The following is a 281,983-nucleotide window of genomic DNA, read 5'->3' as shown; positions in this document are numbered from 1 at the left end:
CTCTTCATGGGCTGTGTCTTAGGATAACAGTCGTACAGCCCTGTCACTGTAAGCTCGGATACGACACCCCAGGTATCCCGGAAAGAGGCTTTGCTTGAAGAAAGCCTTTCCTTTGCTATTAAACTGCCTGACCCAGTCTATAAAGAAATAATGGAGAGACACAAGAAGAGTTAAAGCTGTAGGGACAGAGATGAATTAATTTACACAGCCAGCTCAGCAGAGAGGCCACCCGATGCTAGTGGAACATTTTGGAACAGCTTTAGCAGTGGAAGAAGGTCAGGCAGTGAAAAATCCTACGCAGATTGCACCATTAGATGGTCTGATCTCTGTTCCCCAAATAGCAAAATAAACCAGCTTTGCTAATGAAGGCAGAGCCACCACCCTTGCCCTAAATACTATGCAGCCTTCTCCTAGCAACTACTTTTCCCGAGCAGTTCACAGCCGTGGAAAAGTCGGACCCCTCAACAGCTCCATCATAATCAGACTCGTTCCTCCTTGGCCCCAGGGAGAGGGGATGTCAGCCTCACAGCTGAACAACAACTGCCAAGCCAAGACTTCTTAGAACAAGAAGAGTGACTGATATATACACACAGGGCGCTCTGTTACCGAATCTAGAAAAGGTCAGGAAGTAGCAAGTGCAGAGAGAGGGACAACTCTTACCAAGAAGGCACGTCCTCCAACGGATCGAACCTACGTGAGAGGCATTTCAGAACAGCTTGAGAAGAACAGACAACCTAGCTAGGAAACGTCCCCAGGTACAGAGAAAAATATCAGACAGGAAACGTGCGGTGATGTTTAGGTGCTGAAGTTCATGTGGAGAAAACAAAATAACAAAATGAATATAAAAATAAATAAAATGCACATGCAATAGCAACAGTGCACACATATATTCTATAGTATTGTTACAGTACCTAAAACGTATCAGAAGAAAGATAGTTTGATCAGAAAATAGATATTCTGCATCCCATCAAGGAATACACACACACACACATATATACACATATATAGATACATTTGCTCAGCTTCTTGAAAGAGAAATGTTTGGTCTTCCACCCACTGGAAGAAAATGGGTGACCTCTTGCATTCATCTCCTGACTTCTATTTGGGAAGCAAAAGAAAAAACAAATGAGCAAAAACCTATTTAGAGCAAAAATCCAAGAAGAATGCAGCTCCTGAACACAATAATGAAAAATGCCCATTTCTAGAACTACAGCTTTACTAACAGATACGGACTAGATACAAAAAGGTTAATCCTACTCGATTGGGGAGTATTGTTAAAGCATGTGGAGACAGTCAGCATTTCCTGGCTGCCATTTCCATCTTTATTATTGAATTACTGCTTCAGAGCTATGGCCGTTAGCAAAGAGAGATTAAGAAATGCCTATTTTGACTCAAAAGTGGTGTGGTCTGGCATTTGAACTGGGAACTGTGACTGCTGAGACGCTCTCTTCATTCTCAATGACTCAGTACAAGAGCTTGGGGAAAACATGGAGATCAGCATGCTTGAATGTATTATTTAGCTTTGGGTAACCAAAATGGGATAGCTTGGTACCAAATATGCTAACACGAAACTCTACAGCACAAAGATCAGTTGGTGGTACTCAACATCTCCAAATACTAAGCTCTGAATACCTAAAGTTGTGCATCAAAAGCATCTTCTCAGAAGTTTGTTCTTTGCTTCCCATATCCTAACTTACATGTTACAAAATCCTCTAACTTACATCTTACAAGGATATGTCCCATATCCTCTAATTTACATGTTACAAGATGCCTCTGCCTTAGAATAAATCCACGTGTCTTAGATTAATCCACTAGTGGCTGTGAGGCATCTGCAGACCCTCCAGCTCCATCAGAAATTATCCCAATTCAGCACGTTTTCCATTCTACTATTTCAGAATGAAGAAAATGCTTGGATTACAGCATTTCATCAAACTGATGAAAAAAGGACTGCATCTTAGACTGGAACTTACTCTTTCAGCCTTAAATGCCAATAAAGACATTAATAAATTGCCACTATTATTACAGTACTTCTGACACTCAGATTAGTCTTCTTGTCCCTTGTTACCTGCTACCATCTTTCCGCCTCAGCCTAGTTATGCACAACCATCAGTTCTATTCCATGTCTCCAAATGATCTGCCTGTCACTCTGTGTATGTCCTCAACACCCTGCTATGGACACCTTACAACAGACATGTAAAAAGAAAGGAAATAGTTCAATAAAAAAAATATATATGAGCAAAAAAAATGGTGATCAGAAAACAGATTGTTGGAAGAGAGATCTTCTGGATCAAATTGTATAGCCTCTTGGTGTAGCAGGTAAGAAGAGACGCTGCCTCCTCTTAGGGATGTGACACACAACTCCCTTATTTTTATGAAGCACTTCTCCCCCTGTCCCTGCCAGACAAGAACATACTCAGATATTTGATAAAGACTGTACACAACGAGGAAGAGAAGCTGCTCAGATATCTTAGTTGGATGCTGGAAGAACGTGAGCTTGGGATTTCCCCATAGCAGGTTCAGATCCTCACCATCTTCCTCTTGAGGCTTTTCTTCTTCATGAACACTAGCTCCTTGAATGTCTGCTGGAGTGGGAAGGCAAGCATGACAGAGACGTTCCCTCTGTTAAGGAAAGGAAACTTCTAAAAGAAGAACTGCAAGAGTGACTTCTAATAATAAGGTATACTCTCAAGACTGGAAACCAGCAGCAAGACCAAGCCTATTCTAGCTTTAAAACGGGACATTTAGGCATTCTGAAACAGGAAAAGGAAAGGGCCACTTCCTGGGCAAAGTGCTGTGAACAATGCATACCGAGTCAAGACCAGGGGAGGGTTACTCTTTAAATTTGCTGGTGTGTGCCTCTCTGGGCCCTAATTATCAGCTACCACCAGGGAGGAGATACTAAGATGCACAGAGCCTTGGTCTGATCCAGTGTATCAGTTCTTATATTCTTACGTTGGAAGGATAGGCTTTTTTGGATTTTTTTACTGCACAGCGTTTAACGATGACTACAATACAATATAAATGTACTGAAGGATGACTTGACCATGTTCTTGCCCTTAAAGCAGACACGGAGAGAAAGGAGGATGGTAATTAAGTGCTAGTGTGAACATGACATTTGCTGAAGAGGGACGTTGAGAGAAATATGGTTAGTGCATGGCCTTGAGGTTTCACTGAGGCGCCATGCAGATGGGAATGTTAAAGATAACAAGAAGCTGTAAATAATGAGTGAAAGGGGCCTCTCTCATGAGCAGAAGAGAGAAGGTTTCCTTCAAGGAAACAGAGAAGGAATGTGCGGGAGGTTATGGACAGCCCTAATTATGTTAGGGGAAAGCTAAAGGACCGCTGCAGACTTGTCTTAGCAGTTTCTAGAGACAGGCTGTCTTCACGGACTGATGTAATAAAAAAATTGAAGGCAATGAGAGAGGAAAGCAAAGTGTTCTGCTTTGCCATCCCTTGCTGAATCGCCTTTAACCAACCAATTCGGTATCGCAGTAACTGCTCTGTTTAGCAGTATCCTCTACATCGGTGAAATTACTAAGCAATTACTAGACTACCGTGACTTTCTAAAAACATGCTTTAATAGCTGTATAAATGCTACTTCACGGTAAGTTTTAATAAAAAGCTGCTATTGACCTTCAGGATCAATTTAAATCCCAGCACAAACCAGGATGTGGCAACTACGGATTTCAATTTTGTGCAGAGCCCCGAGGGAGGCAGAAGGAAACTAGCTGCACTGGCACACCTGGCAAAGATGCCGTCCCATAGGAGCTGCTCAGAAGTACTTGCAGGTGAGCAGCAACCTCACTGTGAGCACACTCCTTTCTCCAGGGGTTTTCCCATACTTCTACCAGGGCTTTCCTCCACCTCCCATACGCCACCATACACCTGCCTCTCCCGTATGTGTCCTGTCCTGTTCCTCTCAAGGTGTGTAAACCACCCACTGCTTTATAACTGCTTTCTCCTCAGTTAGAAGTGCAAAGAGAAATGCTGAGTGTCAAAGCACAGGGCACATTAAAGACACTGACTCTCATACCACATATAGTCATGAACGTGAAATTCCACCACGCTAAGCTAGTTCCAGTTCTATTTAATTCTGGAAAAAGTAAAAAGGATGTCAGGGAAAACATGCCTCTTTATGTGGACAAGTTATATAACTAATTTTTTTCTCTGCAGTTAGGGTATATGAAAAACTTGCAGTATCATCCTGCTTCTCTCTCTCATTATGTGGCAGTAAGAACAAGAATTAATTTTCTTCCCAGGAACAAAAAAGGCTAAGCTCCCAAACTGAAACAGAAAAAAAGCAGGATCCAAACAAACAACTTAGAGGCTTCAGAAAAAAAGACAAAGGAAAAATGCATCCACTGTGATAAGAGTTTTCAAGTTACCTTCTACAGGCTATTTATATAGAGCACTCCATCTCCATAAATGTTGCTCCCTTTTGAAGACTTACAATATATCTCACTTTAATGCCACTATTAATGAGACCAGGTAATGGTTTCTTGGCTAGTATCTGCTTACAATTTACAAAGGTCAGAGTGAGTGGTGTGGGAATAGCATATAGAGCACTCCCAACATCTGGTACTGGGAAGTGATAATATTCTAACACGCTTCTGAACGATGCGTGTGTCTGACCGAGGAAAGCGGCAGTAGTTTTTCCCCACAAATAGTGATCCAGTCCGACTGCTTAGCACAAGATTTGAAAAGGCTACGGCTGAAAATGGAAATTTGAACTCCTAGAAGTCTATACTTCAATGCCACAGACTACTCTGTAAAGGTAATTAAGAGAAAAAAAGACAACAGCCAACTGCTAAAAAAAAAAAAAGAAGCCTTTGTGCTTGATCTCCATTTTCCATATCATTCTCCAGCTGGAGAACTGCAAGTCCCAGCCTCTCAAGCGAAGAGAAGCATTTGCAACCACATGTTCTCCCTCTCCCTCCCTCCACGCTCCAATAAGAGACTCTTAATTGCAATGTATGCAGGTGATGGAGTGTTTTCTGCACTCTCTTCTCCCTCAGACCCCATTTCAGCCATCCTCTGTTGAAAATACTTCCAATGTCTATTAGAGCTCAGAGATTCTCCAAGTACCACTGAAACAAAATGGACAAAATAAAGCCAGTGAACAGCACTGCCGACAGCAGGATTGTGAAGTTATATCTATATCCCAGGAGAAGTGTGCCAGCGAATCACAGGGTCTTCCCAGAACTACCCTGCATCCAGTCAGGGCACTGATAAAGGTGTTGCTGTAGCAACACAGAGCTTACTCCGAGACAGCTACACAAGGATGTCCTCAGTATCCAGGGGGTGATTTTCAATTCATGCCGAGCTCTGTGCCGCTGAGGCCACACCTGACTTTGTAGAATAACTGAATAATTTGGGTTGCAAGTAGCCCGTGGAGGTCATCCAGGCCAGCCTCTAGCTCAAAGCAGAGCCAACTTTGAAGCTGCATTACAGCGGGGAGGGCTTCGTCTCCAGCTAATATTTTATAAAGTAGTCTAGACATGACTTTGTGAGCTGCGGCTGTTACAGCGTAGTGGGACATGAGATAGTTTTAACCTTACAACTGCTCTGCAGAACTGGTGTGGTAGGCAGAGACCTGAAGCTGTCTTCCCTGGTGCCAGCAGCACAGCAGCTATCAGAGCGCTGTGCAACAGGTTGTGTTACAAACCTCTTACTGGTAACGACTAGGTCAAGACATTGTTCTTTTGAATGTAAAACTGGTTCTGTAGAAGTCAAGTGCATTCCTTCTATTCACTACAGGCAAGAGGATTTCAAACCCTGGTTTTGGGCTATAGTAAACACACATGGTGGGCAGCTGCAGCCATTACTTAAGAGTTAATCCCTGTAATATCCTTTGTTAATCTAACTACAATGATCAAGTGGCATGGAACATATTCAACATACCCATAGGGTGCACGTTAGATTAACAGGATGACCTGCTGCTGCTGATGGCAATACTACTCTATATTTATTCAGCACTTCTCTGAAGAACAGAAGGTACTTTTTAAAGGTAGGTAAATATTTGTTAATCCTAGAGAGGAAAATGTAAGGGCAAAGAGGTTAAGTAATAACGCCAGTTCCACACAGCGAACCAGTAGCAATATCCCTAGACACATGCTCTAACACAGCATTTCTTAAGCCATCGGTTGATATGACCTGCTCTTAAAGCCCTAACAATTACAGCATGATAATTGTTTCTCATGCTAACAATCTGCTTATAAAGCAACATTTCTATTGCTAGTTAAGCCTCCTTTTTCACCACTCACTTTTTGCTAACTTTGAAAGAGTCTACACAAAATATGGGTGGGGAGCAAGCATATAGTTTATGATGGTAAAGCTAGAAAAGGGATCGTTCTTTCCTTTGCACCGTAGCGTGTCTACCACACTGTGCAATGGAATAGCCACATGTAAGCATTCTGAACCATTTACAAGTTATCTGGTGTCTTTTATAGCCTGTGTTCATAAATGATTATTTTGCGTTCTTCGTGTACAAACCATAGATGTGTTTAAAGCACTCTGATAAAATAGTGAACTTTAAGAATAAAGCTTTCATTTTTCGCCCTCTTTAAAAGATCCTTTACGGCCACAACCAATTCCTGTGATTCCTAGCTGTAGACATTATTCTTCTAATGTTCATAAGGTCATTTGTACCACTGGAAACCTGTGAACCCTGAGCATACGCTGTACTGCTTATTAGCTCATTAGTGCCTCATACTAACATTCACTTGCAGCAGCTTTCGGTAAAGAAAAAAAAATAATTCAATGCCTACCCAATTTGGGCAACAATGTGTAAACCAAAGCGTAGCACAGACATCATCCCACCTTACGTTTGTATCTAGTTCAGCATCTACTCTAAAAGAAAGGGTGGAACGTAAATCAATAATCAGGGACCTCTACAGCAAATGAGAAAGATCGGACATCTCTGAGGGATAATTTGTCCCACTTATTCTAGACACCTATTTTTGTATGAATCTCCTTCTGGAGATGCTTCTCTTCGTTCCCTGCAGAGTAAGGCTAGACAACCAGATGCCTGCTGGTGGATGAAGTTCATTAAATGCATATTTTTTATATTGGCAGTTTGTGACCTACATGTTATACAAAGTGAGACACATCCTACCTCTGCTGCAACCAGAGGCATAACGCTAATCATCTCTGTGGTGTGAGTCAGGGAAACTAACACCTGACATACAATCATGCCTTCTAAAATTCATAAAGTCCTCCAACGATTGGCTGACTTCTTTTCCAACACTGCATTTATAAAATCCCTTTCAGCTTTGTCAATTATTTCAATCACCTAAAATATTTTCCTACTCGCTTTTGAAACAAATCCATCTCCAGCCATCCCAAGGCAGACATACAGGTTTTAAGCTACTCCTCGTTGTTTATGTGTCGAAGCCTGTTGGACAACAGAGACAGCCTGGAATAACTTGGATGTGTCTCTCATATTCTCATTAGAAAATTGCAGGTGTAAATTTTATTCTGTGATGATTTGTGCACAGGAAATAAGAGTAAGAAGCCACACTAGAAACCTACGCTGCAGCACAAGTTCCTCTGCAAAGGAAACTGGCGAATGTAATTTCTGTTCTTTGGACAACTGCAGTTAGGTAATTATGCTATTTAGGGCATTAGATATTGGGAAGCAAAAAAAGTTCAATTTTGCTTTCTTATGCTTTTTAGAAGAGATGAGAGACAAGACAGATTGCAATCTTCCTCTTATGAGAAGACGAGGCTGACATATGATCTCTTAAAAAAATCAGTGGATGAAATTCCTGGTTTCACTGGAGTCAGGAATTTGCTTTAGAATTACTGCTTTAATTTTAGGCACAAACCTCTACTGCCAAAGTCTAGGGTTTGGAGAACAGCCATCAGTCTCTGTGTGAAGAGAGACGGTTAGGGAAAAGACACTATTAAGTTTCAGTGGCATGTAGTTGACTTGGGGAGCTTTACAGAGAGAAGTAGGAAATTACTAAGTGCTTTACAGTGATAAATACAGTGAAATGTATCATAATTACCAGTGCCAGTATCAAAGCCCAGCTGCACTGCAGGCTTCAGCTTGGAACTCAGCTGCCGCCCCAGTGGCCTTACAACTGTCCAGTGCTCCCCTCCGCCGGGCTGGCTGGCGGTGCGGAGGAAGAGGCCTCAGCACATGGCAGGAGAGATGAGACTGGAAGAGATTCAGTAACAATCTGTAACTTACAGCTGTACCTACTTTTTAAGTGATACTGTTGCATTTGCTCTCTCTAATTAAGCTGCAGAGAAATCACAATGCCCATTTCCAATTTCTGGACTGGGAGTACAGGGAAGGTGGGAGCCAGTTTGAAGGCACATGTGTGTCAGCTGCTTTGATTTTGCTTTGAATGTATTATTTCACTCAAAATCTCTGCTCTTGCTTATATATTATTTCTTGCATTGTCCCTTTATCTGAAACAGATGACTCAATCCCAATTTCATATTAAATATCTTCTGGGAAAAATTCTTAGCAGCTGCTTCACAATCATGCTTTTTTCCTCCCTGGCATTAGGGAGCGTAAACACTTATTAAAGTTTAAAAGGAAAAGGCATTTTGAGGATTGAAATAATGTTTAATTAGTACCTATAATAGTCATCATCTTTCAGGTGCACAACACAAAGCAATTCATATGAATGATTATTGTTATCCCCATCTTACAGAGAAATGAGGTGAATTAAATTATCTGCCTATTGACACACTTAGTATTAGATTCCAGATCTGGCTGCCAGTTCTGTGCTATACCAACTAGGTCACATTTAGCAATATACCATTGTTTTAAAATTCCCAGTTCTATATTCACCCATATCTGGGATCTTAACCCTTCACTCTCTCTCTTTTTTTCTTTTCTTTAGCTTCAGCGATACTGAATTACTTTATTTGCATTACTTTAGCTTTGTTAACATTGTATCAGCACAGCATGCAGAATTTCCAGGAAAAAAAGGAGGTAGTTCTCAGTCGATCCTTGACATGAAAAGACACTGTATTTTCCTACTGGAATCAGAGTTACTACGCTAGCAGTTAAAACATACAATGTTCTCTGCTAAATACCCATCGCTCCAGTTCAAGGGAGAATTGGTAAGCTGCAGGACGTAAGAACTAGAGTCAAGAAAGCGAGCGTTCTCTGCGGGGAGTGGAAGGATTTGCAGCGCATCGGTAAGACTCAAGCACATCCAGCCTCCCCATCGAGATCACACTCGAGTGCTTTCTTCGCATCTGAGCCAAAAGGCTGAGCCTCTTTTTAAGTAAATACATATTCAAGAATAACCAAAGATCTTGTCCAAATTGCACATACTCGTAACTCACAACAACCACTACTTCTCCCTGTGTTTCCTATTTTGTCAAAGACTACATTAAATTACTGAGATTGAAAGTGTCCTAAAGACTTTCAACAGAATACACATGTGGCTTTGAAAAAAAACAAACCCAGCACTGTGAATTTTGTCCAAATGATCCTAGGAAAGTATGTAGCAGGCTAGTTCAATATTGCTAAAATTTCTAGTTCAATATTAGTAAAATTTCTATCACCTAGTCTAGGATTCACTGACCTGACACCTTGCTACACATGCCCAGGAGCCTGAGCTGCCGAAATTTCTTGTCAGATCTGCAAGAGAAAGGTGTAACTTTTCTCCCAAGGGAAGAAGCTCAATCACAAGACGGATTTGTTTAAAACTAAAGGAGACAGCAGGAAGCACTTGTAATAAACTTCAAGAACCTCTCTGGCGCTGGCAGGGAATGGTGTAAAGGCTAACTGGTCTTTGCCAGATCCAGGTTATGTTATTTCAATGATGAAAGAGCCTGGACATTATTAAGTAGCAGAATATGAATAACATGACGTGGTTTCAGTTTGTGGTGAGGCTTTTGGAGGTAAAGCTAATTAACAAAGAACAATTTTCCTCAGTTCATTAAATAATGTTGCTTAAAGTTCACTGCGTAGCTTTACCTAACTTTTCAGTGGCTCTTTTTGTACGTGGGTAGTCATATTACCAAGACATTCCTGCTGTGCTGGCGGTCTCTAAGACTTGATTCAGCTATATCCGTCAAGAAAATATTGATTTGCATTCTTTTATTAAAGAATGATACCCCAAACCCTTTGAATAATTAACTCCTGTAGGGAAAAGGCTTTTTTCTTCCCAAAGAGGCCTTTTTCATCTGGAGCAGCCAAGGAAAAACAAAATCAGCACATAGTTACTAACCACACTTTATGTCTAATGTTTGTTCATGGTTATTCTTTAAAGATTATTGCATCACTCTATCTATAAATACCTGTTCAACTTCAGAATTAATCTGAAAAATTTAATATCCAATCCCAGTCCCCAGACAATACTTAACATCCAATTAAATAATTATATCATTAAATGTTAAATTAATAGTCAATTAAAATTTAATAGTCAATCCTGATTTATTATGCTAAAAAGTCCTCTCACAATTTCCTGTTTCTACAGTTGCGGTAGCAAATCTAAGTCCTAGTAACTCATAGAGCAAAAGAAAAGCAAATTAGTCCCCACTGCAGAGTATGTATGGTAGTGGAAAAGAGTAAGTTCAGCATTTCTTGTGGAATTTTTCCTTCAGCAAGTAAACTTAATGGCATAGCATTACAATGTACTTTGTGTCAAAATACGTGCTTCCTTCAGCTTTAGACAAGGAGACAATGTTAACTAATGTAAGACATACATTATTTTATTTTAACTTATGGTAAAGAGATAAGCATGGAAAAAAGAGACGGAACTAGTCCTGCTAGTCTTGCAAAGCCGATCCATGTGAGGTGTGCTGAGGTGGCATGACTGTACCTGAGAAAAGAGCTTATACAGGCTTTTATCTTTTCATGCTATAACTGGAGCTAGATTGAACAGGAGTAGTAACCGACCTACTTTAGCTACTTAAGGAGTAATTAAACTACATTAATTTGGGTGCTAGTGAATAACAAAGCTTCTGGTAGCCTGTTATCACTCATTCTTTAGCACCGTATCTCAAGACATACTGGAGAAATGAAACTGTTAGGTGTCTTCCAAAGCCCTGTTTCTAGCTAGTATGGCTGCTATTTTTGTAGTCTGACCATAAGCGCTTTCTACTTTAATTACACATCCTTACACGTTCAATCATTAGAAGATATATTTTATAGAATAGAAATAGAATTCTTTATAGAAAAGAATATATTCTTTTTCTCTGCTTGTACAGCCCCCAATGGGGCTTTGATTGAGAATGGAGACCTTTAAATGTTGCTACAGTCCAGACTTTAAAAAACAGTATCCATAAGATCTTGCATCGACCATCGTTTGTTGTAACTGCACACAAACTTGTAGGCTTATCTTGGAAATGCAGGAGGAGAGCCCTGAGAAACAACCTGTCCTCACTTATCACAGAAAACATCTTCCAAGAACACAGTGCCATGGCAGCTCATGTTAGCTACCGGCCCTACTCTGAATAAAACGTCCCTTTCTTGCAAAGTGTCTGTGATTGGTGATATCAAATACTTCTAGATAGCGGGAGACCAATTTTCAAGCACAAATATTTGAACAGCGTATCCAGATTTTATATGCGGAGAAGTAGGCTGAAATGCCTGAACGTGGAATTTTTTAGGCATTGCTAGTTATAAAATTGGCTATCGAGTTTTACCGCATGTATTGTTAAACTCAAATTTCTCTTCACCCAAAGCATCTTACGCTTTTTTCCTAGTGATACCACGTACGGGAGAAAAGAACTTACTTAATGGTGGCTGAAAGGAAGAATTTATTGAAGTGTGTTCTGAAGTTACTATTTAAAGAGCACCTGTTTGCAGAGATCACTCCTTTCTCAAATAGGGGCTTACCTATTAGCAGTTCAACCCAGTAGGCAGAGGCAGCTGTAAAAAATTACATTCAAGACTTCTTGCAGGCAGAAGAACAGGTTGAAATCTGCTACTTTGTAGTTTAATCGGTTCTGCGTATTTACAGCACCAGTTTGTTTTGCAGGTACTCCGAATGGCATTTTGTTCTTGAGAGAGGTATGTAATTCAGAGTGAGATAGTTGTGTCTGTGCCATTATCATAGTTTTTGTTTGAAAGTTATTTCTGAACATTTTGATATTTCTATTGACCCACTGTGTGAGTGAGGGTGGGCAGATAGACACAAAAATTTTCTAGTAGACATTAGTTTTCAGGGAGACTACTGTGAGTGGTGATAAAATAATCAGGTAAGAAAAACACAAGTATTTATTTTTCTGTATTGTCTGGTTAAAATCCTGGGAAATATATTCTAAAACTATGCAAAAAATTCAGAGATGTTTATAGCCACAATTTAAAATTTTATATCTTTGACTTTTTGACCCAGGACTTCACTGGTTACTCCAAATTTATAATTATCAAAGCAGCTAGATAATTTAAAAAAGATATTTGGTCCTGACCTAACTTCTTCAAGGAATGAAGAATCCTAGGGAAGTGAAGCAAGTAGCTAATTATCTTCCCTGCTTAAAAATAATAAAAAAAACCCCAAAAACCAAAACTTAAGTTATCTGGCTTCAACTTCTAGCCCCTGGGTTTTGAATACCTCTACTCTTTCAGGACTAGAAAGCTTGTTTGGACCCTGAATGCTTGATTTTTGTCCAGGCTCCTGTCAACTTGTACTCTGTTTCACCACCTTCTCTTCTGGTCTCTGCTGATTTGTGTTACTTTATATACATTCAGAATGTTGCATTTTGATCATATGACTCTTCTTTTAGCATCTTTTCCTATATAAGTCTAAGTTCATTTTCAAGGTAATTAATGGACTATGTCACTGCAGCCATCACCCTCTGCTTGCTCTCTTACTCTCGGCCCTCTAGGCCAGTACCTACCCAAACCATCAAATTTTAAACCACCTTTGATCAATCTTCATGCTACTCTTTGCATGTGGGAGCTGCTCATTCACAAAACCCACATCGTTGTCTTTCAAGTCTCTCCTTAAAGCCTTTTTATTCTGGTGCTAATGGAAAAAACATTACCATTAGGGGCAACTGGAGTCGTACCAACAGTTTGATCTACTGTATCGACTAATATTGCTTCCTTATTGCCTAACATCGCTCTTCCTGCGTGTATTAATCAGCTCCTCTTTGAGGCAAAGTGTTGTGTATGCATAAAAACTAAGGGCTTTAAATAAGGAGGGTACACAACACCTATATTGCATGATGTGTATGTTGTACAGCTGCTGTTCCAAGAACCTAACACCTACAATGAAACAAGCAATTTGGTAGTTTCAAACACAGCTTGCTCTATACAATCTCTTATCACAAACTCCATTTTGTAGGTTTGGTCTATGTATTAAATATTCAAATCTGAGAAGCAAACATACCTGTTTTTCCTTTCAGTGCCTGATAATGAGTATTTCTTCAGGCTACATGCAGTTGCTGATATATTAGACTCATTTTTGATTATTCACTGTTGTTTGTTTGTTTGTTTTCCCTGCTGAAAACGCTAGATATTACTAGGTTCATTTTGTTGCTAGGAATCACTTAAAATTACTAAGAAACTTGGGCTGCCTGATTTCCATGGTGCGAAGGACAGTAACTCCCTCATCATGGCGCACGGGGCATTTTTTGTGCCTTTTGATTTCGTACGTGAATGTGTTTGTTTCAATGTAGAGGCAGACAAGCGATCAGTGGAAAGTCCTGAAGCAAACTGGTGGGAAAAACTTTAAAAATGTATTTAACACAAAGGTGGGACTGGCTTCTTTGAGAAAATGGAGGATGAGACCAAAACATGGCAGGAATATGCTGCCTTCAGGTGAGCCCCAGCTGCTGTTTGATGGGGATTTTTGTTTGGGGAGCCCCAGACGTCTCTTGTGGTGGGACGAACCCCAGAGAAAGCATAAGCTGACCACCACCACTTTCCAGTAAATTGGATGACTCAACTTCTTGGCCTTGGGTACTTTCTTCATTTTTGGTCTTCTTCCTCCCACATCCTCCGGTAGGAAAGCCTGTGGTAGAAGAGGAGTATGCACGTCTTGCTGGGTCACTGCAGAATATGGTCCGCTAGTTCTTTACTATGTTCTCAGTTTAACCACTCAGTTGTCTTATGACCTTGGTTACAGTCTTCCTTAAGAGCACGCAGGTCTACCATGAAAGGAGTAAGGGACCTGAGGTGGTGCACAACAGTTGCTTATAGACAGAAGTAAACAACCCCGCTCAGCTACAACCAGAGCTTCTCTAAAGCCTGCCACCCTCCCAAGGAACCTCTAGCACACGTTATTTCCCCCCCGGCCAGGCAGGAGGCAGGAGCCAGCAGCTCCGCTCGGCCTCCAACCCACCCCAACAAGATGGTGGCCCTCCACACGCTCGCGCCTCGCCTCCGCCCGCCCGCCCGCGCGTGCGCAGAGGGCTGCCGCAGCGCCCCCGCAGGCGCGCGCAGACGCGCCCGGCAGCTGCCCCCTCCCCCTGTGCTATATCTGAGTACGCCGCGAACCGCACGTATAAGCGGCCCTTTCACGCCTCCGGCCTCCCTCAGATCCCTCCGCCGACTCCAAAGGCGGCCCTTGTAGTTCAAGGCTCAGCTCGCCGGAGGCTGAAGCGTAAGCCTGAAGGCGCGCTGCAGCCTAAAACACGTTTGTTTTTCCATTTGGCCCCGTTTTGGGCTCCTCGTGGACGTGGGCGGGCTGGCGGACTCCTTCCCTCGCAGCTTGGCGGAAGGATACCCATTTTTTCGTCCTCCGCTCTCTGCTGAGCAACGGTTTCGAGGCGTGGCCAGGAGCGCGGGCACCGCCCCTCCAGGCCAATCGCAGCGGGAGGCTGGCGGCGAGCCCCGCCCCGCCGGCGCGGCGGAGCCAATGGGAGCGCGGGATGGCGCGGCGGGGGCGGGCCGCGGGCCGGGGCGGAGGGCGGGCGCAGGGGTGAGGGGGTGTGTGCGCCAGCGCGGGGCCGAGTAGTAGCGCTGGGCGCAGCAGCGGCTGCCGGGGGCGGAGGGGAAGCGCCGCTGTTGGCGGAGCTCGCTGCCCGGGCGCCGTGTGACCGCGGGGTGCGCCGGGTGGGGACCGGCGGCGGGGGCCGGGCGGGGGGAAAGCAGGTGAGGGCAGGGGCCAGGCTGGAGGGGTGGCTGGGCGGGTCGGAGGGGGTGTCGGCGAGGCGGAGAGGCGTCCGGAAGGAGCTCGGCCCGGTCGCTGGCTTCCCTGCCTTCCCCCTTCAACTGCCGCTCGCCGCTTCGGCTCCTCGGAGGGAGGGAACAAAGAGGCGGCGGGGGCAGGGTGGCGGCCGGCCGGGGTGGAAATCGCTCGGAGCTGCACTGCAGCAGCTTCTGGTATTTCCTTCCACCCGCCCCCGCTGAGGCAATGATTAACAAGACCGTGGGCAAAGAAGCATCCTGTGGGTGTCCGAGGGCCCGGCTTGAGCCGCTTGAAAAGAAGCGGGGGAGGCGGCGGGGGGAGGACGGGGAGAGGAAGGAGGAAGCAGCGCTGCTCCCGCCCGCGGCTCCCTCTGAGGAGAGGCGGGCGGGGGGCGAGCCCGCCGGCAGCGCGGCCTGCCAGCCCACCGGCGCCTTGTTCTGTTGGGTTTTGCTGCCTTTTTTTACTATTCTTATTTTTATTTTCTCTCTTCCTTCCATCGGTTTCCTCCCTGGAGGCCTCCCGATGAGTTAAAATGGTGCTGAGGCTCGAGGGGAGCTGGTCGCTGCTGGTGGGGAAGAAGTTCCTCAGCCTGTCGGAGGAAGACGACAGGTCGTGGGACACCAGTCGCATCTCGGAATGGCCCTGGAAGTCAGGCAGGATCCGAGCAGTTTCACACACGGACATATCCAAACAAGACCTGAAGGTAACCGGGAGCTTTCAGAGAGACCTAAAACGAGAGTGCTTTCCCTGCGACCTGCAAACTTCGCGTGCGTGCGTGCGTGTGGGTGTGTGTATACACATATATATATATACACACGCCGGTGCTGGGGGAGAGAAGTCGTCTTGGTCAACTCGCCTGCTGAACACGCCTGGAAACGTGCACCTCTGGCAAAAGCCCCCAGCGTGCTTGTACTAATGCCAGAAATTACCTCAAACTAATCATAAATGTGCTTTCTTCCACTAGCATTTTGAAAACTTCAGGTTTTTATTGCACCTGCTGTGCCTAGGTTTTATTTCTGCGTATTTCCTAAATGTAATTTAAGACCTTGTCAGTTGTAAATGATTTTTTTTTCCCAGAGATTGCAATTGTTTACGAAACAGAAACACTCCTATGTTGATGGGATTGGTGACTTTTCTTTCTTACTCCTTGAAGTAGCTGGCGATGAACAAGTACTTCTACCGTCTTAAAAGATGTACCAAATTCTTGTGTGGTGTTGGAGGTTTCTCGGACTCTTCTTGCATGGTGGCCACTTCTTAATAATGATTACCAAGGGGATTTTTAAAGATGCAGTCAATTATTGCAAGCTTAACTATGTGCTTTGGGTCGAAGTCGAGTGACTTTCACAGTTTGACTGTGAAGCTCTTAAGGGGCCATTTGGCAACTGTAGTCAGTAAAACTGTTCAACCATGTCTGGGCAATTACTATAGCATACAAAGTGCTCGCTAAGGACAAAACTGCATTATAGTAACGGCGTCTTGTTACATGGTCCTCTTATTTGTTTCTACAAGTGACTTTAGTGGCAGGGTGTTCCATGACAGCAGGAACAGTACCATCTTTCAATTAAAAATGTTTCCTTGCCCTTTTTTTTTTTTAACGGGAAGAGCTTTGTGACCTCTGATTAACTGAAGAAGCACCTGCTCCTAGTCAAACAAGAAGAAATCGAAATCGTACGTGTTTGTAACTCTTTTTTTGAAAGTGTAAACTTTGCTATGAAGAGTCCCGAGTTGTTAGAGGCCGAGGTTCTTGTTGTGGATCTGCGGCAGGGGTGGAGCTTTCTCCATCTTTGGCTGGCGGGGCTGTGCCCATGCCGTACTTGGAGGGAGGAGGAGGATGTTGCTGCTGCAGAAAGCTCTTCTTAAGGACTTTCTCTGGGACTTAAAAGGAGAAGGAGCAGGTGCTGTTGGGGACTTTGCTGTGAGCCTTGTAACTGGTTGCAGTTCTGCCAGAAGTGAGTGACTTAACGCATTCTCCAGTGAAAGTGTTAAAGAAGTTGCAAAGTAGACAATTGAGGCGTAGAGAGCTTTTGTACCAAAACTCATGCCATCTCCTTTCCTCTCTTGCAGCTCTGTGGAAGAGTAATGTATAGTTAGACCCAAAATAGTAATGGATTGGGGGGAGAAAAAGTCTCTAAAGGAGTAGAAATATTTAATCTTTTTGCATAACATCAGGAACAAGCTAGAGAATAGAAGGACTGTCAACTACTTTCAGAAGTATTTTCTCAACTGTATTTTCCTGTTTGTGCAGTGTTGATGCTATAGAGAAAACAAGCCATTCTGGTTCTGGTACTTGTGTTATTTGCTTATCTCTTTCGTTGTTTCCGTGAACTTCAAAATGACTAAATTCATTTCTGCACCCATTAGTTTTAAGACTCCTGTCTGTGGTAATGCTGTTTTCTGTGCATGCTTTTACTTGCCTTTCCCCTTAGAGGGAAGCTAAACACAAGGGAATGTTTCTAAGATTCACTCAACTGAGGCTTCTCTGCTGTTAGGGTAAATTAGTTAAATGTATTTAGACTGGATCGTTACGTTTTATGGGAAGAGGGAGTGATTTTTCTGAGAGTAGTGTTCTCTACCAAGACATTCCAATTCCTGTATTCAGGCAAAGTTGTAGTTGTGGTCTTTCCCAGTCCTTTGTTGATCTCCCTATGTTGCCTATGAAAGAAGGGTAATGCCATCCCAAAGAAATTGGTCAAGCCATGATGTTTTAGTCATGAAGCGACAACTGCTTTCCTCTTGAAATGTTTGTGTAGATGCTTCAGAGATTCATAAAGATAAATACCAGTTAAAAGCAGGTAGCAAATGACCTTCTTCACATTATATAATTTGATCACCTTAAGTGGCATACTGTCATTTGTGCTTTCAACAAATTAAAGTTATCTTGGGGACTCTTAGTCTTAAAAATATTTCTGGAAAACCAGCTTGTTTATTCAAGTACTCTAGTTTAGAGTTTGTGGAAAATACTTAATGCCACTACTGTATACAGTCCTTTAAAGTTTTGGGGTTTTTTGCTGTGTTTTTCCCTGATGGTAAACACTAGCGGCAGAGTTAACACATTCAACTGCCCTTGAGCAGCAGAGGACTTTTTGAGTTGTAGAGTTAAACAGGAGCATTAATGTCTTATAATGTGACAGTAATGATGACAAACCAGTTAACATTGACTATCACTTATAAAATACTAGGTCAGCCTGGGATGCTTTAGGGATTGCTTGATTGTATGACAGAAAGGCAATAATCACGTTTGCCTTATAAGTTCTTCTAATGATTTTTTTTCTTTTTGGAGGAAATTGGTGTTTATCCTTTTTCACGTTGTGTGTGTGTCTGAATTTTATGGTTAGTCACTCCTTCACTTTGTTTCCTTTCTGTAGATTTGTGTAGAATTTGATGATGAGTCATGGGAAAAAAGAAGATGGCTAGAAGTCTACAGCCATAAAATGAAAGCATTCCTGGTGGAGCAAAAGCTGGTACTGGCTGAAAGAAAATCTCATGGCAGTTCTATGTCTTCTGTCCAGTGGCCTGCGATGGCAAGTATATGCTTGGCTTAACTCACGCGGGTTCTGCAGTTCCATCTTCCAAGGACAGTGTTGCTCCAAGTGTGACTTTCTCACATCGTGTCACGTACAGCTTCGCTTGTGTACTCTTAGGTGTAATCTGAAGGGAGACTAAATCTTAGTACAGCTAGAGCTAGGCAGAGCTTGTAAGCATTTGAAGTTGCTATGTTGTGCCTGGAGATACAGGAATGTATTTTTATAACTTTGCTTCCCTCCCAAACCACTGTTCTGTACAATGTTAATTCCTTCTCCCTCTAGTCTCATGTTTCTTCCTTCTTTCATGGAATTGCAGTTAAGAATAGAGAGAAAAAGGGTAAATAATAGCTTTCTAAGGATAGCCTGTATTTTTATCTTGAAGTCTTGTTTTACTCTGCCTCAAGCCCTGTTAATTCTTCAGTGATTCTTGATCTGAGACAAAAATAATTTGGATGACTCTTATGTGATGGCTGCCTGGCACAGATGATTTGTGAGATTTGGATTTTGTGCATAAAAAAACCTGAGCTACACTGTACAAGCCAGAGAACTAAGCTTTCCGTAACTGCCATGCATGGGTGGCTAGGCAAGTTAGCCAGGAGAGGTGAACAGGGAACACTTCTTCATGTATTCAGACAGTATAGTTTTACTTGACTACTTTGGATGTTGCTACTCATAAAAGTAGTTGTGAAATAAATGAAGATGTAAACTTGCTGTATGTTAATTACGCTGAAGTTGTAGTCCATGTTCTAATACTCTGAACTTCGCTAGGTATGAAGTATGCAGTGTAATTCATATTGCTGCATTTTAGCTGAGCTTTCTTCTTAAGCAAAGCTAATCTAAGCAGATATTTATTGGAAGTAGGGCCAAATAAGATGGGAGAGGAAGTGGAAAGATGAATCCTTAATTTTACTTCCTGACCTGTGCATTTCGTATCAGCAGTTCTAGTAGTAGATTTTGCTGATACAATGTTCTGAAAACCTGCTTGTTTCAACTTAGGTTGAAATAAGTATCTGAACAGTTCTTGCTGGATACTTGTCTTCAATTTATGCATAAGGTTTTCCTCGTGTGTGTTTGATGTGTCAGTTCAGGCACTGCACATGTTCCAAAGCTCATTTAGCAGAGGAGTGGTGTAGGATAAAGTAAAGCACAATACTGGAGCTTCCCTGGGCAAAAAGGATTTTTTTCTCCCTTTACCACCACACAAAGCAGGAAAGAAGGGGTCACAAAAGAGGTGTGTGGATTAATTTCTTTAAATCTTGATTACAACTTATTGATTCAAGTATATGGGAGAGTGTGTTTCTGACAAACGGAGTAGCTTTGCAGGACTCTTATAATGCCCGTTCGCTCCTGGAGAGACTCTTGTTCCTCTTATGGTGATACAGCCCCTTTGCCAATGCTGCCCTAACTGAAGTGAAAACTAGAAAGGGGAAGAAAGTCTTTGTTTCCTTGCTCAGTCCTTTGGAAACACAAACACATACTCTATCAGAATGATTTCCTTTTTTTTGTTTTAAATGGGGCACAAGTGTACATTTCACGTAGGGAGGAGTTATTCTTGCCGCTTCTGATGTTCCAGGCTCCTCATGCCTACCCGCTCAGAGCTGTTACTGCAAGACTAGACAAAATTTAACCTTGAACATATTGGGAAGAGTTCAGAGGACTCTTTCAAAGGAAATTTTTGTTTCTTGTCTGTTCTTAAAGCTTTTGGTATACCTGAACGCAGCTTCATCATTCTAGTGCAGTGGTGTAACAGCTCTGAGGCTATCCAAGTCATCGTACATGCCTAAACTAAGGCTTCAGTATATTCTCAATGTTGCGTGAGCTTTGAGAACTTCAATGTAAGCCATGCAGCAGGCCTTCGTTGATTTGCTAGTTACTCCCCCAGTCTACCATAAGGATGGTTTTTCATTAACATATCCACAATTAGAACTCTTAGTATTAGTAAATTCTTCATGTTGAGGTGAATGATTAATGATAGTTAATGACAGCCACCTGAACTGAATTCCTAACTCATTCTAGTAAATGAAATTAATTTTAAATATAGCCCAGTAGCTCCTTTATTAGGCATGGGTTAGAAATTTTATTAGAAACTTGCTTTGTTTCAAGAGTCGCATGTAGATGCGGTATCTTAACAGAGAAATAGATGAAAACTAAAATAACTTTTAAACGCAGACAAGGAATGATGAGATCTTCTTACACTGTTTTTAAAAAAATGTTTATTACTTTTCTAGACTTACAAATCCTTAGTGGACAAAGCTGGTTTGGGATCAATGGTTTCAGTACGCTATCTCGGTGAAGAGAGATGTGTTTTTCTTTCTAAAGACCTTTTGACACCCATTCAGGTAACCTTGTATGGCATTATAAAGATGGAAAATAAATCTTTTATCTCGGTATTTAAGATATGCAAAGTTAATGTATTCTAAATGCAAACTTTAGATGAGTAAAAACTTGGAGGAGGCATTTATTGCTGTAACTCATAAGTATAATTTCTGAATGTAATGTGTCTGATTTAAAAACCTTCTGAAGCTGATCCAGGATACGGTCACTTAAGAGAGCTGGATGAGGGAGTGTGCTAGGACAGTTATTCAGCTCAGGTGACAGCAGTTACGTCATGTTGATGGTGGGGATAATCTGGAATAGTTTCTCTTTGTTCTTGTGAAATGACTGTCATTACTCTGAAAGCAGTTGCAGGGATGTCTGGAATAAATCTTGCTATTTAATAGAAACAGATCACTTCTAAACCTAAACAAATGTGGAATTGGGCAGGATGTAAATGAGATGGTTGAATTATAGTCCCTTTATTGAGCACCAAGAGGAAAGTTTGTTAGTGAAAATTACATACAGAGATGGGTTGAAACAATTACCCTGTGTGACTGACTGGTCAGGCATTTTGAGGAATAGTATCTGCTACTGATAAAGGACTTAACCTTTTCAGAAAACGACTCTCCAGACCTATAAACAGTCTGAATAAAACTTGTAATAGGTGTCACATGTTGAGACTGCTAGTAGTGCCATCATTAATGTTCTACCTTGACTTGTAAATAGACAATTCATTTTGAAAAACTAACAAAATCACTTAAAGCTAAATTTGAGTTGTAGGTTGTTGTCTTGCCCGTGTTGGCTCAACTACAGAGTAAAGTTTTTATGTAGAAGCCTTATCTTGGTACTGCAATGGAGAAGATTGCTTTTCTGGCATCTTGAATAACAGTTTCTTGAGTACTAGCTCTTGAGCTTTCTGCCTCTTACAAATACCAGAAGCAGTGCTTGGGACAAAAAAAAATAAATAATTTTTTAATGGCACTCTGAGCCATTGTTAAAAACTTGCTCTAAACTTTCAGTTTCAGAGTCAATTCTAAATATTGTCAAGCAGCTTGTTTTAGATAACAATATAGAGAAAAAACCCCTAAAATATAAATACATGATGCTGAATAATTATTAATTATTTAGATGTAGCTGACTTTTCATTCATATGAACATTTTATAATGGTGTCTTGAGATGGACTGGATCTTGGCATTATCATAAATAGAACCATAAAACTTAAAATATTTGCATTTAGATCTGCTCAGGACTACTATAAATTGCTGCTTCTGAGAACTTAAAATGCTAAATTAAAAAATGGATGGTTCAGTGTTCATTACCAATGTGGTAAAACAAAGCCAGATTGTTTTCAGAACAATATTAAAGTAGACCTGGAAAGAATAGAATAGAATATTTCAGTTGGAAGGGACCTACAGTGATCATCTAGTCTAGAGAGCTCACATCAGTCTGGCTGGCTGATAGTCATTCCAGATGAGTGGTAAGGAAATGATGTCTGCTTCAATAAATACAATATCCTAGGAGCTGAAGGAATACAGAGTAATGAGAAACTTGTTGGACTTGTATGAATCGCTGCTATCTTGTTTCTAAATATTATGTCTTTTTGTTTATCAAAAGCATTATACTTAATACCAATTTTTTTTTTGTCCTACGTAGGATGTGGACAGTTCCAGGCTTCCTCTGAAGGATGATCAAAATGTTAATGAAGAAATTCAGGCTTTGGTTAAGAAACACCTAGATGAAACACGTTTGGTACAAGGTACAAGCATATTCTGTAGCAGAAAACTCTGGCAATAAATACTCAAGTCAAAAGGAAAATCTTTGCAGTGATGGTGTGAATTACAATAATTTGTTTCAGGGATAAAAGCTTTTTTAAAATTCTGATTCCGCTTTCTTTCACAGCAGTGAATGCAAAGTGTGAAGGATTATAGAGATTTAAGTTTCAAGTATTTCCTTTGTAAGTGTGAGTACGTAATTTAGGCGCATATAGATGGCCTGGTACTTGTGAAAGAGATATCAAATTTGTAGCAATTCTCAGTGAAATTATTGGGAGTTTCTCATTGTTTCACGTAGCTTGATTTTTTTTTTTCAGTCTGCTGCTTGTTTGTAAAAACTGCCAAAGTTTTATATAGAGACTGCTTTTTGAGTCAAGTTAAAATTGTTATATTTGCCTGCTTCAAATTCTTAATTACTGGGTTCATACAAGCATATTTGTAGTCATATGCTTGCATATGCAAGAAATGCCTTGCTTTTATGGAAAGGTAAATATTGCAACTTAGAGTTGTCATTTCCCATACTGTAAAGAGGGGAAAATTCCACATCTAATCATTGAATCTCCATTTCCGTGTCCACTGATCTGCCTCACTGTCTGAAATCTGGAGGTCAGTCTGGCCTCTGCTGCATGTCTTAACCTTCAGAAAACTTCATTGAACTGCTCCAGGAAGGAGGTAGCTGGAACGTAGTTTTGTCATGCTTTTTTTTCCCCTCCCTCAGCGATGTGAAAGTTGTCACAAGGTTCTCAGTCTGTTTTGCTTACTTGCATCTTGCATGCAGTACTGTTGGCAAATTCCTGTTGGTAACTGATGATTTTCGTGCTCCCTTTTTCTTAATCTCCCTTTTCGTGTATTTTTTTTTCAATTTTTAAGGTGGAAAAAATATAATTGGTTCAAAAATTAGAATTTATAGCCTGGATCCATCTACTCAGTGGTTCACAGCAGTTGTTGTCAATGGTAATCCAGCTACAAGAACTCTAGAAGTCAACTGTCAGGAGGTAAGAACCAGTTGCTGTGGGTTTACAATCAGAGATGGGGAATGGGTGTAAACTTCTATCTGTATCCCCACCAACACTGTTTTTAATTCAGTCCTCACTGTAATAAGCTTAAGAAAAAGGGAATCAGTGTAGTGCAGAATAATCTGTTACCCCAGAGTGTTTCTGTATGCTGCTGGTAGAATTATCAAATAACAAATGGCCACCTACGCAAAATGAGGGAGACCTGGAATTTTTATTTGAAGAGTGAGGCAAACACATGATCTTTCTTTGCTTTCTATGCTGTGTAGACAGTGCTCCGAAGCACCAGTTTGTGTGTGTTTTCATGCAGAGACACTGTCACAACAATATATTGTTAAATTCAGCTTGGTATTCAAAGAACCTAGAAGTTAAGTGTCTAAGCTTAGTCTGTACCACAACATCTAAGATAAATACATTCAAACAGTAACTTTCACCTCTCTAAATGGCTGATTCTGTGTTTGTGTTCCTTTCCAAGATTCCAGCTTTAAAAACTCTTGATCCAGAGTTAATTCATGTTGAAATCATATATGACAACAATGGAAAATGTGGTAAGACCTATTATTGTTTGTCCTTCGAACACTAAGTAGCCTATTTGTGATAAATAGGCTAATCTTGATCACCACCTCTTCCAGATAAATCTAAAAGAATTGGGGGCATGAAACGGAAGTCATCTGAGAATAGTGGAAGTGTTGATGCTAAACACACAAAATCTTCTCCTGAGGTAATGCCTTACTATGTTATATATGACTGTTATATAATGGTTATGTCATTTCTCAGAACAGCCTTAAATGAGGATTAGATAGGAAAGTAGAATAATACAATCCCTGGGAGGGTGCGTTGAGTTCTTTGAAACTTGTCTAGGCATGGGTAAAACATCTTGCTTTGTGATAATTGGAGAATAAGTTACTGAGCCTTGAAGGCTTTTGGTTTTTTTAACTGTGCTTTTTGCCCTGTCCTTCTGCTTAGGAGTAGGCCTGCCTGGTCATGTATTCTGTAGTGGGAGAAAACGCAAAGCAGTTCTCAAGTTTCTAACCTTTGCTTTTCGTGTTCTTTAACTATTTTGTACGTAAACCCAAAACCTTCAGCTACACTTGCATGCTTTGAGGATTCAAGCTACGCAAGCAGCAGTCTGGAAGAATGTTGCTTCAGTACATATGACTGTGAATATGTATGACTACATATGACAGGGAATATGACTACTTTTCTAATACTTCCGTGTCTACATTTATTTCTTTTGTGAGTGACCTGCCAAGTATCACTGAGATGTAAGAAAACAGTCTTAAAGGTTGAAAGATGATCTGGGTAACTTAAGTATAGAAATGTGAATGAAAAATTGTGGCTTGGCTAAAGAACAGTACTTCAAACATATCCTATAATTTTGCCCCAGTGTTTCAGACCAAAAATTGCATTTTGGGCAGGAGTAGCCTTCTGGAAGCTCTGGAGTGGTGGTGATGGGGTGGGATGGTTGGGTTTTGTTTCATTGTTTTGGCTTCGTGTCCTTGGCTTGTGTGCAGTCAGTCCTGTGCCGAGTCAACTGTGTAGATCTGGCTAATGACTAGATGTCGTTATTAGAAATCTTAAACAGCTCCAGAAAGATACAGCATGAGGTAGCAAGTACAGGGTAAGATTCCTCAGTGAAAAGAGTGATCTATCTTGTATTTACTGCTGAGGAAGAGTGTGCAGCAAATCAGCATGAAGTAGCTAGTGCACTGCAGTCATACTCTGCTTATGTTGTTTCTATAGCTCATGCTTGAGCACCTTTAGCATCTTTCAGGTGCTCAGTTTCCCAGTCTTTGGCTTTCTGCATACTCAGCCATTGAGCAGCCTGCTTGATACATGCAAAGCCGGTCTTTATTTCATATTCCAAATGTCCTGCAGAAGAGTTATGATCTGCATTCATAGCTTGTTTCACCATAGTTTTTCCTTAAAGTAGTGAAGTTACTTTCTTCTAATTTTCTAGTGTGCCTTCCTTTGAAGGACTGGATCTTTTATCACTTTTGTACTCTTTGGGAAATGTCTTGCAACTATTTTCTCAAAATGGTTACAAGTAAGTGTAGTTTCTGCTAAGGAAAACAGAAGCTCTGTTTGTTTCTCTGATTTTTGGTGGATGTGAATATATGGGAGTGATAAGCTGAAGCCGTATTTTTTGTTTTACTTAGTATGTGATAGTACTCTGATTTCTAATATGGAGTTAATTAATTCCAGTGTGTTTTTGAGAGCTTGTTGATGCCTGACAGCTGTGTTATACCACAGCAGAAAGGAAATATTTTTGGAGTTGATGGTAATGAGTCTGTAGTGTAACTTCCAGCAGTAAGCTGAGCATGTGGGAGTGGAATATAGATGTTAGAGCTGAGGAAGGAGCCCCACAGAAAACTCCTGTTTTTCAAGACACTTGCTAATTTGGTAGGCCTGTTGTGTTCCTAAAAGAATTGTAGATTTGTAAGGTTGGTGATTCAGTCAGCACAGGATTTCTTTACTTAACACTTTCTGAAATTCTGGTACAAAGTTTTTCTCACTACAGGGAAGTTCACATCTAGATTTTTGGTAATGTTGTCAGACTAATTAGCTTCACAGTTTTAATTTTCTCTTTAAGATTTTCAGATGAGCTCTGAAAGCTATTTCTGAATTCTGATTACTGCAATTATTTTAGAAAGATCATTGCACTGGCAGTTATGAAAAGCTGAGCTTTCTGTCTTCCTTTCCATCTTCGTAATACCCCTTCCTTCCCCCAGAAAAGTTTGTTGTTAATTGGGGGGAAATGAATTAACATGAACAGTGTTTCATGGAACCTGTAAGGCTTAAAAGGACACTCTAAGGTTCTTACATCTTACCGACTGAGTGCGGAATGGTCTTCAACGAGCTTTATTAAACACGGTGGGAAGGGCATTAATGTATTTTCCTTTTTAAGCTGAACCCTGCAAAGCAATGTTTCTGTTACCCTGAATTTTCCTAACTGTTAAAATCTCCCTTACAGGTTTCTCCCAGTCAGGGACATGTGCAGTCCGTACCGACAGTGTTGGGTGAGGCATTGCTAGGATGTACTCCTGCTAATAAAGACCAAAGGCATCCAGGCCTGCCCCTGCCAGCGAACTCGCCACCCAATCTTGGTGCAGAAACTCCTCAGGGGTAAGGAATCAGTTTATACTTATGCAGACTTTTCCTCCAAAAATAACTCTAGTTCTTAGCAAAACAAACTTAGAGATCATTTTAAAGAACTGTAGTAACTAGTCTTCTCTAATATTGGCATAGAAAAGTGTTAGACTTAATTGTCCTGGATACATAATGTGCTTGCTTATGCCATATTTTTCTTTTCTATAGAATCATAGAATGCTTTGGGATGGAAGGGACCTTTAAAGGCCATCTAGTCCAACTCCTTGCAATGAGCAGGGACATCTTCAACTTGATGAGGTTGTTTAGAGCCCTGTCCAACCTGGCCTTGAAGGTTTCCAGGGATGGGGCATCTACCACCTCTCTGGGCGACCCATTCCAGTGTTTCACCATCCTCATTGTAAAAAATTTCTTCCTTATATCTAGTCTGAAGCTACTGTCTTTTAGTCTAAAACCATTACCCCTTCTATGGGACAAACTTTTTAGCAGGGCCTGTTGCAAATCTTTCTTATAAGCCCCCTTTAAGTACTGAAAGGCTGCAATAAGGTCACCCCACAGCCCTCTCTTCTCCATGCTGAACAACCCCAGCTCTCTCAGCCTTTCCTCACAGCAGAGGTGCTCCATCCCTCTGATCATTTTTGTGTCCCTCCTCTGGACCTGCTCCAACAGGTCCATGTCCTTCTTATACTGAGGACCCCAGAGCTGGATGCAGGGCTCCAGGGGGGTCTCACCAGAGCAGAGCAGAGGGGCAGAATCCCCTCCCTCGCCCTGCTGGCCACGCTGCTTTTGATGCAGCCCAGGATACGGTTGGCCTTCTGAGCTGCAAGAGCACGTTGCCAACATTATCTTTGAGGTAGTTGCCCTTCAGTGTTACAAGCCAATGTTACTGCCTCATTGTACCCATCTGTAAACTGATCGGTTATGCGTAGGTATGGTGCCTACTTTTTGTCAAACGCATTCCTCCCCTGCCTGCAAGAAAAAGAGGACACACTCAGGCAGGTGTCCTACACTAGCTTCTTGCAGATGAAGTACAGGTCCTCAATTATATTTCTGTTGAACACCAGTGGCTTTAAACTTCTAGCCTCTGTAGGAGGCTAGAAAATGTCCACCTGGGTGTAAAACCTTCCAGTACAGAGTTTTCCACTCCAAACTTTCCTTGAACAAATTTGAGCTGATACTGCATTCCGATTATAACTGTAGCTCTAGAAGTCATGTTGTCAACGCATTTTTTCAATCAGATAAATGCCTCAAAAATATAAACTTCTCCATCAGCTGTGACAGGAGGAAGGGCAGGCAGGGACCTAAGATGAAGAGGGTGTGTTTTATTCAATTCTCTGACCATAGCAAGTATGGGAACTCTATTGTACCATGCTACTGTTTTCCTGACTGTAATCACAGCTCCTTCCTAACTTGCATAATTTGAAGGTTAGCATATTGTGCTTGTGGCCTCAATTCTGTCACAAAAATGAACATACATGGTAGAAATAGTGTGACAGGAAAACCCAAATTTTGTGTTTTAGCTTTAAAATAACTGGCATAGGTTTTTTTTTTCCACTTAGTTTTGTGTGTGTATCTCACAAGATATATGTAGAAAAGACTACTTTTTTCATTAAAGCTTTTTGTGTGGGAGCGGTTTTACTGCCTCCAACAATTGACTTGTAGTGCCAGCCAGAAGTTCCTTGAGCATTAGAAGCTTCTCACACAGACATGCAAGTGAAATGCATTTGATTGCACAGCTGTTGCATGGAGAAAATGAGAAAGTAACTGTTTAATTGTGAGAGAAGGTAGTGGAGTAGCTACAGTATCAAAATCTGTATGTGCCTACATGTGCATACGGCTTTATCATTCTGTCCAACTCTGAAAAAAAAATCAAAACAAAAAAACCCCACAAACACCAAACCAAAACAAAAAACTCCCACAAAAAACAACACCCCCCCCCCCCAAAACCACAAGCCTATCTAACCTCATACAAAATCTAAAACATTGGAATATCAGAATTCAAAGTACATGATTAAATTTCTTCTTTCAAGCTTTAAATGTGACTGGATGAGCAGCTGATGCCGTGATTCATTTGACTCCGTTTTCTTTGTCTAACTATTGCATGTCGTGTGTTTCAGCACATGTAGACGAAGCTTACCGGAAACTCATCCTTCTTGTCTTAATACTGGAATTAAACCATTGAAGGAAGATCTGATGGCCTTTCCTAAAGTGGGGTTTATATCTAAAGAACAAACGCAAAATCTTAATGATCAAAACGGTAAATATACCTCTTTGACAACCTCAAGATCTTCATCTTTGACTGGTTCAGCTAATGAAAAAGGAACCAACCTGAAAAATACAAATGAACCTCTTATGAAGCCCACAACAAACTTTCCAAAAGAGTGCATTTCTGTAAAACAGTTGCAACATCTTAACTCTTCCATAGCAATACCCAGAGTCAGTAGCACTGTTGAACTGCAGCGGACTTTAGATTGTAGACCCTCAACCTCAGATGCTCATCTTCTCTCTTTTACTGAGTCTGGAGTTAAATCACAAAGCAATTGCAATAGCCAGAACAGCCACAAAGGAAACAAGATTGATGAATTTATGGACATGGAATTTTTTATTAGAAGAAATTCAAATGAGATTCTTTATGACAGAAATGAAAATGAAAGCTTTTGGACTGGAAGTGCCAAGATCCAGGATAATAGTAAGTATTTTTAAAACTTTGTCACTTAAAAGTCCTTGTATTTTCTGTATAACTACATACGTGTAGGTCCTTTGTAACGTACACAAAATTAGTAATTTAAATTGTGTGAGTGAATCTGGAATTTGAGTCATTTGTGGGTTCTTTTACGAGGGGAATGCAATAAACTTGGGAAGGATGTCCTTTCCTGATAAAAGAAAAGGCCTAATCATTAATTTCTGGAAATAAGTTATTACAAAACTCATGCAAGAACAGAATGGCAAAACGGGTTACAAAACTGAGGTTCTGTTTGGAATGCAAATGCTGATGGCATAATGAGACTGCTTTTTTTTTAGCAATGGTCCTAAATTTTGTAAGCATGGTGAGAGATGGAAGTTGTTCTCAAAGCTTTGTTCAAGAGGGGCTTTCATTTAATAACTGTTCTGAAACAAAAAAAAACAAACAAAAAACCTAACCAACCCCCCCCCCAAAAAATCAAAACCCACCCAACCCCAAAACAAAGCATGTTGTTTCTGTCTTCTGTGGCCCAGTTCCACTTTGTGAGCTCTCAAAGTTTTCCACATGGGACAGAATGGGAAAGGCTGTAGTTGTTTAAGGAGCTGGACTCCTGGTGTTATGTGCTGTGCTGCGCATCAGGTGGCACAGCTGATCATTCAGGGCTCTGGGAATCTCCCTACACACCCACCTCTTTCCAGTCTCATGTTGCTTGATCTTGGATTACCATGAGCTATTCCATAATTAACACGGGTACACAGCCAGCCAAGCACTCACTGTTGTGCCCTGCTAGGCCTCCCCCACAGTGTGGGAGGAAGAGAGATGTTTGGCATCTGTTATAGTAAGATGCTGAAAGCTGTTGCATCGTGAGGGGTGAAAACAGGACTAAGAAATGGCCAGGTTGTACTTCTGCCTTCGTTACTTGTGAAGCGTGGTCGCTTCATGCCCTGGTCTGCTCGGTGCTCAGGTACTCCAGCCCTGATGGCTGAAGAACTTTCACTAAAAGCAGACAGTCTTTCAAAATATTCCTCTGTGGAGGAGCGAAAGGAGCTGTTAAACGTGGGTCCACAGACTATGGCTCCAGCAGAACTGTAGCTTGAGAAAATTTCTGCTGACCCAAAAAGTTTTCTGCCAACTGCAAGTATTTTAGCGTAACTTTGTTTCAATGTAATGTGAAACTTATAGGAAGAGTTGACATGGATCTTTCACTAAAATACACTTGCTTGCACCTTTGTATGAGAAACCAAAGCTTGTCTAATCTACGCTACTCTTCCCTGCAGTAATTGTTCGCAAGTCAATTTTAGCAGATGCTTCTAAAGTGAAGAAGCTGCAGCAAAGTGGAGAAGCATTTGTACAGGATGGTTCCTGCAATAATATCGCACCTCACTTGCATAAATGCAGGGAATGCCGTTTGGACAGTTATCGGAAGAACAAAGAGCAAAGAGACTCCACCGTCTTTTGTCGATTCTTTCACTTTAGAAGGTAAGAACAATTTTGACTCTAATAGACCTTGATATACTTTAAATGTGAATAACATGATCCGCGTCTGAGTTGGGTATATGACCTTTTTTCTTTTCTGAAAAGGGGGCTGTTGAGTGCTCACTGTTAGCTATAACATGGATCTTCTTCATCTCCCAGGACAGATGAAAAAAGAGTTATTTGGTCAAAGTGGTCTCATTTAGGTCTCTGGTTCAAAACTGCTAGATGTCAGTGTGTGGCTGTTAAGTGATAAGGCTAATATACCTAACTAATGAGAGGTTGCCTGTGTTTTTTAGCCCTTAGAGATTTTTTTTAACTGCTCCATTTGAGTAGAAAATATTTTGGCAGGACTTTGAGCTCTTTATTTTGCTATTCTGGGCTGAGTGCCAATGGGATAACATGAGTTTAGTTTGAGTGCTACAGCTCAGTAGTACTGGAGATACTAGTGAGAGGGTAGATTCCATGTGCATCTCCTGAAGTTTAGTGGATGGACACGTGAAATGTTAGACACCTATCCACAGCTGTGGAAGAGTTGCAGTAAGTGGCCAGGGGCTTTCTGCTGGAGTCACGGAATAGTGATGGGCAAAACAATAATTTACATTGTGTTGCTCCATTCTTTTTGTTCTGTTTTATACTTGAGAGTTCGTACCACTTCTTTAAGCTTGCCATAGAAATATTTAATTGGTATGCTCGCTGGGTTTCAGAAGGGCAGATGGGGAGGGTCACCAAGGCAACTTTTAAGGAGAACCTGGTGACTGTGGAGTGGTGGTTGCTTTTCCAAACCTGATCTGCAGCTTCAAATCCGTTATACCCCACCCACAACCCCCAGAGCCTGATTCTTGGGTTGAACAGTCAAGGTCTTTTGATGTTTTATCTCTTAAGACACCTAAGGAATCCTTTCAAAAAGAGTGTTAAACTGTTACTTGAAGCCAATCTGTAAGCCCAGGGTGGATGTTGTCAAACTGCAGTGTCTGGCTGTTTTTTAACATGTCCTTTCCCTTGTTTTCAAGTTCTGTAAATTATTTCCATGAACTATTTGATCTCATGTCCAGATGTTGTTGCATGCTTCTTTTTATTTCCCCTCCCCACCCATTTGAACTTTGAGGCATGGACTGTGTTTTATGGGAAGAAGGTAATGCTTGTGATGTTAGAGAGGAAAAGCAAAAATACTGTTATCACAAGTGAGATGGGAAGCTTACTTATTCTCAGTTTTCCTTTTGATTTTCAGAGGAATTACTTTGTTTTGAGTCTCTAGGTAGAATAAAAAGAAGCTATAGATCTGAAGAACTTCTCAAGAGAGAGAACTGAAAGTAGAAGGGTTGCAAAGATCATGGAAAAAAATACTTTTCCACTCTTTCTTTTGTTTCTTGAAGTTTATTCTTCCACTGCAACACCATCCCCCTTGCATGTTTTGTAGCTAGAGGTTTAAAAAAGAAAATGAAGATGTGTTGCTAATCTGTTATTTAACCTTGGATCAGAGATTTTACTGTAGTAAATCTTGGGATAATCCGACATTAATTGAAACGTTCAAAAAACATGTGAGACCAGAGTAACAACAGACTATGCTAACTCATCTTCTCAGGGTAAAATCCAGACTTGCAGTGCAGTTCAAAGCAGTTGAATTCTTCAGTTTAGAACCTGAAACTGATGGAACTGTCTCTTTTTATTGAATGTGAAATCTGTGAAGTCTGAAGATGGCATTTGTCTGGTGATATCAGTTGCCAGCACGTGTTTTCTTGCCACACTTAACACTATGGGGAGCACATATTGTTATCAGAAGTCAACTTCCCTCTACAGCATTCAGTAAAAAAGTTCCTGACAACATGAGCAGAACTCTTGATATTTTCTATTTAATAAACTACTAATAATACAGATCTCTCTCTTTCCACCTACTCAGAATCACTCAAGAATATCTTACTCAAATTGTGCTGGATTTTTTTTGGCAGCTACTTCCAAATTAATTGTAACTGAAATATATTGTATTTTTAAGGTGTTCTAATGTTTCTTGTGAGTTGTACGTAGTTCTAGATTAAATTCTTACTGTTACCTCCTCTAGATGTGATCCTTAATGCCAATGCATTTTAAAAATTATGTGAACCTGATTTGGTTTTGTGAATAAAACAACTTTAGGAAATCTGCCTTACTACAAAAAAAATGATGTCTTGAGGTTTGGGGTTTTTTTAAACAAGCAGTACATTAAGCATGCTTAATGCTAATGACAAGTATGTTTACCCATGTCTGTTGCAACCATTAAGTTCATTGACATACAGTATACATGTTCACAGTTCAGGCATTGACTCATTGGAATGAATGTAAATTACTAAAACATTTGAGATGATGGATTTTTCTGCTTTTACCCCTCTTTTCACAGGTTGCAGTTCAATAAGCATGGAATACTGCGTGAGGAAGGCTTCTTAACTCCAAATAAATATGACCCTGAGGCTATTAGTTTATGGCTACCTTTATCAAAAAATGTTGTGGGTCTAGATCTTGACACAGCGAAGTATATCTTAGCCAACATTGGAGATCACTTTTGTCAGCTAGTGATATCTGAAAAGGAAGTTATGTCTACGATCGAGCCACACAGTAAGATCAATTTGTATTAAAATAACTTGTATTTTAATAACTTTATGTGAAACTTTAAGCTTCTGACCTGTGTGAAAATATATTGCATGCATTTGGAAATGCCATATAAGACTTCAGTGTTTCCCCCTCCTCTCAGAAAGAGGTAATGGTTAAGATCCAGTGTGAACTGGTGTCAACAGCTTTGCTCACAGGCAGGGGGAAAGGAAAAGGTAAATCTACCCTCCTTTATATCAGAAGACTTCTCTCAATTTATCAAATTACTTTTCCTGTTGCAGAGAGTGTAATTCTGTTATGAAACAAAGTGTAAAGAAAAATATATAAATAAAACAGCAGGCAGCTGATAGCAATCTATTCTTAGCAGGTAAACGAAATAAAACTTTCATTTTGACTGCACAGTTTTTGTTGGATTGCTTTAGTCCTATTTTGTTCTTGCATAATGGACCTAATGCAGCCTGTCAAGTCAGTAAAGAAATCTTTTTTTTCTTCCACCTGAAACTTTCCAGTAGGACTGTTTTCAAGTGATTCTGTGCACAGCCCTACTGGGAAGGGACCAGAGGTGCTATTGATGGGGTAACTGACTGTAGAGCTTCATCAGTGCTGAGAGGGCAACCCTTGCATCCTCGCACACAGGTTTTTGGCCACATCAGAACCTTTTTGGAACAAACATGAGCGGACAGGTGGGGAAGGTTCTGATCTTGCATAGTCACTTCTCAGAGTAGAATGACTCTTGAAACCATGTTTGTTTTTTGGATTATAACTACATGACTGAGATCCAGTACAGTTTAGAAGACTGCATTTGGGTAGTATTGGTATTATATAAATATCAGTTTACCAGTCACTCCAAGGTTTTGAATAGAAGGAAAAAATGAACAGGCTTGAATGCCCTTCAAAATGGGAGGGAAGACTTGAGATATTTCAGAAATGCTTGCTGTGGGGTCTTACCCTGGACTACTGGGAATCAGCAAGCTCTGCTCTTCGCTTGAACTGGAACATATTCAGGCCTATGGAGCCAAAGTATCAATAGCTGGAGTGAGAGGTACAGACTGGAACACTGAAACACTTTCAGAAGCATGACATTTTGGGTGGAATTCATGAAACAAAGGGGAGGTCTGGTATTTCTTAATAACAAAGGATGCATCTGTTAGCACACCTACCAGAAACATCCTCTGCTTACAAAAAGAGACACATGTGAGTTCTGGAAGTGGGTTGAAAGGAGCAAAATGTCATGAATTCCTCTTTGATTGTTTATTGCCCTGGCTGGTGAGAGTAAGGGAACTCAATTTCCTTAAAATGGAGGATATTTTTAATGCCCTGGGTAGGAAAGAAGTAATTTACAGTCTAGATACTCATTCTTCTTTGAACAGTTCAGTGAAAGAGTGCTCACTCAGTTGGCACAAGAAAAAGGTAGATTCTTCTGCCACCATGATTTAAAGTTACGGTAAACTTTTCTTGGCAGAGTTCAGCTGAAATGATACTTTTTCATAAAAATTCTGTCTCTAACAAACTGACCTTTTCCAAAATGTCAAAATATTTAGTTCAGATACTACTTTTTAGGGGATCATTTATGTTTGAATATTTTTGCACTGCACAGTATGTCTCAGGGTCAGCCCTTTTCTTTTTTACCAGTGAGTTACCAGACTGGTAGGTAGAGCCACAAGGCAAACAAGTGTGAGGGACAAAATTATTTAGGAGAGCTTCCTTAAGGAGAGTTCCTTAAAGGATTAGTAGAAAAGCACAAGTGAAATTATCCCTGTGTAGTAAAAGATTGACCAGTGTAGAAAGAACAGCTTGTTAGGTCACATCGCTCCTTGGCTACCAGATGCCAAAAGGAAACCTACAGAAGGAAGAGGGGGGATCAAGCTACAGAGAGGAAACAAAAGAATAGGAGGAGTAGAAAAGGACAAAATTCAGAAAACTGAAATACGAAATGACATGCAAAAGATAAGAAAAACCCCCTTCGTCCTGTTTTGGGGAAATTGGAGGATTGGCCTAGAAAATGGTAAATATAGTGCATGTTTTTAAAAGGCAGAGAAGAATGGAACTAGTGATATTTAGACCTCTGTCTCCTGGAAGAATTTTGAAGCAAGTAATCGAAAAATTTTTACCTCCTACTTGAGAACAAATTGTGCCAAGCTATTCTAGTTTTGTTCCATACATAGTTAATGGGCATTATACAGAAGAAAAGCAACAGATGTCTTGGATCCTGGTGTGTTTTTTTAGCATACGTTAGGACATGGTCTCTCATATCTTGCTTTTAAAATTAAGAAATGTTGTGGGCAGAAAAGTTTCAGAGAAGTTACAAGTGTGGAAGGAGGTAGGAGGAGGCAGATGTGTGCTTTTTGTCCCGTCTAGTTTTCTAGCTGGCAATGTAATGAAATCACGATCAGTCGTAACTAATCTGTACATAAGGCAGCCCTGGAAAGGCTTGCGGTTTTGGAAGATACTGTCCACGTTTGGGATGGTTTTAGTGAAGTAAAGTGACCTGGGGTGAGGAAAGGTGGCATGTAATGAGTATGTAAGAAACCTGAACAGTAGCAGCTGGTTCTTCAGAGAACAACTGAGCAGGTGATCATTCTGAGAAGGTCTGATGCACACCTATAAACGTGCAGAAGCACCTACTAAAAGGAAAAGAACTACTTGCCCACTATGCTATTGAATAGATGACAAGGACAAGCTGGTTGTGGCAAGCTAGACATTAAGCTTAGCTTGCTAGTAGTTATTTAATTTTTTCTAGGGTGGCTGTGGAATTTCCACTTAGGAGAGCGTCAGCAGTGTGCATGTTAGCTTGGGCAAATACATGTCAGGAGTAAGAGATGTAGCTGGCGCTGCACAGGAGAAAGCAAAATGCTCTTGGTTGCTTAGACTCTGTTCTGGACCTGCTTTTCCGAATCTGTAACAGCAAAGGCTTTGTTTTGGAGTTCCAATACAAAACCAAGTCTGAGTCTTATATCACTAAAGTATTTTAATGTAGCTATATTTAACATGCAAATACTTTGTTTTGTTTAAACTAACACTTGCACTAATCTGTCAATTACCACAGGACAGGTAGCCTGGAAGCGTGCAGTTCGTGGAGTTCGAGAAATGTGTGATGTCTGTGACACCACAATCTTCAACCTTCATTGGGTCTGCTCGAAGTGCGGCTTCGGCGTGTGTGTGGATTGTTACAGGATGAAGAAAAAAAGCTTACATGAAGGTGAGAACGCGTATTGCTGCTTTAAACAAAGCGGGAGTGGGGAAAGCAAACCTGTATTTGGAAGTCAATAACAACCTTAAACAATAAGACAATAAGCTTTCCCAACAAAAAGAACGTGTTGTAAGCCTGTGGTTTGGTATATCAATAATAGTAAAATACGTAGCTTTCCAGAGGAGGATGAAAGATGCACTAACAAAACAACTTAATGGTTTTGTTCTACAGATGATGACTCGGATACTTTCTCCTGGTTTAAGTGTGTGAAGGGGCAGGTACACGAACCAGAGAATCTAATGCCTACACAAATAATTCCCGGAAAAGGTATTTTAAATATTTGATTGGGATGAAAAAACGCTGTGGGCTTTTGCTGTCTTTGGTATGCTGTTGATACTGTACTGAGTGAGGTGTTTTGGGTTTTTTTTCTTTCAGTAATAAAGTTAGTGAAAGCTTACTATTTATTGTCTAAAGACTGGAACAGCCTGTGTGCTTAGTAGTATTTTATTATCTTTGACCTTTACAAAGGCATAGCAAAACTTCTTGTTTAATGATGAACTGTGTTTGTGTGCTGTTGTTTACCTGCATAGCATATACACTTTCATAAAAAGTCTTACTGAATGCTGGATGCTCTAATTACATGTGAGCTCACTAATGACTCTTTTCCTTCAGCTCTCTATGATGTTGGTGATATTGTTCACTCCGTAAGAACAAAATGGGGAATAAAGGCAAATTGTCCTTGTGCAAATAAGCAGTTCAAGGCACTATCGAAGCCAACTCTAAAGGAGGATTCAAAACAGGTATTGCCACTGTCTCACACTATGTCTGTGTAATATAGGTTCGTTTCAGTCCACTACCTATATTTGAAGCCAATGGTCATTTGCTTTGTACTATGCCAATCCTGACCACTGCTGATAACCCCACCATACAGGTTTTTGTTCAAAATTTGTATTCAGCGTTCATCTTTCTGATTCGGTTCTTTTTTAAGTTTTGGGGAAAATCTCGTGTCCTTTTGACACACTGATGCCTCAGTAAGTGACCTATCCTTGAAAAATGCTCAGTGAGGATATTTTAGAGCAAAACTAGGATTAGATTGAGAGAACCCTTAAGAGAAGAGTCTTAAGAACAGACTAGTGGGAATGGTTGCAAAGCGTAGGCGATCCCTTAGGTCCTTAGGAGATGTAATACATTCAGCATCTAAAAGAATAAGTAGGGTGGAAGAGCACTGGAATTCATAAAAGAACTAAACATCGATAAAATTGTGAGGGCTGGAACAGTATGGAGAAGCACTGATTTCTCTAGGAATCCTGGTAGAAAGTTTGCTGCTCATTATATTAAAAAACAAACAAAACCCTACCATATGTTTATTTGTAAATGGATGTAGTATTTTTTTGCTTTTGAAAATAGAACACTAATGGCTTAGTTTTGCAGCATCTTGCAAGAAACCAGCTGAATTAAGTAATTTTAATTTTGTTATATGCTTATTCGTAAGCTTATTTTGAGAATAAATGTGCTATCTTAAGTGTAAGAAACAGACTGAACTTGATTTTGGTGTTGGTAATCAATAGAAGAGATGAAAAATACTGTGAAGTGTTAAAAGTGAGGAGGATGATTACGTGATTCAAAAGTTAGTCTTCTGTTTCTTGAGATTTCCTCTGTGACCCTGGACAAACAGCTGCATTGAAATTTATACCTCTCTGTAAAATTAGGTACTGCACTGGTTGTGTGAGGGTAAGCTCATTAAAGTTTGAAGCGTTTTATATTATAGAATCATAGAATGCTTTGGGATGGAAAGGGACCTTTAAAGGCCCCCTGGTCCAACCCCCCCGCCATGAGCAGGGACATCTACAACTGGATCAGGTTGCTCAGAGCCCCGTCCAACCTGACCTTGAAGGTTTCCAGGGATGGGGCATCTACCACCGCTCTGGGCAACCCGTTCCAGTGTTTCACCATCCTCATTGTAAAAAATTTCTTCCTTATATCTAGTCTGAATCTACCCTCTTTTAGTTTAAAGCCATTGCCACTTCTCCTGTCACAACAGGCCCTGCTAAAAAGTCTGTCCTTTCTTGTAGGCCCCCTTTAAGTACTGAAAGGCTGCAATAAGGTCACCCCGCAGCCTTCTCTTCTCCAGGCTGAACAACCCCAGCTTTTTCAGCCTGTCCTTATGTCCTGTTCGGAATCCTTACCAAGCATCAGCAGTCATTAAGAGATGAAATAAAGAACATAGCAATAGGCAGACACAGGTGCAGAATAATTTCTTGACTGGAAAGTATTTAGGTAGAGATAAGAAATTTAGCCAGTCATGCAGGAATCCCAGGCCTAAGCAGTAGTTCTGGTTAGTCTGTTGCCTAGAATCTCCGAATGAGTAGATACATCAATTGCATAGGAGAGGAACAGTAGTCCTGTGCCTGGATTGCGCTGGCCAGGCCGGTGCTGCACTCATATGCAGGTGTATTTTAGACCTGGCAGGTGAGTCGGCTGTTGCCGCCTTCTTAAGATAAAAGTTTAGGAGCACAACGTATTCGTTTTAGTCTGCTGAACTAGACCTCCAGCTTAGCCCTGGTCTGAATATCAGCTATCGCTAGAATCGCGAGAGCACTGCTATTAAAACTGTTTGGTTCTCAAAGCTGTCCCAGAAAATGCATCTGGGAAATTTAGCTTTCTGTGTTTGTCTTGAGGGGTGATGGGCTCTGTTGCCTGCTCCTAAAGCTGGGAGATCCCGAATCCTGCTGGATCGTCATCTCTGGCTGATACTGAGATGCAATGCTGACCTCTTGTGGAGATCAGATATTTTTTGAAGGGCCAAACCATGTTTTTGGTAAAAGCATTAATTTGGACGTGTTACTGCTTGCTTTCCCTTTGAGTAGAGCGCATTTTGTGTCTAATCAAGTTCTCGCGTTGTTTTTTCAGAACTTGGTACCTGGAGAGAGGACCAGCCTTCAACATAACAGTTTTGCAGTCAGCCCACAAGTCACTACACACGATCCTCCTCTAAAGGCAGCAATTGGAAGTAAACAAACTGCTTCAGTAAATACTTCTCCTTCATTAAGTTGGTTATCAAATCTAACAAGTGGAAACGTGAATAAAGAAAACAAAGGTATGTGCAGAACCAGTGAAGAGTAAACCCCTTGTGGCTGTGTGTCAGAAGAATGTAGATCAAACCCAGCAATATCTTGCGTGGAGAACAATATAATCTGCCTGCTGGGATGGGTGTTCAGTGCCTGTACTGCAAAACTGGGCCATGGCAATGACTTGGAGGAAAACCTGGCAGGGTTAGCATATTCTTTTTTGAAAACTGGATTAACATCTCCTTGATGCAAGTATTCTTGAAAATTCAATTTGAGAATATGTTTATTTTAGAATGTGTGATTTTTAAAAACTTTGGAGTATTGAATAAAATTAAGTGAAGGGAGCATTTCATCTGCAAGCATTGAGAGGAGATATATATATTTATGTACATACATACATGTATGCATATAGAAGTATCTTGTTGTCTTAAAAAAATCTAAAGCATATAAATCCAAAGCACATACTTCTCATGGTTCAGAGGATTAATCCCTGCTTCCTTCTCAGATGTGTTCTTTTCTTCATTTCAGAGAAACTCCTTGTACCTATTTCAAAGAATGAAAATAAACCTCTTCAGACACTCCCTAGTTTAGCTAAGCCTGCTGCAGCCCTGCAGACATTCAACAGTGCAATATTAACACCTGTGAGCAACAATAACACAGGTTTCTTGCGGAATCTGTTGAACTCTTCTGGAGGAAAGGTATATGAAACATTTTTTTTTACAGGTTTGAGTTGATAGCAGGCTTAGACTACTGTTCTAAACCTGTGAACAGCTGCCACAGACATTTGTTACCGTAGGTAAAATTCTGTCTTCATTTGGGAAAAAGGACTTAATTCAGCGTCTATGGTGCAGTGCTCCAGTTAGTGCTTTCTAGAGGAGTAGCTTAGTGGTACTATCAGCAAGTCTTGCTTGGTGAGGGATTGGGAACCAAGCGATAAAGCAGATGAATGTACTTCAGCTAATGTCTGGCAAGCGCATTAATTGGCATGTTCGTTAGGCTCAAAAAAGAAGCGTCGAGGAACTTACAGATGAAGGGAAAAACATTCCGTGGTGGGTGACTATCTATCTCGTGCCTCGTTTGCAGACTGGTTCGCTTCAGATGTTCCTGGGCTTTGTTTGCTCTTACAGCTATGACTTCAAAATGGTGGGGTAAAATATTGGCCTTGAGAATTCCTTGATGAAGCTGCATTTCTGTTCTTTGATATAAAGCACGCCCTGTTCCGTGCTGCATTTCATGGTTTTCTGCAGCATTGCTGAAATGTAAATCAGAGCAGAACTTCTTATGCCAGAATGCTATAGACAAAGTGTCAGAAATGGCATTGGCATTTAATGATGGTGAGTTTCTAGACAGCAAAGTTCTGCAGATTTTTGTTCCTCTGCGCGATTCTGAGCTCAAGTGAAAAATTTTGAAAGTAGCAAATATCTTCTTTAAAGTCTGCAGGACATGGCAACAGAAAAGTGCACCAACTTTTTTTTTTTTTTTAAATCAGACAGACAATGGACTCAAGACTACACCCAAAATCCTTGATGACATTTTTGCTTCCCTGGTACAAAATAGAACCATTACAGACTTGCCTAAGAAACCTCAAGGATTGACTATAAAGCCTACAATAATGGGCTTTGATACGCCTCACTACTGGTTATGTGATAACCGCTTGCTGTGTCTTCAAGATCCCAACAATGAAAGTAACTGGAATGTCTTCAGGGAGTGCTGGAAGCAGGGACAGGTAGTTTAAGTTTTTCTGCTTTTTCCATTTTCAGTTCATGTGCTTCGCCCTTTAATTGAAGTGCAGGTACAAACTTACCGCAATGATAAGCAATGCTAAACCTTCATAAAATGTACTGCATGAACACTGTGAGATCCTCGGATAAAAGGATGTATATTTGACTATTTGAATTCAGTTTCTAAACTCACTGCTGAACTTATGGCTCTGTATAAAAAGCTGCCTCATAGCTTGAAATAAAGACTGATCAAATGCACAGCATAATTCTGGTAAGGCAGGCTGAGCATTTATTTTGGAAAATACAATGTTCGCAAAGTGCCTGTGTCCAAATATTCAGTATGTTTTATGCACTACCCTATTCTGTTTGGAATTAGAATTTTTGGTGTTTAATAATTCTTCAGAATACATTCTTATTCTTCGTAGCCTGTAATGGTGTCAGGAGTGCATCACAAATTAAACGCAGACCTCTGGAGACCGGAGTCCTTTAGGAAGGAATTTGGCCAGCAGGAAGTAGATCTGGTTAACTGCAGGACCAATGAAATCATCACTGGAGCTACCGTAGGGGATTTCTGGGATGGATTTGAAGATATTTCAAGTAAGTAGTGTGAATTTTTGTTCCAATACGTAAAATATTCAGCAGCGATAATCTTGCCCTAGCACAAATTTGTCATCCTTAAGCAGCATAAAAGATGTTCCAGGCTTTTTCTTCATCCTGGGCAGTGTGTCTGCAATGTATTCTCACCACGTATGCTTGCGGGATGGTGGACTGGATAGAAACTGTCGGCCCTGTGGAGGACTCTCCTTCAGGAATACGTTTGGCTGCCTTTAGTCTTTTGGGGAAGCAGTCTGAGAAAGTTTGGGATCTTCCTAGCAAGTAGGTTCACCTGTCAGCCTTTTTGCCCAGTTGAGTGAAACATAAAAGAGCACGTGCAGGGTTGGTGCCCACAAGGTAATTGGGTTCTGCCCTTTAACTGTCAGGTGCCTTTTGCTCCTAAGGAATTAAAAATGGGTTTAGGGGAGGCGAGCATGAGGTTTGGCATTGTTCTCACTTCTAGGTGAAAACAGACTTTTTCCAGGAGAATCAATACTTGCTAGGGCATCTGGAGTTCCACTTCATCTGTTTGTGTGATGTAAATGTACAGAATTTGGTACGTGGGGCAAGAAGAGCGGGAGCTGGAAGGCTCACTTACACCTTTCTTTTCTGTTACTTGATCTTTGAAAAGATTTGCCTTTATCATCAGCTGCCCTAGCCTCAAACCCAAAACAGTTGCCTGAGCTAAACTGTAGGAAGGGCTTGGGCAGGGGAGCTGGTAAAGGCTACTTGTCCAGTCTGAAATCTCCTGTCGAACAGGGTTGTCATGGCAGTAATACCCAACTGTGGTGTCAGATGAACTTGTATGTCTTTGGTTCGACATAAATAGTTGTGGAATGAAAACGATTTTAAACTAAGATAGGGATTTCTTTGTCTTGATTCTTTGGATTTTGAGTTGTACAGTTGTACTCAACTTATTGTTGAGTTTTTAATAGTTTGAAAACTAAGGCTTGTTAATATTTGGCAATAGGTCGCCTGAGAACAGAAGAAGGAGAGCCAATGGTGTTGAAGCTTAAAGACTGGCCTCCAGGAGAAGACTTCAGAGATATGATGCCTTCTCGGTATGAATTTCCAAAGAGACTGTGCCTCATTTGTGTGGTACACCCCCAAAATAATGGGATGTAGGAGTACTGTTAGGTTTTGACACCTGCTTCAGCTTTGAGAAGCAGTTGGTCACATGTGAACCATTCTGTGTCTGAGATGCCCAACATAGCTGGAAATGCTAAACAAGTTTTATGATTAAATTATGTAGTTCATCGTATTTATTGCCAAGTAGAGTGAGTACCTAAAATTGCTAGTGATTGGTTAAACTCTGGAAGCTTCCTAAAAGCCTGAGTCATTTTGAAATCTAAAGTTCAGTTGAAGATTGCCTTTTTTTTTTTTTTGCCAAACCTTTTTAAGTTACTCTGTTTGATATTAGTTGACATGATTGCACAAGGAAATAGCATTACTCCAGAGCAGTTAAATTTGTTTATCTGCTATATTGCTGTGTCTTGCTTGTTTTGTTCCTTTTTGTGGTAGCCAGTAAACCCCCTGGGGGAAGGGGTACAGTTTCTTGACTGGAGAAAGCAGTCTATTTTAGTCTGCTTTTTTTTTATCAGTTCCTAACATGAAATTGTGCTGTGTTACTTTAGGTTTGATGACTTGATGAAAAATATTCCATTGCCAGAATACACTAGGAGAGGCGGCAAGCTCAACCTTGCCTCTCGACTTCCCAACTATTTTGTGCGACCAGATTTGGGCCCGAAGATGTACAACGCGTACGGTGAGGAATTTTTCACTCTAAAGGTCACATTGACCGTGCATTCAAATTAAAATCTACTGTAAATTAAATGAATCCTTGCTGTTGTAGACTATTTGATTAATCCCATTGATCTGAGAACCTAATTTTGGCTCACATCTAGGTATTAACGATGTCCAGAGCATTATAGGATTTTATTAAATGTGTTTGGTTTGTTTGGTTTTTTTTTTTGTCCAGGGGGTTTCAAGCCAATATTTATTCCCAGTCTTCCAATCAGCTTGCTCCACATGTGCATACACAGCCTCTCTTTCCTGTAGCTGGCCACATGTATTTGCTGTTTTGCTACTTCTGGCTGTATCGCTTTTGTTATGCTGACACTTCGTGGGCTGTATCATTTAGTTTTTAATCGCTTCTCGAGCAGTTCTTTCCATGGCTAGTTCATCTGCTGTCACTCAAAAGGCATTTAAAACTAAGCATGATCATGGCTACTGAATACTGTAGCAGCTGCCTTTTAGAGTGAAAAAGAGACCGTCTCTGAGAATGCTTTATTCTAAACTGCTATAGAGACCCTCTTCTAGCAGGACTTAAACAAGACTTTTGTATATCATACAGGCTAGGCATAGATACGGATTGATGTGTCAGCCTGGAGACTGATCACTTGGGAAGACAGGAACGAGATGGGGCAAGGGCCTGGATATAAAGTATATCGCCGTACTGGAATCATTTGCTGATAAAAGCTCTCCGGTCTTGTCAGATAGTGCTGCTGAGGGTGGCATAAGGTTTGTTTTTGTCTTACTAATGTACCTGCTACTTTTCTTTTTTTTTTTTTTTTTTTTTTTTTTTTCCCCAGGCTTAATAACACCAGAGGATAGAAAATATGGCACAACAAACCTCCATTTAGATGTGTCTGATGCAGCCAACGTTATGGTTTATGTGGGTATCCCCAAAGGCCAGGCTGATCAAGAAGAAGGTAAAGTCTGTCTTGTGTTCTGGGGGGGGCTCTTTCTGTGGTGGGAGGGAAGGTCCTTTACTGTAACTGCTCACGTTTACTCTCACCAGAAGTGCTTAAAACCATACAAGATGGTGATTCTGATGAACTGACAATTAAACGTTTTACTGAAAGTCGAGAAAAACCTGGAGCTCTGTGGCACATTTACGCTGCTAAAGATACAGAGAAGATCCGGGAATTCCTTAAAAAGGTAAGCCGTTATATCTTAAAAAACCTGATCTTCTGTCTGCGTAGGCTTGCAGATGTGTATCCTTGGACTCTTCTCCTCCTTTCTATCCCAGTTGTTCTGGAAACAAACGTACTTGAGTTGTATCCGAGACAAAACTTCTCGTGTGCCATGAATCTTGTAGGATCTGAGGAGGGTAGCGAGTTGAAGCTTGAAGTTGTCCTGTGTGTAGATGCGCTGCTTTTGCCCACGCTTCTTACAGCACAAGTAATGATGTCACGTGATGAACCAAAAAAAAATCGCTGGTTTAGATTTAAGCAAAAACACGGTTTAATCTTAAATTAGATCCTTCTTAAAAGCATGCATGTGCGATGCTCTTGGGAAATGTCAGAGCAATATGTGGTCCGTAAAGTTCTTCCTTGTTATCTGCCTTTTCCTACCCTTTTTTCCACTCCCCCCCCATACCTTTATGAGGTTTGGATTAAGGGAAAAGCATGAGGTATTTTGGGTGATGTTTTCATGGGAGTTGAAGGTTTAGTAGAGATGTGATACTACATCCAAAAGGGCTTGCTTCAGTATTTAAATTCACCACAAATGGTCCAGAGTTCTTGGTGGTCTTAATTCTGGAACTTCTTCGGTGCTCTAAAAGCGAAAGAGCTCATATGTTGATGTTTAAAAGGATAAATGGGATGATCTGAACAACTGTTGGCCTTGTCAGCCTGACTGCTCTCTTGGGCGGAAGCTTAGAGAGGCTACAGCAGGTTTGTTTAGCATTAACAGCGAACAAATCTTGATAAAACACGATACTCAATTTGATGAGCGTTGGCATTTTGAGTTTTGAAATCTGTGTCTCTCACCTCTTCTTGGTCCCTTGTAGCACACTTACCTGCAGATGCGAGGCTTGCAGCAGCTTGTCTTGGAGTAGAACCAAGCTGTTTATCTCCTCCCAAAGGAGTTTTCAGGCTACAGTCCTGGATGTCAATGATTGCCACAGCAAACTGGATTTACACTGGAACTTTTTCAGAAATTCTGTCCCCACAGCCCTCAAATTGCTCTTCTAAACTGCTTGTTGTGCCTCCCAGCCTCGTTTCTCCCAAAAATCTAGGTAGCATCCTGTTTTGGTCAGTGAGCACACGGACTAGTGCTGGCCTCAGGGCAGGCACCAGCTGAATTCTGCACTCGGTCGTTTCTCCCAGTTACAGGCTATAGTCTGTGAGAGTATTGATCCCATATGTGCCAGTGGCTCCCACTGGGAGCACACGTCAGTCACTTAACCCTTCTCTTTCCTCTTACTGTGAACTGGGTTTACTTGCCTTTCCTATCTCCCCGTTTGCAATGCGCCTGTGAAGCAAGAGGGCGTGAGAAATGACGAAGCCTTGACAGACGAAGGACTGAATAAGCATCCAGACCTCTCGCTGTGTAACTCTTACACCTGAATGCGTGGTGCGAGTCACGCTATCCGGCATGCCTGCGTACGGAATACCACAGGTACCTCTGACCGTCCGGTGAGACGCGTCTGTTGTAATACCTGTTGTCTTGTGACTTTCCAGGTTGCGGAAGAACAAGGTCAAGAAAACCCTGTAGATCACGATCCCATTCATGATCAGAGTTGGTACTTGGACCGATCGCTAAGAAAACGCCTTCATCAAGAGTATGGAGTTCAAGGCTGGGCTATTGTACAGTTTCTAGGAGATGTAGTTTTCATTCCAGCGGGAGCTCCGCACCAGGCAAGGGCCAGGGCACTGGGACAGCCTGACCGCTTGGGCAGACTCGTTGAGCACGTGGCTAACGCTTCTTTGTTCTCTCTAGGTTCATAATTTGTACAGTTGTATTAAAGTTGCAGAAGACTTTGTATCCCCAGAGCATGTCAAACATTGCTTCTGGCTCACTCAGGAATTTAGATATCTGTCGCATACGCATACGAACCATGAAGATAAACTGCAGGTAACACTACCAGTGCTCAAGGTGAACCCCGCCCCTCTTGGTACTTCCCAAAAAACCCACCAAAACCCAACAACCAACCCTCGCCAAACCCGTAAGGGGTGTGTCCACACGACCCAAGTTGCTTTCGTGATCGGATTGGCTTTAATGCTTTGGATCTTGACGCGGAATTCCCATTGAATTTTGAATAGTTACAGTTTTTTAGTAGTCTTGAAGAAGCCTTCTGAAGCTTCTCCTGAGATTCTTCTGAAGCGTTTGTCTTCCATTTCTTTTGTTTTCCCTCTAGCTGAGCTTGCAATACTCTCCTCAAGCTACAGGGTTTCAGTTTCTGTCCCGTTAGAATTTGAACCTTATTTCCACGCGTTAGTGATTTAAGCGAAGCTTGTGCAGAGGAGCGTGTTTAAACGGAGCGGGGAGCTGCGCGGGGTGTGGGGAAGCAGGCGAGCCGTGCGAGCGTGGTGTGTGTGTCAGGGCCTTCCAGCCTGACCCTGGCCCTGCTGTTTCCTTGGAAAACGCAACGCCTTCCCTTCTCCTCCCAGGTGAAGAACGTCATATACCACGCTGTTAAAGATGCAGTCGGGATACTGAGAGCGAACGAATCCAGCCTTAGCAGACCGTGAAGTAGAAAGCCTTAACCACACACTATGAAACAGAAGCGTCGGCAGCTGTTTTAACTCCTCAGTCAGGACCTCTGTGGACTTTGAGATTCTATGAATGTTACCTCATCTTCCTTTCAGCAGTACCAGAGGGTCGTGGTACTATGTTCTGTGTATTCTTCCAATGTTTACAAACCTGATATGTATATGTAGTAATATGTATGGACTGTGGCATACTGTGAATGCTCAGTTGCAACAGAACTTTATATGGAGTTGCTCTCCAAACTGTACAAAATACCTCCTATAGAACTGTCGGAAACTATTCCAAATTACTCATTTGAAAAATATTATTCAAGACATTGTAAAGCTCCAATTTTTAAAATTTATTTTGGGGTGGGAGGAAGGACGGAGTCACCCGATGTAATAACCAATTTACATAAAGATAAGAATGCAGTTCTGGAATTTCACATTAACATAGAACTAGCATTTAAAGGTAGCTTTAAGCTATTGTATAGTAACATAGAGATGGGGGTTAACCATCTTTAGGTAAATGTATTTAAATTTCTAAATGTTAAAAGAAACTTTTAATCAAATGTCTTCTGTTTGAAACTGCTCTTTAATTTGAACGGATGTTTGATTCTCTGGTTTTTAACACTGAATGGTCTACATAAAATTCTTCTATTTCAGATATTGTTCCTTGCCTGGCTTCTTCACTTGACTCTTTAAAATGTAGTTCATTTGATGTGGTGCTCTGAAACGCAGAAGAAAATGGCGTAGCATAGACTGTTCATACCGCGTGTGAAGGTCTCTGAAGGCTTCGGGTACTGACGTTAGTGACAGACCCGTTCAGAGCTTTTTTGTTTGTTTGTTTTTGGTTAACCAAAACGTAGCTTAGCTCAGCTACTGCTTCTCGGCCAACGCCAGTGCCGTGGTCTGCAGCGAACGCGTTTGGCAGCTTCAGCCTTACACGGCGCGCACGTGGCTCCAAAATGAGTTAGAGACTGAAACCATCATAACGTGAAACAGCAGAGGGGTCACGAGCGGGGAGGTGCATCTCCCATCTGACAAGATACGCTGAGATGCAACGTCCCTTTCCGTTCGCAGTGTCCGGGATAGCTGTGGGGAGGAGCCAGGCAGGAGGGGAGCCTCCCGGGGAGCCAGAAGTCTCTCTTCTGAACTTCAGGTAGCACATGGACAAACTCTGTGCAAGTTCCCCTCCCTCTGGCACTTCACCTGCTACTCACGATCCCATCAACTGCTGCGAGTCTGCCTCAGGTGGCGGTATTTTACTCACAGAACCTTCCTCCCACCCACCCCTCAGTGTCTGAAGCGGAGCTGAGCCTGCAGAGACTTGCAGGGAGTAGGAGCCTCCAGTTTTGGGGTAAAGTGGGATGGCAAAATGTTTGTCTGCGGTGAATAGGTGCATCTGCTTCCTTCCTCTCCAAACCGAGGCAAAAGCAGGCACCCAGAACAACTAAAGCAGCGAAACAAAACCATTGGCGTCTGACAGTAGAGTGGCTTGTTTCTAGTCGCTGCAGCTGGCTTTAGTTCTGAAGAGCAGCGATTTCGTGCTGGAACTAGTTACGTATCCTTAAAGGCAAGGCTTTAGCTGAATGTTGTTTCTTGCAGTATCAAGTTCAAAGTAAATGAACCAAAGCAGCCTAACTGCTTTTCTTGGAGCCAGCTGGAGCACAGGTACCTCCCCTCCCAGCGCGGGAGGTGAGCCACGCCGAGCCGGCGCGCGCGTGGGTATGAAAAGCCCCGTTGTTGGAGGTGGATTTTGAACTTTCTTACTGATACGCTGCTGTCGAGGCGGGTTTTATTGCAGCTGTTACCGACCCGGTCTTACAGCTCTTCAGCTGCTCTTTTTTCTTTTTCCTCTCTTTCTGATCTGCCCTCTCTGTTTCTCCTGGTCTTAAAAATCCAAACCGTCCCGTTTGCCCGTCCTTGTTAGGTTCGGGGTGGAGGCGGAGCACGGGAAGGGCACCGTTCTCCAAGGAGGGCGCAGCCCTGAGGCGCTGGGGTGACTTTGCCCGCTGGCAGGGAGGCGAGCGGTGCTGGGCTTCTCCTCTCTTCTTACGGCTGAAACTGGAAGGCGTTGGAGACCGTCCAGGTGTCCGTGTGCCCGGCCTGTTCTCCTCCCCTCGCTGTGGGAATATAATTATTTACAGACTTTGTTTTCTTTTGGTAAGTCTTCCTTAAAATTAGAAACTCCCTCCTTTGCCTGCGAGGTTCCTGTGGCAGCAGCACCTTCAGGTGAGAGACAGGGCGGCTACTGGCTTTGCAAGAGGCCTTTTCTGAGTCACGACAGCAGTTTTGCCTGAAGTTTTTCCTTGAGAGGACGCACACCTCTCCTCTGACCCTAAAAACGTGCCGTTTAAGCAGCAGCTGGCTTTTCCCCACTTGTGACTGAGGGATAGCGCAGCGATAGTGCCTGGAACAATTAAGAAGCTGGCAGGATCTGTGAAGCAAACCTCCCTTTTGGTGCAGTGCTGCAGCGACCAACGCAATCCCAGAGGAAGAGCTCTGGCTGCTGACCGTTTGCCTGTACGACGACTGGCTGCTGTTACCGGCTTTGCCAACGAGCGGCGTGGGTGACAAACGCTGCAATGGGCCACGGCACTGCCAAGTCCCCCACTAAACCCTGTCCCTAAGCACCACCTCTGCCCGTCTTTTCAATACCTCCAGGGGTGGGGACTCCACCACTTCCCTGGGCAGCCGGTGCCAGGGCCTGACAGCCCTTTTGGGCAAGAAGTTTTTCCTAATATCCAACCTGAACCTCCCCTGGTGCAGCTTGAGGCCGTTTCCTCTCATCCCAAGAAGAGCGCCGCTGCTGAAGGTGGGCTTCCCCTTCCTTCTTCCACCTTCCCCCAAAGCAGGGAGCTGAACCCTGCCCTCGGGGCTCCTCTCCCTAAGGGCTTCAGCTGCCCCCTCCTGCCCCTTGAGAGACCGGGCTGATGAAGAGAATCAGTCAATCATGGAATCATTCAGGTTGGAAAGGATCATCGAGTCCAACCGTTACCCTAACTGCCTGCTCCACCTCTAAACCACGTCCACAAGCACCGCATCCACACGTGTTTTGAATTCTTTCAGGGACCGTGACTGCACCACTGCCCTGGGCAGCCTGTGCCAGTGCCTGACCACTCTCTCCGTGAAGGAGTTTTTCCTAATATCCAACCTAAGCCTCCCCTGGTGCAACCTGAGGCCGTTTCCTCTCATCCTATCGCTTGTTACTGGGGAGAAGAGACCAACACCCCCCCCCAGCTCCAGCCTCCTTTCAGGCGGTTGCAGTGAGCGATGAGGGCTCCCCTCAGCCTCCTCTTCTCCAGGCTGAGCACCCCCAGCTCCCCCAGCCGCTCCTCGCAAGAGGAAAGTGAAAGCGCTGATGGCGTGCGCTGCCCCTGCCGCGTGCTACCAGCCGGTCCGATCCCCTGCGGCTGCTCCTGGCGAGCCGGGAGCCGGCAGGGCTGACATTCGCCGTTCAGGAGCATGACTGACATGTGTCTTGGGGTGAGAAACAGGCAAAAAAGGGCTTGTGCAGGTCTGGAAACCTTCTCTGGTCGCCCACCCTCCTCAGAGCCCAGGGCAGGAGCCCTCTCTCCTGGCAGCCCCGGGCAGGCGGCTGCATGACGGCGCCTGAACAGCTCTTGCCTGTGGCAGAACTCCCGGCTGCGGGAATGCCGGACAGCCCAAGCCTGCCTGCGCTAAATAAGGCTCTCGCTACGTACAGCTTTTCTTTAACTACGCTGGGTGCTAAAGGAAAAAAAAAAAAGTGCTATAAACCCAGGAGGGAGCTGTGAGAGGTGGATATTGTTTGTGAAAAGAGTCTGAAGTGATGCAAACTAAACTGATGCACAGAAGCGACTGTTAAGAGCAGCTTTAATAAAAGTTGCAGTGATTCAGAAAAACAAAGATCTTTCTTACCACTGAGGGGTTCTGGTAGCAGATTAAGCCAAAGTGCCTTGTAGGGAAAGATGGGACTTGAAGCTAAGAGTGTATTTCAGGATTTTATACCTAAAAATACATAACGTTACACCACCGTTGCCATTTCACCGCACCCTCTCACGGGGGAGATGGGCTGAACAGAAAAGGAGAATCTCTAGAGGCTGCGCTCCCCAAGCAGTATATTACAGTAGTTTCTTGGAGAATACACTCCCCAGGAAGAGAAAAAAAAAATATATATATTACATAAAGTATTCTCACATATTAAGTTTTGCATTTTGAAGGTAGGACAGAATATCCCACTGCAAAAAAAGAAAAAAATAAAAAGGCAAACTGTACACATTCGTTTCATCCTTAGCTACGGAGGGTAGCTAACCGCGACTGCATTGCCTCAATGTCCTCCTCCTCGTCGACGGCAGCGGCCGCTCCCATGGGTTCGGGCTCTGGAAGAGCGTCTGTGACTTTACTTGGTGCTTTACCCAAGGCCCCTGCAAACACATTAGGTCTTCATTTACTAATTAGCAGCTTTCGGGTACAGATATTTAAAACAATTCGACCTGTCGCTGGTGGTAGAGGTCGCACGCGAGAGCTGGCTGACGGGGCCAGCCCTGGGCTGTCGGCGGGCGCAGCGGTACTGCCCCGGCCGGCGAGGGGCCGCTCCCCCCAGCCAGGAAACCCGACGGAAAACAGCAGAGCGGGCTGTGAGAAGCGAGAGAGGGCAAGGAGGCAGCGGCTGGGCTGGCAGGAGGTGACAGCAGGGCAGGAGCTGGGGAGCTGCGCTCCCAGCGGGTCAACCCAGCTCCGGTACCCCATCGGTCACACCACGTCACAAGACGTTCAGGTAAGGAGCACGCTAAGCATCATCCAAGCCAAATAACTGAAGCAGCAGATCGTTACTTCATAAGCTCTAAGGGAGAAGTTGGGGGTTTGGGTTAGGTTTGGGTTTTAGGGCTTTTTTTTTTTTATTTTTTTTATTTGTTTTGTGGGGTTTTTTCCCCCAGCAACTCGAGACACGACAGCATTTTACAGCCAGGAATCACAACACAGCCCAAGACTCACGGCAATGTGGCTGAGTGTATCTCCTGCTTCATTAATCTAGTGTATCTAGTCACTTACATAGATTTCACCTCGTTACGAGGATCCACTGTACAGACGCCGATCTGCTAAAGCCTCAACTACAGAGCTGCACAGACATCAGCTGACGCTATTACTTATGCTTTACGGAGCCTCGCCGGCCGCCTCAGCCAGTATTCCCCGAGAAACCAGTTTGTCAGAGCACTCTGCCTGTTCGCAAAGGCAGAGACGCCACCGGGAGCGCGCAGTCGAGCCGGAACAGACGAAGACTTAAATTGCTGCGTCTTATTGACCAGAGCGGGGGCAAGGCTCTGCTCTCGGCAAACACAGACAAACTCACCAGCTGTGATTTCAAAAAGGATTTTATCGATTTCCATCTCAGCTTCCTCTTCCATTTCCTCCTGATCCTCCAGGCTTTCAAAGGTGTCCTCCAGCATTTCCTCTATAATTCCAGCCTAGCAGAAAACAAAAAGGCAGCAGGTGATGCCCTTGGGAACAGCGGAGTAAGGGGATGCGCTTCCTACTTTCGAGATCAGGTTACGCCTACCCAGGCATTTACCCACCGCTCGCTTGACGCTCAAGCTTTTCAGATCAAGGCTATCCCGTTGCACGAGGGCTGGCCAAAACGCCCGCCTACAGTTCAAGCACATATCCGTACAACCGATGCACGGGAAAAACGGTAAGAAAACTGAGGATTAAATACACATGTTCTCACTTTGAAACCCTCAAGCTCTTATTCCTTGTTGCGTGTCTAAACGCCGACAACCCGGTGCGCTCCAAGCATGCGAAACAGAGCTGCGGACTTCAGTCATGAAGCACAAATTGTGTAACATGCTGTAAAATCAGTGTTCGACGTGGGTTCCCTTTTTTCTGTCTGCGCTTGAAAACGTTCCTCTGCAGGGCCTGCAACCTAGAGATGGCCAAATTGCTCTGGTACGTAACGGTAAAATTATTAAGAAAAAAGCTGATGTGACCTAAACAGTCTAGAGTGGTAAGAGGGGAAAAAGCAAAACGACTTCGGTAGCTGAAAAGTCAATAAGCCATGACAGAGAATGAGTTTACTTTAAAATCAGAGCACTTTCATCAGATGGAGACACAAAGTTTTTAAACCCAGTAGCGGAACAGCCATCTTGCCCAAGATGGGACTTTCAGCTTCCCACTCCGCAACAGCCTGAGGTGCGTCCATCTTAATGAACATTTTCATTCCTGAAAGCAGGAAATCCAGTCTCCCCAGACCAGACAGAAGCTCGGGGATACGGGCAGCCACTGGGCACAGGCGTGAGCCCTGCTGTGAGCCTCGGTCCCTCCCCGCCCTCGGGACTAGGATGACTGAGCCGCAACCGCTCTGTTGGGGACTGGTCTTCCTCCTTCCATCCTCAACCTCAGCAGCATTTTTTGGCTTCAAGCTTTACAGCAAACGCGCTGCAGGTATCACCGAGCCAGGCTTTTCCCCACATACCGTAACTTGCTAGAAAGTCCCCAGCTCTTCACGTGCTACTTGAATTTCTGTTTGTCAGAGGTCGCGCAAGCCCTCTGACACAGGGGCCACTCACAGCACGCTAACGACCACCTCTCGTTCACCCAACTCTTATTTATGTTGTAGATCTTACCTTCATCATCTCTTTGGACAACTCCCTCATCGTCGCTTGGATTTCAGGGATTTTTACTAGATTTTGCATAGCTTTCATGACTTCTGTGCTCTTCTGCAATGAACCTGCTACTCGCAGGACAGCTGTGAAGGAGAAGCATAGAAAAGCTTGAACAATCCATGCACCACCAAAAGCAGAGAAATTTTATCCTCCCTATATGGACAGAAATTTGTTTGCATTTAGGCAAACATTAAAAAAAGAAATGGGCATCCTGCTTCTTCATTCTTGTCTACCTTCCTGGAAAAGCTCAACTCCTACCCACATCAGAAAAAATAAGTTTCTAGCAAAGATGCTTGTCCTGTATGTTTACCTGGAGCAACCCAGATATTGCCTGCAGAGAGATTTCAACTCACTTGCACCCCAGTTCACAAAGGGAGATCCCTGAGGAGCTCCTGCCTTTGCTCCTCACCAGTGGAGCTGCAGCCCAGCTCCGTGCCTGGCTGCTGACCAAACCAGCGACCTTCCGCCTGACACTGGGTGGTGGAAACTAACGCTGGCAGAAGTTCTAGTGCAACAGAACCATAGAACTGTAGAATCGTTAAGGTTGGAAAAGACCCTTAAGGTCATCAAGTCCAATCGTTAACCCAGCACTGCCAAGTCCACCACTAAACCATGTCCCTAAGCACCACATCTACCCGGCTTTTAAATACCTCCAGGGATGGGGACTCAACCACTTCCCTGGGCAGCCTGTGCCAGGGCCTGACAGCCCTTTCGGTGAAGAAGTTTTTCCTAATATCCAACCTAAACCTGCCCTGGCGCAGCTTGAGGCCATTTCCTCTCATCCTATCGCTTGTTACTAGGGAGAAGAGACCAACCCCCACCTGGCTACAGCCTCCTTTCAGGCAGTTGTAGAGAGCGATAAGGTCTCCCCTCAGCCTCCTCTTCTCCAGGCTAAACAACCCCAGCTCCCTCAGCCGCTCCTCCCCAGACTTGTGCTCCAGACCCTTCACCAGCTTCGTTGCCCTTCTTTGGACACGCTCCAGCACCTCGGCACTAGAGGTTATAGTTTCACATAAAACAGTAAGCTAGTAAATTAATACTAAAGCAGATAAGCTGGAAATAAGTGTAGTTTAAACTGAATTTAACAATACTCTTTCCAGAGGCTATTCTTAAAAGCTCTTCTCAAGTATGTTGATACACCAAGATGGAAATGCAATCATTCAGGGTACTCTGAGGTTCCTGAATTGTGCCATCTATCTTCACAGCTTCCTAGCCACGGAGAACTTACCTGTTGGCATATAAAATGGTCACTCCTTAATGAAGCAAAATGAAGGTACAGCATATATTATTTTTCATTTTAATACTTCATTTCTTTAAGAACATTACACTTGTAATGTTAACAAGCTAACAGAAATCTTGCCTTTAGCGATCATTTCCCCCAAGACGAAGCAAGTTAATGACAAACCCCAGACCGAATTCTAGGTTCCTTCCCATTGCTTGGGTAAGCGTGTCAGAACACTCCCAGTAAGACGAAGAGGCTGGTAGCGGCAATAAGGGGTTTTTCCTTTTAAAGGACACCTCAAGCTGCAAGGATGGCCTCTGGCTCCCTTTCCTGAATGAGCCACATTTTACCTATCCTAAGATTACACTTAAGGTTCACATTGCGACTCCTGATCTATCACTGATCTAGTATTAAAATTCACTAGCAACTAGCTTGGATAATGCTGGGGTGGGGGGAATGCTTCGACGTTTCAGTGCGTTAGCCTCCACCAAGTCTTTCCCTGTCTTTAATGCTTTCTGCTCTGCTCTCGTTGCAGACCGGAATGCTCTGAGGTATGGAAAATACTGCAGGAGGCTTGTTATAACAGATTTCTGGTGTGGATAAGGAATGAGGGAAAGATGGTGGTGCTGGGGGAGCACAAAGGACCAAGCAGGGTTTATGGGAGCTAGGTATTAAGCCACGGGGCAAATCGATTCATCCACATCAAGAAAAATCAAATACTGACACCCCCCCCCCATCTCCATTTAGGACTTAGCAAGCGGCCTAAGCCTCTTGCTAGAGAAACAATAATTTACAAGGTGAAGGGAATTCTACCGAGGGAAGTAAACCTCACGTTACAGATCCTGTCAAAATCAGTAACAACAGGCTCCACAAGGATACGCGAGTATTAGGCACGCATTCAAACTGTTTACGAACGCGCACTAAAAACGTGCCCCAAATTACCGGAACAGAGTTCTGTTTCTGAGCCTGTGATCCTCACGTCACTGCAACCCTCATGCTCTGAGGAGAGGTGTTAGGTTATCTGTTGGGCAGCTAATCAGAGGAAACACAGCCAGCCAGCGAGGATCTAGGGAACAATGAGGGGCAGGAACCCCAGAAAGTGAACTGGGAGCTCCCTGACTACTCCAGAGGCCAGGGTGGGAAACCCATCCAGACAGGGCAGTGGGGAAGCGGTCTCCAGAACACCCTGCAGACTGAAGGGGCTCATTGCCTACAGGGATACAGGACTCAGTATGGGATGCGGGGGAAAAGAGCATTTTTTGAACTGAGAAAAACTTCTTCTGGAATCTTTTAAGGGGATTGCAGGAATGTGATTGAACATGAGAAACTTTTTATTGGATGTTTAGGGGAAGGGCTGAAGGTGGAGAAAGGGAGGGATCAAGGTGGACCAGGGAAGACCACAAACCTCAGGGGCCTACAGGTCCAGGTACCAGCAGCTCAGGCAGAGAAGATCTGGGGCCAGCTTAGACTGAGTGTCTGAGAGCAGCTACTGGAACAACCCCTATGTTGTGCATGTGTGTATATATGTATTCTACTAGTGGACCTCAGTCCTAATCAGCTGAAGAGGAAGACCAGGATTGAGCTGTCAGCGCTGTCCACGTTCGTGTGAAAGCTGCACGTGGGTGCTGGTAAAGGCAGTGTGCGTGCGTGGGTGCGTGAGCCTGCTGGTGCTCAGCCTGGCTGGGTGCGGGGACGTGGAACTGCAGCAGCCTCCCCCCTCTGGGCCCGTGACGGGAGGAATTTCCCTGGGTCCTGAAGCCCGCTGGAATCGGCTGCCTTTCACAAGAGTAGGACTGCTTCCAAATTGAAGCTTTGACTGCGTTTGACCTTGGTTCTGAAAATGGAAACCCAGACCTCACCTCTAAAGCTAGAAGCGCTCAGAAGTTGTTCTTACCAAGCTGGTTCTTCATCCCCATGAGAACAGAGTTCATGTGAGCTTTGGATGCATAGAGTTTGCTTACGGCCTTTCGAGAGCGGATCAGTTCCTTCGCCAAGATCACACACACATCTTTCTGACCCTTTTTGGCAGCATCCTTTATCGATCGCTTCACCTTCTCCTCTTCTCTCTGGATATCTGGAGCACAGAACAACACAGCAAATAGCAACAAACTGCTAAGGATTTGGAAGAGGAACCAGTCATTTGTTGGGGTGTATTTTCAATGCAAAGAATCGTTTCTGCTCGATTTCAGATCCCCTCTGTTACTCAAAGACTTTGTTCTAGGATGATTTACATGTTAGCTGATTAATTCAACTAAATATTAATAGGAAAATTCTCATTACTAAACATGCAGCTCTGTAATTTCCTTTGCAGTTAAGAGTACTGTAAAGGACTGTCCAGGAATATCACTGTGTGAAGCTAAGCTGACAAAGATGAACTCTTAAGAAGCAAAAAAGGTCCAGTAAGAACAAAGCACTCTGAGATGACTACTTGACTTACAACTTCAGAATAACTTCCTGACTATTAAACTGGCCTGATATAAAGATATATTTCTATGAATACACACATATATAATATATACACACACAGTTTAAGACTACTGTACTGATCTGTTGCTTACAAGATTACCTCTTCCGCGTTCATCACCAGACAGCCCCACTTCACCAGGAAGGAACAAAGCTGTCACAAGGAGTTTGAAACCAGGAGTCTCGGAAGACAGACAAGCATTTTACTAGCAAAAAGACTTATCTGTCAGACTACATTCAAACCTTAACCCATACAGAATCATAGAATCATTAAGGTTGGAAAGGACCTCTGAGATCATCGAGTCCAACCTGACTGTGATATGCCCACCTTCAAGTGAATTTGAGGGCTGCTGTAGGCAAAACTGTCCTCATCGTTTCTAAATCCCTGAAATGTGTTTTTCTGAAAAAAAAAATACATTCAGAAGACTATATTAGGCTGATCTCACAGAGGCTAGAAAGATTTAGATGTACACTGCCTCAAAAACAAAAAGCTAACCATCTTATAGTGAATTTGTAAGGGTGTGTCCACAACTTTAAGAGTTACTTAGAACCACAGATTTGTCAATTACTGCCAAAAGCAGCCTCCATCCTTGCAGACAGACTTAGTTATTCCCCTCGTCAGGCACAACTCATTGAGCCTCAACTGGATACCCAGCCAAGTCTACACTTGTACTTAAGGAGTGAAGGTCTTGAATTTATACTGCTCATACTTTAAGACATGCGCGTCAGGTGTTTGTATAAACTGACGCGTTCAAATTATAAGCTGGCTGGCTGGTGCCCAAGCCATGGATAATTTATCAGTGAAAGCTAGTATGCTGGTAAATTGTTAGATATAACTTAAAGTAGCCTGTTCAAACTCTCCAGGTATCCAGCTTCATTCAACAGCTTTTTATAAGAGCAGGCTGGAGCAGGAGTACTGAACTAAGCCTGTACAAAATGAGCACCAAATAGCTGGATTTGAAATATTATACGCTAAATAGGCTTCCTTAAATAACGTAGGCTTCTCTAGCAAATCTGGGGTGACTGTTCGCACGTCTGCCTTGTCAGATAACGCTGGCTGTGTACAGCAGAAGCCAGGTACCTCAAAAAGCTCGGAGTAAGAAATGCAGGAACAAGCAGGGGCTGTATCAACCCCCTTCTCTCTCAGACTCAGCAATAAATTAACCACTGGTGAAATGTGGATCTAAGAGTCCTCAAAAAAAATTATCCTAAAGTAAATAAAGAATTCAGATAGTAACGGTTAGGCTCACCTTCCTGCAAAGAGTTGAAGGAAATGACCACAAGAATTATTTCTAGCAAAGGCTTTGTTCAAATTTAATTTTGTTTGAGTCTTCTTGATTTATACCAGACAGAAGTTACACATAGGCAAGAATCAGAAGTTGCCCTTTTATAAAAACAAAGGCATCAACGCACACTTTTTGGCACAGGCCAACTTGGAGACTTCGACACAGCTTCTCACGTGGGAGTTAATGAACCCTGTACTCAGGATGAGTCATTCTCTCAGTATCATTCAATGGCGTCTTTATCCTAAAGGGCTGGCAGAAATCTGTAGGATCGTAACCAGAAGAACATACTCCTTGCTGCTTCCCCATTATTATCCGCAGAAATGTCACAAGCTTGAAGACATCTGTATGTCAGACACGGGAGTGAGTCAACTCCCAGCATATCAGAACAGGTAAGAAACAGCTGAACCGCTACAGCAAAAACCAGAAAGCACCAGGAGTACTCCAGCAGCGCTGAGGAACTACAACATTCACTTTGTCAGCTAAAAAACAACCACAAGTATTGTGTTACTGCAGCCAAACTGGGGCAGCGGGGCCCCGTACTGGAGTGAATGCTTTCGCTTGCGTGACCAACTGCTGAACATGAGATTAGTGGCATAAAATATGCAAGAATGGTCAGCTCCACCTTTGAAGGTCAATGCCAGCTATGCACCTCTAATGAACCAGTCACCACACCACTCCCCTCCGCAGCACTACCAAGCACCACAGAGGCACAAAGCAGTCCAGAGCATCTGCGAGAGGGACTTGTAAGCTCAGTAAAGCACAAAGTTACTGTATTACTCCAACTATATTAACTAAAAAAAAATTCAATTCTGAAGTCACAAGGATACCTTTCATTTCTTCAAGCCTTCCAAGCCCTCAAAAGCAACCTACACCAAACAGAAATCATGACAACAGCAGGAGTCCAACAACAGATGGTTTGAAACAGCGTGTGGCTATATTAGTAACTGCGCCGACTGGGCGAGCCAAGTGTTCGAGTGATCCAAGCCCACTCAGTTCATCCCAGGTGGATCCGAGTGTTGGAGTATCAAAACACATCTAGCACAGCTTTCCCCAGGGGAAACTAAGACAGGTCCCTGCTCAGCATCAAAGATTACAGCGATGTCCTGTGTAAATCTCAATCGAAATGACAAAGCATGGCAGAATCTGACTACAGTGAGTAATTTTGGAAAAAAACCTGTAGTGGCATGTGGCTGTCATCTTTCAGCAGCAGCCTGCCAGCCTGGTAAGTGTGCAGCAGAACCATGCATTTCCACTCCTGACACTGGGTAAGATGTGAAATCCTAGCACAATATGGGCGTTACAAAGAGATTCTGTACTTTATTTTAATGGGAATTATCACAATAGCAGATGGTTAGTCTAAGCTCTTATGTGCTGAACTGTATTTCTTTGAATGTAACACACTGAAATACAGAGACTTTTAGAGCTGTTACAATAATTAGATTTACATCCACGTCAAAATATCAGACTACGACATAACCCAATATCTATATAGGCCATTAGAAGTACTATGGCATGCATAAAGTTGAGAGAGAACCAAAATGTCAAGAAACCATCAATAGTGAACACGTGGGTAGTTTGTTCCCGCAGCAGATGCGACCTCTAAAACGCACTCTGCTGTTAAGATCGGCCACATTTCGGTCGCTCTGTGCCCGATACAGCCACAGAAAGCGCCTTGGAGACTGCAAAACAATTCACAAGCATAATGAACATCACTGTACATCGGTTTTCCTGGAAGAGGCATAAACCCTGTCCTCATTTTACAGATGAGGACAAAGACAGACTTTGTACTGCATGAGCATCTCTCTCCAACCAACTCGTACATGTCTACAAGTGGGAGAATATATGAACCCTTCCAGCTTAGTCCAGAAGCAAGGGGCTGGGGAGGAAAGGGGGAAGGGCAAACGTACTCCTTGAGGAGTTGCTCAAAACAGGCATGTGCCTAATAACCAGATGCTGACACAAAATATCCCTTACCAGCACACTCCTTGGACCAATCCTGAGGGCAGGGTAGAAGATGAAAAGAGGAAAATAGAATCTGCCTCAAACCTATTTTTTGACTCGGGGAAGGCAGGCAGAAGAGAGAACAAGAAACTGAGCTAGTGGCAGTGTAATAATAAGCAACTCCTCTGCTTTTCAAGACCTCTTCAAAAGTGTAATGCCCATAATTTAACAGCAAAACTCCCACTGAGAAAAGTCTTTTTTTTTTTCTTCCTTCTCTCCTATTTGCAATTTTCCCAAGCTGACAGCAAGCTACTTTTGTTTAGCACGTGCGCTTCATGCCTGTACATACCCGCGGAACTTTGGACGTGTGGAATTACATACCACACCGATATTATTCGTTAAACCAATGTGGCTGAATTTCTGGATAAGAAGTCTAATTCATCTTATCAAATGGGATTTAAGAGTATTATATTTTACTGGAAGCATACAATATTCAGGTTCTTTTGAAAATTTTACTTGGAGAACTTCACAGCAACATCATTTTGTAACACAGACTAAGTCTGGCCCCAGGATCACATTCATCTTGCTTTATTCCAGACGCGATAGAGTACCCTGGGTTATTAGATTTTACAGCCTCCCCCAACTAAAGCAAAAAAACCTTGAAGGCAGACAGGAAAAACAAAAAATGAGACATAAGTACAAACCTCTGATCTGTCTATCAATCACTCTCATTTCTTTCCTTATCTTCAAGGACCATTCATTGACCTTCAAAAGAGAAAGTGAGAGTTACTTGAAATTCCAACCTTAAAACGATGCTTTTACACTTTCATGTAACAACCATTCAATATCAAAAGAAGCACTTCAAAATGCACAAGCTTTACGTTATGAATCATGTTTAAATATTTAATTATTCAAATTTAAAAAACCACTGCAGAGATACCATCAAGTTATTGCACTACTCTTAACATTCAGACAAGGAGTTAAGGAGGATGCGATTTCAGAATCGGACGCTCGCTGCCTGGCTAACCTCCCACGTCACAGCCACGTCGCTGTGCAGAGGGAACTTGCCGCAGGGGATTTCAGCATCAGGTAGAAACTTTGGCACGGAATGACAGCACCAGGAGTGCTATTACCCGTTTCAGTCAGAAGGAACCCCAGGAGGTCTCCAAGCCAACCTCCTACTCAAAGCAGGACCAAGTTCAGAGTTCAGACAGGTTGCTCGGGGCCTCGACCATTGAGTTTTGACACTGTCCGAGGGCAGAGACTTCACAGCTGCTCTGGGCATCTATTCCAGCACTTAATCACTCCTGTGGTGAGGAATTTCCCTCATGTCCAATTCAAAATTCTCCTCTGGCCACCTGTGGCCATAGCCCCTTTCCCATCACTGGGCACACCTGAAAGCTACCTAGCTCTGCCTTCACTACCACCCCATTAGAGGCAGTGAAGGGCTTTAGATTCTTGCCCCTTCGCCTTCTCTTCTCCAAGCTAAAACGAGCCCAGTTTCTTCAGCTTCTCCTCCTGTGTCATGGGCTCCAGCCCTCCGCCACACCTCGGTGGCCCTTTGGCGCACTCTCCCCGGTGTGCTGATATCCTTCTTGAACCGAGTGCCCAAACCAGGCCACTGTTTTGCAGATGTGGCCTCGTTAATGCTGAACGCAGCAGAGTAATTGAACAACCATTTGCCTCAACTTGATGATTACACTTCACTAATGCAGCCCAGTTTGCCCTCATCGCTGCGAAGGAGCACTGCTAACTCACGTTTATTATCCGTGGGAGGCCCAGGTCCTTTCCTGCATAGCTGCTGCCCAGCCAGCCCCAGGCTGCACATCCCCTTTTTGGTTTTTTTTTCAGGGATGGCTGTCCCACATACGTAACCCTGCATTGCTCGACATCGTGAGGTTCCTGCTGGCCCATTCCTCCCACTTGCTCAGGTCCCTCTACATGGCAGCTCTGCCCTCCGCTTTCCCTTCCCCTGCATTTGGTGGGGTTCAAACACAGCCACCCCCTCCTGCGACTCGCCAAGATCCCTCCGTCCCAGCACTCCTGGCTCCCCCGGCACAGGAGGTGGGGAGCACCACTTGCCCCGACCACCTCTCTGGGGAAGCGGAGACATCGGGGAGCCAGCAGCTGCCAGACACCCAGCTGAGAACTGGAAGTGCTTGCGGTAAATAAGGAAGCAGAGAGGGGCTGCAGAACCAGAATTGGGAGATAATACTAGCATACAAACAGACTGCCAAATGCTTGGGGAGCTCTGATGCTACTTTTATTATTAGCAGCACAGATTTTGCACAGTATCTAAAAAAAAAAACCCAAGTATTAAGATGACCTCTAGTTCATGGATCCACCTGCACACTGCACATGCCAGTGCACAGGCCACTCAAGTAGTCTAGGTGGCTATATAAGAAGTTTCATATGAAAATCATCCTGATTTTTATGTGATTTTTTTTTTTTTATTCAAATAAAAAGCCTCATCTACCTGAATAAGCTTTATAACAGAGCTGTAAAAAGAGCGCTCTTCAGTGCATGAGCCCAGCAGAGCAAGACAGATTCTTAGACTTGTACTGGTCTCAAAAGAAATGCTCTCAGTCATGAGGAGCAAGACCATGTTTTGACTACAGACAATGACCACCATCTGAGTTGCCCAAGCACAAAATCTGTTGCAAAAAAACCCAAACGCGAAAGCCCTCAGAGCTCTGTGCGTACACATTATGGGTGTGCACAAGTTTTGAAGGGATTTCAGAAAGCTCCTGTACCTTTTACTTGAATCCTGTTTTATTACAGGAAAAAAAAAAAAAAGCAGCCTTGCTGGACCAGCTGCAGCCTCCCCTCTTGCTGTACAGAACAGGGCAGAAAAATTTCACGTAGATTCATTCCTCACCCTGATAAGAGGCTAAGAAGGTCCCTCTTTTGAGTATGTCTACGCTAGATGGAGAAAAGAGGGGAAAGAGACTGAGGCAAAGTATGATTGAACTCTGGCTGGCCAACTGTCATGTCTCAAATGTAACATCTTCTAGAGATATGCTCTACAAGTTGTATTCTAGAACAAACCAACATGTATTAAGCTTTCATGTAAAAGCACAATCGGCAACTGTCTAAGGAACTGCAGCAGGATTCACTGATTCTGTCTCTGTGACGCACAACCCGGCACAAAGACACCATTAAACTACACAGAATCACAGAATCGTTCAGGTTGGAAAAGACCCTTAAGATCATCAAGTCCAACCATTAACCCAGCACTGCCAAGCCCACCACTAAACCATGTCCCTAAGCACCACGTCTACCTGCCTTTTAAATCCCTCCAGGGATGGGGACTCAACCACTTCCCTGGGCAGCCTGTGCCAGGGCCTGACTGCCCTTTCGGTGAAGAAGTTTTTCCTAATATCCAACCTAAATCTGCCCTGGCGCAGCTTGAGGCCATTTCCTCTTGTCCTATCGCTTGTTACTTGGGAGAAGAGACCGACAAGAGACCACAACTGGCTGTATGTTGTCATCAACCCCTGCTAACTCTGACAGCAGAAAACTCTTTGATAGCTCATCCCTAATACTGCCCAGGAACAAGCTGCTTCACACAACCGTCCTCATAAAGACAGAGCTGGGTGTTTCTTCATCCGCTGGTCGTCCCAGCACGCATCACCAGTTTTGTGTATAAGAGGAGGAGGAAATCGCTTTGACTCTCATCTAGAGTACTGCACGCTGCCGGTTACATGAGACACGGCAATTTGTTGAGCAGTGAAGAAGCTGAAGTGCCAATCTCATGCAGGAAACCAGGGATACGGCTACGAATCAGGGCGCAATGCAAAGCAGAGGTAGCAATGCTGGGAATAGAAGCACTTTGGTCAACTAAGCAAGGCTAATTACCCCGAGCACAACTCCATGCTGATGTGGCTATTCTGCTTCCACTTCGGACATAAATAAAAACGTCACTCTCACAGCACCACATCACACCGGAGAGTCAGCCAGCAAAACACTAAGCCGAAATAAACCACTCGGACTACACTGGAGGCAAACCACTTTTTAAGCTTAAACAACCCAGACGTGGCATTAAATGTATAGCAGACCCCCAGCTTTAGACAGGCTGAAATGCATCACTAGCTCCTCCTCAGAAGGACTGAAGATGTTTGCCGTATAAGTTCTCTCCCATCGACAGCCAGCGAGCATACAAACAAACCCAGGGTGACTCACTGCCAACACAAGAACCTCCACCTCCTCCCATCACCAGCCACCTCCTGCAGTGCTCGGATTGCTTTCTCTAGCCCTACTCCGGGACAGTACGTTGTGTACAGCTGCTGGCAGGCACGAGGTAAGCGGTGCCATTTCCCCATCATCTAGTAAGCAGAAATAACTTCTTCTTCCTTCTAAAGCTGCGCGGTTAGACACAGGAGAAACGAAATTTCTCACTATTAATGGGTTTCTCAATATGGCCGTTATGACCTGTGAGGTCATCATGCCAGCCTGCAACCCAAGAGCGTGCTCGTGACAGCAAGGTGACCCACGTCATTGCTCCCTACGGGTCAGACACGCCTGTTTCCTAGCGCCTTTGCAGGCTTTTCTGCAGACAGCTCCAAGATGACCCACAGACACGCTGTGTTACTGGAAAACACAAGAAGCTTGTCAGTTATGGAAAGGCAAGAGCGGTCGTCGGAGATGAAACAAGAACTTAGCAGTGCAGTACAACCACTTCATGCGGGTTAAACAGTTGTCTGCTGCTTTATCCCAGCGTTGAGAGCAGCAGCCTCCAAACCCCATTTCTCTGTGGCATCTTCCAACACTGCTCACAAATGAAGGAAACTATAACCAGCCTGCATGGTGCTCTGACACAGGCAGAGGAGGAAGGGAAAGCACATTCTCAAAAGTACATTCCTTATTTAATGCTGTCACCCAACAGGCGATGACTACGGCCTGCTCCTCTGGGACCTGCTTGCTACAAAGCAGCAGGGAATATCTGTGACACTGCAGCTCTTCCGAGTCTTCAACTTCAGTATCTGCCACCTTCTCCCTGTTGCTTTTTTAGTACCTGATCTTGCCCCCCACCAAATAGGGTTTTTTTTAATTAATATATTGATTTATGAAAGGCAACAGTAGAGTCCATCAGTATCTCAATTATTTCATTTCACTGTGACATTATAAATGTGTGGGTAGAAGCAGGGTTTACAAAGTTTGCCTGCAGACTCAAAAAACCACCAAGTCCCAATATTTCAGCTATTCATATTTTTAAGCTTGTTTTTGCAACAGGAGCTAGAAGCCCCTAGCGAAGCCGCGGGGCTGGAAGTTATGGGGGACAGCTAACAGCAAGCTAAAGCTCCAGGAGCCGCTGACCAAGCCTCCCCAGGCCACGACACCCAGGACGCGTCGCTCCTTTGGCTACTGCTCCTGTGGCCCCGAGCAGCCCCCTGCAAGCCCCCGCACAGCCCAGGGAGCAGGAGCCCTCTGACAGCGGCCCCAGCGCGTTAAGAAGCTGCTGCGCTTCAGAAGCAGCGAAGAGCCCCCGCCGGGGCTCCCCACCAGCCGCGATCCCCCGGGACAGGCCCCACCGGGGCACCCCGCCCGCTCCGAACCCTCCTGCCCCCGACCGCGGGGACGCGGGCTCGCCGCTTCCCCTCAGCCCCGGGCCGGGCGCTGTCAGACGAGGCCCCCGGCGCCTCGCCCAGGCCGGGCCCGGCCCCTCCGCAACGCCATGCGCCTAGGCCGCCGCCCCCGAGCCGCAGGCGCCCGCCGCCTCCCAGCCTCCGCCTAAGGCGGCGGCACCGCCGGGGCCTCACCAGCTCCTTGGGCGGCTTCTCGGGGGTCTTCCCGAAGAGGCCCATGGCGGCAGCGCCTCACGCCGCCCGGCCCTTCCGCCTTCCCCGCCCCGCCCGCCGGCAGGGGCGGGCCGGCCCCACCCGACTCCGCCCCGCGCATGCGCACGGCTCCGCCCCGCCCCTGCCGGCACTGCCCATGCGCTGCCGGTGGGGGAGTGGCCCGAGAGGCCCCGCCTCGCTTCACACGGCCCGGCCCCGCCTCGCTTCACACGGCCCCGCCTCGCTTCACACGGCCCCGCGGCGCGGGCGGGCAGCGGGAAGGGGTCCGCGGTGCTGCCGGGACTTGGCCGCGGTGCTTACGCTGCCCCGGCACCTTCTCCGAGCGTAGGGTGAAGCGGACCGGCAGGAGTTTATGGGGGGCCGTGACGGTTAAGAGCAATAAAAGCAGACGACAGAGCAGGTTATGTCACCACCTGCCCTCCCCCGTCACGCAGATTGCAGGAAAGCACTATAAGAGCATTTATAAAACCAAGTCGTGCAAGGAATGCCTCGAACTAGACTCCACATCCTTCTCTTCCAGCCCACGGAAGACTGGCAGGAGACCCAAAGAGGAAGAGGAGCAGCTGTTAGCACAGCAGACATTGCCTGCCTCGTCTTCAGCTGCCAGGGTTCTTTGGGAGGTGGCCCGCCAGCAAGGCCTGGCCCGTCTCCACCCTCCGCCGTCCTCTCGGCAGCAAAGGGCGGGCAACCTGGCCAAAATGAACGGACAGCTTGGAGCCACCCCGCCGGGTGCTGCGGGGCAAGCTCTGGCAAGTCACGCCATCTCCTTGCGCCCCGCTGCGCGAGCCGAGACGCGCAGGACTAGAAATACTCGCCTACGCGCAGGAAGAGTGCAAAAGCTTAAGAAGGAGAAGGTGCTATTAGCTTAATCTAACAACCTCACAATTACACTTACTCTCATCATTTAATTCCCAGAGAAAGACAATTTAATAACAGTTACAAAAACGTACTGTTCACCTTTGTCTTTTTTCCTTCCAAAACCTAATGCAGAATGAAGATAGATCTAAATACGCTTTGGAAAGGACAGCTCTCCTTTTGGACTGGGTACCAACAGCGGAAAGCCGGTGTAACAAAACAGTAACTGCTGAAAGCGAGACTGACAGAGACCTTCAGAGATGATCTAAATCCATCCTCTCTTAATAGCAGAACAAAACACCGATCGCCCTCATTAAACCTACTGACATAAGTAACCTCGGATCAATTGTTTGACATTTTCTGTTTACAGCTGGCTACCAGCTTTCAGGCACGCAGAATAAAACACTACTTCAAGAACGCTTAGCATCTCCATTAACTCAAGACACTTCACAAATACTAGCACAACCCAGCCCAGCAAGGCAAAACAAGCGAGCAGCGGAACTGCTGACCCTGTTATAGGCACAGTCTTTGCTCCGTTCGCTGGATTTTAAACTGTCAACGCGTTGGGTAAGGGCTGTCTGAGATTCGCGCTCTGTAGAAAACAATCCTACTTGGATGCTTCTGCTGCTACTGACACGAGCATTTCATAAAATAAATACATCCAACTGCTTTTTCTTTCCTGCTGGGACTAGCAATGCGCTACACCAGCTGCTGTAGATTTTGAAACAGATGCATCGCCAGGAACGGGATCACAACAATTTATATAACCCAGGCTAACAGACACGAGGGGACCGAACCTTCAGTCACAGCTATCTACTGGTCATAATTATCTGCTCATACGGATGTGCTCTCTGTGGCTCTCCTGCTAATTAAACAGCAGTTTGTGTCATTCATCAAAAGAATTGGACTAGTAGAGCAACTGAGGTTATTAAAGCAAGCCTTTGGCTGAAACAGGTGTGCACAAGGGTTTGCAAATAAGGCTGAACCTGTGCACAGGAGCTGCTTGGGCCCAGGCTTTGTACGAGGAGGGCAGCTTTCAGCAGCAGAGCTGCGCTCCAGAAGCGCACAGTGCCCCGAGGACGCGGCGTTGCTTGAACTCACTGCTCGCAGCGTTTGGCAAAATGATGAGGTGCCAGGAAAAGGCTACGGCGGACTGGGATACAGCGGTTCGCTTGTGCACTTCAGTACGTCAACTACAGCCTTATTTATACTCACGAAAGTCTCCCTCCGTTTCCCCTTTTGAGATGGCAAGGCCCCAGTTCGGTGCAGGTTTCAACACAGCCCTGAAACAATGTGAGTTTCAACCCCAGCTGCGTAGGATAAGCACATAGGCTCAGCGTCCCGCTGCCGCACAAATGGGAAGCAGATGCGCTCTTTGCCCTCGTTGTGCCTCTCCACTGCTCCGCCGCGGCTGTAATGACAGATAAAGGGCAGGTACTGACAGGCCTCAACCGGAACAGAAATTACTTTCTGGACCACAGGAGAGTTGGTGCTATTACACCTCTTCTACCTCCCTGCTTCAGTACTGCAATAGGGAAAAGGAAACAAGAGGAAAAAGTACTCACAATTAAAAACAGCTCTTCCGATAATTAGGAGAATGCCCTCTTGGGAGGACACCCGGTGACTGCAGGCATGAAACATTGGTTATTAAAACTGAGAGTGCCCAGATAACCCTGGGCAGGTAAAACAGTGCCAGACAGCGTTGGGAGCGCCAGCCTCCCAACTCGCTGTGAAGGCACAGAGACACAGATGGATCGTAGCTGCAAGAGGGACCTGCATTTACATTTCCTATTATCATCTTCATTTAATTATCCTCCTTTCATACCACATGGGCAAGAACTAGGAAAGAAATAAAACAATGTGACAATTGAAAACACCTTCCTAGTTTAGCCTTTTCTTCTACTTACATCATCTCATGCTCTTTTTCTTTTTTTTTTTTTTTTTCTTTTCCCCCCTTTTTTCTTTCCAACCAACTTTTCCCCTCTGGATTTTCAGCCAGATGATTTCTGACAGGTACAACCAAAACCACAGTTTCATATCGAAATATAAAGAAAACAATAGACTCAATTTTTTATGGCATCAAACAACTATCACTTTTCTCCAAGAAATGAGAAATCGCTTCAAAATACCCGCAGTTGGAATCTGCCAAGTTTTTACAAGCCACTTTTGTCACTGCATGACGATATTCTGCTACTTCACGATGGTTTACTTTGAGGCTGTAGAGGGGCTACCCTAAAGTCTTCCTAGATGGCTGCAGATGAGGGTGCTGGAGAGGCGGATGGTAGCAGGGGGTCTCTGTCCGATAAAGCAGTTTGTCATCAACTGGAAAACCACTGGTCAGGCAGAGAGGCACCTCAACGCGGAGGACTTAACGAAGGAAGTAGCTCCCACTGAAACACCATCGCCTTCCACTTGGCCAGTGGCTAACACTGGAGCACAGTGGCTAACACTGGAGCAATGAATTCCTGCATCACTAGGAGATGATTTATTAGTCACAAAAGTTGTGTTATATTTTTATTGTCGTCACAGATAAATCAGACCAGCAAGACAGCCGTAACCATACACACAAAATATTTATCAAAACAATTAACATTACAAATCTCCTTTTAAAATAATTTATTTCACTGATTTCTTTTTAAATGGTACTGTCTTACAACATACATTATTCAACAAAGATGTGCTGAACAGACTCTAAAATAAGAAACACTTAAATTAAGCAATTGTCTCCGATTAGAATTTCAATTTCACCCACATCCTAACTCGTAAACGTTTGCTGGAATACGTTCCTGTTGTAGGCTTGGTTTTTGTGCTTACACAAACAGCATCAAGTTTCCAGATGTTGAAAAGAAAAAGTTATTGTACGATAAGTATGCATTCAGTTCAACATACAAGGCAACCAAATGATTCTGTCGGTAACGTTAGCATCATGTATATTTTAGTTCACTGCACTAACATTTAAACTAAAACTTCAAACCACGTAATTTTTTAAGTGACTAACATTTAAAAGGCAAGCAGTAATATCCTGAAAGCTTACGAAGGACATCATCGGCACACAGCTACGATGGGGTATCATTCGACAAAGGCTGCGGATGTGTGTATGGCTGCTTTTTTTTGTACGAAGCCCACCTGCAGACGGGGCAGCAGTGTCGCCCGCCGGCCAGCCACATCACGATGCAATTCTGGTGGAACACGTGGCCGCACGGCAAGCCCACGAGCAGACAACCATTTGCAAAATTTTCTAGACACACAACGCATTCTGTACAGTGCAACATCTCGGAGGGCCAGGCTGACCAATCCGGCTCCATGTCGCCTGCGGTGCTGTACGAGCCGTAGGATCTCGCTTTCCGTTCATATGGCTCGTGATGACAATATTTATTGGCGCACGAACAGGTCTCAGCACCGCACCGAGGCTCTCCCTCACTGCGCCTATGAAACGTGTTTAGCTCGTCGTCCTCCGAGACGTCTTTTTCGCTACTGAAGACCTCTTTGTTTTCACTGTCCGAGTCACTTTCGCTGTCTTGAAAGGTTTCCTCATCAGAATGGACGCCAAGGCATTTAAACCTCCACATGGGTAAGTTTTTTATGTAATCGGTTGGTATCAGAGGGTGAAGCCAGAGATCGGGGAAGGCCAACCGCTCCAAGAACAAATCCGGCTCTTCATCCCAATCCGAGTCAAAAGGAAAGTGTTGAAAAGAAGCAATAGGATGAAACAAGTAGCTGGTGTACCAGTCCCACAGGCTCGAGAGCCACTCCAGATTATTAGCATTTACTTCATCGGTGTTGTTATTGCGTCTTCTTTTCTTCTCGAAGTAATCAATTAGTAAACCATGACCAAGGTACGTGCTGAGGAAGAGGGCTGGGTGTGAAGAGTAGAACATCCAATCGGCTCTTACCCAAGAAGCCAAAGTAGTTGTGTTAGAGTACCTGAAGAGTTTTAAACTGTACTCATAAAAGCTGTCTAAGTAGGGTAGTTGCAAAAAACCTAACACGGGTAGCCAGGAAATAATTAATAATGAATTATACGTCCCTAAAGTGCTTATAAGAACTACAAAACGCTTTATAGTAGCGCCTTGTGTAATAAACAGGTCCATCCAAGCCATCAGATTAACCAAAACTAAGCTTAAAACAAATAAATCATTAACTTCTGGTTGTAACGAGCGCAAAAAGGAATCCATGGCACGTAGTGATATAAATTCACCAGTGTTATTTCCATACCTGTAAATCCCCTCGGGAGTCCTAAGTATGTACGATGGTGTCCTGTAGATACCGATTTCTGCCATGTAACTTTTATTGTCCCAGTTTTCCACGTTCACAAAAATAAACTCTACTCTTCCAGTAAACTTTACGCTTAGCGCAGAGAAAAACGCCGGAGGCTGGTCGAGGTTGGCAAACAGGTATATTTTCACACGGTACTGGTCACTTTTGTTCCATTCTTCTTTTAAATGTTCGGAGTTGTAGATGGTTTTGATCCGAGAAGCAGCGTGGGCTGTGATCCATTTGAAAATGTGCTCCACTTCGATTTTGCGCCCGCTGTATTCCTTAAGCATTACTTTTCCCTTGGAGGTACTGGTTTGTGGAACCGACATAATGAGGGTGGATTTCAGCCAACCCCTCCTCCTGCAGTATCTACAAAGAAAACGGCAGGTTAGATTACAGAGTCTCGTCACCCTGGAGCTGCAGTCCTTCAGTTTCTGTTATGAGCCCAAAAACGAGACATGCTGAGCACTTGGGAATCTTTACATGTAATAGTAGGAAATACGGGCATTCAATATTCTCTGGCAAAGTGTATTTATTCCTACAATACATTTGTTATCTATCGTACAGAAGTGTTGTAAAGAGGTACGTATCCATCAAACAGGAAGAGGAATAGTGTTAATTTTCATTATAGTGAACAAGGCCATACAGTCATTCACGCTTTGTAACTGGATTTGAAAAATACACAAGCTGACTCTTCACTGTAAAGCTTTGGTATTAGAAGCTATTTTTCCTTCGCCTTCCAGCCAAGAAGATAACCACTACGGTGTAACTCCATGTCCCATAGCTTTCCTGAGCCTGCAGGTAACTTTCCCAGTGCTCCCTTCTGTCCTAGCTTTGCCAAGCACCAGTGGGGTGAAGTTAACAAGACACTGGTCTGTTCCCAGTTGCTTTAACGAAGCTGACAAGTGTCCACTTCCTACTGGGGTCATTTTGGAAGGACGCAGACAGGCTAAGAGGTGGGGCGAGAGAGCTCACCACAAAACCAGCGGAGGAGGAAGCAGACACATGCTGCCAGGCGATTTGGGCTGAAAGAATACCCCCACTGTCTGGCAGGCAGAGGGCTGAGATGGGGTGAACTCCAAATCCATACCTAAAAGACGAGGCTCTTCAAGGCTGAACCCCGAGTCATGGTCCAGGCCCCAGTAACTATGAGATGAGTCTGATGACTCCGAAAATGCCTTCTCTCATGCATCTTTCCTACCAGCATCGCTATGCCACCCAATTTATCTAGTCCTCCTTTTAGGAAACGGCTGGCAAGTTTCAACAATCAAAACATTACACAGCCACCGGGCATGCAAACTGTCTCTGCGAACCCTGCACATTGAAACAGCGGCCATCAGCCTCATTCGCCAGCCGTCTTACCTACACCCTCTTTGGTTTTGGTCTATCAACATGTATTTAGACAATTACAGCTCCCCATCTCAGGCATCTGAATGTAACATTTTTAGAAGGAGCCATAAGATATGACCCTACTAATAAAGGTGTCCTGACTACTGTAGCGTGCAGTGTTCTGAATTTCAGCTGCAACCTGATGAAAACTATTCACGAGGGTTTACTCAATAAAACATTTCTTGTATTAGGAAAAAAGGAATTAATTTAAAACATAATATTTGACCATAACATTAAGATTAGTTAGGAGCTATGCAAAGAGAAACACTGCCAAATTTTTAAGATGCTCAAATACCAGTGTTTTGATTATACAAGATTATTTTGCATAAGCACTGCAAAGTCTAAGAATTTTCTCCTATGATTAACTCTGAGATTTCTGTAAACATTTAGCACTTAAGCTGTGCAAGATGTGCATATCCATACATGCCACTGGAATTCTAGACAAAGTTTCCTGTCGTGTGAAGCAAATGCTTCCAACAAAATGTTAAAAAAAAAATTCTTTTTACGGCAGCACAGAATTATTAATAGCTTCTTTGGCTCTGCTCTTCTTCCTTGTTCGAAATCATACACAAACAACAGTGAATCCTGCACAGCACACTGGATGTTGTCAAAGGGCGTGTGCAAGTTTATATATACACATCCAGACATTTGTTAGGGAACAGGATTTGTCAGTAATCCTGAGAAGCAGGCACTGTTTGCAAGGTTCCTGCTAACCTGTATTTCTCCTTTCCAGACGGTAATATAGCAGCTCTACAACTGATACAGTTCTCTTACATGGGAGATAGATATATATAGATATAGATATATAGATATATATCTATATTCAGCTTTGCCCTAAGCAGGCACAGTTCCTGTCCCCGAATGCCTGGACTATAAAGCCAGACTCTTCCATTCATTCCCTCCCATTGCTGTATGACACTCTGCACAGTCTGATCAGGTATTTCCCACATGGTGCTTTAGGAAGCTTGCAGATTTATGTTTATGATGCTGATAAATAATGTAATGGAGAATTCTGAACAGACGTCAGTAGAGATAAAAACATGAATAAAGCCACCTTCTGTCACAGCTACTTTTACAACACAGCAAGCCCTGCTGCCAGAACACGGCTGAGCCCTGAGATATTCTTGGGATTTAGATAATCCTTTAAGAATATACCTGGGGTCACTGGAACAGTTAAAAGTGCCAGTACGTATGCCGAATCTTGATACTTTCTTCACCATTTTCTCCCAGTGGACTTTACCCACCAGTGGGCTTCTGTCGTTTGCCACAACCTATTGCCAAAAGAAAATAATAATTTAGTATCACAGTAAGTTTGCTACCCGAAATAAAGAGCAAGTTTCATGAAAATAGAGATCTAGTCACCCTTGATACTGTTTTCCCCTTCTCTTAGAACATACAATAGGTATATACAACTGGTAGTCACACTAAGCGTCTTTGGAGAGTGAAGCTCTAAGATGGAAATATAGTTTCTGCAGAAAGACAAAAGCGCATCATCATTTTAAGTACCTGTTAAGATACTAAAATCAGTGGTAGGTAACAAAAATCTCGGGAAAATACCAAAACTATCATTAACTAGTTCATAGCAGGGGAGAAAGGAAGAGGGTGCAGCAGGTTTCTCTTCTTTGCAGTAAAAAAGACCATTTTTTTATTACAATTCTCCATGAAAAGTTACAACATGCCAAAGAAATGTCGTCTCAGAGCAAGTAAAATGAGTTGGAACGTAGGTACCTGGTACCAGATTAGACTGCCAACAACCATTTCTAAGCGGTGGAAACTAGTGATTAAACTCCCAGATAATGCCTAAAAATCCTGACTCCTTCCAGCTTTGCCAGTGACTCACTCTGTAACTTTACGTGGCTGTTCCACCAACTCCAGTGTCCTAGCTGCCATTTCAGGATGATAATTCACTGTGATATATCCCAAGGTCTAATCTGTTCTAACCTAGTATATTAAAGTAGTACTTCAGGTTACCTAGACGTAAGCTTCTGCAGACACGAATGACAAAGAATAAGTACTCGTCCTCTGACTTATAACTGTACAGGGAAGGAAAAAAGAAAAACCTGCCTGCCTGCAGTTGACAGGTAATTTTGAACGACATGACTGATCATGCATTATTCCATGAGCCGTCGCAGTTTCTATTTTAGAAATGCCTCACACGCTTCTGCAGGCTTACTGGCAACCACTTAAAATATATTTTCAAATTAAGTTTTAAAACTTCCATTTGTTAGGTATTTGTTTGCCCACCATTAAACTTCTCCCAGTCATTTTCCGACTTAATAACCTGAAATGTCAGCTTTCCTCTGGAAGTTAGGTTGTCACTGCGATTAACAGTTCTCTGTGTAAAGGTTGAGATGCAGAGCTGGAAAGTGCATCTGGCCTTTGAGACTCAAAAAAAAAAAAAAATATCTGCTTTGTGGTAAGTAGCATCCACTCAGAAACTAAAAATAAGAGAATTCACTAAGCAGAACGTTCTATGTAGGGAAGCAAAGCTAAAGTGAAGGTACAGGTTATACTCCCATTCCACTGAGCCCAAAATGTTGAAATAAAACCAGAGGTGAATATCTAGATAAGAATCCTTCAAGTTATTCTCAAAACATACACATCACATAGAAGAGCCTTTTTGATTAGTGAAACGTAACCTTCAAGCACCGAGACAACCAGCTGGGGAAATCTGCTGTATTATTGAGGCTTCTATACATCACCCAATGTGAGTGAGACAATTACTTTGGGTATTTTACACTTCTTCCTTTCGTGTACTTCAACTAAAAGAGACCACATTCCTAAAGACACCTTAACACCAAGATAGCCTCAGAGCTACTACAGCATGATAAATGCATCCAACATAGTAAGGAATCACTACGTTTCATTAGTAAAAACGTTGATAACTGGATTACTCTTTGGTACAACTACCCAGAGATTGTTTTTTTCCAAAATTCTGTGTGCGTGTTCTGAAAAAGCCTAGCACGGTTGTTGAGAGTATGCTAATTTTACGTGCAGGAGGACCGATCCCGCTCAGCTGTTTCTTCTGTCTGATTTTACAATGCTCACTTTAAGTGTCAAGAGAATGAGATTTGTTGCAAATACGGTCACCAGTATGTTCTGCTGTCATCTGGCTGTTTGTACTGGTGGATTTTTTAATACTGGTGTAATTTGCTTCCTATGAAAAAGTCTTTCCTCTTGGACAAAGTTATTTATGCTGAAGGACAACGGCAGAACTAGCAGTTTGTATTTTGTAACTAGAGAGAGAGAGAACCCTACTATGGTTTTGCACACTGAAGCTTTGTAAAATTTCGTGGGCTCATGCTTTTTTATGTCATTATGGCAAAAAAAAAAAAACAAACAAATAAACATGTCCATTGCAGCCGCTCCTTGCAGACAACACCCACTTACAACATCGGGAGTTCACCACACAGAGGCACGGGTTTGTATTTTGGAAAGTAGTCATCATCTCTGTGGATAAGGGAGCCTGAGAAAATACTGCGGGTTAAGCAATCACAATGTAATTCAGTTTAATTTAAAGATAACTTGCAAACACTTGTAACAGATGCTATTTAAGAAGTGTGAATTTTGATAAGCCAAGAAATTTAGCTTAAAAACCTGTGACCGAGGAGACCAGGAATTTGAATGTGGAAGGCCTGGAAGTTCTTCAAGTCCAAGGTGTTAAACCCATCAGGATTTTGTATTTCAAGCAAGGAGAAAAAAGTTGTCAAGTCTTGCACTTCTTCCTAGCAAGCACTTCCAAAAAGATGCTAGAAATAGTTTGATAATCTACAAGGAATGAAAAAAGGTCAAAAGGAAGAGCTAGCAAAGAAAGATATGCAAGAAAAAGTAAGGAAAACCGAGCAATTCAAGTTAGACCACACAAAGAATATTACAAGCTACACCAAAAGGCTTTTCAGTCCTATGAGTAAGAATAGAACAGAGGAAAAGCAGCAAGATCACCATCCAATGAAGACAGGACAGAAATGTAAGATCATTTTCTTTTTAAAATTAAATTAATGCTCTGACTCAGTTTTCAGTGAAGAGGAGATGGCTGGCCACGGACAGGTTAGGGAGTTTAGGGGAAGAGACTGTATCACCTGAAGACGGAAACAAAACTCAAATAACTTAACGCACTTAAATCAGAGTAAGCAGGTAATCTCCATCCCAGGACTGTAATACAACCAGCACACAAAATCGAAGATGAACCTGCCAAGATTTCTTAAAAAACTCCTGTCAGACTAATGTACATTTTGACAGGAGCGTAACAAGTTAGTACCTATATTTAAGAGCAAATTAAAAAATTATCCCACCAGTTTGATCTCAACAGTATGGAAAACTGTAGAACAAAATTTAAAGGTGCAGAGACAGTTGAATTTTCCACCCCCTTCCAGCATGCAATTACTAAAGATGTATCATTCCTGATTGAGTTGAGAGTTAAAAATCCATCTTTTCCCGCAGGAAAAGAACCAAGTTTCAAGAGAAAAGGGAATGTAGTACCCTGTCTGTAGTTTGGTAGAGTATCATGTATTGCGCCACATGGAAAATTTTTGTGGGAATTGGAGATAAACTTTTACAGTGAGTTAAAAAAAAGTTTTAAAGTGAGTAAGAAATTGGCTAAGGCAAGAAAACATCAAAACGCCAGAAAGGTGCTAACAGACTTCATAGATTTACCTTAGAGCTCAGTTCAGCGTATATTCCTATTAATGCCCTTCCTGCAGAAACTTGAAGTCTCCCAAAACCGTTTGTAGATGACATAAAATTGGGAAGCAGGCGTATGTACAAAAGAGGATTATAACGCCATACAGGAGGAGCTGCACAAATCTTGTAACGCAGAGTGTCAGAAATGAAATTGAATTCAATAATGAACAGGACACTCGGGGAGTTCATCAGTTAGAAACAGCGACGGGAGGGAAAGCTTGGGTCTATTAGTTGATCCAAAAGGAACTATGAGCCATCAATATTAACTGGCTGCGAAGTAAGTAAAGCCCAGGATGTATTACGCCTGACAAAACAAACTGGCTGATTGACCTCACATACCGGGAGCAGTGGGCTAGACATCAGGAGTCAGTGAAACTAAAGGGCGATGTCAATTTAAGCGCAATAGGAACAAACTAGCCATGAATACCCTTAGGCCAGAAGTCGGACACAGGTTTCCAAGCAGAGGGGAACAGTCAATATGAGTATTACACTCAGACAACTTACGATTTAAGAACGACAGCAAGCTATTTTATAAACACGTATTCCATAGTCTAGCAGAGAGCCGAACTCGCTCATCAAGAAGGTGCCTTTCAGTCATATGCTGTATTTCATTTCAAAGAAATAAAGACAAAACTTAGAGAAGAAGGTATCTTTTATGAGATCAGTTAGCAGAGCTGGGAAACAAACACCACATATAGAGGAACACAAACCCTTCAAGCTTTTCTTATTATTAGCTATGTTCATAATCTGCAAAATATCATACGTCAGAGTGACAAGTAAGACAACGAAGATAACCCAATTAATCCATTAATCATCTTAATGGGCTAAGAGAATCCAATAGGATCAAAGTAACCCTGCCATTTACCAATCCCACAACACGGACTAGATCTGCTCCCTAATCGACACCTAACCCAGGCCAGAGGACTGGCTCTAACTGCAGGATCTGAATTACCGTCTTTCCTCTATATATGAATTATTAGCTTCTTTAGTGGAAGAAGAGGCTGGGGAGAAGGCCAGGCCCTCACTGGACATCCATCCACAAACTTCCTCTAAGTCTCAGACACGAGGACCACGCAATATCCCAAAAGATCAGGAGATTCTCAACCAACGACGCTGAAATCCTGCAGGTTAGTTATGACACCAAGATGTGCAAAGTAAAAATGGGAGGATGAGGGTTTGGAAATCTCCTTTATTTCTACGTGTTCTGATTGAGCGTCCTTGTTTAGTTTCCATAAATACCTAAAAAGGTGGCTTCCAGATACCACAGAAAACAAAGTTTAAAAAAGAATTCATCTAGAGACGTATAATACGGAAATCATCAAAATCCGGATCATTTCAGCAGGCAATGCATAGGAAGCTTTTGCATTGGAAGAGCTCTCCTGACTTTGAATTAGACAAAACTGTCCCAAAAGAGGCCAATCAAGAATGTAATTAATAGAATCATTTTGATCTATAAGTTAAATAGTCGTAGTTATGACATTAAAGAAGCAAACAGACTTGAAGAGCAAATACCCCAGAGACAGATAGATCTAAACACTTGGAAAAACAGGACAATGTCAGCAAGACACTTTGCCTCTCTTGCTTAATCCAAAACAAAAGCGTCTCAGGTAGATGCCTAGATATCGCAATATCTACTTCATAACTGTCATCAACGCAGTTGCTCCTTAATTTCCCAGTTATCATTAAGGATTTTTTATTATTTCATGAAACACACATTCTTAAAATACCAGTAAGAGATGGGACGGAAATTGAAGTGGCGAAAGGAAACACTGCTGCTGTTAAAGAGTTTGCTGTAGCAATGCGATATGCAAAGACAGATTCCTGCTCTGGTACTCCAGCAGTCCTTGAGCACAACATGACAGTAGCCTTATTTGAGTACTCTCCTATTTTCTGTTCATTTAAACCAGGTATTTTTCAATGCCTTTTAGACAGGTATGTAGAGATTTCGAAACAGGTCACGGTAACAAGATTTGGTCTCAGTAAGTTTTGAAGCTCACTCACAACTAAAAACGTTTAAATATCACAAGGCACAAGAATGAAAGTCAGAGATCGACAGATGCAGAATAAACAGCACTTCATTGTATTTCGACTCTCATGACTTTAACCAATTCTAGCTCCTTCCATTATTTTCTCTGCTTTCTCCTATTGTTAGGATAGACAGAGGAAAGAAACGTAGAAACCATTTGATGTATAAGAAGAATTACAGCATGATGGGGGAAAGAGCCGACAGATATCCTCATAGCAAAGATACTGCAATATGATTAACTAGTATTTTTTAAAATGGGGAATTATCCCTACGATGTACCCTGCACAAGACGAGGTATACCGCCTGGAACGAAAACAACACTCAACAAGCTGCCTCCACTCCAACAGCTTGCAGCAACCCGAGTACTTTGCAGACCGGAGTATACGCAAGGATAACTTCCCACAGAACCTGAACACCCTTGACAGCTTTTTTAAAGAGGACATTTTAAAATCAGCCCTTCAAACTGGTTATTACTGCTTCTAACGGCCTCAGGGATCTAAAGTAACCTCAGTAACACTAAAGGGAAAAACATCCTGATGAATTGTCTACTTTGCACATTTAACAGCCCTTGCGCCTTGCTAGTTTGGTTAAGAGTCACTCCATTTGTGTTTGTTACATTGCGCCAGAGATGGGAACACCGCTAAAAAAAGAACTCAAAGCGGAAAGCAAGACTTGTGAGATCATCACAATACAGCGGAAGCTCCGAGCTAAGTCATGCACATGTGGGTTTTTTACATATATTTTTTGTGATGGAAAAATATTAACATTGGCAGCATCTCTCCGCCTTTATGGGTTAGGAGCATGTGCCGTGAAAGGAAGAGAAAACTGTATCCAAATGAAAGCGCCAAGGGAAGCTCAGGCATTATCTAAGCTGGAATTTAGCCAGGATACCAGGTGTCAGGCACACCTGCTCATACCAAGAACACACAATTCTGAATACGCATGAATAGTCAAAACTTGGTTTTACAGCTTAGCCACAAAGACAAGAACTCCAAGTGCTCAAAAAGTCTGGGCACTAGGGCACTGTGACTGGCTTTAAACCATCAGGAAGAACAAAACCGGTTAAATAAGGGACACCGTTTCCTGCTGCAGACACACGCGTGCAGGTAGTCTTCTTGGGAGCAGTCAATCCTCGCCCAGCCTCAGCAAGGCAGTCTCCACATGAAGGAGTACAGACATTTGAATCGGGGAAAAAACTGCGTGACTTTGCCAAAGGCGAAACTGTTTTCTAACTTACTTGATGAACTGGTAAGGTTGTACGTATGCGAGAACTGTCAGTCTGGTTCGGCAGTTTCCAGTCTGAGATATCCAGACCCCTGGAGGTCCAGGAACTCCTCCACAGAGCCTGCAGCAGGTAGATGAGCAAAGGAAGCCTAATATTACTGTAAAAAGAGTCTGCACACTCGCTGGAAGATTTCTAGGGGTCCACAAAGATACAAAGGTTCAAAAACCCTGGTCTATTAATTTTCTTATGTGCTTTTCATAGAAGCCTTTATAATCAACAGCTATGTTGCAAACTATCCTTCCATAGATGGAACAGAAGTAAAAATATTTGGACAATTCTCATTTAGAAATATAATTAATTATAAACAGACTGATGAGTTATTTATTAGAAGCATGGAAAAAAGCCCACTTATTCCAGATAACGTCAATAAGTTTCCACATGACTGTCTGTACTTTTATTAATTCTGAGACATCTCACTCTCTGTTTATTATTCAGCCTTGTGCTGATGAACTGAATTTCTGCATAGTCGCTTTCTCCTAAGGACTCACAACTGGTTCAGAATCCATCCATATGGATTAGAGATGTCTGGAGATTTTTTGCTTTGCTTTTCTGGGAAAGAGACTGTGAGAAATTAGATCAAAATAGGCAAAGACAGAAGACTACATCCACCATAGCATGCAAAAATTAACCACCTCAAAATTACGTGTGGTTTCTCAAGGGAGGTGGGGTGATCTATGCACCAATCTGAACAGCTCAGTTAAGCTGTCGGTTAAGTCAGAGGTTGAGAATAAAGGAGCTTCTGTAATGAATTAACACGGATATGCAGGCAACACAAGAACTATTACATTCTAGCTGACGGTATTCTGCAGCCTGGACTGGATATGAAGACTCTCAAGAAGGATACTGAAAGTTGAAATCGGTATCCTATGATAAACGATCCTGAAGGGCTACTGGAAAAGACACGAATACCAAACAATGTATTTTAAGATAATTGAGTGTTTGTACTTAATTTCCTTGTAGCGAGAACAACTCATCACCTGGCAAAATTCAAAAGGCAAATATGAAAATTACTCATCCTACATGCAAGCAAAAGAAAGAAGGAAGAACGAACGAACCACCACCAAAATCCTGTAGGCGCATCCCTTGCTCCGTGACTACACCACTTGAACAAGAAGCTGAGATGCAGAATAGACTGCAACATTTTATATCCATAATAATGTCCTTTGCACCTCTACCAGACATGATCAAAATGTTTGTCCTCCTGCTTCAATGCCAGGAAGAAAGTTCCTTTTACTTCTCTCTACCACTATGTCACAGTAGGGACTTTTTAAATAAAAATATACATTAATTTAGAGTTTAACTTCATTCAAAGAGGATTTTTAGCTGTAGATCATTTACTGTATGTTTTTAAAAAGTCATAATGACTACGATATTGTTGGATGCGACAGGGTTCTAGAGATCAACCAGAGAGCATGAGCCATAGCAGAGTCTGGAAAAGCAAGAACGTTACGTGTTGCTCCTCTACCAACAAGAGAAGCAGCTCTAGAAACTACCACTCATCCTCCTTGCCAGCCAAAGAAGTGCACAACAGCAGCTGGCAAGCAAGAAGAAAGGCATAAAAGGAACGGTGATGAGATCACGAGCTAATAAGAGAGAGAACATGCTGCTGTCCGTGGCCCTACGGAAGCTCCAGGCAGGAGCAGAGGGCACCTGTGAACAGCTACACTGGTAAACAATTTACGACTGAACCTGGATGCCTGCGTGTGGATTTCCAGAAAATAAAGAAACAAAGCCACAAAACACTGTTTCCCTGTGTATGGACTTGGACTTTCTTCAAGGCATTCAATCTTGCTGGCTCTAAATGATAAATTCACATCCAGATTTGCGTCAAACATATAAAGAAATAACAATTGTTTCCTCATTTTCCTTTGATTCTCTGCAGACAGTGATGGCTATCACATTGCCAGCCTGTGCCACCCCAGAAATTTCATTTACATGCATTAGAAAATAAAAATCGTCTTCAGAGTCTCCAGCCTCCCATACATCATCATAAAGTCTTCAAAACCAACTCAACCAACAGCCACTGCGCCAGCTGAGCCAGAAGGGTTCCTCTCCTGCTGCTGCTTTCCAGCAGCCCCCGTGGAAGAGAGATTCAGGGTCAGGATCCCGAAAAGGATCTGGAGATCCCGAAAAGGATCTGGGGATCCTTTCTGCTTCCCAGCTGGCAGCAACAACAGAGCAGGGGAACGCTCCAACCTTGTCTGCAGTCACCAAACCCATCCATGAGGCATCCTCACTCTCCTACTGTCCCCTGCCGAAGCATCGAGCTGATTAATTAGCTGTACAGCTTCCACAGGATGCCTAACGGTGAAGGAGAAGGGGCAAGGGAGGGCAATCAAGAATTAGAACAGGGAAGTGATGGTAAAAAACAGCTCTGCAGGGATGAGGTCTAAGAAAAGAGCATGGGAAAACCTGTGAAAGGACACGAAGAATCCAGCACAGGAGTTATCCAGACAGGAGTTATGGTGGGGAAGGGAGCAAATGGAAACTCAAAGTGATGAAAACTCGAAAGGCAAGAATGAAAAAAAGAAATTGGACATGTCTAGTGTTTTTTACTGTGGAGAAGCAGACAAATAGTGTTCAGCAAGTAAATTATTCAATAAATTCCACTAATTTTTTTTTCCACAGCTATTGTGACCAACTGAATAGCGGCGCAAATATTCCCAGAACGATGACAACATTCATCACACTAGAAATATCAAAACGCAGCCTATCTGATCTGCTGTTGTGAAGCTAGCTGAAAATATATTACCATTAAAATTCTGCAAGCAACAGACAACAGAGAACTACCATATTTTACTCTTTTGAGCTGCTTGGGGAGGAGGGAAGGTTTTTCATAGCATATTCATGCTCGTATTTGTCAGCTAGCTTGGAGATGCGTAAACTTCCTTTCAACGCTCTCTCTCTGCTTGAAGAATCCCCTTCTGTACGATTTAAACCTGAAACTTAGATTCCATAAACTCCTAATACATCTTTCCCAAAACCCAAATGCCGTTTCGACTGTGAAGGTAACCCGTCCTCCCATTGTCTATTTTAGGGTGAGATCTGATGTGGTGACCGTGCAGGTCTAACAACAGAAAGTCATTAAATCCTGATAATCTATTGAAATAGAAAACATGAAGTGAGGAGACCAGACAAACCAGGCAGGAGAGCTGTCAACTGAACACTTAATTGTCTGGTGGAGAATTCTGATTGCCCGATGTGGCTGTTAACAGAGAACTTCGGCCTAAAAGAAAGAATTCTCTTATCAATACAGAAGTTGATGCTGAAAAGCATTTTTACATTTTGGTCTAGATTACTTATATTCTCAAGAGGGATGATAAATTGTTTCAGAATCCTGTTTGCAAAAGTCTTTCTTTGTTTTCCTAAATGTTCTCTTATTCTCATGCAGCCCCGGGGAAGCACGCTCTAAAATCGGTGGGCCCACAAGGTTTGGGGGAAGGTTAACTTTAAGCTACTGGAATATGTCGTAGAAGCAGCCTGCTAGCCTGAAATTAGCACGCCGAGATCTTGCCTTCGTGAAGAGGCAACAGAGATTTTAGAAGTGCTCTAAGCCCCTTAAATAAACAGAAACTTGGGTCTGAGCACGTAATGCAACCAGAAGGAAGAGCAACACCAGAGGCACCTCCCCTGTGCCAGCTGGGAGCACCTACACTTAATGCACCCGCTCCGCACATTACACAAGCTCTTGCAATACCAGGGCCGAGTACTGGCATAGTCTGCGTCCTTCAGCGCGTGCTGCTCTGCTTGTTTTCTGGTTCTAAAGTACCTGGTTTTCAAAAAGCAATCCGCAGAATAACAGGTTTTTTTCTTCCAGTCCGTATAGGAACTCTGTCGCTTCCAGCCTTTCTTGTTTTTTTGAACACGTTTATTCCTTATGAGCTCCCTGATGTAGTTTATCTTTGTCACCATCTCCGTTACGCACTTTTACTACTAGTTAACTACCCTCATAAACACCTCCTTTGAAACACATTTTGGATGTGATAAATATATACAAATAAATGATTGAATTTCTATACCTGTACCAGCCAGATCCCATCTTTTGTGTCTTCTACAAGCTCATAGAAGTGCATTTCACCGCTAAAGTTTGTACTGGAAACTGATTCAGAGGCCTCTTCCTCCTTGAGAGCAGAATAGAGCTCTCCTTCCATGAGGTCTCCTGCAAAAGAGACAGTTGGAGAAATTCAATTAAAATGGCACTTGAGAAAGACCACTTCGTAAATTCTAAGAACAGTTTAACTAACTATATTTTACATGGTTGCTCAGAGAACCTTTTCAGTACGAAGGCAGCTAAACTTTAAAGTTATTTTAGTTCTATCTATAGCGACATAACTATGAGCAATTTGACTTCAGCTGTCAGACCACAGAAGACATTAACGCTACGCTTCTGGTTACACAAATGTACCACACATGCAACCCAGTGCACAAAAGAATAAATGAACATCTCCTAAGCCTCGCTCTCTGAAAAGGACGATATTCAGTGGCTGAGAGCAATTTTAATTCGTGCAGCTTTGCTTTCATTTCGCAGGACAGTAATTTTGCAGCAACCAACTTCTTAATGCGGATAATTCAAACAGACTTCCAAAATTTCAATCAAGAATTTTGTACCAAAAAAAGGTGTCGGTTGTCCCCTCGCAAGTAAAAATCTCAGGTAGAATCATTTAGCTGTTGGCTTCTGTTTGCACAGTTGGAAAAAGTTCCCATGAACTCCAGTCCTAGCAACGTAAAGAGCTCACAGTAAAATCATCTCATAATGATTCCTTTGTAATCTCATTTCCTTCTCATGTTTTGTTTCACATTCATTACAAATGCTGTTAATGACAACTAGCATTCTAGTAACTAATCTATTAAGCTTGCAGAAATTAAGTCTTGTCCAAAAAGGCTGTTTCCTTCAAAATATAAAATAAAAAAAGCGTTACAGCTGAAACCCTTGAGGGGTTTCCAAAAGTATTCATAGAATTTAGGGAAAAAAAAAAAAAAAGGAAAAATGCTGCAAAGCCCGTTGGTATGAGAAGCGTTTCCATGACATTTGAAGAAGTCGGTTAATACAGTTTGTTTGGAGTTAAACACTTCCCTGCAGGATTTGCAACCCAAACATCATGACACCGTGAAAGTACCTGACAGCCAAGGAGTGAAAGGGATTGGAAACAAAAGTGAAATCGCCTAATGCATTTTACTGTTGGAGCAGCAAAGCAAATAAACAACATAAATAAACAATGAACAGTAAAAGCAAATTAGATTTAAATGTCCAGCATTAGTATCAATTATTTAAAGGGAGTCAGCATTTTTAAGGTTACTATATACTATATTCATCCAAATCCTTCTCTTTCTCTGTCCGGAGGTTTGAGCCCCTCACCAGGTATCCCGATCCCTGGGATTTCTCTCCGCTGTATGAGCAGCCCCTCGATCATCGACGTAAAGCAGCGACTCACATTTTCCTGCTTGGCTGGCACTACCGCTATTACATCAGCCCCTTCTCCCAGGCCTCGGGGCCAGCTCCCTCCGACTGCTCCAGGCCAGCACCCTGACTTTCAAGGCACTTCTGCCATTCCTTACCTCTCCGTGGCTCTTCTCCCCTCGCCGTGCATCACCCCCCAAAAGTCCGCCTCTCTCACCTGGTTTTCCTTACTCCCGAAACGCCTCCCTGCCTTTTCCCAAGCCTCCTTTTGTACGCGGGGTCTACTTCTGCTCCTCTTGGATAAAACCACCGCGTCCCTCGGTACCCATCCCTTCTGCTCCTCATCGCCGCTCTCCTCAACACCCATCTTGACAGCAATACCTGTCGTAAAATCAGCAAACGGCTGGGGCGAGGAGCACACGGGAGAAGCTGTACGCAGTAACCCACCGTTACAGATCCAAATACCGCCCGTCTCTGGATTCTCTCCTCCTCGTTTTTCACGGCAGACGACACCGGCTCCCGCCTGCGCAACCGCCCCTCGCCATCCCGACCCCAGCGGCCCGCCGCAGCCCACCGGGGAGAGCCATTTCTGGGTGACCCGGCCACCCGAGGCCTTCCCGCCGCGCAGCCCGTTCGGGCTCCAAACGCCGCGGAGGTTTTTAACGTCACCGTCCCCGAGCTTCCCCCTGCCTTCCTCCATTTAACCGCTCCGGCGTCTCGGTCCTCGGTGGGAGAAACCAGCTCGTTTCCCAAATCCGCCCGGCCAACAGGCGTGGGAAGCGGCGCCCGGGGTCTCCGTCCCCAGGGACGCGGGGGTGAGCGGGGATCGCCTTCCCCCTGCGGGGGCGGCCGGGGACCGGCCTCCCTCCCCACGCGTGGGTCGCCGGGGGCAGCTCCCCGTACCTGACTTCTCCACCAGCTCCCGCACATCCTTCTTCTCGGGCAGCCCCGAGTGCCCCAGCCCCCGGCACTCCAGGATGGTCCGCAGCTTCCTGAAGCTCAGCGCCACCGGGTCCACCAGCTGGGTGGCGAGGAAGCCGCTCTCGTACCACGCCACGGCCTCGAACACCCTGGCCAGGACGAAAAGCGCCAGGAAGTAGAGCAGGAGGCAGCACAGCTTCACCCACATCTTCCCGACGGGGGGCTGCCCGCCGCGGGGCCGGGAGAGCCGCGCCGGAGGCCGGGCTGCCGCGGGGCGGGGAGCGGCGGGGAGGGGAGGGGAGGGGAGCGGGGCCGTCAGCGCCGCGGGGCCGCGGCCCCCCCGCCTCCCTCCCGCCGCTGTCCCCGCCCCAGCGGAGCCGCGGCCGCCGGCGGAGACATAACAAAAGTGACGTCAGCAGGCGGTGACGGCGGCGGGGCCGGGACCCGAGGCCCCGCACGGCCCCGCACACCGGCACCGCCTCCCCCCCCCCCCGCCGTGATTCAGCACCTGGGGCCGAGCCCCGAGCGCCCCTGCCCCGCCAGCGCCTGCTGCAAAAAATATATAGAAATACCTATAGAAATACCTCTGGGACACGAGCTGCCGGGGCGAGCCAACCCCCCGATGGACGTTTTTCCTGAGAAGAAAAATATTTACCCGGCCGGAATGGGGTCGATCTGTTTGGACAGCTTTAAGCCAGCGTAAGGGACACAGGTTGGTTGGCTTGGGGCCGCTGCGAGCTGTAGGCATGATCCACGATCCCTCCGCTCCTCCCGGCCCTTCGCTGCCCGCGAAAGCCAATAATACAGCGAAATCCATCTGCACGGATGGAAACGGGGGTTCTGCGGCTTTGCGACGGCGAGCTCCTAGCCCACGGTACGAGGCAACCGGCCAGCGGCACCGCGACTTCTGACGGAGGTTTAAGTTTGGGGCTGTTGTGCCCCTCGGAAGCATTGGGAGCGCAGCGTGGATCCTCGGTTAAGTGGATCCACAAATAATCATCGCGGGCTGCACGAGAAGCGGTTAGGCTGCAAAGACGCGATTTAATCTGCTACAAAAGCCATACTGAAATCACGCTGCTGCTTTGAGACGAAGGCTCCCCTCTGAAGGGAACTCAACATTTCTTGGGGATGTTATTTTAATGTTATGTTATTTTAAGAATCCATGATTTGCATGAAAATTGCCAACTCATACGGATGAGCACAAAAATAGCACGGCTTGATTTTAAAAAACACTGACAGCCCCCCAGAGCGTACAGGCTGAAGTAATTCCGTACTATCAAATTTCAAAAGGACACATTAATATCGACCCATAGAAAGCATTTAAATGGCCGTACACCTCTGAGCCTTTAAAACACATTTACAGGGTTCTCAGCGTGCTGATAGGGTTTAAAAAGGAAAAAAAAAAAAAACCAACCAAAACAACCCAGTTTCAGCCCATTTTGTCACGCAGCCACCACGGCCTCTTCAAGAAGAAAAATCACGACACTGCTTTCTTCCGCACTGGGCTCATTTTGTTTCTCGAAAGGGGAAGGGTGGAGGCACCGCAGGAGTAGCTGCTCACAAACTACGCTCTGACGGGCTGGGAAACGTTGTGCCTCACGCTGGGAGTCGTATAAACCTTTATTCTTCGGAATTGTTATGCGGTAAAGATTAGAGGTGGACTGCAGACCCCAGCTGTGCTGATGCTGCTCGATTAAACGCAAAGGGATTTCAGCAGCTGGGTTGGGTTGCAGGCAGCCTCGGGCGGGAGGTGCGGCTGGGACAGGAGGTACCGGGGGCACGGTGCAGTGAAGGAGCTCGCGGGAGGCCGGGCTGAAGCGCTGCGCTCTCCTTCAAAGCCCCTGCGGTTTGGTAAACTGCCCCTCCAACAGAGGCAGGGCCCATCTCCCTAATGAGAAAGTGGCAAAGCATCAATAAAACCAATCCTTGCCCCTTGGCAAAAAACAAGCGAGCGGCTTTGTTCTTACAGCTGGCAGAGCCACGGGACTCGCAATAAAACGCACACTTAACATCACCCGTCATTAGGGCCGGAGGCAGGCTCTCCCCGAGCCCCGAAAACACACCCCAGGACCACGGTTCTTTTTCAGCAGCTTTGTGAAGGCCCGTTTCTTTTGTCACACGTACAAGAAGTTGCCCGATTTCTCTGCCTTTTGTTTCAAGTGAGCAGCTCGAGCGTATGTGAAGCGATGGGTGGGAGGAAGAGACGGGAGTTAGGTGTTTGAAGAGGAACCCTGTGTGTCGAACTTTAGTTAGAAAACACATCGTTGGTTTTTTTGTTGGTTGGCTTTTTGTTAACGAGCGCGGCAGGCCCCTCCGCGCCCGATCCCGGTGTTTCTCCGCTGTAACTCGTTTGGGGATGCCCTCGCTTCCTCTGGCAAGAAAGCACCTAGCAACAATTACGAGTCTACGCTCACGGCTGAACTATTTGCAACACCAACTGCTGGGGAGGCTGTCACCAGTGTGTCATTTCCTCATGCTCATGGGCTGAGTTAAATCAATTCTTAACATTCCCAGTGGTAACTGATGACGAGTCCCCTGCAGAGACGATGCTCATCATCTGCCAAAACTCAAAACCCTGGAGTCGTTTCAAGAAAGTAAAAATGGTGTTTCAAACCGCTACTCGAAACCCCCCAGAACAACCAAAAGCAAAGCAGCTACCAACACAGAAGCGCTCAGGCAACGAGACGGGATGGGGCAGAGCTGCACATGACGAGCAGGGACGGGTATGACCAAGAGCTGCAGGTGATGAGTTGACCAAAAGCCTGGCAGAGAAAACCTAAACCGATTCGGTTCCTCTCCCAGGCTCTCTGGCCCTCTCTTTCCTCCCTGCCTTTACATCCCTGACTTACCGAGCTGACCCTACCAGAAAATGTTCTATTTTCTAGATACAGCCATCATTTGTTGGTTTCCAGCTGCAACTCAGAGCATGTTTGACATGTCACCTGCAAACAATTTTTTCAGGGAGTTTTAATTATCTGGAAAATCTAAATATCTTAAGAGTGAATTAAAATTCATTTGGGCTGAAGACAAAGATGACACACGCTGACATTTTTAAAGACCCCAGGGTTAACTCTACCTAATTAACAACATTAAACAGTCATCAGTCAGTCGTGTGCTCATAGAGCAAATATTACAAATGTGAAGAGAATGAAGAATACAAATTCCACCTTTAAACAAAAACCTGAAGCAGGGAGCTGCTTTTAAACCATTTTGGCAGCAAAAATATTTTACTGTGATTTACGAGATAATGAGACCAAATCCTGAGAACTGGGACAGCCACCTTTTCTTGTCAGACAGCCAAACCTGAAGTCTCTGCTGCCCGTTGATAAATGCCAAGGATTCCCTCTCCTCCCCCATCCTCTCCTACGAGCAGTTGCTGACTGCGCAGCCTGGGAATACGGACAAAAATCCACTTTCCAGACTTCTATGAGGAACATTAAGAAAAGCATTGTCATTTTGAAGTCAGCAAAACCGAGGATTGAAAATCTTAATTCAGTCCCTTACCATGTTAAAATATTATCATACCCCTTTTTTCTGGACAGTTTTAATGTTGCCATATATTAAGATAAACTTCAACAAACTAATATTTAAACTACCTGAAACCCAGTTTTCCTAAGAGCCAGCCAACTCTGTAAATACAATTGCTAGGAGTTCACTAGCATAGAGTCTCTTGAAGGACTTTTTAAGCAACATAGGTGCATCTCAACACATTTTTATGCATAACATGAAACCGTGACTACTTGTCATTACCTGGTATTTATTAAATAAACCAACAAGCCTGGACGAGAGTCTCAAAGCAAGACCACAGCAGCCCAGACGCTATTTTGTTGTACATAGAGGAATTTTAGATCAGATGTTTCCTACTATCTACAAGTGGCCAAACAGAAGTAGATTTAATATATAGGTGGTGTTCTGCAATACAATGGCCGGTATTTGACACCTCAGCTAAAGCACCGGCTGTTTGGGTGAGGCAAGCCCGACGGGATCTAGTAGTGATTCAGACAGTAACTCAGGTTGGACAGGAGTCTACGCAGGAGGCTACGCAGTCCGACCTCCTGCTCAAAGCAGGGTCAGCTGCAACACCAGAGCAGGTTGCTCGGGCCTTTACGCCATCCACAGTTTTATCTGATAGTCACCCCTTCCTCTCTTGTGGCAATTTTCCTTGCCTACAAACACGCAGTGGTCAGCAGCGCAGAAATGTACATCAATCACGGCCAAACCAACTCACAGGAGCAGAAAACATTAATTAAACCTTGAAATACAAGACACTATTTTCCTAGGGCGGTTGGCATCTTCTTTTTTTGTAACAGTGAAAAACTATTTGTTGCCCTCTGGAGAAGATAAGGCTCTGTTTAACGACCAAAAAAAAAAGTAAAATCAGCAGACCTTGCCTGAATATGACCTGAGATGACCAAGGAGCCCATTGCAGTAAAGAACTTAACAAATTAAACCAGTGTGCTACTGACCTAAGAAATGAGAAAATATCGGCATGTCTTTAAACATAACCTATGATTACATAAAGAGCAAGAATACAAACAAAAGCAGCAGTTCGGGCCTATATCTGACAGAATGACAGCGACTTGTAAGCATCTACACGCCACGTATTCTTATGAGAACACACATTTCTGTATTTTCTTGTCCTGTCCCAGCAGTACGGGCACAGATGAAGCAACACTGTCTCAGACTCAGACCAAATGCTGGTTTTGCAGTCAACTTTGTCCAAGTTTATTAGCAGCTTTGGTTGTACTGTGCTACAGAAAACACAGAGTCGCAACTGGCTCGTGCTGCCGCTTCCAGATACTGAGGTTGGAAGGAGAATGTTAAGGAAGCGGTATTCGAGCTGAGACATTTCTTTCAAGCACACTTTTACAAGCCGCTTGCCAGTCAGATACATGACTTCAGTCTGTAAGTCAACATAAAACTCCAGAGGAAGTTTGCTGACCCAGTTAATGACCTAATGACAGGCTAAATGTTCTCTTTCCGGCACGCCAGGCTTCTTAATGCAGCCCTGACTCTGTTTCAAGCCGCCCTTCGGTATCTACTTGTGAAGTGTTTGGGGCAGCTACGAGATGCGTCCCCCACAGCCTGACTGGAAGTGAACCCCCTCCTACCTCAGGTGCCACCCTCCTGCGCTGAGCCCCCGCCGCGCCTTCCCGCCGCCCGGGGGGTTACCTCAGCGCTGACGCTCCCCCCACCCCACCGGCCCCAGCGCAGGCTTCGGCCTGCCGCCTCCCAGCCGCTGCGCGCCGCCAGACGCCGGTCCGAGGCGTCGGGCAGCCCGGCCCTGAGAGCGAGAGGAGCCGTCCCGGCCCTCCGAGGCCTCCTGCGGGGCCGGGGCAGCCCGGGGAGGCGGCGGGGCCGGGGCTGGGCTCCCCGGGCACCCCACCGGCCTCCGCGTCGCCATGGCAACACCCCCCTCAGGCCCCCGCTCTTAGCTGCCTACCTTGCTGCCTGAGCCATAACACCTCAAGCATCCCCTCTCCCCAAGCTGACCTCCCCACCGCCCGTCCCATGGGCCACCGAACCGAGAAGCCTAAAGCCCGGCGCTGCCCGGGACCTCTGAGGCCGCCCGGGGCCGGGGGGCGCCCGTGGAAGCAACCGAGGGCTGTCCGCCGCGCTGCCTGAGCAATAATCGCTGCCCCGCCCCTCGCGGGTTCCGGGGAGGTCCCCGGCCGAGGCGTCCGCGGCGCCGCCTGTGCCCGGCGCCGCCGAGGTCCCCGCCTGCCCGCGGCGCTGCCTGCGCACAACTGCCGCAGCCTGAGGAGACGGGGAAGTTGGGAGCGAGCGGCGCTGCGGGCCGGGCCGGGCCGGCGGGACGGTGCTGGCGGGGGGCGGCGAGGGCGGGGCGGGCAGGCAGGGGGGCCCGGGCAGAGAGGGGGGCCCGCCGGCGGCGGAGGAGGAAGAGGAGGAGGAGCAGCAGCAGCAGCGCGGCCCGGTGCCGGCCGCTATGGACCAGTGCGTGACGGTGGAGCGGGAGCTGGAGAAGGTGCTGCAGAAGTTCTCGGGCTACGGGCAGCTCTGCGAGCGCAGCCTGGAAGAGCTCATCCAGTACGCGGGCGGGCTGCGCCGGGAGATCCTCCAGACCGAGAGTACGTGGAGACACCCCCCCCCCCCCAACCCCCTACCCCTGCCCCGAGGAGACGGGGCCCGGCTCCTTCCTCCCGGGTTAAAAGGCCCAAAACTTTGGGCCTCTGTGGGCTGGGGGGCCCCTCCGGGGAGACCCCTCCCCGCTCCCGGGGGGTTCCTGCCCCGGTGAAGGTCTCTCTGCGGGGTGGGGGTCTGCCCCCCTCGCCCCCCTGGAGTCGGAGCTTCTTGTTTGTTTCTGATGGGGAAAAGTTAAAGGTAGGAACAGGTATGGGCCCCCCCCGGGCCTGGCCTGGCGAAAAGGAGGGTTTGTTCCTGATCAGCAGGTACGGTGTGACCTGGTCAGCCTGTCCATACCGTCTGCGCCTTTATGTGGAGTTACAATGGAGTCGGTCACCCCCAGGGGAAATAAACAGCAGGGCTGCCCTCTTTTCTCCCCCCCCCCCCCCCCCTTATTTATTTATTTTTTCTCCTAAGTCACTAAGTTGTTTTCTTTTGATGTGGCAAGGTTTGGAAGTGTTTAGGGTAAAGCCACTCTTTAGCAGGAAGTAAACACGGCCTCCGAAGTCTTGCCTGTATTTCACAGCTGATGTTGAGCCCTTGCGCGGGCGGGCTGGATGGCCAAAGCGTGCTATAAACACGAGACGTTTAAATCTTGCGAAATCCCCGAGATGGAGGTAATGCAGTGTTTATTGATGGAGTGGGAGGGGAGGGTGAGACAGCTGAAGTGATTTACCCAAGGCCACGCAGGAAGCGAATGACGGCTCAGGGATTAAAAATGGGAACTTGCAGGCTCCTGGGCCCAAACTTGAGAGCGAACTGTGCTGTTTCACTGTTTTGCGGAATCTGCTTTTGTTTGGTTCAGAGAAAAATGTGTTTTCTGTAATCTTGTACAAATATAGGTGCAAAGCTCGCTTACAAGTGCGTATAATTCCAGGAACATGAACACGAGTGTATTCGAGCCGCTGTGTGTACACAGTGATTTCCATAGAGAGCAAACATGGGACACGGTTCCGAGGCATTTATTTGGGATGAGATAACGTTCGGTCTTTTTGGCGTTGTTTTGAACTGTGTTTCAATAAATGTATTTTGTGCTGTTTGAAACAGTTCAGGCTTGTGCATTAAGGACAGTCGATAAAATGCATGTCTTCACAGACTGAGATGCCGACCTTGCCTGGAAGGCCGCGTGGCGTGACCCTTACTCTTGTATTGATCTTCGTAGGGCTCTGTGGGGCTGTAGAGATTTGTCTGTGAGAATCCTGTTGCAGGTCCAGAGCTTTTACTCTTCGTAATAAAATTAAGAGGTTCCAGTGTGCAGTTCCTTCAGGGTCCTCGTTGGGTTTTCCATCCAGACTTGGATTAAGAGTTTTTGGGACTGTCCTGTGAAGGCTCTGAACACATTTTCAGCACTTACCAAATAAGTGGTGCTGCTGTCCCAGCAGAGTACATCCCAAATACAGCTTTCTTTTAGTAAGTACTCTAGAATGAAGCCAATATATTATTAGTGCACCCTCAAAGATCTGGGGGCTCTGTTCAGTTTTGGCATCTGAGGGTAAACTGGCTTCATACGTGGCAAAATTGGTTTTTTTTGTTTTTTTTTTTAACATCTTATTTATAACTTTCTAATAAGAACAGGTATTTGTAGCTTTTATATACTGTATCCCAAGTATTTTTGAAAATTGATGGAGGTAGAAGCAGCCAGACTTCTTAATGTGGAGCTCTGTAGTTCAGGGGTCTGAACTGCAGAAATATGCTTGCGTATATAGTTTAAAAGGAAAAAGGGAAAAGAAAGCCCTCACTGCTGAAGAAGAAATAAATGCTGTAGGACAAGATTTGAGAGCAAAGATGTATGAAAAGACCTTAAATAGGCAGTGGATATAAAAAGGAAGTGGGTGGAGAGAAACTGTTAGAAGCTGCTTCAGCCTGTAAACTGGTTTTCTTTTCCCTACTCATGCAGTCTCTTAAAATTTCTTGAGCTGTTTTCATGTTAAAGCCTAAGTACAGAACAGCCCTGTGAATAGGAAAGCAGTTTGGTTTTCTTCTCTCTTCCCCTAATATATCTCACCTCCTGGAGTAGCCAAGGCAGGCTTGTGTATTCTTGGATGGTGTAAGAATGTGTCTGCCTGAGTAAACTTGGCTTTGGACTCTACTCTGTGCCTAGTGTCTGCTCGCTAATGTATTTCTTTAAAAATTGTGACTGCATACACGATACAGAGAGAAGCTGTCGGTCTGTTGTGTTCTATGAACACTGAATTATGGGTACGAATGTCTGCGGGCTTTCTGCTGCTGATTTGTTGGAAGTAGCTCATAGTTTAATTAAAGGTGAAAGAGGTGGGTGCAGGGGGGAAATGTTTTCTCTTACAGCTCTTACGGCTTTTCCTGTGTAGACATTTTCATTGCTTTACTGGAGCTGGTTTCTGCTAGGGGCCAGTAATTCACTTACTTGCTTGGGGTAAAAACAGTTACGCATGTAAGTTGTTTGGGTTTTACCTTAATGGCTTTTCTTGCAAAAAATGGCTATTAAGAGAGTGTATTTTAACCTCCCTCTTTATTGGGGAATGAGTATTTCCAATTTGCTTGTTTGATCATTTTGTCTTGGCAGAAGTCATGAGAGAGTTATTCGAGAGCCTTCGTGTGATTTCATGTGTCCGTCATAAAAATTAAATAGCGACCAAGAAATAATGATGATTCTTGAAGTAATTTTAGGAGGCGAACTTTATGTAATAGTTGAGTGAAATTTTCGTTTTTAATTTAGGATGCATAGAGGCAAGCTAGTGAACGTGCACTGAAGAGACTGTTTCGATCCTGTTACTCCTCACTCATTCACTTGGAAAAATACAGAGCCCTATTAGCCATTTGCCCGGGAGGCGACCATTAGCTTTATGGGACTGGAGGGAGAAAAAAAGTTAAAGCTTTTTTAAAGTTTCTTAAAAGCTATGGCTGTTGCAAAAATGCTATTAAAGCTTCCTCAGCTGGGGCTCGTGGGGCTGAGCAGGAGCTATTTACTTTTCTAGAGATAAGCTAGTTTTAGCACGCAACAGCAGAAGGTTGGTTGCTGTTGATGTCAGCAGCAGGGTTGAGAGTTAGGATGCATAAAGGAAGGTATGGAGAATAAGTGGCTGGTAAATTATTACCTACCCCCTGTGATCGCAGCTTTTTTCTGGATTTCCTTTTCTCTCTCTGAGGCGTACTGTTAAGGGTACACTGTAAGAGTTAGTGTCTGTTGTTCTCGGGTTGCCGGTCCTGCGGCAGCAGTTGGATGCGCCGACGTTTTGCTCTCCATGAAATACCAGAAACTGGACTCTAAAGTGCTGCTGAAACCAAAGGCGTGTTAAAATACGAAACGAGAAAGGAACGAGCTTTATGGAGAACGTGGTGGCTTTTTAAATCTTTCTTCTAAAGAGATATTTTTGGGGATTTTATTTTTTCACATGAAGGATTTGGATCCGGAATGTTAGGGAAGCATTTCTGGGCTGCTCTCCCACAAATTAGCCTTCCTGTGCAGTTGAAGGTTGCTAAGTCTGTGTCCCTTAAGGAAAAATTCTTCACGTAGAATGAACTTTGAGGAAGGAGAGACCTTCAGAGGTAAGACTGGAAAAGAGATTGTCCTTGTAATTTGAAATCAAAAGCTGAAAGAAAGGACTAGACTAAAGCACCAAAAAATGTAATTTTTTTGCTGACTAAAGCTACTGAGTGATGTTTGAGTCGAGGCACGAAGGGTGTAAACTGTTAAGTGCGGGGATGTGGTCAGGGGCTTGTAAACCTTTCGTGTTTATTATTTTGTTCACAGAACGCGTCACAGCATTGCACCTGTTGGTTGGACATCAGTTTAAAAATGTCACAGTTTCTAGAGAATAAATCTTATAACAAGAAAGAGCGGATCTGATGTTCACAGTCAGGTCCTTTACGGGCTGTTTCTCGTCCATCGAGGAGAATTTGAGACTGGTTGGCTGAACTGTTTAGAGCTGTTTCTACAACTTGGGAAGCAGAAGTTTCATACAGCTCAAATGCAAACAAGTCTGATATAAGGGGGTAGCTTGCGGGGTAAGAATGAATTGGGCCCGCATTAACCCAAATTTTGTTTGCACCTTGTTGAAGTTAAGTGTGACGTTCTGATGTATCTTCAGGGAACTGTCTAAAAGAAAACTGATCCTGTAGTAGGTTCGGTAGCTTCCTGTTGTGTCCTGTGAGATTTGTGGGTTGGGGTGTTTCTTTGAGATGTGTTTATTAATCTACTGTGACTGAGACACATGAGATCTTTACGTTAATTTTTTAAACGGTTGCACTTGTTCAGTGTTATTGTGCATCCAGCTGGATTCCCAGTTCCACGAGTGAGCCATGTCCTGTACGTCTTCCTTCATTTAAACTGATCTTGCTTTGCAAGTACTCTCTAGGTTGCATTTCTTTCTTTTAATACCATTTCTTGTCTTTATATGTTATTGCATATCGAGAGATTTAACGTTATCGTTTGTTTGTAACAAAGTTAGTAATTTTCCTCTCTTATGTCTAGATCAAGATGGAGACTTGTCGGGGACAATTTCACTTGTTATGACACAGTGTTGTAAAAGAATAAAAGACACCGTTCAAAAACTGGCCTCCGATCATAAAGACATTCACAGCAGCGTATCCCGGGTTGGAAAAGCCATTGATAAGGTATTTATTATTGTGGTTTGATTGTATTATCGCATATATTCTGTGATGTGTACTCTGCTTTACAAAATCTGCATTTATGCTACAATTAATCCTAATTAAATCTTCCTGTCAACTGCAGAAGCATAGGCTTGGGGCAGAGGCAAGGCAGTGGAGTGTACAGTGCTTGCTTTCAGAACTCATTGTGTACAGAGTGCGCCCTTTGGGGCAGCTCAAATCTCTTAATTTCTGAGAGAACATGCCATAGAGGTGTTACTAGACTTAGTAATAGTGTGTGTTATATCAGTTTAGCAAAACATTTGCTTTAATATCAGTCTCAATAAGAAATACTGTGGGGTTTTTATATATATGTATATATATGTATATGTATGTGTGTGTATATATATAATTTCTAGTTAATTTTCAGTAGCAGATGACTCAGAAGTGGCATTCTGTTCTAGAAGGCAGCTTAAAAACTGAGAGAATTTTTTGAAGAAAGATATTTTGTACATATTTCAGGTGTGGTTTTGGTTCTTTGGGCTTAATTTGATGACGTGCAGTGTTCTTGATGTGAGTAGAGTAGATTAAACTTTTTGTAGTATCTGTGTCTATGCCTTAACAAATAAAAAGGTAGTGCAGCTTATCTTTGATGCTTCTTTGAGACACTCTTGTGTGAATTCCAGGTTCAAGAATAACTGGGATCTGAATATATTTTTGTAGGTAGATATTATTAACAATTCTTTGAAATGGTACTAAAACTCATTTTTTTGTGGTAAGTGATGCCATGTGCATACTTTCAGCTCATGCTTTTCTCACTCTCTGTGTTCTTTCATATAAAGTAGTTATGTAGGCAAGGAGTCTTGTCCTGGCCTTTTTGGACATTCTTACGTGATAGTTTCATATCGGAACACGCTTATGTTGATAGGGTCTTAACATTTGGTTTGAGGTGCACTTTATAATCTTACTAAGGAAGACACTAGTAAATGAGTCTTTTAATCTGGACAAAGACGTTTGCAGCATTACAGAATACTCATCCATCTTTTGGGAATCTCATTTAAACTTTATTAGTAATGATAATCTGTCAAAGCATAATTTGCCAGTAGTGCAATGAAGGGACTACCTACGTAACGCTGCGTTATTGGGCAGAATGTCTGTGCAACTGTTATATTTTTCCTTATATCTATGATTGACCATCATGAAGAGCTCAACCTTTGCACAAATAGCTTTAATCCAAGCGTCACCGTTATCCAAAGCTTAAGGACGCATCTGTCTCTAATCCTTGCTGCTGTATCTAAACCAATTAACTAGAGTAAAATTCCATCCTTATTATTGGCTTGAAGCCTGAAATAAATCTGTGTAATCTCGTCCTAAGTTTGAAACTTTCCTCTTTTACTTTAGCAAGTGGACTTTGTACAAGTATGCCTTCAGGTTTGGCTATACGTTTTTCATTTAAATACTCCGAGATACAGCAGCCCTAGGTCAAATATAGGGGGTGTGAATATTCAGTGGAAATTGGTGACAGTATTTCTTAGAAGCCAAAGAAAACACTTGCAAGTTTAATAAAGTTTAGACTTGAGTCTAATCTCCAAATTGCTGTTTCAGTTGTCATGTGGATAGTTTTTCCAGTGTTGTTTTTGTCATGCTGTTTTAAGTTTATCTACTATTTTTATTTGAAAAAGGATAGCTATAAATAAAAGCATTTTTTAAATATCAACTGTGTGGCTTTGTAAAATAGTAGAAAGGATACTAACAATCTGCTCTGTGCCTGTTGAGTGTCAGAAGGGCTGTTTCGGTGAGGTGTTCAAAAATGAGCTCGACGTGCTGTGTTCAGTGTGCTCATTGCTCTGCCTTTTCAGTCTTGCTTAGCGTCTGTGGTGTTTACATCAAAAGACTAGAAGCAGTGGGAACTGCACGAGTCCTGCTCGTAATGAAGGACGTATTTTTATAAAGTTCAGAGCATCGGTTAAGATATGAACTTTGACTTTTATTTTTTACGCAAGTAGTTTGAATTTTATTAGTTTTCCCTGGCTGTAGTATCTTAAGGGAACTACTTTAAAATGTACCCCTGAAGTCTTGGCCTGTTTGTCAGATGAGTATGTATAATGTGTAAATCCAGGTGGAATTGAATGCTTCCCTGGACGGTGACATTTGAAGGAAAACGTCCATAGGTTCTTAATGTGATTTCCCTGTGCTGCTGGAAAATATGCTTGAAACTGCCAGCAAAGTCTTTGTTGGCATCCAAGTCCGATAACCTATTGAAACTGCTCTCCCCCATTCCTTCCCCATAATATACTTAAGCTTAAACCAATAGAAGTAATAAAGTGTAATTGATGGTAGTGCATTAATTCTTGACACGTTCTGGGCAAAATACTACTGGTTCCTAAATAAAATGCTCATTAGAATTTAAAGCCCTTGCCTTGATTTATGAGATTTGAGTTTTGTTTCTGTCACATGTAAATCCTTATTCCAGCATTTTCCCTCATTTATTTTATAGATTGATTAACGTCCCTGGAACACTGCTAATGGTCTTCCTAGCTGTATATGCTCAGGCACAGATAAATGTAACTCGTTGTTTTATTGCCTGATTTGAGATTGGGAAACATGCTAATATTAGTACCAATTTTATGTGATGCATCCAAATGACGGCTGTCGTTACATGTAGAATCAACAAACTTCCTACTTAACAAGCTTGGATTTTGAAAGAACTTGCTGGATTATCTGCTTGTGGCAAATTTCAGGTTAAATTTCTTTTTTCCGGTGTTGAGGCAGGGTTATACCTATATGTAAAGTTCAATCTCGTCGGTTTTTAAGTTAGTGTAGTCACTGCTTATGAACTTGGACGGGACCTAGATTTGTCTGCCTGCAGAGTTCACTCTGGGAACAGAAGCTCCTCAGCGTTTAAAAAACGGAGTTCAAATGTGGCATCGAGTGTGAACTGTGTTAACGTCCGAAATGCCACAACTTTGTGGGTTGCTTTTTAGTTGGCAGTTCCTGGAGAGTTTATTTAATAAGCTATACCTTTTTTCGTAGCAGTTCTACATGGTTTAGATGCTTCTGATCCATGAGGGTTTGCCCTTTCTTCCAAAGAGCATTTTCTCCTTTGAAAGGAAACGTTTGCATCCAGTTTTTTCTTTATTGTACTAGCATTTGCTCTGCTTCTGAACAACAGTGACAGGATGAGTTCTGGAAGTTGTTATCAGGTAGCTCACTCATCAGTCTCCCTCTAAATCACTCACTCTTCTGGAATGATTTGAATTCATCTCAAAGCATGTTTGATGGGGCTAGTAAATGTTTTCCCTGTAGCTGCGATCTGTCTGAGCAGTGGTTAAGTGCCTTAATTCAGGAAAGTAAGTCGAGCTCCTCCCATTTTTCCCCTGAATTTTAAGCCTGTTTTTAAAGGGTCAACATTTTAGTTCAATCTTTGTTTTGGGAAATCAAACTTTTACCAAAGTTAGTGTTTGTTTCATGTAAAAACTTGTATACAAACAAACTAAAAACCTTTACTGAACATCATTTAATTATGTTGCTGTGAAGAATATGGCTAGATAAATACAGAGTCTTTGCAAGTCGAGCTTTATCTTATGAGCCAACAAACCGAACAGACAAGGTAAACGAATGTATTTTATTTGTATTTTGAGCAGAATTCAAAAGAAGGGAGGAACGCTCAAAGTAATCTCAACTGAGAAACTAAGGAATAAAACTGTCTTTAATCATCATCCTTTTTCATATCGTGTTGTTACTAATAACATAGAAGGTTGTATGTTGGTTAAAATGGTCCAGCTTGTGTGTGCGTGTGTCTTGAAGTCCTTCTCACTTCTTGGCAATTTTCAGTAATGTACTTTACATTGTGTCGTTGGTATATTTAGCACATAATATTCCACATTTTAGCCCTAGGCTTACTAGTTAGGCTCCTTAAAAAAAGCTTGTTTCTCAGGAATATTAATCGCCACTCTTCTAAGCTTAAAACCTGAAAAGCACAAAATAACCTTTCTGGAGTTTGTAACTTAATGGAATTTATTTCGACTTTTGAAATCTTATTAATCCCCACATGCTATCAGTTAGCATACTGTTAGCATTTAGAAAACAAAACTGAGAGATGTGTAGTCACCAGCATATCACGCATGCATGAGTTATGAAATATGTAAGCCAAAGGCAAACAGTAATTTGTTCTGACATGTGACAGTCAGTCACTGTGATATGCACAGTCAGTTCTTGAAGCTCCTCGGGACCCACTGGAGGCAGAGCTGTAGAATCCCACAAAGACCTCAGAAATTGTTTTAAAAAAAAAAAAAGAAAAAAAAAAAAGTTATTGAAATGAGAACCCGGTCAAGACTGAGTTGATCAGAGAATGGATGAGGGGGAGAAAAAAAAATTGAGGTCCTCAGGTTGTATGATGTGACTTGAATCTATAGCACATCTAGGTTACTATGACTCATTCTTACCATCTTTTGTGGGATTTAAAAAATCTAATTTATGATGGGGCTTTGAAAGGGTTCTCAGGGCACATAGGTTTGTTGTATCACAACAAAATGTGAATTTTGTGAAGGAACTGAGGCAAGTGGCTCTGCCACCTCTGCGCCCAAGCAGTAAGAAGGATGTGACGATGTTTAAGGCATAGGTTCGGCTCTAATGGTTGGTAGCTGCCCAGAAGAATACAGTTTCTTCTTACAGGATTATACATTCGGTAGGACTTGAAATGGCATGAAAAATAACGTAGTTGATTATTTTTAGATAACTGATGATCTCCTGCCCCGAAACCGAAGTAACAAAAGCAAGCTTGTGTGTTCTTGTTACTGCCTCTGGTATTTCTCTAATGCATTGCTGATGGATTTATGTAACCTGCTCGTGGTATTTGGACGGCAATACCAGAATCGGCAACGGTGGTGAACCTTAAAGGCTTCAAAGGGTTGGTGCAAATAAGAACAGTATTATTTAGTCTTCAAGATGCTTAAGTTTTTTCAAGATACAGCTTAAAGACGAGCAGCATGACAAGGCGCTTACAGGTTAAGACACCCAAGTAAAAATGTTGTTAAATGTGAGACTTGAATCAGTGGCAATAATTTAAATGCTCATCTTGCTCCACCGTCTCTGAAGGATGGAAGAGACAATTTGCTAGCCTAAGGTTAATGTTTTACTGAAAGTTGGCTAAGGGACCTGAAGGCGGTGGTGGTTTTGAAGCCACGTGCGCAGGGCAGGCTGCCCCTTTATCACGATGACACAGAGCAGCATCAAAGGAGATGTGGAGGTGGCTGACGAAGGAAATTAATAAGTGGCGAATAAAAGGAAGACGCAGTGCGAATCTGAGCTGTGCAGAGTACTGGAGGGAAGGAAGAGAAGCTTTACAGCTTGATGCTACTGTGCCCCCTTTAACTTCCCCCTTGCCATTTAAGAGGTGGACGTGCTCACTGTTGGTAAGGATGCCTCTGAAGGGCTGATTCCCTGTGTATGGGAGGTGCCACCGTGCATCTGTCTTTGCTGTAGCTAATCACTGCATGCCACTCCGGTCCTCTCTAGCCAGCCTATAAAGGCAGCAGTTTCAGTCTTCGAGGCTGGCATCTGAACTGTGGTTAGGTATTTGATACCTCCTAAGGAAAAAGCAGCGAGGAGTAACTGCGCGAGGCAAAAGTGACCCCTTGGTCTGAGAGTTTGAAGCTGCCATGATGATGTTCTCTACTTTTTTTAATTTAAGAATCTCCTTCCAACTCAATTTAACTTCTGGAACAGGTTAATAGTAGGCTCCCGAATGCTTTTGGCAGCGTCGCTCTGCAAATGTCTGTTGCCTGGCGTGTGTTTTGACAAAACAACGTATGACTCTTTGGGCTCCTGCTGCAGGTTGGTGACGTCGCGTCCCTGGGATACAAAGGGCCGATCTAACGTAAACCCACATTTTGTTCTGAAGTTAGTTATCCGGCTTTGTGCCAGCAGACCTTACAGCAGGTCGGGTATTGGCTAACCGGCCGCTCCAGCATTGTGCGGGCTGACGGGGAACTGATAATACGTGGTTGACAGGTAGCTTGTACCAACTCTGTGTTGTTTGCTCTGCCTGCCTTGACAGAAGTGTGCGTTTGTGCTACATAGGTGTTTCCGTATCGTGCAGGACTGTCAGTTGTCACAGAGCGGTAGCTGAAGCACTGCTGTTTTCACCAGACTTCTGATTTCTGAAGTTCCTGGAAGAGAGCCATAGTTATCAGGCCATCAGGTCAGGCAGCAAGCAATGTACTGACTTCTAGACTGTTTCTATTGCAAGAGGTTTGTTTTAGGCAGTGGGTAAGGATTTTTTAATTCAAATTAACCTGCCTGTCCCAATCATAAAACACGTTAGCAGTTAAAATCCTGGTTTATATCTTGGGTTAGAATAAGTGTTGCTCTCCTGCTGCCAAGAGGCGCAGTGCCAAGCAGTGCCAAGTGTTACTAAAGAGTCACTGTGACAATATTTTTATTTGTTCCTGGAATATGTCCGTAGGCCACTGGCCTAAAAATACATGGCAGTAGGATCATCGGGGTTAGATCTGTAAAAGATCCCTCAGATCTTCAAAGCTCATCCTGTTGCTGGGATGTTGAGGCCTTCAGAGGCTTGAATTTCATTGTCGTTTGGGGGTGGGGAGAAGTGACATTTTCTTTTTTCAGCATTGTCTACCCTCCCAGCTATGTCAAAAATTGAGTTAAAGCTTTTACTTCTAATTTGGTGCGCTGTAGTGACAGTGATGCATTGATAACACTATTTTGATTCTAGTGTAGGCGATTTTGTTTTCTGTTCTCTATGCATTTTCATTTTTCACATATGGAAAAAGCCATACTGCAGATACTTCCTTCAAAAACTCATCATGGTCTGGAAACCCCTTTATTAGTTAACTAGATTTCTGATTTGCTAGCTAGACTTATAATTTGTCAGTGTAATTCCTCATAGTGGATAATATTCAGACTTGAAACAAGGAAGCCAAAGGATTTCTCCTGCACATGGGAGATAATGAAGCAGCTGACAGATACGTTTCACTTTGAACAGGAGGTAATTGAGGGCCAACTGAGTAATACGCAGAAAGCATCAGGGTGGAGACATAGGTGTCCTGCGTAAATTAAAGAAAAATTACACGGGGCGATTTGTTCCAGCCTGTTAACTGTTAATTTGTACATTTCAGAATTTTGACTCCGACATCAGCAGCGTGGGGATAGATGGGTGCTGGCAGGCAGACAGCCAGCGAATCCTCAACGAGGTGATGGTGGAGCACTTCTTCCGGCAGGGGATGTTGGATGTCGCCGAGGAACTTTGTCAGGTAATGATAAGTGTGGAAGTCAAATGTGATCATGGAAAATTATGCTTTGGGTTAGCATCCTTATTTGAATGTTAATGTTCCAGGTGAATATTTAAACTGTCAGAAAAACAGCAGCTTAATCCCATGTTTTCTTATGCTTCAACTAAAAATTGCCTTTGTTTTTTCAGGAATCTGGTCTATCAATAGATCAAAGTCAAAAAGAACCGTTTGTGGAGTTGAATCGAATATTGGAAGCATTGAAAGTTAGAGTTCTGAGACCTGCATTAGAGTGAGCCTACTCAGTTTTTTTCTCTCTTTTTATTGAATGCTTTTAACAAATCCTTAGTTTTTCACTTTGAATATTGTCTTCAGTATATTTTGGTGTGTCCCCATGTGTCCTTTGAGAGGTCTAGTTACTGAGTGAACCCCTCCCTTCTCCTTTCGGCCCCTCTGTCTCCCTCCCCATGGGCAGTACTTAACTAAGGGTCTCTTTCTTAGATTAAGGATTAACTTGAATCATTTGTGATGCTGATTTAAGGTTTTGGGAAGAAACATCACTTAGAGAAACAGTTGTCTGCCATGATGGTATTCAGCCTTACAGCGAATCATTAGTGAACCTTATTTTAAAAGGTTCAGTTATGAAGGACACTAGGACTTATTAAAGGTGTTGGGTATCGCCAAGTCTTTTTGGCCTCACTGAGCCCTTGGGGTGAGGAGAATTTGACTCGGGATCAAAGTTCTCACTTTTCCTCACTAGAGGAGAGCCACTCTCCCTTTTTAGATAAGGGACCACGGGGTGGGAAGAGGGAGTGAAAGGATAGGTATGTGCTTTGCAGGCTGCTGCTGCCAGGGAGGTGCTGATTAATGCTGGGTGAGAGGTGTGTCCCCTTCCTCGGCAAGAAACATCTCTGCGGTGCGTGAGCTGGGAGCCTGGACCGACAGCGAGATCTGTTAGTGAGACTTCTTCTGAACGAAACCATTCTGTTCATAGGACTCGGTGGATAATGCTGAATGCTCGGATGAAAACCAAGTCTGGGAATATCTGAGGTCTATCAGTCAGCCTTAGACCAGGATATTTTCTTGACCTTAGTAGACTTTACAACCATTAGACATGTCAGCTGGTGCTAAAAGTGACAGTGAAGAGGGAAATGTAATGAAATGTCTCATGGGCTACTGTTTTGATTTCTAGTAGTGGATGTGTAACTGTGCTGTACCATTTCAGAACAGCTTTTGTTTTACAAACAAGAAAACCCCAAACAAACCCTCAGCCTATGTTTCTGGGGTTTTTTTGGTGGTGGTTTTTTGTTTGTTTGTTTGGGGTTTTTTGTGTGTTTTTTTGTTGTTTGTTTGTTTTTTCTTTAGGTTGTGAGCGCTTTGGTAGGCTTAGGTTGGTCTCAAAAGTAAGTGGAAAAAAAATAAAATAGCTTTGAAGTGACCTTTTAAAAGTAGAAACAGTGAAACAAAGCAAATTCAAAATTTCTGTTTCATTCCTGAGTATAATTCATACACTTAAAATACTTTTTTTGCATTATTCAGTTAAATACATTTTCATACCAACAAACGTTTTCTCTTCCCTTTAACATGATCCAACGTGGGTATGGGTATGTCAATTCAGAGGTCATTGGCATATAAACTGAGTGCAGGGATACTCTGATACTCAAACTGTGGTGTTCATAAACTAAATCTTGGATTATGCCCCTGGGTCATGCAAAGTTTGACCTAAATTGTTGGACTTTGAATAATAATCCAACTTCTAATAATCCAACCTGAAAGCTCAGGTGGGTTTATTGCTATTGAATTGGCGAATTGAAGGGAAGCAACACTGAAATGCCTGGTGTTACAACTGAAACAGGATTTACTGTCAGCCGCACCACGTATTTCTTGTAGTTCAAACAGCAGCATAGCTGTTGTGAAGGATAACTCTCTGAGGAGCAGTAACTTGCTGTTATGTCCAGCCACTTGAAGTCACTAAATTCATTTTAGCTCCAGTTTGCTAGGCCTTATGCCTTACTCGTTGCTACTTAGTCAGATCTTGTAGTTCCTGCAATGTGTTAAATATTTTTCAAACAAAGGCGAAGGCATGGTCCTTCTTCAAAGGAACTCTTATTCCGAAGACAGCTGAATGAACAGAGAATAGGGCGTATTGTCAGCCCAGTTTGTATGCTGGTCTCCCTCCCCCACCCAGTCACATTTCTCTTTATAATGTTTATTCTGTTCAAACTCTTCAGTGCAAAAGCTATCTGCTTCTCTTTGCCTGCTGCTGGGCACAGAGGGTCCTTATTTATAGTGACGCTTATGTAAAAAACATGGTTGTTCGTGAGGACATTCAAAATGTGACAAAACTATCCAGTTTAGGAGGTAATCGATGTCTTAAATGCCTGGTTATTCCGCAGAACTGCTGATGCTAGTGAATGTATTTCCCATATTATTTCCCAGCAGATGTGGGTGTTCAGGAGGAGGGACAGAAACCGCTTCTGGAGGGATGCCCTCTGTGAGAGGAGCTTGGAGAGGTGGCATTGTGCTTTTTGGGCAAAAAGCTAATAAATGGCTCAAATTGGCATCAGTAAATACAGCTTCAGAGGTGCATAAAAGCAGTCCCAAGCTGGCCTGTTCAAGGGCTAGGCTGCTGGCAGTGGTGTTGAAGCAGAAAGTGGGTGTCACACCAGGATAATTAATTACGTTCTCACGAACCAGGAGGAGGAATATAGGAGGGTTTACCCGTGCAACATTGCAGAAGGTTGGGATGAAAACAGTAACCAGTCTCTCTGGCTCTGCCAGTGCTCTGCAGGCGGTGCTCGGCCTAACGCGGTGTCGGAAATGGAGCAAACATGGGTTGGCTCCTGCTCACTGCCATCGAAAGAGAGTTGTTATATTAATGACTTTTCGAGAAGACTTTCAAAGCCCTGCTGTGGTGATAGAGAGAAGTTAGTATTTGTATCTGATTAAAAAAAAAAAAAAAGACCATAATTGCATTAGTAGTTTTTTTTCAGATTTTCTTACAAATTCCAGCACTTACAAATACTACACTTCAGAATTAAATTTAGTACGACTGGCCATAACATTTTTCTTTTTTTGTGGGGTGTGCAACTTGACTTTGTGGGTGCCCAGTCTGGCCCTGCACCCTAAGCCTCGTAATCTCTGTACCTCTGCAGGATCTCATTAATTTCCAGTGACTTTTCTCATTGCAATTTGGTGATGGGGGAGGAAAATCCATAGGTTCTTCCTGGGTGGATTCTGGCCCTTCTGAGCCCAGGCGGGTCTCCGTGTGAAGGTCTGGTGGGAGTGACTTGCAGGTTCAAAGCTTTTGACTGTAATCTCCTGGGAAAGGGATACTGTCTTCTCTTACCTCTGTAAAGCAGCGAGGTGGACAGATCCTGGTATTTGCTGGGACCTTTGGGGTATAGTTTAAACTTAACGTAATCTTTGCTAGACTTTGTGAAATTCATTTTAACTAAATCCCATGTGGGAGCTAGAAGCGAGCTCTGTGTACTTGTGGTTTGAATAGTATACTGTAAAGTTTAAAAAAAATTCAGATGGATTTGAGTCTCAGAAGTGAAAACACTGAAAGTATCGTTTTGAGAGGAGGTAGGAAGGCAGGTGTTGTGATTACTAATGATTTTGGGCGGTGGTAGAGAGCACGTGGGTTGAATGTTTTAAACCTCACTTGTTGGTTTTTTGTCTTTCCGTTAGAAATAGGAACAGCATGTCCTAAACCAAACACCTCAGGCCTTGCTTCTGTGGCTGCTTTCTTCTGATACAAATCTGTGCTGCCACTCAAAGAGCTAAAAATGGAAAGCCTGCCTAAAAGCTAATTTGGAAAAATAGACTCAATCTCAGCAAGATGAAGTACCGTGTCGTGTGGCTGCGAATATTGGCAGGGAGAGGATGGAGGCTCTTTTGATGCCTCCCTTTTGATGCAATACAGATTAATATCTCATTAATGGGACTGTGCACTGACACTAGTCTTACTGTTTTCTGATAATAATTTTTTGTCTTTCAGCTGTTTGTTGGTCTGTGATTGTTAACTTCAGGCTCTTGTTTTCTTAGTGGGGAGTGAGCTTTATTGCCACTATGCCTGGTTTAAACTGTGGACAGTGATCATAAAAAAACAAAACAAAACAAAAGAACCCCCAAAAAACCCCCAAACAACCCATGGTTAGTCACCCTCCTGGTGGAGATTAGTGTTGACAGTCTTCTGAGGCTGCTTATCTGCAACTGCTTGAAATTAGGGACAGTAGAGCTTGTTCTTAGTTCAAAGGCTACATTTTTCGCTGTTTCCCACTGAAAGGTTACTGATGTCATTACAAAGCCTTGCCAGCAAAGTCAGGCTGCTGACACTTTCACCACAACAAATTGAAAGCAGATACTTGCTCATTAACGCTACAGCTTAATGCAGAAGGCTAACTTGCATTGAAAGCTTTACCAGTACTGTAAGAATGCTTAATTTTCTTATTTTAGTATTGGTTGAAAAGAACAGAAGCCTCGCATACCCCTTCTTTTTAAGGAACAGAGAAAACCTCACTTCCTTGCTGAAAAGCGAAAAGCTCTTTGCTTAATGGGGCCCCCACAGTGAAAACAGTATAACTAATTACCACTAATGAGAAACAGATGCACTGAAGATCATTGAAACTGGAAGTTCTTAAGAGAAAGATTGGATTGATTCAGGCCTGACTAAATTGAATTAAGGAAAAAAAAAAAACACAAAAAACCTGAAAGGGATGGATAAAATCTAAATAAAAATATTTACTTTTTTATGAAATGCCTTAAAAATTCCAGTTCACTTTACTTGGTGCGTGTTTAGGAATTCTTCCATGTTATTTGGGAGCCAAACGTTAGTGTTGTCATGGTGAATGACACCCAGAAAATGAGAAATATTTTTATTACCCAAGTTGAAAATAACACGCAAAGCAAAGTTTAAGCAGGGTAAAGTACAACCTAAATGATTCTATGACATTTAAACTGATTTCCCTTCCCCCTGTCCCCCATTGTGAGGTCTTGATAATGTCTGTCTTTGAGGCCCTCATAGACGCACTGCCCCTCTCCAGGGCAACATACACATGCATGTAAACATAGTGGCTTAGAGAAAATGTTTGGGGAATGAGGACGTTGGAAAATATGTTCTGAAAGGCTTGGTCAAACTTCTTCAACATGCAGCTGAAGGCTATCTTCAATTGTTAAGATTCAGTGACAGAGTGATATTAATCAAAATACAATAGATTTTAGCTATTTCTGCCTAATATTGTGCCTAATTCAATCTTGCCTTCCTGCCAGTGAGTGTTGACTTTTGCAAGGGTTAACCTGTGCAGCAGTGCCAGAAGTACCCTCGTTCACGTGTCGTGTGCTCCGTGTAGCTCTGTTACTGGTAAAGAGTCCTGCCATTTTCTGTGCTCCGTATAAACTCATAGAAGTTCAGGGAACAGTCATATTCTCCTTGAAATAGGTGTTTTGTAATTGTAATAATTTCATATGGTGTAGGCTGACATTTAATTACTCCCGTGTCGTGTCCCATTGTACCTCCTCATTTCTTCTAGGTGGGCGGTATCCAACAGAGAAATGCTTATGGCACAGAATAGTTCGTTGGAATTTAAACTACACAGATTATATTTCATTAGTTTATTGATGGGTGGAACAGCAAATCAAAGAGAAGCACTTCAGTATGCAAAAAACTTCCAGCCATTCGCCCTAAATCATCAGAAAGGTAAGTTTTCGGTCACATTAAGGGGATTTAAAGCACTTGGATGTGGCACCTTGTAGTAAAATAGAAATTATGTTCCAAACGTGTTTTACTCCATTATTTTCATTTTATTAGAGGCCTCTTGTTTTTGTATTTAACGTGTATAACCTCAATCCTTACAATTTGAATTAACTCTTCATTTTTTATTTTTTTTTAAAGAGGGCACAAAATTATATTTCAAAATGTCTGCACATTTGCTTAAATTTAAGGTTTTTGTCTCTTTAAATAATATGTAGATTACATCTAGAATAGGCCCGCTGCCAGGGTAAAGTGTTAAAAATGCACAGAAATGTTCTTGGAATAGTCATCTGCTATTTTCTGCTGTGTGGGGTAATACAAAGAGAAATGAAACTTTTGAAAAATGGGGAATATATGAGTTCAGTGAACCATCTCAAACTGAGTCCAGAAAAGCCTAATTTTTATGGTACTGTGTGTGTCAGAAAGCTTACAAAAAAGTAAACCTGTTTGAAGCAAATCAATAGGCAGGCAGCATGCCGTGCCTGTAGAGGGGCAGACGACCCCCCAGTCTATCCATAGTGGACTGGAGCTCACGTAGCTGTAGGTCTCTGTTCTGCGATGGCTGTAATTGTATTTTGTAGAGGTGAGGATGTGTGTGATTGATTTGGTGTATCTACCTGTTTTCCATGTAGAAGCTGACACCGTAGACACTAGCTTTTACCTGTGGTATAAAATAACTAACTGTTCCTGGTCCCTCCCAGATATTCAGGTTTTGATGGGCAGCCTGGTATATCTGCGGCAAGGTATAGAGAACTCTCCGTACGTTCATCTATTAGATGCAAACCAGTGGGCGGACATCTGTGACATCTTCACAAGAGATGCCTGTGCTCTTCTGGGTCTCTCGGTTGAATCACCTCTCAGTGTTAGGTATGCTGGTTCTCATTTGTTTTTAAGACCAGGTACATAGTGGTTTGGTTTCTATTTTTTGTTGAGGACAAAAGAAATGGCTTTTGAGAAGTAGTCTTACCTAGCTTGTATGAAATAGAGTATGGTTACAATTAGCTCTAACAAGATTTGCAAAGATGGAAATCAGAGGTTCCCGTGTGCTGTGCTTTACCCCGCACCTGTGCAGCGCAAGAGGAAGCATTCGTGGATGGCGTTTGGCTTCCGTAGTTTAGACATCAGCGTGAAAGATGAGGATGGCAATCAGCCAGTTATTCCCACAGCAAATGTGTGGAAACTGTCCCTGCTGTTTAGCTGCAGAAAAACCCCAAACTCTGACCGTGATTCTGTCAGCACCTGAGGATCTTGGTTTTTAATCCACGCATTACCTGTCTTCTCCTTAGAAGAATGCCAAAGAGTTATGTTCTGATTTCAGCTGCTAAAATTTCCAAATTATTTGCTGGACCTCATTTGCAAAGAAGAGGCGCTTTCAAGCTCAGTAGCTAATCTGACAAAATGCAAATCTGTAGGAGGCTGTTGGAAATGTGAAGAAAAACCAACCTAATCTCCTTTTAGCTCCTCTGAAGATAAAACAGATTAGCTGCTATTTAGCCTTTGGATTCCAGTTCCCCCAATATACTCGCCCGATGTTCTCATTTTCATTTTAGACATTAAATAGAAAATAAATTTTATGTATCTTTCAGGGCTAGATTTGGTACTTAGCAGAAGCTTTGCTACCTCTTTTTTTTTTTTTTTTAATTTGTTTTGGCTTTTTTTTTTACTGTTTGCATGTTACTATTATTAGAGTTCTGTGCTTAGTTTAGAGCTCTCAAAATTGTCAAGCCTTCTGCTTCTCCTCTTTGCGCCTCTGTCACAAAATACAACAGAAGCAACAAAGGGAGCACTTTCAGATTAATTGTCTTTCTGCAATTCTCAGTTTGAGGGTTTTATAGATATCTAAAACTTCTGTCTCTGTTTTTTGGTTTTCCTCTTTTTCCTGTTTCAGTCAAATTAACAGCAGTCCTTATATTTTAATTGCTCATGCACTGACGCTGTAATACAGCTTTCAGCGCAAGTGGCCAAGAGATTTTCAGTGAAGTGGAAAATCCCTGATATTGATGTTCGGATTGGTTGGACACTTGCTTTGTGCCTGGCGTGAAATCAATTGCACTGAAATGTATTTACTGTATAGATGGTATTGATACTCTTGTCATAAACAAGACTGTCCTAAACTGGCGTGACCTTTGAGCGCTGCAAATCCTGTAGAAATTAAACCAGCTTGGGGCTAAATCCCTGCTATAAAATACATTGCTTTCTAGAACATGAGTAGCGGTCACTTTTTTTTTTAAGGCTGATTGGTTTCAGTATGTATCTAATCCTGTACAGACCTCGCGGTCTGATTTACTGTGTGCAGTCAGTGGGAAAACTCTGGTTTTCCAGAGGTCATGGTTCAGGGTCTTGAAGGACTACAGGACACCATTCAAATTTACTATTTACTTGAGTTGTTATCTCTGGAAGAGCCTTTTAAGAGTATGTTTTCATACAGAACCATTAAAGTGGTAATGCTTTTATTTCTACAAATAGTGTTTGTCTAAACTTTCCACAGGGTTAACACAAGTTACACTCAGGGCTGAAATAACCAAAAAGCAAAGTGTAAGGATTAAAATGGCCAGTTGGAGGCGAGGGCTACGCTATTTTTATTTATTTATTTATTTATTTTTAAGCTTAGGCAAGAGATCACAGGTTTCAGGCACATCCCTCTCAAGTAAACTAGCCAGAATGTTGCTGCAGAAACATAAAAAACGAGTATCTGGAGGGGCAGAGTGGAGAGGAAGGTTATGACTTCTGTAGACAATAAAACTTGCACAAATCGTAAAATAATCTGCCAAAGAAATGGAACAGGCTGATACCGAGTCAAACCCTCTTACTGTTACTGCTGATTTCCAGGCTTATAGATAGTACTGTCATGAGACTTAAATTCATGAAAACATCTGTTAATTTGTGGAAACTCAGTGTCATACTTTCTTTTGTAACGTAGAGAAGTATTTCAAAATAACGTGGTAAGTTCTGGTAATGGGTAACTCCCAGAGCAGGCTGAACTGTTGGGACACTGACTTTGGTCAGTTGTATACTGCCGTGCTTGTTACAGGCTGTGGTTTCCTTCCTTCACTTGCCTTCCTATGTGTTTTTTCTACATTTGTTTTCTTGATTTAAGGGGAAGGTGGAAAGACATGTTTCTTTACTTTGTAATGACATATCATTAAAGGATTGTGGGTTGTGTGTACGTGTGGGTTACGCGGAAGCTCTTAGGCTGCATATACTCTTCCATAGTTGAGAACAACTACCTGTGTAAGCTAACATGATGTCTTCTTCCTGTACAGCTCAAAATCAAAGTAGGTGGTATAGAAAATCAATTCATTATAAGTCTCAGAGCAGGGTTTAACTGTTGTTTTCGGTGCAGAATGTAGTGCATGAGGGCCCTAGCCTAAGGTGCAGGGTAACTGGTAACCTGCCCCAAACTCTTGCTTGTTATACTTGAGGGGAGCTTCAAAGTACAGACAATAACTGAATGAGGTAGTACAACACTCTTGTGTCCCAGTTAACTTTTAAAGTAGAAATGTGAAAAATGCTGGTTTCCTAACAGGCACTGTATGTTAACATTTCCTTTTTCTGCAGTTTTTCAGCAGGTTGTGTAGCATTACCAGCTCTAATTAATATCAAGGCAGTTATTGAACAAAGGCAGTGCACAGGCGTTTGGAACCAGAAGGATGAACTACCGGTGAGTTGATGCTAAGCTATCCCAGGGCAGATTTCTAATGTTGAATGCTGTTTTCAGGTTTTTTCTGTGCTGAATATTAAGGGATGTTAACACGCGTCCGACATCTCCAGCAGTTCCTGGGTCTCGTTCCAGGCCGATGGATGTGGCTGCTGGTTTCCCGTTCGTAGGTTGAACCAGCAGCGAAGCTGAGCATGAATCGCAGACACCCACCCACGCACACACACAAAGGACACCGATACGACCAGCTACACAGGCTGCCACAGACAAGGCGCTGCCTTCAACAGCACCCACATACAGGACTTGCATAAAACATAAATACAGACAGCCAAGATCCCTTCCTCCTCTTTGGCTGGTAAAGATTGAAATTCACTGGTGAAAGGAGGCACACGCCACTCTAGATTCACAAGCAAATGCACGTTTGTGGACCCTCAAATACTGGCATGGCCCTTCTGACCCCTGTTATACCCCTTTCTGGCCGTTCCTCCCCAATCCCCTTCCCCTGCACGTTCCTCCTGCAGTTTGTGTAGTTCTACTAACCACACCTCCTCCTGAGACCCTCAGGTTTGCGTTCTTATCTGTTGCAAAGTCCAGGTTCGGTTGCAGTTTCTTGATGACCTATCAACTAGTGTGACTGACAAGGTTGTTTCTTGTTGTCTCCGTTATGTTTGTGTGTCAGGTTTATATTTCTCGGTTTTGTTTGTTGCTCCCCTGCTTACTTGTTATCCCCTTTCGCATTGAAAAGGTCTTTGATCAAATGACCTTAACAAAACAGATGCTCTCACCTTCCACTTAGCCTTACGCTAAACATATGAGATGTTTCTATATAACCGGAAAGGAAATGCATCCCACTGAGAAACATTAACTTCCCCTAGCTATGCTTGAGCTCTGTCCACGAGTTGCTTTGCACTAACTCTTTGTCAGGCAGATAGGAGATGAAGGAACTAGCGCTACATCTGGGGACACAAGAACTGAATTGGGATCCAGTGCGTTATGCTTGCAGTACAGCTCGTTTGTATCAGCTGAAATGAAGTTGAGTTGTTATGAAACCCCAGTTTCCCTTTATAGCGCTTACCGAGTGTGTGCAGCTCTCCAGTGGCCTGCTCCTGATTTGGAAAGAAAACCTATTTTGTGCAAACTGGGCATGAGCTGAGTTGGCCTCTTTGATTGTAGCTGTAAGAGATTCATTTATAGTGTAAGTACGTGTGCTGAGTTTTTCCCAGCTATGTTTTCTGTAACACTGAGGGTGTAACCTCCAAGTGTGACAGATTCATGCCCTGCTGTCCAGACAGGAATGATTAGCTAGGGAGCATTTGGGAAAAGATTGCTGTCAGATGCAGATCAGTTAATAGTATTTGTATGCCTCCTTGCATATTCTAAACTTAAGGGTCTCTAGCGTGTACTGCTAAGGCAGTATGGGGATGGGAAGCCTTATTTCATTGTGCAAAGACAGAGATGAAGTAGCGTGAAAAGGTTATGTTGTCAGATCTCGTTGAAGGTTAAACCTGTCAGAACTGAGGACTGGCCAGAGCCAGGGGCTTCAGGTACAGAAGCCGTGATTTTTGCAGTTCTCAATCGGTTCCCGAAGTCACAGACCCGTTCTTCTCTGCGAGATGTCCCTTTCTGAACTCATTTGGTCCTGATGGCAAATCAGGACAACCCCCCCCCCCCCCCCCCTTAAGTGAGATCTATCATCTAAAACCACTTTGGAATTCACTGGCTAAGAAATACAGAAGGTCTTGCTGGGTCATCAGCTCAGTTTTCCTGCCAGGGCATAGATCTGCACTAAAATAAGCACTTGTCCTTTGGCAGAATACTCTGCTTTGTTGAGGATGGGAAGAAGCAATATAAGTCACCATTTTAAGATCACCATTAAGTATTTTTGGCTGGGAAATCGTCAAGCATCCACACAATGGCTTTTGCTGCCTTCACAGCTGAATTGTGAAATCTGTTAAGTAAAGGCTGTGACCTAAAAGGGATAATTGTCTGGAAATGTAGTTTCCCAAGGTGAATTGTTGTGTTAATTTTTTTCACAGATTGAAGTGGACCTCGGTAAAAAGTGCTGGTATCATTCAATATTTGCCTGTCCCATTCTTCGTCAGCAAACAACAGATAATAATCCACCTATGAAATTAGTCTGTGGTCATATTATATCAAGAGATGCTTTGAATAAAATGTTTAATGGCAGCAAGTAAGTGGCATTCTTTTACTTCAAGCAACACATAGACAAGGACAAATATTAAGAATAGAACGCTGTGTTTTGGGAAAACTGAGTCCACAATTGGTGGAAGCTTTTTAATCTTAGAGAATGACTTAGAAACGAGATAAACCAAGTTGATGTGCTGGAGAAAAGCGTAATAAACCCTCTGATGTTGTAGAAAGTGAGATTACGTGAAGGAATGCAATCAACAGAGTAATTTTCCAAGTTGTAAGTACCATTGTGTTGTCTTAAATTCAAAATGGAGGCTTTTACACACACAGGTTTTTGTTGGGAGCAGCGTTAGTAATGCATGAAACATCCCTTAAAAAATAAAATTAAATCTCTGGGGAAATACGGCTTAGTAATTGTGCAGGTGGTTGAATTATCGCTGTGGAAATACTCCTCCTTAGGTATCAGTGGGGTGCCTACAGGCTTTTGGGAAGGAGGAAATGGGAGGGAGAGAGCTGTACAGATTTTCTTGAGGAAGAACCAGTGCTAATTTGGATTGAATATATGCAGCTTCCATGGCGGCTGTCAGCTTAATTTAGAGCCGTAAGTTGTTTTGCGAAATCCAGTGTGAAAATAAGTGATGCTACAAATGAAAATGTCGAGTGATGTTTGCATTCTTTGCCCTGCTAGAAAAGCCTAAAGGTATGCCTTCATGGGTGACTTCAGCCATTTTAAGCCAGTAAACTTGCTGCTACACTGTTCCTGTCCCCGATCGCTCATTCCCGATGCTTTCATTGATCAGCTTTAGTGACAGCAGAGCTCTGACAATATTAACTCAGGGGGGATGAAAGGCCCAAACTTAGAGATGGAGAAAAATGGATCGATGCTAGAAGAAATATTGTAAGCAGGTGGAATTGTATCAGTGGAGACCTCATCAGGGAGGCCAGGCTGACCTCTTTAGTCATAGCCTGCAGGAGCTGATCTAAGTGGGTTGTAAAATCACAGCATTTTGGGAACCAGGGAGTAAAACGCACTGGATGCTGAGGAAGTCAAAGTGAAAGTTACCAACCTATTTAAAATGACCAAAATGCAACAAACTAATTCAAAAGTAGAAATAATAGGTTAATCACGAAGAGTGATTTCTTGGTATTTAATAATTCAGGGGGGTGTGGGTGAAAGGTGAGGAAGAATATAATTAGAAGAAAAAGCGTGATAAGGTCTCTCTCAGCTGAAGGTGAGTTTTAATGGAGCCAAGTAAAGCATTACGGCTTAAGAGTACATTTGTTTCATGCTAGAGGGGAAAAAAGAGGAAGGACTATTGCTGCAAACTCAGTACCTTTGTAACAGATGAGAAAGCTTAATGCTCAGTTGTCGCACATTGCCGCGATTCTAACGCGTTGTCTTTGTCCCCAGATTAAAATGCCCCTATTGTCCGATGGAACAGAGCCCTGGAGATGCCAAACAGATATTTTTCTGAAGAAAAGTTTCATTATGCAGTTTGTAAGTGACACTCTGGATTTCAGGTGCATTTCAGGAGAATTAAAACACACTCGTTCCATTTTATGCAGCAGACTGAGGACTCCTATGTTTGTATAAGCTAATGCTACAGAAACTTTGCCAACATTTAGTATATACATACCAAGTGGAAATGCTACAGAAATATTATTACCATAGGGCTTTACTATACTCTTGGTCTCCATACCTGATCAAGTTACTACACCAGCAGTTGTCATTCAATGCAGGTTTTTGTACTTAATTATATGGTGACTTTTTAAAAGCAGAAATTGATCACCCTCATTTGTTTAATATTCTTCCTGCTATTATTCTATCATTCTATTGATAACTGTCACCTTAGAGAATGTTTGTGGAAAAAGTTTTATTTCCTGTAATGTGTACATAATTAAAGGTAAATACTTCAGAAAAAAAAAGTTTGATAAATTGAATAGTGGTTATAAAACTAATTTGTATTTTTTTCGCTGAAAAAGCTGTGATATATTCTGAGTTTTTCTTTCAAACATTTTTTCAACTTTTACATAGAATTCAAAGTAAATGTGCATATATATAAAGTATATAAAATATATAGCCCCAAGGGGCTACCTGTTAAAATCCATCACTAATTTATAAGGGTGATGTGTGGCTAAATTACTACGGGAGCAGAGAGGGAATAGGAAATCCTGTTCCTCTGGTTTCACGATCGAGAAGTGTTTGTGTAAGAGAACGTTCAATAAATCCTGAAGTGGAAATGCTTTTAGTCGATGACATTTGCTCTCTGGCCTTTGTAGTCATGTTCTTTGAACTTTGTATTCAAGATTAGGCTATAAATGTCATGTTGCTGTATAGTTTAATAGTCATTATAGTGTGCTATTTATAAACAGTTATCAAAACCAAATGAATTGTAGAAGTATTCATTGTTAAATGGGGGTAAAGCATGTTCTGATGCAATCTGCTGATCACGACTCTGCACTTGGCAGAACTGGGCCCTACATCATATATTAGGAGGTAGCAAGTTTTCTGTAGCTTGAGAACACTTTGCTTCTAGCCTTGTTTTTGTAGTAGACTATTACTGCCATTGCCACTTTTTCTGCTAAATTTGTCATATTGTTGACTAGGTAAATTTGTACTCATAAACGAGATGTAGATCATGGCAGTTAAATCTTTTCTAGTGTGCATATATTTGTATTTATTGCACTGTCCTATAGTAGGGCAAGCAGCCATAAGGCATGCGAAGCTACATGTAAAATTATATTTCTGTATTGTGTAGTTAAAAAAAAAAAAAAACCCAAGCTTATATGGTTGAATACTGACACACTGGTTGAATGCACTAGCACAATGCACTACAGAGAAGACCGTCTTTGAGAAATCTACACCTTTTGAATTTGTATGTCACCTGCCTTGAGAGACTGACTTGGACTCTGTCGGATCAGTGACAATGGACATCCCTAAAGAGACATTAAGAGGAGCGAGTCAAGGCACACAAATTTTAACCTTTAAATGTGTTGGATACACGTGAAAAATAGAGGTGTGTGATTTTTCTGCAAAACTTAAATTGTATTCACACTGAGTTCAAAACAACCGCGTTACCAAGTGGTAAAATCAACAATAAACGGGCGAGGATATTATTTTCCATGTAGGTTTCCTAGTCTTGCTGAAATTGCTTTTAATCTTTTCTTTTGAGTGGAATTACTTATTGCTTTGGATTAATATGAAATGGCATGTGAAGTATTTAAAAAAAACCAATAATAACAAAACCCCAGAAAACCACCCTGAAGCGTAAGCGCTGCATCTCTTTCTCTGTTACACTGCTGGTATTTTGGCATCGGCGTGAATGCTGGTTAGTGTTGATAGTGCCTCTAATGCAGTTGCTTAGAGTACAAAAATGACATCGTTATTAAGTGGCAATAGGGTCCAAATTCAACTTACATATTAGAATGTTTTTAATACAGAGTGGTCCTGTTTTCCCTTCTAAATAGTGCATATTATAGATCCGTAGCTAATTCAAAAACTCAGCTGTTCTCACCGGATAATTGCAGTTCTTTTCCTAGCTGGCTGTGTGTTTACTTAAAAATAGTTGCTTGCAGTTTTGAAGCTCCACCAACAGGTGATGCTAGCAGTTTAATATAGAACGCTTCTGTGCTTACAGTAATGGGATATTGTGCTGGGCGTTCGTGAAAGGCGCCATTTGGGTTGTCACAGCTAGCCAGTTTGCCCTCTGAGGTGATGCAGGTTGTCTCCTACTACTGCCTGACATGCTTCTGGTAACTAGAGAAGGTGCTCGCACAGGGAAAAGTGAGTAATGCTCTGAGGTTTTTGTACTTAAAATATAGTTAGCACCTGATACGCGTACATTTTCTCTAACAGGGTTTGGGAATATCCATAGTAAAAAAAAGTATTTGATTTTAAAGCTATGGTGGTATCTGAGGTCTGTCTTTATTACACTTTTGGACCGGCTCGTGAAGCCTTTAACCAGTCCTTTGTGCAGCAAGTGCCTTTTGATGAGGCTCCTGCATAATGAGAATAAAGAGACTCAGCACATTACTACCTGTATCGAGATCACCGCGTCACTTCTGCAGACTGCCTTGGGCTTGCAACTGGTGCTTCCCCCTCCTTTGCGAGATGTCGGCAGGGCAGCTCTGCGGCACCAAGCGCACCAGTGAGTAACGTGGATGGGCCTGAAGCCAAGGTTTTCTTGACCACACTTAGAGAAAAGGTTTAGTTTAGCTTACCGGTGCTCCAAAAGTAATGGATGTTTATAAATATGATTTCTGTAGCAGCAGCTTGTTAGTAGTGTTAGTTCTATGTCTATTAACAGAATGCGTTTTAATTTTTGTAAATGTCTTAAATGGGAAATCTATTGTGATATGTTCTTCTGAGGTTTCAAGTCTGACTTCTGGTATAAAACATAATCAAACCTTAAAAACAAGTAGTAGGAAATGAAAACAGTACGTTACCTTTTGAGATCAAAAAGGCTTTGATCATTTTTATAGTACTAGGAGTGTCATTAACACAAAGCTCATGTCTTCACCTCCCGTTAGTACGCTCGATGACCGGCTGCTCTGTGAAGTATTTTTGAATTAAATAGTCTTTTCCTGCAGTGACTTCAGCACTACACACTGCAAGTAGACATGGCTGAACAGCCAATCTTCCCTGCTAACAATCAGTGTTTCTCTATTGAAATACAGTATTGATTTCAGCCTTCTATCTGCAAGTCAGGTTAATTAACGCGTGTAGAAGCTGCAGTGAAAGCCGTGTGTTACAAGTAATGAGTTAGAGCTTCTGATCCCCGTTAACTTAGACCTGTCTCCATCCTGGTGCTTTCATTCTTTCTTCTTAACGTTTTACAGGATGACTGCTGCTAAAATTTAAGGTTGACGTTATTTATGACTACTCAGAGCGAACTCGCCAGGTTTAACACAGTAAGTGTGGGTTAGGTTTTTCCTTGCAAGGTTTGTTTGCCTGCTGCACGATGCTGTTTTCGTTTCTGTGCTTATCGCTGCAGAGGCTGATTTGTCTCTAGGGGGGGAAAAATTCATGCTCCTTAATCCATCCCAACTCGCACTTTTCCTTTTGTGAACAGGAGGCCGCAGTGTAGGGAAAGGCGCTTTGAGGAAAAAAATGAGTGGCAGCAGTGATCTGTAGCGAGTAAAGCCGTAATGTAGTGTTACGTTACTATTCTGAATTTAATTCAAGCCCTAATATATATAAAGGAAGAGTGGTTTACAAAAATGTATATATGTGAGAGAAGAGTGACTTCATATTCCTTTATGACTTCATGTTTGCATTAAATTAGCAGTCCTATAGGGAAATATGGGAACTGGAGTTGTTGGCAGCCTGCTGTAAGCTCTTAGGGAATCCTGCTGGGCCTACGTGCAGGAGCGGGTGTTTTCAGACCGCACTGACTTGTAGTTTTTACAGGACAGCTGTAGCTGTGTATTCCAATGCGAAAGCCCTGGTAGCGTCGCCCCGTTCCTATCCCACTTTAGAAGGAAGAGTTTTTCACGTTCTAGCGGGTTACTTGGGCCGTCGCCAGGCAGCACGGTTCCCCTGCAGACTGGAACAAAGACTCGGTGCTGAAGCTGGTGGGTGCTGTGACCTGGGCTGCAGCGAGCAAGGCTTCCCTGACTTCAGCCTTTGAAATGGATGTCCCCCGTTCTCCTGCCTTTCCTCTGCCTCACGTTTATTTTCAGACTCGGTGACGCTGCTGTTGGGCTCTTCCTTCTTACTAAGTGTCAAGGTATCGCCATGGGTTTTTCTTTGCTTTGGCTAAAGAAACAAAGGGAAGGGGAAGATGCAAATAGTGTCTCGGTTCAAGGCTTAAGCATCATCCATGAGACATTTGCTTGTGGAGGGAGGAACTAAATACACAAACGCAGCTCTTCTGTCTGACAATTCCCTGCCCCCCCCCCCCCCCCCCCCGAACTGAGAGTAAAATCCAGTGTTTTCCAGGGTTTCTAAATTACACAAGAGGTTTCCAAGAACGTGGAGCACAAGCAGATGTGGTAGGTCTCCCACGACAAAAAGATGTATTCAATGTATTCAGCACAGCTCAGGATGGGAATCCAGTGATGGATAGGTCACGCTGACCCCGCATGTCAAATGGATTTGATTTCAAATGAATCAGAAGGAAGAAACCTGGTTACGGGAAGGTCATATTTCACTGGCTCTTTACTGTTCTTCCAGAGATTTCTGTAATTCTTTCCTCACCTTACGCTGCTTTTCTGTCTTGAATGCTGCAGATGCCGCAGCAAGGGTATGGTTTCTATGGGGTGGCTTCCAAGCACTTGCACGGTGGGTACCATAGCGTCTGTCCGAGGAGCCTGGCTTGAGCTTAGGTGCTCTCACGGTGACGGGTCAGCTGTCAAATACAGGCTTGGACAGACAAAGTGACTTCAACTGACCGGTCCAGTTACTGGCTCTTCTGGGGTCATCTTGTCTGTATTATTTTTCTGGAGCTTATTTAATGCATCAAAATCCTTTATTGCTCAGAAAATATTTCGGAGTAGGTGAAGCACCGGATGGGGGAGAAGCAGGTGCCTAACAAAGGCAACAAGTTCTGGATGCTCGGTGTTGTGGGCGCATCTGATGCCTCCCCCATCTTCGCAGGCCTCTCAGTGACCATCCTGTACCCTTTTTTCTTTAGCAGTCAAGGTGATGCTTAAATTGTGAATCGGCTCTTACTCTTTCCACCATTAATCATTACCTCCTAGGTTGTTTGCCTTGAGCCCGGCAGCTTCTGAGGGTTCTGAGCTACTCCACTATTAGTTTTGAGCAACTCTGCAGTTAGGTAACCCTCAGCCTCTGAACAAATTTACTCCTTCCACTTCTCTTTGAAAGTCCTTCTGGACCAAAAGGCTGAGCGACCTGGGGTTGTTCAGCCTGCACAAGAGCAGGCTGCGGGGTGACCTTATGGTGGCTTTTCAGTACTTAAAGGGGGCTTATAAGAAAGATGGGGACAGACTTTCTAGCAGGGCCTGTTGCAACAGCACAAGGGGTAATGGTTTTAAACTAAAAGAAGGTAGATTCAGACTGGATATAAGGAAGAAATTTTTTACAGTGAGGGTGGTGAAACACTGGCACGGGTTGCCCAGAGAGGTGGGAGATGCCCCATCCCTGGAACCCTTCAAGGCCAGGCTGGACGGGGCTCTGAGCAACCTGATCCAGTTGTAGATGTCCCTGCTCATGGCAGGGGGGATGGACTGGATGGCCTTTAAAGGTCCCTTCCACCCCAAACCATTCTATGATCTCAGGCTCGTTTGCCTTGTATTAACCCATAACAGCTCCCAGCCTTTGCCTCTGCACCCCGTGCAGTCACATCACCGAGTAACCTAGAACCTCCTCCACACGCTATTACCAAAAAGCTGTCAGATCTGTAGGGCCTGTGCAACAACAGTATCCTGCATGGAGGAGCAAGCACCCTTGAGCTGCTTCTCTAGGCTCCCGCTCAGCCAGTCCTTGCCTTTTCATCGGTGCAAGCAGCAGTCCAGGCTTCTTGCCCAGGCATTGCTACTCAACCGCAAACCCAGCCAGTTTGCTCCGAACGTGTTTGATTTGCTAGAGGCATCTACTTGCCTTCTTGCTTGATGCTGTGTTAGTCATTCACCTCTGCGGCAGGGCTGGAGTTGCTCTCAGTTATTTGCATCTAGTTATTAAGGTTTTGGTGCAAAAGATGTGGTTTGGTTTTTGCTTTCTCTCAGTAGCTTATCAGTAGGGGTTTGTCTTGTGAAGAAAATTCAGGTCTTATTAATCTGATTATAAAGACTGTTGTTCCTCAGCTCTACATGTAAATGGAAAACTTAACAGACCTTCTTGAGCTATAGGTTTAATTCTGAAACACGGTGCTGGCTACAGCTGCCTGAACTGGAAGATGAATCGACCATGGGACGGCGTGGAAGGAAGAGCTGGCGAAGGAAGCTCCGTCCTGCTCTGGAGAGCTGTGCTGCGTCGCCGCCGCTGCCGGAGGCTTCCTTGGTGAAGTCGCTGGTGGTTTGAAGCAAACGTCTCATGGATGTGTCTGTCCGTCCTCGTTTTGGGGGTATTCAACACGAAACTCGGGGCAGCGACTAAAGAATAGTAAGTCCTTATTCTGGTGCGTGCCCCAAGCTGCCTCTTCAGGTTCCCTCAGCCTTCTGACCCTCTGCAGAGGTGATTTTGCTGGTGGGGTAGCAAATGCTGAATCACAGCAGTCCAGTCCAGTGCACTTGGTGTATTTCTAAAACATTTAAATTGCAGTGGTTCACAAATAGGGAAGCCCATGTAAGAACAGAGAGATGAACAACTTTTACCCCTGGGTACCTCGGGACGGGCAGCGGTCCGTGAACACGTATTTGTCGTACCTCACAGAAAGTCCGCAGGTGGAGAGCTGGATATGCTTTTAAAATTAATTCCTTAATAGGTTTATGCGAACTGAGAGTGTCTGTGACACTGGTACAGAGGGATAATATTTCTGCTGGTACTTTATATGCAGTTTGGGTGCCACATCCCTTTGGTCATCTACAGATCTAAGAACCAAAATCAGAGACCACCAGGATCTGTGTTTTAAAGGGATGCAAAGATGGGAACAAAGATAAAAAATCGAAGATGACACCTGGCTGATAGTTAGCAAGTAAAGCTGAAAGCTGCTAATGGAGTTCAGTGAACAGTCATGTATTTTTAATAGCTTGATTATACTCAGTAAAAAGCCGTGCCCTCGTAGCTTACAGCTGTGATGGCGTTGTCCAGACGTTGGCAGGCCGGAGAATTCATAATGTGTCCGTAAACTGGGCTTGCTTTGTCTGTGAAACATAGCCTCTAAAGAGGGAATGTGTTACATAGGCAGCGCTGGGGCAAGGAAAGCCCTTTCTTTGCAGTGCCGAAGCTGCTGGGAGCTTGTTGGATTCATGAATTTATGAATGAAGGCTCCAGTTATCCTCAAAGATGAGATTTCATTTTTAGTTTAAGTCACCTGGCTGCGCAACCGGAGCTTCAGCCAGTAGATGCTGGTCGCCGCAGGTCGGTGTGATGGCCGGTGTTTATCTGGGTTTCCCGTACCTGGGTGTCGAGGGCTGTGCCGAGCCGGGCGCACCCAAAAAAACCCCAAACGTACACTGCTTCCAGTTCTTCGCTGCCTTCATCTGCGGCCTCAGGAGCGCTTTGGCTGTATTGATCTCGCTGCAGGAGCAGGGTCTTAGCGCGGCACTGCACAGCGGAGCATCGCTAATAGCAATGTCAGTAGTTAGTAATGCCCAAATATATGTATTTTACATTGCTTTGTATTATTTTGCTCTGTTTGTCCTGCATTAGGATTCCATGCGGTTTCTGTAGTAAGGAATTTGTTGCACATGTGTTCATCTTACTGAAATGCTTTTTGATTTTAAATACCCGTATCCTGTTTTTCACTACAGGATTGCCTCTGTAGGCTCTCCTAGCAATAGAACTAGCAATAAATATTTAACCTGTGCATCAGGAAATAATGATTTCATTTGAAAGAACAGCATAGCTTACAGGGCGTAAAATACAGAAAAATGCTTCTGCTAGGTTTTCTGTTCAATGTTGATCCTATACATTTAATCTCGGTGTGCGTCACGTACCACATTCAACTACTGTGCTGGAGAAAATGCGTTTTCAAGGAAATGCTTCCCATGTGGCCTTTTGTGGGGAAACATCCATAGATGCAGGCAGCCAGATCACTTCACCTTCTTTCTGCAAAACCATTTAAAAGAGCCGGAGTGGGAGGGGAAGGCCGCTGGAAGTGGGGAGAGAAGCGAAGTTGCTGGAAGAGGATTTAGGTTCGGGGGATAGTGCTGGGACAGGAGGAGCGCTGCCGGACAGCCTGGGTTACGGGGACGTGGCGCGATACAGACCACAGCTCCAATATCACGTGAAAACCCAGGAGAAAATGATGGTGAACGACGATGACACGGCTGCAGAGGGTGCTGCCAGTGAGGCAGTGATGTTCCTGCCTCTTGTAAGCTGTTTTGCAGAAACGCTTTATGAATTAAGGCTTTGTAAGCGAAAACTTCTAGCTCAAACTAAGTCAACAAGAGATTCCAGGGTGAGCTGATAATAAAATTGACGCTCACAGGAGAGAGAAAAGGTATGAGCTTTTCACCTGTGTGGTTAGAGCTGACTGTAGGATGAGATCAGACTGGTTTAGGTAACCATAATGTATTAAAACCGGGCTAAAGCTCTGACCTAGTCTGCCTAGAAGGAGGTTGGTGAGTAGATCTGCTTCATGCTGTTGTCAGACTGCAGCTGCAGGTCGGTGCTGAGGCCGACCCCAGCACCGCAGGTGTGCTGGGAGCCTCGCCTCTCCCCAGCTCCGCACCTGGGGCTGCAACGGGGCCACCCTTAACAGACTGCATCTCTCTCAGCGTTTCTTAATGTCTGTGAATTCGTAGGCATTTCGATGTCAAGGCTTTTCTGTTAATTTTTTTCTTCATAGTAGTCATAGATACATGTAGTTGTCATTCCGTGTTTGCCTGCTATTGTTTAGATACATTTATCTAGTCCCTAATTATTTTTTTTTATTATTACAAAAACCTAAGTTTGGAAGAACTTTATTTCTCTCTGAATTTCTCTCCTTCCCAGCCTGTTTGAAGAGGAGGAGGCTAGCAAAGGGTTTCTCTCATTCTTCCAACCCCCCCCCCCCCCCCCCCAGGTTTTTATCAGCCCCTTGGCAAGAATACCTGCGCACTTCCAGAGCCCTTATCTCCTCCTCCTTCGCAGCACCCCCCTGGGATGGGGGAGCGTTACGGGGACCCTCTTGCAAGTCCCTGGGAAAATAATTTTAGACCCGTTTTAGGCAGTGGTAAGCTGGAAGCTGAGCTCTGGCATCCTAAAGCTCAGGCTGGTGTGTAAATCACTGCCTTTTCCCGTACCCAAGACTTCCTTAAACCCTCGTTTATTATCTTCATGAAGGATTTTAGCTTTTCTGAGGCTAGGAAAGGAATAAAGAAATAAACATTAGAGAGTCTAACTAGAAACATTGTTTTATTTTTTTTTCTCAGTTCTTGATTTGCCAGTGTAGTAAGGAAATATTTACATAAAAATAGAAAAAATAGATCTCATTGTAGTCAATCAACATGGCCCAAGAAGGTATGCTAAAAGTCCTGCTTAGCTAAAGCAAGTGACAAAGACTTTTTTTTAATCACACAACCATTTCTTCCAGAAAGAAAGAAAATCCCGCCTTCCTTGCCCAGGCAAAACTGCTGAAATCAGTGGAAGGGGGGCTAGCAGCAGAACAAGGATAGCAAGAAGGAAGCAGTAAACCTTAGCCCCCAGGGTTGTAAAAACTTAAAAAGTGAGGCCCTTTAATCAATATTTACCTTCTCAGTGCAGCCTTGTGTTGTGTTAGATGAAACGGTAAAACTCCCAGGAGATACGTGGCACCGTGAAAAGCGGGTGTGTTAAGTGAAGGCTTTTATTTCTAAGTAATCTTGTAGCAAATTCACCTTCTAGCCGCATTTTAGAAAGAATTATTGCAGGCTCTTGAGGAGAGATGCGGCTAATATTCTTATTTCTCATCAGCTTATCACTGATACAGGTCAGCATCGGGATTGACCCGTTCCTTCTGCCCGAGCCACAGAGCGCTCTCACTGGGAACGGAGGCGGCGTTTGGCCTTGGGAGTTAATTTGAAAAAACTCAGGTTTTGGAAGGAGCTGTGCTTTAGCGTGCAGGTCACAGAAACAGCGCCTGCTTGCTGTCCGCGTGTCTGCTCCGTCTTGTCCTTTCAAATTTGCCGAGGCAGAGAGAGTGCACGAGGAGTTGTAGCGTTATTGAGGACGTAGGCGATGGGCGTACGCGGTGGCAGCTCCCAGAGCCGCTCCGGAAGCCAGAAGGTGCAGGTGGCTATACGTGCCGGTTTGGCATGCTGGGTTTCACATCGGGCTTCCCGTTCGCAGGCCTAGAAAGAGAAAAGGGTTTGATCTACTTTGATGGGAAAGGAAGAAGACGACAATTAATGTATGGCTGTTGATCAGCTCGTTTAGCCTTTGGTCTGCAGCCGGGGACCTCCAAGAGCAGGCCGCAAAGTGTTCCTAAATCCTCTTCGTGCTAGTGAAGGATCTGCCAACATTTCAACTAGTGACAGCCAGTAGAAGGACTTAAGATACACCGCTAATGAATTGTCACACTAATTAAAAAAAAAAAAAAAGGGCTTTTTTAAATTTGCCTCTGACTTCTGCACACTCCTGTCCTCTCATCAAGCCTTTCTCCACATTCAGAAATGAATAAAGAACGAAGAACTCAGGGCTTTTTTGCAGTTGGGGAAGCTGCTATCAATTCATAAGGACTTTTTCTTGTTGCAAACCAGTTTCCTGCAGAGGAGTTTAAAAGGAGGCTTTCTACACTACCAGCATGTCCCCAGAATGAGAGAAATTACTGGTCTCCAGCAATTGATAGTTCTATGCTGATTTAATGAGTTGGAGACTTGGCACCCGTTTTCACTGAAGATTAATTTGTGGTGGAAAATGAATCCTTCAGCTGCCAGCAAGAATCCCAGGCCAGATCCTGAGGCGCTCTTTAATTGAGTGAATTGCACTATTAACTCCCAAAGACCTTCATTTCAATAAGTGGGAACGGCTCACAGCAGCAGGAATTTCCTCTCTAAATACGAGCTTAAATATGCTACGATTGCTTAAACCAGGACTCTGTCGTGTTAGCGCTGCCTCAGGAAAGCTGTCCTTGATGAGATGAGTTCCTGAGGCACTTGTAACCCAGCTGCTCCATCGGTGCAAGATTGAAGAGCTCTGCAGCGTGTTTTTCCCCCTTAGGGACAGAACGTTTTTGCACAGGGCTGGCAGCAGGGATTGAGATAAGTGAAGAATGCAAGCATCGTCCTAAACAAGGCTGCAAGAAGAGCTCTTCGTTATCGTTTAGCTGTCGGAAAGCCGGGCGAGGATCAGAAGAACGCTGGATATAATAAATATCCATCGTAAAAATAACAGGCTCTTCCCTTTTTCAGGCGGGTAAAAGAAAAAGCAGGTCTGTAGGGGCGGCTGCCTTCTGGCATACCCAGAGAAGGACTGCGCCCGAAGGGCAGAAGGCATTGCCGCTCAGTGCCTCTTCCCTTCAATGCTGTTGTATTCAGGCACTGATTTCCAATGCATTCTGCCTTTAAAAAACCCAAATTGTAGGGATCCATTTTCTGTTAATGGAGGGGGAGAGAGGCGTTTCCTAGTCACCGTTTCTTTCTGAATGATCATATTAATTTGGACAACTAAAAAACTATTAACTTTTTTACGATAAAACCCATGCATGTATAACAAGGAATTTGAATTTATCTGATTTAAAAGATGCTCAATTTGCAAAGAATAAGGCTCCAGAAGCGTGACAATACTGTTCCAGACTTTCTTGCAACCCGGCTTTTCCAAGCGCCGGCCCAGCGCTGGCCTGGCCAGAGCGGTAGCGGGGATTTCGGTGCTCGAGTGCTCTCTTGCCGCCAGCCCCAGGGTGCACCCTCCGCACAAGGCTTGCAAAACTGCAGAAGTGGGTTTCTGTGGAGCAGGCGAGGTGAAGAAGCCGTGGCAGGGAGGTCGATTTGCAGAAGCAAAATGTGCGTTACTTGCAGGCAAAAGGATTTCTTCTTCCAAACTGGCAAATTGCAATTCTTATTCTGATAGTGTTTTCCTGGTGACTCAGGATGATGGGTGGGTTGGGGAGGCAGGAGGGAAAGCATAAAAAAATGATTCCTGTCTGCCCTACAAAACAGGTTAACTAAAGCTATATGTATCTGCATTGCTGTTTTTCAGGAAAGTCATCGAGGGCTGCATCAGCCTCTCTGCTGCTGTTCCTTAGCGCCTGTTGGGGAAGGAGAGGCATAAAGCTGTGGTGATGTTGGTCCAAAATTGTGCAGAGGGGGATCTGGGATGCAATAACTTGCATCTAATCTATGGGCACAACCTGAAGGTCCAGTCACGAAATCAAACGAACAGTTTGGGAAGGGATGAAATACAGTCACCCCCGGGCTCGAGTTGGAGTAGTGCATTGGGAGCACACAAATGTGATGTTAATTATAAGCATCAAGTGATGCGTGAAGTTTTTAGGCTGCCGCAAAGACCTCCTGTCTTTCTGTTTAGTACCTCCTGCAGCGTCAGTGATTTGAATTACTTAATATTAAAACAACAAATGCAGGAGAAGAGAACCTTATCTCTCTGTTTTGCCCTTAATTCATTACACACTCCCCTCCCCTCCACCATATATCGGATGAAGAATTTTTAGATGGCTTTTTGGCACCTGCCTGCTTTATCGCTTGAGGGTGAGCTGCTGCTGAGTTTAAGAGAAAAATATCAACCCCTTTAACTTACTAACCTTTTACATCTGCATCTTCGTCTTCTGGTTTCTAAAATAAAAAAGAAAACGTTTTAGCTCAAAGATACCGACTCACAGCTCAGTAAAGAAACGCTGCAGCAAGGTAGGGCTGGCATTCCCTGGCAGCTTGCTATCTTTAAGACTAACAACAGATAAACCGAGCTTATTTTTGAGGAAAGCCCCACAACTGCAGCAGCTCACGTTTCCCTGGCAGCCCACTTAAGTATTTTCATGAATTAATTTTTCATGTGAGTAACAGTAGCAGGGTCAGCCTGGGAACACCAACGGAGAATTATTTTTTTTTTGCTGTCTCCAGTGACTTTGGCATGTTGCTGAGAATCCATTGGCAGCAATTAATTTCTACAACAGATGAGCGGCAAGGATGCCACGCAGCATGCAACCAAGTTGGACGATCCTCTTCCCCCCTCTTTTAGCATCTCTGTCGTTATGTATTCGGTGAAATACAATGTCGGGCCGTTGATTTTAGCACGAGGTAAAAACCTGTCCTTGAGAGTTTGGGCTGCCTGCCGTAGAAATTAATTGCAGATAATGGCTTTTCACTGCTCATTCACATCAGCATTAACAAGCAGAAATAAATCACTGAGTGGCGTTTGTAGGTTAATAGATGCTGCAGGTCACCAGGGAATCCTCGTGCTCCTGGTGACCTCAGAGGGAATTTGGACCAACTCCGGGTGCTCTGCTGCATCGTCAGCTATTTCCCTCGAGAAGAATGAATTTTTTGGCTGTGGTTCATCAGTGGTGTTTTCATTTATTCCTTCCTATCGCTGCAGACTGTGGTGATTGGTATTTGTCAGGGCTGAAGGATGCTGAAAAATTGTGTTTTGGTTTGTTTTTTTTTTTTTTTAAACTGGGCCAGCTGGCAAATTTGTCTCACATCAGCTCCAGGCTGCAGGGCCAGTGAGGATCTAGCTAGGTTAATTCAGCAGCCAAATGCTGTGGTGTCCCAGGGAAACAAGCTGAGCCGGTTTAATGAAATCAGTGTAACTTCTGGGGGTACCGGGAAACTCCCTGAAGGAAAGTTAAACTGATTTCAGTGAGCGTTAAATTGAGTTAAATACACTTGCACTCACTGCTTGCTCAGGGTAATTTAAAGACATTTCAAACATGAAATTTCACCAAAGGCCTTTGGCCTACCCAGAGATTTTGCATTACTGCTCTAACCGTAGCTGCCTCTGAACCTGTGTAATTAAGTTGCTGGGTTGGTTACAGCTCAAGCTGCTAATGGGAGTTTTGGCATTTGAATTTGCAAGCCCCGTGCTGGAGCACGTTTATCCTATTTTGTCAAAGTGTTTCAGGTTCTGGTAGTTTTACCCCCTGATGCACCAATTTAAGGACAGTAGAGGCAATATAGTTTGATAGAGTAAGTTTTCTCTATTTATAATCTGTTTTTCTTCCTTGTAGTGTAGAAATTTATAATTATTTCTCAGGCTAAGCCTACTGATGAGGAAAATATAGAGGCTGATTTATTTATTTTTTTTTTTAACAGAGGTCCTTCTCTTGTGTTGGCTCTGTCCTGGTTATCTGATGCCTATGTAAAGGGGATAGCTAGAAGATCCATTCCCCTGAAGGACAGGGCTGCGGTTTTGGGCTAGAGGAAAATCTACAGGGGGTTACGGGTGAGCCTTACGTTGACACAGCGCGACGGTGACCACCAGGGCGATGAGGAGCAGGAGGCAGGCGCCTGCCAAGGGAACCCAGATGAAGATCTCACAGAAGAAATCCAGTTCTTTCTCCTTGCTGGTCTCTGCAGGAATAGAGAAGAGGAAAAGTCCACCAGGTGCTCACAGCTGGTGTTACGGCCAGCTCTGCTGGCGCCAAGGGACCCGCCTGGCGTGCGGTGAGGCGGAGGGCTTTCCCTGGCCCCCAAAGGCAGAAGTGGGCACCAGGGATGCCCACAGGCACAGCATGGGTGTCATCCCCAGAGGGGAGCGTTCATTACTGCTGCTGCTCTCAGTCTTTTCCTGGGGACCTGAGGGAGGACGCGTAGCCAAAAGTTTTCTCGTGTCTCCTGCTGAGGCTAAAACCAGCACTGGCCCCCAAGGCTCTGCCCTCCCTCCACCTCTTCCCAGTGTGTCCAGCCAGGAGACATGCTCATGCTTTTTAAGTCATCCTTAACCTGTCCTAAGTGGGATGAAAATATTCATCATAGAATCATAGAATGCTTTGGGATGGAAGGGACCTTTAAAGGCCATCCAGTCCATCCCCCCTGCATTAAGCAGGGACATCTACAACTGGATCAGGTTGCTCAGAGCCCCGTCCAGCCTGGCCTTGAAGGGTTCCAGGGATGGGGCATCTCCCACCTCTCTGGCAACCCGTTCCAGTGTTTCACCACCCTCACTGTAAAAAATTTCTTCCTTATACCCAGTCTGAATCTACCTTCTTTTAGTTTAAAACCATTACCCCTTGTGCTGTTGCAACAGGCCCTGCTAGAAAGTCTGTCCCCATCTTTCTTATGAGCCCCCTTTAAGTACTGAAAAGCCACCATAAGGTCACCCCGCAGCCTGCTCTTCTGCAGGCTGAACAACCCCAGCTCTCTCAGCCTTTCCTCATAGCAGAGATGCTCCATCCCTCTGATCATTTTTGAGTTTTAACCCTCCCAGCTGCACATACCCAGGTATCCAACTCTCATAAGGTTCTATGGATTTTCCCTCCCCATTCCATCCCAAAATGCCTGCAGGATCCCCCTCGGATCTTCCCCTCTCCCTGCCTGCAGATGGGCTACCTGGATCCGGGGTCTTCAGGCAGGGGTCCTTTTCGGTGATGCCATGCTGGATGGTGGCTGCTGATGTGGTGGGTGCTGGTGTGGTGGTAACTACAAGTGAAAATGGATGAATACAGCATACAGGGAAATAAAATAAAATAGCTCTCTTCTGCCCTTCTGCTCTCCCACCCCTGCCATGGCATGGCTGCTCCTGCGGCCAGTGTAGGGCTCGGGTCTGGGGGGACTTCATGGAGCCCATTTTGGATAGTGACTCCCCCAAGGAGGGTCTCCCAAGACCCAATAAGGAGCTGCAGGCTTCTTATTTCTTGCTTTCTGCCACCACCCTCAGAAAGCCTGAGTACCCTGAGGCTGGTAGGACTTTTGGGACCTATGTGAGGTGAGGAAGGAAGGGTGGTGGTGGACTTTGCTTTAGTCTGTTCCCTTCAGAGCCACAAATGGGATGAAGGAGTGCGGATGGGGAGGTGATGCTGGGTCTGCCCGTTCATCTTTGCCTTGGGCAGGGGTGATACCATGAGAAGAAATGGCAAGCAGGGAGCCCCCGGCAGGAGGACGGGTGTGTTGGTCACAAGGTGCCTTGTGCAAGCAAGCAGGGAAATGGGTTTTCTGGAGAGGCGACTGATTAAAAAAGGCATAGGCAGGGGGTGCTGGACATTTTGGCAGAGCTAAGCAAGGTTGAGTGGAGGTGTTGCTGACCTGGGAAGAAGACAGGCTGGCCAGGGCTGAAGTACAGCATTTGGTTGCTGTTCATGAGGCAGAAATAGTTCCCCTCATCCTGTGATGTAAAAGACTTCACTACCAGCCGGTAGACCTTGCCGTCTTTTTTCGCCTCGAAGCGTATGGATGTCTTCGCGTTGCCCTCAAAGGTACTCCGGGAAAGGTAGGAAATGAAGACGATGAAGTGAAGGGTCCCATCCTTGTCCAGGCGGACCCAGAATACACCACTGTCGTCCTTGGTGGCCAGACACTCCAGCTCCAACTGCTGTCCCAGCCGGGGGTGTGTGATGCTGCTGTCACGAAACCTGGCCGTCATCGTGTACCTCTGGCCCCAGATCCCAGGACAGCCTGCGGGAGAGAAATCCTCATGGGAACCTCTTGGGAAGAGCCACGTCCCCCCCGGGCAAACCTTGTTCCCTGTCCATGGGGTATGAGATCAAATGCAAAGGATAACTGTGCTGTCTAGATGACCTGAAGGTTTCATTGGAGTCCTTGCTGGGACCATGCGTGAAGGGCGCTCAGCAATCAGCCACCGGGCTTTAAAGATGTGTGCTGCCCTTCAGAAAAGCCTTTCAGCTGCCTTCTGGAGATGGTACCCCTTCCCAGCTTATCTGAAGTGACTCTCTAAAAACACTGACTGCTAAATCCCCTTCTTCTCCCCTTCCCTCTCCCCTCCAGAACCACTTCTCCAACCGGGCTCCCTTCCCAGTGCATACGATGCTGCAGCCACCCCTCTGGCTGCCCAGTGTTGGCTGAGGTGATGCCACCTTTACCTCCGCAATTACTGAGCAAACCTCAAAGTCAGCCTTTTTGGTTTGCTTTTTATTTTCCCTTCAACTATTTAGCCCAATTTCTTGGATTCAGTGGAAGGGGTTTCCTTGCCCCTCCCGGTGAAGGTGATGCACAACCCTGTGTCCATACTCACAGAGCCCCAGAGCGAGCAGGAGCAGTGCAGGAGACCCAGGCATCTTCTCCTAGGGGTGGCCGTCCTTGGGGATGGTGCAGAGGAGCAGAGATGATCTTTCTCGCTTGACTTAGGAGGCTGTGCCGCTCTTTGGAGAGGATGTGATGTCATCAGGACCCTCTTGGGTAAAGAGACGGTGTTCAGCATCTGCAGCAAAATGAAGCGGAAAAAAAAGATTTCTGAAGAAATTCAGTTCTAATCCAGAATTTGGGCTCATTTATCGTTATCAGTTCTTAATGGTGCCTCAAGGATTTTGCGTCAATGACTTCTGTAGAGATTCAGACTGATGATGCTCGTGCCTGAGGTAGGATCAGCCACTGCAGCCTGCTGCCTCCCAGCCATCTGGGGGTTCACAGCAGCTCCAGCTCTGCAGAAGTCATGGACAAGCCCCATGCTTTGGCTGCAGGCCGCAGGTTGCGTTCCTTGGCAGGGATTCTGCTGCCTTCGCTTGCACGCCCTCAAGGGGTCTCGTGTGGATGGCAGAGCACACCGTATTTTATTACCCAGCAAGCAAGACACGAGCGTTTCATGGCATATATCCATGTGTATTTTTTATCTCCAAGCACATGCATTGCTGACACGCAGCTGAGTTCTTCAGGTGCTCGATTGTTCTCTTTGCAATTGTTTGCAATTGCTCTGCAAAAGCTCCTTTGTGCAAGGCAGGTGGTCTGTGATCTGAAACCCACTGAGAAAGCCCCATGCCCCAGGGGTATGCAATTTTTTTTTTTTTTTTTTTTTTTCACATCTTGTGGTTTTCTTCTCTAACCACAGGGGTTTCCGCCCTGCCAAAAAAAACCTTGCATGCTTCAACGGAGAGGGCCCTTGCTGCTGCTTCCAGGTGACCACTCACACATGGGTATGGGTGATGCTTCCTGGAGCTTTGCACGTACAATAGCAACAGCTTCACCAGACTGTGAGGCGGTGGACTGGTGTATTATTTGTTTCTTCAGTTGGCACTTCTTGGCTTTCCTGCTGATTATTTTTCTGTGCCAGGTGTTTTTCTGTTACTCCTTTGCAAAGAAAGCCCCCTTTTCTTGGGCATGTCAGAAACCCGGTGCTGCTGACTTTGATGCCACTGCTATTGTGCCTGCTACTGAGAGATGAGTTATGGAAAATGGTTTAGGAACTGGGTTTATTTCACTGGGCATCAAAGCATGTTGGTGAGTGAGGAAAGCTGCTGTTAGGCCTGCTGAGATGTGTGAAATTCATACTTTCATGAGGCTGTGGTACTTGTGATATCTACCTGGAATAGAGCAAATTTTGGTAAAATAAAGAGAAAATAGGTTTTGTTAATTAAAAAACATTACAAGGATCTGGATCTCAAAATCCCATCAAGCAAATGTGAACATCAGGCTTGAGGTTCTTCCAAGGTTCCCCAGCCATCTCCAGATGAGACATCAAGTGATGCTACTTGTGTAGGCTCCTTCTCGTTTCAGTGGGCAGTTTATTCTCCTTATCCTAAGTAGAATTCATCCTCCCTTTTTATTGGGATAAGCTGCTCTTGGGAAGGGCCTGTCTTCACAGGCTGATGGAGGAATGTTGGCAAGGAACTGAAACCGTGGGCCTGCTTTGTAGATGACTAAAGTTGAGTCCCATGTTTTCCGAGATGCTGAAGTCAGCATCTCCCCACTTCCATCACTATCACAACTCAGTGTCAGAAAATGAAATTTCAAAACGATTTTCAAAAGCGCAACCCCCCTGAGACCAAAGTAGGGAAATTCCTGATTCCTGTTGTTCAGCATGGTTTGAATGGAAATGAACATGCTGGCAAACGAGGATGGGGGGACCGAATGTTTGTCAAGACTGGGTTCTCACTCTGCCATAGAGCATGGATGCTTACCTACAGCACGTAGTGTGTGTCCTCAGAGACGTGGTGATAGATGCGCTGGGAGAACCTATAAAATTAAAGGATCATCCATGAAGGGCTATTGACTTTCTTAGTAGGGACATCTTACTTCTCTCTTGTCTCTGAATAACAGTAAATTTTATTATGAATCTGTCCCGGGTACCAAACTGGAGCCCAGAGGTTCCTCTCCTGGATGTAGAAGTGTCTTGATCTTGGTCCTCCTGGCTCACGGACTGAGCTGGTTTCCATGCGAGGCCACTGTTTCCTGTGTCATGTTCAGACCCCAGGCTCTGCGTCACCGTTCACAGGTCTCCTTTTCCTCTTCATGCTTTTATTTGCTGAAGCGCTTTGTGACTCACCACTACATGAAAGATACCACCAGCCCCTCTCTTCCGACGCTTGTCCCTTGTGCTGGACAAGGGCGATGTTGGGGAGTCACAGGAGATGGCTTCAGGGGGAGCTTTTCCTTTCTGCTGCCTGCAATAAACTGCTAACGAATATAGCCTTTTAAGGCAAGCCAAAAGCTTATTGTCAGTAGAGAGATATAGCTGTAAGTGGGCTGTTGTACATCTCTTTTCAGTGTGGACACCCTTCCTTGGCCAGAGAGGGCACCAGGGATGCGTAGCTCCGATGGAGACGTCTGTGTGTGATCAGACAAAACCAGCCCTTCCCTGTGCCCCCACCTCATGTCTTCTAAATAATAAATTAGCTGGAGCAGGCATCATCTTTTTTTTGGCTTCTGTGTTTAGGTGTCGCTTAGCACAAAGCTGTTTCTATTCTGCATAGTAAAACAGCTACCACACTTGCAATGGCAATTATTTGATTACAAAAAGCTCCAGGCATAAACAGCACCTCTAGGAAAAGCTCTAATTTAAAGTCAACACTTGTGTAAATAATTTAGATCAGTATATGTATGTTTTACACTGGTGACCTACTCCAAAACTGGGAGGGGTAGGGTAGGTGGTTAATGAGATTAATTAAGAAATCTCTTTGACTTTAGCATCCTCTGGTTTGGCAGTTTGTCCTCTAGATGATATTTTGCAGTAGACTTGTCATTGTTAGACTGTGGACCTAAGTCAAATCAGTGAAACACTAGCATTAATAACATGTTTTATTAGTAATTTCTATTGTAGTGCCACAGTGATGATATGACTAAGGAAGAAAAAATTCAGACAACCAGTCACTTCTGCACAGCATTGTATAAGAGCTGTCAGGAGACAAGATAAGTTGGTGAGGCAGTAGAAGGTAATTTCTTTTTTCTCCCAAACCTACCAATAACTTTCAATCCACTCGTAGCTAAGGTTGCAGGGCTCTGATTGCTGGTGAACTCCAACCTAAGTTGCTTATGACCGAGGTTTGTCTTTATATACTAAGGCAAGCCTAGGCCTGTATTTAATTAATGTCAAACAGTTAAACAGAAGGAGACAGGAGCAAGGAGAGAAGAGACAAAACCACACAGGAAAGAGAGAGACTGACAAGGATCTGCATTTTTGGAAGGGGGCTCGGCGGGAGGTGAGTTTAGGATTCATTTTCTCTGTGCTTGCTTACATCCATTTAACAGAGAAGACGTGGGAAATGAGAGGGAGCTTGAGGCATCAGAGCTGGAGGAGGTGCTGAGTTTCAGATACGATTGATTTTGTCGTCATTTTGTGGAAGGATCAGTGACTTTTGCATAGTGGTAAGAAACTCTTCAGCTTCTTAATATCAGTAATATCAGATATTGCATGGATGTCTCACAGTTATCGTGTGACTGGCAGCAGGAGCACATCTCAGGACCTGGGATTTATGCCGTGATGGTTGGTAGACACAAAAGTAGAATCAAAATGATGGTGCTCTATCAGGGCAATTGTTTCTATTGCCCATGGTATCTCCTCGTAGCCCTTCAGGACTTCCCATGGATAAGCACTGACGCAGCGCTGCTGCTGATGAGCAGGTGCTGCTTGATCCCCGCAAGGGATCGGTTAGTGGTAACTCGGGGAGTGACACCGGATTGTGTTTGCTTCAGCATTGCCGATTCTTCCTCTTGTTAGCCTTTGAAGGATTTCTTTTGTAAGGAGGAATGGAAACTTTTAATGAAGATTTCAAAGTTTAGTCGCAAATCACAAACTTCTGTTTCAAACGGAGGGGAAAAAAAAAATGTTGAGACTATAGCATACAACTTTTCCGGTGTGAAATGAGGCTGTGGTTTATGAGCAACTTGCTGCCCCCCTTTTCTTTGCAAAGCTGCAGCACTGAAGGGGTTTGGAGAATGTCAAGTGCAACTGTCACACACCAGATACTCACACATGGTCTTTCCACTATAGCTGCATGTTTCCAATTCAGTGGCCAATATTACACTGTCTTCTGGGTACTCTTAGCGTAAACATCACAGACTTTAACTTACAGTATGCAAACCACAAACGCTCCTGCGCTCTCATCTCTCCATGGTGCGGACATTTACCCTGATCGCTGGGTCGAAAAATCTCCATAATCTCCATGCTTGTCGATACGGCAGCAGAGAGTTTGATACAAGAACACTTGAATGTGTCGAGGGTTTTCCTCCCGCAGGCTTCTTGCACCTTCTCTCTTCGTGCTGCAGGGCCGGTTTGTGCAGACCTTGTGTAAATCAGCAATCTATGATGGCATCTTTTGGGGACTGGTGACAATTTACTCTGCCAGTGCCGCAGCTGGAGTTGGCAGTAGACAGGCTGGGATTTTTGCAGCTCCAATCTCCTAAATACCACAGAGATTCAGTCCAGAACTACAGAAAGACTTTGTATTTTCTAGCACTGAATATGGGCTTCCCTTAGGAAAAAAAAAGTCATCTGTATGCCTCCAGTGTATAATTTTTTGTCTGAAAAACAGTTCCAGTCATCTTTAATTTGTCAGCTGGGCTTGTTATCTCACTTCCAGTTCCCACAACCAAATTTCTGTTGGGTTTGAGGCACTGTTTGGCAGTTGTCTTCCTAGTTCAGCCCCTTCCAGGGTCTCATACTCTGGGAGCTGACTTCTGTCTCCATCAATCCAGAGTCTTGTCATGTCTGGTCTCCTTCCTTGCTGCACGTCGACCTTCTTCCTTGAAGACCTTGGGCAGGAAAGCCTTGTGGAGATACCCCAGGGAGTTTCTGGGCCTATCTGTGTGGTGCCGCAGGACTTTCCCAGAGCAGGGTATTGCTGTGCATCTTTACTGTTAATATCTTTGAGAGGAAACTTTAATTTCCGTAGTTGGTTACAGCCAGTGGAATGGAGGACGCGTTCCCATTTCTGACTATCCACCCCTCCTGCTGACAGTGCTGGCAGTATGAAAACCCGTGGCTTGCTTGAGATTACTCACTTCATCCATTTTGTGGTCCTATTAACAGCATTGGCTGGCTTGTACAACTTGTTATTTCTTCCCAGTCTTGCATTTACTTGAAAAAAACCCAACCCTTGCTGTAGAATTAGACCTGTAAGACGCAACCCTAAGCCACGATACCTTGTTCAAAAGAGACAGAGAGGAGGAGAGATGGCTGCATCAAAAAGCAGCAGCTGGTTTAATGCTCTCCTGTCATCAACAAAACAAACTAAATTTGGTGTTAAGAGTTTCATTTTTGACAGCCTTATCCCCACCATTACTGTGAAGAGAAGAGTGTGTTTACTCTTTCCATACCTGTTCTCCTAGAGGTACTGCTCCCACCCTGTTTGTGAGTGTTGGACTCGGTAGCCATATAACAATTTATGTTTAAAACATATCCTGAAAACTTTATTTTTATGCACATTAATTTACTTGCATTTATGTGTTGTAAATATAGAACTGCAGAAGGATCTTTCAGAGACTGGGCAATACAGGGGCAGGTGAAATCTGGAGTAGGTGAATGTGAAGTGATGCATGCAAAGAAAACCAGTCCTGGCTTTTCTATAAAATAAGGAGCCAAATATTGCCATTCAGGGGTGAAAATTTGGGTTGAGACAGGTACTATCATGGAAACATCAACCCAGTGCCCAGCAGGGAAAGCAAATCAGATGTTAGCAGGTAGGAAAGAAACTGGGTATAAAACAGAGAACACAACTATATCATCGTATGGTCCAATGGTCCAATCCATGGTCAATGCGTGCTCCAATGCATTGTATAAATCCTTGAATGCTGTGTCTTGGTCTCACCCCCTCATCTCAATGAGGGAACTCAGAAAAGAAGTCGTAGGACCAGAAATGTTCAGAGAAGGGAAAAATGGAGGATCAGAGGTCTGAGATGGGTTTTGTGTAGGCGGGCTAGGACTCTTTAGCCTGAAAACATGATTTAAGTAGATATACATTAAAGGTCTTCAGAATTGTGAGTGGCCGGGAGGGAGTGGAGAGGGTTTGATTATTCACTGCCTTTTCCAATACAGAAAGTAAGGGGCAGCAGATGAAGCTGATGTTGGTGAGGCTGAAAGCAAATGAAGTCGTCCTTCACCCACAGATGTCCCTGCCAAAGTACACTGAGGATGCAGAGCCTGGACAAATGCTTGGAAGAGAGGTCCATTGTGGGTCACTCAATAGATAGCAACCGGCTCAGGAAATGTTTTTAGTCAAAAATAGTCTGAATATTAAGGGAAAATGTCACATATGATTGTCTTGTCCTTATTATTCCTTAGCCATCTGCTCGTAGCCAGGATTGGAGACAGAATAGTCATCTGGACGGTCCTTTGCTCTGAACCAAACCAGTCATTGTCATATTCTTAACTATGAGATCTCACATTGCAATACGTATCATTTTAAGGAAACCATTTGCTACAAAACTCAACATCCATTTCCTCCGAAACACTATTAATTTTCCAATTATCTCTTTCTTTAATGCAGGACATCTTCCTTAGCTGTTGGCCCTGCACAAGGACATTTATCCCAAGAGTGGATCCTGCGGTTCTCCATAGCTCTCCCAACATCTCTGTCCTCTGCACCGCAGATAGTGAGAGAAAAGAGCAGGGTCCAACTTTCATGTGGTTACCATTGCATAGAGAAGGAAACTGTTTTCTGGGTGTGTGTACATTCAGGATATAGGAGATAGAAACACAGGAACTGCCTATGGCTTTACAACCTGCGTCTCCAGTTGTGTGAGCTGGAAGATGGTGGGTTGGAGATGGTTTGAGCTTCATGTGGCTCCAGCCCTTCAGGGCAGCAGCACCCATCCCTGCAGGCCTTGTGTTCATGACCCTGTCTGCCCGTGGTGGGACAGGACTCTTTCCACAGCCCTTTGGGACTCTCCCTTGCTCGCTTCGCAGCCATGAGCAGCGCAGGGAAGGGAGAAAGGGCTATATCACCAGCTCCTCCATGGCATGCCCACCCATAAATGACACCACTGAGGATGCTATGGCCATCTTCGGTGCATCACACCCCTTCATCCCTCCAGCAGGGAGCACTGGAGCAATTCTGTGGTTACCTGGGACCTTGAGCAAGACACCTTTGGTGCTGGGAGAGGGCAGAGAAGGCAGATGAGTTTTTCCTTTCTATATTTTACAGTCCAGGGCACCCTGAACGCCTCTTGGAAGAGGGATAAAGGCCAGGAGAGATGTTTGACCATGGCCGACTAGCTCAGTTTGTGTCCCAGCTTTGGGGAGGTGAGGAGGGATCCAGGTTTGGGGACCAGTGGAATTTGCATGGTGGCGGCTGCCTTCCCCCAGCATCTCCTTGGGGATGGCAGCTTGGGCTCTGCGCGGTGGGATGTGACCCACGTTTCTAAATTATACCAAAATTATCCTGGCTATGGTAGTGATGGGTGACTCAGATTAAAACAAAACGACCTGAGGAAAGGCATATACTTTAGTCATGGCTGTTCCACTGCTGCTCTGACTCGTTTCCTCCTGCATCGAGATGACTTGAGACATATATTTTAATAACAACAGTGTCATTTGCAGCTTGTTGCTCAGGGCAGGAATATATAATCCCAGCCCCTAGGAATATTTTGTCTCAATTTTTTTGAAGAGACTGATAGAAAATAGCCCAGCTTGAATTTTGCATTCTGTACTGATGTTAAGGCATAATGTTTTGAAGCCCAGCAGCTGGGTGTCAGCACAGCCCAGCACCTCTCCCTGAGACATCAACCAGTGAGTTTACCTTGTGCTTACACTAGAAACGATTGGACCTTGAACTTTGCTGAGGAATGGCAGCGGTCCTGCCTGTGACCCTGCCTGCGAGCCGGCCGCTGGGTGCCCAGCAGCCCAGCACCTCCTCCCATGGTGGTACCTAAAGAGATGTCAGATACGGTGGGACTCGGCTGTGGTTTCTGCCATGGGTCACATTGCGACGTGGAAGAACAGTGCTCACCCAGCTCCTCTGAGGATGCCCTGCCTGTCCTCGGAGGCCGCTGCCCAACATTTAGGTTTTGTGCTGCATTTCATGCTGCCTGCACAGCCTGCAGCCCCGGCTCTTCGCACTGGGAGGGAGCAGCAGGAAACGTGGTGGGCGAGACCGCTCTGGGGACAGAGATGTCTCCTAAGCTGCAGCCCTCCTCCCTGCCCAGCCTCACGTGGAGAGCGGTTTTCCTGGGGAAGGAGCTTGGTTGCACCCCATATTTTGGTGCCCAACCTCCCGTCTGGATGTTTTAACCACGAGCAGAGAAGAGCAGCAGAAAAAACACAAGGTTGTTTGCAGCTTGGGCTGGGTAAGGCTTGCTCCATCGTGCTTGCAGGGTGGAGGAAGGGATGGGGTGGGACGTGGGGCTGACCGCAGCAGGCAGGGTGCTGGTGGTTGGCACCGGCTTGTGGCTCATTGCTTTGCTTTGGAGGCATCCATCGCTCCCCATGCTCTACATGGGGAAATCAGGCATTTTTTTGGTGTTCCCTGGCGAAGCTCAAGCCTTTGAAAAACTCAGCGTTGCAAAACTTCACCTGCAGAGACCCAAGATTTCTGCAGGATTGGGTTTTTGGCTGTGTGATGCAGAGGCTCAGTCTGGTTTGGGCAAGACGAAATTTAGCCCTTATTCATTGCCTGACCCAAAAAAGCCAAAGAGACGAGCTGATGGTTGTCTGCATCAGCCTGGCTGCCTGAGGGCTCCCAACCCCTCCAAGGAGCTTTTCGGAGAGGATGCAGAGGGCTTTGCCATTTGAGCAGGTTTCCTTTTCACATTGACCGCCATCTCCTTCCCGTGAGTGACTCATCTTAGGGTTTTGGGGGGTTTTATGTTAAATGAACTAAATAAGTTGGTTGCGTGACATCCCTGTTGCAACAGCACACAGATATGTTGTACCTGGCAGAGAAAAAATTCCATCCCATCATTGGGATTTTTTTTGGAGTGTTTCACATCTGCTTTTAATTTATTAACTGGATCAGAAAATGCCTATAGTAATAATGATATTCCTCTGCTTAAAAGCGTGATGCAGTCCCCCTTCATACACCTGTATATCTTAAAGTCTAGATGCGAAGTTGAACTTTAGCAGAAAAAATGAATGGCTGGGGGAGAAATATTAAACCTCCTGTCCTGTGGCGAATATTTAAAGCGTGGGGAGAGTTTTGTTTCATGTGAAAGAACCACTGGTGTACAAACTCAAAGTAATCTTTCCCATAGCAAGGTGGTAGAGAAGCAAAATACATAGCTTGTACAGATTTATTTTTAACTTGGCCTGATATGTGTTCCAGTTAAATGAATGCTGGAATAGCAAATTTTTGTATATAATTCCACAGAAGCTGCAGATCCCACCCTGAGTGCATGCAATATGAATACATCGATATACACAAATATTTGTTATTTCAGCAAGTAATATTTAATTTAATAACCAGAAATAATATTAAATAAAAATTATAATAATAGTAAAGAAACCATTTCTGGCTTATATAAACCAGAAATTTAATATGTTACTATTTCTGGTTTATTGAATGAAATGTGATGAAGTCCAGGGAAATACGGGCAAAAAGTACTTATGCTGCCTGAAGGTAGTTCTTTGTTCCCCAGCAGTTTTTTTTCTATAGGTATCTGTCAATCTATATAACTGTCACTATATATATAATAACACTGTATAGCTATATATATTATATATAATATAGAACACATAATATATAAAAATAATAGCTGTAATATGGTTATAGAAAATATATTTAAATGTAGTATATAATATATGTTATAACTATATTGAATATATTATATATAATATATATATATAATATATTTAACTGTAATATATAAAAGTTATAGCTATAAATAATAATATATAGTTTGGAAATTTTCAATATAAATAACTGTTAATATAACTGATACAATATTTCTGTATTTAAGGTTCCTGTAAATTGTTTGATGTATGAAACGGCAGAGTAGGCAGGTGAGCCGGTCTGTGCTGTGGGTGGAGGAGGGCTTTCGCGCGTTGGATGCTTCTGAGCGACGGGGAAGAGAAGTGCCCGTGCCCCTGCTCGGGCGTGCGTGTGGGGCTGTGTCTGTGCACTAGCAGGATTCAGGAGAAGCAAATAAAAATTGGGATATTTTTTTGCAGTTTCTGGGATGTCTCTGGTTTTATACGGCGGCAGAAAAAGACGTTTAGAAATTCCCATTTAACAAGTTTGGTCTGGATGCCTAGAAGTCCTGCTGTGAATCTGTTTTTCCTGCCAGGAGGAGATATTTAATAAGCAGCTACCGTGCACGGAGCCGTTCTGGCCAAGGATAAATCAGAAGGAATTGAAGCAGCACCCATGGATATATATATATCTCCTTTCCCTTTGCATGGAATTCAAGTTTAATCATTTAATAGAGCTGTTACTCATCCTTTCTCCGTTAGTGTGCCCAACTCAGCTGTGTTTATGAGTCTGCAAAGTTCTTTTTTTTTCTTTTTAAAATCAGATATAACTTCCAATCTCGTGTCACGAGCTTGTTTTCAGTTGAATGTTTTCAACTGCACCTGATTTATATTTACTTGTTTGTATTATAAAAACACAGGCCCGCCACATAAAAATGACTGGGCAGGTTAAAAGAATAAAGAAAAATTGGGCACTGCCAATATTAGATCAGCCACTGAGATGTTCTGGAAAGACTGACATTTTTTTTTAAATCCTTTTACAGAAGTTTTACAAAAACATGAAGACTATTTACTGCAATGCCTGAAATACCTGTATTTCTGCTCTGCTCTCTGTCCCTTGAATATTTTAATGCTTTCAAGATATGCATTCTCTGTTTACTGAAAGAATGACTGTAGCCTTTTATTGTGATATAGAATATATAGAATGTACATAGAATATATTCTATAGAATATATATAGAATATAAATATAGAATATAAAATAACATAAAGTAATAAAAATAATGGATTATTGCAACATGTAATTTGGACCTCTTTTACAGTTCCTTGCCTGATGATTTGCAGGGGTAGGCACAACACAGGTAACACTTTATATTTAAACCCATAGCTCTGCAAAAACCTTCCTTGTCCTGTTCAAAGGCCTTTTGTCTTTGTTCAATTTTTGGCGGTGTCTCCTTTTGCCTTTTAGGGTGACATCATTTATTAACTGCTCACGTGAGGGTTTGAGGTTATGTATAAAATGCCATTATTTTCCCTTCTAGGTATGGGTGTTCCTTGCTGAGGGGAGGATGGTGACAGCGGGAGATGGGAGAAGGCTGGTCCATCCTCGGAAGGAAACGAGGGATAAATGAGGGACTCTCATTTGCCAGGACATCGCGGCAAGGGTGACGTTGCGATGGGTGATGCTGTTACCTGTATCTCTCCCTCCATGGGTCTGGGCACTGTGCTATTAGCAGAGATGCACAGAAATATTTTCCCATTAGTTTTCATGATGGAAGCATCCCTTTTCCCCCCTGTGCCGCAACAAGGCATCCCTGACCCTTAGCTGCTCTCGTCATCGTGCTCTCAGCACAGTGACGAGGTAGGAAAGAAAACCAAAGAAGTTTAGAAGATATCAGGGGACCGGGCTAATTTTCTCAGACATAAAACCATCTTTTTATTAGTGCTTCTGCTTCTCTCTTATATCTGCTCTGGGAAAACAGTCTATGAAATGGGAGGTGATTTTTCCACCACCTCTTGCATTTGTGAAATCTGCTGCGAAAATCTCTCTGAGGTCTGTCTTAAAACACCCTATTGATGATTATAGGAATTGCTACACTTTTTTCATTGTTTCCATTGCTAAACTGCCCAAACCTGTGTTTCAACAGGACACGTAGCATCCTTGGTTGTTGCTGTACTCTCCTGTTTTCGTTGCACACAGATGATGTTGAGGTTGGGTTTTTCTTTCTGTTTTGTTTTGGTGTATTTTTTCAATTTACAAAGGAACAACAAAGCCAAATTGGGGAATTCTTTGCTGCCTGTTACAGTTATTCACCAGTGGGCAGAGAGCTGAGGGGTAAATCCCCATCCTTTGAAAAGGTATTACTGGAGCTGGGATAATCTAGTGGCTGAAGTCTATCAAGACAAGACGGTGCTGTCCTGGGTGGTTTCAGTGAGGGCTGGACACGGTGGGGATGGCGTGAGCATGGGATGGAGGGAGGGGGAGCAGACTGGGCAGGGTTACCCCTGAGACCACTCACATTCCTGTGGGAGAGGAGGATTGGGCTGTCACAGCCTGCTTTTCGCTGCTCGGACCTGGCCCCGGCTTCTTGGCCATGGAAGGCCATCTCCTGTGCTGGGCGAGAGGTGGGAGAGGTGAAGCAAGGATAGACATTAAGGTCAGGATGCCTCAAGTGTGGGAAATGGAGCTGGGATTTCAAAAACAGCTGCAGGCAGAGGGAGAAACCCTGTTTTTGCAATAAACCTTTGCCCATGGGAAGTTTCAAAGGGTTTTCCTTATAGCTATCCTGTAAAAAATGCATATCATAAAAATCATCTGCTCCTGGGGCGAAGCTCTGTGCACCACGTGCTTGCAGGGTAGAAAAAAAGTGGTTTTAATTCATGTGAGCTTTCACAGAGGCTAAAATATGCTGCTGGTATGATGCATTGGAAGCAGAGATGCTCAGGGACCCCTCCCTGCAGCATCCCTGGCGGGATGGGGTCTTCGTTCAGTGTCCCCTGCGACCATCAGCTGGGTGGCCTGAGAGCCTGGGTGAGCATCGCAGCCTGGGAAGGCTGGCTCAGTGTGGTCCACTGATGGCTTTAGTACTGTGTCATTTAGGGGAAACATCCATCGCAAGGAGCACCCACGGACAGGTTTAAGACCAAGCCCTCCAGAACAAGCTGTATTAAAGTGGCGAGTGGCAGCTCCCTGTGCTGGGAGGGGAGGGAGGGTAAGGCCAGAGGGACGCTGCCGTGCCACTGGGATGCTTTACGCCCGCACAAGTTCTTCCCATGCCTACATTTGCCTCAGCCCTGGGGACTCTGGAGCCACATCAGCCCTTGGCTTGTGGGCAGCTGTAAGGACACACACAACGTGCAGGACAGGAGATCCCCGCTGCTTCCCCAGCGGTAAAAATAACTGCCGGCCTTCCCACCCACACTGGGGACAAGAGGTGTCTGGGCCACCTTCCCCTTGCACTTGCTGCAGGTGATACAGCCTTGCGCTGGTGCCTGTGTTTGAGCAGAGATGTGGGGCTGGGGATGCATCCAAGGCTCAGCGCCCACTGTCTGTGCTCTGCAAGATGCTGAACTTACAGCCCCACATCAGCCTTGCAGCCCCGGGCAGTGGCTGAGGCTTGTTATCATCCCTGGGGAGACCTGCCCTGCTTCTGGCATCACTCGGGGCTGAGCATCCATGGGCATTGCTCAGGGTTCAGCACACAGAGGTGCTGCTCGGGGCTCAGCACACATGGGCATTTCTCAGGGCTCAGCACGATTGGGGCTCAGCACACATGGATACTGCTCAGGGCTCAGCACATACAGGCACCACGCAGGGCAATTCTGGCGGCTGTGCCATGCCGCTGGGCTCAGGGCCAGCCCCCGGCCGCCTCTGTTTGCTCTCAGAGGCGGCGTTGGCCTTCAGGCTGCGCCAGGTGTTTGGCCTTGGGTACATCGCTTTGTCTGGCTTTCCTCTCCCCCTCTTGGCTGTTTGCAGTCTCCCATGGGAAAAGACACCCTCCCAGACCTGCCCCCCCTGGAGCTTTTGCTCTGCTTTAACTCTTGCTTGGGCAGAGGCCATGGCTCCTTGCTCGCCACGCAACCGTGCCCCTCACTGAGCAGGACCACAAGACACCAGCCTGCAAAGCGAAATGGCTGAGCGATATATTCACCATTGCTAACGAACATGCCTGTACAGGGCCTTTACAGGCCAGTTGCTCTCAGAGTGTTCATTCCCAAAGTCTTATCAACGAGCGTTAGCAGGAGCAAACCAAAGGCACCTTTGTGCTGTCCTACAGATGAACACAGAGGAGACCCAAGGAGCTCACAGCACCTTTCCAGCCCATGTGAATCCCTTCGGTACACCAGCCCCGGTGCCCCTAGTGCAGAGCCAGTTGTGGCGTTCGGCCTGCCCAGTGCCCTGTGAGAAACGCTCAGCACACTGCAGAATCCAGCCTGGTCCTTCTGCCAGCTGTTGTGTCAAGGAAAAATGTTAAAGTCATGGTCTGTTGCAGGAAAGAAATGTCTATCTTGCAGTGCAAGCCCATGTCTGTCCCCTGTAACGACCTTCCTGGGTCACATCCAGGCAGGGCTCAGCACCATGCAGGGGAGGGTCTGTAGCTTCTCCCTGCCTGCCCGAGGTGGGGGGAGCCGGTGGGATTTACTGCCGGTGGATGCGAAGCCACAGCCTCCGCCGCAGACCTGGGGAGAGACAGTGTCTGTCAGGCCGGGGACCCCCTCCCAGCTCCCCAGCCCGTTCCTGGGCTGTCCCGGGGCCTGACACCCCTCATCGTCCCCCGGGGCTGGTGGGGTGCTTACGGTGGAGGCGGTAGGCGGTGGGGACCAGGCTCAGCAGGAGGACCATAATGCTGGCAGTCAGGGGGAGCCAGACCAGGGGGTTGCAGGCACCTGGAGAGCAGGAGGGGACATGGTGTGGAGCATCATCCTGCCTCGGCAGCTTTGGGGGATGAAGGTTGGGGTGGGGAGAGGAGGGGTGGAGGACATGATCATCACCCTGGGATATCCCTTGGAGGACACATTACACCCTGAAGGCATTGCAAGGAACTTAGCTATGAGTCACGATAACCTTTTTCGTGGTGTCCTCTCTGGCGTGGGAGTTCACTGTGCCTGCAGGACTGATGCTGCACCTACAGGGGCTGCACACCCAAGGGACACCAGAGCTTAGGAAGAGCTAAATGGAAGTACATCCTGGCCCCTAAACCCTTGTATACCCCAGGGAACCACTCCTAAAGGCAGAGGTCAGCTCCACCCAGAGCGGTGGGTCTAGGTGGACCCGGATGCCCACCCCTGCAGAGTCACGTTGTGGTTGTCCCCACCCCAGGACAAACTCCAGCTGAACCCTGGGGACCCCCAGGAGCTCAGCAAACCCCTTTTGCAAGGCAGCCTGAGCCGACCCAGTGCCATACCTTTCTTGCCAGTAGCTTTGCTTTTGGTTACATGCCGCATGGGCTTTTTGGTGCGTGGTGCCTGAGTGGTCCTCGGAGGCAGAGGCAAAACATCAACTGGTGGATAAGGAGGAGAAGAGGATGGTTAATATGGTGCCAAGAGCAGTGGAGGTCTCAAAGAGCAGGCAGAAAGGGCTGGAAATTTGGCTTTTAAAACTAGCCCCATCCAGGGACCCCCACAACGGGCTGGGTCTTCCAGAGGGGCTGGGAGCTTGACCTGAACCTCTCAGTGGCCACAGAAGTTACCAAGAGCTTGTAAAAGCATTAATAAAACAACGTACGAGCTAAACAAGGGCAGAAAGTTAAGGCAGGGAAAAAGGAAACTTTCTCAAGCTACATTTACTGCCAGGCACCATCTCATCAGCGTTGCATGAAATCACAGGTAGTGGGAGATTTCAGTAGCACTGGGAGGTTTTAAGGGATCCTTGGATCTTTTCCGTATGCAGATTGCTCTAATCTTTGCTTAAAATTGGATTTTTTTTTTTTTCTGATAAAATGAGGGCTGGATTTTTTATCGTGTATCTGAATTACAATGGAGCACATTCATCTCTCTGTAAAGTTAGTCAGGCAAATATCCCAGTAATGCCATTAAATAGCTGTACATCTGACTGCTCAAACTCCACTTATTCAAAATTTTTGGTGATTAAAAACTATTTTTTTTCTGTTTTTATCCAGGACTGAAATTCCTATGGAAACCACCGTTTTTTTACATAGAAAGGTGAGACATGAGGTGCCTGGGATTTATCTGGACAACTTCTCCCTTACATTATAATAGACTTAAAGGAAAGGAACTTAAAGACAATTTATTTTATCATGTGTACTAAAGGAAAAAAAGAAAATATCCAGCAAGGCCTGAGTCCTCCCAGAGCACCTGCTGGTGTTTAGTTTTAAATTGGAGTGTCCTTGATCATGATGAATTTCAGCCAAATGTTTTTCATGCTTTTCTTTGTACATAGATATGTGCCCAGTTGATAAAAACCAGTTCTCTTTTATCTTAAACCAGCTTTTCTTTGAGCCAGCAAGAATCCAAAAGGGATTTCTCAGCCAGCTAAAGGTGTAGGGCATATTTGCAAAAAAACCTAGAGTTTGGGACACGGGGGATGATTTAGAGCCAGCAGCCGTAGCTGCATCTTGGTTAAATAAGTTATTTGTCTCCCTAAAAGCCTGCAAAGAAAAGGCTGAATCCTACTTCAAACACATATGTTTTTCTACACCACCTCCTGCTCGGTGGTGAAGGGGAAAATGGGCTGAAAAGAGCTTTTGTATGACCCAGGGTCTGTAGAGCATCACTCCCCCAATGCCACCCACAAATAGCTCTGATTCTGGCTGGATCTCCCCAGGGATGGTGGGTTGTGAGCTTTGAGGAATAAATCCCAATCCAGTCCTTTCTGTGAAGGACAGGCTTGAAACCTACAGTCAGACCAACCCCAGCGATGCAAGGGGTGATGTCCTCTGGCCTTGATGCTGCTCTTGTTACTTGGAGGAAGGGTAAGGAGGAACCGAGGTGCGGGAGGACCCAGGAGCTGAGCAGGGCACATATCCAGCCTCTCAGCCAAAGTACCATGGGGGATGAGAAAAATGCAGGACATGGCAATATTGGGGGGCTGAGCATCTTCCCATGGAAATCCTAAGATGCTAGGACCAATGCGGTGCTCAAGGCATGATCACAGCAGAATAACTGTTGGTGGCAAAAGGACTATCACATGCAGCTGACCTAAAATATTGCTATTTTCTGTATTTTCTGACTTCTCCAGCCTCATAGGTCTCTTCAGGAAAACCCCAGAGCCCCAACCTTGCACCTCAAAATTGGGAAGGGTCTACAAACACGCATCACCCCTTACCCAGGGGACCTTATCACAGCCTGCCCATGGCATAATTTGGAAGCCCAGGGCTGATGCTTACCCACGCCAAGCCGTGTCCCACTGCCCAGGAGGAGCTGGGAGGACTGGGAGACAGAGCAGTAATAGGTGCCGTTGTCCGAGGTGTGGAGGTGGCTGATGTGCAGGCTGTAGGAGTTGCGGGAACTCGCCCCATGGACACTAAACTTGTCCTGGCTGATGTTTGCGCCATACGTGGTTTTGCCCAACAGGTTGGAAAATACCAAGAACTCGAAATTTTGCCTCTCCTGGCTCCAGCGGTACCAGTACACCCCGGCATGCTCCTTCTTCAGCTCACAGAGGATTTCTGTTCCATTGTTAGTCTGGGCTAAAATATCCTTTGGAGTCTGGGATAAAAGTAGATTTGTACAGAAACCTATGAAAAAAGAGACAGGAATATATAGTTATTATTTTCTTTTCATTATTTTTCTTCCATGCTAAGTACAGATTTTCTTTGTGGGCTTAATAAGATCAAGTAGTCACAGATCAGGGGATCACACGAGTAAGAAACAGGACCTTCTTTACCAGGATGCTCCCATATTCCCTCAGAGCCCTTTTTGAGTTCCCCAGCTATTTTTTGATCAAGACCAGTTATACAGGTAGAGTTTGCCCTGTAAACACTCATCTAGGGAGGAGGCTCAGTGGCAGGGAGAGCGATGGAGAGATAAGGATGATTTTGAGGGTGTCCACGGGGCCGTACGTGCAGGAAGGGCATCCCCACCTGCTCCTGTGGATGTCCCTCTCCTGCCCTCCTTTTCTCTCTCATTTTTCAGAGAGGCTTCACCTCTCTTTCAACAGGTGTTTTTTTTTTTTGAGCCTCAACTTATTTGCCAGTTTTTTGTTCTAATAGATGCAACACTGATAAACTTCATTGCAGGTGCAGAAAAAGACAAAAAAAGTGCAAAACATCTCAAAATGAGCCAATTTAATATTAGTTTTCAGATGACATTGTTTTTGTATGAATTTTGAGACCTGGGAAAGGAGAGGGAGTGAGGGGTAGTGGTGGGGTTGAAAGCTTTGGTTTGACATCGAATCACCATTTAGGCTTTGCAGCTTTTGTGAAAATTATCTGAGTCGTGTTTGGCCTGGGCAGATGTGAGCGGAGTCTGCGTGCGAGCAAGGATGTGTCCTTGTGAGAAGGATAACAGGTGACTTGTGATCCTTTCTGTTCAGCAAACAGTCCTACAAAGCTGCAGATACTCCGAGACAGGCTGAAAAACAGTCCTCTGAAGATAAGGATGCTCTCGCTTCCCCCATCTGTTTCCCAGGCGTGTTTTACAGAGTGCAAAAAGCTCAGCAAAACTTGTTTTTTGGCTTTTTTTAACCTTAAAATGTCCCTATTCCTTCAAAATCCCAAAGCTGCTTACAGTAGTTGTTGCAAACAGCCTCGTGCAGCTCTGCAAACCCAGTGATGTGGGAATGGGTTTGCATGACCACAGGAACACCTGAAGCCATCCCCGTGGCCCATGGCCCTGATGTCCCCCATGTCCCCGATGGGGACAGGCAGAGGAGAGGGCTCTGGTGACTGACAGAGGTCCAGAGCTTTCCTCCATCCCTGCACCGATGACCCCATTGCTGCCGGTGCGCTGCACAGATGAGCAGCCCTAATATTGCAACGCCAAAATTCAGGTGTTGCAGAGCAACCACAGCATTTCACCACATCTTCTGGTGCTCTGACAATATAAACATCTCATTATTAAAATACATAATTTTCAGGTTTTGGAGTGCAATCCTCCCAAACTTTGCTCTGGCAAACACCATCCCTTTTTAGGGGATGAAATGTGTGTGGCCATGGGGCATGGTGGCTTCAGGGTCTCCTTGGGTGCCCTGAGGTCTGGCTTTTCTGGGCACAGGAAACTTAACCCCCCATGAAAACCTTTTCTCGAACTGTTGCAGAGATTATTAGATGAATCAGAAGGGATGAGAAGGGATCCTGGAAAATGCTCAGCTCAGCTCTGAGCCAGTGGTCAAGCTCCAGTGGGGTGAGCTGGGACGGAGCCAGAACAGAAAAGCTCATCCTCTGCCACACCTTCATCCCCCCAAACCTCCCTGTTCCCTTTGCCGGTTTATATTCTCACAGGGCACCACGGGGAATCGGGGTGGGACAGGTTTGTTTCCATGTGCTTGGCCAGACCAGCCTGCCGCAGCTCGAAAACAGTCCCTTTTCCCTTTGCACGTGTGGAGCAAACTCTCTTTTATTGGGGTTTTCTCAGCAGGGACCCCACCGTATAGATCTATAGGATATTACTATCTGTATATAGGTGTCGTTAAAGTGCCTTGGGCTGTTTGCTGCCAGATCGTCTATGTTATGCCACAGCTGGATGAGCATCCCACAACGTGAACAAAACACCCTGCAGTCCTGACAGCCTCTAGTGAGGATGCTGGGCAGCTGTGGACCTGGGCTGGGCAGCGTCTTGGCGGACTGACTTGAGCCACCACCCTAATATACACATTTAATGGGTGTTTCAAGCTCTCAACACTTTCCACCTAAGAACCATTGGCACAGTTTTTCCTGTAAAGCTTAGTTCTACCACTTTGCCACAACATTGACTGTATATATTCGGTCCAGACCTCCTGCAACCTGTCTGCAATAAGCAGAAGGCAGCATGGTTTTACAACACACCGATTCCAGCTGTGGCCCTTGGGAAACATTCAGTCCTTGGATAGATTTAGAAGAAAATTTGACGGGATGTTTATCATCTTCGCATTACACAGGCAGCATAGGTAGGTGCTACTTTAACTTCATCAGCAGCTTTCCACAGTCCGTCTGCACTAAGATGGTGCAGTAAAAACGAACTCTGCGGTGTCTATACCATTATATATTGCACTAAGAACAGGAGAGAAGAGAAGAGAAGAGAAGAGAAGAGAAGAGAAGAGAAGAGAAGAGAAGAGAAGAGAAGAGAAGAGAAGAGAAGAGAAGAGAACCATTTCAGTTGGAAGGGACCTACAATGATCACCTAGTCCAACTGCCTGACCACTTCAGGGCTGACCAAAAACTAAAGCACGTTATTAATGTCATTGTCCAAAATTATGCGGTGATAGGTAATAATATCCTGTAGATCTATACTATGCCTGTATATTTAAACTTCCATCATCCAGATGACATGCAACACATCCCACGTGCTGGAGTTGGGTGAAGGAGAGGCTCCAGCGTGATTTTAGGTGCCCTCAACCCTTAAGAGACATGTCCCTCTTACCTGAGATCTGGAGGCAGATGCAGAGATGGAGCCACGGCCGGGCCATGGTGGTGAAGTCAATGATGGAGGGCTTTCGTGCCAACTCCCCCTTGCCACGCACAGTCACCTCGTGGTGGTAGGGCTGGTTTCACCCCAGGAGGTTCTTCCCCGTCTTGGCACAGATGTCTCGCCGACAGTTGCCAAAGAGCATCTGCCGCGGCAGCGCCCGGAGCCTCAGCTCAGCAGCTTCTTCTGCGCCGAGCCCCAAATCCAGGTGTGCATCAGGGCGGCAGCCCCAGCGCTTCTCCAGCACTGCGCAGGATCCCCCAAAATCCCCTTTAGGAAGAAAAAAAATGGAAACTCATTGATTTTTAATTATGATTTTTTCATATTTCATCACCTGGTTTTTCCTTCTTCTTTTAGTCTAGCTCCATGCAATTAAAAAATGACAAATGTAGGAGCTTGACATTAAAAATAACATCAGGAAAGGATGAATTTTGGCTGTTTTCTCCTCTGTTGAAATTGAAAAGCATTCAAAATAAGGAGAAGATGCAATTTGAGCAGTGGGGTTGTTTTCTTCAGCAGAATCTTTAGTGGGAGGTGTTTTTCTCCGGGCCTGGAAAATGCTGAAGGCCAAACTAGCTCACCATAAAGCAGAGGCATGAGGCATCACAGAAAACTTTGAAGCCAAGAGCAAGAAACCTCAAACAAATCTAGTGGCTGAAAAACCACAAAAATAAGGAAATTCTGCTGGGGCTCCCCACCTCGCTGCAGGCACTGCTTTGGTAGCTGTGACACTGTGCAGCTCGTATGCAGAAATATTTAAATGATAGATAAAATATCAGAGTGGCTTTGAAATGTCTTTGAGAGGAAGAGATTTGGAGCACTCGGGGTTTAGGATTTGAAGAGTGAAATAAGTGACGTGAAATTACAGGGGTGAACTGGTGGCAGCAGCCTTCAATATTTCCATGTCTGGGAAAAAAAATCATTTATTAATTTTATTTATTCACTGCCCCTTTGGCTGCTGTGCAGGGTTCAGTTTTCTTTTATGCCCATGTCATGCAGATGCTCGTGGTCCTTACAAAGCTTCAGCATCTCCCTGGCCTGGCTCCCCAGCGAGGGGGGATTTCCCAGGGGGTCTCACATGGGGACACCGAGAAACCTCCCCCAGGGTTTGAGTTGGCAGACGAATAGGAAAAACAATTTTGCACCTCATGCAGTGTAATTTTTTGGTCCATTTTGTACCAGATTTTTCCATGCTGCTGTAACACAGCCCCTCCCCATTTCTGTTTAAAATAATTTCCTGCTCGAAGAGAGCTGCTAACCACCAAAAGCCTTGCCACGAAGGGCTCGGCTGCTGAAATTTAGGGTCGGCTGAATCACTCCTTAACTCTTTCCTGGCAGGAGAAAGTCATTTCAGTGCTTTCAAACGCATTTCAGTGCTTTTAGGCTCTTGTTTTCAGAGCTGAGCCCGTGATGCGGGGTACAGCAACCCTTACTTTTCCCCTCTTTACCTGCTGCTCACCTTTCCCCTTTTATTTCACATCACTCCCAAATTGGGACCTCCCCAGAACGGGGTCTAGACACCTCTTTTTTCAGGAGGAGGGGGGTGTTTAATATGAGAAATGCCACTGCAAGTGAACTTTTCCTTTATCCCCATGGTGAAGTCGGTGAGCTGAGCCCGATGTCCCTGGATGCTGCAATGGCTGCGTCCCCCTTTTCTCACTACTGCTGTCACCTGGAGCATCTTCTGGCCTCCTGGCCAGGACCAAAGTGCTCCCAGAGGTGGCTTTTGTCATCGTTACAATCTTGGACGTAGGGCATGTTACACTGGGCACCAAATGCTGCTGCAAGGCTGGTGACTCTGGGTTGTCTAAGCAGATATTTTGGCTTGGGAGGATTCCCCCGGCCATTATAGCAGTTGTAAAGATGCTTCCCTGCAGCGCTTTTACCTATAGGGTGTCTCCTATGGAAAGAAAAAGGTATATTTGCAATGTAAAAGCATAATGTGTGTGTTGGAACAGTGATTAATTTTTAATTTTTTTTGAAGCTGCTGTTTATACGCAGTTGAGCTATTTACCGGCAGCCAAGCTGTTCTCAGGACTGGGTGTTGCTCCTGCAAGAAAACATTTTGGAGGTGGGATGCCTTTGTCTGGCAGCCCATCGCCAACGCAAACAAAAGCACTGTGACAATGCGCAGGAGAGCAGCTGCTGTTTATCACATCCCCACATTGTTTGGGGCTGCTGTCCTGGGAAGAAAATAGGAGAGGAAAGAAGAGTGTAAGTTGAACTGATCTGTTAACACAAGCAAGATTTGTTGGTGACCTTGCTGAGGTACAGCAGCTCCTAATCACGAGTGTTTGGCTCACGGCTGGGCCAAGATGGGGGGGGATCACTGAATTTTGGTGTAATTGTTTTATTCGGCTGCACAATTTCTACAGGGAATTTATTCTTTTTCTGAAATAAAAGACAACAATTGAAGTCCCCAGCCCAGCCAGCTCCCTGCCCCATCTTGGTGCTCACCCTGTGGGTCTCCTCACCCATCCCAGGGGGAAACATCCCCTCTTCTTTTTCTCAGCCCACATCCCACGTACCTCACCATGCCGACACTAATTCCCTGCGCTTTCACCAGCTTCGTTACGTTTTCAACTTTTTATTTTCTCCTTATGATGGGTTTCTTACAGCAAAGTGTTTGCTCTCAGAGGGGCTGGAGCAAAGCATAGGGGTAGAAGAAAGGAGTCTACAGACAAGAAGCAGGACCTGCCTGGGGTTTCATCTCTGCTAAAGTCCCGTGTTGCAGCAGAGGTCATTGCAGCTGGGCTGTAAATGCCAGGTTGGAGGAACGGTTGCCATAAAAATAAGGAAAAATCCATTCCCTCTGTGCTTTCTGGGATAAAGGGCTGACTTTTGGGATTGGGGAGGAGTGCTCAGCTTCAAGCCTGGTCCAACACGGCCAGTACCACAGGACCTGGAAATAAGGGCCTGTTGAGGATAAAGGGCTGCTGGATGGAAACTCCCCAGGACTCAAGCAGCCATGGGTGAACGCTTTTTTGCTTTTTAAATTTTTTAAATTATTTTTATTCCAGAGAAGGGTGTAGCTTCTGGCATATTTCATTACGGGGAAAAGCAGCAATGAAAATGATAGCATTTTCACTGAGTAAGACGAGTACTACCTTTTTCTTAGTGTAATGGCAGAAAAAAAATCAGGTGGGTTGAGTTTTCTTTTCTAAACTGCTCCAAGCTAAGATGTGGTTTGTAGGACGAGGTTGGGGGGGGGTCCATCTGCCTTTGCAGGTGCAGATTTACAGCTGTACTTCAGCTGAAGCAATATCACAGTTGAGGCTCCTGACACGCTGTGGGGTACCCCCGAGGTATATACCAGCGTGCTGGTTTCTGGCATGGAAAAATGATGCTTTCGAAGTCCAGAAGCCAAAATGGATCTAAACTACAAATTGTATGAATTTTCCTACCATCTTGTCTCCCCCCCAGCAAGCAGTTTGTGCTTGGAGCAGGAGTTTGGGGGGATGGCGTGTGTTACAGGTGTCAGGTGTGAGCCCCATGTGTGATCTCCCCCCAAAACCCAGGCACTAACGGTGTGTGCAGCAAGTGAGGAGGCCATTGGGGGACTTTGGGAGATGGATGCTGAGGGGACAGGCTCCAGCTCTCCCTCTTCAGGGCACTTGGTGAAAGCAGAGGTTAGCATGAGCGAGCGGTGACTAATCCTGGGCCCCCACAAAATAGATAAGGGGCAGAGCAGCAGCTCCCATGTGATTTCAGCCTCCCTAATCAGTGCCAAAGAGGATAACGAAAGACAAGGAAAGTGTCCTTGGGAGGACAGGGGGAGGGATGCAGCACCTGCAGGAGCAAAAGCCACCGAGAAAGTAAACAGAGGCATTGTCAGCCCCAAACAACGACCTGCCATGGCTATAAAAAGCCACCTGGCTGAGACCTCATGAACACCTTGACCTTAAAGGTGCTGAATCCACCGGAGCTCTGCAGCGACTGTCTCCACGTCCCCAGGACTGCCAGGACATCCAGCCAAGGATTGGTGAGATCTTATTATCGGGGTCCTACTACTCCTCTGCTTCGCTTCGCCCGTTCCCACGTCCCTTCCCCATCCCCTCCCCGGCAGCCGGCGGGTCGCGGCAGCTGCCCGCTCGGCCACGGCCGCCAGTCCCCACCTTCCCCTTCCCTTGCTACCAGGTTCGGCATCCCCCCGGGGTGGCTTTTCGGAGGGGTGGGTTGTGGGGTTGCAGCCTCCCTCTGTGGGCAGGTCGGTGGTGCTGGTGTTATGGTAGCTTTGCCCTGAGACGGAGCCGTCTTGGATCTCATTCCCCTTACTATGATGACCGACATTGTTAGCAACTGGAAGCTGGAGCAGTTTGTGCTCCAGAAGTGCCTTCCCCCAATTTGGTCGCCGGGGGCCTTCCAGGGCCCGGAGGCGTACCAGCAGCTGTGCCAGCAGTGGGAGAGTTGGTCAGAGGAGACCAAAAAGCCCAAACCCACAAACAAATGCAAAAAGCGAGCGGCTTTGCAAGGTTTGCTGATGGTGGGCAGAGAGTTGTCCAAATTGCTGAAGGAGGCTCTTGAGAGTGTGCAGACGCTGGAGCAGGCCAAGGGAGAGCTCAAAATGCAGGTGGACAACCTGCGGGCAGAGGTGCAGGGCTTGTGCGGGGACTCTCTGCGGAATGCGGTGGAGATCACCCGGCTGGAGAGCAAGCTGGGCTACGAGAAGCTGAAAACGGAGGAGCTGGAGAAGGAGGTCGGGAAGTGGATCGGGGAGACCCATGACGCCCAGAGCGCGGTGCGGGCAGTCCTGCAGGACATCCAGCGCGACCGGGGCACCGGCCCTGATCACAAGGTATGCCGTGCCAAGATCCAGGAGCTGCAGGCAGAGCTGGGGGTGTCGAGGGGCATTGTGGCTGCCATCCAAGGCAAGAGGAGCCAGTTCGGGAATGGAGAAGGGGAGGATTCCCTGGACCCACACCCGCCCCACTACGACTACGAGGATGACGTGTGGAGTGCCAACGGCCCCACCAGGCCATCCCCCTACGCTCCTCTGCGGGAGGAGGTGTGCCAGCTGCAGGGAGGGGAGGTGGAGGCTTCCAAAATTAAAAAGAACCCCCCTGATGAGCCGGCTGGCCATGGCCCGCTCCAGGCCATAGACACCAACAGGCCTGTGCTCTGGTTTACCCCAGAGCAGCTCAAAACAGTGGGGAAGATGCTGGGGCCGTTGACAAAGGAGACGGCAGTCAACTGGCTGTCCAAGGCGCAGCGGCTGCCCAGGTGCCAGAACAGCAACTCGGTGAGCGACCTGATAGACGTGGTGAGAAAGTGCATGAAACCAGATGATTTCACAGCACTGCCAGGGGATGTGCAGATGGGCAACGTCCAGGACATCGGGGACGTCCAGTTGGCCGTGCTGAAGGTGTTCTTCCCAGAGGTCAACCCCTTAGTGCTCTTCCACCAGGAGAAGCAAAACCCTGAGGAGCGGCCGGACGCCTATGTTAACCGTAAGAAGATGCTCTACCAGATGGCCGGGCTGCCTGGCTCAAAGGACTCCCCCATTGATTTTGACAGGCCTGAATTCAAGGAGCCACTGGTGGTGGGGCTGACCCCTCCGTTGCGGGTGATTGCTGGTGGGGATGCGGCCAGAAAGCCGCTGTTGGAGCTGGAGCAGATCCTGACCCAGAATTTTGAGCTGCAAAAGCAGGCGTTCCCAGGGTACATGCTGGGGGGGAAGAAAGGGAAAACCTCAGCCATGTCCTTCCAAAATGGGGGGGTGAGAAAAATGCAAGGAGACAACCGAAAAGATCCCGACAGCAAGGGCGGTTCGGGGAAGGAGAACCAGCAAGGGCTGAGGTTTCAGAAGTCCAACCCTTGGCGGGCCGAGCTGAGGAAGCGCTTGATAAAATATGAGAAGCAGGAGGATATAGATGGCTTGCCAGACTCAGAGCTTTTGCAAAAACTGGCCCTGCACGAGACCAAAAAGCACAGCAGCTCCAACCCGATTGACCCAGGGTCTAAGGCTCAGCAATAGGGCTGCCAGGCACCCGCATCGCCCCTTTTTGTGGCACCGATTAAGACCGATTCATGGGGGCGCCTGATAGTTGATATAACTATTGGAGGAGGGGTGCTTGGACAAGTGATGTTAATTGATACTGGTGCCTCTTATTCAATTCTGAATATGGTCCCCGGTGAAGCCGGGCTCTTCCAAACCTCTGAAATTATTGAATTGACAGGGCCAAACGGCCAAAAATCATCAGTGCCGTTCACAGGGCCCATACCCTTTGAAATTGGGACTGCCAAAGGGTCTGAAAAATTTGGAAAAATGGAAATGAAGGGAAAGCCGGGAATTTTAGCCATCTCTGCACTGACAAAGATGGGGGTGGTGGTGGACCTGGCAAACCAAGCACTATTACGCTGCCCCCAAAGTGATGCGCCTGTCATCCCGGCAAGCCACAGGGTGATGTCGGTCAAAGCCCCCGAGCTCCTGGTCCCCCCTGAGTGGGAGCCCCGAGTGAAACGGGTGACGGAACAGTTCCCCCAGGTCTGGGCGAGGAGCAAGCTGGACTGCGGGCAGATTGACGCTGCCGTGGCAGTCAAAGGGCCAGATCCCCCTCCTCAGCTGCAGCCCCGGTACCCGGCTGAGGCTGAGGATGGCTTGTGGGACACAGTCAAAACCTTGTTGGAGCAGGGGGTGCTGGTGGAGCAGCAGAGCACCAGCAATGCCCCAGTCTGGCCCCTGCGGAAAGCTGATGGGAAAACGTGGAGGCTAACAGTTGACTTCAGTGCTCTGAACCATGTCACCCCGCTGCGGACCTCTGCAGTGACCAAGTATCCTGACATCATGGCGGCCATCTCCCGGGGATCCAAGTGGTTCTCGGTGCTCAGCCTGACCAGCCCATCCTTCGCCATCCCCTTGCACCCCGAGTCCTGGCGCAAGTTTGCCTTCACCCTTCGAGGACGGCAATTTGCCTTCGCCAGAGTTCCCCCGGGCTTCCACAATGCTCCTGCCATCTGCCACATGCACGTGGCGAGGATGTGGGAGAAGCTCGGCCACCGGGAGAGTGTGCTGTCCTGCGCTGGTGACGTCCTCATCCACACCCGGACAAAGGAGGAGAACTTGGAGGTGCTGGCGGAGGTACTGGAGGCTGTCCAGAAGACGGGCTTCAGGATCAGCCCCACAAAGGCCCAGCTGTGCTGGAAGGAGGTCTCCTACTTAGGGGTGACCCTGGGGAAGGAAGGGCGCTCACTGGAGAAGCAGAGGGTCGAGCTAATACAGAAGGTGTCGGCACCGGCCGATGCCACTACCCTGAGGTCCTTCCTGGCTCTCCTGAGGTTCTCCCGGGAGTTTGTTGAGGGCTATGCAGAGAAAGCTGCCCCCCTCTGCCATCTCCTGAAGAAGGACACCCCTTGGGAATGGGGCCCGGAGCAGGACAAGGCAGTGAAGATCTTAAAGGAGAGTGTGGCGCAAGCTCCCGTGCTGGTGCATCCCCGAGGGGACAGACCCTACATCCTGCAGCTGGCCAGCACGGGGAGGGGGCTGCAGGCCACCCTGGGCCAGCAGCACGGTGCTCATCTCCTCCCTGTCGCCCATGCCTCGCGCCTCCTGACACCGGCCGAGCAGCAGTTCACTGACTATGAGAGGGAGGTTTTAGCCTTGACCTGGGCCCTGCAGCACTGGGATTACCTGGTGGGGTTGGCCCCGGTGCTGCTGAGGACCTCCCGTGCCCCGGTGAGGTATGTCTTGTCAGGGAAAGGGGATGAGGGTCCCCTGCGCTGCCCCAGGATGGCCAACTGGGCATTGGCGTTGACTGACAAGGAGGTCCCTGGGGACCCCTCGCCTGGCACCTATGGGGTGGTAATCAGTGGAGAGAGGGATGGGGAGGAGCCGGGGGGTACCCCGGACGAGCCCAAGCTGCAGCAGGCGCCCCTCTTTGAGAGCGGCCTCAGCCTGGCAGAGGCCAAGGAGAGAGGCTACGTCGTGTGGTTTGTAGACGGGTCCAACTACCATGAGAAAGGGGAACGCTACACCGGCTACGCCGCTGTCAACCGGGGCACGGGGGAGGTGGTGAAAGGGAAGTGCCTGCCACACTCCACCCATGCTGCCAAGCTGGTGGCTGTGACGGCCGCCCTGGAAAACACGCCGGCAGACCAGCCCCTGGCCATATTTTCGGATTCGGGCTGGGTGGTGCGGGTGGCACTGCAATGGCTGCCGCTCTGGAGGGAGAGGAACATGCAGTCAGCTGATGGCAAGCCCGTCACCTACGCCAGAAAGCTGCTGTACCTCGCGAGGCTGGCGGAGCAGAGGGTGCTCCCAGCCCAGATCATCAAGGTGAAGGCCCACAAGAAGGGAACGGAGGAGGCCAAGTGGAACAAGGAGGCGGACGCCAAAGCCAAGCAAGGTGCGAAGGAAGGGCTGATGTGGAAGGCCAGCAAGCCCTCCGAGAACAGCTCCGTGTCAGTGGCTCCCAGCAGACGCTCGCAGAGCGTGGACCTGCTGGGCTTGCAGGCACAAGACCCCAGCGTCCTGGAGCTAGTGCAGGGTGGGGAGTATAAAGGGTGCAAGGTGTGGAAGGATGTCTCGGGGCTGGTCCTGGCGCAGAGGGCGGGGGCGGACTTCCCGGTCTGGGTGGTGCCTCAACTCGTCCGGACGGAGCTCGTGGCCCTGGCTCACGAGCAGGGGCATTTGGGAACGGACAAGACCATGGTGAGGCTGCAGGGCACTGGGTGGTGGCCTGAAATGAGAGAGGATGTGGAGAGGTACGTCAGCAACTGCCTGACATGCGCAGCCAACAACCCCGACGCCAAAACAGCCAAAGTCTTCCTGGGCCACCAGAGGATTTCTGGGCCATGGAGCAAGCTGCAGATGGAGTTTATCGGCCCTTTGCCCCAAACAGCCCAAGGGAACAAGTATTGCCTGGTGATCAGTGATAACTTCACTAAGTGGGTGGAAGCGTTTCCAGCTCGAAACAAAACAGCCAGCGCAACTGCAAAGATCCTGGTAGAGCACGTCTTCTCGTGGTGGGGCGTCCCAAAGGAGATCGACTCAGACCACAGCCAACGCTTTGTTGGAGAAGTCACAAAAGGGGTGTGCCAAGCCCTGGGCATCAAGCAAAAGCTTCACATCACGGGGAATTTCCAGAAGCCCGGCTCGGCGGAGGGGCCCAACCAACCACTGAAGACGGCGCTGAGGAAGCTCGTGAACCAGCAAAGGAAAGACTGGGATGAGAAGCTCCCTCTGGTCCTGCTGGCGTTACGGGGGGCCGTGGCATCTCACGCGCCTTCTCCCCAAAAGCTGCCTCCTGCAACAGATCCGAAGCTGCCAGGACACTGGTGGCAACGAGGGGAGCCGCCAGACGAACTGCAGCCCCGCGTACTGACAGACAGATGGGTCCAAGACATGCTGAGGACCGTGTTGGCTATGTACCACCAGCTCTCCTCAGTGCAGGAAACCAACATCCCCAAGATGGATAAGCAGCTGGGAGAGCTGCTGCACCCTGGGGAGTGGAGCACGGGGGACCTGGTAAAGTATCGGGGGGTTAGAGAGAAGAACCAGGTGCTGGGACCCCAATGGATGGGGCCCGTTAGGGTTGTGAACAAGGCCAGCGCCTCCATGTACCAGGTAGAAATCAGAAAGGGAGCGAAAAGGCAGGAAAAATGGCTCCATTCTTCACAGTTAAAAGCATGGAAGGGAAATTAACGGGGCTGGAGAGCCCGTCTTGCTTATGTTTTGCAGATAAAGGAAAATGGAAGGCGATTGTGACCGGCGGGAAGGGCGAACTTCGTGGCATCACCAGCCCTGTTTGCGCTGCGGGGAAAATGCTTTCAAATTTCTGGTTGCAGGATTTACTTTGCTTTCTGGTATGTGCATAGCGCTGAGCGCCCAACCAACTCCTCAGCATCTCAGACAAAAAGTCAGTCGTTCCCACTTAGAAAGGCACCTCAACACATGGGCCACAGCCCAGCACAGGGTTAGGAGGTACACAAAAATTGGGACTGATTGGCCCTGGTCTCAAGCTCACATAAAATATACAGGAAGCATGGGATTAAATTCTAACAAAGGCTTAAATTTGTCAACAGTGGTTATGCACGGGACAGAGGTGTACTTGGAAAATGAGTGGAGCTGGGATAGCACAAACAGACTTCCACAGCTGCTGGGGAAGGTGGGACAAGAAATAAAGGTAGGGTGCAGGGTAATTAATGGCTCCACTCACCAGCAAGTAACTCAAATCTCTGTAACCGAAGTAAAAACTAAGAAGAATCAGAAAAAAAACTGTGCTGTGGAAAAATTGGACTGTTGGTGCAATTTTACTTTGGTCCAGCCAGTCTTTGTGGTCTGCCTCTGGGCACACAACAGTGTGGGGCTGTCCTTTAAGTTCAAGATTAGCACCATGCCACGCTCCTTTGCTGCCGTTAAGATCTCAAAGTGCCATTTTTTGGCCTGGCATGCAGCCCAATATGCCGAAGTTGGCAACCAAGTAAAACTGGAAATTAAATACTCCCAAGAAAGTATAACTGATCCGATGCAAATTGATGGCACCACCATTACTATCACTGCACCTAACGGCCGCAAGTGGGTCGTGCCAGTAAACTGCCTCCGTCAGAGCAAAACGCTTAATAGATCTGAATTAGGCACAGAGGCTTCATGGTATAATCAGGATTATGGATACTGCCCACACCTGGTCATAAACCTCCAGGTGTGGTGTCGAGGAAACCTGAGCATAGAAATGTCCCCTGAGCTTGGAGGGAAGTGGTGGATAGGAGGCCCTGAAGGATTTAGAAAAGAGTTGACCATCATTGCTGTCTTGCGCCCCTTTGTTTCCAAAATAGGCCCTTACATAGTCAAGCAAAATCACATCCAAGAACTGTTGACCGGGCCTGTCCGGTCACTGAAGAAGGTGGTGTTGTCTCTGTCCACTGTTAATATTTCATCTGTCAGACCGCGCTGTACCCCCTTCCTATCCACCCTCAGCGCTGGCTGGCTGGCCTGGCTCCACAGCCGCTCTATCCAGGGGACCCGGGCCAGGAGAGACCTGCTGGCCACGGCGCTGGGAGGAGGAGGTGCCGGGCTGGGAGTCCTCAACAGCATGAACGTTGAGGTCTTGGCCAACAAGTTGGAAGCTGTCACCTCGGGTGTGCAGGGCCTCCTCAACCCCCTGAATTCATCCCTTGCCAGCCTCGGGATGGGGCAGTGGCTTGTGTCAGAGGTGTTGCCCACCTGGGAACAAATAAGTGAAAAAGACCACCAGGTGTTGTTGCGAGCACTGGGCATCGAACAAAATAATGTCTCTCTTGCTCTTAGTTGCATCCAGGCCCAGATGTGGGTGCAGAGTGTTGTTGCAGGTATCCTGAGAGACGGTGACAATGGCGTCCTCCCCACCGAGATCCGAAAGATTGTGTGGGATGCAGCCACAGAGAAGGAGCGGCAGCTCCAAGCCTGGTGGAGGCTCGTCAACTTCACCCACGACCAGGTCCTCAATGCAGTCATCGCCCACGTCCTGACCGTGGCGGAGGCCCGCATCGAAAAGGTCTACCCCATCGTGGCCCTGGGGGTTAACACAAACGGGTCCGTGGTCTATCCCCTGGACCACCGCATGTGGGCGAGGGTATCTGATGGGAAATGGCAATCGGTAGATTTGGAAGCCTGCATTTTGGAAAGGGGGCTGGGATTCATATGCGAAGATGATGCCCTTAAGGCGAGCGATGTTTGCTTTGACACCAAAGAAGGGGTGTGTCATTTTGAGATCAATCCCCAGAGCAGTAATAAAACCGTGTTAGCGTATGTAGGGAAAGGGTGTGTCTGTTTTAGAACGATGTGTAAATACGTGCAAATTAATGACGTTTATAATCAGACTGTGTTTAACGACTCGAATATGTGTGCTTGCAATGTCGCTATTATTAGAGGCTGTGATTTTGTGTATAAACCGCCTGTGTTTACTAGCCAGTTGCTAATCAGAAACTATACCTTGTATCGTAGTATAACCCCAACCCCCATCGGTATGGATTTGTCACTTGTAAAAGAAATGTTAGAGCATGCAAATTTACAGCAGCTGTTAGAAAATGCCAAGGCAGAAGCTAAAAAGATCCTAATAACTGTGCATCACGATGGTAATGTTATAAAACAGGTCATGGAACGAATTAAGCGGGTGGGAGAACACCACTGGTGGGAAATTTTCTTCGGTTGGTCCCCCACAGCCACCGGCATCTTCAACACGCTGCTGCACCCCGTTGTAGTTATCCTGCTAATGCAAATCTGCGTGTGCTTTGCCATGGTAGCGACTTGTTACTGGATGAGGCAGGTGAAGCTCTGCATTGACAACCAGGTGAAAGGACTGGGGCTGGCCAAGCGCCTCCTACCATAGTCAAGGGCAAGACTGGGTTGGCCTCTGTGTTTGCCACCAAGAAGAACTTTTAGCTCCGCTGTTGGCTGCAACCCAGTAGGCGTTGAGCGGTGGGGACACACGCCATACCAGACCTTGATGTGAGGGATGGCCTCCTCTGTTATAAGAGGGCCATCCAGGAGGGGAGGGCAGGCCAAGCAGCTTGCGGTTGGCATGAATCACAGAATGGTTGAGGTTGGAAGGGACCTCTTGAGATGATCTAGTCCAACCCCCCCTGCTTAAGCAGGGTCACCTAGAGCAGATTGCCCAGGACTGTGTCCAGTTGGGTTTTGACTATCTCCACAGATGGAGACTCCACAACCTCTCTGGGCAAACCTCTTCCAGTGTTTGATCACCCTCACAGTAAAAGAGCAAGAATTAGCATGAACAACTTGTCTTTGAACCTCCCATCCCCAAATGTTAATGTGAAGAAGCTGCTCTTGTGTGATTTAAGACTCCTTAAGCAGAGGAGAACAGGATAAGGAAAGCCAAGGACAGCGTCTTTGGAAGGAAAAAGAAGGGAATGTAACGCCTGAGCGTGGAAAAGCACCCACTGAAGATGGCAGAGGTGTTACCAGCCTCAGAGACTTGGAAAGATGATAAAAGATGAGCAGAACGAAAGATCCTGTAATCACCTTGGACTTAAAGGAGCTGAATCCACACGGACCTTTGCAGCAACCATCTCCGGGTTCCCGAGACTCCCAGGACGTCTGGCCAACGGATTGGTGAGATCTTGTTTTCAGAGCCTGGACATCACCGCTTTGCTTTGCCTAGTTGTGCATGTACTCAATAAAATTTGTCTGTTAGAGGACAGACTGCCTATTCAATCGCCACCTGCTCAGCTGCTCGCTACCCAGGCTTGTAACTACGGCTACACTGGAAAAGAGAAATTCTGGTAAAAAGAAAAGATGGGTTTTTTTTCCCTTTTACAGGCCAAAATCACTCGCTTTTTTTTGCCTGCAGAATATTCACTGAAACACAAAGATTTCTGCCTTGGGCTGAAAAGCGGGGCTCTGAGCTGGTGCACAAACCTGCTCCCCACTTCATTCTGCTTCTCCCATCCTGCATCACCCCCCTGCCTCTGAATCCAGAAGGAGCCTTAAAATATACATGGGGGTCCCAAATGATTTAAAACCATTGGCAATTTCAAAAAATATATCAGCCACCTCATTTCCAGCCCCTGTGCCTGATCTCATCTTGGAGACACTGCTCTCTCTGAGAATGGGGCGGGTTTACGCAGACAAAAAGCCCTTTGCAATCCAGGCTGAAATAAAAAGATTAAAGAACTGGCCTTTAATCTAGCACGAACTGCTGGGCTAGCTTAAGAAATGAGTTAAAACCCCCACTTTTCACAATCACCAGGCTGGGAAGTGCAAAGAAGTGGCATATTGCCACAGCATACTTTTTTTAAAGAAAAGTGAAACTTCAATATATGGGTTTGATAAAGACACTTCTCTGTAAGGAGCACACATTATAACTGAGCTCATGAAAACGTGAATAAATAAATCACTGTCTAAAACCACAGGAACCCTTTTTCCCCCTCCAAGCACCATGAAAACATCCCCTTTACCCTCGGGACGGGAGGTCGAACTCTCCCCCCAGCCCTCCAACCCACCTGGGAAGGGGTCAGTGCCTGGTGCCCTCTGCGCTCTGCTGCTCCTTTCATTTTACCCATAACAAAGCCTCACAGAAAACACATGGTCATTTTGGGTAAAGCACCTTTCTTACTTGCTAACACCTTACATGTTCCATGAGAATTAATTTCCCTGTGAATAATTACCCTTTTATACAAAGCCTTTACCCCTCTAACCTGTTTTGGGAGCCTGTAGGGGAAAAAGGAACCACAGAAAATACACGTTATCCACTCTTCAGTCCCAAACCTGCACTGGGACAGTGTGGCACGGCAGGGGTTCACCCTGGGAGGATGGTATAGCCATAGGGAAAGGGGTTCCTAGATCTACATGCTGGTTTTAGCTGAATGCAGACCCCTGCACGGCCGCTGGATGCGGCAGCAGCATCCTCTGCAGCTGCACCGAGCTGCTGCCCTCTGCAGAGCCGGCACACGGTGCACGTAGGCTTGGAAAGTTTGAGAAACTACGAAGCTCCCCCGCTCCTTTAGTGTCATTTGTTCATCACCGCAAACCGAGGAGGGCTGTTTTCACGGTAGCAGCAGTGGCTGCGACAGACTTTGGGTGCAGCCAAGGGGTGGGACCTTGAGCTGGAGTTTTTGTCTGCATTTCCAGTGGTTTCAGTAGATCCCGTAAAAGATTTTACCCAAACTTGCCTGCTTTTCCGAGCCAGATGGGTAACACAATCGTATTTATTCCCTGGTGTTTTTGTTCCTGTCCTCCGTGTTCTGGAGCAGAGGGGAGCCTGCCGGTGCAGACCATGCAAGCTGTGGCCTGCGGAAACCCCTAACCCATCTGCAACGCCCTGGCTTTCCTCGGTTCCGACTAGGTGGACCGAGGAGGCAGCTTTCAGAGCTAGCCCAGCCTGGCTGCCTCCGCTTTAGGCTGCGAAGATCGATGCGGGCAGGTCCCTAGCCCCACTGGTCTAGTCCTGTGGCAGTAACTGAGACTAACTTGTGAAATACTAGGGGCTAAGATGCTGCCATGAAGCAACTTTGACTCAAGTGGAACAAGTGATGTAAAAATAAGCCTTGGTGGAATCCCAGACATGCTGGGGTCCCCTTGAGAGTCTACAAAGAGCCCAGAAGGGACAGGAAGGTACCAAACACATGATTTAACCCAAGGAGCCTGTTCTCCATGCAGAGCATCTGCTTATCTCTGGATACGTCTCATGGGACTGCAGGGATACCCTTATTATTTCTCTTGGGTACCTGGCGTGATGGACCTTTCCTGCTGCTGCAGAGGATCCTGCCGGTTTTGGGATGTGCTCTGCAGCCACGGGGAGGTGCCACAGCAGGTCCTCACTCCATGTGAGCAGACACGGACAGTCTCCATCTCCTCCGAAGCAAAGGTGAGGGGCTATGTGGAGATTTCTGGATCGTGGCTGCATGCGGCCACCTCCAGAGCCACTCCTGGGGTAAAGGCAGAAGCTGGCAGATTTCTGTCTGTCTGTCAGAGCTCTCTGTTGGAGCTGCCTCCCCAAACCCACCATCAGCATTTTCACCAGTGTCACTCTCCAGGATGAACTCTGTCTTTCAGGCTCAAGGCTTGGCCATGGCTCTCCTTTTTCTACTCCTTCCCTCTCTCTCTTCCCTCTTTCCCACCTCAAGATCGTCCTTCAGGACTCCCTGCTTTGAGCAGGACGTTGCAAAGCTCTCTTCCTTCACCCAGCACCTACAAGGTGCCTGCACATTCACAGAGAGGGGATTCATCTGGCTTAGAACATCTCAGTGCTGATGTCCTTTAAACCTCGTGCATTTTGTAAGCCACTGTGCATCAAAGGAATCCTAAAAAAACCAAAAGTAGTAGCAGGCGGATTGATACCCTGGAGGGTTCAGTCTCGACGCAGCACCAGCCTGCCTGCTGCAGTGCTCTGGCTGTGACCCCTCCATAAGATACCTTTACGGTTGAGAACAAACGTTTTACTCCTATCATCAGCCCTGCTTAGTGGCTAAGCAAGCTGTCCCCCAGTTCCTTTTGCTCCCAAGCATTTTACTCCACCCCAGAGCACACCAGATGATGCACAGAGAAGCTGGATACCAGCCCCAACTATTTACAATCTACAAATTTACAGCAGACACGACCCAGTGTAGCAGAGCAGTAAAACGGGAAGAGCGAGAGAGCTCCAGGGACAGAGTGATACAATCAGCCGGCGATGTAGTGCAGCATGCTATATCCTGGCTGATCACGATTTATTATGTATGGGCAGGGTGGAAGAAATGAGTTTTAGGAGGCAGAATAAAGAAGAGCATCAGGGCTCAGAGGCACAATGAGGAGAGTTGGTCTGAGAGCTAAAAAGCTCGGTAGCTCATCAGGGATGTGGGACAGATTCTGGCTTGGGTTGATTTTTCTTCTGCTTTGTAGAGTCCCAAAGAAATTCTGTGGTGTGCCAGCACTCAGCATGAAGGGAGACACTTGATTTATTCCTCACAACAGCCTGAGGAAGTGATCAGATATACATCAGCCTGGCTGAGAAGGGGTCATGAATAACTCAGTAGGGAGTTCGTTTACTCTCAGGAGTGGTGAAATGACTGAAGTTACATCTCACAGAGCGAAATGCAGGGAATTCTTATGGGTTCACTCATTTTCTTGAAAAATAAAACACAATAGAAACAATTTCCAATTTTGAGAGAGATCTATCATTGGCACAACTGTTGAGTTTGGCAAAGCTAACACAAGACAGTATAATTAAGAATTAGGCCGTCAACAGCATGGGGCAATCAAAATGCCCTTGGTCCTCCAGCTGCTCTCAGCAGTTTCACCTATGGACGAGAGTCACAGGTACCTGGACAGAGAAAGACAGGAGGTTACTTAGAACAGTGCAGGCAAAAACATTCCCCTTAAACTTTCAACTGCATTTCCCTTTCTTCCCAGCATCTCTGGAAGTAATGCAAGGCTTTGTTCCATCGAGAGGCACGGGGAGCTGGCGATATCTGCAGGTGGGACGGTGGATATGCCTTTTGACCTGATCTGAGAGCAGAGAGCAGCTGTTGGGCACGGCTCTACAAGGTGAGAGATGGTGTGAATTTACAGCACATCGGCTGCTCCATGGAAACTGCTCTCTCCAGGCTTGTACCGCAGGGTGTGCACAGAGCGACTTTTCCCTCAATCAAACTGAGGTACGTTACTCATATTGGTCCTGGGACAAGCGTACACATTTGGCCAGCAAACCCATGCCCTATTTTGTCTCCTGATAACTTGCTTGTGTAGCTGGACACAGATTTACAGGCCTGGCCCTCCCACCGCATCTGCGCAGATGGGCTCTGTCCCCTGTACGCCCCTGGATGCTGGACTGGTCCACGCATGGTCACCAATAGTGCAGGGATAAAAGTCACGGCTGGAGCCACCCGCATTGTACATATATCCCCCTTCCCACCCCACAAAGAGATGAAGACTTGTCCAATGTGATAATGAAGGTCCTGGCTGATACCAGCACAGTAAGAAAGGAATATGGGAATAAAAATTCCCTATCATTGGCAATATACAGTCAGTACTTTAATAGAACCCTTTGTTTAGCTTTTTCATGCAATTCCAGCAAATTATTCTAGTATCATCCTTCCAAACGCATTCAAAGGACACAGACGGGCTTGCATGGCAATATTCTCTGCACTTAGTGTATCTGCTGTAAGACAAATGTGTTTTGGCTGTGTTTGCAAGACTGACACAAGTATTTTCAGAAACCCAGATATGCTTAGGCATTACTGGGGACAGAGGAAAGCAGCGAAGCCAGACTCACCTCCCTGTCAGAGCCAAGTGTCGTTCAGTGGGGAGAGAAACAAGCCCCCATGGCTTATGCAGCAAGCGCTCCCAAGGGAGAGAGGGCAGAAACCGACCTTTACAGATTCCCTGAGGAAGTAAACAAACAGTAAGTGCCATTAGATAGTTTAATGACTGCAGCATTTCCACAGCCACTCTTAAATTGATTAAAAATCTGAAGCTTCAAACCTGGAGGCCTAACACAAGGCACCCAAAGCTCTTTTTAGACAGTTCATTGGACTGTCTTTGATTTTTAGTGCTACTGAGCAGCAGGTAATCAGCTGTTCTCAAAATTAAATCCCTTTTTGAGGTGCCTACAAGGGGATACAGATGCTTATTTATTACCAGTTTCAAGACTGCTTGGACAACACTGGCCTAGGCTTCCATTTGCTGATCTCCTCTGAAGTCTCTTGCATTTATGAAACGCCACATGAGCACATTCTGAAGCATAAACACAACAAATCCGGGGCATCTGTTGCATTATCCTCGCTCTCTGTTAGCAAATGTTGCAGTAATGCTACAAAGATGCCTGCTTGCCTATGTTTGCCTAAACAAACAGCATCAGAATGCTCTATAAAACATTGCTAAAAAAAGAAAAACCCAAAGACTTATTTGTCTCAACAGCACAGCCACCAATGAACAACAAAGTACTGCCACAACAGCAGCGGTATGTCTGTCCTCACTTCCTTCATGCTTATTCATAAGCCTGACCGACCATCTCAACCCAGTTAGTTGCCAGGGCTAATGCAGAGCAGTAAAATCATAACGAAAGATGACATAGCTATGAGATGAGCGTTGGAGAGCGGATAAGGCTACACAGTAGAGGTTGAGATGGACACCGGCTTGCGGGTGTTGTCGCAACCTCCTTTTCTTCACCAACTGGTGCTTCTTGTTGTTTTGAGCGTGGAGCAGAAAGATGAAAGGCAAGCTGTGCACCGGCGTACAAACCCCACGCCCGGCCAGCCCCCGTTGGCAGCTGCGCGGCAGGCAGCGCGCTGGCTCTGCTCAGGCTGGGCGACACAACACCTTCACCGCAGGCACAGCGCCGGGGTCGGCACACCAGCACTGCTGAACCAGCGCGGCTGGCGTGTGCGGTCTGATTTCTTCATGTGCTGAGCTAGAAAAAAGAATAAAAAGAGATGTAAACAAACCAGAAGGCAGTCAGTGAAGCACCTGGCATCATCTTCTCTGTCAGACTTGAGAAAATCTCAATCCTCTCATTTTGAGGGCAATTCTAAGGAAACGAGTACATCTGCTTGCTTGGGCTGGGAGTACAGATACCCTCACAGAGTGACATGAAGTAACCGAGCAGGGAAGAGACATTCATCCTGAGAATTTTCAAAAAATGTTACAGATCTGTAAGCACTTGAACAGACACAAACGGCAGCAACGCTAACTACTGACCACTGACAGAGGGTCCCCAGCCCCAGACTTTATATAAACCTGATGGGGCAGGTTTTGTGTCTGATGTTGCTTTGTAGGATGCAACTCTGCTGTCATGGTCTGGCTTTCACATCAGCTTCCCAGGTATCCTCTTCCACCCTGAGCATGACAGCGTGGAGCAGGGAAGGAGCTCACATGTGAAGGAATTGCTGATGCAGATTCAAATTTGAACGCTACACACGATGCAGGTGCAAAAGCTGCCTTCCCCAGGGGCCCTGAGGCCTCTGGATCATGGGCACCACTGACATGAGCTACCTGGCCAAAGAACCTCGGTGCATGCAGAGATGTTGCCGCTGAAGGCAAACCCAGGTGCTGTCTGAGAGAAACCCATGGGAGCTGAGGGCAATCCTGCATGGTCCCTTGACCTGGATTTGCACGAAGCTACAGCACCATAACTCCTATGGACCTCTAAGAAATGGGTAAAAGAGCCAAATCTTGCAAGCTGCTGAGAAATCTCACATTTCAGTGGTCAGAGAACACCTTGCCTGGGTGACTCATTTGACCAGACAGCGATGCAACTGGTCTGCTGGTGTTGCAGCAACACGGGGAGCGCAAAGCAAGAGAGGGAGCATTACTGGGGTGAAGCAAAGCAAGGCGGAGTGATTTTTTTTTTTTTTAAGCACAAGAGATGGATTTGAGAAAGGCTGAAGGCAGGGGAGGAAAGAACCGAGCTGATGCAGAAAGCCCTGCCAACTTCTCCCATCGTGCTCTCAAGGCACGGACTTCATTTGCAGATGACGTCAAATGAACGTAAGGATACAGAAATGAATGTAAGGGTACAGACTTCAGAGTTTTGATTAACACTACGAGGAGAACCTGTATATATGCTATGGTACTTCAATGTGTTATTTACCATTGACATACCACTGACACGGAGGAGTGAAGAGAAACAGAAATCATAATTTCTGCTGACTACAGAAGGGAAGGTTTTGCCACCGTGGCTCAGAAACAGCATCAATAGAGACTGATATAATGCAGTTCCAAAAAAAAACATTTTGAGGGAAAAAGCTTAGTTACAAGCAAGAGGTATCACAATCAATATTACTTCTCATACAGCACAACATTATCGATGTGTGGTTCAGCCTGTGGAGCTTGAATTTATAATGCAGGTGGTTTGGAAATGCCCTGCATTAAGCTTTGGGGAAAACAACTTTATTTCAACTGTTTGTTAGGTTAGTGCTCAGAACATTACAGTGAACGGTTTCAGTGTTAATTCTAAGAAATCCTACTTCATTTTAAAAGTTTCTTTTAAATCTCCCCTCCCTCCCACACACAGAGATTTTCAGTTTTCCCCACAGCTCTCAGAGGAAAAAAATACAATGTACTACTTCTTTCACACTCCCCCCCATTGAGATTCTGTTGGTTTTTTTGTTTTTTTTCCAAACTTTCATGTCTTAAGCAGAGAAATAGGAAGGACCCGAGTCTGTCAACACAAGAAGAAAAGGTCTGTGACCTGAGGGTCTGTGTTTTTGCCTGGTGGTGTTGAGTATCAGCCCCGCGATGAAGCCCACCTGTGACACAAGTGGTACTCAGCATAGTGTGCAAGGCGTTCAGGACTTGTGGAAATGTCAGTCACTTGGGGAAATGGAGATTTATGCCCACCCCCAGCCTTCCACCCCAGAGAAGGAGTGATTGCCTGTGCTTACGGAGGAGTAAACCCGGGCAGGCAGTTTTCTGTAGCTCTCTGAAGTCAAAACAGAGTTTTCTTAAAGTTCAATAAGAATCAATGCTTAAACCTTTGCTCTGCCAGAAATAACTGGTTGAAATAGCACTTCATTGCTTTCAACTGTAAATTGAGCTCTTTGAAATAAAGGACAGTAGCTTACTTGGAGATGAGGAACACTGTTGCTCCTCTTCCAAAGCTTTCCCACAGAAAGATTCCGGGCATTGTACTTATTTATGATTTCCTATTTATTCACTTTTTGTGACCCATTTTTGTGATACCTGCATTCATCACCAGTTTAAGGGTATAATCAAGAACTGCTACAGCTGGTCAGGGTTAAAAAGAAGCTGTGCCTAGCTGCTCACCACCTCACTCTGAAAATATAAGCAGGATAGGAAACAGGTACAGCTGGAAAGACACCAGCAGATCTAACAGGGCTGTAACCTTCTCCCTCAGGTCATTTCCACCAGTGGATATGAAGAAGAACCAGAAGCTCTAACATGTTAAGGTTAAAAAAGCTGCAGCTGGAAGAGCTCATCTGGCACCACGTTCCTGGCAAGTTGTACATCACAGGAGAAGCTTCTGGAAAGGCTGGAAAGAGAATCCAAATCTCCCAGTCCACACCCTGGTGCTTTCATCTTGGTGTTCTGGCTGATAAACACAGCCATTAAGCACAGTATGAGCTTCCCTGTTGTTGGATGGCAGTGCTGGCCAAGAGCTCTATGCTGAAAAACATATTTTAATTTCATTAAACTGTAATAGTCCTCTAACTAGCTCAAACAACAGTTTTACGCTGTAACCTGATTCCATAGAAACATGGAATGTTTTTGAGATGCAGCTCAAGGCATTGCATTCAGGCGATTTACACTGATTTCAGCTGAACCCATCTCAATCTTTACAGAAATACGCTTGGACAAGTTAGCAGGTTAGATATGGCGAGGATATGTCTCACAGGCCAACGGTAGGGTTGACTTGCCAGGTGTCAGCGTTCCCAATGTGCCTCACTGAAGCCACAGCCTGAGTTCAGGGCATGCAAGGCGACTTCAGGGTTCTCCCTTTTCTCACAAGATTTCAAATGAGAGCCTTCCACCGTGAAAACAACTTCTTGCTCACTTCACAGGATGCAGAAAGAGATGTCCTGTTTCAGTTGTGGCTTTTTTTCAGACAGACCTTGCACTAGGATCTTGCTACAAATTTTTCACATACTGCCGCCAGTCATGAAAAGGAAAGCAAAGTATAAAAAAAAAATCATAAAAAGGAAAACAAAGTCTAAAAAGTCATGAAAAGGAAAATAAACTACAAAAAAGTGACAGTATTTTGCAGAAGAGTATGTTCATGCCACTCTTCATAGAACACTGAACGTGACAGCTGCTTTCAGAGGTGAGCATCGAGGCTCTGTTACGTCTTTATTGAACAAGCAACTCCAATGCTTTCAGGCATGTCTTGTTATTCCTGCTCCAGCAGCAGGGTGGCCTTGCCTCCCTCTAATGCCAGCTGCCCTTGTGGAGAGTTTAAGCTGATCTGTTTGCCTGTGAATGAGAACAGCGCGTGCAGGGACATAAGGATGCCCCAGTGATGGTAACCTTCAGGAGAAAGGAGGGGAAACTGGTGGCAGCAATCTGCTTCAGGGACACATCGTGGGCAGGATAAATCTGCCAGAGTCCCCTTATGCACCATTTGTAGATGAAAAAAGAGGCCTTGGAAGAATTCTGTACTTGATCCAGGTGATCTGGTGAACCATGGAGAGAGCCAAAATTGAAATGCAGGAGTCTTCACTCAAGCCCAGCTTTAAACAGCAGTTTTAACCTTGTTTCTGTGCTCAGCTACATGTAACACAGTTTTAACTTGCCTTTTTCATATACAGCAGCTCTTTCACAAAGCCAAGCAGCACACAGGTTTACTGAAAGAGGAGACAGATCACATTTAGTGCTGTTGGGCCTTCACAGAGGAACCCTCGTACATGCATAAAACAATGTTGACTCCAAGGGGTCTCCAGTCAGATCTCCTGCAAGTCTGTCTCCTCAGATGTGGCAGAAAGATCTGTGATTTAATTTGTTCTCAAATCAGAATTGTAATGCTTTGGTAGTTTTAATGGGAGGAACGGATGAGCAGAATTAGCTTTCATTACAGACAGTGTGGATTCCTTTGCTACTAAGAAGTGAAAAAAGACGTATTTACAGTAAAGGGTAAATAAAGTCATCAATCTCTGTGCCTAGTATTTTAAAATGTCTAGCATGTAGATAACTATTGGCACAAATGTGAAAGGCTAGGAACGAGGCAATCAAGAAACACAAGAACAGCAATCATTATTTATGACCTTAGAAAATTGGATATCAATTACCTAAATTAGAGCTGTAAGTCACTTCTACTAGATGAGAATCTGCTATGTCGTATTTGCAGCATTCACATCATAGATTAATCATTGTTTAATCAAAATGTGGCAAGAACACTTCTTTTGGGATCTCATCTTTTATGTTTGATACCAAGAAACATTGTTTAGAGCTATTCTACATAGTTTGTGCAACCACTTTCCAGCAGGTGGGCGAGGAGGGTATGGGGTTCAGGTACAGATTGGGGAATAATCACTGAAAAAACCAAAAACATCTCCCTGTTCTGCCAACTCATGCTTTTACCATATTTTCAGAGCTGTTTGTTAATCTCCTTCTCCTGACTTCCAAAAGTACAACTCGTATTTCAAAAGCAAGTAAACTGGTACTTATTTCCCTTCAATTAGTCTGTTCCCTGTGTAAAAGCAGAGTACTACACCGTGGCCTTTCCATCTGCTGGAGATCTAATTGTTTTCTTAGACTGACTTCCTAAGGAAAGGAGGCATACATGACCATATTGGAGCAAGGGTTCCTCACTAATAATTGCGACAGACACTGATCATATTTGTACAGCCCTATTTGACGGAGTGGCAGAAATATCAGAGAGACCTTACAGTGCCCCAAGGTTTGCTAAACTAGGTGTCCTGGAGGAAGAGAAAGTCATTATTTGTCTTACATAGGAGACAAGCTGCAGTGTTGCCCACGTTATTCTCACAGCAAAGTGTATACCGAGGAGAGAGCGCTTAAAAACCTCCCCAGTTACACTGTAGGACAATACAAGCAGCCTGCAGTTGGCAGTTTACAACAGCTCACAACTGTCATCAACAGTTAGCGTAAGTGAATCATGACCGAATCTGCTCTCTTCCCAAGCAAATAACGAGAAAAGCACTTGAGACTCCCTCATTAGGTGAGCAGGGGCTAAGGAAAGCCAGGGAAAGAGTCCTTGGAAAGACACAGAAAGGCATGTAACTCCTGAGCGAGGAAAAAGAGCCACTGAAGACAGCAGAGGCATTATCAGACTGAAACAAAGACCAGGGGAGATTAGAAAAGGGGACCAGAACAAGGACCCTATCTACAGTTTGAACTTAAAGCTGAATCCCCACGGACCTCCGAGTTCAAGTTCCTGAGACTCCTGACCGGTGAATTGGTATTGGCACCTGCACGTTCCTGCTCAGATTTCTTCAGTTGTACAGGTATCTAGTTAAGCTTGTCCGACGGACTAAGTTACTTGACAGCTCGGATGCTAACTACTCAGATTTATAACTTTATCAGCAGCAGGAAAAATCTAAATCCAAGATTGCAATCAACCACTAAACACAAATCCTTAAAAAATAAAGCAGACTACATTATTTTCAGGGCTTTTCAACCTACTTCTTATACCCACAAAACTAAAACTAAGACAAATCAGACAGAATTCAAGGCTTGAGGGCCCTGGTCTCTACTCCATCCCACACCACAACAACCCACAACAGAAAGTTTCAGTTGGGCAGATTTACCGACAGCAGCAGCTCAGCACAGGTGCCTCTACAAACAGAGAAACCCAGTGGAAAGCGCAGTCTAAGTGGTGCGACTCGACAGCTGATGGCTTTCAGATCCCACATCAAGGCTCAGAAAAAAAAACTTCCTTGCAACCTGAAGGCAATAAGGGAGAAACTAAATGGTGTCTTAAGAAATTGCTTTTAAATGATCACTTTTCAGAACTGAACTGTATTTACTCAACCCAGCAGCTTTCAGTAAGACATGACACAGGCTTCAAATCCTCTGCACAACCCCAGCTCTGCACAGTGCAGGCAGACATTGCAATTCCTCTCTTCCTCTTGGGCAGCCTGCCTGCCCCAGTCCCTGTAGGGACTGATGCATTTCCAGTGTCCATGGCTCACTGAAGGTCTCATCTGAGAGTCCTGGGAGCAACACAAGAGCTTGAACCCCATCATATAAGCTTCTCAATTAATTGCACTTATGTAGGACATCAGTGCTCATGCCACGATAACATAAATCCATATTGTGAGTGAAGGTCTGGTGACGCGGCTTTTAAAATGGAAATACAAAGCTGCTACTGATTTTTCAGGGTATTGTTTGGACCACAAATCTAGCTTCATTCTAACATTCCTTCTGTACATTACTTTGAGTGAATGAGGCAGCAAGTAGCCTCATGCTAGCAATTATTTTTGCATACTGCACCTTTTCTGTGTTTCCTAAATTAAACTAAAAATCAGGATTACAATGAGAAAAATCTATTAGACAATGTATATCTGGCAACCAGTTGCATGTTTAATTGACTCATTTTCCACTCAGAACTGAGTGAAAAAAAAAAAAACCAACAAAAAAAACCAAACAAAAAAAACCCAATAGCAAACAAGGTCTGGAATCAAAAGCCTTTCACATTCTCCTTTTAAATCTGCCACAGAAATGGTTACAGACATGGCCGGGAACACTGTAGTGCCCTCATTTATCTTACGAGTTTAGTACTTTCCTAGAAGAATAATAGAAACCTCACTAGTAGGCACCATTAATATTAGAAAGAAGCTATACATTTTGGTGAAATTCCAACAGTATTCTGTAAGCTACTAACCCTTATTTGTGGTATGTTCCAGAAGAGATTACAGACTTCGAAACTTGCATCACTGCAATGGCTGCTGTATGTGTAAGATAATAAAAACTGATGCCTACCTACTGCCCAAAAATTTCACAAGACAGACTTTTTCTCGCTTCCGGATTGGAACAAAAACTTTGCTTAAAAAAACGAAGAAAAGAAGTCATAGTATAGTACCAAATGGTTAAGTGAGTCTACAAACAGAATTAACCTCTTAAAGCTAAACAAAATCTTTATCAATATCCCAAGACAGATTCATCCCAAAGTAGCTCCTCTTCTCCTTTGCAATCTGTCTGTGGCTTCTTTTTATCCTTTTTGTGCTTTTTGCTCTCTTTCTCAGCAGGGTTTTCTTTAAGTCTTTTGTCTTTGTAAGGTCTTGATTTCTTGTCATTTACCAAGTCTATGTCAAATTTAATTCTCTTTTGCTTCTCATTTTCTTTTCCGAAATCTGCACCTTCACTATTTTTCTTTCTTTTCTGCTTTGTGGCTTCTTTCTCATACTTCAGCTCTTCACTGATGTATTTTTCCTCCTCAAAATGTTTTATCTGAAATTTCTCTTCTTTTCTGTAGGAGCTGGTAGAAGTTTCAGCAAACATAAGTTTGCAGCAGTCTTTAGATTCCTCAACTGAAAGACTGAAGCTCTTATCTCTGATGGTGGCCACCTCAAATGCTTGCTCTTCTTTACAGTATCCCTTGTTATAGCGACAATTAAGTGTCTTTTCTAGTGCATGCTCATGAGCTGATGGCCAGCTTGGCGATCTGTTTTCCCCAGTATTTGTTGATGACTGGGTTTCTGAGAAAAGGCTGGAATGCTGGCCTTGTTCACACTTAAAGTTTGAAGATATAACCTTGCCAAGGTTACTTCCTCCTTCAATGTTTTTATTTTGAAACTCTTCCTCTTCTGCTTTTCCTAAATACCTTCTTGGCTCTAGACATCTAGTTTTCTGAACTTCAGTGTAATCCATTAATTCATCTTGAGAGGAGTCATATGTTTTCTTTGATTTCTTCATGAGATTGACAAGTACTGTTTCTCTGCATAAATTGGATAGAAAGTCTTAGTTATTACTACTGACCAATTTGCTTAGCATCTGTTGAGTTAAAAAAAAAATAAAATTGTCTTTCCAGAGTTAGAAAAAGAACATATTCGAAGTGTGTTGTTCTGTGTAACTACATGGACCCTGTTACACATGATCATATCTGTAAAGCTGAAGTTACAAGGAACAGATTCTATTTTTAAAACTGAAAATCCAGTATAACTTCATGAAGACCAAATGAGTTTCTTGGGACCTATGGTGCTGGAAGAATAAGATGCTTTTAAAATGACTGCATACATTTTTAAAACTACTGTTTAAAAAGAAAATGTAAGGTTCTCTCTTTTTAACTGATCTCCAATTAGCTGCAGATAAGAAGCAATTACATTATATACTGACTGTCAAGTAACAAAGTTACTAATTTCTTTATGAGATTCATTCTATTGAACAGTTGCAGTACAGTAGTTTCAGGCAAACTGTGTGACCGCACAGCAGAAACAGAACAGAAACAACCAACCTGGATTGCTAAAAAACCCAAACAAGATACAAGTGCTCCCAAGGCAAAACTAGCTATCAGTTTGTATTCTACTCTCCCTTTGCTCTGGCTGGAAGATAAAGTGGTGGATGACAAAGATAATCCCTGTGGGAAGGGCAGCTCTGAAGACCCATCCCATAAATCTATCTTGTTCTGCCTTAATTCACCAGCTTTATACATTCATTTTGTTAAACTATAGATAGGCCTGTAGCAGTTTGCTACATTCCTGGTTTTGGGGACTCTAGTTCTGTTGACTAAACATTTAAAATCATATCAGTTCTACATCAGTCTCTTGTGGTTACATTATCATTGCGCCTTCACTTAAAATACGTCTTATCAAAATGCTTAACACGTAGCAATTTTGATATTTCGCCTATTTGCACAGCAATCTCTAAAAGTACATCTTAAATCACCACAATATCCATTCTGCAATTAACACAGTCTACAAGCCCTCTTCTGGGTAAAAGGGAAAGTGCAAGAGCTATCACCTATCCCACAAATGATCGTATGCCAAATGTAAGATGCATGTTGATGAATCCTGAAAGCAACACGATTGATGGAGTCTTAGCACTTTTCAGCATTAAGGTCTTCTTTGCCCCATCAGTAGGAATCTTTACGTTCAGACCATTTCCTTCCAGAGTGAGCACTGAAGATGCTGTACCAAAACAGGTGCTGCTATCCCCAGATTGCAAAAAAAGTGGGAAAACTGTGCAGGTTTCAGGACCTTTCCCCTGTGGGTTGTCATTGAAGAAGCAACTGTGGGAACTCTAAGACTGAATTTCAGTCACAAGTATGATGTTTAAATGGACAGTGCTCCTTTAACCCAGTAAACCAAACAACAAAAAAAAAAACCCAGACCAAAACAAAAAACCCACCAACTAGTCAAAGTCACTTAACAGCAGACAAAAAGGCTAATGAAAAAGTTTGAAAGTACAAACTACAGAGCAATAGTAACAAAAGACTTATTGACTTACTTAATCCGGTGCTTATTTCCTTGCACGTGGGACTGGTACGTTTCTATAGATGTAAGTGTGACGTTACAGATGGAGCACATGTAATAACCAACTCCAACTCCTGAAAAGAAGGAACTTGTAGGTTAGAGAGACTACAAATGAAAGGCAAAACTCAAAGTACATCATGATCCCATCCCATGCAAGAGTCCTAACATAATGTTCCCATAAACAATGTTTATAGACAGATATAAAGTCTCTGCTGCAATTCTACACTACAATAATATTTATGAAGGTAGCTGATGAGGTGTACAGTTGCAGTGTAACCATGGTTTAAGCATTAACAAAGAGTATTTCTGATGACTGAAGTGACCCAAGATAACTCCAGTAAACTGTTGTCAAGTGCTGATGAGAATGAACTGTACTGAAAAATTAAATACTATTGTAAATACCTGACCCAAAATGAGCACCAACACATACCAATCCAGTCAGTCCAGATTTAATTAAAATAAGGTCAGTTTAAACATTATCTGCTCAAATGTTCATGCAGCGTCGGTTCAACCCTGTGAAAATGCTGAGGGATTTGTCAATACAGTACATTATGAATATGGTACACGGAGTCTCAGGCAAATATAAGGTAAGGTCAGATGAGGAAAATCCTCGTGTTTTCTAGGTTGTCATTTTCTCCTCTCCTACAAGCTATGTCATCCATAGACCTAAGTATTCTGAAACCAGTGAGTAACCTTTTTCCCCGTGCAAACCCAAGAGCTTCATCCATTAGCAAAATGCAGCATTAATTCCAAGGGGCTATTGGTTTGCATCAAAATGTATTATTTTGTTTAAATTATAGCATGAGTTAATGAGAGCTGTTTTATACTAACAATGACTTTTGACTATCAGGTAGGATTCTGAACTCCTTACTAAAGAAAGGATTGACAGTTCTGTTGCACAGGACCAGATGATGACCTTAAAGGAAATTAAAGGAAGCTGCACAGCAACAGGGTCTTGGCTTTGGACACAGTGCTTGAGCTGGAGACAGTCCTGATGGGATGCTAGAGAACAATGACTGTTTAGGAAACAAATTTCCTTATGTGGGAAGATCGAAATAATTATGACAACCAGCTTAATGAATAAAAGATTAAGGGAAGACATGACACCAGTTTTCAATTATTTAAAGAATGCAACAGAAAGGAAACAAATGATTCAATTCTTGTGTCTGCTTCTTGTTCTGTGCACAGTGAAGAAATACCTTGTGGTCAGAGAGAGCCGAGTTCAATGTCAGTAGAAGGTTTTAAGATTGAGAAGGTAAAGAAGTCGTAGGAAATGTTCCTTATGGAGGCTGTGGAGCTTCCAGCACAGACGGTTTTTAAGAACAAGGTGGATGAACATCTTAAGAATGACACAGATACAACTGATCCTGGTCTTGGATTTAGGGGACTGGGCTATTTTCTACGATCTTTTGAATTTGATTGCAGAATTCGATGAGAACTGGATTTGGGTCTCCAAGTCAGTAAGAAATATTTTCCAACCTACAGCTGTCAGAGACAGAACTTTAGCAGTTCATAGACCAAAGAGAAAGGAAGAAATGAACTTGTTCTGTAACACAGGAGAAGACCACCATTTCCTTGCACACATCAGAGTAGTTCCTTGAACAAATCAGAACTGAGCACTTGAGCTACACTCGGAGATCGTAACACTTGCTCATGTTCTCCTTACCATTTATGCTGGATTGTGCAGGAACAGCTTTGTCTCCCAGCTCCTCCAATATCTTTTTCCGTGCTTCATTTCTTCTGTGTTTCTTACCAACATAATGCTCCTGGGCCACGAGTGGATTATTGAAGGGAGCACAGCAGAGCTTGCAGTACTTGTCTGGATCATTTAACTTCAATCTTGTGTTGGAGGATGACGAAGACTCTTCAGCTTCTGAAGGCAGCAAGGGCTTCTCAGCTGATGGCTTCTGTAAAGCTGGAGACATGGAAGTAGAGGATAAATCTGCTGACAGCACAGCAAAGGAAGGGCTAAAACAATTTCATGGAACAAAACAGGTGACTGCAGAACTACAGAGCTAGAAAGGAGAACAGTTTGCTGGGCGCTGAACTACTTGCAAGAGGACTACAGAATATCTTAATCCTTGCAAGCATATGAAAGTACAGACTGATAAGGAACACAACCCTGGAATATTCAGAAACCCCACCATTAGGTATCTAAAAATCAGCTGTGTTTGACGTCTGGTCACTCTAAGGTCCTTATACAGTCCAAGAAGAGAGATGTACCCTGCAGAGGGTGATGCAGAGCACATACAGTATGCTCCAACTTTAAATACAGTTCAGCAACTTCTACAGGACTAACACCAGTTAAGTGTTTCTCGCGGACTAACTGTTTTTTAATTTCTTATCATATTAATTCATCAGAGGAACATCTTGTTGGCACTGCAGTGAATTCTCAGAAGAACAATAAACACCTTTCATTAATAAAAAATCAGAAATATTTGCCTTTAGTTTCAGTCAACGAAAGATAGGGAATTTGAAAGCAGGGTTCCACGGCTTCAGAGTTGCACAGGGTAGTATCTTTGTTTATTCACCTAAGGAGTTACCACAAGACAGCTCCACAACTTCAGCAGAATAGGAAGGCATAGAGACATGGCAAGTGTAGGAAGATGCTTCTCTATATTTGTTTCAGAGAGTGACAGGAAAACACATGCAAAGCAAACTATTTAGTTCTTACCACAAACAGGCTGCATGCTCTGTGCTGGTACATGGGCTTGGTCTCCTGATAATTGCTTCAGCTTTTTAGCATGGATCTTTCCCAAGTAGTGAGACAAAGCAACAATTGGGGAAGTAAAAAGCACATTGCAGAGACTGCAGTATTTGTTTTTGTCCAGTCCTCCACTCCCATCCATCTGAAATCAGACAAGGGCAAGCTCAGTTACAAGCATGCACTGAAGTATATAAGGCAACATTTTATTTAGTGATGAAGAGAAATAGTCACCTGAAAACTGATACAATCCGTTTTCTTCTGTTTGCCATGCTCCTGCCTCTTATCTTTCTCACCACGCATTTGGATGTAAAGACGAACTTTCTGAGTGTGCTTTTTGCCCTGGGAAGAGGCTAGAATTATTCCTGTTTCAGTAACAAGGATCCAAGCAGTGATATATCCAGTGACTGGGACTTCATTCATCAAAAACTGCTTTCAACACTTGCCAAATTGTATTTGTATAAAGCAGAGCCACAAGTGGACAAACGCCAGCTCATGTAACAAGACTACACTTTAATCAATAATATAGTATTTAGCATTACTCGTAACGCTTTGCCTCGAGCAGCCCTCAGAGTCAACTCTCAACTTTTTGGGGAACCAAAAATCCTGACGTGTTCCCCTTACAAACAGGGATGCTAAAATAGGTAAGGAAAGGAATGCAGCCATGCCACAGAGCACGTCTGCTGTGCTCCTTTACCACTAAGCCTGGGGGCTTGACATCAAGGCTGTCCCATGTCAGGGCACAGAAGAATAACACGCAGCAGGACCTAACCTACCTTCCTAAATAAAACGTCTAGTCTCCCCAAACAGCCAGTAGAGAGAAAGAGGTTTCCCTGGAAGCTGAGTTGAACTATCTCCAGCTTGGAGTCAGTCTATGGAGATTTCTACACCTTTCTGCTGACGATACAATAGTACCTAAGTCCAGGTACCTAAAATTGGGTGTTAACGTATACTTCCCTCAGCTGCAATTATTTTTTAATTCTCAGATGCTCTCTGAACTCATAACCTTCAAACTCTCGTGCTTGTAATGTACTTACCCATGTGCCACACTATACAGTCGTAACCTACAAAACAAAACAAGTAACTTGTCTTCTCTGACCTGATGCTTTTCAGATGTCTTTTAAGGATTCTGAGGAGCAGTGCAGGATATTGTAACAATATTAGCAAAGAGAAAGAGGACCTATCATACCTGGCTACACAATACAAGCACAACTGAGAAAAGCCAGTTATTTCCATCAATTCATTTTGTAATGGTGAAGTCAGGTAACTTCAGAATTGCATCTATTATCCTCAACTGGATTTTGACCCGAGAAACAGAAAATCAAACCGAGGGTCTGAACTCTGTGAAGTTCTCACAGTACAACTGCTGCTTAAGTTAAATCAAAGTAAGGAAATACAACACCTCGCAAGACCTGAGTCTTCATAATGTGAATAGCAAGAAAGACTCCTGACAGCAACTGACATTTTAAACTTTAACTTTTGCAAGGAGAAAGAAAAAGACAGAAATGTCTGTGCCTGCAAACCTGCACACCCTCAAGATCAAGTTTCAAAATAAAGCACACTTCCCCATGTCTACAGCAATGTCCCAAGGCATCCAGTTATTCCAAGAAATGCCTTCAGCGTGATTCATGCAACCTGCCTCAAGCAGACACTGGTGCACAGAGCAGCACGTGAGTATCGCTGGGCGAAGTGTCAGAAGGCATGACCTCCATCCTCTATAGCTAGCACTGCCCTGTGCCATATATATGTTCTGGCTCACGTGGTGCAGATCGGCTTCCATCCCATACACAGCATGGCCTGAACCTGCTCAGTTCCTTCTAAAATCATGCTGCAATATGCAGGTAATTGCCCTTTACTATACTGAACCCACAACTTTCACATTCAAGTCTGGTTAATGCCTAAGCCTAGCATAAGCCTTGAGAAACACTATAAAAAGTCTTTTATAACACGCCATAGAAACCCCAAACAAACAAACCAAAGCCCCAGTGCTTGCTAGGAGAAATTCTCCTTTCCAGCCTACCTTATAGTGTGACAACCTTTGAGGCTCAGATTGCAGCACTGCCCTGCAGACCTTACAGAAAGTGTCAGTGAAAAGGTCTTTCCTTGTTGCCTCATCTAAAATGTCATCTAAACAGAAAGAATAAAAGACAAAAATCAGCCAGTAGTTAGGACAAGATATATTTGCATGTCTTTGCTTACACAAAACATCAACCACTTTAATATTGACATGCAGCACAAGATGAAGGAACCAATGTTCTTCCATTGAATCACACCACACCTCGCTGTGGCTTCAAAGCAATGCTGTAAAGCCACCTAAACCTTCCTACTTACAGAAGTGTTGCTCTCATGGACTTATAAACTATTACTGTAAGAGCAGTTGGACTTTAAAAACAAAGACAGGGACTCTTCATTGGGTTTTCAGTCCACTTCAGATAGAGAAAAATGTCAGAAATACTTGACTAACGGTCTAAAAAGAAGGACTTCAACTGGACTAGATCACACAGTTAGTTAAATACGGGAATACTCCTTAAAGAAGAGATTTAAAGAAAGTCTGGGAGTAGCTCAGTACATGGAAAGGCCAGGAGGTCTCAGATGCTTAGGAAGGTTGTACCTGTGTTCCCTTTAACGACTTAACCGATTTAGTTATATGGGGAAAAACTGCTCCAATGGCTTGTTTTGATTTTCTTTGCCCTGTTCCCAGTTAACTCATGGCCTATATACACTTTAATTCATACTAAAATTGGCTCAGCCTTGAAGCTATTCCTGAATAAACGTATGCACAGGCACATTTGACCTGGGGGGGACTCTCTAATAAGCACTTAAAAGCAATACCAACATCATGTCAATTAAGAGAATTAAACACACCCTTCAGAAGAGCATAGCTGTGCTAGCAAAACCCTCACAAAGATAAAGCTACATCACCACCCCAGTTCTTTCTCCTCTTAATGCACTTAATTCATTAGGGAAACCAGTTTAACTCATATTGCTTGAAACGCTTCTCTGGTATAGGCTATGCTTTCAGGTAACAAGTTTACTCACACTGCCATACCACCAAAACTTGTTCTGTGATGACAAACTCTAAGACTCCCTGTTTCTTTTTCACCCCCAGCGGGTCACACTAATTCCAATTAAGCTAGAATTTCACTTTTTGGCATGCCCTGCTCTTAAAAATATGCCAAAGGTAAACAAGTTTAAAGCAAAAATAAAGGAAGCCACATAACTAGACAGTTCAACTAAACCGTGCTCTTCAAACGAAGCTCAGGTTAAAGGGAAAATATTGGGGAAACTATCGTGATGTCTTAATTGAGCTTAAACCCTTCTAAGTTTACCCAACGGTCCATCCTGGAGGCCACACGTGGAGCAGCTGGCTTTCCGTGCTTTGCACACAGCCCAGACAGATCGTGGGCAAGGAAAGCGTGGCTCCCCGTGGTCTCAAGGCTCGGTGCCAAAAGGCATCTGCAAACCCGTAAAGGCAATCAGCCTTTCTCTTCATTTCTAAAGACTGCTCTCTTGGCCTCTTGCCAAAGCAAAGCCAAGTCCAAGCAGACATGAAAAAACAGAATCAAATACCGTGTAGTGTGTCCTCTAACTCTAAACGACGGTGCTAAGCTGTGGGATGGTCAGTTCACACATGATTAAGGAAGGACTAGAGTCTACCCAGTCCCCTGTGTGTGCCCTGGACAACACGACTGCCATCTCTGCACAAGTTAAAAGACGCTTACAGCATGAATTTCAGTACAAGCTGTATGACATAACTTTAACTGAGCCAGGATCACCCCAGGAACGCAGCTCCCGTGGAAGCCTGAAACAAGGAACGCCAAACTGCTTTGACAAGCCAACATTAACATGCGCAGCCAGGTGAAAATCTATCAGCAGCTCCATGGGCACTGACAAAACCTGAGGAATGGCAGATGCAGAAGTCTTTCTCAGACCGTGTGCATGGCTAACCCCCCTTCGCCTTCCCAAAGCAGCGCTCCTGAGTTATTTAACATGCAGATTTAATAAAGCTGGCGCTGATGAGGCACTTGGCTGAGATTGCAACAATGACTGGGTATCAAAACACCGCTGTCTAGCATGGTTTACCGTCAGTCCCTGATACAAGAATTCATTTTCTAATAAAACCTTTATTTTCATGAGGTACAATGGCCAGGTGACTAGTCCTTTAGAGCTTTGTTTTCTGTATTTTGAGTCATCCAGAAATGTTCAATATTCTACAGTTACTGATTCACATAGCTTAGCTGCTTCAAGCAGAGGAGGGAAAGAAAGACGGACACAATCAACAATTTGAGTTCATCCACACAAGAAAATCCAACTTCGTTCTGGGCATTAGATGCAAGGTGCCATCTTGCACCCGAAACGCATGAATTGCCAATGTTTGTAGCAGAAAAAGCCACTTACAGAGGAAAATTACATGAGTTTGTTCAAGTGTACTGAACTGTAAAACCAGCTACCTAGAGAAAGATAACGGGAGCAATATTCTCTATTTAAAAAAACAACAAAAGGCAAATTGCAATGCAACTAGGCACAAGTCTATGAAATACTATTATCATGGGCAGTATTCACTATATTGCAGCTCGCATAACTTCTCACTGGAAAGCAGATCTTTGTTTCAAAGACAGACTTCTTTATGTTAGTTAAGGACAGTATTCTGTGCATATTTTCCTTGACTTCACAGTGACCTGCACAGCCTTCTTGGCAGACAAAACCCAACCAAGTGCATGCTACAAAAAATATCCTAAAAACATTGTAATGTGAAATTAAAGTTGGGATTTTAATTCACCTTCTTGGCTGACCACTGCAATGGAAAGATTGGATTATAGGGACCAGAAGTCTGTTTGTCCAACTATCTCCTATTGTGCCTCTCGGAGCTGTCCTGAACCCTGCTGTGTCGTTGTCCTCAATGGCATTTTGTGGTAACTGATGAATTGCACTAACATGTATTCTAGGGACAAATATTGCTCTTTATTGTCACAAGAGTTGTTTTCATTCTTCAATGTCATAAAAAGGCTGACGGGACTTGACTTACTCAGATTCTTTCTTCTTTGTAAATTTATCACATCATCTTAGGTCTCGTTTCTCTTTATAGCGTTTTGTTTTCTATTTCTCATTAAGTCTTCCCATTTTTCACCTCCTAACACTGTTGTCCCTCTGTTTTGGCTCTGTCTTTTCTCAAGATAATGTTATGCTGCTACAGCTGAGACAGCAGCGACAAATACCGAGATTATTGTAGTTCTGCAAAGTCTCCTACCTCTGTCTAACGCTTGTAGCATTGCTAGGCCCAAGAATTGGTTTCCCCTGAGAGAGAGATCCACAAAAATAAAGACACAGAGTTCACAACAGTTGCCTTGATTTTGGAACCTTAAAGATTTGCTCTACTCAGTTTTCTCCGTGGTCGCAAGAAGACTATTGACACATATCACATGAAACAGGCGGCGTTCGCAAACAATGGCTTGGCTGGGGAATGCAAACCATGAGCATGGTAACGTAACCTGCTTTAATGCAGCTCTTGGCACTCACCTGTGGTTAAATTAGCAATAGCATGGGAGTTCAGCTCCGGCTCTGTCAGTGTGATACAGCCAAGCACAGCGTAACCCTGGTCTGCTTTCCTTAGACCAAACAAGGCCAGAACATCCTGACCCACAAAAAGGGCACAGCAGCTGCTACCCAAGTTGGTCAGAAGCGCAGCTACTTAGCACTTCTGAAAAAGCTGGGTAGCCACTTTTAAAAACCCTGATCTGATAATTTCAGCCTGAGACCACATGAAAAACTGTACATATTAACATAACCTTTTTATTTTCTGTATAGTGAGCTGATTTTTAGGCAAATATATATGCCTTGGATAATGTATTTCTACACGGTCTCCTGACGAACTGCATGGAGACAAATTCAGGACTAAACTGATGTGTCTCTCACTTAAATCCCAACCAGGCAGTGAGTTGTAAATCGTCTTCAGTCTGGTCCGGGCAACTGCAGGCTCCTTCCCAATGGCAACCACACACATCAATAGCCCTCTTCGCTCTATGACACGGCTCTGCTCGCCTCCAGAGAAGGGTCAAGAACAAGTCTGCCCTTTCTCCTTTTAACTATGCCTCAAGACCATTTGCGACACACAAAAATGACAGAGCATGGAGTGATCTATGCTACCGCTGCCTGTGTGCAACCAGTTCTATAAATATTAAGCTGAACTTGAGGTCTTCAGCTTTCAGATTCACAAGACATCTTTCCTGGCAGCTAAGAAAAACTTTTTTAAAAAATAGCTTACCTTACCGTTTGTAACCAAGCCATCTGAAACTTTTCAGAGAATCAATCAAAAGCAGTAGCCTTGCAGAACTGCCATACTGACCTTGTCATTTTTATGCCTCCAAAATGTTTAAATAAAGGTACTGGTATCATGAATTCGGAGCAACTGTTTGGATCAGCTTTTTGTCATTAAGAAATGGTTCACTGCAAAACAGACCAACTACTGTTTGTCACAAGGGGACTGCTCCTTAATAAAAGAATATGGATTAAAATGTTTTAGAAATATAAGACATGAGATTAATTCTTTAAAATAAAAGATATAAATGTTCATGCTGCATGATGAAGTCAACCAGTAATTTTCAGTGTAGCTTTTCCCTTATTTTTAGGCTATTCCCCCAAAAAAACATTTTTTTTTTTATTTGTCAATGGCCCATACTTTGGAGGACAAGTCAAGTCTCTGGACTATCTGGACTGGAGTCCTTAATCCAGCCCACACCTCCTATTTACTAATGACCCAACGGCAATATTTTCTCATGTGATTCTTAGTAGGTCTTATGGGTTTGTCCTTGCCACAGTTTTCTCAGCTGTATTATGAAACCTATGGTACTTAGTACTGTCACAGACATGCTGTGAGATCTCATGTTTTGTGAAGTCCGCTGACATCCTCAGAACAGACATACTATAGCAACAGTAAATATTAAGAGCAGTTTACGTATCTAAAAGGATGCACGAAGTAAAGTAGCGCACAAAAAGGAGCTTCTGGCAATCAAAGGATGAATCTGATCCCACTGAAATGCTAAGAGCAGCTTTGCAAGTGACTTCAGCACAGCCAGTTAAGCTCGGATACTCGTAAGGTCGTCCCATTAAAGGAAGTGCAAAGATCCCTCAAAGATTTAACACGATGTTCATGGGAAGTGTGGAGCACTGGAGCAATCCCCTCTGGCTTCTGGGCTCAGAAATCCTACCGAGCAGATTGGTGTTTCTCTTCAGTAACGGCCCTGTTTTCAGTGTCAGCGATTGTAAGGACTGATCCTGGGCGGCATAACTTCTGAAAACACAGGTGATCCAAGCTTTGTTGGTGTTTACAGATGTTAACATCAGGTAAGGCTGTCACTAAAAGATGCAGGGTCTCATATGGTATATTAAAATGATTAGCTTTGGGGCTTCAGTAGTCTTAAGGGTGCCTCGTTTACATGAAGATATGTGACCACACAGGGCTGAAAACAAGAGTGCAGTTCTTGATTTCCAAGTGTCTGGAAGCACCAAGAAGGATTAGAGCCTATTTCTAGTGGGTATACTACAAGTATAAAAAAAAAAAAAAAAAAAAAAAAAAGGAGCTTCTGCTCCAATCTAAGGTGGCACTGACCACATCAGGAGGATGCACACAAACGCAAAGGAGCCAGGATGATAAAGGACAATTACAGAAACATGAGGCTGCATGTATTAACCTTGTGTATTTATAGATTTCTTATTTCAAGCAAATGTAATTATCAACTCACCAACACAACATCTGCCTCACCTATACCATTCGCTTTGCCCCATTATCATTCCTAAGCTCTTAAGAAATATTTCTTTACAGAGGAAACCGGGCTGAGAAATGTACCTGTCAAAGCTGATTAGATAGCATGGGAAATGAACATTCAAGTACCACCCAGGCACAGAGGGAAAAACCCAGCAATAAACCAGGTAACATCTTCCTGTTTCATCATGCTTCACTTGTATGCCCAGAAAGAAAACATGAAAGACAGTCTAGACTTCCACAAATGGACTACTTATAAGCTGTCCTTAAAAAAGCAGATATTCACACAAAGAGAGAGAAAATATTATCATTGTTGGACTGTCAAGGCCGAAGAAAGCAGAACCTGGAGACCACTGCTACCCTTAGTGATGATCCATGTTAGAATTAGCATAGTCCCAAAGGGAAAACTAGAAAAACAGGTGAAGTTTTCCATTTTCTTTTTGAAGAAAGAAATAAAATATTTTTGATTCTTTTGACTACTAATTCTCAGCAGTCATTATAGTATTTCTTGTGATTAAGTCAGCTCTTTTCATGATTTAAGAGCTTAAAGTCTAGGACACAGAATAGATGTCAAAAAGATTTTTTTTTAATGAATCAAAATGCCTATAAAATACAAAACAGCAAAAGACACACACACACACACACAAGTCAATCTGTATTCCTTCTTGGTTTTGTAACACTATTAATTTATATTACTCATCTAAGATAACTTGGCCATTTTAATAAAGGGCTTCTTTACAATCAGATTCAAATTCCAGATGCACTGCAGAGGCTATGGAGCCCTAACAGAGAAGGAAGATGGGGGTGAGAGGAGGTAAGAGAGGACGAGGCTGGAAAGATAGCTTTATGCCTCTGCACAGAGAAATGGGACAAGGCGGGTTCATTCGAGATGCTAAAGACTGGTTATATTTCCACACTATAAAAAAGTTTGAGAAACCTACCTGAAACCAGACAGCAGCATCACTGTCTGTCTTCAAACACTGCATGCTAATGAAATACAAGTGCAACTTCTCATTCAGCAAAAACGCTGGCTGCCTTCTTGTGCTTTATTACTCAAGGTTACCAGGAATCCCAGCCTGATTCAGTACTAGATCCTTTTCCAGGCACCCTGGTAGTTACTTTATTTAGATAGTACCTCCACAAAATATCAGAACAGCCACCCCCTCCCTGGGCTTCCAAGTATCTGCTGTGCCAAGCACTCCTGATGCCAGAGACAGACTGGAAAGCTGCCTTCCTATACAGTCTGCAGAATTAATAAGTGATCACGGACTGCAATATCATGCAGCCTTGTCCTAAACAGTGCTTTGGTTCTCCCTGCTCATTTAGTCCTTGTCCTCTTTATTGATACAGCCAAAGTGAGCCCCTTACTGGTGCTAAATTCAGAATGATCTGGGTATTAAATACCTCATCTCATGCATGTGTCACGAGAAAAGGATGCACCAGCTCTGGTCATGTTTCAAATGAACGCTAAGACTGCTTGCTATCCTACTACTTATTACCCAGCCACCCAAATTGCTGTTTTAGTAGTGCGGATTTATAAACATATATAGTTACTGATACTCCTGGATGCCTGTGTTAAAATCACATTGCAGGACTGCAATAAAAACAGTTCACTCGAGACCTAAGGATGAGATCAAGAAAGTGAAGGTCAAATATGCCTATGGAAAGGAGAACTTAACTGTTAATGTCATTTAGTCGCATCCAAAAGTGACTTAAAGCAAAAGAAAACCAAAACTGTTCAGTGTGCAGGTCTGATGGGGAGACCCTGGGTCTACTCTCAGCTCTGCTGCCAACTTGTTAAACTTCGTCAACACCCTGAAACCTACATTCTCAGAGGTAGGTATGTGTGTATTTAGGCATTTACGCTTGGAAACTCTGGTTTTCATTTCTGTCCATCTTTGATTCCTGCAACAGTACCATGGGAGAAATTAATTACCTACTGCAAAGGGATGAGTTAAAATTAATTCTTATGAACTTAACTGCGTTGAGCTCCTCACATGGATGGGCCTATTCAATATTATCCTAAACAACAGAATTGGCATAAACAGTCACTTGAAATTACTCCTTTTAGTTAGGGTACAAACAATCTTGGTTTAAATTCCTTGGTTTTCTTAGAAAACAAGCATTTCAAACCATGTGCTTTCATAAGTGACTCCAGATGCCAACATCTTGCTATTTAAATATGAAATAAGTAGAAAATATCAGAGAAGGACACAATTCCTCCTTCCCACCTAAGCTGCATTTTACAAGTTACCTTTTGAAAAGCACTCAGTGAGCTACTGCCAATAAAACACAGCTCTGCTATAACTTCTGATGGTGGTGGCTGCTCCACGCTTGCACAAGAGATGGAACGGTTCCTCTTTCTAATGGTGCTGTGGCCTCAAGAGACTGCAAGTCCCATCAGGTCCTGATCAAAGTTAATAACACCAGCTCAGCTTCACAGGGATCAGAGTACACTGGAACTTTGAGCCTGGTGAGTTACAGCTGTAGACAAGTACACATGGCCAGTCCTGAGCACACACAGAAAAGATGGGTCAACCCAGCCTGGGAGAAGCGATGATCTCCACATTCCAGATGGCAAAAATACACCTAATACAGAGGGGGTAAAAAGCTGTGTAGTCTTATTTCGTAGCCAGCAGTTAAAGAAAATAATCCAGTTCCACAGGAAAAAAAATGAGTACATTTTCAGCTGTTTGCAAATGATCCTGTCTTCTACTCTTCTCTGAAGAAATACCGTCAATGTATTTGCTTCATTACAGTTCCCTCTAAGTCAGTGTTCTGTTTAAGTCACACTTGGAGTTCTCCTTCGTAATTTTATTTTTTACGATGCCACCTTCGAAGCTTGAGATTGAGATGTAAGCAAATAATTTGATTCAAATCTGATGTTTTAGTGAGTTGGTTTCACTGTTACAAGTCCTCCATCATTAAGACAAGCTATGAATCACTGAAGATTTATTAATTACCAAAAACCACTCAAACTTTACAAAGACTGGTGCAAGAAAGTTTCCTAAACACATCCACTTTCACTCTCATAAAAATGACTTCTCATTCTTATCTCCAAGGTGATTTACAAAATGTCTGAGCAAATGGAAAAACCTGTTATTAAAGCAGTAGATCATAACAATAAATGTATGCTTAAAACCCAGCATACTTTTTATTGGTATAATTTTCTGACTGGCATCTTCTGAGAGCGTTCGGAAGACACAGAAGCAAAATACTTCATTTGAAGTGAAATTAAAAGCAGTTTGACATAATAGTGAATAACATAGGTGAAGACAGAGAACATCAAGTGTCACCTGAATATCCAGGTGGTATCCAATATACTTACATTCTTGCTCATTCATTTAGCATTTATAAAAATACTTCTCCAGAGATGTGCTTTATGCAATTATTTTTTTAATGTAGAGAATAAACGCAGCCTAAATTAGTAAACAATGAGGAGCAATCAATAGGCAATGAGGAACACATTCTTGAAAAAAGATCAGCTTGATTGTTTTAATGTTCAAACACTGAAATAATGCGCACTGAGAAGGCAATGGGAACCGCAGGCGCTCAGCATCTCTCTTCACAAGAGAACGGAAGTAATTTAAATTTTTTTTTTTTTTTAAATCAAAGTAACAGAGGTAGATTTTGGAAACCTGGAACCAAACAGGTTGCCTAATAAAAATAAATCAGACTCTTGGTGTCTAAATTTAAAGATGATGATTTGCTTACTGTTTCTCGGTTCTCACCTACGATCTTAGAGGCACACTCAGCATTTTAAATTTTTTTTTTTTTTTTAAATCTTCTTCAGTGGAACAGCAATTCAGTTAAGGCATTAAAACACTGATGTGAGAAGGCTCAGGGACATTTTAACATTACTGTACTTGTATATTTACTACTTGAATGAAGTTTGAGAATGTCTTTTCAAATTTAAACCTTTGCTATCTGTTTTTTACTTTTACTAGGTTAATTGTAGAGGAATCTTTGTGGCACGCCATGTAGGAAAGGCAGGGAAAAAAAATCTTCCCTCAGGGAAGTATAAATGTGGTAAGAAAAATACTAACATTAATTAAAATATCAGAGATCAGGTAATTTAAAAAAGCCTGTTCAGCCCAGGATTTTCTACCACTTGATTAAAAAGGAAATGCTCCCAGCTTTAGTCTATTATTAATTTTTCTTTCCCAATTCTTGAGGGTAGAGAAGACAGAAAGCAGAATAATGTAGTAAAGAAAAAGTCTAGGCTAGAAAAATCCCTTAAGGCAAAGGTATAAAGTTTCAAGTTCAAGGTAGTAAACCCACAAAATGACACAGCCAAATTCTGCCCTCAAACGCCAACAGCAAACATGGTATTTTAATGAAAAATAGATGGATATACATGAATCAAGTTCAGCAACTGCAAGTCCTCAAGAGCAAATATTGACCCGCGTATTTTCTCATTTTACAAGCCCTTCTGCATGGCTGTCTCCAAGGCACATCTGGACCAGCACAAGCGATGGGGTTAGCACATCTTACCAGGCTACCACCTGTCAGCCTCACAGTAACTGAGCGTGCATGCTGAAGCCTGTCCCAGCTGCAAAGTAAAACAGGTTAATTTACATCACGTGCACTACGTTAATTTGCTTTACTCTGCAAGCAAGAAAGGCAGGAGCCTGCATGCAGTCAGTTATCTCATCTCAGCTGACCGGCTGTAACTTTACATGATGTGCAAACTCTATTGCTTGTAATCAGGCAATCCTATTTCTACGCCGTAACAGGACAAAAGATGAACAAAAGCTTGAATGCTTAGAGTATCAGCTGTCCAAAACTGCAGGCAAACAGCATCACTGAAATCCAGTCACTTTTGGTTGTGGTAGAGCGGGAAAACACGGTCACTGTACAGTAGGAGTCAGAAAGCAACCTTAGAAATAAACTAAGATATCCATAGATATGCAACTTAGAAAGGGCAGGCAAAGATAACAAATGTTAAAACCCTTATCAAATACACTGAACTGCGGTATTACAGCACTGTATTCCTACACGAGGAAGGGAGACTGAACCAGACAGATTTCGATTTCTGCAGTTTCTTCTGAAAGACATTTCTCCAAGGAAACAATACTGTCGTAGCACTAAATTTTAATTTTGACAGCGAGTTTAGTCACTGAATATCCTTTTGAATGATTTGGTTTGTTTTCAAAGCTCAGGTGATCATAAAAAATGAAATGCCAAACTGGACTCTGTTGTTTGGAAACGAATGCTGTTAATGCCGGCACTGCATGTTTCCATAAACTAGTTTCATCACTCAAACTGTAAGATTTTTCCCCCACAGAATACTCTAACAAGTTAACTTACAAGCATGTATACGCATCTTTGAATACTACATGTTATCACAGATTTGACTAAGACACATGGCTAAGGCTGCACACAGGCACGAGGCCTTTGAAGCGTACAACCACACCACCAAAACAGGGGTTAAACCTAGCATTGCCCAAACCTCCTCAAATGCACAAACTAAACCAAAACAGTGCTAAAAGCCTTGATGGCCAGAGGGATTTGTGATCTGCCCTGACACACAACAGAAGCAGCTTGCAATGGATGTGAAACACAACGCTCTCCCTTTTGCTCAGGGCAAGCAAGTAACAAGACACTTTGCCTGCTCTCTTAGTGCTCTGAACTCAGCCAGGACACAGAAAATATTTTAAAGCATGAAGATCGAAATACAGTATATCAATCACTACTAATAAAATTAAGGTGTCCACTTCTTGCAACACAGTTCCTTAATTCTCTTCATTTTTTTCCCTGTTGGTCCAAGTCCTCTTGTTTCCACTATTCTGCCTCTGCTGAACACCACACTGACCTCTGCTCCCCGCATCCTATCACACCCAAGAGGGCTGCACCAGCCTGTCACAGCTGAAGCAGACTGAAATCAGCTATTCTGCTTTTACCAGGAAAAAGTTTCATTTTTTTTTTAAAGTGTCAAATTATTTTTACTACAAGAAATTGCTCAGGATTTGAGAAAACAAGTTTTTGATTTTTTTAAATTTCTGTAAGCACATTTTGAGCCAGCTGTACTTTACTTCTTGAAACACACTGTCAAAACGTGCATAGGGTGCAACAGAAGGCTGATTAAGTCTATGCTAGGTAGTTGCTCCCTTCTGAAGAAGAACCTAATGCATTAGACTTCTTAAACACTGCAAGACAAGCGGCTAGTTTCCTTGCCAGGCATTAAGTTACTTCCTTAGGATAACAGACCCTTTTCCCTTTCCACTCTGTCGTGGTTTAACCCTCCTTGGGTCTTAAGAACACATAAGAAATGCACCTCCCAATCCCCACTTTGTAAACTCTCTGAGGCAGGTTTAAGACAAGTTACTTACCCTTCTGCCCAGCTCTCTTCTGACATATAAACGCTTCCATACAATCGTATGACAGTAGTTTGTGCAATGTTATTTCCCAGCCTACTGTCAGTGCTATTTAGGACGGGCTTGTGGAATGCTGGGTGAGAAACACATGATCAGTGAATTGGTACCTGACTCCTTTTTTCCCTCCAGTAAGTGAAAAAGATGTGTAGAATAGAGAAGGAGGGCGAGAGGAAAATTAGTCATACACCGAGTCTTGAAAAAGGATGTATGGTTCTAACTACAGATTAACTACACTCTTACAGGTACCAAGCGTTTTGATCTTGTTGCCACTGGGTCAAAAGAAACTCCTTAGGCTAAAACAAACAAACAAAAACCCCAAGGGGTTGTGTGTGTGAAGAAATTAGCAAGAACTGTTGCCACATAAAGTTTCCAAAGCCAAAAGCTACTGCTAATTTTGTATTTAAGAAAATGATACCCTCCCTCCCCAACAGGCTATCAAACCAGAAATGACCCATAATACCCATTTCCACAGCTTGTTTGGCACAGGTATGAACTGAAAAGCATAACCAGCAATCCTTGCTCTGTCTGGCTCATGACAAAACCTGGACCAGCTGTGCGCTAAAAATAAGGGTGTGAGATACCTCTAAACACTGACAATTTAAGAAACACAACCTTCAGACCTTTAAAATCCCTTGAAATTCCTAGGAGGTCAAAGTAGCTTTAAAGTTAAAGGCTTTGTTGCTAACACGCCAAAGCACATTTTGGAGTTCAGGAACATGACAATTAAGTTCAAGAAATATGTGTGAAAAATGGAATTTAAACCTAAACATAGCAAGACCACATTCCTAACTTTCCCCAAGTATATTCCTTTGAAGAGTGTACATACTTGTGTTGCTTCTTTCCCTCCAGAAAGCTGACTGCCTAAAATAGCTGTCAGCTTTTTAAACAGTGATTAATTCCACCAGAGTTATTTCTGTTGAAGAGTACTACTAAATTTAACTGACAATGGGGAAATCTGCTGTTAACGGATGTTTCACATATTTAGCAAAAGCTCATGTTTATGCATTGCTATGTGTGTGGCGCTTTTTTTTAAACTTTTCATTATACAACTGAATAGTCAATGCTTATAAACCATTGCCCAAAGCCTTTCAACATGCAAGTATTTTATACCCATTTTGAACAGCTTGGTGTTCCTGGAAGCTCAAGACTTTTTTTTTTTTTTTTAGGTGCTATTTGCTAGATTTCAGGAGAGATTACCTGGGGAGGAGAGGACATGGAAAGCTCCCATCGCTTCTCAGCCACGACCTTAAGATTCAATTCAAGGGTTTTATATCACAGGTCTGGTGTATAAAAGTAACCCATTTGTCATCTTACTGTCCCAGAAGCACGAGATTCGCTTATGAAGCTCAAGCAAGACCCCTTTGCACTGAAGAATTAAATGTAAGATTACTTTTTACAAGCCGCGTATCAAACAGTTTGGACCAATGTGAGCTACCCTACCTGCTCCTTCCACACGCAACATACAGACAAGTATCTCATTGCGTTTTACTCCTCATTAATTTCTGCCTTTGGCATCAAACGCCTATTACTTGGCAATACCGGCATCATGAGAACACACTTTATTTCACAGCGGGAACGGCACTACCGTGCCCCTACCGCACGCTGACAGGCCCCTGCACCGCCTCTCCCCTCACGGCCCTGAGGCTCCGCGGGGCCGGGCCCCACTCACCTTCGCGGCGGGCGGCAGCGAGCGGAGGCGGCAGGGAAGCCTCCCCGTCCCGCTCCGCCGCCGCCGCCATGGCCCCGGCGCCGCTGACAGGAGCCGCCACCGCCGCCCTTAAGGGCTCCGCGCCGCCGGTGGGGCCTTCGGGGCCGGACACCTTAACGGGCCCCGGCCACCGCCTCTCCCGTAACGAGCTCCTCCTGCGGTCCGGCTTCACCCCGCCACCCTCAGTGCTTTAACCGCTCCGGCGGGTGCGCTGTAACCCCCGGAGCCCAGCGGGTCCCGCCGGGCCCCAGCCCGCCTTCACGGCTGCCCTGCGCCCGGCCCGGCCTCCCCCTCAGGGGCCCGCAGCCCACCAGCTGACTAGGGACTACGTGTAACTGACTAGAAACTGCCACGAACTACTAGCAACAAACTCGTAACTGCCTAACAACTGTCTAATTACTAGTAAGAGCCTAGTAACGTTGTAGTAACCACCTGGTAACTACTAGTTAGCTCAGTGCCTGCCTAGTAACTTCCTCCTAACTGCCTACTATGTGACTAGAAACCACTAGTAACTGCAGGCCTCCTCACATTGGGTGGCTCCTCTCTGCCCCTGGCACCCAAAACACCCCCAAAATCACCCAGATGGCTGCCAACCCACCAGCCAGCCCTCCCCTCGATCACCCCATCCATCCATCCATCCATCCATCCATCCATCCATCCATCCATCCATCCATTATATCCATCCATCCATCCATCCCTCCCTCCCTCCCTCCCTCCCCAGGGCCGAATTACGCCCACCCCCAGAAGAACAGGCAGTCTTAATTGCCCCCAAATTTTCCCCACTGTCGCCCCAAAAAGGGGTTTCATCGGGACGCAGGGCCCACCCTCGCCCTGCAGGTGATGACATTTAGCGTTTAAAGCTGAATGACAATGGCAGGACAAGTCCAAGGAGCACCCACCTAGGACAGTTGCTTTTTTCCCTCTTTTTTTTCCCATTTTTCTCTCTAATTCATGGCTTGTCTGAGTACTGCTCTCCACAGACCAAAGCTTCTGCGATTGAATTTGATAAAATTGTGCTTTGGATAATTTTTTAGAGGGCAGTAGAGGGTGCTGTTTATTCTCCTGTTAGGAGGACGGGGCCACTCACCCCTCCAGCCCCATATCCAGACAGATCCGCAGGGCAGAATAACCTGCTGTTGGAGGGTCAGCCTTGCTCGGCACCCCAAAATCGTGCCATGCCTTTGAAATTCAATGTGTTTCCAAGGGGTTGAAAGTAGGGTCACTGCTCCAAATAGGTATTTAAAATGCAGGAATCCCCATTACCAGCCTCTTTTGGCCCTCTCCAGTGTTCCCGGTGTTTTGTTGTTTTGTTTTTTTTTTTCCCCAGAGTGACAGTTTTATCACCATATTTTTGCACACAGCTGGGTCTGAAACCGTGGCCCGGTGGTACCAAGGGTGTGATGCGCAGCCAGATGGCTGATCTCCTCCTGTATGACCCAACTGAGCACACACCACCGTGGCATTCGCCGGGCTGGAAGGGGAGAAATGAGACTTTTGCTACGCTCTGTCTCAGCCAAAATGTTTGGGTTTTTTTTGTGATCTGAAGGGGTGAGGGGTGCATTGTACTGGGTACACCACGGACTGTGCAGAGACCTGCTCTGTTGTAACGCTGTCTTAGAAGGACTTTGATCTGTTGGGTTTAGTTGGCTACTTTGAAAAGATATAATTACATTCTTTGTTATAGTTATATTCTTTGTTATTCTATTCTATTCCATATTCTTTGTTATCTGGGAATCAGAAACAATATTTAGCGTGATTAATGACTGGGTTCAATATAACCACGCTCCAAATCAGTCTTTTTTGAGAAAAAAAAATCAGCACCTAATTTTGAGGTGCTAAAGTACTGCTGGCAAATATGTATATCTAAAAGGCACTTACACCCAGGGGAATTCAACATGGGTAACAGGTGAGACCAGAACACCTGATGTTACATATCACACAAGCAGAGCATTGCAATTAAAATTGTAATTGCTTGTAGAGGCTAATTGCCTGTGGTGACTTTTCTATGCTGCGCAGGGTAAAGGCTGGGAGGTTTGTGCTGACGGCTCCGCAAGGGCTCTGGCCCTCCTCAGGACAAGTGGAGGAGTCTGCTTGTTTGGGGAAGATTGCTCATAATCACATGAATACCTGGATCACCCTGAATTTATAGAGCCGTGGATTGATATTGTTTGTGCTTGGCACGCGCGGGCAAACTATAACACAGGATATTTGTGCTGAAGTGTGATACCATACTTCATCTGCAGGCAAGGAAAATTGCCAGAAGCTGTTAGCAGAAGATGCTGAGCAGTTCTGTGGCTGTCTTGAAGAGCACGATGATACTTCCCACTGCCTTGGCAAAGTAAAGCATTTCTTTTACAGTCTAGGGATGCACAGGAATGACCCTCTTTATTTCTCTGCACCTCGCTTTCCCTGTTAAAGCAGACAGGTTTTTCTGTGCAGCACAGAGGTGTGGGAAGAGGTTTGCAGACGCTGATATCTGTGTGGTGCTTGGAGATCCAGGAGGAAATAGCATCAGGTTTCCTGGGGCTGGGAGGGTGAGATTAGCAGGAACTAGCCCCACAAAGTGCTATTAAATGATACAAAAATGCTGAACAACGATCTGGTCTGGGTTCAATTTCCACAGCAAGGTTCACTCTTGCACATGGAGGCCTTCCCTTGTGTCACCCCGAAGTTGTACTGGCTGCTGGGGGCAGAGAGCAAAGCAAGGGCCTGGCTGCCCAGGGGTTTGGGCTCACTGGTGCACCCTCCTTTTCCACTCAGGTGGCTCAAATTCCCCCATCTCTTCCGCGGCTGAGCACTGGAGGTGGGGAGTGCCCTCAAATGCAGTGCTGTTTCGAAGAGGTTTCGTGCATTCAAAATTTATGCGAATATCTAAGATATTGCTTCCGCAGCCTGCGCCAAACCGCTGCTGTCCTTCCAGCTCCTTCCACGCTGCTCCGTGCGCCTGCCGCCACCGGCATTTGGGAAGTGACGCCCCTTTTCCAGGCTCTGGTGGCGACAGAGGATCATGAGAATTTCAGGGTGTGTGTTTCGCTGTTATTCCTGCCTCTAAACACGCCGTCCATCTCCTAGAGGGTAAAAATAAAGCAGCATTGTTTAATTTCTGGAAAAAGCCAGATGACAGTGGAAGGGGTCAGAAATATGTATACCAGCCCTCCCTGTCCCACTGTCTCAGCTGTTGCTTCCTGAGAGACAGAAGCATGTGGTTGCTAAAAATACCCTGCAAAGAGAATACATTCGCTCTCCCATGGGAGACTATAAATTAATCCGAGTTGTAACATATACAACTGCTTGTGGCTGGGAGAAACAATTCCAAACGTGGTTTTTGGAGGGGGGTTTCCTAATGAATCAGTAGTCCCAGCCCTGTGCCTTCCCTGCATAGGTCGGCGATATTGCGTGGAGGATCTTCGCCTCCTGCCTCTCCTGCTCCCACCCCCTCGCCCTCCTATGGGAAACGCTGCGGCCGGGGGTGGGGGGAGGCCAGCCCTTTTATAAGCGTGGTCTTGCGGCAAGTTGAGGTTGATAGGAGTGGCGGGAGATTTGGCTCGCTCCGAGATACCCGCTTCCCAAGCTGTGGGGTCCCGTGGGATGACCAAAGGGGGAATGGAGTCAGTCGAAGTGTTCACGTCTGAAGGCAAAGGCAGGGGCTTGAAAGCGCAGAAGGAATTCTTGCCTGGGGATGTCATCTTTGCGGAGCCAGCCTACGCTGCTGTGGTTTTTGATAGGTAAGAGAAAAGCACTTCTAAAACACAGACTGAAAGTCATCTCGATGCAAAATTTCATCTGGCCGGGCGGGTAAAAGTTTGAAAGCGTCTGGACAGCATCAGAGAAGGGCGCGAAGGGAAGTCAGAAGCACTTCCGTAAAGATGCATTCGCAGCTTACAGTGAAGGTCCTTCCCAGGGCTCAGATCAGCTTTTTACTTTTAATATGGTGTAGTCTGTTTCCAGGATATGATCTTGCGAGGTGCGAGGTGCTGTCAGCTTTTACCAAATGCGGTGAAAGTTGCGTGTATTCAGTGCCTCACAAAACCAGACCCACGTTACGCTCCGGTGAACTGCCGGGAGTTGGTGTAATCCAGGTACAGCCATCTCAGACTGACTTTGCTGAAGCCTCTGCTGTATAATGCTTGATAAAAGTGAGTTATGCTGTGCTCTGCTCACGTATACCACCTCCCAGATGTACACGCAGCTTCATCGCCCGCTGCCTTCAAACTAGAAACTAGGGAGGATCTGCGAGTGATATCGGTTCTGTTGAAGTGATTTTATATTTATAGCTAGCTGAGTTAACTGGAGACAAGTTTCTGCTTTCACTCTTGCACGAGACTGGTTTTAAATTGTTGTTCACACTGATGTAGCCAGAAACTCAACTCTGGTGCAAATGCTTTTTTCTTTTCTGCTGCTTGTTTCAAGGATGAACAAAATGCGATCAACCTGTGCTGCTGGTGTGGCTAGTAGGTGCCAGCCCTTCAAATCCGTGGAAGATTCACTTAAATACCCTGAAATCTAAATGACACGAAGAACCAATTTCTGTGTTAATCTCCCGTGGGATAAATCTAGAATAAAGCCTCAAACATGAATGGAATTTGTTCAGCCTTATAATATGCTAACTGAGAACAGAATTTGACCTGAACTTTTTAAGTGAGGAGCTGGATGTCAGCTGAAGGTTTCACTTGGGGCTTAGGAAACTTGTGAGCATTCTTCAAGGGCGTCACGGTGAGTCCCGAGGCTGATTTTTTTGCCCCAAACTGCCAGTGACTTTAGTGAATGTTCTGCACGCTAAATAGGGCGGTGAGTGATTCTGCCTAGCTGAGCTTTCCCCGATTGAATCAACTCCGCTAATGAAGTCTGGGATGCAAGCAGCGCTCATGCTGTTGTTTTAATCCCGGTCATCTTGTATCTGAAGCCGATTCATGCTACTGTGTGATCTGGCAATAGCAGAGAATTGGGGATTAAATGGACAGAGCAGGAAATAGGGGTTTTTTGTCTTTCATTCACTTTTTCCTTGCCCTTATACTGTCAGTGGGTGAACATGTTTATGAATCTTTACAATAGCAGCAATGACGCTTTTTAGTTTGTATTTTAATATGTCATTGCAAGAGCTCACATTAAAAATGTTACTTCTTATTTTAAAATGTTAAGTTCTTGAATTCTTAACCCTGAGTTCAATTACAGTTGTTAGTGACAAAACCACCTCTCCTTGACGTGTCCTTCTAGCTCTTGTGCTTTAGTTTCACTTGTGTCACTAGCTGGAATCTTGCTGTGATACTGTTTGCTTTGGAAGTGCCTATGCACAATGATTTCTCCCGTATGCCTTATTTAAAATACTAATTATCTTTTAAACCATTGAAAAGATTTTGAGTTTTGATTGCTGGTTGAGAATTTTTTTTCTTCTATGTGAAATGCTGTGAGCATCATACATAGAGTAGAGCTGCCCATGTTGAAGAGCTACAGCTTCACTGCATTTTCAAATGTCGCTTCTGTAATGTGAGATAAGGGGAGAAACTATCACCGCATCGGCTCTTAGACTGCAGCCTGTGTCTTGGGCTTAGGTTTCCAACAGAAAACCTCAGACGGGGAGAGATGGGCTTCCCTCCATCCCCAGTCTTGTGTTTGTTCAGCTCCCAGAGGGCAGATCCAGACACCGAGCAACAAGGGGGTAAGGTAAACACATCCCTTCGCTGCGACTGTAGAGAACAGGGATGGCTTCAGTCTCTTCTCTCTCTTATCCCTCTGCTTCTTCCTTATGCTGCCGTGCAATAACAATGGACTCTTACCCTCCCATCCCAAAATCTCTGAAGCAGGCAGTGCCAACTAAATGCTCGTTGGTTAGTGCTCAGCAGGGACAATCCTGTGTCTGAGATATAATGGAAACATGCATTTTTCTTGTGAAAACTGCTCTGATGTTTTTCACATGTGTACAGGGCTTTGGTTTTGAAGATACCTTCTACTGCTGTCCCAGGGTATTCAATTGCATATATAGAAAGGTAACCTGGATCCTTGTAGGACCTGCAAGAATAAATCCACAGTAGGCCATGGTGGCTGGTTTTGCCCTGAAAGAACTGCTGTTGCCCCTGCATGGATGGAGAGTCCAATGAAGAGGCATGTGATTTTCCATGCCCACAAACAAACGTTTATAGGTCCTAAAACTGGTGTTGAGTCTACACTATTAAAAAGGATCTCACCCCGCATTGAGACACTCAAAGTCCAGAGTCCGTCATCCTAATTCCATTCAGCATCTTCATCTCTTGCTGAAAGCAATGTATAGGTATACTATGGAAAGGGCATTCCAATATGAGTGATTGGTAAGTTTAATTTTTGAGCTCAGGTCCTACCAAATAGGTGACCAGATTTTCCACAGAGCTCTGCTTTCTTTGTGTATAAAGGCCACCATGGAAGCACAAGAGTGCAGAGTACTTGGAAAAGTTGGTCCGTACTTTGCAGCCCTTTGAGGAGCTTAGTTCTTTGGGAAGTCTGGTCCCAGTGTGGATGCTGAGCCCTTGAAATCCTGCCACTCGTTTTGCTGTTGAAACCGACTTCTGTATGGATGTCCATCATGCTACAGTGGCCACACTGCGGTCTTCTGTGTGACTATATGTGACATGGGAATACAGCAGGTGAAGCAGAGGTCTCTTTTTCGGATTAGTAGGAGCAGTTCTCCAGAAATACAACATAGTTTTCTTGGTGCGGCCATACTACAAGATGGAAAGCAGCTTGTGTTTGTGCCCGGGCACAAAGCTGTCAAGAGATGGGAGGTGTTACTCTTCAGAAACAGGGGAGCCCCGTAAAAGCTGATCATCATTTGCCCTGGTGAAGAACGTAATTATGAAATGAAAAATTTGCGTTATCTGCCATAGGTGTTTAATTTCAAGTGTGTAAGTGAGAAACCCCTGCAGAGGGCTGTTGCATAGTAAAAACCTACCTTTCATACTCTGAGAAACTATCAGAAGAACAAACCTCTTTGCCCCAACTGTACAGGGATCTAGGGAGACTGAACAGCTAATCTAGGCACCCGGTGTTAGGTGCTCACAGCAGAAAGTGTGGATACACTACGCTTTGGGCTTAAAAGATGCAAAGGCCCTTCTCTATATATATTGATGTGAGGAACTGCCGAAGTGATTTGGACCCAACTGCACTGTACGAATGTCTGTCTTTCAGTAGGAGGCTGAGTTTGAGGAGGTGTTGAGAATTTTATTTTGCCAGGAGAAGGAGAAGTGCTTTCTTTGACAAAACTCTGTAATCAGCCATCATGAGCAAGTAAGACCCATCAATTTAGCTGGACCAACCTACAATGTGATGTGATGGCTCGTCCAGCAATACGCTTTGGGACTCAGCTTGCAAATTAAGACACCCCAAACTAAAGTCTGTGACAAGTGTCTGTGTAGAGCTAAGGCCAGGATTCAGCTGCCATAGGTGTTTAGTGTCATTTGAGATGCCCCAGGGTGTCTGAGACATCCTCTTGGGGCTGACAGGTACAAAACAGGATTTATGAGAATCAGGCCTCCTCTCAGGCCAGATGGGTGTCCCTGCAGAGCCTAAAATAACACTAGGCTCCTATGTCCAGGCAAGTGAAACCAGCCCTAAGTGCCCGTTATAATCAATGGAGCACTATAACGTGCACTGAACACAGACGCCTACCTTTGAGCTGAATGGCTTTCCAGACCTCACTGTGTGTTTTGATGGGATCTCTATTTAGACACTGAGGGTACAGATGAGCACATCTAGGTGTCTAAATCTGCAGACTGCATCCCACCCTGGAAGCCCCTGAAGGTCACAGGGACCCTGAAGGTCCCTGAAGTCATTAAGGCTGGTGAGAGCTTGTACTCTTGAACCCAATGATGGTCATCTGAGCAGCAGTTTCTTACCCCGTGCCAGAGACTTTTAGTCCAGAAGTACATAAAACTCAAAGTGAAGCTAAGGAACGTTCCTATAGACATCAGCCAGCTCATAGTTTCTTAGATTTTAAGGCCAGGGTATGACTCAGAAGGCTGACCCTGCTCATTCCAGGGGGGTTGGACTAGATGGCCTTTAAAGGTCCCTTCCAACTCAGACCATTCTATGGTTCTATAACCTTTTGCTTAACACAGTGGTTACCTGGCATTGACCCCTGCATCAAGCCTGTTACTTCTGCCTGAACTAGAGCAGGCTGTTCAGAGAGACGGTGAATGCTGATGGAAAGGGGGTGCTGATCTCAGTGGGATCTCCAGTATTTTGCTGTTTGAATGAAGTGCAGACACACACTCTCTGATCTGTGTTTGAATCAGCCTTGCTGTTATCAGCTGAAATAGCACTCAGAAAACACCAGTGTCAGGCCTGCTTTAACCTAAAATAGATGCAGAAGGTTGGAAATACATCTTCTCAAGGGATTCTTTGCCTTTGTTGGGGTCATTTTTCGATTTGCAAAGCCCCTGTGCATTCCCCATTGACATTACCTCTCACTGAAGCTCTCTAGTGCTCTGCTTAGGTGCTGGGGTTTAATCCTTCCCTCGTCCCTCTTCACTTTCTCTTTGAAGATCCCAGGTCTCCTTTCCTCGCTGCCACCTTCAGGGCGATGGCATTCTCATTGCCTGGGCTCAATGTACAGTATGTGACCTTCTCCTCTGGCATGCCAGTTGGCTCTCAAGCCTGTAGGAGTTTACATTTCCTACAGGCATGGGGATGCCTGATATATCTCTGTCAACCTTCATCAAGAGCAGGTTTGCTCTTTAACCAGTGGGGTTTGAGAGAGAGTAGTCAACGCAGTGTCACGTGGTAGAAAGCCAAGATCGCCTGAAGATCTGCTTGATGAGTGATCCGCAAATTGCTAAAGGCTTCAGATCACGCAATTTTTGCACTCCTTTTTGATGTATGAAGCAGGCCCAAAACATTTTCCAAGGGAAATGTGGGGAGCTCCATTATTGTAGCTGGGATGACCTAGGGATATAAGAAATGCAAAATCTTCCGTAACAGTATGACTCTGAAAAGACTATGGAAGCAAATTCTTTGAGTTGATACCAATAAAAACTGAGAGCTAATGTGATCATATTCACATTGTTTAAAATTTTCTGGGGTTTCATTTTTTTTTTATTATCTCATTTGTTCAAAAGCTTAAATAAAATCTGGGAGAAAAGCTAGTTTTTTAAGGGAAACCACACCCACATATCTTTAAAAAGAGGATGAGAAAGCTTGTAATGAAAGACTAAAAGTAAAATAGTCTAAAATTAGTCTAAAATAAATCCTCTGCTCAGACAAACTAGGATGTGTCATCCCTGACATTTTAAAGATAAAACTACTAAGTTCCAGCCCCCTTTTTCAAAGGAGGAAAACTACTCTTGTGCTAATAATTCGCCATTATAGGTATCCTCAGTAGAAGCCAGCTATTGAATACCTCCCTTTTCCTTTCCCTGCTGAAAGAGTAGGTGCATTTCCTTAGGCTGTTGTGTTTAATGAAGAGTTACAGCCTCTGCTTTGAAAGCCAAGTGGACTTTGCCTACATCTCAGTCTATTCTTATGCTGTCCTCTGTAGGACGTTGAGGAGAGAGATGCTTAGCCAGCCAATAATAAATATGAAGCAGGTGGACTTAGGTGTAAGTTAGGTTGTCTGTGTGTGTCATCTGTCACGTACAGAACAGCATAAACTTGTATTAAATAGTTTGTAAGCTTCTCACCATGTCCATTAGCTATTCAATGAAATCCTTCTTTTATTCCTTTGCACTACAGCTATGTCACCTTGCTTTTCCCGATCAGTGAATGAGATGCTGTGGGTGCTGGATGGGAAATGATTGGCAGACATTTGGGTTGTGCATGTCTCAGAGATGAGGTTAATATATTTCCTGTGGCAGTGCTCAGCCTTCTGTCCTGGCAGGTCCAACAGATCTCAATCCATCTGAATCCAATCCAAGCACTCACAAGAGCTATTTGTTTCTTCTGCATTCACTGAGAGCCGTGCTTGCAGGAGCCATAGTTTAGCTGACAGTGCTCTGTCACCTCTTGCATTTGTTGGCTGGCACATTGAATCATTGCTTTGTGACTGTAGCTACATCCAGGATTAGTAGTAGTTGTGCATCTCATCCACGTAACGTCAGAGCTCATGAGCCCCTGAGAGTTGAGCTTGGTTGATGCTTGGATGAGAGGCCAAGGAAACCTGAGACTCCCCAGAAAGTCATTTAATGAGTCAGTCAGTGGCACCTGCCCTCCAAGTCAGTCCTAAATCCCTGACCTGGCAAGGCTTGGATGGCCTGGAGAAATCACTGTGCTAATGAAGATCCTGCTTTTGGGCAGGGTGAAAAAAAGAAGTTCTCACTATGTGTGGAAGATGGCAGTGAATGAATGGCCAGAGATCACCCCAGAGGCCATGGTGTACATAGACGCCGCAGAAAGCAGTTGTATTGTCCCCGTGTTAAAACAAGGGAAGCCAAGCACCAAGGGTTCAAACCTCCAGTGCTCCTGCGTAGGTACCACACATCTCTTCAGAAACCTTCAGTGCTGCCTGGCCATGCAGCATCCTGGCCACAGGGGCATGGACTGCTCTCTTTACAGGGAGAGAAAGCTCCATCCAGGCCACCTGGAGCCATTTTGGGTTGTGTTAAACACTTTCTAGGCCAGACAGAGAAGTCTTTGTAGATCAGTGATTTCCACAGGCTGAGACACTTGGGTTTAACCTGCTGCTCCCCCTGCCCTTGTGGGACCTTAACCATTGAAGAGGGAATGACAGGGGAGACTGTGGACCACAGCAAGCCTTTGGTGTCCTTGGTGTTGCCTACCTCCAGGACAGATGGCATCAGAGCCTGGCGTAAGGTCCAGCCCTGGGGCCAAGGGAGAGCCCCACTTTGCCATCCCTGTTCGGGGCGTCCAGCTCTGAGCACCTCTGGGATGGCAGGAGTTAGCATGACTGCCTAGAGGCACCTGGGGGATTTAGGTGCTTGCAGGGTCAGGCAGTGCTCAAGCAATGTTTGTTGAAGATTTAGGCAATAGATCTCAAATATTTGTGTCTTCTGATTTTTTTACTGTGCCAAGAGTTGAGCCCGAGCCTCTGGAGTCCTGTTATCACACATTATTGATAAATCCAGTCTTCTTTTAAACCATTTCTGAGCATGGAGGATCCCACGAGGGTTTTGTGAGAGATGTGGTATTTCTTATACCTGCCAGTCAGATTACCTATGAGCAATCATGTCTGCAGTTTCAATGCCACATGAACTGTTCCTTCACCTCCTCGGGAAGTCTCGTATAACTTTTTTTTTGCACATTTCTGCACCTCCGTAGAAACAAGGGCTTTCCAGTGCTGGTGGTAAGTTCCACCAGCTGGGTTTGCTTTGGAAACTCTGCACACCCTATGCGATAAACAGCAAAATGCAAAGCCAACATTTCAGTATTTTTCTGTTCTCAGAGAGCAAGCTGTGGGGAGACAAACCCCTGTTTCAGGACTCGGGTTTTGCTGCACCATATTCCCCTCTGACCTGTCATTCCTCTTTACAGGGAAACTACTTTAACTGCCTTTTTGCTTTCTGACTGCCCTCAAAGCACGCAGGCGGTAGGAGGGAGCCCCATTCCCTGCACGAGATATCTCCCCGTGCTTCCCAGCACGACATAACCACGTGGGTTTTATCAGCTTTCTGGCTCTCCTTTGCCTTACAAGGAGTGTAATCTCTTTTGCACTTCTCTGCCCCTCTGACTTGACAGCTGACAGAGCACAGCCTCGCATTTCTCACCAGCTCCCAGCTCTTTCATTTGACTTAATGGAGCTGGCTGCATCCCTCTTCCTGGACACATGCTCTCCCCTGCCCCATCCCGGCTGCTCACCTTGCGTCAGGCTCCCTCCTGTGTGCCAGCACTGCTCACTGTCATTTTCCAAACCTCATTTTTGCACGTGGTTTTCTCTGCTGCAGGTCGTTCTGCTTTAAATCAATGGCTCTCTGCTTTAAATCAATGGCCCTCTTCATCCTGCAAGAGCCAAGGCACAGGGTGGATTGTGTCAGCAGCTCATGCAATAGTGCCAGAGGAAAGAAAGTGCATTTTAAGTGTACTGTGATAGAAATAAATATGCATACCTATGTTTGTATATATATCGGTATAGTGGAAAGGCAGGACAGTCTTGGGGCTGGGGATTCTGGGGCTGTGGGTCTGATTCCAGCCTGTGGCACAGCCTCCCTGTGTGATCATCAATACATTTTTTATTTCCTTGTGCCTCAGTTTCCCCACTATGGGCTGTGGATGTTCCCTTGGTAATGAAGCCTTTGTGGTCAGTGAGCTTTTTTGCAATGAGAACCTCCCTCCTGGGGCCGGCAGTGTCTAAGTGATGGGAATTTAAATTTTCCCATACTGTCAAGCCTGGCTGGAGGCACAGATAAAGTGGTTGGTTGCCTGGAGAAACAGACAGCTGGGGGCACCAAATCAGGCAGTGAAAAGCCTTCTCTAACAGCAAGGGGAAAGTCCCAAAGTTGTTTGGGCAGGAGACCAAAGTGTCTTCCCCTTCTTCCCAATGAAGCAAGACCCTGGAGCAAGCAGCTGGACATGTGAAAGGGGCACATGGGGGAGGTTTCCCCTTGGTCTGGGACACCGGACACTCTCGGAGGGAGGATGTGAAGTTAGACTTCTTCACCAGTATCGTCTGATGCATTCCTCCCGCAGCCTTGGTTATGGTTGCATACATACAATTGTAGGATGCTGCTTGGAAATCCTGTTTGGAACCCTCCCAAAGAAGCAACCTGCTCCTTTTGAAAGGTGTTTCCCAGTTATCCCATGACCATCGAACTCGCAGTAACCTCTCAACTAGTTAAGCCGCAGAGCCAGGAGCAGGAATAGACAGTGAGCAGCACTTACTGCTGCTGGCACCAGAGAAAGACACGTCAGGCTTTTGGATTTGGAGGAGAAATCTGCATCGCTAGCCTGTCTGCAAGAAGGCTTTAAGTGGCCTAAAGAGCACAGTGCTAAAGCTGACGCCGGACTAAACTTCACGCCCTGATAGCAGAGCACATCCTCACATCAGACACTGTGCTCAGTACCCGTAATGTTTAACAACACCCCCATGGGTGGTGTATTCTGGGCCACCAACCAGCACCAACTCATTGATGTTCTCAGCTCAGCAACATACCAGCCTTGTGAAGATGAAAGAACCCCTGGATTTATTAATCAAATTTTATGGTGGTCATAAATGCAAGTACTGCTGCCTAGGCTTGGCATTTCAGCCAGCTCGCCCCATGTCCTACCCCAGCCAGTGCTCCTGCAAGCTCAAGAGTTCATCTTTCCTCTGCCTTCAGCTGTTTGGTGTTCTTTGTCCACCCTTGGGCAGCTGAAAATCCATTCATGCCTTGGCATTCATGCTTGGGGGTCTGCTGAAAGGCTGGGAGCCTGCCCTGGTCCCTCAGACCTTCACTAATCCACGCTAAGCATCTGTCTCAAGTCACTGCAACCATGAGAGCCCCAAACCCATCCAGCCTGGGGCTCTGTGCTGCTGTCTCCTGAAGGCAGACAGCCAGGAGACATGTGCCGCGACTGAAGGAAGGAGGAGAAGAAATAAACCACTCTGTGATGAGATCTACCTTGAAGGAGGCAGTTTTCTTGGTTTCCTCATGTCATTTCTGACACAGTGCCACAATTGCCAAGTGCAATGCCTCCAGTACAGCTACACCTTTGGCCCAGAGGCAAAAAGAAGTGACAAGCAAAGCTGCTTTTTAATCTGTGGAAACGTTATCTTGGTTTCAAACAGCACAAACACAGGGTTTCCCTATGCAACTGCTTTAATCTATCAGACTTCTTCATTGTGATACACCTCTGGTCTGCTCACTAGCAGAGCATTTCAGATGTATATTTGTATCCCCACAGCGCGCCTGTGCCTAAGGAAAGCTTAGGAGAGCAGTTAGGACGGCTCAGAGCCATGCTCCCATTTGGTCCCTCTCACCCAACGTTTTCCTAAGTCTCTTGGGCATGATGGTGGCTGCTGCTCCATTTTGTGACCTGGCCCATGAGGGGCCCAGAAAAGCCTTAGTGCTCAGGAGGGGTTTCACTTCAGCCAAATTCAGAGGCTTTGCAGGCAGGTGAAGCTCTCAGGCTGGCTCTTTGCTTTTTCTTCTTCATGCTCGCCTGAGCTATAGACTCATTAGGCATCTGCTTTCTGCACAGCAAATGGGTGGCTGATGCTTCAGCGTGGGCCAGACAGAAAATGAAAACAGACTGAAAATCTTATTAACAGCGGCGATGCTGAGGAGGAACAGATGAGCTGCAGACAAGAGGGCTGAGAGCTGGGGAATGCTTTATTGCTGGCCTCTTTTAAACAACATATTTGTCTCTTTGGCATAGCCAAACAGAAAAGCAACAGCACTGGGCAAGCGCACAAGGATTAAACAGGGTGGGAGGTTTCTCCATCCTCCCAAAAAATCTTGGAGGGTCCATCCTTAGAGGGTGTGGGGAACCCAGGGATGCAAAGCTGGCAGGACCCTTACTGGGTGGAGATGGCCCTTCAGTGAGGTCCTTCTTCCTTCCAGCCTGACACATGTCATCTGTCACACCTGCTTCAAACGGCAGGAGAGGCTCCACCGCTGCGGCCAGTGCAAGTTCGCCTACTACTGTGACCGGACCTGCCAGAGAGCGGCTTGGCTGAACCACAAAAATGAGTGCTCTGCCATCAAGAAGCATGGCAAGGCACCCACTGAAAACATCAGGTGAGAGCTGGCAGCCTGGGGATGGTGGGAGAGGACAGGGCATCCCTCCGGAAGGTGGTTTGGACAGGGTGGAGGTGGGAGATGGTTTGGGACAGGCCAGGAGCATCCCTGAGCCGATGGGATCGGGACCTGGAGGAGCATCTGGGTGTGAGGGGGTTGTGCTCCTGCTTTTTTTTTTCAGTGCTGGACCCCAGAAACTCTACTGCAGCTGAATGTGGTGAGGCAAATCCACCCAGGGTGGTTTAGGATGTGTGGGAAAGTGAGGAGTAGATGGAAAAGTGGAAGAGGAGATGCGCTCTTCCCAATTTGTCTACAGAATACATTGATTTGGATTCATATCCCAGCTCTGTTCATTAGAAGAAAATGAGAGGAATCCCCAAGGAAATGAGAGCTGCTGTGGAGGCCTGGGGAACTGGGAGTCTATGGCACTTCTCCAGCTGAGAACATAGATGCTGGGGCAAAACCCTGCATCTGTCTCCCTTTCCTTCAAAAGCCCATGGATGGTGACCAGCCCTCAGCCATCCGATGCTGAGCCTGTCTCGGTCTGTCTGCACACAGTTTTCCACCCATGAAATGAATTTCCGTGGCCCTTCGGTCCTTATCCTTGCACTGGGTGGTGGTGCTAACGCCTGGGGCTCTCTCCTGGCTAGGCTGGCTGCCCGCATCATGTGGAAGATAGAGAGGGAAGGCAGCGGGCTGGCAGAGGGCTGCCTGGTCTCCATTGATGACCTGCAGAACCACGTGGACAGCTTTGATGAGGAGGAGAAGAAGGAGCTCCGTGCTGATGTGGAGAGCTTCCTCGAGTTTTGGCCGCCCCAGAGCCAGCAGTTCGGCATGCAGTACATCTCCCACATATTCGGAGTGGTATGTCGGAGGGGTGGGAGAGCAAACGGGGGGCTGCTTTTAATGCCAGCTCCCTGGAGAAAGTCTCCAACTGGCCTGAGTTGAGGATGCCTAAGTTCATCCTTCTCCTGTCCTTAAGAGGCCATAGCAGTTGGGATAACCGAGACTGGCATTTGCTGCAGGTGGTTTGAATACTGCTGCATTCCCCAGCTGCGTTGCTTTGGCACTGACGCTGGGAAACCGAGGCACTGCAAGGGCAAGGTCTGAAAACTTGTATCTGTCTAACCATGCAGGCAAGGGGCTCGCTCAACCGTAGGTGCTGCATTGTCATCACAAGTCCCACTGGGCACCTCTCTGCACCTGGGAGAGCTGAGAAAATCTATTTAAATATATTTTTAGTACATACACTTAGAATATATTTGAATATAGCAGATCTGTTTTAGTATATACATTAATTTGTATGCATTGGATTTTTACATGTATATTACCTGTTTTATATATATATAAAATAAAAATAGGTAAAATATACTAAATGTATTTAATAATATCCATTACTAACTTGCTAACTGCAAATTTTTGTTCTCAGTGTAGCAGAGAGGGAAATTCCCAGAAGCCAGTTCAGGCTGAGCTGCTCTGCCTCCAGCCCCGGTACCAGTCAGTGCATCCCGGGCTGCGCTAACCCCACAGCTAGCAACGCTGCCCGAGGGGCCAGGGTGAGCTGAGCCGAGACGCACGCTCTGCTCGCACCTCTGCCGATCCCTGGTGTGGCGGAGAAGGTGTCTTTGCCAGCCCTAGCACAGGGAGGGGACACAGCATCCTTTTGTATCCACCCCGCAAAGAAAATCCAGTTCACCGGGCGCACAGAGACCTATGTACTAGTGACCGACATAACTTGCCCAAGCAGAAGTAACGAAGTACAGATAAAGTACACAATCAGTTAAGAAAGGAAATAAAACTATTAACAATAAAATAATTAGCAGCTGAGTTAATTACTTCCTTTGGTATATCCTATCTCATTTTCTCTCTGCAAATATTTCCTTAGTTTGTGTTTACGACTAAAAACTGTTCCGTTCATATGTGATAATAATGTACCGTATTGAAAAAATATAATAATTCATTCTTGGCATATATGTCACTCAAAAGTATGTCATTCTGAAAATTGTTTGGGACTCATAACAAAGAGTAGCAATTGGTTTTTATAAGCTCTGTGTGCCACCCAGCAAACGTGACCAGGTTGAGTGCAGCTCTCAAGGTTAGTTTCTAACTGATAGCTGTTGTAATAAGCGTGAACTTTGCTTTCTGTCTAGGCTCTGCTTGAATTGCCTCAAATTCATTTTCCCTCGACCTTTTTCTGAATTATTTGCAGGAAGCGAATATAAGGAAACCCATGCATGGTCAAACCAAATTTATCATAGACATGCCAAATTAATACTAACACCAAATATTCTGCGGCATTTACTCAGCTTTGCTCGAGTTGGTCCATCTGCGCAAGTCCTGCATTGCTTCTCTTCGTCCTGAATTGCTTCTCTTCTGATGTTTTAACCCAACTAAAGATGTTGTTTTTACAGTTACTTTCTGCAATAATCTTGTAGCACTCCTCCTTTCTCCTTAAAGTTTGGAGATGGGATGCTGGGGATATACCTCTTCTAAAGCATCAGTGGGAAATGAGAAATCCTGGATGTACCTGAGTTCAGCTTTTTCTCCCTTAACGCTTCTTCCTGCCTATGTTTTGGGACTAGATCAGCTGCAACGGCTTTACCCTCAGTGACCAAAGAGGACTGCAGGCTGTTGGTGTGGGAATCTTCCCCAACCTCTGCCAGGCCAACCATGACTGCTGGCCCAACTGTACCGTCATCTTCAACAATGGCAAGTGAGTGGATATTTCTTTCTTCAGGCACAGCGGGCAACTCAGCAGACTCTGCTAACCCCACAGTGTCAGATCCCTGCCCCAGAAAATCTATTCATCCTCATTTCCTTCTCTAGCTCAGAAACAAACAAATCAGGATTTTCTTTCTGAGGAGGAGCTGTTTTCTCTCTCATTATTGTTATTTTAAAAAATATTGTCTGATGCACTAAACAAATACACAAGATTTGACCCCAAATCCAGTGAACCAGCAAATAATTTTTCCCTGGTTTCTGTGAGTTTTGAAATGAGACTCAAAATAAGCAGATGAAGTACTAAGTAGCTGCCTAGATCACCCCTTATATTAGGGCTTTATTTATAAATAGTTAAGGAACAATTACGGTTAATAAATTATTAAAGATTATACTGAGTCCACAGCCCAAGAGTTTCTCATAACTGAAGCTTGCAATCAGCTGTGTATCACTATCTGCTGATGTGTTTATAACCATTCCTAACACAACCCTCATTTTTGTGAGAGCGTACCATCTCTATTAATCACTGATTAACTCCTTAGCAATGGGATCTTAATGACATTAGTGACTGTTATCCACAAACCGAGTCACGTGCAAGTGCAGGATGCCCTAAGCTGCTGTGCATTCCCCATTCCCACCCAAAGGCTGTAAGAAAACTTCTGTGGGACCTGTGAGATGGAAAGCGATGAAGTGGGAAACGCAGGGACGTTTCAGCAGAGCTGGGAGTGGAGGCTGCGGCTCTCAGTGCTCAGGGCAGCCCGTGGGAGGGATGCTCTGCCCTTCCCAGCCTCCTCCCAGGCCAGAAGAGGTATAAACTGCTGCTGATCCAGCAAGTTGCATCGTGTGCAAGACATTAATTGTGGGAAACTGCTTGCCAAAAACTGCACAGCTATAGTATTTCATCCAAATTTTCCACTCAGTCTTAAGATTTTATAAATTTCCATGTTCAGCAAATTTTAGTGCTATAGGTTAACCCCCAGCTTCCCCTTCTTTAACTAACACATTGCTTGTGCACTCCAGTTCTCGCTGCTGGTTTTACCTGACAAAACTATACCAGCATTTATCAACCAGATGGTAAACAAGCAAAGAGAAAACGAAACTGCATTAGGATGGTTACCTTGGTGGGAAATAGGGTCTGATCCAGAGTCAGATTGGAGTGTGTGCTCTGATATCGAGTTGCCCTGGATCAGATCCACAGTGGGATGACGGAGAGCCTCTCCAACCAGCCTGGGAAGTGGAGGAGGTAACTAGCAGTGATAGAAACCCCAAAGTCTGAGTTTCTGGGTGGTAAGTAGAGGAATGGCATTTTGTTTGCCTGGCAGCTTGTTGAAGTGCCCACATGTATCCTGTTACTGACTTTAAACCTTGACCATCTGGTTATGTTGTACAATTGGCCAGGTAAATTATGAAGGTTTCTTGTCTTTCTGCGGAAACCTGGTGATCAGCCCCTGTTGTGGGAACTGAGCTCTCCATCAGTGCTCAGGGCACAATACCAAACTTGAGGACCCACAAATCTCATCACACAGAGCACAGTCCTTGTTGCTGATATCCCAGCCTGATTTCCATTTCAAGCGATGTTTTAGAGAGCATGGCTACTGGTGTTGGTGGAGATACTTCTGTGCAGGATAACTAACCCTATTGCACCTGCCAAATGTCTGGTTGGCAGGTTTTCCTCATCCCCTGGCCGAGACCGCTCCTAAAATCACAATTCCAGAACAGCTCTCCCCCAAATCCGCTGTTGTGGCCCAGCGATGGGTGATTCAGTTACAGCTGCTGCATAGCAACAGCTCTACATGCAGTGAGACATGAGCCAGGCGCTGGGAACCCCCTTGTCCCCTGTCAGGATGATGTCCCGATGCTCTACACCATGTACCCGTGGTTTTTTTTCGTTGTGCTTGTACCTGTGTAAACTGCAGATGTTTGTTTTGTCTTTCAGTCATGAGGCTGTAAGATCAATGTTCCACACACAGATGAGGTGGGTCGGTCTTGAAAGCATCGTCCTTCCCCTTGCCCTGTACCCCTCATGCCCCGTGTTTAATGGAAAAGCTGCAAACAGCCCCGAGGGGCTCCTTCTGTTTGCAGAAAATTTCACTTTCCTTGTTTTCTGAACTCCTTACCCATGTAAAGCCCCACTAAACCCAAACCTCACTTAACTCTGCATTTTGTAGCAAATTAAAATGATAGTGGCAATACTGTGACTGTCTCCCTCACAGCGAATTCCCTCCCTGCCTTCCCACCCTCTCCCTTGGCTTCCTCCCTGTCAGTATTTCCCTTCTCCACTTCTCATTTCTCCTCCCCTGACTACAGCAAGAGCATGAAAGTCAGAGCAAGGTCTCGCTAATCTTGTACAGCCCAAAATAAAACCTTGCGTGTTAGGAGATGAGAAATGATTGCATTACTGACATACTAAATAGTCTACGTTTCTTCTGCAACAAACAGTGCCCGTTGAATGTGTTGACTACAGAAGCAATACCATAAGATGTAGGTTTCATCCTTTTTTATCATAATACATGATTAATGTTTTACCTTTTAATGATGCCACTGTTACCTGATCCAAACTAAAGAAATCACTAAAATGTATGCAAAAAAAAAGAAAAGTTCTCTGCTTAGCTCACTAAGCTTGGTATATTATAGTCAGTCCTGTTAAAGGGACACTGTTGTCTTTAAACTTTAATTTCAAGCAAACACACAATTTCCTCAAATAAGACGTGAAATGCTTTTGAAGACCTCTTCTTCACCATTGATGCTTACTCGGTGCATTATAGATAGGACCATAAAAATGGGCAAATGAGTTTCACTTCTGTTTAGAGGTGCTATTTTGGGGCAATTTGAGTTTTGAGCTGTTGGGCACGCACTGTGCCTGTGCGTTTCAAGGTCCTTGGTGCTTGGGGCAGATGCTGGGGAAAGAGCACGGGACAAGTTCAGTGGGGTGCTTTCAGCTGACAGTGTCTCTTTAACTATAGCATTTAAAATACGCCATGTGTTTCCAGGCTTATCCCAACCGCTATCAATCCCCTCCACACAAGGGATGGCTGCTTAAAATATACCTACGGCGCTTAGGCTATCAGGGGCATCATAAAAGTCAGAGGCTTGATTTTGCTTCTCTGGTTGCATGACTCACTTTAACGAGGATCCCCTTAAGTCTGAACAGGAACGTTTATATGTGTAAACCTTTCTGATGGGAATTGCTCTTTTTCACACACTTTCTCCTGGAGTAGCGTGTTGCACCTTTCTCTGGCTGGCATTTTTCCATGGTTGTGCCATAACTAACAGCTGCCCTTCATGACGATGGCATGCTTAAGTGATAAATTTTGTATGAAATGTGCTGATGATGTGTTCTAACACCCAGAGAAGGTCAAGACCAGCCTCGTGGAGTAGTTTTCACAGCAGCTTTAACACAGCTGAAAGGCTCAGAGCTACGCCCTTGGTGCTGAGAGCTTGTAATGGAAATTACAAGGCAATTACAAGGGAATTACAAGGGCATTGCAATCCCTTTGCAGAAATACGATTGCACAGAAAAAGTCATGTCAGAAAAGTCATGTCCTCCCCAAAAGACTTACTTCTAATGCACCTGGTGAGACCTTTGGGTGCTCTGCCACCTATGCCTTTAGTGAGACCTTCATTGGGTCCCATCTAAAGCCCCTCGTGTTCAGGTGAGAGCCAGCAGGTCCCTCCCAGGTCTGTCTCGTAGCAGGCATGTGCATCAAACACGCCGCTGAGCTCTGCAGGAGGATGATCAAGGTGAGGGAGTCCCAGCACTGATGTACCACAGTGGTGCGACGGTAGGGTGGGAGCTCAGACCATGGCACTGGCTTCATTTTGATAACCCGTAAGTATGCCTAGCTGCAAAAATATGTTTAACCAAGTAACTGGCCTGGTCTGAGCAGAGAGCCCAAGGTCACTGGTCTCAAGTGAGTTGTTTCTAACCATGGGTAGAGACACTAGCAGCTGGAGGAGTAGACAGGTACAGAAGCACCACCTTGCAATTGGTATTTGATGGAGGTTTTTCACACTCTGGCCAAATTCTTCAGCCGGTTGTGACTGTGCAGCCCCCGTGACTGAGAGGTGGCCCAGAGTGACTGGAAGATTTAACTTGTGGAGTGAAACAGCAAGGGAATATTTTTGAGCGTCCACGTTATTTACGACCTTTTGCAGGGAAAGACATAAGACAAAGGCAGGTGCAAAGATCTGGCTTTCCAAAAGTGTGTCATTGAGGATTTGCTGCGGATTTTGGTTTAGTAACAGAGACTGGCGATTTCGTTGTGTTTAATATTAGCAATATCAGATCAAATGAGCTATATAAAAAATAGACTATTTCCAGAGAATTGTTTCTAAGCCTTTATGTAGAGATGCATGAACAGGGTGAGGGCATCTCTTACCCAGCACCCAGAGGGAATTTGTCTTAACTTTTCAGAGTGAAAATGATACTGAAAGCAGCACAGCTTGGGATCTGGGAGTCTAGCCAGGGATGTGCGGGTAGCATGCAAAGCAGTATTAAAAAAAGACCCAAAGTACAAACTCAGCATTTTGCAAGGCTTGTTGGGTATTTCTGATCCCAGACTTTTCTTCTGATGAGATCTTCTGCAACATAATAAAAGTTTATGTCTGGGTTCAGCCCCTATCCGGATAAAGTAATGGAGCTGTAATGTTTGTAGCTCAGAGCCTTACGTGTCCCTGCCGTGGACTTGCAGAGGGGCAGGAGAAACTGGTGTGACCATGTTTTTACTCTGTATTCAGTTAACCAGACTGTGGCCCATCTCTGCATTGCCTCCCTGAAGAGCTAAAGCAGTACCTTAGGGCAAGGGCTCACCTCTGCAAGGCAAGGGCAGGTCGCAGGATTTGTCTCTGATGGCTCTATGGCTGCACCTTTGCTTCTGCCGCTTCTCCAAGTCCACATCTCATCTCCTTTGCACTCAGGATTGAGCTACGGGCACTGACCAAGATTTCTCCAGGGGACGAACTGACCGTATCCTACGTGGATTTCCTCAACGTGAGTGAGGAGCGGCGGAAGCAGCTGAAGAAGCAGTATTACTTCGACTGCACCTGCGAGCATTGCAAGAAACAGATCAAGGACGACCTGATGCTGGCGGTGAAGCAGGGGGAAGGCAAGGTATGGTTTGTCCTGCTGTGCCCAAACCCAGAGGTGGCTGTGTCTCCTCCACCAAAGGCATCTGTGTGTCTCTGCGACTGCAGCTCCTCTGCCCAGGGGTGCTCATGGTAGCAACAGAGTCAGATTTTGGCAGAAGCCTGACTAGTGCCAATGTAAAAAATGAGAACAGAAATGAACCTTGATTGAGCACAACACCAATTCAAGCCCACCATGGAAGACCAGTTTAATCCCTATTATGCAAAATACGTGCAGATTTTAATTTTAAAAAGGCCACAAAAGTTGCCTTTAACTCTAACCTAAAAGTCCATCAACAGGCAGAATGGTAAAATATTGGAAAATTAGATCTAGATCTGAGGAAAATACTGGCATTTAGATTGTGATTTTTTTTGGAGCAACTGAAAGGGAATCAAAGTTTTGAACAGCAGAAGGGAAAATGTGTTGCAGGTGATTCATGGTGACAGGACTAACCAGCGCTGCTGAAGCTGTATTGTTTGTAAAACGTGTACCATCACATTGGCTCCAGGAAGGTGGGAAGCCTGAACTTCCAGTCCCTCCTTGCAAAGACCTGTTACAGGGAGTTTGTACCATCACTTGACGTTTGTGCATGGTTGCTGTGGGCAGACTGACTGAAGAATTAACATGTTTGACTGTTCATTTTTAAGTAATCTGTGTTTTCCTTGGAGGTCTCACAAGTCATCAAGTGGGAGAGTGTAAGGCTGTGTCTTGCTCTCGGCAGTGGGATGTGTTGCTTGGCCAGCGGCTCCAGTGTATGAGCATGCTGGTAGCTATAAGAGTTTCTTCTTGGTTCCTCTGCCCAAAGATATAATTTCTCATATTTTTTATCCTCTGTGGCAGTGTTAGCTTAGGGGGTTTCTACTCCTGCAAGCTTTACAAAGTGTATAAGGCAAGGGAAGGCAAGGCAAGGCAGGACAAGAGCATTTTAATGTATTATCAACTCATTGATCTGCACTATTGAACAGTCATGTAACAAACCAGACAGTACAGCTTGGGGGCTGATATGGAGCAGGACCAAAAAGCAAAGGTGTGATGAGGAACCATGACCTCTTAGACCAGCACTGTCACCACGAGAGGCCCACAGAGCTGCACCTTCCTGGGAACGAGTACAAAACCCTCAGCCTCCAGCTCAGCACAGTTACCAGAAAGCTGAGTTCAGTCCTGTGACTCTTCTTTCATACAGGTGGCGATCAGGAAAGTCTGGATATTGCAGAGCAAAAGTCTCTCCTTGAGCAAGGTTTGGAGAAACAGGGTCAAACTGATAGCAGGGAGCTCCCATGGGAAGCAGGACACGGGACTAGAAGAAACCCTTTGCTTGTTGGCCTCCCTACTAGTGCTAAAGACCCTGCTATATAATCCCATTACTAAATTATCAAGCTTCATCTTAAAGCTAATCCTGACTACTGAAACTCCCCGCTTCTAATGTAAAGCTATCCCAAAGCTCAGTCCTCTGATGCACAAGCATTTTCACCTGACTTTCTCTAGAAGTATTTTTGAACACCTCCTCCAGTGGATGGCATAAAAAAATCTCAGCTCTGATTCAACACCTGCTATCAAGCCTTGACCAAGCAGTGAGATGCACCATCCCCTTTTCATGAGCATTAGAGGTGCTCTGCAGCACGCAGCGGGAAGACGTGCACTTTTGGGTAAATGTCCTCCACAGTCTAAAGTGCTTGTATAGGAAAAGCCTGTAACTATGCAAGGTGCATGATTTCAGCTATTAAAAATACACTCCATCCACAGACAATAAGTATCCAGACTGACCTCACCCGCAGAGCACGCCTGCTCGCCGCCAGCTGTATCGCATTTTCTGAATTCAGGCTCACTTGCCTGAGAGCGGCAATGCTCACAGCTGCGTGGAAAAAGTGCTATGAATATATGAAGATTGACAGCTTACATCCTCAACAGCCGCTCTGACCTCCAGTCCTTCACCCCTTCCAAATAGTAGCAAAGTTCCCATTGTTTATAATGGCAACAGGCTCAGGGGTCTCGTAAATGCAAGAGAGGTTTTTTATTAGACAAAGCCGCTGTGGAAGTGCTGTTTAAAGTACCTATTCTGGGATCCTTTACTCAGACAGCATAGCGATGTGATTTGGACTGACATTAGCATTGCCTTTGAATGTGCTCTGCGCACTAGGACACCCTGCGTGCTGCTCAAACAGCTGCCAAAATCTGATTAGCTACGATAGCTTCAGTCTAATAATATAGAATAATAAATCATAACACATACATATGTATCCATAAATAGATGGGGGGTATATGGCTCTGAAAAACTACTGGTTTTCCTTCCATACTAAACTTTCAAGAGCTTTTCCCAACTAGCTGAATTTCACAGATTCCTCAAAAATCTGGTTGACCAGGTGTGGGAAAAAACGAACGGAACAGTCCCATGGGCCTGACTCCAAATCTTTGCGTCCTTTGTTGCAATGTTGGGTCTCTGCTTTTGATCCGTACCCAGAGGTCCTTCCTGGCTGCTGGGCACATGCCTGTGCTCTGGCTCTATCGTGTGTCTCCAGACCAGGCTCTTCCTGCAGGGTCCTGAAGTCAGGGGATTGTGGGCTGATTTCAGATTTCCCATTTATGAAAAGGAAGGTTGTGATAGCTGGAATAGTTTGAAAATGCAAATTTGAAAGGCTCAGAAAAGCGGAAGATGAATAATGGTGGTGGATATCATAATGTTATAACTCAGCATTAAATGAAGGGCAAGGAGGCAGCTAATTAGGACTTGGTTAGTGTTTTGTCAGGTATGCCTAGATGTGCATCATGCCTTCAAATACACGGTGAAATCCAAACTTCTTTGAGGTGTGTGGGAAAACACATTTCACTCTGGATGCATCTGAAATCTGAGGTCAATGATCTAAATGGTGTTTGGACCTAATGACAGCATTTCTCAGAGCAGGTAAAGGTTAGTGATCTTTCCTATCCTTATTCCACCCATCTCTCATTCGAGACCCTCATTTCTCTCAAGCAGCTGCACTAGGAGGACCTGATACACGCCACCCAGTAGCTTTCACAGCCTCTTTGGTGTTTCGTGAGACTTTCCAGTTGCAGGGTCAATTCTGTAACTTTTCCAGAGGAGAGAAGTGGAGGGAAGAGTCGAGGAACGCAGTTATGCATGCCAGATGTACATGGCCGTGACCCTCATGCGCAACACTCTTGCTGAAGTCAGCAGGAGCTTCACCTCTCTGTTTGGTAGCGGGACTATTTCAGCCCAGTCTTGGGCAGGTCTGAGGAGGCATACTGGGATATACAGCCAGCGGTGGGAAGGTAGCGAGTGATGTGGGAAGCATCTCGCTGAGCTGATTTGGGTTCCCAGAGTGAGGAACAAGCATCCCTTCAACCAGGGTATTTTGGCATGCGTCAGGCAGTGCATTTTTCTCACCAGTTTTCCTACCATTGTCCACAGCCCTCTGCAGAGACGGTGAAGGAGGTCATCCAGTTCTCCAAGGACACGCTGGAGAAGATCAACAAGGCCCGCATGGAGGGACTTTACCACGAAGTGAGTCCTGGCACTTTTGCTCTCTTGCTGTATATGCAATGCCAGGGAAAGCAGGTCTTGTCCCTCTCTACGTCAATGATTTAAGGATGAAATAAAGCCCCATTGCTGTAACCTGAATATCCCCATGTGCTTCCTGGCCTCTTGGCAGCTCAGATTGCAAAAGCTGACACTGGTTTTTGCCCTATGTAAAGCATGACCACGTCTGAGACAACATCCCAGACTGATTTCTCTTGTAGTGATGATACAAGAAGGTTCAAGTGACTTCCAGCACCTCCAATTAACAGAGGTGTTGAACCAGGGGCCTCCTAGGTGAAAAGCATGAGTTACAGGGCAAGAGTAATGAATCAGCTCTGCCAAGTAGCCTCATAAAAAGGAGGATGGTGAGTCTGGGAGAGGGACAGGACCATCAGGAGACTTGCCACATCAAGCTGTGGGCTATGTTTGCCTGTGTTGATCTCCTCTTCACCTCCTGGCTCCTGCACGTTGCTCATTTGTTGGGTGCTGAGGGTGGGTGTGTGGTGTGGGAGATCCGCGTCCCATGGGGAGCACAGGCCACAGGGGCAAAGGGTGAGAGAGCTTAAGTCACTTCTTCCTTTCTCCTTCTTTTGCTGACCCAGGAAATATTTAATTGTTCTCTTCAGAGTATAACAGCTTCAGGAAAACACTCCAGGTTGAGCAACAGCCTCTGGGTTTGAACTTACTTTGGGAAAACACTGAAGTCCCCCAGAGCAGAGATCTGGACATTGGGTCAGGGCTCGGTGCAGCTGTGATGCAGCTGAGCAGACAGGCATGGGACAGTGCCGCTGCGTGTCCCCAGCCCCATGGGGTCATTAAGAGCATTCATTGCACCAAGTGCCTGTAGGAGGTTGGGTGGATGGCATTGGGGAATAAGAGGCACTTGGTCTCTGACAAAACCCAACCTCCCGGGGCCTTTTTTCTCCTGAACAGTAGACATCACTTTTTCCTCACGAGTTTTATGAATGTAACCCTGGGAGAGGAACATTTGAGCACGAATCATTTTGCTAGACTGATGTTTTTCAACAAATAAAAGCATATCCTATCTTCCTCAACCTTCATGGAGGCTGACTTGGCTTCTAGGACTGGTATGGACCATGCGACCCACAGGGCTTTGGTGTGGCAGCTTCGGGGCCAAAGGTGCTCTGACTTTCCCTTCCTCTCCCTGCTTCCCCGGGGCGCAGGTCGTGAAGATGTGCCGCGAGTGCCTGAAGAAACAGGAGCCTGTGCTGGGGGACACGAACATCTACCTCCTGAGGATCCTCAGCATTGCCTCCGAGGTGCTCTCTTACCTCCAGATGTTTGAGGAAGCAGCTGACTACGCCAAGAGGATGGTGGACGGCTACCTGTATGTCTGCTCCTTATTTTTGGCAGCTCTCTGTGGTTAATCAATGTTAGCCAGTGTGTTATAGAATAATTTTCTTATCTGCTCCCATCAGGGCAGCAGTGCTGACATTCAGATTGGGACCTGATTATATCACCAGAGAGAGAGGGACCCCTTCCTAAGTGCACAAGAGCTCCCAAACACCTTGATTTACTAAACTGTGACCGGCAAATGGTTTGGGTACCTCTTTCATTAGCCTCTTTGTTTTGTCTCAGAAGCATCTCAGGGCTGCCCTGGTAGCAAGACACAGAGCCTGGGTGCGGGACAGAGAGGCTGTCACTGCAGGAGACGGTCTGTTCCCCTGCGCCCTGCAGGAAGGGGAAGTTGCAGAGAAAAGAGAAACTGTGTCAAATGGCTGTCACTCAAGATATCCCTTCACTCTTGAATAATACATTGAATAATACATTTTGTCTTGGCTAATTAGCATGCACAGGTCCTGTGGTAAAAGCTCAGTGAGAATAAAGAAATTCAGGCTTAGTTCACATAGATCCAGGACAGATCTCACAGTAAAAGTGATGTACTTTATTATTACCAAGGTTTTACTACAGGACTGATAAATAGCAAAAAAAAAAATAAAAAAAAAAAAAATTAAAAAGTAATGCAAACCACAGAGAAGAGAGAAAAGCCTATTTCACCATCTTGTTCACCCTCCTCCTGAGAGTATCTCATACCCATTACTTGTCTTTTTGGTCAGTTCTACCCTAAAAGGCCTGTGATATTTTGTTCTTTTTCACAGGGGTGACAGAGTCACCTCCCTGGCTTGCAAGCCTGACAAGCCACTTCGTGTCCCAGCCCTGGCACTGAGCTAACTGAATGACACAGAGGACATTGCTTCCCCTCCCTGTTCCTCAGTTTTTCAGTCCAGAGTGAGGACTGCAGTAATTTTCTTCCTTGCTTTAAGATCTGCCAATTCAATATGCCCACTAAGCCCTTGATGACAGGTTTTCAGGTAAATACAAGCAGCTTCTAACTCTGCCTGTGCTTCTAAAGTTGGATGTAGAGGCCAGGATTCATCTTGCCCACCTGGGGTACGGACTGTAGGGGAGTGATCTCACCGTTCCTGGAGGCAAGGATGCATCTCCAGCGGATGAGATGAACATTTCTGGAGTTTCTGGAACCCCCTAATTCTCTCCCCACTTTGAATGAGAAGCTGGTGGTTGTTGCATTCTCAATTTAGGCACTTCATTAAGTGTCTGAAGTTAAATTGGTGCTGTCTGGGCTGTAGGGTCAGATCTGGGTTTTGTTTGTGCCAAAATAATGTAGAATGACAGAGCTCAGCATTCTCCAACCCAGGTATCCAACTTTCCCCATTCGCAGGTCATTCATCCTCTTTCACAACAACTCATGTCCTCGTATAACTTGTGTCCTCGTGTAACTCATGCCTGCCCCTTTCTAAGCAGGGCTGCACATTGCAGTGGCACCGAACGCAATAGGCTCTTCACTTGAGTAAACAGTCTGCTCTTTGGCAAACATATCACGTCACTGACAAACATTTGGGAAGCCAGATCTTTCCTGAACTAAAATTACTCAATGTTTTTCCAGGAAAATATACCATCCCAACAACGCACAGCTGGGGATGGCCGTGATGCGGGCAGGAGTGACTCACTGGCATGCCGGTCTCATTGAAGCCGGGCACGGCTTGATCTGTAAAGCCTATGCCATTCTCCTGATAACCCATGGACCTTCCCACCCAATTACCAAAGACCTGGAGGTAGGTGTCATCTCCTGTGTTGTCTCTGCTGTCTGTCTGGGCAAAATTACATTCAGGCTGTAGAAACAACCCAATCTGTAAGAGCTGAGAGATGCATCAAGTACTGACTGCTTCTTACTAGTGCTGTGGTTTTCTCTAGATTATGATACAGTCTGCTGGGAAACGCATGTCCCTTCCTATGGGAAATTTCATCTCTGAAAAATAGCTTTTATCCTCCACCAGGACATACATTAAAAATGGCCACTGAGCCCCTGAATCTTCTTTGAAACTGCTGTGCCCAAGGACAGAGTCTCCCATTCTTCAAACAGACTGATTTCTCTGCTCTTGGATGGATGGCATTACAATTCGACTATATAAAGTTATATATGGTGGCTGTTCCCTGTTTACCAACTGATTTTCTTTATCGGTGTCCATTCTTCTTTATTTACCACTCCTAAGTCCTTCTAAGCTGCAATGTATTTTTTCCTCAAATGACTGACAGGTGTATTTCCTAGGTTAGGGCCAAGAGCTGCAGATTCCAGGGAATTACATCTGCTCAGCTGTGACAAACTATTTACAATTGCAGCTATCATTTCTTTAGCCTTTAACTCACCTGATGTGACCTGTTGGCTTTACAACATTCTCCTTTATTAGCCAAAAAAATTACATGATACCAAATGAAATCCTTTATTGATGTCTTAGTCCCCATTATAGCAGAGCTATAACCTTTATTAGTGCAATTTTATATCATCAGAAAAATGAGTACCTAGTACCTAAAGCCAACCTGTCTGTTGACTGTTCCCCTATACATAGCAGAGGGCGAGACCCCAGCACCTCCATTTCTGTATCTCCCTTCCCACTTACTTCAGGAGGAAAATAGTGGATATATGGCATATACTTATCTCTGTGCTCCTAAACCAAGGGTTGAATAAACTCACAGACAGGTGTAAAAAGATTTCCTAAAATCCCTTCTGAGCCTCTGCCATAATGCAGCGCTAGGAATGACTTTTCTCACGGTGAATCCTGGGATGCAGGGGGTGCAACCGTGATGTGGCCACAGCGGGACCGAGCATCCCCCTCCTCCTCTCCTGCTTCCTCCTACATGAGGTGACCCCCACCCCGGTGATGGGTGACACCAAGGCTCAGGCCCAGAGTGTGAATGGGAAGTACACTCGCTCCCTGGCTCTAGGTCCTGCATCAGGTTTGGGAGCATGAGGCTTCCCAGCAGCCTGCAGAAGAGCTGGGTGCAGGAAGGGCTGGTGCCTTCTTCGCCTTCACAGTACACAGGTAACCAGGTTTGAGAAAGTAACTGGATATCTGCGTCCAGTCAGCTTTGGTCCTGCTGGTGGGACATGTAGATTAAATTGCATCAGTCATTACATGACCCAGGACATCCCTGAAATGTGGTCCCCATTTTTAGGCAGTGCTTTATTCACTTGCTTCAAGATCCCCTGTGTCACAGGTTTTATAACCTGCTGTGTCCCTCAGGTCATGCGTGTCCAGACGGAGATGGAGCTGCGCATGTTCCAGCAGAATGAGTTGATGTATTACAAGATGAGGGAAGCTGCCCTCAAAAACCAAAAGATTCAAGTCATGCCTGAACCCAGCAATGAGACCTCACCAAGCCTCTTCCACAAGAAGGAATAAACTCCGAGCTTGACACAAATTCACGCCTGTGGGATAACATCGCCTGTGGCACCTCCAAACATGGGGAATGTGATATAGGAATGTGATATATCCATAAGGATTGTTTCCAGTGGCACCAGTCTGACAGCATGGACCCGCTGGGGGAGAGTCCTGAAAAACCTTCTGAGGGCTCAAAGCAGAGGAGATCTTGGCAGAAACAACATCCTTTTTCTACCACTAGCATTAAAAATCAAAGCAAAAAAACCTGTTATAAAATTATTTACATTCTTATTGGAAGCCTGTTTATCTCTACACAAGTCCTGATCCTGAAGTCCTTGGTTAAATTTTAATTTATTCTTTCCTAAGTGTTTTTTTCCCGTCCCTTCCTTGTGATCATCATTTCTTTCCAATGATGTCCATGAGTGGTTGACCAAGAGATGGTAGAAGTGAGAAACTGGTTCCAAAAAGTGTCGTGGGCATTGAGTACAAACTGAATAAGACCCGCAGATGGTGTTTTGTGTAAAGTGGCATTTTTTCTAATGAAAAACTGATGAAAAATGATTCTGCAGCCGAGACAGGTACAACATCAAACTGTGGGAACTTTGCAAGTGAGATTAAGTGGAGTTCATACAGCAGGATAAATTAGTTATGGTAAATTAGTCTCCTTAATTAAAAATCAGAAAACGTCTGCAGTGATGGCAGCAGATGGATATGAGATGATTCTGTGCCGCAAGCCAGTTGCACTGGTGTGGTGCACTGGCTGTGGGGATTGCTCTAACTGAACAAGCAGTTTCCAGGGAGGGGATCCACCTTTGCTCACCTTCAGGGTGAGCTGGGCTTTCTGGTGCCTTTCAGGACCTGCCTTTCAGCCTAGACAGGTGCTTAATCAGTTTTGCACTGAGCAAAAAGGGATAGTCAATGGATCAGCTGCCAGTGGGCAGCCAACGGAGCCAATGAAAAGTCTAAAGGCAATGCTTGGATTTCTAAATAAAAAAAAAGGTCTTTGCCCTTTGCCCATCTACCTCAAAATCCAACTGGTTTGCTCCATACCTTCAGTGGCAGCCAAGACATGAAAAGGGGTGGTTCAAGAATGCCCTACCTGCTCCTCAACAGAATAACAAGAAAACAAAACCAGGGCTTTTCCTCTTTGACATTTCTCAGTGATTTTGCTTGTGTTCCTCCACATCTACGATGAGTTCACTGGAGACCAACATCTGCTTTTTAGGAGCTGTTGAGCTAGGCCTTTCCATTTGTCCATGAGGTGCCCATCTGACACCTAGTGTGACAACCCATATTGGTTCAGTTCCTAGCATGATGATCAGTGTCGACCTGTAACATGAAAGCCTTCCCTGAGGAGACAGGAGTCATGGGAGAGATGCACATGAGGACAAATTGGTCCTTTAGTGGCACGTATTGGGGTTTGCAGAAGGAGGTGAGGAGGCACTGGTGATGTTTTCCTAACATCCTGATCAGCTGTGAGCGGTTGTGAGAACATTATCCCGGCTAGGTATATCACACCAGCAATACACCCATTTCCCAGTGACGATTTTCCCAGCACAGGGCTTGGAAAAGGCAGCTAAGAAGGAAGAGTTTCCTCTCCTGTGTGTCTGAAAACCACATCTCTATCCAGCCTGCAATGCCAAGCAAGAGCGTGGGAGATGGCTGTGGTGTTCCTTCTGTGTCTACAGTGTGAACAGCCAGTGCCCATCTCCTGCCAGGAGAGAAAACCTGTGTTTCACCCTGGGAGGAGAGTTCAATTCCAGTTCAACCCAATTTATCAGGCGCAGTTTAGGATGAAACACACACTGGGTACCTGCAAGCTGTCCAGGGCCCTCTTGCTGGTGGGGAGGGATGGGGAGGAGATGGGGATGGAGTGGCCAGAGCCTGTAGGGCTGGATCCTTTTGCAGAGGTGTGAGGATGGGGATGGCAGTTGGGACACCTGAACTGCCCCCACAACAGTCGGTTCCCCAAGGCAACTTTCCGGGCAGGATCACTGGCATTCTTTTGCGCCCACCTAAACCTCCCCATCCTTTGGCCCTGCCAGTCACCTTGTGGTCACTTTGGCCATGTTTGTAAGGAAAAGGAACAGAGCCCTTTCCCTGCCCAGTGCTCCTCCATCCACCCAGCCAGGGCAGCCGTGGGTGCGCGACTCACTAGGACATCCCCAGCAGGATGCTGGCACCTGTCCCCAGGAAGGGGCTGGAATAGTGCTCATCAGCATGGAGCACATCTCAGAGGGTCACTCAATGGCTCCGAGCCTGCGCCCTAGCCCGGCTCCCTTCACCAACATCAGCACAGCCTCGGCTCAGTCTATTGCCTGAGTTTTGGAGGCTTGCATCTCTTTATAGCAACAGCGAAGAGGCTGATGATAATGATGAAGAGGCCTTTAATACAAATTTTACTTTAATAGACACATTTTACACGGTAAAATGATTGGCGTGTGCAGGGTCTCTAGATTCTCTTGCTGATTCTCTTGTAGGTGAGGTCTCCCATGGTCATTGTCTGAAAAACAAATGGAAAACGTTAGCTTTTCATGGTGTTTGGCTCCAGACTCTACTTGGAAAGGATCTGGTCTTGCAAATCAAAACAGGACTGGTCCCCAGTCTATTTCCAATAAATTGAATTATTAAAGCTTTGGATTTCTTCATGAATACCCCAAAGCAAGTAGGGATAATTTGACATCACTCAGCTGGGATCAGTGTGCTGCACCTCTCTTCTTTAAAAGTGCCAGGCCCAGCCACAAATATTTACATCTGGATGGGTGAGAACATGTCCTCATTGCATGAAATTTTGATCAGAAATGCCTACTGGGGTCTCAAAGAATACTTTTTGGATCAGACTATAAAGAAAAACTGTCTTCAGTGCCTGGCCAACTGACCAGCTTTGGCTACAGAGCCTGAGTGCGAACATGTGCTTGTCTCCAGCACCTCTCTAAGGTCCCCAGCATCTCTGTAGGCTTTGTAAGGCCAAAACCCTGAAGGCAGCCGTAGGCACTGTTACTCCATCCATTGCCCCTCTCTTCTGCACTTACATGGGTGATGGTGTCTCCGTTGAGTTCAGTGATGGATTTCAGCCCTTTCAGGGTTGTAACCAGTCTGTTGTTACCCTCCAGCTGAACAACAGCCTGGTAGAGAAGGGAGGAGACAGAGGCATTCATGTTATCACTGCAGACCATATCAACCTCTGCATTTTGTCTTTCCCCTTCTGTGCTGAGTTGCCACTGTCCCCTCTGCAAGCTGTTTGGAGCAAGCTGCTCCCTTGGAGCTTTCCTGGGAGGAGGAGAAGAGAGGGTTGTGCTGGCGGTGACTACAGCACAGCAAGGGTATGGATGTTTACTTTGGGCTCTACAGGAGTGCAATTTTGCTGCCATATCTACCTCTCTCTCCTCCAAATGGAGAATCACTCATGGCTTCTGCACTGGTAGATGCCAGAGCAGGGATCCTTGGCATCACACCAACATGAGTTTTCAGGGAGAAGGAAGGCTTTTCACCCTGCCAATGCTGGTGCCTCCATGCAGCCCTGATGCTCCTTGGGGCAGATCCTCATGCAAACACCAAGACCAAGAGGACCTGCACACCTCCAAGAAGAGGACTGCAGAGTCACCTGAGCTGGGCCAGGGCATGCCGCGTTGTCTGCTCTCCACAACTCACCTATAGAACATTGCAGCAGCAGCTTCCCTTGGATTAGGGTGATGGGGAGCTAGGCAACAGTATGGGAGTCTTGGTCAAGGTGGGAAACAATTTAAGGAGCTTTCAGAAACACAGTCATGGCTGGAAAGCTCTCAGGGGGATGGGCACATCTGCTGAGTCTCTGATCCTCCAGGAGCTGCATGTCTAAAAAGGCTACAGACAGCACCAACACCCCCAGCGCAGCTATCACTGACCATTGAAATTACTCAAATAAATAACCCAGAAAAAAAGGTGTCCGTTCATTTGTCTATCCATCTGTAAGACATGTTCATCTGCCCTTGAGCTGCTGATTTATGGAGGGTAAAACTCTTCTAACAGCTGTTTCCCCCTAGTTTATGTGCAAGGGATTTCAGTGATGCTGAAAATCGTGATACAGCCGGTACGGCTATCAGAGCCCGATTCACAGGGAGGGTGATCATTCCTCCTGCTTTCAAAAGTCCCTGCAATATCATCTTCTCCTGAGGTAGAGGTGAGAGGCAATATTTGCCAGTGACTCTGTCTTGACATTTTATGAACCATTGGAAACTAATGTCCAGGAACAGGAGCTGACCCAATTTCAAGGGTAATAAATCCTCACCTTGCCAAATCATCTCACCCAGTGTAAACAGAAGCAGTGGAAAAGGCTAACAGAGAGGCTAACAGCTGCTGGGACTTAAAAGGAGAGATTTATTGGTTTATGAGTCATTGGCTGACATTCCTGCACTACCTTTAAGTCACAAAACAAAGGTGGGGGTATGTTTCGTGTTGCAACATGACAGAAAGTCAACCCTTTTCAACCTCAAATCTTTCAGACCTTTTGCTGTCAGAAGGATTTACCAAAGCATCTCTATCCCCCTTTTCCAAACGGGCTATTAAAACACTGGCTTCCAGTGTTTTGTAAAAGTGAAGAGGGGAGGTGGGAACTTCAGAGTCTCGGGCTCTGAGTTTCTCAGGAAGGTGGCTCAGAAATGGACTATCATTTTCAGAAACGTGTCCCTGAAAGCCTTGCTGAGGACCTGCAGGGAGAAGGGCAGTGGGAGTCACATCTGCAGACTTAATTTCAGCAATTAGCCCCTTCCCGTTATCATGCATGCAAACCGTGAGAGACAGAACCAGGCTGGGGAATTACCCAGGTCTTTGCCCTGTGTCAGCTTTAACACCTGTGATCTTGTCATTCCCTTTGGCCCAAGTGCAGGGGGAATGGCTGGAAAGGAAATTTAATGTCCCTGAGCCCCTGCAGCCCTGGTAGAGGAGGAGCTGATCACTCACCTTGACTTTCTCTCCTGTCAGCATCTCCATCTCGCACTCCTGCCCGATGGTGAACTCGTTGTGCAACACTTTAGAGCCAGTGGTCACGGTAACCTTGAACTTGTTCCCATCCTGCACAATTTCTGAGATGCTCTTGATGTCCTTGCCCTTCTGGATCTGTTCATCGGGAAGCCCTGTCCGGGAACAAGAGACGTTAGGTGGACTTTGGAGCCATTGGTGGGCAGATTGCTGCTGCTGAATGTACGCGGTGGGATTTGGGGATCCACATCTGGAAGGATTTCTATTCTAGTGTGGAAAAGCCTCGCAAGGATGATGGTTCCCCAGGGGCCACACAGCCCTGAGTCTGCTGGGGAGGAAGAATAACAAATACTGTCATCCTCGGTTTGTGTGGGAACTAGACTTCTCCCTTGTCCCGCTGACTTCACTGGGAGCAGAACAGCTGCCTCCCTGGCCAAGCATCAGAGGGAAAGAAGAAACCCTGTTTTCCTTCCTTCACTGAGAGGCAAGCAGAGAAAAATGGAATAATTGAGGCAGAAGGAGGGAACCAAGTGGTTTTTTTATGAGATTCAGGGTCCCTCAGAACCAGCTTACTAAAGTCTTCTCGCAAAGCGCGAAGCTGATCTGACAGATAGAGCCCCTCCGGCACATAACTGTGCAGAAGTAGTGCAAAGCCTCCTGAATCCCTGCAGGAGCACATTCCCTGGCACTGTCACTGGTGGAAAACTAGCTAGCCACATTCATCATTAAGCATTTAAACAACCCGACTATTTTTCTGATGAATGGTGGAATCTGTGGCTTTGCAGCATCTCTGAGCAGCAGCACGGGGCTGAGCAATGTCCTGCTTGCTCTCACATTCCACAGCCTGATGGGGCAGACCTGCAGTCACCCTAAGCAGGTCCCGCTGGCTTAGCACGTCTGTGCAGCACTGCCACACTGGCCCGTGGCTGCAGAGACTGCTGGGACCATTTTCCTGCAAGCCATAAAAATTTACCCATCATCTCTTGACCACCAGCCACCAGCCAGAGAGATGCTTTCTCTTCTATTTCAAGATCACATCTTCATGCACATGCATTTAAAAAAACCCAATAATTGTAAGAAGACAGACAGAAACAGGAAATCTGAGAGGTGTTTTCGATCTACATCATCAGCACATCAGCACAGTTGGACTCCCAAATATCAGTGGGGTCTGTGAAGGCAAAGCAGCACACAGCACATGCAGGCACTTACCAAGGGCTTTCATAAAAGGCTCAAAATTTTCCTGGGACTGGAGTTCGTACTTTCCAGTGAAGCTCATGATGGAAAGGCTCTCTGTGCTCCCAACACAAGAGAAGGTGCCTTGCTGGTTAGCAGAGCTTGGTTTTATATGGTCCTTTTGCCTTAAAAGTTGGTCAGAGCTAAGATGATGTAATTCTTTTATGGCCATGTTCAAACATTAACATAAAACAGGGCAATGGTCAGTGATAAATTGATCTACATTTTACAGACCTCAATTTACAATGTGGGGGCAGGAAAAATCCTATAAACCAGTTTTATGGAGGTAGCAACGTGGCATCCATAAACAAATGATAAAAATATAATTGTGCAAAGAGGTTAATTACCAGAGGGACAAGCCAAATCATCTAATCAGCTTGCAGTCTGAAAGTGCACATCTGGAAGAGGAGAAAAGCAGTGAAAGACTATGGGGTCCCCTGGAGCTGACACTGGTGGGGTTTCTGTTCGCTGACGTGTGCACGCTGGGTCTTTAGCACTGGCATGAAGAGTAGTGGCTGCACGCTGGCAGGGACTAACCTGCTCACTCCTTCAGATGCCTCACGGTCCTCTGTAATGGTGGGTTTTGGTGTAACCCAGACGTAGCAGTAGTCACAAAATCATTATTGGCCCCTAAGGAAAAAACATGACTCAAAATCAAATCCTGGGCTTGAACTGGCCCATCCCGAAGACTGTAGTTTAATTCAGACTCCATCACTATGTCCTTGCCTCCAGAAAGGGGTTTTGTGTGGATACGTGGACCGATGCCATTAGAAGGCTGTTGCTAGGAGCCACCGCTAAAACCCCCTTTCCTCTCCTTTCCCCAGAGGAGCCACAGTCACTCATGTACTGAAGGAGCATCCCGGCCCTCCGAGCTGCATTTCTCCCAAATGCCACATCAGAAGTAGGGCCAGCAGCAGCCTCCAAGCTGAGCCTGATTCCTCCCTCCAAAGCAGGACTAGAGGCTGGGGTCCTCTCCCAGTGCGGTCCCCTTGGCTGAGCATCCCGGGTTGCTGCACAGCGTCTGAGCATTTATCCTCTGGGTCTGGACTCCCAGGCTCAGCTTCTTGCTCCCATCTCATCCTCTGCCCCAATGAATTCCTCCTCCCTCCCAAAGTCACCAGCTCAGGGATTTTCCCCATTTCTCCTCTTTGCAGTTCTTCCATTCTGCCTTCTTATAGCATCTTTGGTCTCTTTTTAAGTGAAATCACGGATAAGCATGAAAAAAATCTGTTTCCTTCCAATTTGGAGATGCTGCCAGAGTCCTCTGCAGCCGCCTGTCCTGCTCCTGCAGGCTGAGCCTGGGGCTGCCGCCCGCCTCCGCTCTCTGTGCTGCAGTGGTGCACAGTGACGCTGCCCGGGCTCGATTCAGCCTCGGTTTCTGGTTAATTAGTACAGGCAGGATCTGCCTGACGAGGCAGGAGAGGGAAAACCTCTGCCCTTCGGTGGGCAAAGTTGGCTGGGGGGTGTCCGCGGGGGAGATCACCCCTCCGCATTGTGGCAGGGGCTGGGAGGGTTCAGAGAGCACTCGTGAGGGAGTTGATTCAGCACTTTCTCCAAACAGCTTTTCAGCTTTTTTCCCTTTTATCCTGGCCTTCCTAACAGGAATGATGTCACCCTAGGAATTGCATTGCATTTTTTCCCCCACCCTAGGTGAATACCTCTGGGTCATGCGGGGCTGCACTGCCACATGTCCCTTTTCAGTGTCTTCTTCATGGGCCTCTCTGGCTGGGTCCTGGCAGCAGCCAGAGCTGGCAGCTCCCTGCGTCCCACCAAATAATGTCCTCCAGCCATGGGCCACCTGGAAGCACACGTGTGACTCCCAAGCATTCATGCCCTGGACCTCTGGCTGCTCCTCCAGGCGATTCAGGTCCCCTCTCTTTGCATGACGGGTAGAGAGATTTGGACTTGAAAAAACACCTAAATATTTTTCTATCTGACTCATTTCGGAGCCCTGTGGTTCTGGTGCACCGTAGGGTGATCACCATGGGAAAGGTCCAGCTCTGCATGGCTCATTTTTCCCCTGCCATCATCGGCTGGAGCAGCCTGGAGTTGTGGTTTTCGTTCGTTTTTCAGTGAGATGCACTCCTGGACCAGCCACGTCTGACCACATCCCACTGCTGCAGCGGATGCCCAGTTCTCACCCATTTCCACATGCAGGCTTGGGAGAAGGAGTGGCTGATAAGTCAGTAGGGAGAGACCTTTCTCAGGTAATCCCAGCCACTTGCAATGCAATGAGTACCTCTGAGCTGATATCTAGATGAGCCAAAGGAGAGAAATAGGAGAAACGCATCATGTGTAGTGTCCCAGGGATCCCTGTCCCCCTCCAGCCTCTCCAGAAGAAGCCTACATGACTGAGGCATTTGTAAATGCTTCATATTAGCCAAGATGAATCCAATCTGAGGTGCTTGAAGGAGCACCTGGTATTTTCCCTGACCCCCCATCTCAGCCACTGTAGACTTCCCAGGACTGCAATTTCCATACCAGCTTGAAAGGAGATAAAACCACCAAGTTAATGAGACCTGAGCCTAAGACAGGATTCAGAAAAGCCCACCAGGTTTTGTCCCACAAACGTTTAAATGGTTATCATGCCTAGTCTGGGCAGCTGAACCACTTAGAAAACCACCAGAAATTGTGTGAGAACTCCCCCTGGGCAGGCCAGGCTCCTAAGGTCTGGATGTCATCCACCAAGTGTTAAAAGGAGAATATAATTGTTTGGGATGCTCTTGGTAGTTGGCAGAAATGGGCAACTGATGAAACAATTCACCCCACTTGGGACCCAAGTTGTTTTCTGCAGGTATCTTCTGCTCTTGTCGCTTACTGTGGATAGATATAATATATCTATGCTCCCAGCTTTGGTGCATTGGATACATGTGAACTATGGATCACTGCTGGCAGGTTTGGAAATGCAACCCACTGATTTTTGATCAATGATCAAAAATAAAACCTCTTTGTTTTGTCTGCTGGACTCATGTTCTTTTATTTCCCCTAGTAAAGAAATGCAGATGTTCTTATAAAAAAAGAAGAAACCCTTACTGAATGAAATTTGGCCAGGGTTATTATGTAACCAGGCCTACTGAGCAAACGGCAGGTGAGATAAACTTAATCCCAATAGCAAAGTTCAGAATACTTGTACATCTCCTAACCAGAATACAGGATCTTTTAAAACATGACATCATTTCAACTTTCCAGGGCCAAGAAAATGCACCTGATTTTCATTAACACAAGGCTGAGTCAGTTGACCGTTTGCTTAAAACTAAATCCATATTCTAAAACCTGGACCTGGTTTGTAGAAAAAGGCGTGGATCATTTTCAAAAATTATTGAGGAGGCTACTTCTTGTGGGAAGCCAGCAGGTACCTCCGTATTTAAGTTGCTTTGAAAATGAAGTGTAGAATCTTAGAAGCTTGTCAGAAAAAAGGGCACAAAAGTGTCTCATTTCTGCTTTTTGCACCTGAATCAAAGATATGGACATGCAAAACTTCTCAGCTTCCTCCTAGCCATGGAGGTATCTGAATGCTCTCTGTCCCAAGCTGACAAATCACAGAAAAGTCAGGTGGCTGGGACCTCTGAAGGTCTCTGGTTCAACCTCCTGCTCAAAGCAAGAACATCACCAACACAAGATCAGCTCAGCCATGGCTTTGGCCAAATCTCAAAAACCACCCCCTCTGCCTCTCTGGGTACCCATCCTGGGTCTGCACCATCCACCTCTCAAAGAAGAGGTGCTCAACCCAAACCTCCCAAAGGGCAATTTGTGGCTGGTGCCTCACATTATAACATCTGCCATAACCAAGAAGAGTTTGGCCCCGTCATCTCTGTAGCTGCCCATGGAACAGTTGCAGTCTGTTACCACCTTCCCTCAACCCTTCCCTGTGATTCCCAGTCCCAGCTCCCATGAATTAAGCACTTTCACTCAGTGTCTGCCAGGGCACTGGGAAACCACCCTCCTATGTGCACTGCTTCTTGATGATTTGGACATTATGGTGGGGAACAGGATTTTGAGTCCTTCTCTGCCTCCTCCACTTTGAATCAAAACTTTGATTTAAGCTCTGAACTCTGAAAAGGACTTTACAGCCGGAGCGCTGTGTGGGGAGAGGCACTTCGCAGTAGCCCAGGATGGGGGACCTGTCAGCCTTGTGGAGGTCTGGGAATGTCTTTGTGGACCTCTGCCTTGTCTCTCACTCTTCTTATCTATCCCATCAGTGACTCCCCAGACTTTGTGAAGCCTTTGGTTTCACCTCAGTGCTTTGGGAAGCTGGGACTGGACTCTACACTGGGACTTTCTTAGCCAAAATGTGAAAGGCTACAAGTCAGGGCTTTTGCTGATTCAGTCATGGATTTCTGTAATGCAGGTTCAGTTGGACACCCCAAAACCCCTAGCCATTTTTTGAAGAGCTCGGTCACAAGCTTGCCAATCACAGATCCCCAGGTGGGCTTCCCTCTGTCTCAACCCATATTATTGCTTGGATCATCCCTGTTTCTGCTGTGCTTGTACCTGGGATCTTGGTCTGCTGCCCAGTTTTCACATCTTTGGTTTATCTGGTTATTTTTAACCTTGAGGAACAAAGGTTTCTTCAGCAGGGCACATGGCTGCATTGCTTCAAAAGGTTGAAGGAGATGGGAAAAGATACTGCTGCTGCTGTGAACTCTCTGTCCCTCCTGGTTTCTACCAAGTTTTCATTGTGCTGTATTACCAGGACAGCACTGAGATGAAATATGGCACCTTTCCCGGCTTTTTCTCTTTTTGAAACAGCCATGGCAGTCTCCTGGAGGCTGGGTGCCTCCAAGCTGTAACTTCTGAGTCGTAGACATGCAAGCGCCAGTTCATACTGGTTTAGATTAGATATGCCATTATCAGACCCTTGATAAGACTGCCGAAAGCAGCAGCTTGTACAGAGCGCTGCTGCTTGATAAAGCTTTCCATTAATGCTGAAATTCAGGAAAGAGCAGCCCTCAGCCCTTGTCATCTTATTACAAAGGTGTCAAAGGTTGCAAAGGCTCAGTATTGCATCTCCAAGGGCAAGGCAACGGTTTCCCTGATAGCATGAGACCTATCACTGCCTTAGTTTGCTTGCCAATGATTGCCTGGGGAGCAGAGCTTACAGAAGAGCTGGCCTTTGCTGTTGGGGTCTTGCCTTATAGCAGGAATAAAGCTGTTGGCTGTGCCACTCACGTCCCACTCTCTTGCCTCAGACATCTACAGCATAGTGCTGTTGCCTCTCTCTGGGCATGTTGACCCCTACTCATGCCCTCAGAGGACACATATTGCCCTTGCAGCTTGGCCTTTGGTGGGATGACGCTGTCCTCTATCCCATTGCCCAGCTTATGGAGTTGGGGACAAGGACTGAAAATGGTGCTCATTGCTTATGGAGCTAGTTTGTGCCAGGGCAGGGAAAGAAAATGTTGGGAAAGAAATAGAGCTATGAGCAGTTAACGTCCTTGAGTGAGGAAGGTCTGGAAGAGTCCCCCAAAGCAGAGCCAGTGAACATTTAACCAATGCAAATGTGTTTCATCTCACCTGCTCACATGTCTGCAGTGAAGATGTCTCCATCTCATCCAGGCACATGAAGAGCCCCTGAGACGCAGTGAGGATAAGCAAGCCTTCATCTGACCAAGTGGAGACTTGCATGTTGGGATGCAAAGAGCAGTAGCCCCCAGGTGCCTGCAAGTGGTCAGATGAACTCCAGTCCTGGAGGGACACCTGGCTGTTGCTCTGGGCCTGTGCTCACCTCTTCAGCTGGCCCGTGTTCTCCTCAATCCTGACTTATCAAGCACAGCTGCTCACTTAATGACTGCTCACAGTGGGTTGCAGCTAATTAGTCTCCATGCCCTACAGTTTGCATGTGAGTCCTGGTATGCAACCTCTCTTACCACACACATGCACTATATGAATGTCCCATTCCCTGAAATGGCTTTTCATAAATGTAATATCACTGTCAAAGCAATCGACTTGGTGTCCCACATCCATGATATCTAACGGAGCCTCACCTTCCAGGGTGATTATCACCCTTGTATCTTCACCACTCCAGAATGAATGTGCAGATGCGCTGTGCCAAAGACCAGTGTTCCTGTCTCTCTCTGAGCCAAATATATAACCACAGTTTATATTTAAAACAAATGAAAGGTCCAAAAAAAAAGCCCCTAAGACCTTCCGTAGCAGATGGTGCTCCTTGGTCAGGGAAAGCAACGACACAGGAGCGATGCACCAACCAGAGTGCTGAGGCATGACACTGCAGCAAGAAGGGCGGAGTGAGAGGCTGCATGGGGTCTGAGAGCATTTGAGTTTTCGCCAGGGTCACGGACAGGAGATGCTCCATGGGAAATGATCATGGTGCCAGCAAGGCCAGAGCTGTGGACCTGTAGATGTGGTGCTTAGGGACATGGTTTAGTGGTGGACTTGGCAGTGCTGAGTTAATGGTTGGACTTGCTGATCTTAAAGGTCTTTTCCAACCTAAATGATTCTATGATTCTGTGATTCTATGATGGAGTGCACAGAGACTGACGGACTTTCCCAAAGTCACCTGGAGAAGCTGATAAAGCAAACATGCTATAGCTGCTCAGCACCACAGCATCTTCCTTGTCAAGTCCCTGGTGGGTGACCATAGAACCCATATCCTATGGGACTGCAGGTTTTGAGATAAAATTTGGCCCTGGGGTTTAATATAATCTTTGGCATAGTAGGACCAGATTGCACAACCTTCTCCAGGTAATAGCATCTTCAATGTCCCACTGTGGGAGCCAGCATTGCACAATCCCATCCTCGCGTGCCCTTTCTGCTCTGTCTTTACAAGTGGCTCCCGCACTTTGGCCTACAAGACCCAAACCACAACACGGATGTCCCTGAGCTTGTTGTGAAACACCTTGTGGTGAGGAAAGAGAGTCACACCCAACCATGGGGAAAGGGCCAACGTGCTGGCAGCTCCTTGCCCTGCAAAATCGCCAGACGTGGAGGTGGAAAAGTGTGTGTGCACATTTGTAGTTGAGAAGTGGTGTTGTCCCACGTGGAAGTCCTACCTCATGTCAGCTGAGATACTGACAATTTATATCAGATTTAGTAAGAGGGGAAAAGAGCCACATTCAAAACAAAGGGGCAGCTTCATGCACTTTAATTCATTTACAGTTGTACATTTCTGCCTTATATCTCCTTGAAGACAAGAAAAGGCTGTGAACAAGACATGAAGCTCAAACAAATGATTCTGGGCGCACATTTGACTTTGCAGCTGCAGACACTCTCTGCAAACTTCCCTAGCCCCCTTCCTGCTATGGATCTCTGAACCTCACCAATCTGTGGATCTGCCTCTGAGAAAGGCAGAGCTGAAATAGTTTGATTTCTGGCCAAAAACTTATATTTTTTTCCTGGAATCTCCCTGTTTTCTCTGTGAAAATTCATACTTCTGTGCACGAGAGGGCAGGGGACACATAACTTCTTCAACAACCCCCAGTGACAAGCTTATTTATTTTGTCTCAGACAACATAACACACTTCCTACTGGGACCTACTCTGCACAGGGTAGTAAATGGCATTGCAAAACCCCAAACATCCTTATCACCCGCTTACTGGACCTGCCTGGCGTTGCTTGGGTCGCTTACAGGTCTGAAAGCTTTTGCTTGTATACCAGACAGCTCACAGGCAGAGACAAGACTGGGAGATATGGGGAGATTTTTGTGCTGTTCAGGCTTATGTGATGCTTTTTTATTAAATTTGGCATGTTCTGGTCCTGGTTGCGAGTTGGGGTCTTTCCATGTGCCCCTTTCTAAGGCTCTTCTGGGGGTAGGCTCCAGAGACCCCCAGGGGAGGAGAGACGCTGCTGGAAGGAGGCTGCTAAAACCCAGGTCAGATCTCAGGGAGAAGATGGGGTGACCACGAAGAACCTCCTTCCCACCTCAATGAGCCCTTGCGTTGGCTCAGGTTGCCCACCTTCGTAGCCTGGCCTCCTGCTGCAGGACATCACCCCTGCCTCCTCTACCTTGGCTCCAAAATGGGGCTCTTTGGCTGTTGCCTCAAATCCTCACGGGATGGCTGGGTGTCCATGGCCTGAAAGGTGGAGGGACCTGTTCGAGGGTGGAAAAGGCTGGGTGCAAGCAGGTCAAGGATCCCCTGAGGCTGCGTTGGTGTATCTCCTCGGTGGATGCAAGGCATTGCCGCCATCTAGTGACATGGGGAGTCACTGGTGGCTCTGGCAGAGCCTGTGGTCCCCAGCGCTCCTGGGCCTGGGGATGCTCTGCTGCGGGTACGTAAAGGGGACCCAAACCCAATGCATTGCTTGTGCTTGGGACGTATAGAGGGGCCCGCTGATGGAGAGGATAGAAAGCTGCTCACCAAACACGAAGCTGAGAGTGTTGCAGTGCTTTCCTTCGAGTGCTGCAACGCTCTGGGGTGAGAACTGAAATTTTGGGGGACTTGTGCAGGAAAAGATTGGCTTCTCACAGCCTTGTTCCTCGCCATGCTTTGCGATGCCTTTGGTGGGTGACGAGGCTGAGGAAATTCTGTCTGGAGGGATGAAAACTGATGCAGTATGAAAAAAAGTTGGAAAAGTCTGACAGCAGCCTTAGCTGGGGTTTGCAAATACAGCTGATTTCTGACAGTCCAAAGAGCATGAACTGCTCAGAACAGACAAGGTCCAAAGGGAAAGTGCAAATCCCAGCAGGAATACGGAGGCACTGGGTAAGCCCAGGTTAATTAAAAGCTGTTACATTTTCCAGCTCTTGGTCTGTTGCTGCGGTGGATAAGCCCAGGTGGGCCGGTGTGCAGCAGCACAGGCATGCTCTTCCTCTCCTTTTGTTTAAAATTCAAAATAACGTTAAAGAAATGGCACTCTGAACAGGAATGCATGGAGCTTGCAGGGCCGAGCATGGGAAAAGCCCTCTCAGTAAATGGCACTGTCACGCCGGTGCGTGTCCCAGGTGCTCTGTGCTCACCTATGGCTGCCGCATAAGCAGTCCCTGCCATCACAGCATTAACTGATGGTCTCGTTAGCGAGGGCTATCACCGCTGATAGGCCCAGGGCATAGATAAAACTGTGGCAACAGCCTTGCTGCTATTTCTGTCCTTGAGCGCAGAGCAGCAGGTATCCTGGTATAACCCACTTTTTTGCAAGGTTCCTTTATGCACCCCAGAGGGATGTAATGCTGAAGGGATCGTTGAACTCATTGTAAGCTCTTCATTTGAGAAAAAAAAAAAATTAGATGAATCAGTGAAGTTATCTCACACAGCTAAGTAAAGTAAGGTAAGTAAAGGCCCAGAGATGTGAAGTGCTGTGGTGGAGGGAGTAGGTCAGGTCCCATCAGGGTGTGCTGCGTGAACAGGAGATGCTCAGATGCATGTTGGTGATATTAAATTATTACATTGGTAATAAAAGCTATCAGCTTGTGCAGCTTTTCCTGCGGAGTTGATCCTTTCCTCGTTCTAGCCTAAATTTGAGCTAGGTTCAAAGCATGCTCTGCCTCTGCATGGGCAAAGACTGCTGCAAGGAAGGAAAATCCTGAATTCACCTATGCACACTGTCATGGGAGAGGGGAGAGGTTAGAGTAGAGGAGGTAAATCATGCATCCTGCAGCTTTTAGTATTTTCTTTATTTCTAGTATTTCACTGTTTTGTCCAGAGATGCTACTTGAAGGTTTTTTGTGTCAGCTACCACTGAAGGAAAAAACCCTTTCAGAGCTGATAAATGAAGAATGGGCTAATAACCAGCCTGACTGGGTATTAAAGGATCATTTACCCTCCAAAAATACATGGGGCATTAAAAACATGTGGGACTGAGAACATCATCTCTTTATACCACTTTGCCATGGCGGGATTTGCCCTGCATGTTGGGGCCAGCTGAGCCAGGTGACCCTGGAGGCTTTCGGTGACTCCAGGGATGGCCCTGGGGAGGTTTTAACATTGATTTAAACCAGAGCCATCCCTGAAGAGCAAAGTCCTGCCCTGCTGCCTGTTTTTTCCAGCACCCCCTGGGTGCTCAACTAGGATGGAGATGGATTACAAGGTCAGCACCTCACTACATGCCAATGTGCCATGAGGACCTGGTGGCTGTGGGTACGGGGAGGACCCTGGTTTGGGTGCATCTTTGCAACGTGATTAGAAATGTTGGGCACAGAGATCTTCTTACGGTGGGGAGATGAAGGCTGGTTGGGTGATATAATTGGTATAATTATAGATAATTAGATCCCTTTCTAGCTGATTTCCTAGTCAGAAAATGGAGATTATTAACACCGCTCTGGCCCACTGGGTAAGCTCAGATATATTATTAAAAGGCTGCTGTTTGCTTCCTGCTTTGCTACAGCTGCCCCGTTCGAACTTGAGCAACACCATCACAGCCAACTCTGCCTAGAGCCTAAAATTTAGCTTCTGCCTCCTGCTGAGGAGCTTGCAGTAACAGTCTTTTTTGGATGATGGGTGTAGAAAAGCCCATTTCCACATTGGTGCTCATGGCAAGGACTGGACCACTCTCTACCAGAGACTTTTCTCATGGCTCCAGTTACTCTCCAGAGTTACAGAGGCAATGCATGTTGGGTCGGACTCCAATCCTTCGGCAGGTGATGTGTCCCTTACTGCAGACGTGGGCTTTCTGACTCACAACTGGCTGTTATCAGCCATCCTTTGTACCTCTGCACCTTGCCTTCCTGGGCTGAAGTCCCCGCACACGCTCCGGCAGCCCACGCTGTGCTGCACCCTGGGTCTGCGCAGCCACCAGTCCTGTGCTGACTTTGCCCTTCAAGAAACACTTACTATTGATTAAACTAAAAAATAAGGAAAGGGATGCACATCCCTTCCCTGCACTGGAGAGCTTATTTTTTTTGCACAGCCTCGCCCATGCCCCGTCTCCCTCCCGTGCCTCAGTTTCCCCATCAGTGGGACAGGGCTGTTATGGCATCCCATCCTCACAGGCTGAACATGTGGCACATGTGCACAGCTGAATTACAGACTGATTTTGCTTGGAAGGGATGTCCGGAGGTTTCTGACCCAAACCCTGCTTTAAGCAGGTTCAATCTCAAATTTAAATCGAACTTCACAGTTAAATCGGTGGCTCAGTGCTTCCCCAGTTGAATTTTGAGTTTCTCTGCTGTTATACTGGAGACAACAAGCTCTCCAAGCCCCGTGCTTGATCAGCCTCACAGTTAAAAGCTCTCTCCTAATATTTAACTAGATTTCTCCCCAGCTGCAGCTTGTGCCTGCTGCCCCTTGCCCTGATGCCTGGCACGACCAGGAGCAGCTCGGCTCCATCTTTCCTGCATATTCCCATTCCGAGGCTCGGTGCAGGGCGGCCACCTCCACCGGCTGCGCCACAGCGAGGGGAACATCAGCGGGTTGCAACGGGGAGAAGTTTTCCGTGAGCACAAGTGCAAAGGGTGGCTGGGCTGCAGGCGGCGGCGGCGGTGACGGCGAGTGGTTTGGCCGCTTTCCTGCCTCTGCCTGGGGCCAAGCGGCCTGCAGCCGTGCTGTGCCGTGCTGTGCCGTGCTGAGGGGCTGCACTGTTGACCGGAGTGCCCCAGGTGGGAACGGCTGTGGGGCTTCACGGGATCAGGGCGAGAGGGGGCCTCTTCCAGTAGCGCCGGCGGCTGCTTGGTGGGATTTGCATGAATCTGGCAGATTTAGCTCAGCCCTTCCTACGCTGAGTTAAAAGTCCTGTCCTTAGTTTAACACCTTTGAACAAAATCAGCCTGCTCTAAAACATAGTTATTTCCTTTTATTTATTTTTTTTAGATTTTAAAACTGCAGCTTTTGCAAATAGCCTGCAGGGGACATGACGTGCGTGCGCAGTGACTTCTGCGCTGTCAGGGCTTTTGCTCAGGCTATGACGGTCTCTGGGGCAGGGTGAGAAGGGCACAGGGAAAGCGGGAAGAGGAGGCTCCAGCCACCTCCGTGCAAATCTTGGGCAGTGTTTCCACCGCCCGCAAACTGCCGCATGCCCTCCGATGGCTCTGTCCTCTCTAGATCCCCACAGTGTGAGATTTTTTTAGGGGAGAGGTGTTTTCTTCCCTGAGGAGCTCTGTCTGTCCACATGGGAAGTTTTGAGGGGAGTCAGCTTGGGACGCAGGGCTGTTCCCGGTGGGAGGGATGCTCTGGGGCCCTGGCAGTGACTGCGGTGCCTCCCCAGCACTCATGGAGTACGTCAGCACACGGGGAGGCGCGGGGGCCGTCAACTTCGAGGGAGCCCTCTTCTCCGGCTACGCACCCGATGGGGGTCTCTTCATGCCCCAGCGCATCCCCTCGCTGGACAGGGACACCCTGCGGAGGTGGAGCTGCCTTTCCTACCTGGAGCTGGTGAAGGAGCTCTGCTCCCTCTTCATCACAGCAGAGCTGGTCCCGCGGAGCATGCTCAACGGTGAGCCTCAGCTGTGCAGGGAGCTGCTTGCAGGGATGTGCACAAGGATTTTGGGGCATTCAGATGCATCTGCCTGCCTTCGCCCCATCCTCTTTGCAATTCCCAGAGGATGGAGCCTGTTGCATCATTGCCTGCTCCTTTCTGTACCCTCTTCTCCTCTGTCACCTTCCTGGGGCTTGTTACTTTCTGGAAAAGGTGTCCCCTGTGTGCAAATAGGGATTGCAGTGACTGCAATAGCAATGGCTGATGCCGTGGTCATGCTCACTGCTCCAGACCTGCCCTCCTACCAGGGCTTTTGCTGTTCCACTCTCTCGTTGAGATCCAATTTTTAATGTTTTTAACATTTAAAAGCTATCACTTCCACCAGAGGGCAGCTACAACCTCTGTCTCAACGACACATTATGATTAAATTCGGGTTTCCTGTATTTTATATTTTACCACAGTTTGCTCTGATTTTGTCAGGTGTCCCCTGGTGTCTCTCACCGTAGAGCTACTGAAGACAATGAAGCGGGCTGCTTTACTCCTAATAACTAAGAATAACTTTTTGGATATCTGTCGCTTCTCCAGCAGCTGAGACTCTTTGGTTGTGCAGAAAGCTTCCCAGGAGCATGAAGAGCACAGATGCAGGAAGCCATGGGTCAGAAAAATACTTCTCTACCCAATCTAACAGCTCCTTTAACCATTTTCCCTCTAGACCTCATTGACAGGGCCTTCAGCAGGTTCAGACACAAGGACGTCGTCCATTTGTCCAGGCTGAAAGATGGGCTGAATGTTTTGGAGCTGTGGCACGGAGTTACTTATGCTTTTAAGGATCTGTCCTTGTCCTGCACAGGGCAGTTTTTACAGTATTTCTTGGAGAAAAACCAGAAGCACGTCACTATTCTGGTGGGTGAGTATTCCTTTTCGTGGGGGGTAAAACTTCTGGGCAGGTCTTTACCTTGAGAGCCATCATCCCATGGCCCTCCCCATAGATGCTCTGGGCTGGTATTGCCTCATGGGTGGCTGGTGAGTGATCTCCAGGCAATGCCAAGGTGGCTGCTCTAGCCAAAAACATCTCATGGAGCATCTCTGCATCTTTTTCCTGAAGTGCAGCAATGCAGGTTTGACAGATGCATTAATTTTTTGCTTTTCTTAGTTCTCCCTGCCTTTGAAACAGGGACTTCAGGGGACACAGGGAGCTCGGCCATCGAGAGTGTGAGAGGGCAGAAGAACATGGACATCTTTGTTCTGCTGCCCAAGGGGTTCTGCACCCATATACAGGAACTTCAGATGACCACCGTCATTGAAGACAACGTCCACGTTTTTGCTGGTTGGTATTAGTGTTGGACTGTCCACTTTATGGCCCTGTTGTGTCAAAACTGTGACCCTAAGTGTCTCAGGGGGCTGCTGCTTTAGCAGCTGCAGCCAGACGGGTCACGGCCATCATGGCCACTGTGCCCAGATGTCTGGCTAACAGGAGCCTATAACAAACTGATGAAAAGTGGTTCAAGGCTTCCTTTTTTGCTGGCCACAGGTCAGAACTGCCTCCATGCAGATGGTTGGTGCTTAGCTGCACTACATTCAGCACCATTTCTTGGCACTAAAAGGATTGAGAGTCACCCCTTCCCTCCGTCCCTTCACCTTCATGAGTGGTCCATCCCCTACCTCTGTGCCATCCCCATGGTTAGGAATCACTACTGGGTGCTAGAGCTGTCCCATGGACTCCTCTGCTCAGCCAGGTCTCACCTTGGCATCTCACAGGGGATGCAGGCATTTGCCTTCCTGGCAAATATGTACCTGGCATAAGCAAGAGCCCAGAGTGCGATGTCTGCAGAAACCACCCGACATCCACGCGGTGCTACTCAACCCCTGGCTTGTGTAGCCCCCAAGGCAGATGGGCAGCTCAGAACTCCCCTGGCCACAACAAACCCCAGGGCTTGAGACTGTCCCTATTTCTGAGCAGAAATACTTTGTGCCTGATGCACTTATGTTGGCAGATCTAATCTTTCCTTTCTCCTTTTGACAGCTCATGGGAACAGCGATGAAATCGATGAGCCGATCAAGGAACTGTTCGCTGATGTTGATTTTGCCAGAAAATACAACCTGATGAGCTTGAATTCAGTCAATTGGTCGAGGATTATGGTGCAGATTGCTCACCACTTCTACGCTTACTTTCAGTGCGCCCCGTCCCTGGATACCACCCCGCTGCCAGTGGTGGAAATTGTTGTGCCAACAGGAGGAGGAGGAAATATCACAGGTGAAGGGAAAAAAGATAGGTTAGATAGGGAAGGGAGAGAGTGCTGTGACCTATGGACTAAAAGCACTTTGCAGATGCTGGGTATTGCTATTTATTAAAACACCCACTCTCTGGTAGGATTTCTTCAGAACCACTTATATTTTATTACTCATATATGGTTATTACTCATTCAGGTGTCACTGATGGTTTGCAAGGTGCAGAAAATCCCAAACCACCCTTTGACGATGACTGTAGCTATCTTGAGGACGGGCACATTAGAAGGGGACAGAATGTGTTTCGTCCAGAAAAGAGGGAAAATACTGTGGCTCTGATTTCCTAAGTGAGACATTAACAGAGGTGTGGAGTCCTGCTCTGGTTTGCATGGTAGTGTGCAGTCAAGAGAACCACTCCTAATTGCATAATCTGGCCTTCTAAATGTGAGTCCTTGATTGCCTTCATCCCAAAATAGGCATACAACTGTCCTATGAAAGCAATAAAGGGTTTCATGCACTCAAATGCATTCACTGTATTTCCAGGCTGCCCGTCTGAGGCAGCGTTAATAAACTGCAAGAGCCCAAAAGCTTCATCTCTCTTGCTTGAACAGCAGCTGCCTGGCCTCTCGGTCCTCTGCCCATCCATCTTCAAATGTGGAGATGCCCAAGGGTCAGTGCTCGATGGCAGGTGGAGCATTGCATCCCTGGATTTTATAATCTGGTGCTCTACCAAAACATTAAAGACAGATACCTCAGAGTCCATCAGGGAATGTCATTTGTGTCTGCTTCTGCACTACATGCTCAATCAATTTGTACCATGACTTCTTTGCTAAATCTCCTTTGAATGTTTCTTCATCAAGCATGCATGTATTTTTTTCACTTTTTTTCTAGCTGGCTGTATTGCCCAGAAAATGGGTCTCCCAATTCGACTTGTTGCCGTGGTTAACAGCAATGACATCATTCATAGGACTGTTCAACATGGAGATTTCTCACTGTCAGAGAGCGTGAAGGCTACATTAGCATCAGCCATGGATATTCAGGTATGTAATGAATTGGCCAAAACAGGAAAATACCAAATATTATATATTTTTATATTTTTTTTTCCTTGTACTCTGTTTTACCTGGTTTATGAGACCATAATTCTGCCACTGGCAATGCCTCTCAGTGATGCATTAAGAGGTGCGACTCATATTGAGCATTTATGCTGCAGACTGCTGAGCTGAGATAGATCACACACCTTCTTCCGCACTTTTCAGGGCTTGACTTTGCAATCTTCATTGTTAAATGCTGGGTTTCTGGGGTGTCATTATGTGCAAGATTAGCAAGAGAGGGATGTTTTCTCATAACGTGACGCTTAGAAAATTATAAATCCCATCATGTCTCAAGGGCTTTGTTGATGCTTCTGAAAGGCTCCACCAAGAGCAAGAGAAAAGACCAGGAAGAAGGTAGGGAAGCCCAGAAGAAATGCCTCATCTATGGCCATCTGCAGCTTGCTCAGAGCAAAACAAGTCTCAGCAGGCAGGCAAAGGCCTCAGAAATGAAAAGTCATGGAGGTACAGAAACCAAACAGCTAGAAGTAAATACCTCCCATTTCATACCTACCCTGTGATCCACAGGGATTGGATCTGCTTCCAAACAAGTGACCAAAGTGTGAAACACTTGATGTTGTATCAGTGTGGCCTTAAGCTGCCTGGATTTTCCAAAAGCTGTTCAAACACATTGGGAGGACCTGGGAGCCTGGAAGAACTGCCATGCTTTGCAGTCAGTAAGTTATTATGCCCCTATCACCAGGCTGCTGTGGTCTGCAGCTTGACTTTCCTCCTCAGGCATGAATTCGTGGGGCTCCTCAGAGCTCAAAGGGTAGCTGAGCTCCTCTCTTGGCCCATGTCCCTTCAGTAGCTCTGGTCTGCTGAGGCACTTAAGCATGTGCCAGACTTCGGGATCACGAAGGAAAGCAGCCAGGCAAGGTGATGTCCAGAGGTTCCCGAGGAGGTGGATGGGTGTATCCCTCTGCACATCCCTCTCCACAGCTGCATCCTTGTTCAGCTCACATCTGAAGCATCCATGCAAATATTTCCATACGTCAACAGATCATTCATGCTGGAGGGGAATTCAGGAGGTCTCTTGTTGGGACCTGCTCAAAGCAGGGTCAGCCCTGAGGTCAGACTGGGTTGCTCAGGGCTTTGTCCAGTCAGGTGTTGGAAACCTTCAAGGATGGAGAGTACACAACCTCTTTAGGTTGCCTCTTTTGAAGACTAAGCTGAAACAGAGAAAACTTTCCAGTTAGACACTAACTGAAGAGTTGAAAGTGAAGCAGAAAGTCTAGTGTGGACGAGCCTTGTAAGGAGCAATCCCAGGAGAATCACAGCAGACGCTGTGTCTTTGCGGTACCTAAAGCCAACAAGGGGCTGTTCTCTGGCCCTGAGGTCAGGAAGCACCACGCAGCTCATGTCCACATGCCAAAACTTACCTTGGGAACAATCCCCAGCATGACCTGTCCTCCAGACTGGGTCCCAATGTTCTCCTAGACAGCTCTAGTGGCATGGGACAAAACCAGACTAGAGAGCTGGCTAATAACTTAAATGGCAAGGCCAGTGCTTGCACCAGTGTCCTGGCCCAGTTTGACTTGCTGGTGTCAACACAGTGATCTGTAGTGGAAGCCATGAGGCTGGTATGAATGAAGGATGAAGGGGAAGGTCTGGATGTGGGAGCAGTAGAAAGAAGGACAGGGGAAGAGGTGTCAGGAGGACAGTGCTGGACACACCTCCAGTAGCAGGTTATCGAAGTCCAGGCATGCTGATGCTTCTCAGGACAGCAGAGGAGGCAGAGGACAGCCTAAACCAGGGGACAGCCTAAAGCAAAGGGCAGGCTACGCCTAGACTAGACTGAAGATTACAGGCTGGAGGCTCTGGGAGATGATGGTGGGAAGATGAAGAACAGGACTGGGGCTATAAGCCACCCAGATAAGGACACGAAAGGCTGAGTAAGTCCTGATGACTCGCCAAGGTAGGACAGGATGGAGAGACAAAAGGTCACAGCTGCTAAAAGGTATAAAGAGCTCATCCAAACCAGCACTTGAACTCAGTAGATGTGATGAGGACTCGGTAGTCGGTGCCCCTTGTCCTGTCTGTCCCTACAATGTATCTCAGCCAAACCACCTGGTTTCTTGGTGCTTGTGAACATGCAGGAATGAGACAGTGAGCAGTGAAATTGGTTTGGGACCCTCCTGTATGGTCTTGCACCGAGTTTTGCTGCAGTGTTGCAACACCGATTGCTACATAGCCATACAGGCCAGTCAGGCCCTATATGTGCCTCATATGTTCATAAAGATTATTGGTCAGCCCTGCAGGGAGCTGGGTGTCTCATTAAGTCACGCGGGAGCTGGGTGACTCACAGCAGCATCTGCAACACTGAGTAAACAGCTGGATATTTCTGGTTCTCAAATACATAGTGTGTTATTAGCCTGGGTTCCTCAAGGTGATTGTACAGATGTGGTCACACCATTGATTTATCAGTCGTCCCTTCATTGGTTTTGTTTTTTTTTTTCAATCTCATGGTTGCTGCCAGGCTGCTCTGACAGGTCAGCTGTCTGAAGGATGTTGGGTTCCCAAAGACTTGTCTTGGGATGTAGGTGTGCAGGGGGAAGACACAAAGCCCACCCCAGCCTCCACCAAAAAAAAAGGTGGCAGTAAGCCTAATTAGATGTCAGAGAATCCACATAGGTGCTCTGTCCCCGAGACAGACACTCGGATTTCCGCTGCTCACCTATTGCCTTGCTATCCTAGGAGCCTTACAACATGGAGAGGATCCTCTGGCTGCTCTCGGGCTCCGACAGCTGCCTGATGAAAACGCTGATGGAGCGATTCAGCATGTCGAAAAGCCTTAAGCTGCCGGAGGATTTGCACAGAAAGGTCAGTTCCTCATGCATGCAGCACTGTGTGTGTGTGTGTGTAAGCAGATTTACTGCTAGCCGTTGTTTTGAACTCATTTTCAGAATAAAAAAATCATAGTGGAGAGTTTCCAACCAAAAATTTAAGTGTGAGGCCAGAGGAGTTTTATGTCAGGGTATGTGCATGGAGATGTTAAAAACCCCTTTTTAATTATTTTTTTAAAAAAGAAAACTCTTTCTTCTTTGCAAAATTGATTAAAAACTGCCTACAATTATTTAAGTAGAATATGCAGCCACCCCTTCCTTGGCCACTCCAATGCTGGCATTGGCTGTGCACCAAGGCATCGTGCAGCGGGTGCCGGCACAAACCGAGCGTCGCTTTTGGGAGTGCGTCTGCTGGGTTTGGTGCTGCAACTCAGCCTTGGTGTTGTGGCAAATGGGAGCATGAACACAAAGCAGAGAAATACAAGAGAAAACCAAATGTTTGAGTTGTGAGGCTCTTTGGGTCAGCTGCAAAGTCCTGCCCCATCCAACATGTGCTGTCCCCCACTGAGCATTCTTTGCCTGGTGCCCACTCCTGCTTACACAGCAGCAAAATAAATAACAAAAAAATACATTATTAAAAGAAAGAAGAGCTATTACACTGACGTGGGTTTTACAAGCCCTCAGAAAGTCCCTTGGAGTGTGCAAATAGCAGCGCAGAGCTTAGGAGCTGAGTCTCGGCTCCTCTCCACCCACAGTCCCGGCACCTGGGGATGGAAACCCCTCGATCATGCCCTGGCCCCAAGGCCATTTCCAGCAGTGCCTCATCCCCTGGCTGCAGCGGCAGCCCCTTTTCCTTCAGTCCCAGGGGAGCTCCATCCTCCAGACTCCCTATTTCAAACTGCTTTGCTGAGCACCCGTGGCACAAGCCCGGCTGGGAATGTGTGGGGTGGTGATGCCCTGTGCAAACCTCCGTTTCCCCGGGCTCGCAGCTCTCCAAGACCCTGCACTCGTGCTCAGCCTCCGATGAGGACATCGTGCGAGCCATGCAACGCTGCTGGGAGGAAAATCACTACCTGCTGTGCCCCCACTCCGCCGTGGCTGCTCACTACCACTACTCGCAGCCGGTCGGGTAAGGACAACCGTGGTTGGGAGCGTCAGGGACAGGAGCATCACTTCTCCCTTTGCTCCTGCAGCATCTCCAGCTCAGGGGCTCGTTTACATCAAATGTTTTCTTGCTTTTCTTCCTTTTTCAGCACTCCCCGGTGCTGCTTAGCTCCAGCCTCTGCAGCCAAATTTCAGGATGCCCTGCTCCGAGCTGGCCTGGTTCCCCAGCTCCCCCCTGAAATTACTGCCTTAACAGCGATGGAGACCAGGTCCACTCCTCTGGAGCGGGGACAGGACTGGGCACGGGAGCTCCGGGAGCAGATTGAAGCCGTGGCACAGCGGCGGGAGGCACGGGGGGGTCGGTCAGTCCCCCGGGACAGTGGGGGGTCACCGGGCAGGGAGTGACACAGACCTGAGCTACCGGGGCATGGCTGGCCGATGGCAACCAGGGCTCATTTTCCATCCCCAGGAGAGCCCTGTGTTACTCTGGGAGAGGAGCCTACGGTCTCTGTGCAATGAAATATTAGCAGGAACACACTTTTCCGTTGAATTATAGACATTTTATAACATTTTCAGTAAAGAGCTCTGCAACTGTATCCTCTTTTTCTTAGAAATTCATGAAAACTGATTGAAACTCTGAATAAACCCACCTGTTCCATCATTACATGCTATTACAGAAAGCTCCCTTAGCGCTCCCGCAGTTGCCAGCTTCCTGAGCGTTATCCAGCAATTCTGGCCCTGTGCTGGCATGTTCAGCCCTGCGGTCCCAGCAGCACCCGAGATGCTCAACGGGAAAATTATGCAGGGCTGGAGTGGATCCGCTTTCCCCATCCCCATAATTTAAGCAATGCCAGGGATCATTCCCAAGCATTGAAACTTGCTCAGTGATAGTGTTAAAAAGCAGATATTTTCTCTGGACATATTTATTTAAAGGAGCTAATTTCCAGTGCCATATCTCGCAGCTTTTGGTCCTAATCCTGCTGCAGACTCTTCCTGGGCAACTTCCACTGAAACAAATAGGAAATGGGAAATTCCCCTTATCTTCAGCCTGAAACTTCAGGTCTTTCAGTACCACGTTCCCATCATATACATATAAATATATAAATACCTCGTGTGGGAGCTGCCTCCACAAGTCATGCATCTGGCAGGAATCTTTTGTGCCTGAAAAGCGGGAAAAAAAAAACAAAAGGAATAATTACACCAGGGGGGAAAAATCCCCCTTTGCCATCAAAAAAAATTCCCCCTTTGACATCAAAGGAAGTCCCGTAATGGGAGGATTAATTTGAAGGTTTAGTGGCATTTAGCAGGGTAAAAGTAAATTCTGTGAAGTGAATCGGCATGGGATGTTGCAGAATGTGCGGGAAGAGGGGGAGGCTTTGCCTGGGATGCAAGCAGCCTTGCTGGCACCTGGGCAGCCTTTTCCTTGGCTCCCCCTGGCACAGCCGACCCCGTGCCGCTTCTTTCCATCCCACTGAAACCCGGCGGGAGAAGAGGGACCGGTGCCTCCTCCGAGGCAGGGGCCAAGGGTGCCCCATCCCAATTAACAGGGGTGAGGGAAACAGCTTGGTTGAAAATGATGCAAAAAACCACAGTGCTTGGACACTGGATGTTTTTAATGCTAATGACTGTACTAGTTGCATGGATCAAGCAGTTGGGAGGAAAATGCTGGTGGGCTCCGTGAAAGCTCTGATGCTTCACGAAGCCATCACTCACCCATTTTTAAGAGCCAAACCAGCCAGCAAAATACCTCTTATTTAAGCAACAATGCAGCCTCATCCTCAGGAACAACCTTGCCCCAAAGGACGGCTTTGCATCGGGGAGGTGGTGCAGCAAGTCACTGGTGGTTCCAGTGAGAAACCCGTCCTGATCCCATTTGACCCCCGCGATCGGCTGTCCCTTTCGTTGATGCACACATTATACTCGTTGGACTCCACCGCCTTTAATAGCTGCCTCCTCAAATCCTGCAGTTCTCGGCCAGGGATGGCTGCCCAGTTGTAATTTAGCTCTTAATCATAGCTTAAGACACCCTGCAACAGGGGAGAGGCCTGAAATTGCACCCAGCTCCACATCCAAGCAAGTGGTTGCAAATCTGGCTTGCTGGCAGGGACTGAAGCAGGAGGACCCGGACCCCTGGCCGGGGACCACTGGTAAGGACGGGGTGAGGGATGCTGGGCTTACAGCCCACCAAAGCTCTGGTGTGTTTTGCAAGCAGAAAGTGTGGCAAATACATCCCCACGCTCCCGTCTCAAAGCAGCCACATGGGTAAAGGGTCCAGCCTTGCTGCAGGAAGATGGCAGATGATGCCCATGTGGGGTGAAAAGGGGTTTAATTCTCAAACATCCCTTAGGATACCCTTATAGGGTGAGGGTGCTGCTTCTCCCCCCGTCAAAACCAGATGTTTTTTGGGCAGGATCCTACAAAACCTCTCTCTGGGATTTCCTGGGCAGAAGCACAGCAGGAAAAGCCTGTTTCATGCCCGGAGCTGAGGCGGAGGGAGCACAGACAGGCTCGGCTTGCAGGGCAGCCATGCTCCCACAGAGGGCAATGCGCAGCCACCCGGGATGTGGGGATGAACCTGGCCTCATGGCCATGCGTGTCCCACCGCCTGCAAGGGGACCATGCCATCCCTGGCTGCTGCCACACCCGGGGCTTCTGCTCCCACTTCAGCCCCAAAACGGGTGCTTGGGGCTCTGTTCACTGCTCCTCAGGTTTCCGTCTGAGAGGGAGGATCAGCTTTGTTTGATGGAAAAATGGAAAACACAAGAGGAAAGTCATGCAGAAAGGCGTTACCTCCTTGCCCAACACTTTGATGGGCAGCTGCAGGCTCTGGCAGCTTGACATGTTCCTGGGGTTAAAGATGTATTACTTCTGCACGTTCCAGAGCTGTTCAGGCCAGACTTGTGAAATAATTCGTCTCATACATCAATTGCTCACACTTTTCCCCAGCAAAAATTCCAGTTTCAGGCTCCTCACCCCAAGCAGATCTGACCCACACATCCTAGGAGAAAGCGTTGCCCACGAGCCAGTGGCCATCCTCTGCAGGGACCCCATGTCTTGCCAGGGATGTTCCCCTGGAGACTGGGACACCCTTCACACTGAGGGGCATGGCTGGGATGTACTTCTAACCCCTAAGTACCTCAAGTAGGGAGTATTGTATTGGGAGGGACATGCAATGTGTTGGGGTGGAAATGCAATGCATTGGGATAGAGGAATAGGGTCCCCCATGGTTCAGCTGGAGGTTTCTACCCAATAGCTCACACGTACCAAAGCACCTTGCTGTCCTGTAGCCATTTGTTGGTGTGTCCAACATGGGATTGGGGCACTTGTTCCAGCGTGGGTTGGTATCTTTCTGGCTACATGTGGGGTCTACCCTTTAAGCCTTCTGCCTCCGGCGGTTGTCACCTGGCCTTGCACCCCGTGGAGACAGCAGCAGCAGAGCCACACTGTGGTTCATTGCTCCAACCATTAAAACATTGCCATTAAGAGTGCTATTAATTAAAGGGGGACATGGGATGACTGGCTGGCTGGAGTGCTAGCCAAGCCAAAATTTGGCGGGATAATACAAATCCCCAATGTGCTGCTGCTGAGGATGGTATTTCCCACAAGCAGAGCAGTTCAACCTTCTCCTGTACTTTGACACTATGTCCATCCCTATCTTCCAACTCGTGGCCATCCACTCCATCCCTCCCACCCAAGGAACTGATTTTGGGGCATTTCCTCCACTGATCAGGGTGTCACGTCCTTCTGCTCCAGCATTACCTTTATGGACTGGGAGGAGGAGTCCACAGTGTGGTGAATTATAAGCCAATTCTTTAAAACAGTGTTCTGAAGGTTTGGGAGTTGAATTATTATTTATAATGCCCTGGGGGCACCGTGTAATTTATGGACAGGTATGAAGACAAGTAGGCACTCAGACATGGGGATGAGCCCAGTGTAAATGCCGAGATAGAAAGATAGATAGATGGATAGATGAAGATAAGCTTCTTGGCCAGGAGAGCTGGAGATTGAAAAACCTGCTCTTATAGATCTCTGCTGTCCTAGGGTAATACTTACTATCCCAGTACTCCCACTCCATATAAAGTCATCTCAAATCTGCTGCAAATGGTTTGTTTACTCTTTTTTAAATTAATTTATCCCAAGTGCAAGGAAAAAAAGAAAAAGGAGTTGCTTTGTTGTTGCAATTTGCTGCTAGGCATTCCTATGTGTGCTAATGATAAGTATTAATTAAATAGCTTGCTGTTGTCTTTTAAATGCAGTTCTTTCAGGCTGTAATTAAACACAGACACCCAGCCCTTTCTGTCTGCATAGAAAGAAGCAGGCAGGCCTCCGGAGCTCTGCACTTCTTTCCTTGTAGCAGGAGAGAAGTGGAAAATGAGGCAAAACCAGTTTCCATTGAAAACTCACCACCCCATGCATGTCCTTCACGGGGAAAGCAACCAGCTCAAGGAAATTAAAGGAATGCGACTTCCAAGATCCCAGCCCTGCAATCAAAGTAAGTTTATATGCCCTTAAGATTTTGCAACTTCATACATTTTAAAGGCAGAGGAGATCACTTTGTTTGATCTCCGGTGCAACATAGGCTGTTGAACATCACTCTGCCATGTTCATCAAGCCCAGCAACTTGCTGGCTTATGAACATCTTGATCTGAAAATCTAGAGATAGGAGTCCATGCCTCTCACTTGCTTCTTAGTTTCCCCAGGTTTTTTCACCTTTACTGTGAAAAAACAGGCACTGCTGTCAATCCCCATCCCTATGCTGCTCCTGTGGTCAATATTAATCTGCCAACGCAGGGTATGCTTCCTGGGAAAACCTGAGCTCCCACCAGCTCTGCTGCCCTCTCATCTCCCCAGCTTCAAATAGAAACTCAGCACTAAAGTCCTCTAGAAATGCAAATAAAAAAGTCAGATGCTCACGTGATGGGAGGCAACCCCCAAATAAAATTTGCCATATCCTGAACGGCACCTACACCCAATGTTATTCCTGCCCTCAAAGGCAACTGGGCTTCACTTATCTACAATGCTGCTGTTAATCAATAAATACATGAAGTAACACTGGCCATCTGCTGTATTGCTTATAAGAGTGGGGGGGAAGATGCAGCTCAATGGGAGGATGCTCTGGTCAGAGCTGCGCCATGAGAGACACCTTTCTCTCCCACAGTCGATGCAGGGAGCGTGGGAGGGAGGAGAGGAGGTATGGGGGGAACGGAGCCAGCTCCTGCTGGTCACCCCAAATCCACACGTCAGCCTGTAGCTGGACCTGCTCCTCGACAGACAGTGAAGAGCTTCACCGTGGTGAAGACAGTGGGAAGCGTGTTCAACAGTTGCACATATATGTTTTTTTGAACGGAAACATTTAAGGATGCATTTGTGTAATTTATGACCTCAGATCTGTAGAGTACGTATAATAAATATACAGAGAATATAAGAGAGCTGCATTGCCTGCCTGTGAAGGGGTCCCCCATTTGGGGCAGCGCAGCCCTTTGGGCACCCCAAACAATGCTCCTCTGCCTTGATGGCTCCCCACCCTTTCCAGAAAACAGCCACGGCCCTTTTGGAGTCCTATCAACCCAATACTGGATTTACTGTGGGCTTTTCTGTCCCCCCAGCCCTGCAGCTGGGTCTGCCCTGTGGTTTTGATGCAGCCAGATGGGTACCCATGGGGAGTGTGGGAGGGGGTCCGGGACCCTCTGCAGGATCCTTCCCTGGCGAGGGGAGCACAGGGATGGGAGCACCCTCGGGGCTCGTGGTGTTAGTGGCAGCAGAAGTGGCTCAGAAGAGGATTTTCCCCAATTATTTGCATTTTAGAAATGAGAAAGGGAGAGAAATGAGAAAGGAAAAGAAAAAAAAAATAGAAAGAAAAGCTAGCTTGCATTCAGAAGGTAAATATTTAATTGCAAAGGAATTTGGATTTGTTTGGATTGTAACAAAAAACTTTTTTCCACTAAAAATGAGCTGATTTTGAGCAGAAACTTTAAAAAAATATTCTGAGCTAAAAAAAAAAAAAGATATTTTGAAGCCAAAATGACTCACTTTTAGTCCAAATGGTTAAAATTGTGCTTAAGTTTTGGGAAAGGAAGCAAATTTAGAAATTTAGAAATTTTAGAAATCTTTAAAATGCCATATCACAAAGAAGGTGATATGAGGGGGAGGAAAAGTGTTGCCTTGCTGGAGCAAGAGGGCTGGAGAAGCGAGGAGCTGGCAGCTGCTCTGTGTGGCTCTGTCCTTGCCCTGACACCCCAGAGATCACCCTGAGCACTTTAAGATCATAAGATACTGAGAACAAAGAGTGTGTGTTCTCTTTTTTGCTCTCCAGTTCCCTGCCTTTTGGGGCTCCCAAAGCTGTTCAGTGCTTTTAGGGCAGGTTAGAAACTGCTTCTCAAAGAAAGCAGCGGAGAATCACATATAACTTGGCTGCAGGAGAGTGATGATTTCAGAAAAATAGCAAAAATAATAATTCCTGTAAAAAAAAAATAAAAAATTAAGGAGTGGTGAGCACAGGACAGTGATATTTCATGCAACTCTTCACGAACCATCTCTTTGCTCTTGCTTTGGGACTCCTTGAGTAGAGAGCATCGTGGATGTTTGCACAGCCCTTTGCATGTGAATACGAAAGAGCAGAGGGATGCTGTAGTAAAGGATGGGGAAAGCAGAAGGGGCTGTGTATGAACACAGCATTATTTTGGTACCTCACATATAGAACGGAGCAGGACTCACCGTGCTAAATCCTGGACCAACACAGAAAAAGAAATATGACATTTTTGCCATTAAAGTTTACAATCAAATCTTTAAGAAGAGAGTAGCTTTTGGGGATGGGGTCTTTTCTGCTGCTGACTTTCTGCATGACCTTGGGGATCTTCGAGCCAGGGATGGGGACCGGGGGGCCCTGCTGTATCCCACCCAGCCCTTGGCACCAGCATAGGCACTGCCACGTGGGTGAATCCTGGGGTCCCACGCTGGCTGGGGACCGGGCTGCTGCCACCTCCTCTCCCCGAGCTTGGTTCTCTGCAGCCCTACTCGGTCCCTACCTGCCCAGCAAAGCACCGGCTTCCAGCCCCTGGGAGCTGCTCAACTCCACTCCTCTGGGATGCTTGTGGGGATTAGCAGGGCTATGCTCCCTAAACCCATCACATGCGTTTCAATAGTTTTAATTGTTGCCTTTAAGATAATTACAGGCTGGAGAGAGCGAACGGGAAGAGCCCTGTGGATTTGCACCGGGGCTTGGGCACACTATTATGTACAGTATAGGAGATTTGCTGCTTAGCAGAGTTTTTCCTGCTTGGAAGAACGGTTTTGCATGCCGCAAGGAGGGAAGGACCACAGGTCCCTGCTCCTCATGGCTGGAAGAGCTGGAGCAAGAGGTCCTGGTAGCACCCCACTCCACCCATGCCAGGGGAGAGCAACCCCCAGCACCGGGCTTGGCAGGTGCTGACTCTTGCCACGGCATTTAAGCCACAGCTTTTTCCTCGTTCCCAAGCCCATTCAGAAGGGAACGGAGAACTGAAGTGAAGACGATGCTGAAAACCAGACTCACAGCAGGGAGGGGAGCACCCAGGGGCCCCCTTGCCCACAGATGAAGCATCACCTTCACCCAGCCCCAGCACTCTCCTTGGCTCCTAGTGAAGTTGCCCATGCTTGTTTTTTTTTAAGATATTACAGTTTGTCCGAGTCCCTTGCTGGCTATCCATCCTCCACAGCCAGAGAAAACATCTCCCTGATGTTAAAGGGAGATATTTCAGCCCTTCCTGTAGCCTGGAGTAATTCAATATTGAGTGAGAGGAGCAAAGTGACTGCTTTTCCCCTGTTTGCACCTTTCTTGCAATTATTTTGTTGGAGCTGCCCACCAGGGAGGAGGACAGGCCAGCTTTCAGGGATAACACAACTTCCCAGGTGGTGCCTTGCCGCAGAGCAGCTGGGGCAGCACTGAGGACCCCTCTCGGGGCACAGACCTAACCGTGCACACAGAGTTTGTCTTCTAAAAATGCTGCAGTCTCTTTCGGTCCCCTAATGAAGTGCATCTTGAACACCCAACATTAGAGCATCCAAGTTAATCCATACAGACTCGCATGCCCAAGGGCACCAGTGTGCTTTGCTAGCCAGGCGGTTGCTTTGCCATGGTGTAAGGTGCCGCTGCTCACGAGTGGTTCATTCACATCCCTCTGATGGATGGGACCAGTCCGGCAGCTGAGCAGCAATGGTGGTCCGTGATGCTGAGCCTGGAGAGCTTCGCTCTCATCCATCTGACTTTGCACTGAAGAGGATGAGGAGTTCTCCCTGCCTTGTCCTGACACCTTTCCCAGCAGGAGATGGGAAACTCCCCACCTCTCAAATATTTCCTGCCCAAATGAGAAAAACAACTCAAACCCCAGTTTTTCTTGAGATCTTCTCCAGCCCGATGTGTCAGCATGAAACCCAGCAAGGGGTTCTTGCATTTGCATTTGTAGTAGCCTCATTATCACTGATGCATTTTAAAATGATGGCAAGATTTCATCTAAATACAAGAAATTGGTCTATTTCAACCTGCTGATTGCAGGATGTATCATGGCTGGTTTCGAGGATCAGGCTGGTCGCTCGCAGACATCAAAACCAGCAGTTAATGAAGGGGTAATGTGGGGCCCAGCACACAGAGTATGCGATTTGTTTTAGTATTTAATCCATAGAAATCCATTTAATAGCTTTTCCCCTAAATTGCTGCCCCTTTTCCACCCTAACTCCTAACCTGGAAATAACCCCAGCAGGAAAAAAGGGAAATAAATATTAAAATGTGGTGAAGGTGAGCTGGCTCCTGGGCACAGGTGGAGGGGACAGGGATGGGTCCCATCACTGCTGCCAAGGAAAGTTTTGGGGACTCCCTCTGCCCTGCTTGTGGGGTTCAGACCTACATCTGCAGGTGGTGTGTTAGATGTCAAACCCACCCCAAAGCCAGAGCTGAGCATCCCGAGGGGGTCTTCGAGGATGGGATATTCCCCTCCATGAGCTGCCGGCTTTGCACCAGCAGTCCTTCACATCCCAGCCCTCTTCTCTCCCTTGCTCCCTCCCTCCCCCAGTGATATGACGCATTGGCAGAGAAATAAAATAATCAGCTATTGCTTTATTACTTTCCACCCGTACTTCCCTCACGGGCATCTGTATTTCTGCAAATGTTTTTAATATTTGCTAATAAAAGCAGCTCCAGTAATGACATGCTCACTCCCCAAGACAAAATTGCCGGGACTGGCATTATCTAACAAACTCGTTTTGGCACAAGCGTGGCTGCGTACCAGCCATTTCTGCCCATTCATGGGATTATCAACCATCTCTGCAGCCAGCCCCAGCCCTCCTCTCTCATTCCTAGTTAATTGGTGTGAAATTGGAGCAAGTTCTCAGGTGATAATGTGTTTGCATTTACTGCTTCACTGAACCACCCTAGCCACTCAATCCCAGCTTCATTAAAGCCTCAATCTCAGCTTTTGCTCCTGGCTGTGAGCTTCAAACCCTATTTCCTGCGTGGCAGACATACAGCCTAACACATGTCAGGAAGGCAGCTTGAGCGGAGCTGCTGGGAACAAGCAAGGCTGCTGCCCAGGCGCCACTCCGGGAAAATCACGTTCACGGCGGGAGAGATGCTCAGAGTCCCCACGATGGCTTCACGCTGCGTTGGTTGGCTCCCCGCACTTGAAAAAAGGCATATTTTGTGCCCTTTAATTATCTTTGATTAATGAATTAATTTTATTTTTTTTTCTGCAGCACTTTGAAGATAAAAAGCCTTCTTCTGAATTCTGTGATTAGTATTTAAAGACTCAAGCGAAATATTTGTAGGCAGAAAAACCTAACCGAGGAATGCCTGTGTTCAAACATTCAATAGGGCCTATTCACAGGATCAGATTCCAGGGTTATTATTAGCAATAAGGTTATCTTTGGCATAATCTTTTTATGCACAACATGCTATTGGATTCCACCCTCCCATTTCACTCAGGCCCTGGGGCAGAAAGTATACAAATTAGAGCCGGTTCAAGCCTTGCAAGTGTTTTTCATGCAAGTGGAGCTGAAGTCTGGTGAGGTCTGCCACAGTTATATTTAGGACCATCCGTAAGGTTTTTCGGTGCAAGATGCATGCCCCGGAATGCTCCCGTGGCGGGGGAAGTGTGTTGCCCCTAGGGTAGCTCTGGCCCTGCCGGCATGTGCTGCCGTGGACCTGCCATCCACTGGGGACATCTGTGACACCCCGTGGGGTGACCCTTCAAACTGTGGATGGAAAGGGATGGGTTGGGCTTACACCCACAGGTCATGGAGGCAGCTCCGAGCATCTTCCCCGTCACGTGAGATTTCACAGGTCTGGACACAGGTCCAGGCTCGGACAGGTCTGGACACAGCCGGGGAGAGCAAAGCTCTGCCAGCTGCACTGCTGGGTGAATCTCTCTTTTAGGGAGCCGAAAGTGCCTCTCTGCCAGGGTGGGTGTGCCCAGGGGGTCCCGCCTGCCCCCAGCCCCAGCCGGGAGGGCTGAGACATGAGTGGGGCTGGCTGGGCTGCGGGCTCGCGGGAATGGGTTGATCTGGGCACGAAAACAGAGAGCAGCTGCCGCCTGCCTCTTAATTTGGTTGTATTTCTAGCTCTCGTAAAGCTAAAGGTAGGAGTTGGGGTTTTGTTGTTGTTGTTGTTGGGTTTTTTTGGTGTTGTTTTTTTTTTTCTTTTAATGGATGGTGGGTGTGATTTTTTTCAAACGCGCTCCCCTTTGGCACGTCTCTGCCGGCGACGTCAGTGAGAGCCCCAGGATGCCTCCGCCGGAGCCCAGGAACACCTTCCTTTGAAACCCGCCCCGTGTGTCTCCCCAAATCCAACCACTGAGCATCGTGGGTGGGAGGTGAGGCCACATTCAGCAGCGGTCCTTCACCCCGAATGGCTTGGTCATTGCACGGGGTCCCCGGGTCACCCTGAAACTGGCTCCAAAAATCCATCGGGGCTGCTCATCCGTGGCCAGGGTTCCCAGCCTGGATGCAGGCAGAGCCAAAATACATAGAGGTACATTAAAGGATGGCCGCTGTGGCTTTGAAATGGCACAGCAATCCCCTGTAGCCTAGTTTTTAGGAAAGTATTTTGTAGCTGGTTTTTCTCTTTGTGACTAAACACGGTTATTAGGCCCCAAGTGCATCATTAAACCTGTTATTAAAAGTAAACGTGTTAAGGAGAATATACTGGTGTGCAGCAAGCTCATCCAGGACGCTGGACCCTCTGGAAAAGTCATTACATTTGTATTTAAAGTGAACGTTGTTAAGAACATATTGGATTAATTCAGGTCCTTAGAGCTATTAAAATGACTACCATTAAAAATAAATATGTTAGGCCAAATACGTTGTATAATTAGAATTATTACAGTGTTTACTCTGATTGTTTTTTATGCTGGCTTCTCATTTAAGAGGTTATTTGTATGTATATATAATATATATGTGTTTTATATATATACATATACATGGTAATGTTTCTAACTATATATATTTGGTTATCTATTGTGTTAAAATGACTCGGTAGGATAAGTTTGACTTCCTTGTTGCAGGATGAGACAGAGCCTCAGCAGGATGAAGTCTTGGATAAAAGCATGGGGAAAAATAATAAATAATTCTTGGCTATATGTAAGTGTTGTGGCTGCGGTCCAGTGTCCGTTGAGTTCAGTAGGAACCTTTCCTTGACTTTGCTGCGCTGGGTCAGACCTCAGGAATGTGCCTCCTGCTTTGATGGTTTCACTATTGGTAGGTCAGCTCGGAAAATCAGAAAATCAGCAGCTTCACTTTCCACGGGCCGTTCCCAGGCCGAGATCTACCAGGCTTCAGCGACTTGCCGCAGCTTATGCAGTCCTGTTTCGACCCAGTCTTCTGCAACTCACATGTCCCTGGGGAGATGGTGGGGTAGGATCATCTCCCTGACGCGGGGCTCTCCCCACCTGGGGTCCTGGTGCCTCCCTGAATGGGAAGGGATGTTCCCAGGGAAGAGTTTCTTCCAGCAGTTTTGGACATGAGGAGTGACTTTTGCCTTGCCAATGCCTGGTGGTGTCTCCCGGCATGGTCCCCGCATGGGAAGATGGCCTCAGTGCCAGACCAAACAAGTGGGGTTGGTCTCTCTTATAACATATACACAATCTATATAGTGTGTGTGTGTGTATATATATATATATATATCAATCATAGAATGGTTTGGGTTGGAAAGGACCTTTAAAGGCCATCTAGTCCAACGCCCCTGTAATGGGCAGGGACATCTTCAACTAGATCAGGTTGCTCAGAGCCCTGTCCAGCCTGACCTTGAACGTTTCCAGGGATGGGGCATCTACCAGTTCTCTGGGCAACCTGTGCCAGTGTTTCATCATTCTCATCATAAAAAATTTCTTCCTTATATCTAGCCTGAGACTCATGTAGGGACCATCGTGCTGAATGCAGTTACCTCCCAGGGACTTGTATGGGAGCTGAGGCTTTCATGAGGCTGGGAAGAACCATTAAAAAAAAAAAAATCTCAATCCTTACCCTCCTAGCCAAGGGACTTTCTCCAGTAACTCCTCCAGGATGCCCAGTAACTCCAGCACCCCACAGGACCAGAGGAGGTAGGATCACAGATCAGGGAGGAAAAAGCTATGCTAAGGAATCCTATGGGATGGGGGATGACCCTTGAAGAGCAGTCTGTTGGAATGGTTTGACTTTGTTCATTAATTACTATGAAGGGGATAAGAGGTCAGTTAAACTCTGCTGGGTGGCAGCGACCAGCACCTTCCCCTCCAGCCCTTCTCCTGGGGGTGCTCAGGGTCTGCATCCCCAGTGCTGAGGCCATCCTAGCCACGAGGCCACCCTGGATATCTGGGGGGGTCTCAGGCTGCCCATCCACCCCAATGCTGTGTGTGGAATCACTCATGGGATTGCCCCACCAGTGTGACCCCCGTGTGGACATTTCTCGGGCTGGCATGACCCCAAACACCCATCGTGGTAAGAGAGATAAGCATCCACCCCTCGCTTTCTAGGAATAGGGTTATTAATGTCAGTAGATGGCACTATTTCTTCTGCGATAAATGCAGGTGGTTCCCACCACCGCTGTGAACCATGAGCTGGACCTGGCAGAAGCAACAGGCTGAGGGCAACCTGCTTCCCAGGAGCGCCGGCAGCCCCAGGAGCCAGCAGTGGGCTCCATGCGGGGCTGTGGCTGGCCAATGCCTAGAGCTGGGCAGAGGGTCTCCAGGGTCCCTGTGGAGACCTGTCCTCCTGGAGGTTGCCTTCCCATTGGGTTCGGTGCCCAACAGCAAGTCAATGATCATCAGCCCAAACCTCAGGCAGCACTGCCAAACCACGGTGCTGCTTGTTTTGTATCGACTCTTTTTTTAGGGTTGAAATTCAGTGTTTGTTGCTGATTCTCCAGGTGGAAAGGGAGGAGAAGACAGCTTCTGTGTCCCTCCCTCCTCCTCTTCGCCTGCACCCAGCTCCAGGTGACATTGCTGTGACTGCTGTCCTTGGATGCTCTCAGCTGGAGAGATGCCTACAGCCAGGGGTCTCATTCAGACCAGTCCCAAGTGGGGGGCTCATCACCTTTATAGGCCTTATAAGCTTCTAATATCAGCTGGAAAACCCCTTGCCCAGCCCTGCCCCAGCCCTTGGGGAACCGCAGGACCCTGGGGCCACTGCCTCCTGCCCTATCCTTGGTTTCACCAGCACTGGGGCTGCTCCTACGGGTGCCAGCAGGTGCCAACAGGCTCCTGGCCATCTCTGGTGGCTACTGGTGGCCAGCTGGGGGGTCACTCTCCACCTCACCAAAGCAAACTGCATCTCCAGGAGGTGTTACCGAGCGTAACTGAATATTTAAATAATAAAACAAAACCCTGCTGGTGGGAGTACAGCTGCTATTACACTTATTATTTAATTGTGGCGGTGTTTCAGAGCCCTAGGCGTGCACCTGGACCCCTCGTGCTAGGTGCTGTACAAACAGGACGGAGGAGAAGACTTTGGCGTTTAAAGGCACTGAGTCATTCCTTCGCCCTCTCATCTGAAACCTCAGCTTTGTCTAAAACCTTTAGGATTTTGTTTAATGGGTGCAGCTAATGGTGAGGTAATCAGGGAGCCTTTCGACACAAAACCGAGCGATCAGTGGGTTGGATGCCTTTTGATCTCGCTGCAGAGCAAAGGCATTGTGAGGAGAAGCCATGTGGTGGGGTACCAGGAGGTGCTGTGTGAGTGGGCAGCCAAGCCCAGCCTGGGGCGACGTCTCCCACACCAAGCCCCTTGTGTCAGGATGCGAATGGGGACCATTACCTTCATGCCACGTCCTGGTGAACACTGGAACCCTGTGGGCATGTCTCTGACACCGCTTAGATGCTGCCCAGGAGGAGATGGGGACAGCCAGGGATGACTGTCCCTCTCCGTCTCCTGCAGAAAGGGGACGTCTGTGCAAGACTTGCTGCTGGCAGGACACCGATTTCAACCTGTCCTCCCTGAAGGCACTCAAACTGAGCAGCGGGTGCAAGCTGTGCCTCCCCAGGCTCCTGGATGTCCTGCTTCTCTCTGGCCAGCTCCATAGCTTTGCTTCCCAGAGGAAAACTGTAGAAATAGAAGAAGGTCCCCAGCAGGTTCTTGCAGAAGAACAGTGGCCAATGGATCCCCTGGGGATGGGTGGATGGTCTCTGCCAGGGTGGTTAGCTGGGGAGCCCAGGCTGTCCCTCCTGTGGCTGTGTCCACAGTGCAGAGCCAGGCCAGAGCAAAAGTCCTCTTGGCTTCTCCTCTCCTGAGGGTGACTTCACCTGAAACCTTTGCTGTGTGGCAACATCTGGCCAGGGTGTGAGCCGGGGCGATAGTTCTGCAATGACAGAGGCCTCAAGGTAAATCCGTGAAGTTATACTTGTAGGTACATTCTTTCACGCTGATCTTTTGCCTGGCAAGCTGGTACAAGCTACACCTGCAGGACTCCTTTCCCTTCCTGCTGGTGTGAGCTGGGTCTACCTCAGGAGATCAGTGCTGGCACAAGGAGAGTGACGGGGGGACTCCAGGGTGGTGCTGCTCCTCTCCCATCATCTGGCACAGATGTTGTATGGGTTCAGGGATCACATTTGCAGCCCCCCGAGGTCACAACCTTGTAGAAACAACCCTTTTCATCTTAGCAGTATAGCTGAGACCAAGCTCTGCCAGGTTAGCGTTCAGCTGGATGAGCCACTGCATGGTCACAAGGAAAGGGACAAGGGACGTATGGATACGGCAGGGGACAGATGGGCTTGGGTTGAGCACACGACCTCCTTCTCAAGGCTTGTGCTAAGGTGGTATACTTTGAAAGGACCTTAAAGGAGTATGCTTAGAGTTGCTACACTAGAAGCAGTAATGTTGAGGGATGTCCCCCTCCTTTTCAGTGGCGGCCAGCTCATGGGATGGGGGAAAAGGGACTGATGGAGATAGATCTTCTCCTGCTGGTATCAGATTAGGAGGCACCAGTCTGTTTAGGAGCTGTAATATAAAGAATAACCTCCCCTACAGTTATCACACCTGACTGACAACCAAGCATAAATGATAAAATAGATAAATGATAATTTTATCATAAGGAAATGGAATGAACATGATAATGGAGGGGGTAATCTAACTGGCGATCACAGCTAAAACTGTAACTGAGCACAAGAACATCCTGTTCAGCACCAGGAGGGAAGATTTGCTGCTCTGCTTTGCATTAAACATCATGCATCTGCAACAGAGAGATGTCAGGCTAGGAGACCAAGCCACTCACAAAGATGCCTCTCCAGCAAATGTTACGGTAGTCCTGAAAATTGACATGTCCCTTGGGTTGGCACCAGTGTGTTGGGTTGGGCTGGTGCAATGGTAGGTTAGCTAGGTCAAGCTAATGCCATGAGCTGATCTGGCTCAGTGTCACCCCATGGCAGTGCTGAGAGCCCAGGGACATGACACTCACCCCACAAGGAGGCTTTAGGTGGAGTGAGGAGCTGGGACTAAACACCCACTCTGTCCTGGGAGCTGGCATCCACCGCTGAGGTCCTCTCTGCTCTGGGCAGTCAGCAGCACAGATTCCATCCAAGCAGGGACATCCCTGTGGGGCAGATCAATTTTTTCACCCCAAGCCCATTTTGCTGATCTTTTCCTTATTCCAGCCATGGGGGCCTCACCTACCCCGGTTTCTCCTCCATTAATGCAAATCCTTGTCTTACCTAGCTTCAGTCACCAAGGGTGGGAACTATATGACTAAATGCAGACAGGTAAAAGGCCTAGAGGTCTCGCTATGCTCACTTCATAGTTGATGGAGATCTAATCTGTACAGCCAGGAGAATTTAGGGTGCAGTTCATCTGTCTTAAAGCAGTTGCAAGCAGGCTGGGTGAATTGCACCTCCAGAGGGCCTTTGGTGACTACAAAGGGAGCTGGAGTACCTCATCAGCTCCAGAAGTCAACACTGCAGAGGCTGACTGGTGAGTGATGTGGATGCCACCCTGGTCCCACTTGGCTGCCTGGGCTCCTTCAGTAGTGAGTAGAACAAAATACCCATGTCCATAGGGCAACTCAGCCTACCTGCCCTAGACACATTTCAGAAGATGGAGCGGGATGGTCCTCTGGGGCGTCCTGTCTCTTGCTGTGGACAGTATATATGCCACAAGTAGCTTCTAGGAGGTAAGTTAGGAGACGAGCATCCTCCCTTCCTTTAGTCTAAGCTCGCTGCCTCCCACCAGGCTGCTGGAGAGCTTGTGAGTGTGGGTCCACCACTAAGGCTACAAGAGGATGACTGCAGGGCAGAGCAGCCCCCAGCTACGTGCTGGCTTCCCCACTGCAGGGCATTCCTGTACCCCAGCAGCATGCCCAGGGCTGTGACTCTGGCCTGAAAGGCTGTGGGCGATGGGAGAACCCACCTGCAGAGATGGAGCCTGTGGCTTGGAGCAGGACGTGAATGAGGATGGAAACCCTAACTTGTTGGGAGGGGACCCTATCGTCCAACATCTCCAACAAAGAAACCTTAGGGACCAGCGCATGCTTGTAGAAGGTAGCATCTCGTACCCAGTTCTCCCTTGTGTTTCTTCTCCCTGGTTCCAACCAGGTGACACTTGGGGAGTTTCTGAGAGCTACCATCACCCTCTGCTTCCATGCTGGTGTGGCCAGGATGGTGGTGTCCAGGCCTGGGACCCACCATACCACTGAACTTATCCTTGGCTTTCATTGACATCTGCAGGCTTTGGGCTAGCCCTCAATAACAGGACAAAAAAGAGACCTGCAGAACGTCCCAGCAAGGAAAAAGGCCAAGCGGCCCAACACAACCAGAGCCACGTGGTGGGATGCTTCTCCCAATGTCCCACCAGCTGTCCTGGTCTCAGCATCTCCTGTCGGGTGCTGCTGGCAAGGTATCACGCAAGTGTCCCAGTGCCGGTGCACCGCTCTCCGTCCCTTTATCTGCAGATCGCGCTATGCTAACGAGGCACACGTACAATGTTTGTGTGTGCATGTGAGAGACAGAGCACTGACTCCTGGCCAAGTGAGAAAAATCATTAGTTACAGGCTCTGCAGGACTGAACTTGATGAGGAACTTGGGGCTTTGCCCTGACAGCGCTAGGCGCTGGTGCATTATTCACTTTGTGGCTATGTTGATTTGCAGATCTAATCGCTCCAACAACACATACAGAAAATTAATTTGGATGCAGGCCCGGTTTCTAGAGAAAGTTGGACCTAAAGGCGGGAGCGTGGTCGTGTGGCTGAGGCAAAGGCCCAGGCTGGGGAATATCTTGTTCCCAGCTCTTGAGCCTCGTAAAAGAGCTGGGATGGGGATGGAGTGGCAAGGAGCCACGGAGGTTAGTGGCACTGGAGCATGTGATAAATGGGACTTCATCCCCATTGTGTCTTCCTAACCAAAGCCTTAATCACTCAGGCCTGGCTGTGTTCATACCTCTTGCGCTGGTGGGAGATGAGTTGGGTGAAGGGGGTGATGCTCTCCTCTCTCCAACCAAGGGATGGCCTCCAAGGGGTATTGATTCAACAGACTGATCCAACAGATGCCTAAAAAGACATCTGGTTAGAAAAACATTGCTATTGAGAGTCGAACCAGGTGCATTATTCTTGGACTGCCAGAGTCTTCATCCCCTTTCCTCCTCCTTGCTTCACTGATGGCTCTCACATCAGAAATCAGTGTCTCCTCTGAATGGAGAAACAAGTGCTCTCCAACACCAGAGATTCCTTCATGGAGAAGCCATGGGTTTGGGGTGCCCCTAGCCACGGAGGGATGCTGCCTGCCCTCCTGCCCAGCCTGCATGAGCCAATGCGGTGAGAGCCGTTACCCATCTGGCACCCTGGCTGTCTTGAATTACCTGGCGAGCATTCTCCCTCCTTTTGATCATGGACCCCTTAACGTTGCCTTCAGCCAGGGCTGTCTCAGCCCTGGATGTGCTGAATGGCTCCCTTTTAAAATGGGATTTAAGAGGGCATTAGGGACTAATTAGGTCTAATCAACAGCAGTGGCTGTTTTAGACCTGGTGCCTCCAGTTGACATCAAAGGGCGGAGGGGATGGGGTGAAGCCGGAGGAAGCGTTATCAGCAGCAGGAAAGATTTAGACCCTGCAAAATCCGCCCCTGGCAGGGGGTTTTGTGTCCCTAATCCCTCTGTGCCTGCGGGCAGGGAGGCGGCGTGGTCCTCTCCCGCTGGAGACAGGCAGGCTGGAGAAGTCCTGGTGGGAGCCCAGCATCACCATCGCTGTCTCCTGAGTCCACCTCCTCTGCCACCCCCACCGTGAGTGGCTTCTGATGGATTTGGGGGATCTGGGGCCACCCCAAGACGTGGACACCAGGATGGGGCTCCCAAGGGAGCAGGCGAGGAACGGGGAAGGGGAAAAAGAGCAGTAGCAGAGGGAGGAGGTGGAAGGGGACACGGGGACATGTTCAGAGCTGGGGGAAGAAGGAAGGCAGCTATTTGCCTCCCCTGGAGGCTTCCTCGGATGCAGGCAGGGGTGAGTCAGGGCTGCTCATTCACGAAGCTGCTCATTAGCAATGTGAAGTGTGTCGGATGCAGGACCTGGAGCCAGGTAGGGTTTATTTGCCCAGGGTGCAGCAATAGCAGCTGATTCACACACAGCTTACCCAAAACACAGAAGTTTCTCACCATTTTCTGCATGGCAGGGGGACTTTTATTGTAAGGACCTGGATTGCCTAAATCATAAGGCATGGTCTGACGGCACAGGCGCTGTACAAACCCAGTGGTACCTGCCTCCTATTCAAAGCACCACCAGTTATCTCTCTTACAAGTGCTGCGATGACTTGGGTGGTTTCGCCGCTGCTGGGAAGTCAGGGGTCAGGCTCAGCACCACAGGAGCCGTTTTCTGCCCTCTGCCAAAGCTGACGGTCTGGGATGAGAAAGACAGAGTTTGCTGACAGCGATCCTCCCCACGATTCAGTTTACACAGCAGTATCGAACAGTGGTTTAGTTGGAGGGGGATGTTATGGATATCAAATCCTTTTAATGGAAAGTCAGATCTCAGCAGACGGCATTTTGGAGAGCACACAGAAAACAACAACTATTTACAGGGTTATGGACGCAAATGCCCTTGAATGATACAAACCGTCTTAAGGGGAATTTTTGCGGCTGATTAAGCGTAACCACAAAGCTTCAAGAAAACATGTGTTTATTTTAAGTAAGTAATGTTGATTACTAATGAGAATACTTAGTAGATACGATCAAAGGTAGCTGAAGTGCCGTCATGATATCAAAGACTGGGATGGAACGCTTAATTTAGATGTTGAAAAGCCAATCTAAGGTGAGTGTCTTGAAAGTAAATATCATTAACAGTATCTAGATTAGACCAAGGTATAAAAAGAGTTGGAGGTAACAGCTTTCAAATCTCCCGTATAAACAGGCAGGTGATGCCATAGCTGGGGGAGGCGAGTCGGACATGGAGCCTGGGGTAGGGGATGGAGCATGCATCTGGCGCACGCAGCCCCTGGCCGGGCTCCCAGCTCTGCCCGTCGGCATCTTGAGGGAGCCGGCTCTCGGGAGCCAGGGTGGCTCCTTTCTGCTCCAGCTTAGCTAGGGGGAAGGGATGGAAATGGGTCCCCCTGCCCCAAGCATCTCCAGCTGGAGCTCTGGTGCAGGGCTCCAGCGGTGGAGGGAGGGCTTGCACTGGCACTGCGGGCCGGGAAGGGGGGCTCCCTGCCGGCTCACCCCAGGACAGTAACCACTGTTGGGAGGTCAGACAGAGAGATGGACAGATGGGGCCAGCAGCGTGGCTCGATGCTCTGGTGCTCAGCATCCAGGTGTCTTTGCCTCCTATTTCTGAAGCATGTTTTCCTCTCCTATCCCTGTCTTGCCCTATTAGCTAGGAGATGCTTAGGGAAAGGGCTCCACATGTCCCCAGTGCCACCAGCCCCACTCCTGGCTGTAACTTCCCTGAAGGGAAGCACTGATGGGATTCAGGGCAGGCAGGAGCTTATGTCCTCTCCTCTCGCCAGCTGTGCAATGCAAGAGGGGGTACGTTATTAATTTACTCTGTATTCAACCCAAGCACCTGGGCTAGAAAAACAGCCAACATTAACTGGAAAAATATTGGGACGTGGCTGAGCCATGCTAAAAACCTGTGCCAAGTCCTTGGTCTGGCCACCCCTCTGGTGGCTTCGGGAGACCTCTGTCCCCACTGCTCTTTCCCCAGGACCATTGCAATCAATCCCCTCTGCATCCCTGCTCCTGCCACCAAGGAAAACAGAGCTCATCCCTGCCCAACATTATCAGGGACCCTCTCAGCCCAAATGTCCTGCTGATGGCCAGCACCCCCTGTTTCACTCCCATGCTCCCCAAGAGCCACCTTGGGACTATGCTCTGCTTCGCACGTTTCCCTGGACTGAGCCCCTTTGATCGAACGCTGCGGGGCAGTAAGCAGGTGCCAGATTTTTGCCCTGCCTTGCGTAGGTTGGGAGAGCTTCGCCTTCCCTTTTGGAGCCCGAGGAGGGCAGAGGGAGGCTGGAGACGCCACCTGCATCTCTGGGTCTGCTAGGCACACTGGCTGGCCGGCTGTGGGTCCAACAGGCTCTCAGTGCATGATACATCACCCCTTCCACGGCTGAACTGGCGGTCCCGCACGGCGCTGGGAATGCCGGAGCCTGGGAGAGGTGTTTCCCAGCGATGTATCTCAGGAGGGTTAAAGGAGGGTGGCTTTGGAGGCAGGAGTGCCTGCTGATGAGGGCAGATACTGTTCGAGGAGCTGGGAGGGCTGGGTGCTGGTCCCGCACGTGCTGATGCTTTGCTGCATTGTTAAAAAAAGAGTTTAAAAAGGTGTTTTCCAGAACAGTAAACTTCAAGCCTCCATGTGCTACTTTCAAACACAGACTCAAACCCCAGCCTCACAGAGGTGCCAAAGTTAAAGGGCACTGAAAGCTTTTCAAAGCCCTGGTCTCCCTGTGCCCTGGCTGGATACCCCACACAGCCCGCGTGCAGATCGGGCACCACTGGGCACAGCAGCTCCAACATCTCAGCCAGGGCTAGAGCGTCTCAGCTCTACCGAGCAGTGACGATGCTGTGCCGAGGTCTTACCAGAAGTCTCTTTGCTCCCAAGTGTTTTGAAGGCTCTTGAGTTGTAACAACAATAACAACAGAGAGGTACAAAAGACAGTGATTTAAGTAGCTTGAGAACAAATCACTTCCCTGTTTGCTCAAGTGTCACCTGCTCAGTATCTGCTTCATGGTATGGATGTACTGTTTTCTCTTGAGCAATGAAGATCTGCATTTCTAATACCTCAGAAGAAAAAAAAATCTAACATGAACAAAGTGATTTCTGGCCCTCTTTGCATATTACAAAGGAGCAAGATGGGCACAGACCCAATTCCTTTGTTCTTTTCGGATCTCTGCTACTGCAAGCAATATTTGTCAAGAGATTTGAGGCTGCAGATGAAAAGTGCTACCTACGGACTGAGTATTATTACTGCTTTAAACTCACACCCTTCGAGCCAGCTGGCTGTCCCTGTTTAAAGGGAGGCGTGTGGCTAAACAGGTAGGACAGACACCGGCTGCTGGGATGCCCTGGGTCCTTGGCTCGTCTTCGCCACTGACTGCTTGATGGCCATGGGCACACTCTGCGTGCTGTCCGGTATGGACCCTCGCCGTTGCCACCACTGGGGTGGCAGCAAGGATCGCAAACCTGGGGTGGAGAGCTACTGAAGAGCATCTTTTTAAGAGCTAGATCGTGAGCTGGAGCCAAACAAGCTACTTCAATGCTGGCCCTGGTGGGTTTAACATCAGCAGGTCACTGCACAGTGTACGAGTGGGGTTTGGTGGCATGGGCGTTGGTCTTGAGCAGCACAACCCTGGGGACACAAGCAGGGAGGCAGGATCTCTCCTGTCACACCATAATTTTTTGGAAAAAGCTGGACTGAGCTTACTGCAGCTCTCCATGACCAAAGTGCAAGTGCATGGGGAGGAGGGATTTGATTTTATTTTTTAGATGATACAACTATACTGACAAAACCCTGCTGTGCAAAAGCAACTGGGAGATGCTCCACCA

At 45.7% G+C, this 281,983-nt stretch overlaps 13 protein-coding genes across 29 annotated transcripts; 7 read left to right on the top strand and 6 right to left on the bottom strand.

Moving 5' to 3' along the window:
* Positions 1-14,875: 14,875 nt before the first annotated feature.
* Positions 14,876-48,237, top strand: KDM3A (lysine demethylase 3A). 3 transcript variants are annotated; one of them, XM_087736146.1, is made up of 26 exons: positions 14,876-15,013; positions 15,565-15,753; positions 18,416-18,571; positions 20,803-20,913; positions 22,545-22,647; positions 23,534-23,658; positions 24,152-24,224; positions 24,309-24,397; positions 26,651-26,802; positions 28,902-29,473; positions 30,745-30,946; positions 33,315-33,529; positions 36,570-36,722; positions 36,945-37,040; positions 37,386-37,513; positions 39,624-39,810; positions 40,310-40,479; positions 41,271-41,507; positions 41,928-42,099; positions 43,067-43,157; positions 43,731-43,861; positions 44,688-44,807; positions 44,897-45,036; positions 46,563-46,739; positions 46,822-46,956; positions 47,493-48,237. In XM_087736146.1, exons 2-26 carry the CDS (start codon positions 15,583-15,585, stop codon positions 47,571-47,573), a joined length of 3,987 nt encoding a protein of 1,328 aa, XP_087592272.1. In that variant the 5' UTR covers positions 14,876-15,013; positions 15,565-15,582; the 3' UTR covers positions 47,574-48,237. The 3 variants fall into 3 exon arrangements, with proteins under 3 accessions (XP_087592272.1, XP_087592273.1, XP_009469967.1); XM_087736147.1 differs by having other exon boundaries at positions 14,941-14,965; XM_009471692.2 differs by lacking the exon at positions 14,876-15,013 and having other exon boundaries at positions 15,374-15,753.
* A 3,174-nt stretch (positions 48,238-51,411) lies between these two features.
* On the bottom strand, positions 51,412-67,036 carry CHMP3 (charged multivesicular body protein 3). Its single transcript, XM_087736164.1, has 6 exons — positions 66,886-67,036; positions 61,831-61,891; positions 57,331-57,510; positions 54,176-54,297; positions 52,906-53,020; positions 51,412-51,979 (listed from the first exon to the last, which is right to left on the bottom strand). The coding sequence occupies exons 1-6, from the start codon at positions 66,928-66,930 to the stop codon at positions 51,846-51,848; spliced, it is 657 nt and encodes a 218-aa protein (XP_087592290.1). The 5' UTR covers positions 66,931-67,036; the 3' UTR covers positions 51,412-51,845.
* A 1,647-nt stretch (positions 67,037-68,683) lies between these two features.
* Positions 68,684-93,128, bottom strand: RNF103 (ring finger protein 103). Of its 10 annotated transcripts, none has more exons than XM_087736157.1 (6): positions 88,308-93,128; positions 87,718-87,884; positions 85,436-85,575; positions 74,581-74,696; positions 71,995-72,405; positions 68,684-69,190 (listed from the first exon to the last, which is right to left on the bottom strand). In XM_087736157.1, the coding sequence occupies exons 1-6, from the start codon at positions 88,685-88,687 to the stop codon at positions 69,052-69,054; spliced, it is 1,353 nt and encodes a 450-aa protein (XP_087592283.1). In that variant the 5' UTR covers positions 88,688-93,128; the 3' UTR covers positions 68,684-69,051. The 10 variants fall into 10 exon arrangements, with proteins under 10 accessions (XP_087592283.1, XP_087592277.1, XP_087592275.1 ...); XM_087736151.1 differs by lacking the exon at positions 68,684-69,190 and adding an exon at positions 70,381-71,703 and having other exon boundaries at positions 88,308-93,122; XM_087736149.1 differs by lacking the exon at positions 68,684-69,190 and having other exon boundaries at positions 70,381-72,405; positions 88,308-89,623; positions 89,739-93,121.
* Positions 93,129-93,416: 288 nt separating this feature from the next.
* Positions 93,417-146,221, top strand: RMND5A (required for meiotic nuclear division 5 homolog A). Of its 4 annotated transcripts, none has more exons than XM_087736160.1 (12): positions 93,420-93,824; positions 98,330-98,472; positions 105,585-105,719; positions 105,887-105,987; positions 111,230-111,396; positions 112,152-112,317; positions 115,009-115,111; positions 117,145-117,299; positions 118,671-121,043; positions 122,099-122,170; positions 142,606-144,403; positions 146,012-146,221. In XM_087736160.1, exons 1-9 carry the CDS (start codon positions 93,683-93,685, stop codon positions 118,732-118,734), a joined length of 1,176 nt encoding a protein of 391 aa, XP_087592286.1. In that variant the 5' UTR covers positions 93,420-93,682; the 3' UTR covers positions 118,735-121,043; positions 122,099-122,170; positions 142,606-144,403; positions 146,012-146,221. The 4 variants fall into 4 exon arrangements, with proteins under 4 accessions (XP_087592288.1, XP_087592287.1, XP_087592286.1 ...); XM_087736158.1 differs by having other exon boundaries at positions 142,606-144,886; XM_087736162.1 differs by lacking the exons at positions 118,671-121,043; positions 122,099-122,170; positions 142,606-144,403; positions 146,012-146,221 and adding an exon at positions 116,177-116,303 and having other exon boundaries at positions 93,417-93,824; positions 117,145-117,283.
* CD8A (CD8 subunit alpha) lies at positions 128,051-136,621 on the bottom strand. Of its 2 annotated transcripts, none has more exons than XM_087736163.1 (6): positions 135,924-136,621; positions 134,978-135,346; positions 134,285-134,374; positions 133,190-133,306; positions 131,542-131,572; positions 128,051-131,031 (listed from the first exon to the last, which is right to left on the bottom strand). In XM_087736163.1, the coding sequence occupies exons 1-6, from the start codon at positions 135,964-135,966 to the stop codon at positions 131,025-131,027; spliced, it is 657 nt and encodes a 218-aa protein (XP_087592289.1). In that variant the 5' UTR covers positions 135,967-136,621; the 3' UTR covers positions 128,051-131,024. The 2 variants fall into 2 exon arrangements, with proteins under 2 accessions (XP_087592289.1, XP_009469964.1); XM_009471689.2 differs by having other exon boundaries at positions 128,051-129,136; positions 135,924-136,618.
* Positions 146,222-147,086: 865 nt separating the features above from the next.
* CD8B (CD8 subunit beta) lies at positions 147,087-156,953 on the bottom strand. Its single transcript, XM_009471688.2, has 5 exons — positions 156,260-156,953; positions 153,088-153,438; positions 151,147-151,242; positions 150,539-150,628; positions 147,087-150,421 (listed from the first exon to the last, which is right to left on the bottom strand). Exons 1-5 carry the CDS (start codon positions 156,303-156,305, stop codon positions 150,381-150,383), a joined length of 624 nt encoding a protein of 207 aa, XP_009469963.1. The 5' UTR covers positions 156,306-156,953; the 3' UTR covers positions 147,087-150,380.
* Positions 156,954-160,158: 3,205 nt separating this feature from the next.
* Positions 160,159-169,435, top strand: LOC104018533 (uncharacterized). Its single transcript, XM_009471687.2, has 2 exons — positions 160,159-160,286; positions 165,981-169,435. Exon 2 carries the CDS (start codon positions 165,991-165,993, stop codon positions 168,604-168,606), a length of 2,616 nt encoding a protein of 871 aa, XP_009469962.2. The 5' UTR covers positions 160,159-160,286; positions 165,981-165,990; the 3' UTR covers positions 168,607-169,435.
* On the top strand, positions 160,196-162,291 carry LOC148051332 (uncharacterized). Its single transcript, XM_087736675.1, has one exon. The coding sequence runs from the start codon at positions 160,581-160,583 to the stop codon at positions 162,276-162,278; it is 1,698 nt and encodes a 565-aa protein (XP_087592801.1). The 5' UTR covers positions 160,196-160,580; the 3' UTR covers positions 162,279-162,291.
* Positions 162,708-165,944, top strand: LOC148051331 (protein NYNRIN-like). Its single transcript, XM_087736433.1, has one exon. It carries the CDS (start codon positions 162,708-162,710, stop codon positions 165,942-165,944), a length of 3,237 nt encoding a protein of 1,078 aa, XP_087592559.1.
* Positions 169,436-181,796: 12,361 nt separating the features above from the next.
* On the bottom strand, positions 181,797-203,287 carry KRCC1 (lysine rich coiled-coil 1). Its single transcript, XM_087736963.1, has 7 exons — positions 203,110-203,287; positions 189,325-189,431; positions 187,539-187,646; positions 187,275-187,449; positions 186,267-186,515; positions 184,575-184,674; positions 181,797-183,066 (listed from the first exon to the last, which is right to left on the bottom strand). The coding sequence occupies exons 1-7, from the start codon at positions 203,177-203,179 to the stop codon at positions 182,271-182,273; spliced, it is 1,605 nt and encodes a 534-aa protein (XP_087593089.1). The 5' UTR covers positions 203,180-203,287; the 3' UTR covers positions 181,797-182,270.
* Positions 203,288-206,635: 3,348 nt separating this feature from the next.
* SMYD1 (SET and MYND domain containing 1) lies at positions 206,636-234,188 on the top strand. The gene is made up of 10 exons (XM_009471685.2): positions 206,636-206,873; positions 217,605-217,781; positions 218,432-218,645; positions 220,364-220,494; positions 222,436-222,474; positions 225,417-225,609; positions 229,031-229,123; positions 230,323-230,486; positions 232,065-232,233; positions 233,701-234,188. The coding sequence occupies exons 1-10, from the start codon at positions 206,737-206,739 to the stop codon at positions 233,857-233,859; spliced, it is 1,476 nt and encodes a 491-aa protein (XP_009469960.1). The 5' UTR covers positions 206,636-206,736; the 3' UTR covers positions 233,860-234,188.
* Positions 234,189-236,208: 2,020 nt separating this feature from the next.
* Positions 236,209-240,161, bottom strand: FABP1 (fatty acid binding protein 1). The gene is made up of 4 exons (XM_009471684.2): positions 240,004-240,161; positions 238,777-238,949; positions 236,871-236,963; positions 236,209-236,341 (listed from the first exon to the last, which is right to left on the bottom strand). Exons 1-4 carry the CDS (start codon positions 240,068-240,070, stop codon positions 236,291-236,293), a joined length of 384 nt encoding a protein of 127 aa, XP_009469959.1. The 5' UTR covers positions 240,071-240,161; the 3' UTR covers positions 236,209-236,290.
* An 11,075-nt stretch (positions 240,162-251,236) lies between these two features.
* THNSL2 (threonine synthase like 2) lies at positions 251,237-260,130 on the top strand. 2 transcript variants are annotated; one of them, XM_087736512.1, is made up of 9 exons: positions 251,237-251,515; positions 252,121-252,348; positions 253,043-253,237; positions 253,505-253,657; positions 254,354-254,584; positions 255,448-255,596; positions 258,342-258,467; positions 259,420-259,559; positions 259,684-260,130. In XM_087736512.1, the coding sequence occupies exons 2-9, from the start codon at positions 252,126-252,128 to the stop codon at positions 259,937-259,939; spliced, it is 1,473 nt and encodes a 490-aa protein (XP_087592638.1). In that variant the 5' UTR covers positions 251,237-251,515; positions 252,121-252,125; the 3' UTR covers positions 259,940-260,130. The 2 variants fall into 2 exon arrangements, with proteins under 2 accessions (XP_087592638.1, XP_087592637.1); XM_087736511.1 differs by having other exon boundaries at positions 253,484-253,657.
* Positions 260,131-281,983: the final 21,853 nt, after the last annotated feature.

Source organism: Nipponia nippon, unplaced genomic scaffold (assembly GCF_047370975.1).
Source record: "Nipponia nippon isolate SJK-2023a ecotype South Korea unplaced genomic scaffold, ASM4737097v1 scaffold_6, whole genome shotgun sequence".
NCBI classification, from domain to species: domain Eukaryota; kingdom Metazoa; phylum Chordata; class Aves; order Pelecaniformes; family Threskiornithidae; genus Nipponia; species Nipponia nippon.
Note: the sequence above shows the minus strand (reverse complement) of the source record. Positions and strands in the feature narration are given on the sequence as shown.

Bases quoted from the DNA above. Each gene is read 5' to 3' on its own strand.
- KDM3A (XM_087736146.1), top strand. From the start codon at position 15,583: ATGGTGCTGAGGCTCGAGGGGAGCTGGTCGCTGCTGGTGGGGAAGAAG. The intron at 20,914-22,544 runs GTAACCTTGTAT...TGTCCTACGTAG, and splicing joins ACCTTTTGACACCCATTCAG to GATGTGGACAGTTCCAGGCT. The intron at 42,100-43,066 runs GTAAGTAGTGTG...ATTTGGCAATAG, and splicing joins TGGATTTGAAGATATTTCAA to GTCGCCTGAGAACAGAAGAA.
- CHMP3 (XM_087736164.1), bottom strand. From the start codon at position 66,930: ATGGGCCTCTTCGGGAAGACCCCCGAGAAGCCGCCCAAGGAGCTG. The intron at 57,511-61,830 runs GTTTGTACTTAT...TCTGTGCTCCAG, and splicing joins GATTGATAGACAGATCAGAG to ATATCCAGAGAGAAGAGGAG. The intron at 54,298-57,330 runs GTAAGAACAACT...TCTCCTTCACAG, and splicing joins GGGGATGAAGAACCAGCTTG to CTGTCCTGCGAGTAGCAGGT.
- RNF103 (XM_087736148.1), bottom strand. From the start codon at position 88,687: ATGCTTCCGAGGGGCACAACAGCCCCAAACTTAAACCTCCGTCAGAAG. The intron at 87,885-88,307 runs GTATTTCTATAT...CGTCCTGGCCAG, and splicing joins TCCCAGAGGTATTTCTATAG to GGTGTTCGAGGCCGTGGCGT. The intron at 85,576-87,717 runs GTACGGGGAGCT...TCTCTTTTGCAG, and splicing joins GGAGCTGGTGGAGAAGTCAG to GAGACCTCATGGAAGGAGAG.
- RMND5A (XM_087736160.1), top strand. From the start codon at position 93,683: ATGGACCAGTGCGTGACGGTGGAGCGGGAGCTGGAGAAGGTGCTGCAG. The intron at 105,988-111,229 runs GTGAGCCTACTC...CATTTCTTCTAG, and splicing joins GTTCTGAGACCTGCATTAGA to GTGGGCGGTATCCAACAGAG. The intron at 112,318-115,008 runs GTATGCTGGTTC...CTTTTTCTGCAG, and splicing joins GAATCACCTCTCAGTGTTAG to TTTTTCAGCAGGTTGTGTAG.
- CD8A (XM_009471689.2), bottom strand. From the start codon at position 135,966: ATGCCTGGGTCTCCTGCACTGCTCCTGCTCGCTCTGGGGCTCT. The intron at 135,347-135,923 runs GTGAGTATGGAC...TCTCTCCCGCAG, and splicing joins CCTGCTCGCTCTGGGGCTCT to GCTGTCCTGGGATCTGGGGC. The intron at 134,375-134,977 runs GTCAGCAACACC...TTTCACTTGTAG, and splicing joins CCAGCCTGTCTTCTTCCCAG to TTACCACCACACCAGCACCC.
- CD8B (XM_009471688.2), bottom strand. From the start codon at position 156,305: ATGGCCCGGCCGTGGCTCCATCTCTGCATCTGCCTCCAGATCTCAG. The intron at 153,439-156,259 runs GTAAGAGGGACA...CTTTTTTCATAG, and splicing joins CATCTGCCTCCAGATCTCAG to GTTTCTGTACAAATCTACTT. The intron at 150,629-151,146 runs GTATGGCACTGG...CCTGCTCTCCAG, and splicing joins CAAAGCTACTGGCAAGAAAG to GTGCCTGCAACCCCCTGGTC.
- LOC148051332 (XM_087736675.1), top strand. From the start codon at position 160,581: ATGATGACCGACATTGTTAGCAACTGGAAGCTGGAGCAGTTTGTGCTC.
- LOC148051331 (XM_087736433.1), top strand. From the start codon at position 162,708: ATGTCGGTCAAAGCCCCCGAGCTCCTGGTCCCCCCTGAGTGGGAGCCC.
- LOC104018533 (XM_009471687.2), top strand. From the start codon at position 165,991: ATGGAAGGCGATTGTGACCGGCGGGAAGGGCGAACTTCGTGGCATCAC.
- KRCC1 (XM_087736963.1), bottom strand. From the start codon at position 203,179: ATGGCGGCGGCGGCGGAGCGGGACGGGGAGGCTTCCCTGCCGCCTCCG. The intron at 187,647-189,324 runs GTAGGCTGGAAA...GCCTCTTCCCAG, and splicing joins AAAGGTTGTCACACTATAAG to GGCAAAAAGCACACTCAGAA. The intron at 187,450-187,538 runs GTGACTATTTCT...GTCTGATTTCAG, and splicing joins CGGATTGTATCAGTTTTCAG to ATGGATGGGAGTGGAGGACT.
- SMYD1 (XM_009471685.2), top strand. From the start codon at position 206,737: ATGACCAAAGGGGGAATGGAGTCAGTCGAAGTGTTCACGTCTGAAGGC. The intron at 220,495-222,435 runs GTGAGTGGATAT...TTTGTCTTTCAG, and splicing joins GTCATCTTCAACAATGGCAA to TCATGAGGCTGTAAGATCAA. The intron at 229,124-230,322 runs GTGAGTCCTGGC...CCCGGGGCGCAG, and splicing joins TGGAGGGACTTTACCACGAA to GTCGTGAAGATGTGCCGCGA.
- FABP1 (XM_009471684.2), bottom strand. From the start codon at position 240,070: ATGAGCTTCACTGGAAAGTACGAACTCCAGTCCCAGGAAAATTTTGAG. The intron at 238,950-240,003 runs GTAAGTGCCTGC...GTTCCCGGACAG, and splicing joins GCCTTTTATGAAAGCCCTTG to GGCTTCCCGATGAACAGATC. The intron at 236,964-238,776 runs GTGAGTGATCAG...CTTCTCTACCAG, and splicing joins TGACAGGAGAGAAAGTCAAG to GCTGTTGTTCAGCTGGAGGG.
- THNSL2 (XM_087736511.1), top strand. From the start codon at position 252,126: ATGGAGTACGTCAGCACACGGGGAGGCGCGGGGGCCGTCAACTTCGAG. The intron at 255,597-258,341 runs GTATGTAATGAA...TTGCTATCCTAG, and splicing joins CATCAGCCATGGATATTCAG to GAGCCTTACAACATGGAGAG. The intron at 258,468-259,419 runs GTCAGTTCCTCA...CCGGGCTCGCAG, and splicing joins CGGAGGATTTGCACAGAAAG to CTCTCCAAGACCCTGCACTC.